A 288358-nucleotide genomic window follows, 5' to 3' on the forward strand; every position below is an offset into this window, starting at 1 on the left:
CCGGGAGCGGTGGTTTAGGGGTTAAACAATTTATTTAGTTGCAGCTGGTCCAGGATCGTCAGGATAGGGGTTAATAACTTTCTGTAGGTGGCGGCGTATAGGGGGCAGCAGATTAGGGGTTAATAGGTATAATGTAGGTGGCGTCAGGGTCCAGGAGCAGCGGTTTAGGGGTTAATATATTTATTATAGTTGTGGCAGCTTCCGGGAGTGGCGGTTTAGGGGTTAATAAGTATAATGTAGGTGGCGGCGGTGTAGGGGGGCAGATTAGGGGTGTTTAGACTCGGGGTACATGTTAGGGTGTTAGGTGTAGACTTTTTCCATAGGAATCAATGGGATATTGGGCAGCAGCGAACATGAACTTTTGCTGCTTTCGACTCCCATTGATTCCTATGGCATCCGCCACCTCCAGGGCGGCGGATTGAAAACCAGGTACGCTGGGCCGGAATAGTGCCGAGCGTACCTGGTAGGACCTTGATAACTTCCAAAAGTAGTCAGATTGTGCCGAACTTGCGTTCGGAACATCTGGAGTGACGTGACCATCGATCTGTGTCGGACTGAGACCGGCGGATCGTATGTTACGTCACTAAATTCTACTTTTGCCGGTCTCTAGCCTTTGATAACTACGGCGAATCAGGCTCGCCACAAATACGCTGTGGAATTCCAGCGTATTTTTCGGTTGACAGCTTGATAAATAGAGGCCTATGAGTGCGGTCTATTCCTGTGAATATAAAGATCATATTCCCCTTTGTGAAGAACATTGAAATGTGAAATATTTACAGTAAATTTATAGTTAAACACTTTATTAGATATGAATAGTGCCTAAATACGATTTTTCATGTTTTCCACCACATATGTTTAAGTGTTTAAATACATAAATTCCTATGTACACACATATACAGACACACACACACACAAACATATATATATATATATATATATATATATATATATATATATATATACATACACACACACACACACACATATATATATATATATACATACAAAAAAATGTATCTATGTTAAAGTCATCTGTGTGCCTTTTTTTCTTAACACCTGAGACCTCATGTCTTTGAGCCCTTATAACTTTTTTTATCCCTATTTTTTTTTTATTTTGAGTGCAACTGTATATTTTAATGTATTTTTGATGTGTTTTGCGACACATTTTAGTTGAGCATAACAGTTAACTAGGGCTCTGAACTCACGCTATCCGAATGCATTAAATTAAATTGTGCTCAAACGAACGTGTTTACTTTCAACTCATAATACCCACTCTACTTATGACACTTGCAGAATTGCGATAATTTCTGTTTTTCTTGAATGCAGCAGTTAGTACACCACTTGTAATCTAGCCCTTCATACGAAATGAATGACAAGTATAAAGTCCCTTAAAAATCCATTTAAAGTGAAAGTCAATCCTATTGTTTTACAAATGCTAGGATTGACTATTGAAACAAATAAAGGGCACTTTCATTCATGAAGTATAAGATACTTCATGTACAAAGCTTGTTTATTTGTTTCAATCGATCGCTGTTCTTAGCTGCTACAGCAACCCACAGCTAAAAAAATGTTTTGCTAAGAGGTGACGTTTTCACCTCTTAGCCAATAGCCGTGCAGTAAATCTGGCTTGGCGCTCATGGGAGCCGGATTTACCGCACAGCTATTGGCTAAGAGGTGAAAACGTAACCTCTTAGCAAAAAAATGTTTTTTTAGCCGTGGGCTGCTGTAGCAGCTGAGAACAGCGATTAATTGAAACAAATAAAGGAGCTTTGTACATGGAGTATCTTATACTTCATGAATGAAAGTGCCCTTTATTTGTTTTAATAGTCAATCCTAGCGTTTGTAAAACAATAGGACTGACTTTCACTTTAAGCAATAATTATTCATAAAACATCCCTTATCACACAACTTAATAACTAATTTAATCATGCAAAGTACTCTATGGGTATTAAAATATGCTATTACTGTATCATTGGCTGCACTTTTATTTTTATTTTTGAAAAATGTCAAAGTTTGAAAAATGCGCTTGTAAAAACATTGCTGATTTGTACCTCCACTTCACTGTTGACATAGGCATAATTTCTTAAATGCAATGTCTCTCTGACCTTTTTCTTTCTTGAAGCATAAGATGATTACTCCTTTTATAAATATGTGCACTTTAAACTGCGTCCATCAGAAAATGCACATTTTACTGTAACCATAAATGGAGTATACAAGAAGAACATGTAGAAAGCTGTATTTCCATGTCTCATTTGTTAGACAGAAAAAGTCCTAAACGTGCCACCTTAATGGACTCGATTTGCCTACATCAACCTGTAATAAACAATAAAACATACTTAATGGTTATTCAAAACGCTATTTGATGCAGTGAAATCAAAGAAATCTTTTACTTTATTTTAAAAGCTAGATGAGCCATGAGAAATAGGAAAGTTTTAGATTTAGATGTTATTTACAAAATCTCTTTTTGAAATAAAAGGGTATTAGCTGCTCTAGGGGATAATTTAGCACTAGGGCTAAATGTATATATAGGGTAAGATTATGGGGCATATTTATCAATGTGCGAGCGTACATGATACGAAGTAGCGTATCATGTCTGCCGCACATTGATAAATGCTGACATTTATCATTGCACAAGCTGTTCTTTTGAACTGCTGGTGCAATGCCACCCCCTGCAGATGCCCGTCCAATTCGCCGCTAGCAGGGGGTGTCAATCAACCCGATCGTATTCGATTGTGTTGATTTGTGTCTGCCGCCTCATAACAGGTGAAAAAGTTACGGACCGCTGATTCATAACTTCTGTTTCTGGCGAGCCTGAAGGCTTGCCGGAAACAAGGGGCATCAAGCTCCATATGGAGTTTGATAAATATGACCCTAAAAGTGGAGCTCTATTTAACGCTGCCACTACTAGAAGTAAGTCTATTACAGTTTTTAGGATAGATAGCAATGTTGTATTGATACACAGATATGTATATAATTAGGTTTTAAGATTTTTACATTTTGTGATTTTCCTTGCATGCTGCGCTGTGATGTTAGTGACCGATCTTATATTACAGGCATATGGGTACTCTTTACTCTGATGTGATATAATGGGATTTGGTTCACATTTTAGACACTCAGTGCTGCATGCGTGTGAAATTACAAAGTTACATAGTGTAACACCTACGTTGCCGCATGTACCGTGCTTTGTTTACATGTTGCTATGGCAACTTCGGCTCTATGATTTCACAGGGCGCACAGTTTAACGCGCCCTGATGACGTCAGACGCCAACTTCATCCATGGAGATTTGGTGGCATTTGAGGTACACAAGTGGTATTTAGGTGGCGGTTTGGGATAAGTTAGTTAGGAAGTTTTAATATTTATCTTTTTGCTACATTTGATAAAGGTACAACTAAGTACCAAAATGTCATGTTAATGTAACTTGCTTATGGATTAATAAATGGATCATATCTAAAAGACCAGTGAGTTCTTATGTTCTTGGGACGGATATATATATATATATATAAAAATATATATATATATATATATATATATATATATATATATATATATATATATATATATATATATATAAATATATATATATATATATATATATATATATATATTAAATATAAAAATATTAAAACTCTTCGAAAAAGGAGAAGAAAAATAGAGGGTGCTCTCTGATTATAAATAATGTGAATAAATTATTATAAAAATATGAATATATCTATTGAGAATAGTAATGTAATTTAAGAATATAAAATGACAATCTATCTCTATGGCCTCTAGTTATCAATGTCTGTTGGACATATCAGGTCCGATAGACATCGCTGAATACGGCGAGCAATACGCTCGCCGTATTCAGCATTGCTCCAGCAGCTCACAAGGGCTGCTGGTGCAACGCCGTCCCCTGCAGACTCGCGGCCAGCAGGGGGGTGTCAATCAACCCGATCGTACTCTATCGGGTTGAATTGCGGCAATGTCTTTGTGACCGCTGCTTCATAACTGCTGTTTCTGGCGAGTCTGCAGACTCGCCAGAAACACAGGGCATAAAGCTCCATTCAGAGCTTGATAGATAGGTCCCAATATGTGCAAATAATGTGCAAAATTATAAACTCATTTGTTAGTGAAAATATCAATAATTGACAGAGAATAGGATAATGGCCAAAAGTCCATAAGTCATCTCCTCTTCTGGAGGTTTGGGCCAAAGAAGACTGCCTCATCGTGTAGAAGTCAAAGATATGCAGAAAATCTTATGACAGTGTAAATACTCAAAAAGTATTGCACTATTTGCAAGTGCAAACAAAGCAAGCTGGGTCTCTCAGTCTCCAGCTGACTGTGCAAGGAAAACGTCTCCAAGGGTGGGAACACAAGGGTATTGATAGATGATTTGGATTTTTGAAAACAAAGAGACCGCCCAATGGTGCAGACAAACTTCCCAACACCAAAGGATGTAAAATATAAATGTGGTATTCACATGTGAGAAAGCACTGTCAGGTAGTGCTGTAAAGGCAGGCTGGGTATTGTAGTCACCAGCTGACTAGACTTGTTTGGTCTCCCAGGATAATACCAAGTAGTACAAGGCATATACTACTAGAATAAATTTAACAATAAAATACAAAGTATAACATGCTTATTTTAATCTTGCTATTGGAAACATTAGAACCTAGGAATCACAGCATAACATCCTGGGAGACCAAACAAGTCTAGTCAGCTGGTGACTACAATACCCAGCCTGCCTTTACAGCACTACCTGACATTGAATACCACATTTATATTTTACATCCTTTGGTGTTGGGAAGTTTGTCTGCACCTTTATCTTCAATTGCGTTCAAGCAATCACATTTACTTTCAACTTGAAATACGAGCAAAAATCAGGCCACGTGCAAACAGCCACGATAAACACATTATCGATCATGCGTAACTGTTAGCGCTCTATGTGTTATCTAGCCCATATTGTAAAAACAGCTTAAAAAACTATTTGCAATCTTTAATTTAATCCTTTCCCTGCTAAACCTATTTTACATCAAAGTGCTGAGCCAATTTTGAGCTTTGTTGGATACCTGCCATTGCCGTTACTGTGATTACCATACTAAATTGTCATCAAGGGTAGCCACATGTGAAATAGGTGCTCATACAGGTTTTTGGGGTTATAATTTAGATGAAAGAGGCCCCTTTGTGCAGTAAACCTTTTTTCTTGCAAGGTGTTAGCTGTTATTGTACTGCTCCAAGATCACCAGCAGGCAATAAAATAATAAAAAAACCATTTGCCTAACAATGGGCTAGATTACGAGTGGAGTACAATTTATCGCTCCCACTCACGCGTTAAAATCATAAATGGAGGTTTTTGGTGTGTATTGGTTAGCACACATATTAAAAGTTGAAAGTAAAAAGTACTGTGAGTGTCAGCCATTATCTGCTGTTTTAAGATCTCCATAACTTCATGTTAACTAAATGCAAGAGAAAAGATGTACTAGTCATATCTGATGTGCTGCAGAGTTGTTGTATATTAAAGAGATAAGCCAGAGAATATTCTAGAAGTTATTCTGCCTAAACAGTTGCATAAATACACTAAATGGATTGCACAGCTGCATTACATAAGGAAGTAACTGAGTGTGATGTGCTGCAGAGTTGTTGTATATTAAAGAGATAAGCCAGAGAATATTCTAGAAGTTATTCTGCCTAAACAGTTGCATAAATACACTAAATGGATTGCACAGCTGCATTACATAAGGAAGTAACTGAGTGTGATGTATATTAAAGAGATAACCCAGAGAATATCCTATAAGTTATTCCTCCTGAACAGTTTGCACATATAAACACTGACTGGATTTATAAAGCTACATTACATAAGGGCATAACTGTGAGATTTCTGCAGCTGTTTTTAGTAAAAGAGTGACTGACTTTGCAGTATAAGGCAAGGGGATTGCTGAAATTCAGTAATAAGGTAGAGACTTATGTTATCCAGTATTTCTGAGAAGTTTTCTTGAGCACTGCATCGATCACAAGCAGCGCTCTCTTGCTTCGTTCACAAGCAGCAAGGGATAATTACTTCAACTAAATTCTATTTAGTATATGAAATTGCATTGTACAGCACCACCTCAAAGTATTTTACAACAACAGTTATGTTATTATTTCATGAGCTCATGAAGGACTTCTGAGTTAAAAAAAAAGGTATACTGATGTCATAAGAAGATATTGTGATTAATATTATTATTTGTATTTGTTGCACTATATGTTATTGGTTAAACACTTTATAATAATCAAAGCAACATTTTATTTGAAGATTTCTTGCGTGGTTATTACTTGTTTTCTTTTTGTACTAAAATCTTATAGGACCCAACACCCTATTATTCTAGGGTGTCCCCTATAGGTGGAGGCACTGCGTCATACAGGCATCCCTTATATACCTGATTTCAACCCCCCTCCTACTCCCACTCTGCGGAGGCTTAGTTCTCATACACGAAACAGGTAGACAGCATTACACTATCACCCACCTCAGGGAAGGTCAGGAAAGGGTGTTACAGATGGAGGTACTGCTGAGATCGAGAGGCGGGGCAAAATCAGAAGAGATGCATCTTTTAAAATTAGAAGAGGTGAGAGAGTGGGCAATGCAGAAAACAGGTACCAATTGAGCAGGCAGTGGCTGTTACTTGGATACCAGTAGGCACCAGTCGAGATAAACTATGTGAGTCACTCCAGAGAGCACTTCAACTAAGAGAGTACCCTAAGAAAGTAGCATTCAAAAGAGTACCAGATGACACTTGAGGTAGCATATTAATAGACACCAACCAATGTTTCTTAAAAGTACCCAACCCCTCTGAGCTACAGCTACTATGGCTACCTTCAGTCAGACTACCCATCATTTATGCCATAAAATCAGAATTTCATATAGTCAAGGAAAATGAAGTTCAGGGTGTTAGAGGATCTCAAAATGAATCTAATATGGAGTTTAGTCTATCTGAAGTTCTGAAGATGTTGGCTACAAGCATCACAGACAGCTCACATACATATAGTTACCGGAAACTAAAGATATTTTCAGGAAACCTTCCTGTACCCTTAGGAGAGGAGGGTATTGCGGCATGGTGTGATCATGCTAACATGGTGCTGCAAGAATGGAGTTGCCCAGAGACAGTGAAGCGTGTCCGCCTCTTTGAAAGTGTTAGGCCACCAGCACAAGTATTGTTGCAGCACCATAGAGAGGAACACCCTGAAGCTACTGCTGTAGAGTTAATCTCTTTCTTAAAGATCTTATATAGTCTATTTGAAGATCCAGAAGATCCCTTGTATATGTTTTGGTTACTTAAGCAGCAAAAGACAGAGAAGATGTCTGACTTTCTATTAAGATTACATGAGCAGCTTGTATTATTGGTTCGAAAAGGGGTAGTGACCCGACAAGATATGAATAAACGGAGGCAAGATCAGTTCCTTTGTGGCATTATACCAGACCACCCAATAGCCATATTTCTTAGAGCCCAATTGCACTCTCAAGCATCAAAAGAATTGGAGGCCCTTATGTCTATGATAAGGACTCAAGAAGAGGAAATGAGTTTCCACACTGTGCGTAAGTCTGGCGAAGCTTGCATAGGTAAAAGTGAGACTAAAAAAAAATTAGAAGACTCCAGAAATGCAGATTCTTTGTTGAAAGAGCTTATGGAGAATGGACTGCCTGACTAAGTAAAGGCTGAATCAGTGAATGGAATGTACACTGAGCGCCAACTACATAGGACCCTTAGCTCTAATATATTGACCCCTAGCGGTCAAGAATGTAAGGAGAATCAGAAGAAATAATATCAAAGCGCCAAACAACAATGGCAGGGTCAGGATGGTACACTTTGAATGTTAATCAAGTATAAACTGTGATACAATGTGACAATTTTAAGACACTTTATTATAATAAACAATTTAAAACAATATAAGAATATAAAACAATGTTGGTTTAAAACATGTTACATTTAAAACAAATAATCAAGGATCCGAGATTTTACAAAGGATGACAAATACAAAGGATGACGAAAATATAATACAATATTGATGATTAAAATGTCGGCCTGTGTCGTGGTACAGCAGTAAATATGATGTCTGAAAAATGGAGGTGTTTACTTAGTGTTGAAAGGTGTATTCCTAGTAGATGTATATACGATAAATATGTAGGATGGTGATAAATAAGTTTGAAGAATAAAAATAATGTGAACTTAACAAATAAACAATGTTGAAAAACTGTTCAAAAAAAGAATAAACAGAGAACAGTGTCAACAAAAATTTTTTTTCTGAATGTTTCCCAAAAGGAAGTCCAAACTGTGTTCGTTAAAATGTCAATAAAAAGTGAATCAGCAGTTTCCAAAAATAGTGAAAATGTATCCAGTGAAGTGTACAAAAATAAAAATAAAAAATGTATCCGGTGAAAAAACGATTATGAAACCAAAAAGCAAGTGGTTAAAAAGTGGTAAAAAAGAAGAAAGTCTGTTCAAATTTGTGTTGGTTAGTCACACAATCCAAACAAAAATACTTTAAAATTAGTATTATCAGAATATCACTCACCAGTCGACGCGTTTCGGTCATCCACTGACCTTTATCAAGACTGGTAATTTTAAAAAAACCATCTACACTATTGTTATTTTTCTTTTTGGCAGAAGGATTTTCATCTGCAAACAAGTTATATCTATTTCTGAAGACACAATAGTTCCCTCAACTTTGGAGAAAACTCCTACACCCACATTTAACTTTCGTTTGGATTGTGTGACTAACCAACACAAATTTGAACAGACTTTCTTCTTTTTTACCACTTTTTAACCACTTGCTTTTTGGTTTCATAATCGTTTTTTCACCGGATACATTTTTTATTTTTATTTTTGTACACTTCACTGGATACATTTTCACTATTTTTGGAAACTGCTGATTCACTTTTTATTGACATTTTAACGAACACAGTTTGGACTTCCTTTTGGGAAACATTCAGAAAAAAATTTTTTGTTGACACTGTTCTCTGTTTATTCTTTTTTTGAACAGTTTTTCAACATTGATAAATATGTAGGATGGTGATAAATAAGTTTGAAGAATAAAAATAATGTGAACTTAACAAATAAACAATGTTGAAAAACTGTTCAAAAAAAGAATAAACAGAGAACAGAGAACAGTGTAACATATTTGTTAAGTTCACATTATTTTTATTCTTCAAACTTATTTATCACCATCCTACATATTTATCGTATATACATCTACTAGGAATACACCTTTCAACACTAAGTAAACACCTCCATTTTTCAGACATCATATTTACTGCTGTACCACGACACAGGCCGACATTTTAATCATCAATATTGTATTATATTTTCGTCATCCTTTGTATTTGTCATCCTTTGTAAAATCTCGGATCCTTGATTATTTGTTTTAAATGTAACATGTTTTAAACCAACATTGTTTTATATTCTTATATTGTTTTAAATTGTTTATTATAATAAAGTGTCTTAAAATTGTCACATTGTATCACAGTTTATACTTGATTAACATTCAAAGTGTACCATCCTGACCCTGCCATTGTTGTTTGGCGCTTTGATATTATTTCTTCTGATTCTCCTTACATTCTTGACCGCTAGGGGTCAATATATTAGAGCTAAGGGTCCTATGTAGTTGGCGCTCAGTGTACATTCCATTCACTGATTTAACCTTTCCTAGCACACACAGAGCAGCCACTACAAACATCATCCACACACACTATTTTATATTAGAAAATGAACTCATTTCAGAGTCTAAGACAGCCGATTGATATCAATATTATTGATATAGGAAGAGAAGAGCATATATTAGAGAATGAAGAAGAAACTATAGACATACATCTGATTTTTAAAGAATTAGAAAAACTGATTATTTCAGAGGTAAAATATAAAGGAGAAATATCCTTCCTTAAGAAATGTTTAGAATTAGAAATCATCCCGAAAGGGTTATTAGTGAACAAAGAGTGTGCATTTCCACTCTCTGGTACCCTAGCTGAAAAATGGAAAAATATACTAATACAGACTTCTCAACAGCTAATGAAGCTGATTATAGAATATAGAGAAACACAAATCACAGAGATAGATCTAGAAATTAAGGATAACAAAGTTATTATCCTAAATTTGGAAAATTCGGGTCCAGAATGTGAAGAAATAGCAGATAAAAAGGAAATTTTAGTAAAAAAAGTGAGTAAAATAAAGGAGGATATTATAAAAAAGAAAACCAAGAAATTAATAAGGGAATTAGAAAAGAAAAATATGGATGAAAAAGGAGATCAAGAATTTGAAGATAATATAAATGAGGCAAATCCTAATACAGAAAATGAAAATAATGAGTCCAATACATGGACAACAGTAACATACAAAAAAGATAAGAAAGCCAAAAAAGATAGATTCAATCCACAATATTCTGAAACACAATATTCTGAAATGCAACAACACACTCCATATTATAGGAATAATATGTCAGACCATTATAATGAAAAATCAGTACGCAGATTTGGTCATATAGACCTTAGAAATGAACACTACAATCAGAGACATACAACTTTTGAAAATTACAGGGGGCAACATACATATAATAGACAGAATATGTATGGAAGGTCATACAATAATAGAATGGGAAATGACCGATTTGAACAGAGAAGGGAAAGAAGGGAACACTATACAAATCCCTATGGCGAGAGAGAGAGAGAACGAGATTACAAGGGGAGATTTGCACAAGAAAATTGGAACAATCCCCATTACCCAGAAAGAAATTGGAGATACCAGAACCATCAAGAAAGGGAATATTATCGGGATACGAGAAATCACCAACGGAAACGAAACTATGATGATGAAAGACCATATGATCAATACTCCAGAAACAGGAATACATATGAGACCCCCATACAAGATAAAAGACAACAAGGATCAAGAAAAGAACCTCATAATGAGAGACCGAAAGAAAAATCTGGGGGACAACCAAAAACTGGAGAAAAGGAAAATACAATGAATCGAGTAAACATTCAAACACCAACAAATATACAAGTACCCCACTCTTCCTCCTCTTTTTTAGAGTTGGATCACCACAACTACAAAAAGGGAGAACAAAACCAATCCACCACTCGGGCAAAAACAAGACCCACAGAGGGAAAAGAGGAGGTACAAGAACAAAAAAGAATGTGAGTCAAGAAGAGAATCAGGAAGAGGATGCGAACGAAAAAGGGCTATTTAATTTGAGTTCTTATAAATTAAACAAAGAGGAGAAATCTATTATAAAACTGGGTCTATCTTTCACTCCATCAAAGAGCCTTGACAAATTTACTACATTCGTAAATACAAAGGAATTCATCAGGAAATTAACCCTGAAAAGGTTCTTTCTGAAGACACCGACTGAAAGGATGGGTTGTGGATTTCATGAATACAATCAAACTCAACAAGATGATGGCTACAAACATACAAACCTTAAACCAAAGTCTACATTTTACCCATTGACATACAAGGGGACAGCGCTCGAAACCTTCGAGACCGTTGTCTGTAGAGAAATACGAGATATCACTAAGAACAAGTTAAAACTAAAAAACAGGAACCTATCAGATTCACAACTGAGAACTGTCAAACAATTGGAAGAAAACCACAATCTCACCATAAAGTCCGCTGATAAAGGAGGTGGGATTGTAGTAATGAACAGAATGGACTACAACAAAGAGACAGAAAGGATCCTAAGTGATAAAACCACATATGAAAGACTACGAGAGAATCCTGTGAATCTATATAAAAAAAGACTAACAGATCTCCTGAAGGGGGCAAAAGAGGACAACATCCTAAATGAAAAGGAGTACAATTACATAAATGTACAGTTCCCTAAGACTCCCATAATATATCACCTCCCAAAGATCCACAAAAATCTGAACAATCCCCCGGGAAGACCAATCATTTCGGGGATAGGATCTTTGAGTAGCAATTTGTCGGAGTATGTGGACAGACACCTCCAAAAAATTGTTAAGGAACGTCCATCTTATCTAAGAGATTCCACCCAGATCATTAACCTACTTGAAGAAATAAGCTGGGAAGAAAACTACATCATGGCAACGAGTGATGTCACAGCATTATACACAAGTATTCCTCATGAGGAAGGAATGAGAGCAGTCCAATTCTATCTAGAGAGAGACAAAGAAATTCCGGCAAGACAATGCGATTTCATACTCGAGAGTATTCATTACATTCTTCACCACAACTACTTCTGTAATGAAGGGAAGTTCTATAGGCAGATCTGTGGGACGGCGATGGGGACCAGGTTCGCGCCTAGCTATGCTAACTTGTACATGGCTAAATGGGAAGAAATTTTCTGGGAATCGTGCCCAGCGGGCGCGGACCTGGTCTTCTATCGCCGCTATATCGACGATATCATACTGATATGGAAAGGAACACAAGAAGACCTAGAATACACCTTTAAGGTGATGAATCAAAATGAAGCAAATCTCCATTTCACATATGAGTGTAGTCAAAAATCCCTAACATACCTTGACTTAAAAATAGAAATCAAGGACAATGTCATTGAAACATCAACTCATTTTAAAAAGGTGGACAGTAATAACTATGTCCACCAAACCAGCTGCCATCACAAAAATTGGAAAGCAAACATCCCAAAGGGACAACTTCTAAGGATGAAAAAGAACTGTTAAGACCCCCAAAAATGGGAAGAACAAGCCCAAATAATCAAGGCAAAATTCGTTGAAAGAGGCTATGATGAAAAATTCTTGGACCAGAAGATAGAGGAAGTAGAGAAAACTGAAAGAAAAGAATTAACTAAATATAAAGATAAGTGGGAACGAAAACAGTGAAATCCTCAACGTACCATTAATAACGGAGTATAGTGCAAACAGCTATATCATTGAGAACATCTTCCAGAAGCATTGGAACATCTTGAAGGATGATGACATCCTTGGAGAAAAACTACCCCAAAAACCGAAATTTGTGTATAGAAGGGCTAATAACTTGAAGAACAAATTAGCCCCAAGCACAAAGAAAGTCAAAAAATCTGAAATAAAAGATGCATTCGGGAAAACTGTGAAAGGTTTTTTTCCTTGCCACACATGCAAAGCATGCAAATGTGGGAATAAATCCACGGAATTCCAGTCACATAACAGCCAAGAAAAATATAAAATCAAGGATCTCATACGCTGTCAAGATAAAAACGTTGTGTATCTACTCCAATGTCCATGTGGTCTCCAATACGTGGGGCAAACTTCAAGGACATTGAGAGACAGAATACGTGAGCACCTGCTGTGTATTGAGAAACTCAATAAAGAGACCGCATTGTATAAACACTTCTCCGAAAAACATCTCGGAGATATTAGAACACTGAAATACATGGGAATACAAAAAGTACCAAAAGACTGGAGAAGAGGCAATCAAGAGAAAAGACTACTCACAGAAGAATCAAAATGGATATTTCGTCTGGATTGTCTTTTCCCGAGAGGACTAAACAATAAAGAAGATCTGTCCCACTTATTAAATCTGAACTAAAGCGAAATTAAAAAAACACTTACTTTTTGCCAACCATAGCCGCCCCTTGAAAAACAAAGGACATGAACAGAATTAAGCTTTCCAATTTTTGATTGAAGATTTGAGGAACAGGTGAGACCATCCCATTAAAATATATATATATATATATATATATATATATCCTTTTGAAATTTTGATCTGCCAAAAATCAATCCAACTTGATTTGCCAAAAATCAAATCTAACAAAAGCTGTGCAAATAAACTCTCTCCCTCTGCATCTCCTCTCTCATAGAGATGTGTAATTATTAATAGTAATTCACATTGAAATAGTGACCCTAGGGGGCAAGCTGCACCCGAGTCCAAAAGACATCTGTTGCAACAACAGACAACCCGTTACCCTACAAGTTATAAGAACAAGAATACAATCCGAAAGTAAACACTACCTATAAGAATCCTGCCCTTGACTTAGGAGGGAATATATTTATAGCAACAAAAAGCTAACTAGAGGTCACAGAGACAAATCAGACTTACCTGGGTCCACTAGAAATAAATATACAAATAATAAAATTATCCTTCACATAGAATAACTTCTATTTTTATTTTTATTTTTATTTATATTTTTAGGCGCAAACAAAAGTTTAGTTCACTAAGGAAAGTTTGTATGGATTAACCATTCGAAATGAACATATTTTACTCATTCTTGAAAGTTATAAATTACCCAACCCTATCACCAAAATTATAACAAATCTATGCAGATTAGTTCTACCACCTTTCATGTCAAATAAATATCAGAAACAACAAATATGTTAAGAAAATCCAAGACTTACAAAAAGTGATATATAGCACCCCTAAACCACAACAATAAGTAGTCTTTAAAAGTTTGTAAATATTTTCAATATAGTTTGGAGAATCAGTAAGAAACTAGGATTAAATGTGATTCAACCATCGACAAATTTGGTCAAAAGATCAGCTTAAATCTGATCTTAATACACAAGGAGCATTGTAAAGGGTCTATTTTTATATTTTTATAATTTTATAAAACTGCAATGTTTCGGAAAACTGACCCTTTCTTTATAACAAGTGAACCATATGTAACGATTAGGTAAAATCAAGTTAAGCATACTTTTAAAGTGATATAAGCGATGTAAATTGTATTGTACAAATCGTAAGTAATACGAAGTATAACCAAAGTTTTTTCTAAATATTCACATAACAAATCACAAGTTTTTTATATATGTCCATCGGCACTAAAGAAAACGCAGTATCTTGATCTCTCTCAAAATAACCAGCAACCAATAGAAAACTTTAGAATCTTACACACCCTTAATTGAACCAATCGCTAAGGAGTATGGATGCTTCAGACATTCATGAAACTGGTTAGCGTCCAGTCACCCTGGTTACCAATAACACCACCTGGGATAATAGCATATCCAAACCCTAAAGCCCGCCCCCCACCCAACCAATCAGACAGGTCTATAAGTTCAAGACCAATATATCGAAGCATATATATACAAGAAATGGATAAGTGACCAGACAGGTAAAAGCAAAACAAATACGTAGATAGAAAATAAAAACATACAATGGGCACACTGTAATCAAAAAATATAGGGATAATTTGAGTCACACGAAACCGGAAGTGGCAAGGTGCACTTCCGGTACACACGATAATTGAAGAATCACAAAATAAGGTATATAAAGACCCCAACAACACTAAAAAACCAGTCTTGATAAAGGTCAGTGGATGACCGAAACGCGTCGACTGGTGAGTGATATTCTGATAATACTAATTTTAAAAAAAACATCTACACTATTGTTATTTTTCTTTTTGGCAGAAGGATTTTCATCTGCAAACAAGTTATATCTATTTCTGAAGACACAATAGTTCCCTCAACTTTGGAGAAAACTCCTACACCCACATTTAACTTTCGTTTGGATTGTGTGACTAACCAACACAAATTTGAACAGACTTTCTTCTTTTTTACCACTTTTTAACCACTTGCTTTTTGGTTTCATAATCGTTTTTTCACCGGATACATTTTTTATTTTTATTTTTGTACACTTCACTGGATACATTTTCACTATTTTTGGAAACTGCTGATTCACTTTTTATTGACATTTTAACGAACACAGTTTGGACTTCCTTTTGGGAAACATTCAGAAAATTTTTTTTTGTTGACACTGTTCTCTGTTTATTCTTTTTTTGAACAGTTTTTCAACATTGTTTATTTGTTAAGTTCACATTATTTTTATTCTTCAAACTTATTTATCACCATCCTACATATTTATCGTATATACATCTACTAGGAATACACCTTTCAACACTAAGTAAACACCTCAATTTTTCAGACATCATATTTACTGCTGTACCACGACACAGGCCGACATTTTTTTTTTTTTTTTTTAAATTTTTTATTGAGACAACATATTAAACAACAGTATGCCAACAGATATTAAATTGGAGGTACAATGTAATGTCATTGAATAATACAATTAAATGTCAAATATTGCATACTTTTATATAATAAAAAAAAAAAAGAAAGAGTGAATAAGAAACATGGAAATAAGGATGGAAGCAAGTCTATACGGTAAATGGGTCTCTTTTCTGGGAGTAACGCTTTGTAAATACAGATTTAGATATTGAGTCTGTGTTTAAAGATGATATTGGTACTCAACATGATAGAGATATAGAATACTGGGATTTATATAAGACGGACATAATGGGTTATAGAGGGGAAGAAAGAGGAGAAGAGAAAAAAAAAAAAAAAAAAAAAAAAGGGGGAGAAGGTGTGAAGGAACGGAAAAGCAAAAGGTGATTAATGAGTCTATGGTGTGGTTTTAAGGGCTTGAGGACCAGTTGGGGAACCTAGTGAGCCATGGGAGCCAAATTTCATAGAAGGTATTAGTGCTATCAAGTACTCTGAACGAGTAATCATTTAGAGACTGTGGCATCAACTCTATCATTTTCTGCTATTTTACCTGTGTATGACCAGGAAGCAGGAAAGATGGAGCGGATAACAACATTTAATTCTTGGTTAGATAAGTGGTGCAGGGAACGAGGATTTGGTTTTATTGGCCATTATAGCTCTGTTTGGAAAGATACTAGGTTATTTAGGAGAGATGGCTTGCATTTGGATGCTAAAGGAACAGAGTATCTGGGAGAGGAGTTCAAATACTTTATTAGAAATCATTTAAACTAATAAAGGGGGGTAGCATTAATATATCCACCTGCCCCCCACAGCATGCCAAAACTGTTAGTCCAAGTAACAATTCTAGAAATTCTAGTAGAAAAATTCTTCGTGCCATGAGCACAAATGCTCGCAGCTTAGGAAATAAATTACCTGAACTCATTTCAATAATGACTAGGGACAACTTGGATTTAGTAGATCATCAATCTGTTTGGTTTAGTATTCATGTTCAGGAACTGTACACCCAGACTAAAACAAAAGTTTTAGACTTTAGGACGGCAGATTTTTCATTAATGGGAGAATACCTAAAAAACTATTTAAAGGGGAAAAATCTTATTACAGGGGTTCAAGAACAGTGGGAATTTGTGAAAGGTGCCATTTTAGATGCAACCGCACACTGTATTAGACATGTCTGTAAAAGTAAAAGAAAGCGGAAACCAATTTGGTTTTCCAAAGAAGTAGCACATGCTGTAAAGACAAAAAAGATAGCTTATAAAAATCACAGACACACACAAGCAGATGATGATATGAAAATATGGAGACTCCAACAAAAAAAGACTAAGCAGTTAATTAGGAAGGTTAAAGCTGATGCAGAAGAGAAGATAGCACAGTCAGTAAAACATGGGGACAAAACATTCTTTAGATATATCAGTGAAAGAAGAAAAAATAAGGTAGGAATAGTAAAATTGAAATCAGTTGATGGTAGAATAATAGAAGGAGATAAGCAGATTGCAGACTGTCTCAATGATTACTTCTGTTCTGTTTTCACTAAAGATTGTGAAGATACAATGTCTACATTAAGGGATGCTATGCAAAATAGAAACAAGCTTAACAGTAATCTTTTTACAGAGGATGAGGTTTTGTTAGCATTATCAAAAATAAATGTTACAAAGGCAGTGGGTCCTGATAATATTCATCCAAGGGTTTTAAAAGAACTTCGTTCAGTGCTAACTGTCCCATTAACTGATCTGTTTAATCAGTCACTATTAACAGGAGCTGTCCCAGATGATTGGAGAATAGCAAATGTAATACCTCTTCATAAAAAGGGCAGTAGAGAAGAATCTGGCAACTACAGGCCAGTTAGTTTAACTTCAGTAGTAGGGAAATTAATGGAAAGCCTCTTAAAGGAAAGAATTATGACTTACATAAAGACAAACAATTTAGAGGACCAAAATCAGCATGGTTTTACTTCAGGGAGATCATGTCAGACTAATCTAATTGACTTCTTTGATTATGTAACAAAAGTATTAGACAAGGGAGGAGCAGTTGATGTAGCATATCTAGATTTCAGCAAAGCATTTGACACCGTCCCACACAATAAACTTATTCACAAACTATATCTCCTTGGTCTAGATTCAAAAATTGTGAACTGGGTGGAATGCTGGCTTAAGGACAGAAAACAAAGTGTCTTAGTAAATGGAGTTCATTCAGCAGAGGGGGCTGTTACTAGTGGTGTTCCTCAGGGGTCAGTTCTGGGGCCTGTTTTGTTTAACATATTTATCTGCGATATCAGCAAAGGGCTACAGGGGAAAGTATGTCTCTTTGCAGATGATACAAAAATTTGCAACAGAGTGGATGTTCCAGGGGGGGTAGACAAAATGAGAAGTGATATACAACAATTGGAGGATTGGACAAACGACTGGGATCTAAAGTTTAACACAGCAAAGTGTAAAATAATGCATTTAGGGAAGAAAAATCCAAATGTTAATTACAGACTCAATGACACTTTACTGACTGTTACAGACGAGGAACAGGACTTGGGAATTATTATTTCAGATGATTTAAAACTTAGTAAACAATGTAGTAAGGCAGCGAGTAAGGCTAGCAGAATGCTTGGATGTATTGGTAGAGGTATTTGCAGCAGAAATAGTAAGGTTCTTATGCCACTTTATAGATCATTAGTTAGGCCTCATCTTGAGTATTGTGTGCAGTTCTGGAGGCCATATCTTCAGAAGGATATTAACAAACTTGAATCTGTGCAAAGGAGGGCTACCAAAATGGTACATGGTCTAAAAAATAAAACTTACCAGGATAGGCTCAATGACCTAAATATGTATAGCTTAGAGGAGAGAAGGGAAAGAGGTGATATGATAGCAACTTTCAAGTACATTAAAGGGTTTAGTAAAACTGAGGCTGTGGGTATTTTACATAAAATGGAAAATTCAAGAACAAGGGGTCATGAGCTCAAGCTAAAGGGTAGTAGATTCAGGAGTAATTTGAGGAAGCACTTCTTTACAGAAAGAGTGATTGATTTATGGAATAAACTTCCTCAAGAGGTAGTAGCAACAAACACTGTGGGGGACTTTAAAAATGCATGGGACAAGCATAGGGCTATCCTACGAACTAGATAAGTTTATACTGTTAGGTAAGGTGGGGCAGACTTGCTGGGCCTATGGCTCTTATCTGCCGTCAATATCTATGTTTCTATGTTTCTATTAAGTATTGTTCCATTTGGCCAATGTAATGTGTAGATGAGATTACCTGAGAGAGAGTTGGCGACCTCTCCTCTCTCCAAGCTCTAGCTAGGGTCAGTTTTGTGGCCATGAGGACATACATCGTGAGTGCTTCTCCAGAGGTGGTAAGGTCAGACATTCGCATGTGTAAAAGGGCAACCTCAGGGGTAAATGGGGGGGTGAGGCCTAATGCCCGAAGGAGTGTAAATACTTTCTTCCATAATGGCTGAATTATTGGGCAAGACCACCATATGTGAAGTGGAGAACCAAGCATCTTGCATCCTCTCCAGCACTCTGGAGATTGGGAGTGATAGATCTTGTGTAGGATGGTTGGTACATGGTGCCAACGGACCAAGATCTTATAATGTAGTTCCCACAGTGTGGCACAATGGAGGATCTTTTTGGTTGTTTTAATTCTGGCATGCCAATCCTCTAGAGTAAGGGTGAGACCGATTTCTCTCTCCCAGGCCTGATGCTGTGAGATTTTTTGCGAAGGAGCCGGGTTAATAAGTAAGTTGTAGTAAAGGGTCAGGAGATGTCGGAGAGCGTGAGCTCCCCGCCATGCTTTCTCCCATGTGGTTAAAGGGCGTAGAGTTTGCTTAGGGTAACCCCAGGTGCGTAAGCGAGTGCTCAATCGGAATCCCTCAAAATGTAATTTAGGTGGAAGTTGAAATTTCGCACACATTGCTGGGTGTGAGAGCCATGTGTCTAGCTCATAGAGGTCGGAGACCTGTAGTGCGTGTACCTGTGGCCATAGGTCATGGTGGGAGTCTGGCAGGCAGAAGAGAGCGGCAGAGATTGTCATGGCCGGAGAGGGGTGGGGGGAGATGTCTGAGTGGTGTCTGATTTGGTCCCAAAATCGGAGTGTGTGTCTGAAAATAGGATGCAGGCCATCAACGTCTCGTCTGTGATGGGGGGGGATCCAGATTATGTCGGGGAGGGTTATATTTGAGGGCAATAGTGAGGATTCTAGAGAGTACCAGCAGAGATGTCTCTCAGGATCATTCCAGCGAAGGATATGTGAGAGTCTTGCGGCATTGTAATATGTGATCATATTCGGGAGAGCAAGGCCTCCCTGTAAGATCGGTTTTTCGAGTGTGCGGCCCGAGGTCCTAGGACGACGGTCTCTCCAGACATACGAAGTGATTAGACTTTGAAATCTATTAAGGAGTGGTCTCGGGATGTTGTAAGGAATAGATCTAAAAAGATATGTGACCTTGGGGAGGAAGGACATCTTTATCGCGGCAATACGGCCTGTCCAAGAGATCTCCCTAAACTCCCATGAATCTAGCAACTTCCTAAATTCCGGAAGTCTATCGGTATAATTCTGTGATATCGTGGTCAGGGGATCTGGGCTGAGGTGAACTCCTAGAATCTTAAGCGAAGAAGATTTCCATTGGAAGTGATAGGTGGACTGTAGTATAGAGAGGGTTTGCGGAGGGATGTTTATGGGAAGGGCCTCAGTTTTAGTTACATTCAATTTATAGAAGCATAGTGAACCGAATTTCTCGAGGAGAGTAAAGACTGCAGGGAGAGAAGTGTCAGGAGAAGTGAGGAAGAGAGTGATGTCATCTGCATAGAGGGAAATTTTATGGGTATGTGGACCTATTGTTAATCCCAATGTCTGAGGGTCTGATCTGATAGATTGAGCTAAGGGCTCTATAGTGAGGGCAAACAACAGTGGGGATAGGGGACAGCCCTGCCGGGTACCATTTGCAATCGTGAATTTGGGAGATTGGAACCCCACCCCGCGAACAGTAGCCATGGGGCGGTTATAGAGAGCTTGAACCGCACCTACAAAGGAGGTAGGAAAACCAAAAATGGTCATAGCCTCCCATAGGAACTCCCACCTGACCCTGTCAAACGCTTTTTCTGCGTCTAGTGACAGGGCCAGGAAGGGGATTTGCCGGCAGTCCGCAAGATGTAGAACATCCAGGATTCGTCTAGTTGCATCGACTCCTTCTCTATTCGGGATAAAACCAACTTGATCGTTCGCTATAAGGGAGGGAATAACTTTTGCAACCCTATTGGCAAGGAGTTTGGCATATATTTTGGTGTCAGTGTTTATCAATGAGATTGGTCGATAGCTGCTGCACAAATCAGGGGGTTTACCCGGTTTTAAAATGGTAACTATTGTAGCTTCTAGAAATTCAGTTGCTAGAGGGGTACCTGATAGTACGTCCTGGAAGAACTTACCGAGGATAGGGAGGATCTGAGGTAAGAAAGTCTTGTAAAACCTAGCTGTGAATCCGTCTGGGCCAGGGGCTTTCCCTAATTTTAGGTTGCGTATAACGTTTGAGATTTCTTGTGTGGTGAACGGGGATGTCAGAGGGGAGGAGTCCTCGGGAGATAATGAGGGGAGGGCGAGGGATCTAAGGAACTCAGAGATATGTTGGACTGAGGAGGCCGGAGATTCCAGATTGGACTCTATATTGTAAAGGTCAGAGTAATATTGCCTGAAGGTGTTGCCAATTTCACGAGGGGCAGTAGCCTGTGTCCCTAGGGGAGTGCGTATGGACATGATTCTAGCTTGGGCTGTGCGGTTTTTAAGTTTGTTGGCTAGAAGCGTGGAGGCTTTGTTAGCAAAATGGTAATAAATCCTTTTATACTTCTCTAACATGGATTGGGTTTTCTTGAGTTCAAGAGTTTGGATTTGTTTCATAGTGTCTGAGATTTTGTCATTTAGAGAGGGGGAGTATGTGTGAGATAGGTCTGCTCTAAGTTGGCGAAGTTGGATATTCAAGTAGGATAAGGAGGACTTGCCTTTTGCCCGAGTCTCCCATTCGAATTGGATGAGGTGGCCTCTTACCACTGCCTTCAGGGCGGCCCACTGGTTTTGTGCTGAGGTCTGATCATTGTCATTAAGGGAGATATAATCTGTGATTATGTTCTGTAGGGAAGTCTTAAGATGTGGGTCTGTAAGAGTCCAGTCCTGTAGGCGCCAAGTGAGAGGAGGTGGGCGGGTGTATGGGCCTATTTGCATGTGAAGTGAGTCATGATCTGACCACGAAACTGGTGAGATAGTAGTAGAATAGACATTGTCAAGGAACTTGGCACATACAAAAAAGTAGTCTATGCGCGTATGTGATCTATGTGGAAAAGAGTAGAAAGTGAATTCCTTATCTTGTGGGTGTAGAGCACGCCAAACGTCATATAAGTCATGTAGTGCTATTAGTGATTGGAGGGCTGAGGATAGGGAGTGGGTTGCTCTATCATTTCTAGAGAGTGGAGGTCCTAATCTGTCTAATTGTATATCCCATATGAGATTGAAGTCCCCTCCTATTATGAGGTCTCCCTGTTGTATAGAAGCTATAGATTTAAGTAAAGTTCTAAGGAAGTTGATTTGTTTACTATTCGGTGCATATATGTTAAGGAGGGTAACTAGGTGGGTGTTTATTCTACAGACAGCGATAATATAGCGTGCTTGGGGGTCTAACTCGGTATAGATCTGATCATAATGGACATTCTTGCCTATATAGATAGCTACCCCTCTAGATTTCGATGGGAATGTTGCATCTAGAAGTGTTGGGTAGTGTTTGGAGGTGTATCGTTTGGAGTATACGTGAGTCCAGTGTGTCTCCTGAATGAAGGCGATGTCTACGTGGTTTTTACGTAAATAGTTAAAGAGGAGGCTTCGTTTGGTAGGGGAGTTCAGACCCTGAACATTAAGAGTTAGAAGATGTAGGCCTTTCATGGTGTACTTGGGTTGAGAGCAGTAGATGGGGGTAGAGGGAAGAGAAAGAAGGACAAAGAAGGGGAGAGAGAGGAAAAAAAAAAAAAAAAAAAAAAAGGGGGGGGGGGGGGTCGGGTAGAGTCCGAAAAATGTGGATGAGTACCAGTTATAGAGATAGGGAGCAAGAGTTAACTTCACTTATAAAGATATATATTTCGGGAGAAGGGAAACAGCGGGCCAGAGCCGCTTTGTATAAAAGGAGGAGAGGGATATGGGTAGGAAGGGGTGAGGAGATATGTTAAGAGGCCTTGAGTTGAGCTATCGTAAATAGAGGAGTATATGGTGAAGGGAGAGGGGGGGATTGAGGAAAGGGGGGGGGGCGGAGCCTTGAATGTATATTCAGAGGGGGGTTAATATGAGGACGGGTATACGGAGCTGTAAGTCGTGGAAGTGTAAGGTGGGGACAAATGGTGGAATAAGTATTGGGGGAGGGAGGTAGATGGGAGGAAATAGGAGAAGAGAAAAAAAAGTGCAATCCTGTAGAAAGGGGTAGAAATAGTGGCAGTGTTCGAGTAGAAGGAAAGAAGGAGGCGTGAGAGGGAGGGCCGAGAGGAAGCGGGGGTAGAGCCCCCCAATGTTGGATGGAAAGGTGGGTGAGATGATTCAGTAGAGGGTGATGATGTGTAGAATATTGAGAACTGGATAAGTAGATATTTGTATAAGGCCTATCCTGTATAGAAAGGTATGATTTAGCGTATGTAGTGAGGGGATAAGTAGTAAGGGAGGAAGAGGAGTTGGATGGAGGTAAATGTAAAAAGAACATGAAGGTTAATGGAGGTATCATGACAGTTATGGATATGAGAATAAGATCTTGAGGGTGGTATAGAAAACTTATAAGAAAGAGTAAACATGGCCTTGTTGACCTGGACATTTAACCTAGAGCATAAATTATGATAACAACTTTTTAGTTAGCTAAGTGCAATGGTGATAGAGGAGAATAAAGGACAAAAGGATACTAAGAGAAGGGTGAGCCAATAACATTAGACCAATAATACCTGTGTTAAATTTGTATACATTGAATCCTAAATTTCCTTTAGATAGAACAAAGATTGAATGCAATAACTCAATGAGCAAAATCAACAAGATAAATAACATTTCGGGCATTTAACAAATCACAAGTAATAAGAGCTTGAAGGTGGTATAGAAAACTTATAAGAGAGAGTAAATATGGCCTTGTTGACCTGGACATTTAACCTAGAGCATAAGTTCTGATAACAACTTTTTAATTAGCTAAGTGCAATGGTGATAGAGGAGAATAAAGGACAAAAGAATACTAAGAGAAGGGTGAGCTAATAATATTAGATCAATAATACCTGTGTTAAGTTTGTATACATTGGATCCTAAATTTCCTTTAGAGAGAACAAAGACTGAATGCAATAACTTAATGAGCAAAATCAATAAGAAAAATAACATTTCGGACATTTAACAAATCACAAGTAAACTTGCGATATATAAACTTGTCATAATAAGATTTTATCACAGGCCGACATTTTAATCATCAATATTGTATTATATTTTCGTCATCCTTTGTATTTGTCATCCTTTGTAAAATCTCGGATCCTTGATTATTTGTTTTAAATGTAACATGTTTTAAACCAACATTGTTTTATATTCTTATATTGTTTTAAATTGTTTATTATAATAAAGTGTCTTAAAATTGTCACATTGTATCACAGTTTATACTTGATTAACATTCAAAGTGTACCATCCTGACCCTGCCATTGTTGTTTGGCGCTTTGATATTATTTCTTCTAAGTAAAGGCTGAGTTGGAGAGAGCAAAACTACCTGTAAAACTCCAAAATACTACTCGACCAAAAGGGAGTTGTTTCACTTGTGGAGAGATAGGCCATTTCTCAAAGGATTGCCCCAGCAAAATATATTCATATGCTGGTGATTTTTTGGGAAGCCTTACAGTCCCTCAGAAGAAGAGAATGACTGATATTTCCTTTGATTTATCTGAAGATGATGTAGCTGGGCCAAGGGCTTTCATTGAAGTAAAAGTTTGTAACATTTCTACACAGGCAGTGTTGGACACTGGATCTCAGTGCACCATAATCTATCATAGTTTTTTATGATACTTACCTTAAACATCTTAAAATCAAGCGTCCCTCTCAAATTGATTTAAGAGGTGTGGGTGGAAATAGGTGTGCTGTTGATGGAGTTGTCAATGTAGTCATTAGTATAGTCCAGTTACATACTAGTATGATATACCCCATGAAAGTTAAGGCTTTAATCTGACCAGAAACCTGCAAAGATTCCGAAGCCCCTATAATTCTAGGGACCAACACAAAATATGTACAATCTTTGCTACAGAAATTCATGATGGAGGTTGGGGGGCAAGACATAGATAAGTCATTACACCCAACTTTACGTCAGGAGGTTGAAAAGATATCTTTGAGACAATATGCTGGTCAGTGCTACAACCGTTCTGCCGGAGTGACTTACATTTCCCCAGGAGGGATGAAAGAGTTAAAATGTTTGGTGGTGTATCCTGACGGCAGACCCAAAGAGGACTGTTTTATTCTTGAAACGCCAGATGAAGAAGCAACCAAGCAGGGTTGGATTTTGGTACCTGAAATCTTACACAGAAGAAAGGATGGGCCTCCACCACAGTGGCTAAGTGTTAAGGTCCAAAATTTGGCCCCATACCCTGTTGGTATTGATTTTAATCAGACTTTGGGATATCTTTATCCAGTAGTAGACTCATCATTGGCTATTCGTAAATGTTTCTATCTCTCAAAAACAGAAACAGAAAAACTACAATTTAACTTTGAAGGATCTACAATGCCTAAGGAGGCATGTGAGTGGTTGCAGAAGGCTATGAAGACCCGTGCAGGAGTTTTTTCTGCCGCAGAAATATGCTTCATACCATTCGCCTAACAGATTCTGCCCCTTTTAGGGAACGCTCTAGGAGATTGCCTCCTCGTGATGTTGAGGATGTTCGTGCCGTTTTGGCTTAGATGGAAAAAGCTGGAATAATTGTTCCTTCTCGCAGTCCATGGGCTTCACCCATTGTTGTGGTTAGAAAGAAGAATGGGTCTATAAGTTTGTGCATTGACTATCGGACTCTCAATCGAAGAACTATACCTGACCAATATGACCTACCTCGAATTGAAGAGATTTTACATTGTCTTAATGGCAGCCGCTGGTTCAGTGTTCTGGATCTGAGATCCGGCTATTTTCAGGTAGGGATGACTGAAGAAGACCAAGAGAAGACAACTTTTATTTGTCCACTAGGATTCTATCAGTTTACACGGATGCCACAAGGGATCTGTGGAGCTCCAGCCACATTCCAAAGGCTAATGGAACGTACTGTGGGAGATATGAATGGACGTGAGTGTCTTGTCTATATAGATGACCTTATTGTATTCGGTAGTACTTTGGAAGAACATGAGACAAGGTTGCTGAAAGTATTGGATCATCTTCATGAAGAAGGCCTAAAGTTAAGTCTGGAGAAATGTAGATTTGGGCAATCATCTGTGACCTATGTAGGTCATGTGGTCTCGGCAGAAGGGGTGTCTACAGACCCTGCTAAGGTGGAAGCAGTAACCGCATGGCCACAGCCTAGCAACATTGATGAACTTCAATCATTTCTTGGATTTTGTGGATACTATCGAAGATTTGTGAAAGGATACTCCCAGTTAGCTCGACCCCTAAACGACTTGCTTAAACAAAGTGAAGATGATCCTAAAAAGCCACTAAAAGCAACAACTCCTTTGGGAACTCGGTGGACATCAGAGTGCTCCAAAGCGTTTGAGAATTTAAAGAAAAATTTAACTGAGGCACCTGTCTTGGCCTATGCAAATCCCGAGAAACCTTATGTGCTACATATAGATGCTAGCTATGTGGGTTTGGGTGCAGTTTTACACCAAGAGTACCCTGGAAGGTTGAGATCTGTTGTTTATCTAAGTAGGAGTTTGTCTAAGAGTGAATAGAATTATCCAGTCCACAAGCTTGAGTTCTTTGCTCTGAAATGGGCAGTAGTGGATAAACTCCACGATTACCTTTATGGAATAGAATTTGAAGTTCGAACAGATAATAATCCACTTACCTACATCTTGACTACAGCAAAGTTGGATGCAACCAGTCATCGGTGGTTGGCTGCACTATCAAATTACACTTTTAAGTTACGTTACAAGCCAGGGCCTAAGAATATAGGGGCTGATGCAATGTCCCGACGACCAGGAATACCAGAACAAACAGGTGATTCTCAATGGGAAGAAATTCCTTCACTTGGTGTGAGAGCATTCTGCCAAACCAGTGTCTTCAAAGACAAAACCTCTGTTTTTTCAGATTTGAGAGCAGTAGATTCATTGGGATGTCATCCACAAGCTCTGCCTGTATATTATTGTAATCCATCTGTAGTGGAATTAGCCAGATGGTCTCTAATACCTCCTGAAGAATTAATAAATGCACAGGAACAAGATCCTTTAATTGGACTACTTCGAAAAGCTGTTCAAACTAATAGCCCACACTTACTGAAGAGAATTCCTAGGGAATGGTCTGGTCCACTAAATAGAGAGTGGGATAAGTTTCAAATTCAAGATGGACTTCTGTTTCGAGTAGTTAAATATCAGAATCATCCAGATCGAAGACAATTGGTGTTACCTGTCAAACTAAGAAAACTTGTTCTGTCATCCTTGCATGATCAACACGGACATCTTGGGATAGAAAAAACGTTTGGCCTCTTGCAGGATAGATGTTATTGGCCAAAGATGAGAGAGTATGTAGAAGACTACATTCATAAATGTTTTAGATGTGTACAGAGGAAAACTCTTCCAACTCGAGCTGCCTCTATGGGTCATCTGAAAAGTGAGGGCCCCATGGATCTTTTTTGCATGGAATTTTTGTGCATTGAGCCAGATTCTCGTGCCATTGGAAATGTTCTTATTGTAGCAGATCACTATACCTGTTATGCTCAAGCCTTCCCAACAAAGGACCAGAAGGCTAGTACAGTGGCTAGAGTTCTTTAGGAAAGGTTTTTCATTCATTATGGTCTTCCTAAGAAACTGCATTCTGATCAAGGTAGAGACTTTGAGAGTCGCCTCATTAAAGAAAAGATAAATGTTTTGGGAATTAAGAAGACAAGAACTTCTCCCTATCATCCAGAAGGAGATGCTTTGCCTGAGAGGTTTAAAAGAACTTTGCTAAATATGTTAGGGACCCTGCCAGAGTCTGAAAAGAGAACTTGGAGTCGTCAAGTAGAAGCACTAGTTCATGCCTGCAACTGCACACGACATGATTCCACAGGTTATTCACCATACTTCCTTATGTTTGGGAGAGAAGTGAGACTACCTATAGATCTCCAGTTAGAGGTGTCATCAGATGTAGTTTTTCATAAGAGTCACTATCAGTATGTCAGGTGATTGCAGGAGAGTTTACAAACAGCTTATAAGTTGGCTGAAGAAGCTACTGCTCAATTAAATGAGGCTAATAAGCAACGATATGACAAGAGAATAAAACATCAGGATTTGCAACCAGGAGACTGTGATGGAGGAATAGTATCTATAGAGTAGTCAGACAATTGCCAGGTCTTCCAGTTTTTCAGATAGCAGATGAAAATGTTGTTGTGAAGACATGGCATCGGAATCATTTGTTGCCTATACCTCAATTCCAGCATGATGTTACATATCATGAGGACCAAGGCCCAAGCATGTCAATTAATAATGACTATAGTATCCCACATGAAGACTCATCAATTCAATCGGACCCTTAAATGAGATCTCCATTGCAAAGAGAGACCTATAATGATGAGCATGCCTCCTCTGTTGCCCCAACCTCTGAACCTGATATGCCATCCTTCCCTAATAGTCCTATACCAGATAGGAAATCTCCAAACCCTATACATTATGATAGTAAAAGTCCCTATAGAGAGAAAAGACCAGCAAGAAAGAGATATCCCCCAAAGAAATTGACATATGATACACTAGGAAACCCTGGTTATAATGTTGAACCCTTGTTGCCTGCTCTAACATCTGCTGTACAATGTGTTTTGAAAGATGTATACCCTAACCATAATTTGACTCATGATGAATATGTGATTTTGTTAGTAGACTTGCTAAAGAAAATGTATTGATGTGTTGCTCTTATACCCCTTGCTGGGGGGGGGGGGGGAGTATGTAAGGACCTTGCCCTTACCCAAGATGGCTGCTGTAATAGTTGTATTGAGGAAGATAAATGCCATCTGGGAAGGGGGAGGAGTTGTTAGTGCTGAGGAGATTTCTTAGGTGTTAAGAGAAGTGTGGAGCTTTGCATAGACTTGGAGATGGGGGAAGAAAGTTGCTGTTTCCAAGCTGAAAGAAGTTATTCAGACTAATGCATGGATTCCAGAGTCAGTTCAGACATTGCTACATGTGGCTGCTGCAGACAGAAGTTTGAACCTTTTATTTGTACTGTGAGTATCAGCCATTATCTGCTGTTTTAAGATCTCCATAACTTCATGCTAACTAAATGCAAGAGAAAAGATATACTAGTCATATCTGATGTGCTGCAGAGTTGTTTTATATTAAAGAGATAACCCAGAGAATATTCTAGAAGTTATTCTGCTTAAACAGTTTGCATAAATACACTAAATGGATTGCACAGCTGCATTACATAAGGAAGTAACTGAGTGTGATGTGCTGCAGAGTTGTTGTATATTAAAGAGATAAGCCAGAGAATATTCTAGAAGTTATTCTGCCTAAACAGTTGCATAAATACACTAAATGGATTGCACAGCTGCATCACATAAGGAAGTAAATGAGTGTGATGTGCTGCAGAGTTGTTGTATATTAAAGAGATAACCCAAAGAATATTCTAGAAGTTATTCTGCCTAAAGAGTTGCATAAATACACTAAATGGATTGCACAGCTGCATTACATAAGGAAGTAACTGAGTGTGATGTATATTAAAGAGATAACCCAGAGAATATCCTATAAGTTATTCTGCCTGAACAGTTTGCACAAATACACTGACTGGATTTATAAAGCTACATTACATAAGGGCATAACTGTGAGATTTCTGCAGCTGTTTGTAGTAAAAGAGTGACTGACTTTGCAGTATAAGGCAAGTGGATTGCTGAAATTCAGTAATAAGGTAGACTTATGTTATTCAGTATTTCTGAGGAGAAATTTTCTTGAGCACTGCATTGATCACAAGCAGCGCTCTCTAGATTCGTTCACAAGCAGCAAGGGGTAATTACCTCAACTAAATTCTATTTAATATATGAAATTGCATTGTACAGCACCACCTCAAAATATTTTACAGCAACAGTTATGTTATTATTTCATGAGCTCATGAAGGACTTCTGAGTTAAAAAAAAAAGGTATACATTAATAAAGGTGTGATTATGGGGGCGGAGCCAACTACCAAGGCAGCAAGACGTGCTTTCTACAGCTCTGAGCTCTCAAACACAGTTTTCTAGATTATTTTATATTAAAAGAGCTCAAAAAAGTACCGGGGTTCTATCTGAGAACAAGCTACATTGCCCTACACATAAAGACACTAAAGGATTCTTTCTTTTGGGACTATAACTTGAATATCCCTCTTCAGCCTTACCACATGTAACTGCTACCATTAAATACAAAAATCTTTGTCGATATGGAGCCATTGGAAGCCTGGGAACTACGCACCCAGCAACTCCTAGAAAGGCATTACCGGAGTATGCAGGAGGACATACAGTCGCTGATTTTAGCCTTTATGTCGCCATTGACTCGCGCAATGGAGAGTTCTGGATTTCAGGAGGCCGCACCGGGACCGCAGCAGTCTTGCTTTAAAGCAGCCACACTTCCCCAGACACGACAGAAGGTAGTGCCCACAGAGGAAACAGAGCAAATTGTCTGGCCAGCTATTCTGCAACTACCACGCTGGAGAGGAGGTGAACAGCAGAACATGGGAGCAACGGACAGGATGGTGAAAGGAAACCCCTCATCGGTGATGATGGAGCCATCAGACACCCGCGAGCACTGCAGCTCCATACAGCCACCTAATATCCTTACAGGTACTGCCTGGCATACTGTCGCCCAGCTGGAGGCCAAATTTCTGATTGTCACCCAGAGCGCGGACAGACTAAAGACAGCTAGGAGCCCTCATCCTGATCGTGGTTATCAACCTAACTACTCACCCAGAGAAATGACCAGCATTCACAGAGCAGCAGGCCTTGGTGGAGGGTCGCAGGTCCCGGCAACTACACAACATACCCGCATGGCCAATAGGTCAGCTTTGAGTCAGCACCTCTCTCTTGGCAAACGCTCTAGCGTTATCACAGGAACCGCCAAATTGAGCCGTGTATTCAGGAGGGAGGTAGGAGACACCACTAACACGCTTCTGAGCCTGCGGGTTATTCTGGTCCCTCAGAAAGTTGGTATCGGGTAACAGTCTAACGGCTCGTCACAACAGAACTGAAGTTCCCTTGTCACCTTTAGATCTAACTCTTTCCCTGATAACCCTCCTACTGGTGGATTGACACGGACATTTTCCTCTGCTTTGCTTTTGTTGCCCCAGGCCTGCATTAACTCTTTCAAAGCAGCAAGATATCCTGCAGCAAAGGTACTCAGTGTTTTAAGAACTCTCCTCTACCTAATTTTGAGTCATGGATGCATACCAATACTACTACCGCTATTCTGGTCTTTTATGATGACAATGTTGTTTGATGTTTAACACCTGTAGTTGTTTGATATATGTCCTAGCTTTTTGGAGAATTATATAGCTGCTTATTACTCACTTAAACTTCCATAATGTACATTGTAATCTAGCAGGGTATAGTTAATTTTATTATATTATAAGAGTCTGCATTAATGCTGTAGTACTTGAGAGACAGAAAGTTTCACCAGTGAGTTTCTATTCTATATACTCAAGTCTCTCTCGATCTGGTAATTGGAAGATGATAATGGGAACTCAGGTCTCTGGTTGTTATTCGCAGTCTCACTACTGCATACTGCTTCTATGCTAGCAAATATACTATTCCCTATTTTATATATCCATCCAACTCTTTTATATATTCTCATAGCATACAACATACCATACTTTCCATAAATAATTATAGTTGCTTCCTTCTTTAAATATTCTCACTAAGGTCCAAGCGTGACTGATTCAGTTAATAGTTTGCCTTGTAAATGTACTATGGCTATGTTCATGTAACCTCCTCATCTAGTTTAAATTTCTATACACGAAAGACATGTAGGAGATCATATATAAGAATTATCCTTTGGAAACTTATAGCTTATGTTTGAGTCTGATTAACAGTTATATCACATTGCTGCTTAGTATTAATCTACTCCAAAAGTTTTAATAACATCTCTGCTCATGGTAGATGAAAGATAATAATAGGCGCTCAGGTCTCCTGTGGCTATTCACAAGTCTTACTATTGCACACTGCTGCTATGATAGCAAATATACTATGCCTTATTTTATATACAGCTCTCTTATATGATTTCATAGCATATAATCTACTACACTTTCTTGCAAATTGTTATAGTAGCTATCTTCTTTAACTATTGTCATAGAGTGACTGATACTGTTAATAGTCTGCCTTGTAAATGTACTCCAGTTATGTCTATGTAATCTCCTCTTATAGCTTTAATTTACATACACGCAAGACATGTAGGAGATCATATATAAGGATTATTCTATGGAAATTTATAGCTTATGTTTGAGTCTGAATATCGGCTATATCACATTGTTACTTAGCATTAATTATCTTAAAATTTTTAATAACATCCCTGCTTATGAACTAAGTGTTCTGAAATGAGCTCCAGTTTGTTAAGCCTGTTGCTTTGCATTTCGGTTAAGATGTTGGCATTCTCTCTTCTTATGACAGAATAAGAAGCAGTTAGACACCCACAGTTTAGTTTCAGTTGGGTTATCCTTTTAATTATTAGTTATTAATGTTTCCACAACCCCTCATTACATAGGTTATGACAAACTCTGAAGATGACGCCTGAGCCAGTCGACTAAGGGATCCTGCTGCTATACAAATAATGTTCCTATATTTGTCCCTCATCCCTGACCTCTACTTTCACACATCCCATCCATCTACAGGCCCAAGAATCAGATCAGGGGTATAACTGTCCTAATATTACTCAGTCGCTTGCAATTTAAATATAACCCCTCACTTTATGATAGCTCTAAATAATAACCTTCAGAACCCAACTTATATTATCTATTGACCCTGTTAAATGAGATTTATGGATGTCTAATTTTGTAGAGAGCCCCCTCATAGGTTAATGCCAGCACCTTATCTCCTATACATACAGATACTCTGTCCAAAGCTTTCATATTTTGTTGAATAGGGTCTTAAAATTGGCTCCCCAAATGCTTATATTCACAACTAGTACACCTGCCAGCTCTCCCCCTTTCCCCTTAACTTGAGGTGGTCCTTCCTACAGATGCCCCCCCCCCCCCACTACACATATATTATCACATACTGGCTCATCTTTCTCTTTCTCCATAGACTTACAATAATGAGTTCAATAATTTAATGCCATCCCTTCACTTAAAAGCTCAGATCCCCAAAAGTAATCACAAGTCTAACATCCTATCCGGCTTCGCCCCCCCACTCCCCCCTCCTATACCTTACACAAAGCGGCTCTTGCCCGCTGAATTCTCCTTCCCCTAAAATCATAAAGCCAACCCCCCCTTGCTCCAAATCTTCTGAATAGATCTGTTAATATATTCTTTCCCAGTGCAATGCGGGGTCCATTTGTACTCATATTATAATGCAAAATCGAGGTTCCATAAATACCTATATACAATTTCCTTAAACATACTAGCCCAACTTATTCTAGACTAGTACTACTACTCACCAGTTCCATGTTATAAATGGCTATATCCTCTTACAGATAGGTGGAATAATAGATTAAGCTACTTACCATATAGACGAAATGTTTTCTCTGTTTCAAAGATTCCCAAAATGTATGTCTAGAGCGACTAATGCTTAGCTCTGTAATATGTTTAAACGTTAAAATTGTATGTCTCATTATAATATTGTTATTGTATATGGGTAACTCTTCATGTAACGTTTTACACAACCTCAATAAAAAACTTATTTAATAAAAAAAAAAAAAAAAGGTATACTGATGTCATAAGAAGATATTGTGATTAATATTATTATTTGTATTTGTTGCACTGTATGTTATTGGTTAAACACTTTATAATAATCAAAGCAACATTTTATTTGAAGATTTCTTGTGTGGTTATTACTTGTTTTCTTTTTGTACTAAAATCTTATAGGACCCCACACCCTATGATTTTAGGGTGTCCCCTATAGGAGGAGGCACTGCATCATACAGGCATCCCTTATATACCTGATTTCAACCCCCCTCCTACTCCCACTCTGCGGAGGCTTAGTTCTCATACACGAAACAGGTAGACAGCATTGCACTATCACCCACCTCAGGGAAGGTCAGGAAAGGGTGTTACACTCAAGTGAAAGTTGTACTTATAAATCCAATAAGGAATCACACTCCCATATGCAGCTATGTACAGTCACTGTTCATATATTATAAGTGAACACTGACCAAACGTAAAGTCCATATATAGAACAATCACAAGTTCACACAATCAGGGTTCAAAATAACCCAATCAGCTGTATCAGCCCATGCACCATAACAGGTAAATATTAGATGCTGTTCATGTGGAAATCACGTCCCTTGAATATATACACTAGCGGTAGTGGACCTCAAGTAAAGTGAGCAGCCTGTGCTCAAACAGTATATATCTGTGCCCACTTACCACTTCACAGTGAAACCGCTTCAATTGACAGGATCTCCAGCTTCCAAAAGCTGTCCCCTGCTGCAATCGGTGGGGTTCTGTTGTCCAGGGGGGTTGTCCAATCACATGGTCTTCTGTAGTCAATCACAAGTTCGGAAAAGCGATGTCCTTAGCTGCCAATGAGAATACAAATGATATATGGGATGTGTGGTCGATTTCCATTTGCCTCTGGAAGCCTGGACAATATGTATAACAGCAGTGGAAAAGAAATTACAGAGGCAAAGTTAAAAGAGAAAAATGTTAATAGTTCCAATTGTTAAAAAAAACCAGGGGGGTCCCAGTAACTCTCAGTAAAACAGCACAAGTGTACTGGGAGCTGCCATGTTTCTATGTATTTTTATATGTCTGTAAAAACATATATGCACATATAAAAATATATTTATATATTTGTAAATACAGTATATATATATATATATCACCAATAAAGAAACTGCACTCTCAGGTCTTTTGTAAAGTGGAGAACAAAAAAGCATCTTTTTTAATGTAACGTTTTCAAGGAGCAAGTCCCCGTCATCAGCATAACATAGGTGTCAAAACAACTCATTAATATACCATAGTACAAATTACATCAATACAAAATACCTGTGTACCCTCAGTGATCCAAAAACCCCGCCAAACAATCGAGTGTGGAACGCTGTTTGCGTTCCATTGAATTGAAACCGAAAGTATCAACCATCACATGGCTTCCGGTTTATGTCATCAAACATTACACGTGAATTATATACTTATACACACACATACAGTATTTAGACATGTGTATGTGTGTATCTCTATGTTAAAGCCCTTTAAAGCATTAACACCTGAGACCTCATATCTTTGAGCCCTTATACATTTTTTATTCAATTTTTTAAAAATATTTTTATCAGATATTGTTATTATGAGAATAACTGTACTTTAATTTATTTTAATGTTTTGTGCAACTTTTTTGTCTCAAGTAACAGTTACCTGAAGCTGCTCTAAGCCGATGCGATTTAAATGCAATTGCACTCAATCAAATGTGTTTACTTTCAACTTATAATACACACGCTACGTGTGCACAACGATTAGCACTCCCTTTTTAGTCTGGCCCACAATATGTCAGAGGTTTGATATTGTATAAATTGAAAGAATGCGAGGAGCACAGATGCAGTGAGTTGTAACAAAAAAGGGGTTTATTAAACAAACAAATATTGTTACAGCGCAAAAATGAGTGAAAATCAAACACAATGGTCAGTCAGTGACAAACCAAAAAACGGACAGTGTGAGGGGGGGATAACCGTCCTCCCCAGGGTTAATATATGACAAAATGAATCTACTATTGGAAGCAGACTGCAAAGATAGACAGGTATACGCGTTTCAGCAGGTTGCCTTACTCATTACCTGGTTAAAAGTGTCTGTATGTGCTCTTTAAAAAGACTAGCAGTCAGCTTCCCATTGGTTGCAAGGGACCACCCCTTATTGCCAAAAACCAATCAGAGAGTACTATTTAGTACACAGAAAATTCAAATCTAAATGATAATTCAGTGTTTACATTGAAACTCCCAATGCGATTCTAGCATTTAAATTAACTAACCTCCACTATTCAAATTATAGGAGATACAGATTTATCTGAGTTCATCAACTACCTATATATAAATATACATAAACAGATTAGTGAGGTGATATACAGAATACAGTTACAGGTTTACAATCTTGCTAAGTCTTATGTTTCACGTAGGTACTCAATTCACCAGTTCTCCCCTGCTCTAAACAGATCTTCTGCTTCCATGAATTCTGAAATATAACATGAAAAGATATATATATATATATGAGACATACTGTAAATGACATTGAGATTGACATAAGAAAGATGAATACCTAAATAGCAAGATAAATGCTTCAATGAATGCGCAGATAAAGAACAGCAACATTAATTGGAAAACCTGCATGATAATAAATTCAAAAACCTCATGCAGAAACCATTAGTTACAACTACATACAGGAAGAATAAACAAAAAAAAACCAAGAGTTGTATATAAATAGAGGATTATGTTTCTGCCACAATAGGCAATAGTTGTGATACCGGTGTTGCCTAACGTGTGGACTGACCTCTGTAATGGACCTATCTGTTGATTATAAAGTTATCTTCCTTACTGAATTACTAGTGTTGATTTTACTAACTACCCATATGTTAACTCATATCTAAACAGTAGGCGCCAATTATTAACAGAATAGTACTACGTCTACCACACATCGGCTTTTTAATACCCCACCATTGGGTTCACATGTTGAACATATTGGGTGATAGATGATGTTGGGGAAACAGTGGGAGGGGTAAGTTACTATGTTCCATATTCTATTCCCTCCATGAGTAAGTAGGACCACATGCTCATTCCAGACTAGGCGGAGGAGATGGACGGGACCTGGGGCTAGAGGAGAGTTGAATTCTCAAAAAAGAAAAAGAAAATAAAACTATGTAATTCACCAAAAATTTATTAAATCATATTCAGAGTTAAGGCCCTCAGGGACCCTTGTCTTCAATTTGAAGATCCAAAACACTTCTCTCTCCCCTAGCCTGCGGTTCCTGTCCTGTCCTCCTTTGAGTAGGGGAACCCTTTCTATGATGGTCCAAGAGAAGGTAGAGGTATCCTTGGAATGTGTACTCAAAAAGTGTTGTACTAAAGGGGTGGACAGTACCCCAGCTCTAATGTCTGCCAAATGTTCTTTTATACGGACCCTGGCCTCCCTGGTCGTGAGACCCACATATTGAAGGGAACAATCTCTACAACTGATGACATATATCACATAGGTAGATCTACAATTGAGGCATGAGTCTATCTCAAATACCTGACCAGTTGTCAATGAGTTAAAATGGTTCCATGTTGTCACCTTCTCGCATGCCACACAAGTGCGATGATGACAGCGAAAGGTGCCCTTACAGCTCAACCATGATGATGTATTCTGGCTTGATTTCCTCAACCTGGTAGGTGCTATCATATTACCTATAGATTTGTTTTTCTTATAGGATACTCTCAGACCTTTCTCAACTACCTCCTTCAATTTGTCATCAGCAGACAACATACTAAAATTTCTTTTTAGAATATGACAAATGTCATCATATTGTTTGGAGTATTCCGTAAGAAAAGTAATTTTGTCATCTACCTTGTTTTGTCTGTTCAGTCTCCCTCCTGGGGTTCTGGGGGGTCCTAGGAGTCTGTCCCTAGCTATACCTTCAACAACATTCACTGCTCTGGAAATAACTGAGCTCCCATAGCCTCTCTCCCTAAACCTACTTTCTAGATCATCCGCCTGTTTATTGTAAACTGCTGCATTGCTGCAGTTTCTCTTTAGGTGGATGAACTGCCCTTTTGCAACCCCCCTAAATACTCCTTGCGGGTGGCAACTCTTTGCATGCAAAAGGGAGTTGCCCAAGATCGGCTTGCGATAGGTTTCCGAGGCTATGGTCTGCCCTGGCTTGCCTGTCAACATTACATCGAGAAAGTTAATGCTCCTACTCTGTATTTCGTGGGTAAAGTGTATTCCCATGGCTTCATCATCTAGACTTTCCAAAAAGACATGTAGGTCGGGTTTACTGCCCCTCCATATAAACAGGAGGTCATCTATAAACCGGCCATACCAAATGATGCATTCTTTGTGGGGATTACTGTCTCCAAAGACGTGGGACAGCTCCCACCAACCCATGAACAGGTTGGCATAGGAGGGGGCAAACTTCGCCCCCATTGCTGTCCCACGTCTCTGGAGAAAGAAATCTCCCTCAAATTCAAAATAATTGTGGCTCAATAGGAAATGTGTAACCTCTACCACATAGTCCACAAAGGGAGAGTCAGACCCATATTGTCTTTCCATAAAGAAGCGAATGGCCTCCAATCCCCTCTCATGTGGAATGGAGGTATAAAGTGACTTGACGTCAGCAGTTACCCATACAAAATCTTCACCCCACTCCACACGCGAAAGGAGATTGAGAACATGCTTGGTGTCCGATAGAAAGCTCCACAAAGAGCTCACCATAGGCTGGAGTACCTGATCAAGCCACTCTGACAGGTGCTCCAAAAGAGAGCCTATACCACTAACAATAGGCCTCCCCTGCACATTTTCCACAGACTTGTGGACCTTAGGCAGATGATTAAAGGTTGGTGTTGCTGGATTGGACACCAACAGATAATCCCTCGTATTATCATCTAAAATGCCCATTTCTACTCCATTGTCCACAAGGGAGGCCAGCTGCCACCGGTATAACCTTGTAGGGTCACCTGCCAGAGTGGCATAATCAACTGGATTACCCAGTTGTCTGTATGCCTCTTCTTTAAACTTCTCTGTATTTAGCACCACTATGGTGCCACCCTTATCGGCGGCCCTCACCACAATATTGTCATTGTTAGCCAAGCTATCCAACGCCCTCTTGTGGTTGATGGAGATATTACGTTTTTGACCTCTTTCTGAGCTGTAATATAACAGAGGAAGTTGTCTGGGGAGCAGCACATTCCGATTTACCAAGGAGACACAGACCACACGGTAGCAATCGGTAACCAGAGGATGATTCCCGGTGGGTGTCAACAGGATTAAAGGTACAATTTCGCTCTAACCCTATAGCTCTGTACACAGGAAACTATTGTGAACTATATATATATATATTTACATGCGGTGTGTTAGTTAAAACGGGGAACTGGTCTGACAAGGAAACAGACGGAACCTCACTTCTCCACAATCAGTGCTCAGGATTGTTTTTCAGAGCACTGTGTATACGCGAGCTGCTTATTTCAACACTGTTTTTTGGCAATTCATTGGTGTTAGCACGCCGCGCCACAGGTCTCTCTCCCCTACAGTTTTTCCTTAATTTGGACTTTATATATGCATTTATGAAGGGTCTGGGCCGGGCCCTGGGAGAGTAAACCTCAGTCTATACATAATATTATTATTTTGTGAATATCTTTTTGCAATTATCATAGCGGCTGTAGCGGTCAGGCATGAGTGAAGGGGTTAATAATGATGATACTCCAGTGTTATTGTTTTCTCTGAGGAATGCACAGGAAAGAGATACCATCCAAGGGGATTACAATAAAGTTTTCTCTACTGATAAATCTCACTACAGCTTGGCAGCTCTGTTTGAGGAATTAGAATTTCTTCTGCTCAAGGAGAACAAACTAAGCTGGGATATAAAAACACTGATAAAGTACCAAGAACTGGGTATTATCCCCAGGGGGTTACGGCTTAACAAATTCCCCACGTTTGTCACGGATGACAGGGTATTTATTGACCTTTGGAATGGCCATCTGATCACTTGCTCACTTAAATTGATGAATCTAATTTGCGAGTTTAAAAAGAAATCACTGGATGAACTGGCAATCAAAATAAAGGAAGTTCAGAGAGAACTTAATAATAGGAGCAAGGAGACGAGTTATATTAAATTTGATACAACACTACAACAAATAGTAGCTGAAGCCAAGACCTTACTTCTTGAAGTGAAACATAATAAATACCTGCGTGATCAATCAGATTACGATTTGAATCGTGTATATATTTGGAACAAGAGGGACAGGTATCTGCTGAAAAAGGATCAAAACAAAAATACCTATTTTCCCAATCAACAGAAGGGAAGGAATAAGCAGAGGCGAAATAGAGGGAGAAGGGTCAATTTCTACGAGAGCGAAGGGGAGTCATACGACGAGGGCTCTGGATTAGGTGGGGAAGAGTTACCACCCAAAGAGCAGATAACAAGACCAAAAGAGAGCACAACAGCAACGATACTCCCACCTCCTATACTTAAGACCCAGACAGTCCAGTCACATTCACATTATAGAGAAGAACCAGGATGTGCAGGTGCGACATCAAGGGACACCAGGGAGACAGAGAATGCCCAACTGGAACAGGTTTTTCGGGCCCCCCAAAGAGCACCAGACGGGGGGGAGGAGAAACAATGGATTCAAGCGTACAGTTCAAAGATCAAAGGAAATACCCCCAGAGGAGGGGCCGACGAAGGGGCAACTACAGAATGTTCTGAATCTGTCAGACCATGCATTAAGCAAGCACGAACTGGAGGTACTTAGTCTGGGACTGTCGTTTGTACCCTCTGCGGACTTTAACCTATTTAGAACTTTGCTCGATGTGAACAAGCTGATAAGAAAATTAACATTAAAAAAGTTCTACCATTCCCAACAGGATGGGGATTGTGAGAGTCCTGATTCCATTCCTACATGTAGGCCCTTGGAAGTTAGGGGGAATGGGGATGGAGGGGAACTAGATTTTCAGGAGTACTGTGATATTAGAGCCCTAGAAACATTGGGGGTAGGGGGAGAACACATGATTGGAGGGGTGGTACGGGGTCCATCTCTTAAATGCAAGTCAAAATTTTATCCTCTACACAATAGGGGTACTATTCTTGAGAAGTTCCAGCAAAGGGTGGAGCAAGATCTCACCAGGTTATATTACAGCTCAGAAAGAGGTCAAAAACGTAATATCTCCATCAACCACAAGAGGGCGTTGGATAGCTTGGCTAACAATGACAATATTGTGGTGAGGGCCGCCGATAAGGGTGGCACCATAGTGGTGCTAAATACAGAGAAGTTTAAAGAAGAGGCATACAGACAACTGGGTAATCCAGTTGATTATGCCACTCTGGCAGGTGACCCTACAAGGCTATACCGGTGGCAGCTGGCCTCCCTTGTGGACAATGGAGTAGAAATGGGCATTTTAGATGATAATACGAGGGATTATCTGTTGGTGTCCAATCCAGCAACACCAACCTTTAATCATCTGCCTAAGGTCCACAAGTCTGTGGAAAATGTGCAGGGGAGGCCTATTGTTAGTGGTATAGGCTCTCTTTTGGAGCACCTGTCAGAGTGGCTTGATCAGGTACTCCAGCCTATGGTGAGCTCTTTGTGGAGCTTTCTATCGGACACCAAGCATGTTCTCAATCTCCTTTCGCGTGTGGAGTGGGGTGAAGATTTTGTATGGGTAACTGCTGACGTCAAGTCACTTTATACCTCCATTCCACATGAGAGGGGATTGGAGGCCATTCGCTTCTTTATGGAAAGACAATATGGGTCTGGCTCTCCCTTTGTGGACTATGTGGTAGAGGTTACACATTTCCTATTGAGCAACAATTATTTTGAATTTGAGGGAGATTTCTTTCTCCAGAGACGTGGGACAGCAATGGGGGCGAAGTTTGCCCCCTCCTATGCCAACCTGTTCATGGGTTGGTGGGAGCTGTCCCACGTCTTTGGAGACAGTAATCCCCACAAAGAATACATCATTTGGTATGGCCGGTTTATAGATGACCTCCTGTTTATATGGAGGGGCAGTAAACCTGACCTACATGTCTTTTTGGAAAGTCTAGATGATGAAGCCATGGGAATCCACTTTACCCACTAAGTACAGAGTAGGAGCATTAACTTTCTCGATGTAACGTTGACAGGCAAGCCAGGGCAGACCATAGCCTCGGAAACCTATCGCAAGCCGATCTCGGGCAACTCCCTTTTGCATGCAAAGAGTTGCCACCCGCAAGGAGTATTTAGGGGGGTTGCAAAATAGCAGTTCATCCGCCTAAAGAGAAACTGCAGCAATGCAGCAGTTTACAATAAACAGGCGGATGATCTAGAAAGTAGGTTTAGGGAGAGAGGCTATGGGAGCTCAGTTATTTCCAGAGCAAGGAATGTTGTTGAAGGTATACCTAGGGACAGACTCCTAGGACCCCCCAGAACCCCAGGAGGGAGACTGAACCGACAAAACAAGGTAGATGACAAAATTACTTTTCTTACGGAATACTCCAAACAATATGATGACATTTGTCATATTCTAAAAATAAATTTTAGTATGTTGTCTGCTGATGACAAATTGAAGGAGGTAGTTGAGAAAGGTCTGAGAGTATCCTATAAGAAAAACAAATCTATAGGTAATATGATAGCACCTACCAGGTTGAGGAAATCAAGCCAGAATACATCATCATGGTTGAGCTGTAAGGGCACCTTTCGCTGCCATCATCGCACTTGTGTGGCATGCGAGAAGGTGACAACAGGGAACCATTTTAACTCATTGACAACTGGTCAGGTATTTGAGATAGACTCATGCCTCAATTGTAGATCTACCTATGTGATATATGTCATCAGTTGTAGAGATTGTTCCCTTCAATATGTGGGTCTCACGACCAGGGAGGCCAGGGTCCGTATAAAAGAACATTTGGCAGACATTAGAGCTGGGGTACTGTCCACCCCTTTAGTACAACACTTTTTGAGTACACATTCCAAGGATACCTCTACCTTCTTTTGGACCATCATAGAAAGGGTTCCCCTACTCAAAGGAGGACAGGACAGGAACCGCAGGCTAGGGGAGAGAGAAGAGTTTTGGATCTTCAAATTGAAGACAAGGGTCCCTGAGGGCCTTAACTCTGAATATGATTTAATAAATTTTTGGTGAATTACATAGTTTTATTTTCTTTTTCTTTTTTGAGAATTCAACTCTCCTCTAGTCTCAGGTCCCGTCCATCTCCTCCGCCTAGTCTGGAATGAGCATGTGGTCCTAGTTACTCATGGAGGGAATTGAATATGGAACATAGTAACTTACCCCTCCCACTGTTTCCCCAACATCATCTATCACCCAATATATTCAACATGTGAACCCAATGGTGGGGTATTAAAAAGCCGATGTGTGGTAGACGTAGTACTATTCTGTTAATAATTGGCGCCTACTGTTTAGATATGAGTTAACATATGGGTAGTTAGTAAAATCAACACTAGTAATTCAGTAAGGAAGATAACTTTATAATCAACAGATAGGTCCATTACAGAGGTCAGTCCACACGTTAGGCAACACCGGTATCACAACTATTGCCTATTGTGGCAGAAACATAATCCTCTATTTATATACAACTCTTGGGGGTTTTTTGTTTATTCTTCCTGTATGTAGTTGTAACTAATGGTTTCTGCATGAGGTTTTTGAATTTATTATCATGCAGGTTTTCCAATTAATGTTGCTGTTCTTTATCTGCACATTCATTGAAGCATTTATCTTGCTATTTAGGTATTCATCTTTCTTATGTCAATCTCAATGTCATTTACAGTATGTCTCATATATATATATCTTTTCATGTTATATTTCAGAATTCATGGAAGCAGAAGATCTGTTTAGAGCAGGGGAGAACTGGTGAATTGAGTACCTACGTGAAACATAAGACTTAGCAAGATTGTAAACCTGTAACTGTATTCTGTATATCACCTCACTAATCTGTTTATGTATATTTATATATAGGTAGTTGATGAACTCAGATAAATCTGTATCTCCTATAATTTGAATAGTGGAGGTTAGTTAATTTAAATGCTAGAATCGCATTGGGAGTTTCAATGTAAACACTGAATTATCATTTAGATTTGAATTTTCTGTGTACTAAATAGTACTCTCTGATTGGTTTTTGGCAATAAGGGGTGGTCCCTTGCAACCAATGGGAAGCTGACTGCTAGTCTTTTTAAAGAGCACATACAGACACTTTTAACCAGGTAATGAGTAAGGCAACCTGCTGAAACGCGTATACCTGTCTATCTTTGCAGTCTGCTTTTAATAGTAGATTCATTTTGTCATATATTAACCCTGGGGAGGACGGTTATCCCCCCTCACACTGTCCGTTTTTTGGTTTGTCACTGACTGACCATTGTGTGTGATTTTCACTCATTTTTGCGCTGTAACAATATTTGTTTGTTTAATAAACCCCTTTTTTGTTACAACTCACTGCATCTGTGCTCCTCGCATTCTTTCAATTTGTTACTACTGGCCTCCAAGAGAGAGCATATTACACCCCTAATCTGCCGCCCCCGACATCGCCGACACTGGCATCATATTATTAACCCCTAATCTGCCACTCCGGACACCGCCGCTACCTACATTATGCTTATGAACCCATAATCTGCTGCCCCCAACATCGCTGACACCTACATTATATTTATTAACCCCTAATCTGCCACCCCCAATGTCGCCGCAACCTAACTACATTTATTAAGCCATAATCTGCCACCCCCAACGTCGCCACCACTATAATAAACATATTAACCCCTAAAACTAAGTCTAACCCTAACCCCCCCTAACTTAAATATAATTTAAATGAATCTAAATAATATTACTACAATTAACTAAATAATTCCTATTTAAAACTAAATACTCACCTGTAAAATAAACCCTAAGCTTGCTACAATATAACTAATAGTTACATTGTAGCTAGCTTAGGGTTTATTTTTATTTTACAGGCAACTTTGTTTTATTTTAACTAGGTAGAATAGTTATTAAATAGTTATTAACTATTTAATAACTAGCTAGCTAAAATAAATACAAATTTACCTGTAAAATAAAACCTAACGTAAGTTACAATTACACGTAACACTACACTACAATTAAATTAATTACCTAAATTAAATACAATGAATTACAATTAAATAAAATTATCTTAAGTACAAAAAAACAAACACTAAATTATAGAAAATAATAAAGAAATCACAAGAATTTTAGACTAATTACACCTAATCTAATCCCCCTAACAAAATAAAAAAGCAACCCCAAAATAAAAAAGCCCTACCCTAAAGTAAATTACAAATAGCCCTTAAAAGAGCCTTTTATAGGGCATTGCCCCAAAGTAATCAGCTCTTTTACCTGAAAAAATTACAATTCCCTCCCCAACATTAAAACCCACCACCCACACAACCAACCCTACTCTAAAACCCACCTAATCCCCCCTTAAAAAAACCTAACACTAACCCCCTCAAGATCACCTTACCGGGAGACGTCTTCACCCAACCGGGCCGAAGTCCTCAACGAAGCCAGGAGAAGTCTTCATCCAAGCTGGGCAAAGTGGTCCTCCAGACGGGCAGAAGTCTTTATCCAGATGGCATCTTCTATCTTCATCCATCCGGCGCGGAGCGTGTCCATCTTCAAGACATCCAACGCGGAGCATCCTCTTCAAACGATGACTAAACACAGAATGAAGGTTCCTTTAAATGATGTCATCCAAGATGGTGTCCCTTCAATTCTGATTGGTTGATAGAATTCTATCAGCCAATCGGAATTAAGGTAGAAAACTTCAGCCAATAGGATTTTTTCTACCTTAATTCTAATTGGCTGATAGAATTCTATCAGCCAATCGGAATTGAAGGGACGCCATCTTGGATGATGTCATTTAAAGGAACCTTCATTCTGTGTTTAGCTGTCATTTGAAGATTATGCTCCACGTCGGATAACTTGAAGATGGACCCGCCCCGTGCCGGATGTATGAAGATAGAAGAGGCCATCTGGATGAAGACTTCTGCGCGTCTGGAGGACCACTTCACCTGGCTTGGATGAAGACTTCTCCCGGGCTTCGTTGAGGACTTCAGCCCGGTTGGGTGAAGACGTCTCCCGGTAAGGTGATCTTCAGGGGGTTAGTGTTAGGCTTTTTAAGGGGGGGTTGGGTGGGTTTTAGAGTAGGGTTGGTTGTGTGGGTGGTGGGTTTTAATGTTGGGGGGATTTGTAATTTTTTTTACAGGTAAAAGAGCTGATTACTTTGGGGCAATGCCCTGCAAAAGGCCCTTTTAAGGGCTATTTGTAATTTAGTGTAGGGTAGGGCTTTTTTTATTTTGGGGGTGCTTTTTTATTTTGTTAGGGGGATTAGATTAGGTGTAATTAGTTTAAAAATCTTGTAATTTGTTTCTTATTTCCTCTAATTTAGTGTTTGTTTGTTTTTTGTACTTTAGATAATTGTATTTAATTGTATTTGATTGTATTTAATTGTATTTAATTTAGGGAATTCATTTAATTATAGTGTAGTGTTAGGTGTTAGTGTAATTTAGGTTAGGTTTTATTTTACAGGTAAATTTGTCTTTATTTTAACTAGGTAGTTATTAAATAGTTAATAACTATTAAGTAACTATTCTACCTAGTTAAAATAAATACAAACTTGCCTGTAAAATAAAAATAAACCCTAAGCTAGCTACAATGTAACTATTAGTTATATTGTAGCTATCTTAGGGTTTATTTTATAGGTAAGTATTTAGTTTTAAATAGGAATAATTTAGTTAATGATAGTTATTTTTATTTAGATTTATTTAAATTATATTTAAGTTAGGGGGTGTTAGGGTTAGGGTTAGACTTAGGTTTAGGGGTTAATAACTAATGGCGGCGACGTTGGGGGCTGCAGATTAGGGGTTAATAAATGTAGGTAGGTGTCAGCGATGTTAGGGACAGCAGATTAGGGTTTAATAATATTTAACTAGTGTTTGTGATGTGGGAGTGTGGCGGTTTAGGGGTTAATATATTTATTATAGTGGCAGCGATGTCCGGTTCAGCAGATTAGGGGTTAAAATTTTAATTTTAGTGTTTGTGATGTGGGGGGTGGACTTAGTTTAGGGGTTAATAGGTAGTTTATGGGTGTTAGTGTACTTTTTAGCACTTTAGTTAAGAGTTTTATGCTACAACGTTGTAGTGTAAAACTCTTAACTACTGACTTTAAAATGCGGTACCAGTCTTGACAGTAGAGGGTCTACTGCTCACTTTTTGTCAGACTCGTAATACCGGCGCTATGCATGTCCCATTGAAAAAAGAGGATACGCAATTTACGTAAGTGGATTTGCGGTATTTCCAAGTCTGGCCAAAAAAGTGAGCGGTACACCTGTACCTTCAAGACTCTTAATACCAGCGGGCGTTAGGACCGGCCAACGCTGCTTTTTAAGCCTAACGCACAACTCGTAATCTAGCCATTTGTTTCCACACTCCCACATTGCTACACCTGTGACTCCAATAACTATACATAAATATGATCCCTTTTGCTTTTAAAACATCCCATAACTGCACAAATTCTGTGCAGGGTTTATAATTTCAATCCACAATATTGTACTTATCGGTAAAACAAAAGGACATAATAAACATCTGAATTATCAGAAATAATAATAATTATACTAATACTGGGCCATCGATATCTCTACTCAAAATATCAGAGAACCACAGTAGATATAAAAGACTGCTAAACATAACTTGTTATTATACCACCTAGTATCAAGGCGCCTCCACCCATTTGATATTTGACAGGTTAGAGCTTTGACATGTTTACATTACGCTATGATAAGTGGGAGTAGTAGATTGAAGCTATTATCGTCATACCCATGAAGAATCAATCACATTTTGGTAGGAGGTCGCCCAGGTTTATGTGTATGCTAATGTTACTATTATGACACTAAAAGTGGACGTTGTTGACTGACGTTATTATCGTCACACTCCTGGTAGAATCTATCATCTTTGGTAGGAGGCATTCTAGTTTGACGTCTACGCTGACGCTGCTTTGACCAATATTTGCTTGGACCAATTAAGGTTGAGAGACAAGTCCCGGTTTTAACATTAAGATTCTATAGATCATGCACAAGACCTTTATAATAACAAGTTATGTTTAACAGTCTTTTATATCTATTGCGGTTCTCTGATATTTTGAGTAGAGATACCGATGGTCCAGTATTATTATCATTATTATTATTTCTGATAATTTAGATGTTTATTATGTCCTTTTGTTTTACCGATAAGTACAATATTGTGGATTGCAATTGTAAACCCTGCACGGTATTTGTGCAGTTATGGGAGGTTTTAAAAGCAAAAGGGATCATATTTATGTATAGTTATTGAAGTCACAGGTGTAGCAATGTGGATGTGTGGAAATTAAGGGTTTCTATTGGACAATGAACATGTATGGAAGGGGAGGGGTTATCACACCTAATGGTAGCGTAGTCCTATTTAAGGGCAGATGAGTTTGTTTGTAACATGCCTGATGGAACGATTTTCACCAAGAAACACGTTGCATGGTTTCTCCACATCTATGCAAGAGATTATACTTTATCAAGCATGAGTTGTTTTTAAACTGTGTTTTTAAATAAATCACTTTGATGTTTTTAACTCTCATTGCATAGTATTTTTCTCTGAGCTTACGCTACCTATAGGGTTCATTCCTTCAAACTGGTTACCTTCCTCTGTTCCTGATCTGCTGTGGTCCTGCACCATGGATATCGATCTGGAAGGTGCTCAGCTAGCTGGACTGCTGTAGAAATCCAGCCTGCTTCTATGGGCATGACTGAATGCCTTCTCTAAATGTGAGTACCCTGTGTGTATTCTCCCTTCTTACATCACACATTGTACTATTGATCTGCACATGTGGCGCCTCTTTCTGTCTCATATTATATGCAATAAACATAAAAGTGACAGTATCCAATGACCACTATTCATGAATTTATTTTATAAAATTAAGGGATAGAGAGACACATACAAGATGGTTACATTTTTGGATGCCTTGTCATGCTGTATGTATGTATTTTTAATGGACATTATTAAAGCTTTTGTTTTTATTATTGCACACTTGAGTGCTTATTACTTTTTGTGCAGTACACAGACACATACATGCCCCATTTCAATTAGTGGTACCACCTGGCTTGAAAAAATGACCCACCAACTAATTAATATTGATTATCATAAATAAATATACAAAATAATACAGAAATTAAAGCATATAATACTGATTGTAAAATATAATTTACTTCCAGTTACACCCACACACACCTAGAAACAGTTTCACTACAACACTGGATTTATTGTACATTAATCTGTACTTTAAAAACAGTGACCATGCTCGTAAATTACTCACTGGGTGGTAAATGCTATTGTCCTTAAGTGTTATTCTAAGTTGCATTAGCCTTAAAGGGACAGTCTAGTCCAAAATAAACTTTCATGATTCAGATAGAGAATGTAATTTTAAACATTTTTTCAATTTACTGTTATCACTAATTATGCTTTGTTCTCTTGGTATTCTTAGTTGAAAGCTAAACTTAGGAGGTTCAAATGCTAATTTCTAAGCCTTTGAAGGCCGCCTCTTCTCTCAGGGCATTTTGACATTTTTTTTACCACTAGAGGGTGTTAGTTCATGTGTGTCATATAGATAACACTGTTATCACACACCTGGAGTTCAGGTGAGCCAGCTCTGATTGGCAAAACGGATGTCTGTCAAAAGAACTGAAATAAGGGGGCAGTTTGCAGAGACTTAGATACAAGGTAATTACAGAGGTAAAAAGTGTATTTATATAACTGTGTTGGTTATGCAAAAATATGGAATGGGTAATATAGGGATTATCTATCTTTTTAAACAATATAAATTCTGGTGTAGACTTTAAGCGTGGTCTACTCTCACTGTAATTAATAGCCCTAACCTTTTATGCAAGGTCTTCAGTTGAGCAAACCTGACGCTAGGGAGTTTGCATTCACTATAAAGTAAATAGAGAGGAGCGCCAAAAATAGGCAGGGTCTGATATATATAATGCTAGATCCTAGGTTCGTATAGCATATGTTGGGTGTTTAAAAGGGTCTCTATGTGTATGTATCATAGGAACAAATCTAGAAGTTAGGTATAGTGTGTATGACACAAAATGTTTATTACAATTAGCACAAAAAGCATATACAATATCGCACAGTAAAAACAAACGTTATATAGTTAAAACAATTAAATATATAATTAAAACAATTAAATACAATCTCATAGATTAAAAACGACAGTTAGGTACATGGATCCATGTGGCCAAAATTCTAAGTTAATATGACCTAAGACAATCTAAAACAAATAAATAAATATAGCTGTCTGATTGTGATATTGGTAAGTTGTCTTACTAGCGTATTTTGCACAGTGATGCAAATACAGAAATGTCAATTTAACATAACATGTGTGGTAGGTGTGATGTGTAAATGAGTGAGCTTGGTGATAAATTAAATATACGAAGTTACATAAAAGTATAGAAAAAACGGTCTCAAATGAGATTTACAATAGCATATCGGTGAGCACTTAAAATATACACCACAGATAAATACAAATACAAATGTGATCCGAAAATTATGTGTGTATAAAAAATAAAAATAAAATCTCAAAAAACTTCCCTGCACAAGTCAAATGTTGGGAAAATACTTCTGTGAGCAACAATTGTGTGCACAAATCAATAAGTGTAAACTATAAAAACATATTTGAGGTATAAATGTCCCTAAAGTTCAGTCCATATGATGAAATGGTCCTTTGAAGCTCCTTAGTTGGAATCCTAAAAAATATATATATAAGTGGAAGTCCTATAAATGTATTGAAGATCCAATTGTGAAAAATATATGAAAAAATATATAAAAAATATAAAAAATATAAAAATGTAAAAATAGTGTGAAAGTGTAATCGTGTAAAAAGTGATGAATCAAAGGTGAAAAAATTATGAAAAAGTGAAAAATAAAAATAATGATACTCCGGAAATTCCTCAAGACCTATAAGAAAACAAATACTAACATAGTGTGATACTGTTTAGGTATTCTTAGAAATAATAGGAATATGACTCACCATCTATTTTGTCAACGCGTTTCGGCCTGCCAAGGAGGCCTTTCTCAAAAGACTAGTTTGCATTCACTTTCAACTTTTAATATGCATGCAAATTAATATTGAGTGAGCGCTAACATAAGTGCACCGCTTGTTATCTAGCCCATAGTGGGGAGAAGCTATGTTATAGTTCCTTCACGTTTGACACTTTCTGGCCACATCAAGTTGACATTTTTTTTTAATTTTACTTTAATAGTGGATAGTTTTAAAATGATAGTTTACTCCAGAGTTTTTATTGTTTAAATAGATAGATAATCCCTTTATTAACCATTCCCTAGTTTTGCATAACAAACACAGATATATTAATATACTTTTTACCTCTGTGATTACCTTGTATCTAAGCCTCTGCAAACTGTCCTCTTATTTCAGTTCTTTTGACAGACTAGCATTTTAGCAAATTATTGCTGACTCATAAATAACTCTACGGGAAGGATCACAATGTCATCTATATGGCACACATGTCAAAATGCTATGATATAAGAAATGGGCTTGGAAATTAGCATATGAGCCTACCGAGGTTTAACTTTAAACAAAGAATAGCAATAGAACAAAGCAAATTTAATGATTAAAGTAAATTGGAAAGTTGTTTAGAATTTCATGTCCTATCTGGGTTATGAAAGTTGAATTTTGACTGGACTGTCCCTTTAAGCATTCAAATAATAATAAATGACTGAAGTGCTTAAAGTGCTTTTACTGTAATCAGTTTTGAAACTCCAGCACAAACAGCAAGATTAATTTTTGACCTTTCTTTAGGTTCCTTCAAAGGACACTAAAGTCATGTTTCGGATAGAGCATGCAGTTTTAAGAGACTTTCTAATGTACTTTAGTTATCAAAATATTAACAAATCACCACATTTTTGGTTAATATGTTAATTAATTATTTAGTCATTAAAGGGGTCACTCATATATCAAATTTCTATCAAATGCAATAAATAAAAATTGTAAAACTAAATACACGTCTCATTAAAATATTCTAATGTCCCATTCTGTTAGGTTGAACTACTGATTTACTAACTCAAAGATACAAAGGATCATAAAGGTTTTGCTGGGAATTGTTAATTTCAATGTAGAGGAACTTTTAGAATGATAATCACACTGAAATTTACATGAAGTTTTTTAAGCGATAAAATTCAGAATAAAATTAGCCTGTAATCATTATAATTTTAAATAGGATAACATTGTTATTTAAAATAAAAAAGTAAATTGATTCAACTAGACTGACACCAGTTAACCTAAAAAAAATCTCATTATTATAAAAATGAAACCACGATTATAGCTAGAAATTACTATTTGAAATAGAGATTGTTCCACTTGAAGGCCTTGTAATTGTTGTGTTTATAACAAAATTATATGATTATCATCATTCATTTTATCAACCGTAAATAATACGATTTAGTTTTAGAAATACTTAAAGCAGTGATTTGCAACCTTTTTTTTGCCCCGGAAAGAGGGACACCCCCCCGCACTGTTGTCAATCTGCCGCGGCACACCTGAGGATCTCTCACGGCACACGAGTGTGCCACGGCACACTGGTTGAAAAACACTGACAAAGTATGCTAAAAAATAAAAATGTTCACCATTACAAAGATTAACCGAAAGCATTAGAAGAAGTTATAATCCAGAAATTTAACTTGATAACTCAATATTTAAAAACTTCTCCAAAAGACACAGGCATCTATTTATCAAGCCGTCAACCGCAAATACTCTTGAATTCCGCAGCGTATTTGTGGCAAGCCTGATTCCCCTTAGTAATCAAACCCTACAAACCAGCAAAAGTAGAAATATGTGACGTAACATACGATCCACCGGACTCAGTCCGACACAGATCGATGGTAACGTCATTACAGATGTTCCGAATGCAAGTTCGGCACAATCTGATTACTTTTGCTAGTTATCAAATAACTACCAGGAATGCTCAGCACTATTCCGGCCCAGCATAAATGGTTTTCAATCCGCCACCCTGGAGGCAGCGGATACCATAGGAATCAATGGGAGTCTGAAGGCAACGAAAGCTTCTGTTGATTCCTATGGGAACATTTACACCTATCACCCTAACATGTACCCCGAGTCTAAACACCCTAATCTGCCCACCCCTACACTGCCGCCACCAAAATAAGTTATTAACCCCTAATCTGTCCTCCCTACACCGCTGCCACCTACATTATACATGTTAACCCCTAATCTGCTGCCCCTACACCACCTAAATAAAAGTTATTAACCCCTATCCCGCCGCTCCTGGACCCCGCTGCAACAAAAACTTATTAACCCCTAAACCGCCGCTCCTGGAGCCCACCGCCACCTACATTATACTTATTAACCCCTAATCTGCCCCCTACACCGCTGCCACCTACCTACATTTATTAACCCCTAATCTGCCGCCCCCAATGTTTCTGCAACTATAATACATGTTTTAACCCCTAAACCTAAGTCTAACTCTAGCCCTAACACCCACTAACTTCTAATAATCTAATTTAAATGAATCTAAATAAATATTACTATCACTAAATAAATTATTCCTATTTAAAACTAAATACTTACCTGTAAAATGAACCCTAAGATAGCTACAGTATAACTAATAGTTACATTGTAGCTATCTTAAGGTTTTTTTTTATTTTACAGGCAAGTTTGTATTTATTTTAACTAGGTAGAATAGTTATTAAATAGTTATTAACTATTTAATAACTACCTAGCTAAATTAAATACAAATTTACGTGTAAAATAAAACCTAACCTAAGTTACACTAACACCTAACACTACACTATAATTAAATCAATTCCCTAAACTAAATGCAATTAAATACAATTAAATAAAATTATATAAAGTACAAAAAACCCTCACTAAATTACAGAAAATAATAAAATAATTACAAGATTTTTAAACTAACTACACCTAATCTAATCCCCTAACAAAATAAAAAAGCCCCCCAAAATAAAAAAAAGCCCTACCCTACACTAAATTGCAAATAGCCCTTAAAAGGGCCTTTTGCAGGGCATTGCCCCAAAGTAATCAGCTCTTTTACCTGTAAAAAATTTTTTACACCCCCCCAACATTAAAACCCACCACCCACACAACCAACCCTACTCTAAAACCCACCCAATCCCCCCTTAAAAAAACCCTAACACTAACCCCTTGAAGATCACTCTACCTTGAGAAGTCTTCAACCAAACGGGCCGAAGTCCTAAATAACGCCGGCAGAAGTGGTCCTCCAGACAGTCAGAAGTGGTCCTCCAGACGGGCAGAAGTTTTCATCCAGACGGCATCTTCTATCTTCATCCATCTGGGACGGAGGGGGTCCATCTTCAAGACATCCGAAGAGGAGCATCCTCTTCATCCGGAGTCTTCTTCAACAATGACGGTTCCTTTAAGTGACATCATCCAAGATGGCGTCCCTTCAATTCCGATTGGCTGATAGAAGTCTATCAGCCAATCGGAATTAAGGTAGAAAAAATCCTATTGGCTGATGCAATCAGCCAATAGGATTGAGCTCGCATTCTATTGGCTGATCCAATCAGCCAATAGAATGCCAGCTCAATCCTATTGGCTGATTGCATCAGCCAATAGGATTAAACTTCAATCCTATTGGCTGATTGCATCAGCCAAAAGGATTTTTTCTACCTTAATTCCGATTGGCTGATAGAATTCTATAAACCAATGGGCATTGAAGGGACACCATTTTGTATGACGTATTTAACCCCTTAAAGACAAGGCCATTTTTCAATTTCTTTCCCTTAAGGACCAAGGCTATTTTTACATTCCTGCGGTGTTTGTGTTTAGCTGCGATTTCCCTCTTACTCATTTACTGTACCCACACATATTACATACCATTTTTCTCGCCATTAAATGGACTTTCTAAAGACACCATTATTTTCATAATATTTTACAATTTACCATAAAAAATTTATAAAATATGATGAAAAAATGGAAAAAAACACACGTTTTCTAACTTTGACCCCCAAAATCTGTTGCACATTTACAACCACCAAAAAACACTCATGCTAAATAGTTTCTAAATGTTGTCCTGATTTTAGAAATACCCAATGTTTACATGTTCTTTGCTTTTTTTGTAAGTTATAGGGCAATAAGTACAACTAGCACTTTGCTATTTCCAAACCATTTTTTTTTTTCAAAATTAGCGCTAGTTACATTGGGACACTGATATCTGTCTGGAATCCCTGAATATCCCTTGACATGTATATTTTTTTTTTTTAGTAGACATCCCAAAGTATTGATCTAGGCCCATTTTGGTCTATTTCATGCCACCATTTTACCGCCAAATGCGATCAAATAAATAAAATTGTTAACTTTTTCACAAATATCAGGTTTCTCACTTAAATTGTTTACAAACAACTTGTGCAATTATGGCACAAATGGTTGTAAATGCTTCTCTGGGATCCCTTTTTTTTTTAAATAGCAGACATATATGGCTTTGGCGTTGCTTTTTGGTAATTAGAAGGCGACTAAATGCTGCTGCGCACCAGATTTGTATTAGGCCCAGCAGTGAAGGGGTTAATTAAGTAGTTTGTATGGATCTTGTAGGGTTAATTTTAGCTTTAGGATAGTGTAGTAGATAACCCAAAGTATTGATCTAGGCCAATTTTGATATATTTCATGCCACCATTTCACCGCCGAATGTGATCAAATAAAAAAAAATGTTCAATTTTTCACTAACGTTGGGTTTCTCACTGGAATAATTTACAAACAGCTTGTGCAATTATGGCACAAATGGTTGTAAATGCTTCTCTGGGATCCCCTTTGCTCAGAAATAGCAGACATATATGGCTTTGGCATTGCTTTTTGGTAATTAGAAGGCAGCTAAATGCCGCTGTGCACCAAACTTGTATTATGCCCAGCAGTGATAGGGTTAAATAGGTAGCTTTTAGGGAGTTTGAAGGGTTAATTTTAGCTTTAGTGTAGAAATCAGCCTCCCACCTGACACATCCCACCCCCTGATCCCTCCCAAAGAGCTCTCTTCCCTCCCCCACCCCACAATTTTCCCTGCCATCTTAAGTACTGGCAGAAAGTCTGCCAGTACTAAAATAAAAGTTTTAATTTGTTTTTTTATTATTTAAAAAAATAATAATCATATTCTGCTGTGTAGGATCCCCCTTAGCCCCCAACCTGCCTGATCCCCCCCAAAGAGCTCTCTAACCCTCCCCCCACTATTAGTCACCATTTTGGGTACTGGCAGCTGTCTGCCAGTACCCACTTTGCAAAATAACTGTTTTTTTCCCCTCCCAGATCACCCCCAGATCACTCCTTGATCACCCCTCCTCTGTACCCACCACCCTCTTGCAGCAAAAAAATTCACATCACAATTGCCTTAGATCGCGATTGCGCGCACAATCGCGAACGCGCACCCGCCTCTCACCTCCAGCGCATGCTCCTGCGCGCACCCGGCATAGTAAACAGCCGGAAGGAAGTTCCCCAGTGATGGGCCACCCACCCACATCCCTGCAATGGCTCTCACCCACCAACGATCGGCACCATCACTGGCCGATGCAGAGAGGGCCACAGAGTGGCTCTCTCTGCATCGGTGTGCCTAAAAAGGTATTGCAGTGATGCCTCAATATTGATCACTGCAATACCTTGAAAGCGGCTGGAAGCGATCAGGATCACTTCCAGTCGCTTGAAACCCTTAACGACGTACAGGGTACGTTGCAGGTCTTTAAAGACCAGCTTGTGTAAGACATACCCTGTACGACATGCGTCATTAAGGAGTTAAAGGAACCTTCATTCTTCAGTTGGACCTCGTTTGAATTGGATGCTACTCGTCGGATGTCTTAAAGATGGAGCCGCTCCGCGCTGGATGGATGAAGATAGAAGATGCCGCCTGGATGAAGACTTCGGCCAGTATGGAGAACCACTTCTGCCCGTCTGGAGGACCACTTCTGCTGGCTTTGTGGAGGACTTCGGCCCGGTTGGGTGACGACTTCTCAAGGTAGGGTGATCTTCAAGGGGTTAGTGTTAGGTTTTTTAAGGGGGGATTGGGTGGGTTTTAGAGTAGGGTTGGTTGTGTGGGTGGAGGGTTTTAATGTTGGGGGGGTTGTACTTTTTTTACAGGTAAAAGACACAATTACCTTTGGGCAATGCCCAGCAAAAGGCCCTTTTAAGGGCTATTTGTAATTTAGTGTAGTGTAGGGCTTTTTTATTTTAGGGGTAGTAGTATTTTGTTAGGGGGATTTTTAAGTAGTATTTTGTTAGGGGGATTAGAGTAGGTGTAATTAGCTTAAAATTCTAGTAATTATTTTATTATGTTCTGTATTTTTTTTTTCCGTACTTTAGATAATTTATCTAGATTGTAATTAATTGTATTTAGTTTAGGTAATTAATTTAATTATAGTGTAGTGTTAGGTGTAATTGTTACATAGGTTAGGTTTTATTTTACAGGTAAATTTGTCTTTATTTTAACTAGGTAGTTATTAAATAGTTAATAACTATTTAATAACTATTGTACCTAGTTAAAATAAATACAAAGTTGCCTGTAAAATAAAAATAAACCCTAAGATAGATACAATGTAATTATTCGTTATATTGTAGCTATCTTATGGCTAGATTTAGAGTTTTGTCGGTAAAGACCCGCGTATCTAACGCTGGCTTTTTTCTGGCCGTACCTTTAAAATAACTCTGGTATTGAGAGTCCACAGAATGGCTGCGTTAGGCTCCATAAAGGAGCGTAGAGCATATTTAACGCAACTTCAACTCTCGATGCCAGAGTTGCTTACAGACGCGGCCAGCCTCAAAAACGTGCTCGTGCACGATTCCCCCATAGGAAACAATGGGGCTGTTTGAGCTGAAAAAAAAACCTAACACCTGCAAAAAAGCAGCGTTCAGCTCCTAACGCAGCCCCATTGTTTGCTATGGGGAAACACTTCCTACGTCTGCACCTAACACCCTAACATGTACCCCGAGTCTAAACACCCCTAACCTTACACTTATTAACCCCTATTCTGCCGCCCCCGCTATCGCTGACCCCTGCATATTATTTTTAACCCCTAATCTGCCGCTCCGTAAACCGCCGCTACTTACATTATCCCTATGTACCCCTAATCTGCTGCCCCTAACACCGCCGACCCCTATATTATATTTATTAACCCCTAATCTGCCCCCCACAACGTCGCCTCCACCTGCCTACACTTATTAACCCCTAATCTTCCGACCGGACCGCACCGCTATTATAATAAAGTTATTAACCCCTAATCCGCCCCACTAACCCTATAATAAATAGTATTAACCCCTAATCTGCCCTCCCTAACATCGCCGACACCTAACTTCAATTATTAATCCCTAATCTGCTGACTGGAGCTCACCGCTATTCTAATAAATGTATTAACCCCTAAAGCTAAGTCTAACCCTAACACTAACATCCCCCTAAATTAAATATAATTTTAATCTAACAAAATTAATTAACTCTTATTAAATAAATTATTCCTATTTAAAGCTAAATACTTACCTGTAAAATAAATCCTAATATAGCTACAATATAAATTATAATGATATTATAGCTATTTTAGGATTAATATTTATTTTACAGGTAACTTTGTATTTATTTTAACCAGGTACAATAGCTATTAAATAGTTAAGAACTATTTAATAGCTAAAATAGTTAAAATAATTACAAATTTGCCTGTAGAATAAATCCTAACCTAAGTTACAATTAAACCTAACACTACACTATCAATAAATAAATTATATAAAATACCTATAATTATCTACAATTAAACCTAACACTACACTATCAATAAATAAATTAAATACAATTCCTACAAATAAATACAATGAAATAAACTAACTAAAGTACAAAAAATAAAAAAATATTTACAAACATTAGAAATATATTAAAACAATTTTAAACTAATTACACCTACTCTAAGCCCCCTAATAAAATAACAAAGCCCCCCAAAATAAAAAATGCCCTACCCTATTCTAAATTACTAAAGTTCAAAGCTCTTTTACCTTACCAGCCCTGAACAGGGCCCTTTGCGGGGCATGCCCCAAGAAGTTCAGCTCTTTTGCCTGTAAAAAAAAAAACTACAATACCCCCCCCCAACATTACAACCCACCACCCACATACCCCTAATCTAACCCAAACCCCCCTTAAATAAACCTAACACTAAGTCCCTGAAGATCTCCCTACCTTGAGTCGTCTTCACCCAGCCGAGCCAAATTCTTCATCCAAGCGGAGCAAGAAGAGGTCCTCCATCCGGTAGAAGTCTTCATCCAAGCGGGGCAGAAGAGGTCTTCCATCCGATTGAAGTCTTCATCCAAGCGGAATCTTCTATCGTCATCCATCCGGAGCGGAGCGGCAGCATCCTGAAGACCTCCGACGCGGAACATCCATCCTAGCCGACGACTGAACGACGAATGACGGTTCCTTTAAATGACGTCATCCAAGATGGCGTCCCTCGAATTCCGATTGGCTGATAGGATTCTATCAGCCAATCGGAATTAAGGTAGGAATATTCTGATTGGCTGATGGAGTCAGCCATTCAGAATCAAGTTCAATCCGATTGGCTGATCCAATCAGCCAATCAGATTGAGCTCGCATTCTATTGGCTGATCGGAACAGCCAATCGGATTGAACTTGATTCTGATTGGCTGATTCCATCAGCCAATCAGAATATTTCTACCTTAATTCCGATTGGCTGATAGAATCCTATCAGCCAATCGGAATTCGAGGGACGCTATCTTGGATGACGTCATTTAAAGGAACCGTCATTCGTCGTTCAGTCGTCGGCCAGGATGGATGTTCCGCGTCGGAGGTCTTCAGGATGCTGCCGCTCCGCTCCGGATGGATGACGATAGAAGATTCCACTTGGATGAAGACTACAATTGGATGGAAGACCTCTTCTGCCCCGCTTGGATGAAGACTTCTACCGGATGGAGGACCTCTTCTTGCTCCGCTTGGATGAAGAATTTGGCTCGGCTGGGTGAAGACGACTCAAGGTAGGGAGATCATCAGGGGCTTAGTGTTAGGTTTATTTAAGGGGGGTTTGGGTTAGATTAGGGGTATGTGGGTGGTGGGTTGTAATGTTGGGGGGGGTATTGTATGTTTTTTTTTACAGGCAAAAGAGCTGAACTTCTTGGGGCATGCCCCGCAAAGGGCCCTGTTCAGGGCTGGTATGGTAAAAGAGCTTTGAACTTTAGTAATTTAGAATAGGGTAGGGCATTTTTTTTTATTTTGGGGGGCTTTGTTATTTTATTAGGGGGCTTAGAGTAGGTGTAATTAGTTTAAAATTGTTGTAATATATTTCTAATGTTTGTAAATATTTTTTTTATTTTTTGTAACTTAGTTCTTTTTTATTTTTTGTACTTTAGTTAGTTTATTTCATTGTATTTATTTGTAGGAATTGTATTTAATTTATTTATTGATAGTGTAGTGTTAGGTTTAATTGTAGATAATTATAGGTATTATATTTAATTTATTTATTGATAGTGTAGTGTTAGGTTTAATTGTAACTTAGGTTAGGATTTATTTTACAGGTAAATTTGTAATTATTTTAACTATTTTAGCTATTAAATAGTTCTTAACTATTTAATAGCTATTGTACCTGGTTAAAATAAATACAAAGTTACCTGTAAAATAAATATTAATCCTAAAATAGCTATAATATCATTATAATTTATATTGTAGCTATATTAGGATTTATTTTACAGGTAAGTATTTAGCTTTAAATAGGAATAATTTATTTAATAAGAGTTAATTAATTTTGTTAGATTAAAATTATTTTTAATTTAGGGGGGTGTTAGTGTTAGGGTTAGACTTAGCTTTAGGGGTTAATACATTTATTAGAATAGCGGTGAGCTCCAGTCGGCAGATTAGGGGTTAATAATTGAAGTTAGGTGTCGGCGATGTTAGGGAGGGCAGATTAGGGGTTAATACTATTTATTATAGGGTTAGTGATGTGGATTAGGGGTTAATAACTTTATTATAGTAGAGGTGCGGGCCGCTCGGCAGATTAGGGGTTAATAAGTGTAGGCAGGTGGAGGCGACGTTGAGGGGGGCAGATTAGGGGTTAATAAATATAATATAGGGGTCGGCGGTGTTAGGGGCAGCAGATTTGGGGTACATAGCTATAATGTAGGTGGCGGCTCTTTGCGGTCGGCAGATTAGGGGTTAATTATTGTAGGTAGCTGGCTGCAACGTTGTGGGGGGCAGGTTAGGGGTTAATAAATATAATATAGGGGTCGGCGGTGTTAGGGGCAGCAGATTAGGGGTACATAAGTATAACGTAGGTGGCGGTCGGCAGATTAGGGGTTAAAAAATGTATTTGAGTATCGGCGATGTGGGGGGGCCTCGGTTTAGGGGTACATAGGTAGTTTATGGGTGTTAGTGTACTTTAGAGTACAGTAGTTAAGAGCTTTATGAACCGGCGTTAGCCCAGAAAGCTCTTAACTACTGACTTTTTTCTGCGGCTGGAGTTTTGTCGTTAGATTTCTAACGCCCACTTCAGACACGACTCTAAATACCGGAGTTAGAAAGATCCCATTGAAAAGATAGGATACGCAATTGACGTAAGCGGATCTGCGGTATGGAAAAGTCTCTAAATACTGGCGGTAGCCTAAAACCAGCGTTAGGAGCCTCTAACGCTGGTTTTCACGGCTACCGCCAAACTCCAAATCTAGGCCTTAGGGTTTATTTTACAGGTAAGTATTTAGTTTAAAATAGGAATAATTTAGTTAATGATAGTAATTTTATTTAAATTATATTTAAGTTAGGGGGTGTTAGGGTTAGACTTATTTTTAGGGGTTAATACATTTAATATAGTGGCGCCAATGTTGTGGGCGGCAGATTAGGGGTTAATAAATGTAGGTATGTGGCGGCGGTGTGGGGGGGCAGATAGGGGTTAATAAACATAATGTAGGTGGCGGATGTGTAGGGGGGCAGATTAGGGGTTAATAAATATAATGTAGGTGGTGGCGGTGTAGGGGGGGCAGATAAGGGGTTAATAAATATAATGTAGGTGGTGGCGGTGAAGGGGGGGCAGATTAGGGGTTAATAACTTTATTATAGTGGCAGCAATGTTGGGGGCAGCAGATTAGGGGTTAATAAATGTAGGTTGGTGGCAGCGAAGTTATTAGGGGTTAATAATATTTAAATAGTGTTTGCGAGGGGGGAGTGCGGCGGTTTAGGGGTGAATATATTTATTATAGTGGCGGCGATGTCCGGTTTGGCAGATTAGGGGTTAAAATATTTATTTTAGTGTTTGTGATGTGGGGGGCCTCGGTTTAGGGGTTAATAGGTATTTTTTGGGTGTTAGTGTACTTTTTAGCACTTTAGTTAAGAGTTTTATGCTACGGTGTTGTAGTGTAAAACTTTTAACTACTGACTTTTAAATGCGGTATCAGTCTTGACAGGAGAGGGTCAATCGCTCACTTTTGGTCAGACTCGTAATACCGGCGCTATGGAAGTTCCATTGAAAATATAGGATACGCATTTGACTTAAGTGGATTTGCGGTATTTCCGAGTCTGGCCAAAAAAGTGAGCGGTGAGCCTGTAATTTCAAGACTCGTAATACCAGCGGGCGTTAAAAAGTAACGTTGGGACCTCTCAACCCTGCTTTTTAACCCTAACTCACAACTCACAATCTAGCCGTTAGTTTTTTGTAACTTTGAAATTTTTTAGTGTAGATTTAAATTATTTGAGTAGGGTTTTGTGTTTAAATATATAATATATTTAATTTAATTTGGATTTTTATGTAATTTTATTATAATGGTTAGGGTAGGTTAATTATTAATTTAATATAGTTTAATGTAATTTTAGTATAATAGTTAGGGTAGATTAATTCATAGTTTAATATAGTTTAATTTAAATCTAAAGGTAAGTTTAAATTTATTATAAGATAGGGATCAGTTAATTTTTAATATAAAGTTAGCGGGTTATTAGGTTTATGGGTTAATAGTTTAATTTAGTTTATGGCGATGTGGGGGGCTGGCGGTTTAGGAGTTAATAACTTTATTTAGTTGCGGTGGGCTCCAGGAGCATCAGGATAGGGGTTAATAACGTTTATTTAGGTGGCGTCGGTGTCGGGCGGCAAATTAGGGGTTAATAAGTATAATGTAGGTGGTGGCGGTGTAGGGGGTAGCAGATTAGGGGTTATAAATATAATATAGGTGGCGGCGGTGTAGGGGGCGGCAGATTAGGGGTGTTTAGACTCGGGGTACATATTAAGGTGTTAGGTGTAAACGTTACTTTTATTCTACCATAGGAATCAATGGGATATCGGGGAGCAGCAAACATGAGCTTTCACTGCTTTCAGACTCCTATTGATTCCTATGGCATCCTCCGCCTCCAGGTACGCCAGGTACGCTGGGGCTGAATAGTGGCGAGCGTACCTGGTAGTTATTTAATAACTAGCAAAAGTAGTCAGATAGTGCCGAATTTGTATTCAGATTATCTGTAGTGACGTAAGCATCGATCTGTGTTGGACTGAGACCAGCGGATCGTATGTTACGTCACAAAATTGTACTTTTGCCGGTCTGTAGCCTTTGATAAATAATGTGAATCAAGCTCTCCACAATTACGCTGCGGAATTCAAGCTCATTTGCGGTTGATGGCTTGATAAATAGGCCCCTATATCTGCACATTTTAGCTATGACCTGCTACATATCTGTTTATATAAACCTGGACATTTGCTGAAAGAGACAAGTAAATGGTTAAACAACATTCTATAGCTGCACATTTTAGCTATGACTTGCTACATATCTGTTTATATAAACCTGGACATTTGCTGAAAGAGACAAGAAAATGGTTAAACCTCATTCTAGATCTGCACATTTTAGCTATGACTTGCTACATATATTTATATAAACCTAGACATTTGCTGAAAGAGACAAGTAAATGGTTAAACCTCATTCTATGGCATCTATTTATCAAGCCGTCAACAATCAGCCTAAGATCGCCTAACATCGTTGCCGCGGACCTGAATACGCTTTCCAAAATTATAAAAAAAGCTGTCAAAAAGCCGCGCACCAAGTACGGGGCGATGAGCAGCGGGCTGTTGTTAACTAACAGTCATCAATGTCACTGCTCTTCAGCTTTTTTACAGCTTTATTGGTACCCTGTCACTAACCACCCACACTATACTATACTGTTTACCCCTATACCCACAGCAACTAAATACATTGTTTAACCCCTAAATTGACGCTCCCGGAGCCCACCGCAGCTAAATAAATTGTTTAACCCCTAAACCGCTGCTCCCGGAGCCCACCGCCACCTACATTATACTTATTAACCCCTAATCTGCTACCCCCTACACCGCCGCCACTACAGGGAGTGCAGAATTATTAGGCAAATGAGTATTTTGACCACATCATCATCTTTATGAATGTTGTCTTACTCCAAGCTGTATAGGCTTGAAAGCCTACTACCAATTAAGCATATTAGGTGATGTGCATCTCTGTAATGAGAAGGGGTGTGGTCTAATGACATCAACACCCTATATCAGGTGTGCATAATTATTAGGCAACTTCCTTTCCTTTGGCAAAATGGGTCAAAAGAAGGACTTGACAGGCTCAGAAAAGTCAAAAATAGTGAGATATCTTGCAGAGGGATGCAGCACTCTTAAAATTGCAAAGCTTCTGAAGCGTGATCATCGAACAATCAAGCGTTTCATTCAAAATAGTCAACAGGGTCGCAAGAAGCGTGTGGAAAAACCAAGGCGCAAAATAACTGCCCATGAACTGAGAAAAGTCAAGCGTGCAGCTGCCAAGATGCCACTTGACACCAGTTTGGCCATATTTCAGAGCTGCAACATCACTGGAGTGCCCAAAAGCACAAGGTGTGCAATACTCAGAGACATGGCCAAGGTAAGAAAGGCTGAAAGACGACCACCACTGAACAAGACACACAAGCTGAAACGTCAAGACTGGGCCAAGAAATATCTCAAGACTGATTTTTCTAAGGTTTTATGGAATGATGAAATGAGAGTGAGTCTTGATGGGCCAGATGGATGGGCCCGTGGCTGGATTGGTAAAGGGCAGAGAGCTCCAGTCCGACTCAGACGCCAGCAAGGTGGAGGTGGAGTACTGGTTTGGGCTGGTATCATCAAAGATGAGCTTGTGGGGCCTTTTCGGGTTGAGGATGGAGTCAAGCTCAACTCCCAGTCCTACTGCCAGTTTCTGGAAGACACCTTCTTCAAGCAGTGGTACAGGAAGAAGTCTGCATCCTTCAAGAAAAACATGATTTTCATGCAGGACAATGCTCCATCACACGCGTCCAAGTACTCCACAGCGTGGCTGGCAAGAAAGGGTATAAAAGAAGAAAATCTAATGACATGGCCTCCTTGTTCACCTGATCTGAACCCCATTGAGAACCTGTGGTCCATCATCAAATGTGAGATTTACAAGGAGGGAAAACAGTACACCTCTCTGAACAGTGTCTGGGAGGCTGTGGTTGCTGCTGCACGCAATGTTGATGGTGAACAGATCAAAACACTGACAGAATCCATGGATGGCAGGCTTTTGAGTGTCCTTGCAAAGAAAGGTGGCTATATTGGTCACTGATTTGTTTTTGTTTTGTTTTTGAATGTCAGAAATGTATATTTGTGAATGTTGAGATGTTATATTGGTTTCACTGGTAAAAATAAATAATTGAAATGGGTATATATTTGTTTTTTGTTAAGTTGCCTAATAATTATGCACAGTAATAGTCACCTGCACACACAGATATCCCCCTAAAATAGCTATAACTAAAAACAAACTAAAAACTACTTCCAAAACTATTCAGCTTTGATATTAATGAGTTTTTTTGGGTTCATTGAGAACATGGTTGTTGTTCAATAATAAAATTAATCCTCAAAAATACAACTTGCCTAATAATTCTGCACTCCCTGTATATTACATTTATTTACCCCTAATCTCCCCCCTACACCGAATCTGCCCCCCCTACACCGCTTCCACTATATTAAATTTTTTAACCCCTAATCTGCCCCTTCCTACACCGCCGCCACTATATTAAATTTATTAAACTCTAAACCTAAGTCTAACGCTAACACCCCCTAACTTAAATATAATTTAAATAAATCTAAATAAATATTCCTAGCATTGGTGGTGGGTTTTAATGTTGGGGGGGGGTTGTCATTTTTTTTTACAGGTAAAAGAGCTGATTACTTTAGGGCAATGCCCCGCAAAAGGCCCTTTAAAGGCTATTTGTAATTTAGTATAGGATAGGCTTTTTTTATTTTGGGGGGCTTTTTTATTTTGTTAGGGGGATTAGATTAGGTGTAATTAGTTTAAAAATCTTGTAATTATTTTATTATTTTCTGTAATTTAGTGTTTGTTTGTTTGTTTTTTGTACTTTAGATAATTTTATTTAATTGTAGTTAATTTAGGGAATTTATTTAATTATAGTGGTAGTGTTAGGTGTAATTGTAACTTAGGTTAGGTTTTATTTTACATGTATATTTGTATTTATTTTAACTAGGTAGTTATTAAATAGTTGATAACTATTAAATAACTATTGTACCTAGTTAAAATAAATATAAAATTGCCTGTAAAATAAAAATAAACCCTAAGATAGCTACAATGTAACTATTAGTTATATTGTAGCTAGCTTAGGGTTTATTTTATAGGTAAGTATTCAGTTTTAAATAAGAATAATTTATTTAATGCTAGGAATATTTATTTAGATTTATTTAAATTATATTTGTTAGGGGGTGTTAGGGTTAGGGTTAGACTTAGGTTTAGGGGTTAATAAATTTAATATAGTGGCGGCGGTGTAGGGGGGCAGATTAGGGGTTAATACATTTAATATAGTGGCGGCGGTGTAGGGGGGCAGATTAGGGGTTAATAAGTATAATGTAGGTGGCGGTGGGCTCCGGGAGTGGCGGTTTAGGGGTTAAACACTTTATTTAGTTGCGGCGGGCTCCGGGAGTGTCAGTTTAGGGGTTAATAAGTATAATGTAGGTGGCGGCGGTGTAGGGGGCGGCAGATTAGAGGTGTTTAGACTCGGGGTACATGTTAGGGTTTTAGGTGTAAACGTTCCCATAGGTATCAATAGGTTATCGGGCAGCAGTGAACATAAGCTTTCGCTGCTTTAAGACTCCCATTGATTCCTATGGCATCCGCCGCCTCCAGGGCGGCGGATTGAAAACCAGGTACACTGGGCCGGAATAGTGCCGAGCTTACCTGGTAGACTTTTGATAACTAGCAAAGTAGTCAGATAGTGCCGAACTTGCGTTCAGAACATCTGTAATGATGTAATGATGTAAGCATCGATCTGTGTGAGACTGAGTCTGGCGGATCATATGTTACGTCACTAAATTCTACTTTTGCTGGTCTGTAGGGTTTGATAACTAAAACCAATCAGGCTCGCCACAAATACGCTGCAGAATTCCAGCGTATTTGCGGTTGACAGCTTGATAAATAGATGCCAATATCTGCACATTTTAGCTGTGACCTGCTACATATCTGTTTATATAAACCTAAACATTTGCTGAAAAACAATTAAATGCTTAAACAACCACATTACACAAACACAACTGTTTGCAACATTACAGTGGCAATTGTCTTACTTCTTAACCATGCTTCTTAACAAGCCACCCATAGGAAAACTGTCTGTCCTCAAACTTTTGCCAGAGTAAGGACTGACTGAAGATACAGGCGTCAAAACTGGTGCCCCCGAAATTTGCAAACACGTTCATAATTGTCATCCATGTGTCGCAAATGAACTGCACGTTCAAACTATGAAAGTGTTTGCGAATTTGGAAAGGACCCTCTTCTGCTGGAGCCTGCAGAGCAACATGGGTGTAATCTATTGCTTCCAAAACATTTGTCATTGCAGCTATTTGATAGAATCAAAAAAACTACAAATTGTTTTCATGGTGTTCAGAAACCTTTCAAAAACCACAGAGAAGGTTCCTTGAGACAAATCTGACAAGTAATCCTCTGTGGATTGAAAGCCTCCGGACACCAGGACATGTATGCAGCAAAAGATCTTGAACATGCCAGGAATTGCAGTGCGCATACGTCTGCGTGGCTCCAGATAAGGCTTTAGTACATCGTAAAGGCTCAATAGCTGCTGCCTATTGAGCCGATACTTGTCAAAACCCTTGTCATCGCTCATGTTATCCAAGGTGAGCCTCATTCTGTGAACATGAGGAGCCCTAATCCTCAGGCATTCTACATGTTCCTCTTCAAGGCGCTGGGCACTCCTGAGTCTGTTGTACAAAACTTGTCCAACAGCATCAACACTATCTAACTGGGGGTTGTCCATATTTGCAGAGCCAAGCAGCACAAGCCAACTAGCAGAGCAAACACGCAATGAGTAACAAGGTAATCAAACACACAAATGTCGGTCATAAGGGACTTATTGGCCATGGTGTTTGGGTGATTTAGAGTGCAAAATGTCCAATGGTAGCAGATTTGTAATGATTGCTGATTGAATACACTTGATTGTATCTGAGCGAAGTATGTGGGGTTTTTTTTTGGTGTGTTTGTTGAAATTTTCTTATTACCCAATAAATCATAATGTGAAAGTGTTAAAGTGTAAAATATAACATATATAGTGTATCTTTGTAATGTTATATTAAAAAAAACACAAGTCCACGCTAACATGATTCAAAGTCCATAATGTCTATAATGTGTGCATAGACATGGCATAGAATCTGATTAAGCAATGTTGCTGCAATATTGTTGCAAAACGATAAAGTAATGGCTGACATATATAATATTATATTTATATAAGTGATGGGCGAGATTTCAATATTTTACGTGTAACATTGAAATCGCAATAATAATAACGATATGACAAACCTCTCGTCTACGTATACTGTATGTAATATTGAGTGAGAATAATGATACTATCCTTATGGTTCAAGCTTAGAATGATCTCGTCATATTAGCTACATGCATGTCTACTTTCCAAATCTTCGTTCTCTTATTTTAGTTTGCAACATTATTTTTGTGTGATGATTAAAAAGATAAATGTTTTCTTGTTGTATGATGTGTGTTATGTACATATATGTATGTATTGTGATTCTCTCCCACATCTGTTCATTTATATAAAGCAGTATAGCATTGTTGTTCCTTCCAAAAAAGCGACAAATATAATATTTTCTAATAATATATTTTAATTATACAAAATTCCTAATGGTATTTTATGTTTAAATCCTGATCTTAAAGGGACACTAAAGCCATACTTTTTCTTTCATGATTCAGACAGAGAATACAATTTTAAACAACATTCCAATGTACTTCTATGATCTAAATAGCTTCATTGTTTATATATCCTTTGTTGAAGAAATAGCAATGCACATGGGTGAGCCAGCATAGAAATATGAATATTTCACATTCCAATGTTCTTCACATAGAAGAATATGTATATGTAAATGTTCTGTTTCTTGATAAATACATATTTCTACATATATCTGATGGGGTTTTTTTGGTTAAAAAAATAAATATATATATATATATATATATATATATATATATATATATATATATATATATATACAGGGAGTGCAGAATTATTAGGCAAATGAGTATTTTGACCACATCATCCTCTTTATGCATGTTGTCTTACTCCAAGCTGTATAGGCTCGAAAGCCTACTACCAATTAAGCATATTAGGTGATGTGCATCTCTGTAATGAGAAGGGGTGTGGTCTAATGACATCAACACCCTATATCAGGTGTGCATAATTATTAGGCAACTTCCTTTCCTTTGGCAAAATGGGTCAAAAGAAGGACTTGACAGGCTTAGAAAAGTCAAAAATAGTGAGATATCTTGCAGAGGGATGCAGCACTCTTAAAATTGCAAAGCTTCTGAAGCGTGATCATCTAACAATCAAGCGTTTCATTCAAAATAGTCAACAGGGTCGCAAGAAGCGTGTGGAAAAACCAAGGCACAAAATAACTGCCCATGAACTGAGAAAAGTCAAGCGTGCAGCTGCCAAGATGCAACTTGCCACCAGTTTGGCCATATTTCAGAGCTGCAACATCACTGGAGTGCCCAAAAGCACAAGGTGTGCAATACTCAGAGACATGGCCAAGGTAAGAAAGGCTGAAAGACGACCACCACTGAACAAGACACACAAGCTGAAACATCAAGACTGGGCCAAGAAATATCTCAAGACTGATTTTTCTAAGGTTTTATGACTGATGAAATAAGAGTGAGTCTTGATGGGCCAGATGGATGGGTAAAAAACAGAGAGCTCAGCAGCAAGGTGGAGGTGGAGTACTGGTTTGGGCTGCTATCATCAAAGATGAGCTTGTGGGGCCTTTTTGGGTTGAGGATGGAGTCAAGCTCAACTCCCAGTCCTACTGCCAGTTTCTGGAAGACACCTTCTTCAAGCAGTGGTACAGGAAGAAGTCTGCATCCTTCAAGAAAAACATGATTTTCATGCAGGACAATGCTCCATCACACGCGTCCAAGTACTCCACAGCGTGGCTGGCAAGAAAGGGTATAAAAGAAGAAAATCTAATGACATGACCTCCTTGTTCACCTGATCTGAACCCCATTGAGAACCTGTGGTCCATCATCAAATGTGAGATTTACAAGGAGGGAAAACAGTACACCTCTCTGAACAGTGTCTGGGAGGCTGTGGTTGCTGCTGCACGCAATGTTGATGGTGAACAGATCAAAACACTGACAGAATCCATGGATGGCAGGCTTTTGAGTGTCCTTGCAAAGAAAGGTGGCTATATTGGTCACTGATTTGTTTTTGTTTTGTTTTTGAATGTCAGAAATGTATATTTGTGAATGTTGAGATGTTATATTGGTTTCACTGGTAAAAATAAATAATTGAAATAGGGTATATATTTGTTTTTTGTTAAGTTGCCTAATAATTATGCACAGTAATAGTCACCTGCACACACAGATATCCCCCTAAAATAGCTATAACTAAAAACAAACTAAAAACTACTTCCAAAACTATTCAGCTTTGATATTAATGAGTTTTTTGGGTTCATTGAGAACATGGTTGTTGTTCAATAATAAAATTAATCCTCAAAAATACAACTTGCCAAAAAATTCTGCACTCCCTGTATATATATTGTTCCATATAAATTTAATTTTAATCAGTTTAATTTTTTGAAGAGCAGGCCATAAATCTCTCTGGTCTAGCACGATTATGTAAAGGGACAGTAAAAACATTTTTTATTCTTTCATGATTCAGATAGAGTTTAAAATTTTAAAAATCTTTCCAATATATTTCTATTATGATACTTTGTTCACTTAGTATCCTTTCTTCAAAAGCAGGTAGGTAGGTTTAGGAGGGTACACATGTCTGCAACAGTATATGGCAACATGCTGTTGACAATGCTATACATCTGCAAGAGCACAAGATTGCAGAAGTGTTTCACAACAAACAGTACTTCAGGCACAACTACCTATGATTATGAGGGAAACCCAAAATGCGTCAGTGACGTCATTCGGCCCCTCGGTTGTAGCATGTTTTTGTTTTAATGGATAAGCGGATTGCACTTTTTCATTTGCTCACACGCAGTGCTCATGTGTATTATATTTTTTAACTGATCTAATAAAGACCCCACTTATTTTACACATGGAAGGAGCCGGTCTGGAGTTTTTCTGAATAGTACCACTGTATTATCCCATTGGAGGTTTCCAAAGGCATCTCTGTTGGCGTTAGGTGGAGGTACTGTAGCGTCATACGGCAGCATTCTGTGTTCAGAGGAGGAGTGTGAACACTGCAGCTGCGGGCTTGCTTGTTTCCCAGAACGGATGCCGGTCTCTTATACACACGCTGAAATCTGCCTTAACTGTGAGTGTTTTTGCATTTTTTGATATATAGGAGATGCGTAATTGACACTTTGTTACAGACAGATTTGGGCAATTAGCAATAAACACTCATGCAAGCAAATGTATGTATAAGGGGGAAATAAACTGGTGAAGCAGCTATAAAGTACAGTAAATGGAACATTTTATTCTGTGTTGTTTCTTACGTGTAGAGACAAAAAGAGGGTACCTCATAGTGTAATCCTGTCTCATGAAATCGGAAATGCAGTGGTAGTGAATATGCTTACCAGAAATGCAGGCACCGTACTGTGACCGGGGCAAATCAGCAGGCTAGCACTTAACAGGGGCTAGTACACTGAAGCCGGTTCCACTGGTAATATTCACCGCTGTGTTTTGATGCTGCACGGCTGTTAGTGGTAATAGATAGATTTCTGTATCGGCTGTAGGACAATATCAAATCGAGGACAACTTCCAATATTAAAAGATAAAAACGCTTTATTGTGTCATAGCAACACATCTCTCAACCAAAAAACTGGTCGTTTCTTTAGGAAATAAAAAGCAAATATAAAACATTACAAATGGTAACAATATATACACCTGTGATCAGTGAAAAACGGAAGTTGTCACTCATACAAAGGCCAATAGAGAACCAGCAAATCTATTCAAAACTGAAGGATACAAGGATTGTTAAAGGGATGTGATAACAGGTGTTATAAATTAACCCTTTGATCGTTGCTCCTAGGCAGACCCAAAGCCATTTAGCTTGTTCAATACATTTTTTTTTTTCCCATTATTGTATGGAATCAAAGGAGATAAAAAATATTGCATATTTGTACCTTTAATTGCTGGTTCTAAATACTTGTATTGTTATATGGGATGGAAAACATAAAATTAGATATATACCGATATTTAGTGGTTGCTCTGGTATGTAAAAGAACATATCTCACTCTTCTCTATGTGTTGTTACAATTACAAAAATATATAAAGAAAGTATATAATAATGATCTGCAACTAACGGACATTACAAATATGTTCATATTCAGATTCTAATGGGAGCTAGCTGAAATAATTTGTCACAATTTGCAAAAATGTGAAGGAATACATATAATGATAATCTACTATAGTGTTGGAGAGGGGGTAAACCTAAGCACCGAAAAGAAAATACCTCTTTGCCTGGGGGCGGGTGACTCCTAGCTAGTACCCTGAGAGGAAAGTAGTATGAAAAAGGAATGAACCCAGGCGCCTACCCTAAGGAGGCTAAGGTCAGAGAACCGGAAGCGTGCTACAATAATGTGATTTAATAAAAGTGCTTCCTCGCAGAAACCACTTAATTACAAGAACACTTCAATAAAAAATTGCAATTAATACACTTCATCAATAATAAAAATAAAAATAAAAACAATGGTATTGCAATATAATACACTTCATGGATCCATGAGTGGGGAATAAAACATTCAAAGTGTGATAAAAACAGGGGGTACAAATATGTAACAACAATAAAGAACAATTTCAGGAATGGGTCAACAGTAAAAAACAGTAAAAAAACAATAAGATCAGTGGTGGTGATCCTATTATTCAAAATATGAAAAAAATGGTGTAGAAAAGTTATTTAAAATGGTGTAGAAAGGTTGTTTAAAATAGTGTAAAAATATGTGAAAAATTATGTGAATAGTATAAAAGTTATCCACAAAACAAAAATAGTGTGTCAAAGTCCACAAAAAATGTACTGTGTCAAAGTCCACAATAATTCACAAAAAATATCCAGATGATGAAGGTGGTGTAGAAAACTAGGTGCTTGTAGAATCCTGTGATGAAAAAGTGAGGAATAAATCCAAATTGAATTAGTGGATATCCAGTGTGTAATAAAAATAGTATATATAGTGCGGTGAGAATAAGCAGTCTGCAATCACAGTGCCATATTTTGAAGTGATCCAAAAATACAATTATGAATATAAAAACATAAACGATTACGATCCACCTGTGGAAAAAAGAACAAAAACAAATATAGTGTAGATTGTCCTTTAACGTTGGAAATAATAGAATAAGGCTTACCAGTGCTGGTCTACGCGTTTCGGCCTGTGCTAGGCCTTTATCAAGACTGGTTTGTGGGTGCTGGGTAGTGGCCTTATATATGGTCAATGACCGGATATAGCAAAACTTGTTTACTTCCGGTTTCGTTATTTTCGTTATTTTCTCACTTTAACCAATACTTATAAGTATAAAAAAAAATTATTATTTCGACAGAACGAACAAGAGGATTTTATAGAATTAATACTTTTTGGTTTGCTGAGTATCGTGATAGATGTATTTAGCTCCGTTTGATTCGTGACGTCACTTCCGGTCCAAGGTTACTAATCCGATCTAAGAATAATGATCGGAGTGATATAGTTTGTGGGGTTCAAATGTGGAATTCAAATGGGGTATTTCTATGTAATAGACAACTAGCATTTGAGAAATTGTTGCAATGGGCTAACAATAGCTGGGTCCGTAAATGGACCAACCCGATTAGTCGTGACATCACGACTTAGGATATGCGCCTCTAATTGGATGAAAGAAAGGTGTGTCTGTGGTTCCTTCATTCATAATAGTATATAATAAGAGTTACATGATTGGCTCTTTTTGGAGGTGTGTAGCTTCCTCTCTTATGTCATTGGTGGGGAGGGTTCGATTTGAGACAAACGGGAGATAAATGTAAATACGTAGAAATCTTTATTTTGCAGCGGTGTTGTATATCATCTGGGCGGAATTGAAATTCCTCGGATTTAGTATAAACAGTATATTATGTAAATACATGGGATGTGTTGATTAACCTATTGTTGCATAGCGAATAATCTATGATCCTCATTCCGATTTATACTGAGAGGGATCCTATAACCTCCGCAAAGAGAATTCTATTCTCTAGCGGTTCACTCAGTGTGATTTCTGATTTTTTAGAACTGAGAAAGGCAGACAGTATTAAGTGCCAGTATTTGGATAGCTGGCTTATTGATGCTTACATATAAATGGACTGGGCCCTATTAATGGGCTCAGAAGTCCTAACTTTATAAAAAGAATTATTTACATAATGTACCATTAAACAGTGGTGGAACTAAAAAGACTAACAACTTTTCTGTATCATAACGGGTCTAGAAAGGTTCTGAGAAAGTGAACAAACAATGTGAATAGGTTAAGGGACCTATATATCTCTGACAAAAAGAATCGGACCAAAAATAATGATGGACTCTAGTTTCAAAGGGTTAAAATAGGGGGCAGGATCGAAACAATAAAAAAAGAATAAAAAATGTATTCCTCATAAAATTGTGTATTCCTCATAAAAAGTGTGTATTCCTCATAAAAATAAAAATAATTTAGGGTAGGCCTACATAAATAGGGTTAAGCTAAAAATACAAACTAAGGCTATTGAATGGGAGCCAGAGGGTATAGGTTTGGGTCTACTTTTGAAACCTAAGGGAAATCTTGGTTAGAGAACTTCATCCTGAATCGGACTAAATAAATACTGCTGGAAGTGTAATAGATTTCAAATTTAAAATTTGAAATTGATAGGTTTTAGTATTTTTAAAAAGTTTTTTTAAAAGTTTTTATAAAACTCTCTCCAAAGATTTTTTAAAAATATATATGTAAGTGCAAGATAGTGCAGAATCTGAGAGAGGGGTATATATAGGTGCTGTCTATCTGGTAATATACTCAATGGAAGTCGTTTTACTGATTGAAAGAAACGGCAGCATCATTGAAACTCCTTTTATTATCAGACTATATTAAAAAGGTGAGACAGATCTTCTTTATTATTAAGACCTCTTGGATACAGACAGTTTAAGTTGAAGATCCACCTTGATTCAGCTGTAAGGAGTTTCTTTTCATGATTTCCTCCTCTCCAGTCTTTTTTAATCTTCTGTATTCCTAAAAAAAGTGAGTTCTTTTGTGTTTCCTTTATGTTTATCAGCAAAATGTTTGTATAGGGCCGTATCGGTGTTCAATTTTTCAATCAGTAACAGGTGCTCTCGTATCCTGTCCTTCAAAATTCTAGATGTTTGGCCAACATATTGTAGGCCACATGAGCATTGTAGCATGTAGATTATACCTTTATCCTGGCATCTGATTAAGTCATTGATTTTGTGGACCTCTTTGGTGTTGTGACAGCTGAACGACGCTGCTTTAATGCCTCGCTTGCAGGCCTTGCATGATAAACATGGGAAGAACCCTTTAATTTCTTTTCCGAAAATATCTTTTACTCCAGTGGTTTTCTTCTTTGGTATACTTGGGGCTATTCTATTTTTCAAATTTTTGGTTTTCCTATAGATGAACCTTGGTTGTGTAGGTAGTTTTTCACCTATTACATCATCGTCCTTCAGAATACCCAAATGTTTTCTGAATATATTTTCAATGATGCTCTTGTTACCACTATATTCCGTAATCATTGGAATATTCAGAGTATCGTCTTCTGTCTTCATATTAGTTTCCTTGTATTTCGTAAGTTTGGTTCTGTCAATGGCCCCGACTTCTTGGATTTTCTGGTCTAGTATTAATTCATTGTACCCTCTCTCCAGGAATTTTGATTTGATTGATCTTGCCTGTTCTTCCCATTTTTCCGAAGTGGAACAGTTTTTCCTCATCCTTAATAACTGCCCTTTTGGGATGTTGTCTTTCCAATTATTGTGGTGGCAACTTGTCTTGTGGATATAATTGTTGCTATCCACCTCCTTAAAGTATGTTGAGGTTTAATGATACATTATGTAAATAATTCTTTTTATAAAGTTAGGACTTCTGAGCCCATTAATAGGGCCCAGTCCATTTATATGTAAGCATCAATAAGCCAGCTACCCAAATACTGGCACTTAATACTGTCTGCCTTTCTCAGTTCTAAAAAATCAGAAATCACACTGAGTGAACCGCTAGAGAATAGAATTCTCTTTGCGGAGGTTATAGGATCCCTCTCAGTATAAATCGGAATGAGGATCATAGATTATTCGCTATGCAACAATAGGTTAATCAACACATCCCATGTATTTACATAATATACTGTTTATACTAAATCCGAGGAATTTCAATTCCGCCCAGATGATATACAACACCGCTGCAAAATAAAGATTTCTACGTATTTACATTTATCTCCCGTTTGTCTCAAATCGAACCCTCCCCACCAATGACATAAGAGAGGAAGCTACACACCTCCAAAAAGAGCCAATCATATAACTCTTATTATATACTATTATGAATGAAGGAACCACAGACACACCTTTCTTTCATCCAATTAGAGGCGCATATCCTAAGTCGTGACGTCACGACCAATCGGGTTGGTCCATTTACGGACCCAGCTTTTGTTAGCCCATTGCAACAATTTCTCAAACGCTAGTTGTCTATTACATAGAAATACCCCATTTGAATTCCACATTTGAACCCCACAAACTATATCACTCCGATCATTATTCTTAGATCGGATTAGTAACCTTGGACCGGAAGTGACGTCACAAATCAAACGGAGCTAAATACATCTATCACGATACTCAGCAAACCAAAAAGTATTAATTCTATAAAATCCTCTTGTTCTTTCTGTCGAAATAATAAAAAAATGTTATACTTAAAGTGAGAAAATAACGAAAATAACGAAACCGGAAGTAAACAAGTTTTGCTATATCCGGTCATTGACCATATATAAGGCCACTACCCAGCACCCACAAACCAGTCTTGATAAAGGCCTAGCACAGGCCGAAACGCGTAGACCAGCACTGGTAAGCCTTATTCTATTATTTCCAATGTTAAAGGACAATCTACACTATATTTGTTTGTGTTCTTTGTTCCACAGGTGGATCGTAATCATTTATGTTTTTATATTCATAATTTTATTTTTGGATCACTTCAAAATATGGCACTGTGATTGCAGACTGCTTATTCTCACCGCACTATATATACTATTTTTATTACACACTGGATATCCACTAATTCAATTTGGATTTATTCCTCACTTTTTCATCACAGGATTCTACAAACACCTAGTTTTTTACACCACCTTCATCATCTGGATATTTTTTGTGAATTATTGTGGACTTTGACACAGTACATTTTTTTTGGACTTTGACACACTATTTTTCTTTTGCGGATAACTTTTATACTATTCACATAATTTTTCACATATTTTTACACTATTTTAAACAACCTTTCTACACCATTTTAAATAACTTTTCTACACCATTTTTTTTCATATTTTGAATAATAGGATCACCACCACTGATCTTATTGTTTTTTACTGTTTTTTTACTGTTGACCCATTCCTGAAATTGTTCTTTATTGTTGTTACATATTTGTACCCCCTGTTTTTATCACACTTTGAATGTTTTATTCCCCACTCATGGATCCATGAAGTGTATTATATTGCAATACCATTGTTTTTATTTTTATTTTTATTATTGATGAAGTGTATTAATTGCAATTTTTTATTGAAGTGTTCTTGTAATTAAGTGGTTTCTGCGAGGAAGCACTTTTATTAAATCACATTATTGTAGCACGCTTCCGGTTCTCTGACCTTAGCCTCCTTAGGGTAGGCGCCTGGGTTCATTCCTTTTTCATACTACTTTTTGATAATCTACTATAGTATGGATTGTCCAAAAATGAACATTTCAAAGATGATCATATTCAGATTCTAGTGGGAGCTGGTTAAAATGTGACCATAAATGCACTGCCAATTCTTTGGAAAATAATCTTTTTAGTCATTCTGTTCTTCTATCTTAAAGAGATCTCTCGGGTGTTCTCTAAAAACGATCTTTTCGGTCATTGTCTTCTTTTGTTTTGAAGAATTCGCACAGATACAATCCGCAGAATTTGTATGAAATTCCCTTGGCTATTAAGTCATTAACTCTATTGGTGATCTAGAGAAAATGGAAGTATATGGTTTGTTGAAAAGATAGATAGCCGCTTTTCATTATCGAATGGGAGCTAGCTGTATATTATATTTGTGTGTGTATTGTTCATAGTATATATGTCCAAAAAATGCATCTGTATTTTGAACCACTATCCATGATGGTGCCCTGGAATTGTGGATCGAAGATAGAAATATACATAGTTCATATAAGTCCGTATATGAGTGTATAAAAACTGAATGTGGTTTAGATTGGATCTGAAAAAAGGAGGGATTTCAGAATATATCTGGTTGACAGACATTGGAAGAACTAGATGGGGTGAACATCACCGAAACTGCAAAAACTGCAAGAAGAACAAAATCAAACACAGTATACCTAATCACTGTCTAACAAAACACAATGGGAACCCTTATATTTTTAAGTTCATTCCAATAGATTATATTCCCAAATCATCTGATTACAATAGGTTGACCAAGTTGAGACAGCGAGAGACGTATTGGATATATCGATTGAAAACTTTACATCCGGTCGGGCTCAACGCCAATTTAGATTTGGCAGCTTTCAATTGACATCATTTTCAACACTGTTCACATAGGTAGACGAACACTACATTTAAAAATCATCTTATTCTATTGTCATGTTTACTATCCAAATTTTATTTGGATTTGACACAATACTGAGAGAACACAACCATCTGGAACACTATACAGATTTAAAATAGAAATTAACATATGGCAACTCAACACTAAATACATCTTCTATACACAACAACAAACATACCATCACTGAATGACTAACACATCACAACATATTTCACACATTTCACAACAAATACGGCCTTACTGCCTATTAAATATTCCACTACTAAAAAGATTTCTGTACTCATTTTTATTTTTCCTTCATACACAAAGGGAACTTCACAATATAGTTATATTCAGTGTTGATAGAACATACAATGTCCGTCAACCAGATATATTGTGAAATCCCTCCTTTTTTCAGATCCAATCTAAACCACATTCAGTTTTTATACACTCATATATGGACTTATATGAACTATGTATATTTCTATCTTCGATCCACAATTCCAGGGCACCATCATGGATAGTGGTTCAAAATACAGATGCATTTTTTGGACATATATACTATGAACAATACATACACAAATATAATAGACAGCTAACTCCCATTAGATAATGAAAATTGGCTATCTATCTTTTCAACAAACCATATACTTCCATTTTCTCTAGATCACCAATAGAGTTAATGACTTAATAGCCAAGGGAATTTCATACAAATTCCGTGGATTGTATCTGTGTGAATTCTTCAAAACAAAAGAAGACAATGGCCGAAAAGATCGGTTTTAGAGAACACCCGAGAGATCTCTTTTGAGGTAAAATATCTTCCTTTTTTACATAGAGATGTTCAGGTGATATTTTCTAGACAGCTTTTTACAGCTATGCTGCATCACTTTCAAGTGTTTAAACATTTGGGTATTATGGCCCTTTAAATGCAGGCTTAGGGGCATATTTATCAAGCTCCGAATGGAGCTTGATGCCCTGTGTTTCTGGTGAGCCTGCAGGCTTGCCAGAAACAGCAGTTATGAAGCAGCGGTCACAAAGACAATCGCTGGAAATTAACCCGATCGAGTACGATCGGGTTGATTGAAACCCCCCTGCTGGCAGCCCATTGGCCGCGAGTCTGCAAGGGGCGGCATTGCACCAGCAGCCCTTGTGAGCTGCTGGTACAATGCTGAATACGGCGAGTGTATTGCTCACCGTATTCAGCGAGGTCTGTCGGACCTGATCCGCACTGTCGGATCAGGTCCGACAGACCTTGATAAATAGAGGCCATAGAATGGTGTTGTTTTCTGTAACCTCAATCCATGGGTAACACTATAGTAGTGTGTACTTGATAAATAGATCCATCAAGTTTTCTGCTGCTTTGACGAAGTAACAATCTCCTAAACAATTGAATAACTAATGAATGGTTTATGAACGGGCCTATTGCATTAATGTGATACTTATCACAGCATTTATGCAGCAATCTAATTGTTTAGCTTGCTGTTATTGTCATTAGAGATAGGTAATAAAGTAATGTGTTATTATATTGTGATAGAGCAGTCACAGATGATACTTTAGAGACAATTTTTTACACTAACTGATCAGCTGTATGTTGTGTAGTTAAGTTACCATGACAACTGCACATTGCCATATTTTCACCATGATGGAGGGTTGTTTGTGCCATCTTTATAAACTTGCTACTTACTGGCCCTATGTCTATGGTAGGGAGTTTTTGTATACTATAATTGCGTTTGTAATGTCTGTCGCTGTCGGCAGTTGCGCATGCATCTTCAATAGAATGCTGGCAGCTCAAGGCAGCCAAGAGAATGTTGGCTGTGCACGCAGCCAAAAGAATTCACCTGGATGCAGCAAAGCTGCATCCAGGTGGATTCTGAAAATGGCAGGGTGGTGAAATAATCCCCCAAAGGTGAAGTCTTTCACCACCCTGCCATTTTCGGAATCCACTGGGATGCAGCGAAGGCAAACGGAGCATTACAAAAAAAAACAAAAAAACACCCGCACGAAGTATAAAAAAAAATAATTAACCTCCCACACAAAGTATTAACACCTACATCGCAAACCCCCACATCGCAATAAACCTAATTACCCTATTAACCCCATAACCGCAAACCCCCCACATCGCAATAAACATAATTAACCTATTATCCCCTAAACCGCAAAACCCCTACATCGCAATAAATGTAATTACCCTATTAGCCCCTAAACTGCAAAACCTCCACACCGCAATAAACCAAATGAACTTATTAACCCCTAAACTGAAAACCCCCCACATCGCAATAAACCTAATTAACCTATTAACCCCTTAAACCGCCAGAACCCACAATGCAAATAACTAATTAAATTACTAAGCCCCCTAACCTAACACCCCCTAACCTAACACCCCATAAATTAACCCAAATTACCTAAACTAAAAAATATTAAATTTACAAAAAATAAAAAAGCTACGATTACAAAAAATAAAAAGGCTAACATTACAGAAAATAAAAAAACAAATAACCAAAGCTTAACAGCTCTTTTAAGAATTAAACATACTAAGACCCCCTAATAGTAAAACCCCCCACCCACCAAACCCCTCAAAATAAAAAACCTAACACTAAAAAGCCCAAATTATCCATTGTCCTGAAAAGGGCATTTGTATGGGAATTGCCCTTAAAAGCGCATTTAGCTCTTTTGCTGCCCATCCCTAATCTAAAAAAAACAAAACAAAAAAAACTAACACTAAAGCCCCAAATAGATACTCAAGGGTCCTGAAGTCGGCGGAGAAGATTCTCTTCCATGCGGCAAAGTCTTCTTCCAAGCGGCCGACATCTTCTTCCAAGTGGGGACCTCTTCTTTCTTCATTCAGGACAGAGGAACTGTAGACTGGCAACGGCGGAACTGAAGACTGACGACCGCAGAGCCATGTAGTGTGGAGGATCCTCTTCTTACGATCGCCAACGAATAGTAAATTCAAGGTACACGATTAAAGATGGCGTTCCTTGAATTCCTATTGGCTGATTTGATTCTTCAAATTCAAATCAGCCAATAGGATGAGAGCTACTGAAATCCTATTGGCTGATTTATTTTCTGTAATATTAGATTTTTTTATTTTCAGTAATTTTAGCTTAATTAAACTTTTTTTTTTTTTTTTTTACATTAGGGATGGCCAGCAAAAGAGCTGAATGCCCTTTTAAGTTTTTAGTGTTAGGTTTATTTATTTTGGGAGGTTCGGTGGGTGGTTGGTTTTACTGTTAGGGGGGACTTAGAATGTTTGTGGGCTATTGGTAGTTTAGCCTTAGATTAGGGGGTGTTTTTATTTTCATAGGGATTAGGTTTCATTTTTTTTTTATTTTTGATAATTTGTTTATTTTTTCTGTAGTTCTATTTTTTTTTTTTTTTTTATTAACAACACATAGACTTCCTTCTGAGCAGGCTTACCAACTAGTATAAAATAAAAGTACCACTTATTTTGAAAATCCAACAAGTGTGGTTTCATTAAATATATATCACAACTACATTGCAACAGACTGAATATTGAAACATTTCAATGCCTTTAAGCATAATTACTATTTTGTTATTTTTGTCAGGCTGTCTCTAAGTTTTCACACTCCAATGAAAATGCTGACTTCTCTCATTTTTTGTCATCCAGTTGTTGTCACTCTATGTAGGCTATTGTCATGTCAAATGCAAACAGGTAAGAGAAGACACTGAGAGATGTATAGCTCTATAATTAGATGAGTTATTTAAATGAACTTAAAGGACAGTAAACACCTTTTAATTACTAGATATTTCTGTTGTGCTGTTATAGAATAACAGATCAGCTAAGTTATAATATGTTAAAACAAAATACATCCTTTTTACTGTTATAATATTTCTATCACCAAAGTCCACATATTGTTTGCCTTATTTGGAGGAGCTCATCTTTTAGTCAGACAATAAGGCAAACCACTGTCATAAAGTTAGTACAAGATGCATTGTTTTGCATTTGTTATCTGATAACACTAATTAGCGAAATTTATGTACCAGAGTTAGCCTGAGAAGTAAGTTGCGTGTATTTTCATTTCTAAGAATAAGAAATTGCTCACTTTTCATGACAAATTACAGGAAAAGGGGACAAATTAAATAATGTGGAAGAAGACAACTGCTTGAAGCATTTGACTCTTTTCAGAGTCTGATTTTTTCTTGTGAGAGTGCAGCACACTAATATATGGATTTGCACAGATCTTAGTGTGTTGCACTTTCACAAGAAGAAATCCAGCACCAATAAATCTGGATGCCACAGGTGACTGCCTTCTTCTGAATTAGGGATAGAATACGTGTGGAGTGCTATTTATTGCTCCTGCTCGCTTGTAACTCTACTAGAATTAAGCTTTTGGTGTGCATCGGGTTGCGCTTGTATTAAACACTTGAAAGTAAAAGGTTTTGGACGAGCACTAACTCGATGCCCGCAAAAAGTAGTAGCTCGAATATCACAACCATGTTAATGGACATTATACACTAGATTTGTCTTTGCATAAATGTTTTGTAGATGATCCGTTTATATATATATATATACAGGGAGTGCAGAATTATTAGGCAAATTAGTATTTTGACCACATCATCCTCTTTATGCATGTTGTCTTACTCCAAGCTGTATAGGCTCGAAAGCCTACTACCAATTAAGCATATTAGGTGATGTGCATCTCTGTAATGAGAAGGGGTGTGGTCTAATGACATCAACACCCTATATCAGGTGTGCATAATTATTAGGCAACTTCCTTTCCTTTGGCAAAATGGGTCAAAAGAAGGACTTGACAGGCTCAGAAAAGTCAAAAATAGTAAGATATCTTGCAGAGGGATGCAGCACTCTTAAAATTGCAAAGCTTCTGAAGCGTGATCATCGAACAATCAAGCGTTTCATTCAAAATAGTCAACAGGGTCGCAAGAAGCGTGTGGAAAAACCAAGGCGCAAAATAACTGCCCATAAACTGAGAAAAGTCAAGCGTGCAGCTGCCAAGATGCCACTTGCCACCAGTTTGGCCATATTTCAGAGCTGCAACATCACTGGAGTGCCCAAAAGCACAAGGTGTGCAATACTCAGAGACATGGCCAAGGTAAGAAAGGCTGAAAGACGACCACCACTGAACAAGACACACAAGCTGAAACGTCAAGACTGGGCCAAGAAATATCTCAAGACTGATTTTTCTAAGGTTTTATGGACTGATGAAATGAGAGTGAGTCTTGATGGGCCAGATGTATGGGCCCGTGGCTGGATTGGTAAAGGGCAGAGAGCTCCAGTCCGACTCAGACGCCAGCAAGGTGGAGGTGGAGTACTGGTTTGGGCTGGTATCATCAAAGATGAGCTTGTGGGGCCTTTTCGGGTTGAGGATGGAGTCAAGCTCAACTCCCAGTCCTACTGCCAGTTTCTGGAAGACACCTTCTTCAAGCAGTGGTACAGGAAGAAGTCTGCATCCTTCAAGAAAAACATGATTTTCATGCAGGACAATGCTCCATCACACGCGTCCAAGTACTCCACAGCGTGGCTGGCAAGAAAGGGTATAAAAGAAGAAAATCTAATGACATGGCCTCCTTGTTCACCTGATCTGAACCCCATTGAGAACCTGTGGTCCATCATCAAATGTGAGATTTACAAGGAGGGAAAGCAGTACACCTCTCTGAACAGTGTCTGGGAGGCTGTGGTTGCTGCTGCACGCAATGTTGATGGTGAACAGATCAAAACACTGACAGAATCCATGGATGGCAGGCTTTTGAGTGTCCTTGCAAAGAAAGGTGGCTATATTGGTCACTGATTTGTTTTTGTTTTGTTTTTGAATGTCAGAAATGTATATTTGTGAATGTTGAGATGTTATATTGGTTTCACTGGTAAAAATAAATAATTGAAATGGGTATATATTTGTTTTTTGTTAAGTTGCCTAATAATTATGCACAGTAATAGTCACCTGCACACACAGATATCCCCCTAAAATAGCTAAAACTAAAAACAAACTAAAAACTACTTCCAAAAATATTCAGCTTTGATATTAATGAGTTTTTTGGGTTCATTTAGAACATGGTTGTTGTTCAATAATAAAATTAATCCTCAAAAATACAACTTGCCTAATAATTCTGCACTCCCTGTATATATATATATATATATATATATATATATATATATATATATATATATATATATATATGTATATTTTTATTTAATTTTTTGTAAAAATCTATATTTTTGTTTATTTTTAAATAACATTGTGCTGATTTTCAGACTCCTAATCAAGCTTCAAAGTTTTAGGAGAACACTGATGTATATCTAGTCCAGCTTGCTCCTGTTTGAGTCTTTACATATGCATAGGAAGGGTGGGGTCTGCTTTCACTGGGTGTCCCAGCCTAACTTCATCTGGGAGCTTCTAAGTACGTTTTTAAAAGGTTTTATATTGGATTTTTATATCAGTATATTTGCATATTCTTCTGTATAGTAGTATCTATTACATGCAGTTAAGTGGAAATTGGTGTATACTGTCCCTTTAATGTATTCCTCTATAGACTTCAATGGACCGTGAAAAGTGGAAAAAAAGCCTAACACCCTTAATTGCGCACAAACCCGATCACGTTAACTCAAGTGCACTAACCCGACATGAAATATGAATATTTCACAATCTAATGTTGTTCATTTAGCAGAATATGTTCTATTTATTACTAAATATATTTTATATATATATATATATATATAAATATATACATGTATATATATATATATATATATATATATATACTGTATGTGTATATATATATATATATATATATATATATATATATATATATATATATATATATATATATATATATATATATCAATAGAAAGTATTGCATAGGCAATTAGCATATCTTGGCAAGTATCCCCGCTTGCCTTCACCCCAAATGTATATGGAGATTTTTGAGTGAAGGCAAGCAGGGATACTTGCCTAGATGTGCTAATTGCCTATGCAATACTTTCTATTGATTTACTTTTGCGATATGAAGGATTTTAATTTCATGCCTTTATCTCCACTATAATTTTAATGAATATATATATATATATTTATATATATATATAAAATGTTTTTTTTTAATATATATCTCTTCCGACAAGCACAAAGAGCTGTGATAAACCCCTTATCGCTTCCCCACAACAGTTAGCATGCCGCTCGTAACCTAGCCCATAGGCATCTAACGAAACTGCTGCATGCACATGCCTAGACAATATATCACAAAGTTATTCATAACTAAACATTTTATATAAAAATTGCAAGGTGTTTACTGTCATTTTAATGATCTAAAATAGTCTGCAACTTGTATCATATAACTGAACCTTATAAAGATATTATTCCATTATACAATATTTTATTTAAATATGAGATGCTGTAATGGAACTAGCTTGGTAGAAAAACATAAACCTAGTGACTATACTAACTGTTTAAATCTGAAAATGGGTGTTTATAGATACAAGATAAACCATGTAAAAGTTTTAGCTATGTCACATTATCTTTAATAACTCAAAATACTCTACAATACAGCTCAACCTGTAATTTGTGATTCACCTAATAACTTGTGCTTACTTCTTTTTTTACAATATGTAGGAATCAATAATAGAATTTGAAGAGAATATGGAAATATTTCTTATCTAAGAAAGATCCCCTATAAGAAATTCCTGAAAAGTCAGACCATATTTCTGCAAAAAGTTTATTAGGAATCTAATTATATACTGTATGTTGGGATAATGTGAATATATATATGTGTGTGTGTGTGTGTGTGAGTGTGTGTATCTGGGTGGAGGAAGGGATTTCTTACATGAAATAAGCCTAGTGTTTTAACCATTTGCTATAAAAAGAAATGGCTATGTGACTTTGTCACCACACTCCCCTTTCCCCAAATCCCACTTACTATGAAAAACTCTGTCATTACCTCTACCCCTCAGGCTCCCTGACGTGGGGTCACACTTCATTCAGAAAATTATTTTGCTCCCCACCTTAATTCCATAGCTAACTCCTGCCGCTTCCATCTTAAATATATCTCTAAAATTCCTCACTTCCTCACTGAAGACAAAGCTGAGATTCTTATCTGAAATAAATGTGATAACAATAATAAATGAAATAACCCAAATAAAATTCAGAAATAAGGATATGTCTGAGTCCTCTGGTTGAATTGTTCCACTTGTTAGCATTCCTCAGTGAAATTCCATGCAAAAGGAAACAGAAAATTGCAACATAGTGTGAATCTGTAACGACACTTTGAGGAAGTAGTTGTTTTGTTACAAATGACTACTCACATTTGTTGGAGCTTTCGACTAAGCTCAAGGATATGCGCACTCCCACTTTATACTGATGGGAAAACAGTACACTAGGCAAAACTTGGATACAAATTTTATTAAAATATATAAAAGCGTCACAAGAGCCTTACTAACACCACAGTGTGAGGGTACAAAAGCAGAGTTAATTTAACAGATGCTTCAAATAGCCAAACTTGTAAAGAGGTAAGTGGATCAGCAGGAATATAACCGCCAAAACCAATACCACTTAGTTACAAGGTAACAGTGCTATTACCCCAGGTATCCTGACTGATGTAGAGACGCAATAAAAGTCAAATAGAACTGAACTGTTCTATTTGACTTTTATTGCGTCTCTACATCAGCCAGGACACCTGGGGTAATAGCGCTGTTACCTTGTAACTAAGTGGTATTGGTTTCGGCGGTTATACTCCTGCTGATCCACTTACCTCTTTACAAGTTTGGCTATTTGAAGCATCTGTTAAATTAACTCTGCTTTTTTACCCTCACACTGTGGTGTTAGTAAGGCTCTTGTGACGCTTTTATATATTTTAATACAATTTGTATCCAAGTTTTGCCTAGTGTACTGTTTTCCCATCAGTATAAAGTGGGAGTGCGCATATCCTTGAGCTTAGTCGAAAGCTCCAACAAATGTGAGTAGTCATTTGTTACAAAACAACTACTTCCTCAAAGTGTTGTTACAGATTCACACTATGTTGCAATTTTCTGTTTCCTTTTGCATGGAATTTCACTGAGGAACGCTAACAAGCTGAACAATTCAACCAGAGGACTCAGACATATCCTTATTTCTGAATTTTATTTGGGTTATTTCATTTATTATTGTTATCACATTTATTTCACATTCTGCTTTTTTGTGATATTTGGTATATTTATTGTATTTGAGATTCTTATCTACTCCCTTATCATTTCCCACCTTAACTTCTTCAATTCTGATTTCTCTAGTCTCCCATGCTACCACCTGTCCCCACTGCAGTCCATCATAAATGCCTCTGCCGGGCTCATTTTCCTAAAGCATCGCTTCACATCTGCTACACCTCTTTGCCAATACCTGCACTGGCTTCCCTTAGCCTCAATAATAAAATTCAAAATGTTAACCCCAACATACAAAGCCCTCCCCAACACTGCACCCTCCAATATTTCTGCCCTTGCCTGAAAATACTCCCCAACTTATCCTCTCCGCTTTTCTCAAGACCTTGTTCTCTCCTAATCTCACATTACTGCCTCATACTCACGTGTGAAAGACTTTTCTAGTATTGCACTTATCCTCAAGAACTCATTGCCTTGCTCAATCAGATTTTCCTCTAATCTCAAAAACTTCAAGTGCTCCTTAAATACATATCTGTTCAAGGGCACATACAACTTACTCTACTACTTATGTTTCCCTATTCCTCAACGTCCCCATATACTTTGTTTAGAATGTAAGCTCACCAGCCCACCTTTCCTGTTACTCACTTTATGTAAAGATGGTTTACAGCTTACAGGTAATGGTTAGAGCACTTAAAAGCACAGATATTCAGTAGGCATAAATATTCACTTACAACGTACAGCAAGCATACAACATTTACAGGAAAGATTATCAGCATAGAAACAGCAAGTTATGCTCAACAGATTACACTATGAGGCCCCCTCGCTTTCTATTAGTCTACCCCACAAACCGGGATCAAGAGGAGCTGCCCCGATTAACATCAGTCACAATATTTACCATCCAGGATCCTATATTTGCGATCACCAGAAACATTTGCTACAAACCACTGTCTGGTAAAATTTTCGGACTTATCCGAACTGATAATATAAGAACACTGCTTAGCGCGACTCTTTATTTCCCCTCCTGGGATCTCATTGTTGTTTCTTACGTGTACCTATGTACCTAGGTATCCTCTTCAACAAAGAGTACCACAAGAACAAACCAAATTTGATAACAGTAACTTTGTTAAATTGTATGCTTTGTCTTAATCACAAACGTAAAAAGCATGTTTTTCCTTGAGAGCTATTTATTTATATATGCATGTTTCTGGATGTTAAATGGAGACATATATGTTACAACGTAATGCTTAAAAACAACCCCTAAAAATGTATCTTCATGCCAGCAAGGTTTTAATCATACCATTTACTTCTGTTATCAATGTTGCATTGTTCTCTTGGTATCTTTTATTGAAGAGTAAAACTAGGTAGGCTCATAAGAGCTCAGAAGTGTGCATGTGTCTAATTTTCTATAGCAGCAATGTTTTGCAATATTGAATAACAAAGCTACAAATAATGTTGCAAAATGCTGCTGCCATAGAGTACTAAAGACACGTGCATACTCCTGAGGTCTTATGAGCCTACCTAGTTTTACTCTTCAACAAAAGTTACTAAAAGAACAAAGCAAATTTGAAATCAGAAGTAAACTGGAAAGTTGTTAAAAATTGCTCTATCTGAATCATGAAAGTATAATTTGACTTTAATGTCCCTTTAATACCATATGGCCAAATGGCTTAAATGCAGGCATAGACTGGTGTTGTTTTCTTTAAACTCCATCCATGGGTAACACTATAGTAGTGTCTACTTGATAAATAGATCCATCAAGTTTGCTGCTGCTTTGACGAAGTAACAATCTCCTAAACAATTGAATAACTAATGAATGGTTTATGAACGGGCCTATTGCATTAATGTGATACTTATCACAGCATTTATGCAGAGATCTAATTGTTTAGCTTGCTATTATTGTCATTAGAGATAGGTAATAAAGTAATGTATTATTATATTGTGATAGAGCGGTCACAGATGATACTTTAGAGACAATTTTTTACACTAACTGATCAGCTGTATGTTGTGTAGTTAAGTTACCATGACAACTGCACATTGCCATATTTTCACCATGATGGAGGGGTGTTTGTGCCATCTTTATAAACTTGCTACTTACTGGCCCTATGCCTATGGTAGGGATTTGAGTCCCAAAAATGTCACAATGTATACTATAATTATGTTTGTAATGTCTGTCGCTGTCGGCAGTTGCGCATGCATCTTCAATAGAATGTTGGCAGCTCGAGGCAGCCAACAGAATTCTCCTGGATGCAGCAAAGCTGCATCCAGGTGGATTCCGAAAATGGCAGGGTGGTGAAATAATCCACCAAAGGTGAAGTCTTTCACCACCCTGCCATTTTCGGAATCCACCGGGATGCAGCGAGGGCAAACAGCGCATTCCAAAAAAAAAAAAACACCACCCGCACGAAGTATAAAAAAAAAAAAATGAACCTCCCACACAAAGTATTAACACCTACATCGCAAACCCACACATCGCAAAATAATAAAGTAATTAACCCCTTAATCCTTTAACCGTCAACCAACCACATCACAATAAACCTAATTACCCTATTAACCCCTAAACCACAAAATAGGGATGGGCGAATGTGTTTATATCTAAATTCGAATGTTAGAACGAATGTTATTGTAGAAATTCGATTTACATAATAGAATGTTGATAAGAACGAATATTCTTAAAAATTCGATTTTTTCAAATGTTATTTACAGTTTTCGAATGTCACATTTGAATTTGAATGTCACATTCGAATTAGAGTGTCACATTCAAATTCAAATGTTACATTCGAATATCACATTCAAATTTGAATATTACATTTATAAAACACAATTGTAGACTAGAAACACTATTTTTAATGTCACACTCAAATCGAATGTCACATTCGAATTTGAATATTACATTTATAAAACACAGTATTAGACTAGAAATACTATTTCAAATTCGAATGTCACATTCAAATTGAATATCACATTCAAATTGAATATCACATTTAAAACACAGTATTAGACTAGAAATACTATTTCAAATTCGAATGTGACATTCAAATTCGAATGTAGCATTCAAATTCTAATATTATATTTATTAAACACAGTTGTAGACTAGAAATACTATTTCAAATTTGAATGTCACATTCGAATTCGAATGTCACATACGAATTTGAATATTACATTTCAAAATTGAATGAATACATAGCTAAACATTCTATTATTCAAATGAATATTTTCGAATTTTATTGAAAAATTTGAAAACGAAAATTCAGAAATAGAATGTTAGAATGTTATATAAACATTCTAAATTCAATTTGAATGAACGAATCTATCAAAATTCATTTTAAATTTTGAATTTTTAGAAACATTCGCCCATCCCTACCACAAAACCCCACATCGCAATAAACCTAATTACCCTATTAACCCCATAACCGCAAAAACCCCACATCGCAATAAACATAATTAACCTATTATCCCCTAAACCGCAAAACCCCTACATAGCAATAAACGTAATTACCCTATTTACCCCTAAACCGCAAAACCTCCACATCGCAATAAACCTAATTAACTTATTAACCCCTAAACTGAAACCCCCCACATCGCAATAAACCTAATTAACCTATTAACCCCTTAAACCGCCAAAACCCACAATGCAAATAACTAATTAAATTTACTAAGCCCCCTAACCTAACACCCCCTAACCTAACACCCCATAAATTAACCCAAATTACCTAAACTAAAAATATTAAAGTTACAAAAAATAAAAAAGCTACGATTCCAAAAAATAAAAAGGCTAACATTACAGAAAATAAAAAAACAAATTACCAAAGTTTAACAGCTCTTTTAAGAATTAAACATACTAAGACCCCCTAATAGTAAAAACTCCCACCCACCAAACCCCCCAAAATAAAAAACCTAACACTAAAAAACCCAAACTATCAATTGTCCTGAAAAGGGCATTTGTATGGGAATTGCCCTTAAAAGCGCATTTAGCTCTTTTGCTGCCCACCCCTAATAAAAAAATTTTTTTAAAAAAAAACCTAACACTAAAGCCCCAAATAGATACTCACGGGTCCTGAAGTCGGCGGAGAAGGTCCACTTCCATGCGGTGAAGTCTTCTTCCAAGAGGCCGACATCTTCTTCCAAGTGGGGACCTCTTCTTTCTTCATTCAGGACAGCGGAACTTTAGACTGGCGACAGTGGAACTGAAGACCAGTGACCGCAGAGCCATGGAGTGTGGAGGATCCTCTTCTTCCGATCGCCACCGAAAAGTAAATTCAAGGTACATGATTAAAGATGGCGTCCCTTGAATTCCTATTGGCTGATTTGATTCTTCAAATTCAGATCAGACAATAGGATGAGAGCTACTGAAATCTTATTGGCTGATTTATTTTTTGGCGACAGCAGAACTGAAGACCGGCGAACCGCAGAGCCATGGTGTGTGGAGAATCCTCTTTTTCCGATCACCACTGAATAGTAAATTCAAGGTACACGATTAAAGATGGCGTCCCTTGAATTCCTATTGGCTGATTTGATTCTTCAAATTCTAATCAGCCAATAGGATGAGAGCTATTGAAATCTTATTGGCTGATTTATTTTCTGTAATATTAGATTTTTTTATTTTCAGTAATTTTAGCTTAGTTAAACTTAGTTTTTTTTTTTTTTTACATTAGGGATGGGCAGCAAAAGAGCTTAATGCCCTTTTAAGTTTTTAGTGTTAGGTTTATTTATTTTGGGAGGTTCGGTGGGTGGTTGGTTTTACTGTTAGGGGGGACTTAGAATTTTTGATAACTGCAAAAGAGCTGATTAGCTTAGGGCAATGCCCTACAAAAAGTCCTTTTGTGGGCTATTGGTAGTTTAGCCTTAGATTAGGGGGTGTTTTTTTCATAGGGATTAGGTTTAATTTTTTTTATTTTTGATAATTTGTTTATTTTTTCTGTAGTTCTATTTTTTTTTTTTTTATTAACAACACATAGACTTCCTTCTGGGCAGGCTTACCAACTAGTATAACATAAAAGTACCACTTATTTTGAAAATCCAACAAGGAAGTGTGGTTTCATGAAATATATATCACAACTACATTGCAACAGACTGAATATTGAAACATTTCAATGCCTTTTGGCATAATTACTATTTTGTTATTTTTTTCAGGCTGTCTCTAAGTTGTCACACTCCAATGAAAATGCTGACTTCTCTCATTTTTTGTCATCCAGTTGTTGTCACTCTATGTAGGCTATTGTCATGTCAAATGCAAACAGGTAAGAGAAGACACTTAGAGATGTATAACTCTATAATTAGATGAGTTATTTAAATGAACTTAAAGGACAGTAAACACCTTTTAATTACTAGACATTTCTGTTGTGCTGTTTTAGATTAACAGATCAGCTAAGTTATATTATGTTAAAACAAAATACATCCTTTTTACTGTTATAATATTTCTATTGCCAAAGTCCACATATTGTTTGCCTTATTTGGAGGAGCTCATCTTTTAGTCAGACAATAAGGCAAACCACTGTCATAAAGTTAGTACAAGGTGCATTGTTTTGCATTTGTTATCTGATAACACTAATTAGCAAAATTTATGTAGCAGAGTTAGCCTGAGAAGTTAGTTGCATGCATTTTCATTTCTAAGAATAAGAAATTGCTCACTTTTCATGACAAATTACAGGAAAAGGGGACAAATTAAATAATGTGGAATAAGACAACTGCTTGAAGCATTTGGCTCTTTTCAGAGTCAGATTTCTTCTTGTGAGAGTGCAGAACACTAATATATGGATTTGCACAGATCTTAGTGTGTTGCACTTTCACAAGAAGAAATCCAGCACCAATAAATCTGGATGCCACAGGTGACTGCCTTCTTCTGAATTAGGGATAGAATACGTGTGGAGTGCTATTTATTGCTCCTGCTCACTTGTAACTCTACTAGAATTAAGCTTTTGGTGTACATCGGGTTGCGCTTGTATTAAAAACTTGAAAGTAAAAGGTTTTGGACAAGCACTAACTCGATGCACGCAAAAAGTTGTACCTCGAATATCACAACCATGTTAATGGACATTATACACTAGATTTGTCTTTGCATAAATATTTTGTAGATGATCCGTTTATTTATATATATATATATATATATATATATATATATATATATATATATATATATATATATATTGTAAAAATCTATATTTTTATTTATTTTTAAATAACATTGTGCTGATTTTCAGACTCCTAATCAAGCCTCAAAGTTTTAGGAGAACACTGATGTATACCTAGTCCAGCTTGCTCCTGTTTGAGTCTTTACATATGCATAGGAAGGTGGGATCTGCTTTCACTGGGTGTCCCAGCCTAACTTCATCTGGGAGTTTCTAAGTACGTTTTTAAAAGGTTTTATATTGGATTTTTATATCAGTATATGTGCATATTCTTCTTTTAGTAGTATCTATTACATGCAGTTATGTGGAAATTGGTGTATACTGTCCCTTTAATATATTCCCCTATAGACTTCAATGGACCGTGAAAAGTGGAAAAAAAGCCTAACACCCTTACTCGCGCACAAACCCGATCACGTTTACTCAAGTGCACTAACCCGACATGAGATATGAATATTTCACAATCTAATGTTGTTCATTTAGCAGAATATGTTCTATTTATTCTTAAATATATTTTATATATATATATATAAATCAATGTAAATATTTGCATAGGAAATTAGTACATCTAGGCAAGTATCCCCGCTTGCTTTTCCCCAGAAATTCTTAATATACAATGTTTCCGATGCACAAGAGAATTGTGGGTAAGATATGCAAATTAGATATGCAAATTCTCAGGTTTTTTGCTTCAAAAATATTGTTTTGACACAGCGATCCTTTTAAACAGGATTATGACAGCAAACCAGAAATCACTCACTAGACAAGCCTGTTTCGTTCCTTTTGGAACTCATCAGTAGGAGATAGATTTCTGGTTGCTGCATTGATAAAGCTATTTTCATGGTTAAACCAAAATTCATTAAAATTATGGGGGAAATAAAAAACTGAAATTAAAATCCTCCATGTCTCAAAATTAAATCAATGTAAATATTTGCATTGGAAATTAGTACATCTAGGCAAGTATCCCCGCTTGCTTTTACCCAGAAATTCTTAATATACAATGTTTCCAATGCACAAGAAAATTGTGGGTAAGATATGGAAATTAGATATGCAAATTCTCAGTTTTTTTTGCTTCAAAAATACTGTTTTGACACAGCGATCCTTTTTAACAGGATTATGACAGCAAACCAGAAATCACTCACTAGACAAGCCTGTTTCGTTCTTTTTTGGAACTCATCAGTAGGAGATAGATTTCTGGTTGCTGCATTGATAAAGCTATTTTCATGGTTAAACCAAAATTCATTAAAATTATGGGGGGGGAGATAAAAAACTGAAATTAAAATCCTCCATGTCTCAAAATTTAAATCTATGTAAATATTTGCATAGGAAATTAGTACATCTAGGCAAGTATCCCCACTTGCTTTTCCCCAGAAATTCTTAATATACAATGTTTCCAATGCACAAGAGAATTGTGGGTAAGATATGCAAATTAGATATGCAAATTCTCAGGGTTTTTTTGCTTCAAAAATACTGTTTTGACACAGCGATCCTTTTTAACAGGATTATGACAGCAAACCAGAAATCACTCACTAGACAAGCCTGTTTCATTCTTTTTGGAACTCATCAGTAGGAGATAGATTTCTGGTTGCTGCATTGATAAAGCTATTTTCATGGTTAAACCAAAATTCATTAAAATTATTGGCGGGAGTTAAAAACTGAAATTAAAATCCTCCATGTCTCAAAATTAAATCTATGTAAATATTTGCATAGGAAATTCGTACATCTAGGCAAGTATCCCTGCTTGCTTTCCCCCAGAAATTCTTAACATACAATGTTTCCAATGCACAAGAGAACTGAGAATTTGCATATCTAATTTGCATATCTTACCCACAATTCTCTTGTGCATTGGAAACATTGTATATTAAGAATTTCTGGGGAAAAGCAGGCGGGGATACTTGCCTAGATGTACTAATTTCCTATGCAAATATTTACATTGATTTAATTTTGAGACATGGAGATTTTAATTTCAGTTTTTTATCTCCTCCCATAATTTTAATGAATTTTGGTTAACCATGAAAATAGCTTTATCAATGCAGCAACCAGAAATCTATCTCCTACTGATGAGTTCCAAAAAGAACGAAACAGGCTTGTCTAGTGAGTGATTTCTGGTTTGCTGTCATAATCCTATTAAAAAGGATCGCTGTGTCAAAACAGTATTTTTGAAGAAAAAAACCTGAGAATTTGCATATCTTACCCACAATTCTCTTGTGCATTGGAAACATTGTATATTAAGAATATCTGGGGAAAAGTAAGCGGGGATACTTCCATAGATGTACTAATTTCCTATGCAAATATTTACATTGATTTAATTTTGAGACATGGAGGATTTTAATTTCAGTTTTTTATCTCCCTCCATAATTTTAATGAATTTTGGTTTAACCATGAAAATAGCTTTATCAATGCAGAAAACCAGAAATCTATCTCCTACTGATGAGTTCCAAAAAGAATGAAACAGGCTTGTCTAGTGAGTGATTTCTGGTTTGCTGTCATAATCCTGTTAAAAAGGATCGCTGTGTCAAAACAGTATTTTTGAAACAAAAAACTGAGAATTTGCATATCTAATTTGCATATCTTACCCACAATTCTCTTGTGCATTGGAAACATTGTATATTAAGAATTTCTGGGGAAAAGCAACCGGGGATACTTGCCTAGATGTACTAATTTCCTATGCAAATATTTACATTGATTTAATTTTGAGACATGGAGGATTTTAATTTCAGTTTTTTATCTCCCTCCATAATTTTAATGAATTTTGGTTTAACCATGAAAATAGCTTTATCAATGCAGCAACCAGAAATCTATCTCCTACTGATGAGTTCCAAAAAGAACGAAACAGGCTTGTCTAGTGAGTGATTTCTGGTTTGCTGTCATAATCCTGTTAAAAAGGATCGCTGTGTTAAAACAGTATTTTTGAAGCAAAAAACTGAGAATTTGCATATCTAATGTGCATATCTTACCCACAATTCTCTTGTGCATTGGAAACATTGTATATTAAGAATTTCTGGGGAAAAGCAAGCGGGGATACTTGCCTAGATGTACTAATTTTCTATGCAAATATTTACATTTATTTAATTTTGAGACATGGAGGATTTTAATTTAATTTTTTTATCTCCCCCCATAATTTTAATGAAATATATATATATATATATATATATATATATATATATATATATATATATATATATATATATTTATATATATATATATCAATAGAAAATATTGCATAGGCAATTAGCAAATCTGGGCAAGTATCCCCGCTTGCCTTCACCCCAAATGTATATGGAGATTTTTTTGGTGAAGGCAAGCAGGGATACTTGCCTAGATGTGCTAATTGCCTATGCAATACTTTCTATTGATTTACGTTTGCAATATGAAGGATTTTTAAAAGGTTTTATATTGGATTTTTATATCAGTATATGTGCATATTCTTCTGTATAGTAGTATCTATTACATGCAGTTATGTGGAAATTGGTGTATACTGTCCCTTTAATGTATTCCTCTATAGAATTCAATGGACCGTGAAAAGTGGAAAAAAAGCCTAAAACCCTTACTCGTGCACAAACCCGATCACGTTTACTTAAGTGCACTAACCCGACATGAAATATGAATATTTCACAATCTAATGTTGTTCATTTAGCAGAATATGTTATATTTATTATTAAATATATTTTATATATATATATATATATATATTATATATATATATATATATTTACTGTATATATATATATATATATATATATATATATATATATATATATATATATATATATATATATATCAATAGAAATTATTGCATAGGCAATTAGCATATCTGGGCAAGTATCCCTGCTTGCCTTCACCCCAAATGTATATGAAGATTTTTTGAGTGAAGGCAAGCAGGGATACTTGCCTAGATGTGCTAATTGCCTATGCAATACTTTCTATTGATTTACTTTTGCGATATGAAGGATTTTAATCTCATGCCTTTATCTCCACTATAATTTTAATGAATATATATATAAAATGTTTTTTTTTTATATATATATATCTCTTCCGAAACGCACAAAGAATCACTTCCCCACAACAGTTAGCGTGCCGCTCGTAACCTAGCCCTTAGGCATCTAACGAAACTGCTGCATGCACATGCCTAGATAATATATCAGAAAATTATTCTTAACTAAACATTTTATATAAAAATCGCAAGGTGTTTACTGTCATTTTAATGATCTAAAATAGTCTGCAACTTCTATCATATAACTGAACCTTATAAAGATATTATTCCATTATCCAATATTTTTTTTTTAAATATGAGATGCTGTAATGGAACTAGCTTGGCAGAAAAACATAAACCTAGTGACAATACTAACTGTTTAAATCTGAAAATGGGTGTTTATAGATACAAGATAAACCATGTAAAAGCTTTAGCTATGCCACATTATCTTTAATAATTCAAAATGCTATACAATACAGCTCAACCTGTAATGTGTGATTCACCTACTAACTTGTACTTCTTTTTTTTACAATATGTAGGAATCAATAATAGAATTTGAAGAGAATATGGAAATATTTCTTACCTAAGAAAGATCCCCTATAAGAAATCCTTTAAAGGTCTGACCATATTTCTGTAAAAAGTTTATTAGGAATCTAATTATATACTGTATGTTGGGATAATGTGAATATATATATATATATATTTATGTATGTGTGTGTGTGTGTGTGAGTGTGTGTATCTGGGTGGAGGAAGGAATTTCTTACATGAAATAATCCTGGTGTTTTAACCATTTGCTATAAAAAAAATGGCTATGTGACTTTGTTACCACACTCCCCATTCCCCAAATTCCACTTACTATGGAAATCTCTGTCATTACCTCTACCCCTCAGGCCCGTTGACATGGGGTTACAATTCATTCAGAAAATTATTTTGCTCCCCACATTAATTCCATAGCTAACTCCTGCCGCTTCCAACTTAAAAATATCTCTAAAATTCATCACTTCCTCACTGAAGACAAAGCTGAGATTCTTATCTACTCCCTTATCATTTCCCACCTTAACTACTTCAATTCTGTTTTCTCTGGTCTCCCAAGCTACCACCTCTCCCCACTGCAGTCCATCATAAATGCCTCTGCCGGGCTCATTTTCCAAAAGCATCGCTTCACATCTGCTATACCTCTGCCTATACCTACACTGGCTTCCCTTAGCCTCAAAAACAAAATTCAAAATTTTGACCCCAACATACAAAGCCCTCCCCAACACTGCACCCTCCAATATTTCTGCCCTTGCCTGAAAATACTCCCCAACGTATCCTCTCTGCTTTTCTCAAGACCTTGTTCTCTCCCAATCTCTCATTACTGCCTCATACTCACGTGTAAAATACTTTTCTAGTACTGCACTTATCCTATAGAACTCCTTGCCTTACTCAGTCAGACTTTCTTCTAATCTCAAAAACTTCAAGAGCTCCTTAAAAACATATCTGTTCAAGGGCACATACAACTTACTCTACTACTTATGTTTCCCTCTTCCTCAACATCCCCATATACTTTGTTTAGAATGTAAGCTCACCAGCCCACCTTTCCTGTATCCACTTTATGTAAAGATGGTTTACAGCCTACAGTGATCCAAGAGCAGGGCTCTCTAACCTTATGCTTTATGTAAATGCATTCTGGTTATTGTACCCCATAAATGTATACTTAATGTTATGTTAGTACTTTATAAATAAATAATAATAATAATAATAGTAATAATATACAATATGGATTGACAAGAACAAACAGGCATAAGAAGATGCCTCCTGGATGTTCATTTTGCTGAGGGTATAAGATACTACATGCAGGTCCTTTTTCAGGTAATGGTTAGAGCACTTAAAAGCACAGATATTCAGCAGGCATAAATATTCACTTACAACGTACAGCAAACATACAACATTTGCAGGAAAGATCATCAGCATAGAAGCAAGTTATGCTCAACAGACAACAAGAACTGATCATTAACCTAATTACAGCTAAAGGACACCAGGGCATAGTAGTGAAGCTAGGCCAGCGGTTCACAGTAGCAAACCTTGGTCTGTAGACACACTAGCAAGTATTGTTCTCAAGGATACAGTAGTGGGTACTGGTCAAAAAGAGAGAATGTAGGCAGGTGCAAAGGCTGTCAAACATGTAGCAGACAAAACAACACAACCAAGGATTAGATTAAAAGTGACACGCTATTGATAGCACTCAACTTTATAATACAAGTCCATGGTAAATATCATTTACCAGAGAATGGTTAGCATGTCCAACATCGCTCTAGCACAACTTTCAATTAAATCATATAACAAGTTGAAAGTTATATGGTGCACTCAAGCAAAAGCTGAAACTGTACTAGAATATTTAATGTTTCTTGAGGCCTGAAGTAAGTGTAAAGGTTAAAAACATATAGTACAATTACCCCTTGCACTCCCTATGTATAAATAAATAGCCAGTGTTGAGTCTTCTAAGTATCAAACAAACAAAATACCTTGCACCCGGTACTGTAGATCAACTTCAACACTTTATTGTGCCACCTCCATGGTCTATCATATTACAGAAACAACCCACCTTAAATACCAGAAAAATCCCAAGAACAAGCTTCAAAACAAACCGGAAGTGACAAGCGTCCACTTCCGGTAATGACATCACCATTATCACTCCACCAAATAAAACAACCTTTAGGAATAGAGCAAAGCTCAAAATTAAAATATAACATTTATATCACATTTCTAGTACAAGAATCAAAGTTCCTAATGTGGCACTTAAAACAATATTGACAAGTGCCAAACCCGCTTCCACCATGTTACCAAAAAAATGTATGTAAAATAACTGCTACTTTGATAGCCCAACATCTACATTTCAGTTGTCATAGAGCTCATGTCACAACAAAAATATAAAATAAAAAAGTGGGCTTGTCCCTCCAGTACAAACATACCTAATCAATGTTTAATCTGTAAATCCCCTCATTTCAAATATACTACCCTAACAAGGACAACTACACTGAAATTATTGCAACAAATATTTTTTTCTATTTCTAATTGAGTATGGGGCCCAAGAACAAAGAAAAATGATAATAAAGACATGTAAAAAGCTATACTATACATATTAACTCAAAATTTTGTAGCAGAAGAACATCATCTGTCCATCAGAAATATTTGTTTATTTAGCCCCAATGGTGCCATCGCCTGTAATTTGTAAATCCACTCCATTTCCTTTCGCAAAAAAAAGTTTATTAACATTACCTTCCCAATTTAAAATAGAAAAAATATTTGTTGAGATAGTTTCAGTGTAGTTGTCCACATTAGGGTATGTAGTTGTTGGGCTTCCGTAGTAGCAGGTATTGTACATATATTTCCATGATAACATGATGAAAGACAGTTTTGCACTTTAATTTTGAGCTTTGTTTTATTCCTAAAGGTTGTTTTATTTGGTGGTGAGCTTGGTCTGGGGATTATTCCATTATTTAAGGTGGGTTGTTTGTAAAATATGGTATTCTTCTGTGAATGTAACCTTGACAAAGGTCCAGAAAGAGGACTGAAACATTGGGCCAAATACACCACGGAAGTGGAACAATAAAGTGTTGATCTACAGCACCAGGTAAAAGGTATTTTGTTTGCTTAACACTTTGAAGACTCAGCAGTGGCTTTTTATTTATTTCTATCTATCTATCTATCTATCTATCTATCTATCTATCTATCTATCTATCTATCTATCTATCTATTGTATATATATATATATATATATATATATATATATATATATATATATATATGTATATATATATATATATATATATATATATATATATATATATATATATATATATATATATATAGTATATGTTTATATATATATATATATATATATATATATTTTTACACACACACTATATATATATATATATATATATATTATATATATATATATATATATATATATATATATATATATATATATATATATCTATACATACATACACATATACGGTATATATATATATATATATATATATATATATATATATTTAATTTTTTCTATAGCTGTGTATAATCATTAAGGTGTATAGGTATAAATAAATATTTTTACCAAAAAAAAAAAAAAAAATATATATATATATATATATATATATATACAAATATTTGTCACCAATCACTCACGTTTGTTGAAGTCATCTGCCTAGGTGCGGTGCATATACATAAATACACTTGCAGCAATTTTAGAATAGAAAGGATTTGGGGGGAAGTAGAGTTATAAAAATGGAGCCAAGTATTACATATATTATCTATTCACAATGATATTCTAAATCCTTGAATTTTTAGTTTTTTAAAAAGCAAAACCTGGAGTGGATTACTCTATAAAAAGGCAAACAACAACTAGATAAACTAGTTGTAACTAGAAGTACAACAAAGTTTAAAGATAGAGTAATTCCACTTGTATATAGTGAAGATTTCACTCTTCTTACTTCATTAACGCCTAGATTTAGAGTTTTGCGTTAGCTGTCAAAACCAGCGTTGGGGGCTACTAACGCTGGTTTTGGGCTACCGCTGGAATTTAGAGTCGTGTAGGTAAGGGTCTAACGCTCACTTTCCAGCCGTGACTTTTCCATACCGCAGATCCCGTTACGTCAATTGCGTATCCTATCTTTTCAATGGGATCTTCCTAACGCTGGTATTTAGAGTCTTGGCTGGAGTGAGAGTTAGACCTCTAATGACAAAACTCCAGCCGCAGAAAAAAGTCAGGAGTTAAGAGCATTTTGGGCTAACGCCGGTTCATAAAGCTCTTAACTACTGTGCTCTAAAGTACACTAACACCCATAAAATACCTATGTACCCCTAAACCGAGGTCCCCCCACATCGCCGCCACTCTATTAATTTTTTTTAACCCCTAATCTGCCGACCGCACACCGCCGCAACCTACATTATCCCTATGTACCCCTAATCTGCTGCTCCTAACACCGCCAACCCCTATATTATATTTATTAACCCCTAATCTGCCGCCCCCAACATCGCCGCCACCTACCTACAATTATTAACCCCTAATCCGCCTTACTCCCAACTCAATAACCCTATAATAAATATTATTAACCCCTAATCTGCCCTCCCTAACATCGCCAACACCTAACTTCAAGTATTAACCCCTAATCTGCCGACCGGACCTCACCGCTTTTCTAATAAATGTATTAACCCCTAAAGCTAAGTCTAACCCTAACACTAACACCCCCCTAAGTTAAATATAATTTATATCTAACAAAATAAATTATTTCTTATTAAATAAATTATTCCTATTTAAAGCTAAATACTTACCTGTAAAATAAACCCTAATATAGCTACAATATAACGAATAGTTACATTGTAGCTATTTTAGGGCTTATATTTATTTTACAGGCAACTTTGTATTTATTTTAACCAGGTTCAATAGCTATTAAATAGTTAATAATTATTTAATAGCTACCTAGTTAAAATAATTACAAAATTACCTTTAAAATAAATCATAACCTAAGTTACAATTAAACCTAACACTACACTATCAATAAATTAATGAAATAAAATACCTACAATTAAATACAATTAAACCTAACACTACACTATCAATAAATTAATGAAATAAAATACCTACAAATAAATACAATTAAATAAACTAACTAAAGTACAAAAAAATAAAAAAAGAACTAAGTTACAAAAATTTTTTTTTTTTACAAACATTAGAAAAATATTACAACAATTTTAAGCTAATTACACCTACTCTAAGCCCCCTAATAAAATAACAAAGCCCCCCAAAATAAAAAAATGCCCTACCCTATTCTAAAATAAAAATAGAAAAGCTCTTTTACCTTACCAGCCCTTAAAAGGGCCTTTTGTGGGGCATGCCCCAAAGTAAACAGCTCTTTTGCCTGTAAAAAAAACATACAATACCCCCCCAACATTACAACCCACCACCCATATACCCCTAATCTAACCCAAACCCCCCTTAAATAAACCTAACACTAAGCCCCTGAAGATCATCCTACCTTATCTTCACCACGCCGGGTATCACCGATCAGTCCAGTGGAGGCTCCGAAATCTTCATCCAAGCCCAAGCGGGGGCTGAAGACATCCATCATCTGGCTGAAGAGGTCCATCATCGGGCTGAAGTCTTGATCCAAGCAGGGGCTGAAGAGGTCCATCATCAGGCTGAAGTCTTCTATCAAGCGGCATCTTCAATCTTCTTTCTTCCGGATCCATCTTCATCCCACCGATGCGGAACATCCATCCTGGCCGACGACTTCCCGATGAATGACGGTTCCTTTAAATGACGTCATCCAAGATGGAGTCCCTCGAATTCCGATTGGCTGATAGGATTCTATCAGCCAATCGGAATTAAGGTAGGAAAATTCTGATTGGCTGATGGAATCAGCCAATCAGATTCAAGTTCAATCCGATTGGCTGATTGGATGAGATCAGATGATCAGAATTTTCCTACCTTAATTCCGATTGGCTGATAGAATCCTATTAGCCAATCGGAATTCGAGGGATGCCACCTTGGATGACGTCCCTTAAAGGAACCGTCATTCGTCGGGAAGTCGTCAGCCAGGATGGATGTTCCGCGTCAGCGGGATGATGATGGATCCGGAAGAAAGAAGATTGAAGATGCCGCTTGATAGAAGACTTCAGCTCGATGATGGACCTCTTCAGTCGGATGATGGATGTCTTCAGCGCCCGCTTGGATCAAGACTTCAGCCCAATGATGGACCTCTTCAGTCGGATGATGGATGTCTTCAGCCCCCGCTTGGGCTTGAATCAAGACTTCAGCTCGATGATGGTCCTCTTCAGCCGGATGATGGATGTCTTCAGCCCACGATTGGGCTTGGATGAAGATTTCGGAGCCTCCACTGGACTGATCGGTGATACCCGGCGTGGTGAAGATAAGGTAGGATGATCTTCAGGGGCTTAGTGTTAGGTTTATTTAAGGGGGGTTTGGGTTAGATTAGGGGTATGTGGGTGGTGGGTTGTAATGTTGGGGGGGTATTGTATGTTTTTTTTACAGGCAAAAGAGCTGTTTACTTTGGGGCATGCCCCACAAAAGGCCCTTTTAAGGGCTGGTAAGGTAAAAGAGCTTTTCTATTTTTATTTTAGAATAGGGTAGGGCATTTTTTTATTTTGGGGGGCTTTGTTATTTTATTAGGGGGCTTGGAGTAGGTGTAATTAGCTTAAAATTGTTGTAATATTTTTCTAATGTTTGTAAATAATTTTTTGATTTTTTGTAACAGTTCTTTTTTATTTTTTATACTTTAGTTAGTTTATTTAATTGTATTTATTTGTAGGTATTTTATGTAATTAATTTATTGATAGTGTAGTGTTAGGTTTAATTGTAGATAATTGTAGGTATTTTATTTATTTATTTAATTTATTGATAGTGTAGTGTTAGGTTTAATTGTAACTTAGGTTATGATTTATATTAAAGGTAATTTTGTAATTATTTTAACTAGGTAGCTATTAAATAGTTATTAACTATTTAATAGCTATTGTATCTGGTTAAAATAAATACAAAGTTGCCTGTAAAATAAATATAAATCCTAAAATAGCTACAATATAATTATTCGTTATATTGTAGCTATATTAGGGTTTATTTTACAGGTAAGTATTTAGCTTTAAATAGGAATAATTTATTTAATAAGATTTAATTTATTTCGTAAGATAAAAATTATATTTAATTTAGGGTGTTGTTAGTGTTAGGGTTACACTTTGCTTTAGGGGTTAATAAATTTATTACAGTAGCGGTGAGGTCCAGTCGGCAGATTAGGGGTTAATACTTGAAGTTAGGTGTCAGTGATGTTAGGGAGGGCAGATTAGGGGTTAATACTATTTATCATAGGGTTATTGAGGCGGGAGTGAGGCGGATTAGGTGTTAATAACTTTATTATAGTAGCAGTGAGGTCCGGTCAGCAGATTAGGGGTTAATAATTGTAAGGTTAGGGATGTTTAGACTCGGGGTACATGTTAGGGTGTTAGGTGCAGACATAGGAAGTGTTTCCCCATAGGAAACAATGGGGCTGCGTTAGGAGCTGAACGGTGCTTTTTTGCAGGTGTTAGATTTTTTTTCAGCTCAAACTGCCCCATTGTTTCCTATGGGGGAATTGTGCACGAGCACGTTTTTGGAGCTGGCCGCGTCCGTAAGCACCGTTGGTATTGAGAGTTGCAGTGGCGGTAAATATGCCTCTACGCTCCCTTTTTGGAGCCTAACGCAGCAATTCTGTGAACTCTAAATACCAGCGGTATTTAAAAGGTGCAGGGAAAAAAAAGCACGCGTAGCTAACGCACCCCTTCTAACGCAAAACTCTAAATCTAGCCGTAAGTGTCTAAATCTTAAAAACGTTCCTTATCATTCATGCATTAAAGTTTATTGGAATCAACTAGGAACACACACTCATACAGTAGCAAAGGCTGTGAATTAAAACCACTTAAACTGTGTGTATTGCATAATAGCTATCAAATATCAATATCAACCATTAAGTAATCCTCAGTCCGTTGTAAATTTAGATTAACTAAGCCCATACAATCCGAGGGCTGTATTAACTTTTATCATATTTATCATAAAGGACTAGAGGATACCAGTTAAACCATTTTATCAACTTATTTACCACAAAGGTAAGCAAAATTTAAAAGAACAAACAGGAGAGACAAAGCTGCCCCTGTCGGACCCCTGACGCGCGTTTCATGAACACTTCCTCAAAGGGGGTGCAAGCCACTGCTACTCGGCGTCTTATATTGCATCTAAGTGCCCACCACTGACACCGGATTGGATAAGTGAGTAGGAGTTGTCTACACAGGATTGGCTGATTGCATTGTCCATCATTACATCACCATCCTATGTAGGAAATACTTATTGTCAGATAGGGGGTGTGTTTCTGACCGTCACTTAGTCATTAAAGTGGCACTAATCCAGAATAGGTTCGTCATATTGAAAATGGGCGTATGGATTAGAACAGATATGATTGGAGGATCACATAAACAAAAAATATTATTATACACGGAGGTATATGTGTAGTAATTAAATTTATATACCACAGTATTAACTATAATTTAAGACCTTCATGAATGTATAGTATTGTTAGATCGGAATGGATAAGAGAGAATGCGTGGTGAACTACAGCGTAAATGTAGGATTACGATTAATATTATAAATAAATGGCTAGGTATCGCTATATATGAATTTTGAAATATACAACATGGGTGATCAAAATTCTGTATAGATTATTATTTATGATAGTTCAATAAGGAGTTATTGACCATAATTTATTCTTTGTGAAGACTCCATCGTAGATTATTAAACGGTAGGTAGTCACTGTTAAGTGTTTATTATTTGTACATCATTATAGATTTCATATTATGACCAGTGCGATTATATATAATATTTGCACTAAAGATTTTTGCTGCATATTTATTATATATTACGGAATAGAGTTATCCCATAAGATATTGGATGAATGACAATTTTTGTTTTTTACTTTCTTATAAACAGTATTAATCTTTGTGAAATATTAGATGGATTTAATTGTTGAAATAGTATTGGTAAAATATTAAAACTAAGACAGTGGATATAAGTCCTCTGTCATCCTATGAAAATGTGTTATTGTAATCCGAGAAACTTTATCTGTGAATAAAAAATAAAAAATAATAAAGATTATAAAAATATAAATATAATATGTGACAGGAATATTGAGGAACTCAATTTATAACTTGTGAGTGTGCACAGTCAAAAACACAATTCATTTATACTTAAATAGGACATAAATTTAATTAATTATAGTGTATATGCTTGAAAAGTGAGGTACTACATTTTTTGTATTGAAATAATGTGACAAAAACATTAGAAGGATATTGAAGAAAAGTGAAACAATAGAAGGGTATTTGGGAAGAGTGAAGTCATCCTGGCAATATTAATTATAAGTATCCTTGTAGAGTGACTCTCTGTTAGAGTGTGCTTAAACACATGTGCAAAGTGCTGTTTAAAAGTGTGTATGATGCTATTTTGTATATATGGTCAAATTCCCTATTGTGATCCTGCAACAGTCATTTGTGCAGAAAAGTGTTGAATCAATCAATTTGACAATTTTAGACGATGTCTTATTTATCTGGGAAGGTACATTTGATGAATTACAACTATTTATGTTGAAACTGAATGAGAATAAACTGAACATAAAACTCACCTACTCAGCTAGTCAACAGGAAATATGCTTCTTGGACTTGAAGATATTTAAAAATAGTCCTCTGTTGGCTATTAAATCACTTGACAATGGGAAGAGCCCCGGCCCAGACGGCTTCACAGGGAAATATTATCACACCTTCTCCTCCCTAATCCTACCCCATCTCACCCTGCTTTTTAACGAGGTATCAGAAACTAACCCTTTCCCTCAATCAATGCTAGAAGCACAAGTTGCAGTATTACCGAAACCAGGCAAACCCCCCACCACACCTGCCAATTTCCGCCCAATATCCCTTTTAAACACAGACATCAAGTTATACGCCAAGATACTTGCCACCCGTATCAATAACATACTACCGCCAATCGTACACATTAACCAAGCTGGATTCACCCCCCTTAGAGAAACCAAAGACAACACCACCAAAATCCTTCTTCTAATGGAATTCGCTGCCACTAACAGCATACCCTCCGCATTCATCTCCATGGATGCGGAGAAAGCCTTTGATAGGCTGGATTAGCTTTTCTTACAGACGACACTAAAACAATTTGGCTTTGAACAATCGTTCATAGGAAAAATATTCTCCCTCTACAACCACCCCCAGGCAAAAATCAAACTAAATGATACACTCTCCCAACCATTCGACATCACAAACGGCACACGACAGGGATGCCCTCTTTCCCCTATTTTGTTTGTCCTCGCCATGGAGGTCCTTGCCTCCTACATCAGGCACAATGAGGCTATACATGGAATCAAAATAGCACACCAAGAATACAAAGTCACTCTGTACGCTGACGATCTCTTTCTCACCATCACACAACCCGAATTGTCACTTCCATCACTTATGCAAACCCTCCACACTTATGGCACCTTCTCCAACTTTAAAATCAACATTACAAAATCAGAATTACTGCCCATAGGGCTACGCGAGGACGACCTGCATGCAATACGATCAATAGCCCACTTTCGCCTTCAACGCCAATCCATCAAGTATCTAGGTGTCCACATCTCCCCACACTTACAGGTCATACTCGACTTAAATTTCAAAGCCATTTTTAACACAACAACTGCTTTACTTAGATCTTGGAGCAACAAGCCTATCTCTTGGCTAGGTAGGATCAATTCAGTGAAGATGACCCTCCTTCCCAAGTTATTATACCTCTTTCAAACCCTACCAATTCCCACCCCAAACCCCCTAATTCATAAACTTCAAAAATCTATTATCTCCTACATCTGGCAACATAAGAGACCTCGAATAGCCACTGTCACATTATACCGCCCCAAGGAACTAGGCGGCCTAGGGATCCCAAACTTAATGCAATACAGACTAGCCTCCTTCTACTCCTGAATTATCCACTGGAGTAGACACTCAGAGCATAAAGAATGGTGCTCCTTGAGCACTTACTATCCTCCACCACCCACCTGAGCAGCAAATGCTGGCTACCATCCAATAAACGAAACTTACCAATACACCTCCCAACTATAACCAAAGAGACATTCAAGATGTGGGACTTGCACATTAAACGCCATAACCACATATCAACAATACCCTCCCCACTAACCCCCCTATACGACAATCCCGACCTCCCTGTTAAACTCCTCCCACAAGTAACCCAAACCCCCTATATATCCAGGGGCTTCCCTTGCCACGCAATACTTATAAACGGGAAACCCAAGACTCTACCCGAAATCATATCAACACTAGGGACCACACAATTAAACTGGTTCCAACACCAACAGCTTTCAGACTTCATTACTAAACACCCCAAGAAAACCCAACTCACACGCCCTTTAACCAGCTTCGAAAGCAGCTGCATTAACGAAACATTGAACAAAGGCTTCCTTTCATTCACACATCGACTACTCATGCAAACGTATCATCTCTCCCTCCCCTCTTACATACAAAAGTGGGAAAAAGAGATCGGCTCCACTCAAACCCATAAAGATTGGCTGCAGATCGATCACTATATGACAAAATCTTCATCCTCCATTTATATAATGGAGATGAACGTCAAACTTCTGTACAGATGGTATTACACCCCATACCGACTACACGCCATTCTCCCCGAGCTCTCACCAAACTGTTGGAGGGGCTGCAACGACATAGGCACCCCAACACATATATGGTGGACATGTCCTGTTGCCCAAGAGTACTGGGAATCAATCAAAGTAGAATTTGAAATTTTCTTATCAACAAATCTTGAACTAAATATCTGGTTTTTCCTTTTTAACAAGTTCACTAAAATAAAATGTAAACTAAGACTGGCATTACTAACTATTATGACAAACTCAGCAAAACGATTGATACCAAAGCACTGGAAAAACCATAGCCTCCCGCCAGTCTCAATTTGGAAAGAAATGACCTCTCAGTCCCTCAAACTAGAAAAACACCACTACAACCGCAATAAACAGACAGACGATTACCACTCCATTTGCTTCCTATGGGAAGAATACCTCAATCACACACAACCCCCACATACAACATAAGGAACCCTACAATACCTTTTCTTTACATACCTACCTTTGCACTCCATTGCTTGCAAACGACAATGGACCTTTCAGCCCCAACCGACTCTCCACCTATCTCCTCGACCTTACAACCCTTCTCTTTTCTACCTGCAGGAATCATGTAACCAGACTATATTTTACACAGTTAAATACCTAATTGGATACTTTCTTTTATTTAACCAATAATTATTCTCACCGTTGTTGACCCATAAAGGGTATCTTATTTACTATAAAAAAAAAAAAAGGGAATTACCTTTCTCTCTGTATGTCAATTAAACTTTCTTTGTTATTCCCTTATAACTTATAGAATTGCCAAAACAAAACAAAAGACTGATGCATATGTACCATTTTGTAAATTCTTATGTTTGTATTATTTATACGTTTTTCAATAAAGCATTTAAAATAAAAAAAAAAAAAAAAAAAAAATAGTCCTCTGTCATCCTATGAAAATGTGTTATTGTAATCAGAGAAACTTTATCTGTGAATAAAAAATAAAAAATAATAAAGATTATAAAAATATAAATGTGGTGACTCTGTTTTTGTTGAAATATAAATGTGAGCAATTGACTAGAGATTCAAGTAAACGGTGAAAACAATAATATGTGACAGGAATATTGAGGAACTCAATTTATAACTTGTGAGTGTGCACAGTCAAAAACACAATTCATTTATACTTAAATAGGACATAAATTTAATTAATTATAGTGTATATGCTTGAAAAGTGAGGTACTACATTTTTTGTATTGAAATAATGTGACAAAAACATTAGAAGGATATTGAATTACAACTATTTATGTTGAAACTGAATGAGAATAAACTGAACATAAAACTCACCTACTCAGCTAGTCAACAGGAAATATGCTTCTTGGACTTGAAGATATTTAAAAAAAGTCCTCTGTCATCCTATGAAAATGTGTTATTGTAATCCGAGAAACTTTATCTGTGAATAAAAAATAAAAAATAATAAAGATTATAAAAATATAAATGTGGTGACTCTGTTTTTGTTGAAATATAAATGTGAGCAATTGAAAAGTGTTGAATCAATCAATTTGACAATTTTAGACGATGTCTTATTTATCTGGGAAGGTACATTTGATGAATTACAACTATTTATGTTGAAACTGAATGAGAATAAACTGAACATAAAACTCACCTACTCAGCTAGTCAACAGGAAATATGCTTCTTGGACTTGAAGATATTTAAAAATAGTGAAGGTACCATTAATGCCACAATCTATAGAAAGGAAACAGCAACCAACACTCTCCTACATCATTCGAGTGCTCATTCACCAAGCACCCTAAAAGCGATACCGTATGGGGAGTTTTTGAGACTCCGCCGGAATTGCACAAACAAAGAAATCTATATGACAGAAAGCATTGCGCTATCACAAAGATTAATATCGCGAGGGTACAGTAAGAAATCTGTAAAAAGAGCTAAATACAAGGCACTAAAAATATGTAGAGATGATCTACTAGTCCCCAAAGAGAAAACTAAAGCAGAATCCTGCCCTAGACTAATAACTACATACAATCCCCAGATGAGACATGTAACTAAAATTCTTAACGACCACTGGAAAATATTACAAAATGATGAAACCCTGAAACCTCTCATTGGAGACAAAGTATCCTTAGGATACAAAAGACCCAATAACCTTAGAGATAAGCTGGTGTCCAGCCATTTTGTGAGATCCATAAAGAAAAAACATAGTGATCCAGGCATGTACCCCTGTGGCACCTGTTCAGCGTGCCAATATGTGTGGAAAATCAAAACTCTTACTGATAAAACGGGCAGAGTATATAAAATACCTTTTTATTTCTCATGCACCACAATTGGAGTGGTTTATGCACTCCATTGTTCATGCCAAATGTTTTATGTTGGCATGACTACCAGAGAGGTAAAAACAAGAATTCTGAAACACTGCTATAATATCAAAACAGCACAACGTGATCTGAAAAATGCCAAAAAAAAATAACCTCAGTTGCTAAACATTTTTTACTTTATCATGAAAGCTCTACTAAGGATTTGAAATTTACAGTAATTCAGAAAGCATCCCTTGGCATTCGAGGTGGCAACATATAAAAAAATACTGCTAAAAATGGAATGCAGGTGGATTTATTTACTGAACATTGTTAAACCAAATGGGATGAATGATTATAACAATTATTTTGTATACTTGTAAAAACTTTCAGTTATTCATCACTAGCTATAGTAAATATAAACATTTATGTTTAATCTGCTGACTTTATTTGGTGACCACTAAGAAAATATCATAAACTGAAATAAAATAATATCTCTTAAAATAAGTATTAGGTCAAAACCTTCTAACGTAACCGGGGAATGTGTGTCAAATTAATTGATTCAACACTTTTCTGCACAAATGACTGTTTGCAGGATCACAATAGGGAATTTGACCATATATACAAAATAGCATCATACACACTTTTAAACAGCACTTTGCACATGTGTTTAAGCACACTCTAACAGAGAGTCACTCTACAAGGATACTTATAATTAATATTGCCAGGATGACTTCACTCTTCCCAAATACCCTTCTATTGTTTCACTTTTCTTCAATATCCTTCTAATGTTTCTGTCACATTATTTCAATACAAAAAATGTAGTACCTCACTTTTCAAGCATATACACTATAGTTAATTAAATTTATGTCCGATTTAAGTATAAATGAATTGTGTTTTTGACTGTGCATACTCACAAGTTATAAATTGAGTTCCTAAATGTAACATATTATTGTTTTCACCGTTTACTTGAATCTCTAGTCAATTGCTCACATTTATATTTCAACAAAAACAGAGTCACCACATTTATATTTTTATAATCTTTATTATTTTTTATTTTTTATTCACAGATAAAGTTTCTCGGATTACAATAACACATTTTCATAGGATGACAGAGGACTTATATCCACTGTCTTAGTTTTAATATTTTACCAATACTATTTCAACAATTAAATCCATCTAATATTTCACAAAGATTAATACTGTTTATAAGAAAGTAAAATACAAAAATTGTCATTCATCCAATATCTTATGGGATAACTCTATTCCGTAATATATAATAAATATGCAGCAAAAATCTTCAGTGCAAATATTATATATAATCGCACTGGTCATAATATGAAATCTATAATGATGTACAAATAATAAACACTTAACAGTGACTACCTACCGTTTAATAATCTACGATGGAGTCTTCACAAAGAATAAATTATGGTCAATAACTCCTTATTGAACTATCATAAATAATAATCTATACAGAATTTTGATCACCCATGTTGTATATTTCAAAATTCATATATAGAGATACCTAGCCATTTATTTATAATATTAATCGTAATCCTCCGTTTACGCTGTAGTTCACCTCACATTCTCTCTTATCCATTCCGATCTAACAATACTATACATTCATGAGGGTCTTAAACTATAGTTAATACTGTGGTATATAAATTTAATTACTACACATATACCTCCGTGTATAATAACATTTTTTGTTTATGTGATCCTCCAATCATATCTGTTCTAATCCATACGCCCATTTTCAATATGACGAACCTATTCTGGATTGGTGCCGCTTTAATGACTAAGTGACGGTCAGAAACACACCCCCTATCTGACAATAAGTATTTCCTACATAGGATGGTGATGTAATGATTGACAATGCAATCAGCCAATCCTGTGTAGACAACTCCTACTCACTTATCCAATCCGGTGTCAGTGGTGGGCACTTAGATGCAATATAAGATGCCGAGTAGCAGCGGCCCGCACCCCCTTTGAGGAAGCGTTCATGAAACGCGCATCAGGGGTCCGACAGGGGCAGCTTTGTCTCTCCTGTTTGTTCTTTTAAATTTTGCTTACCTTTGTGGTAAATAAGTTGATAAAATGGTTTAACTGGTATCCTCTAGTCCTTTATGATAAATATGATAAAAGTTAATACAGCCCTCGGATTGTAAGGGCTTAGTTAATCTAAATTTACAACGGACTGAGGATTACTTAATGGTTGATATTGATATTTGATAGCTATTATGCAATCCACACAGTTTAAGTCGTTTTAATTCACAGCCTTTGCTACTGTATGAGTGTGTGTTCCTAGTTGATTCCAATAAACTTTAATGTATGAATGATAAGGAACGTTTTTAAGATTTAGACACTTAATGAAGTAAGTAGAGTGAAATCTTCACTATAAACAAGTGCAATTACTCTATCTTTAAACTTTGTTGTACTTCTAGTTACAACTAGTTTATCTAGTTGTTGTTTACACTTGCAGCAATGATGGAGACCGCACTCATAGGACTTATAAACATTCGCCTTAGTGATATTTAATAGCGTAACGTTTTCGGGGTCTCCCCCTTCGTCGAACATAAAAAATTGCACTACACATACCTCAATAAATACCCCATACCCGAACACCAACATCCAGATCTGCCCGCTGTGACTTCCGGTAGCGTCTCCAAAGCGTAACTGTGCATGCGCCGGGCGGCACTAAGGAAGCCCATACGGGCCAACTGTAAAACAAAAGTGACAAGCAAGTCTGTAACTAGGCAATGGTCGAAAACAAAATATCTATAGCGAAACAGAACAGCCTAACTAACTAATCTAATACACTATACACCCCTATGTCTCAGCTTTAATCAGTAAATTATATAAACACAGTAAACAAAATGCTATGGACTTTCACCACTCTTATTGTAAGCTTCATGCTCGTAAATAAGGCATAACAATGGGGCCAAAATGATACTGCATATAATGACAGGATCACATATTTGGACTCACTACATATAAATAGCATATCTAGCAGCACCTTAAAGGAATATAGCTATGTATATACAATTATGCACTATTCTATACCCCTAACAGATCGTGTATAAACTCTTATTCAAAACTAAACAGCGCAATGTTGTTATATAGCACCCATGAATGATCAGCTGATATATATATATACGCTATTATTATTACACCAAAACGGAAAACAATTGTATCAAGCACATAATAAGCATATTGAAAAAACAGATTTTAAGCATATTGGAAAACCCTGTTATACACACATCATGCATGTTATAAAAAACATTGCAAGTCAAAGGGCTCCATGTACGAAGCAGCGAAAGCTGCTCCGGAGCCTTTGCGGGGCAGGTTCGCATATGCGAGCCTGCTTCCCGCAATGTAAGAAGCAGCGGTCATTATTCCGCTGCTTCCTACACCCTACGCCACCTCTTAGGTGGCGAGGCAAAATCACTAAGAGCACGCTCACTCTCGGTGATTGACAGCCCCTTCAGTTGCGTGATTGGTCGCGCGATTGAAGGGGCGGGCATTACACACTCTGATGAGTGTGTAATGATACATACGAGCAAGCAGATCAACAGATCCGCTGCCCGTGTGTAGCGAAGGCGGGTGGAGAGCTTCGCGAGTTGAGAAGCTGTCCGCCCGCCATTTAGTACATGGAGCCCAAAGTGTGTATTCAGTCCTTTTGGGATCAACGTATCCAGGGTGTGAATCCACCTGGATTTCTTCTGTAACAGCACTCTTCCCCGGTCCCCCCCTCTTGGTAGGGGGGGTACATGGTCATTGATGACATATTTTAGGTCTTTCACTGTGTGCTTGTGTTTTGCAAAATGTCTGGCAACCGGTTGTTCGGAATCACCATTGGTGATTGCAGCCCGTATGGCTGCTCTGTGATTTGCCATCCTTGTACGCAAATCATCGGTCATTTTTCCCACGTCGAATCTGCCACAAATACAGTGTAGCAGATAAATTATAAAGGTAGTTGTACATGTAACACAATGTTTAATTTTGACATTTTTATTTGTCCAGGGATGTGTGAACTCTGTGCATTGGATAAATGCACTACAGGTGGTGCATCCTAAATATTTGAAACATCCTGTTTTCTTTCTTTGTTGTAGCCACGTAGAGCTAGTATATGCCTGTGTCATATCTGGTCTCATAAGCATGTCTCTTAGTGATTTCCCTCTGTGGTAGCTTATTCTTGGGGACCTAGTATCATAAAGGTGTAATCCTTTATCACTTGAGATTATCCGCCAGTGTTCATCAAGTATGTTCCTGTAAGATCTTTTATCTGGGCTATACTCCGTAACATACGTTAGCCTTTCCATATTTTGATTCACCTTTCTTTGATCACTACCCACTAGGGCTTGTTGTTGTGTCATCTCATGGGCCTGTTGGTAGGCTTCCTTAATCATCCTTTCCTCATATTTTCTGTCTTTGAACTTCTGGTACATGCTCGTGAGTTGTTTTTCTTTACTCTCTACTGTAGAGTGGTTTCTCACTAATCTTCAAAACTGTGAGATTGGTAAGGCTTTTTTAGTACCTGGTGGATGACAGCTGCTATATAGCAACATAATGTGGATCTTCAAACATTTCAGTGTGTTCTCTCTCAAATACCCCCAGGAAGATATTGGCGTAAGTCGGGGCTACATTTGAGCCCGTTGCCGTTCCAGATGTTTGCAGGTAGTAATGGTTCTCAAATTTAAAATAATTCATCCTTAGGCAGAATTCTAACAGCTGTATTAGTGCTTCAGTTGAAGGTCCTATATAGGGGTATCTTGATAATTCCTTCCTTGCTGCTTGTATTCCTTCATTGTGCGGAATCACAGTGTATTAACTGGTCACGTCTAAGGTGACCAGTACATCTGTATCCTCAATGCCATCAATTAGTTTCATTAATCTTATAAGCTCGATAGAATCCTTCAAATAAGAAGGTATCCTTTGAACCATTGGTTGCAAGACCTTGTCCAAGAAAGTAGCAATGGTTTGTAGTATTGAGCCCCTGGCAGACATAATGGGCCTGCCTGGTGGGTGAGTTAGATTTTTATGCACTTTCGGGAGAGTGTATAGCACTGGTGTGATAGGGTATTCAACCATTAAATATGTCAACAATGTTTGTGAAATTTGATCTTCAGATCTCAACTCATTGAGATATTCATCAATCCTCTGTTTGAATCTTCTGATTGGGTTACAAGATAACCTTTCATATACAGTAATGTAATTTAATTGTGACATTATCTCACTTCTGTAATTCACATAATCTTGAATCACCAGAGCTCCCCCCTTATCCGCCTCGCGGATGACAATGTTGGTATTCTCTTTCAGATTTTTCAGAGCTTTTCTTTCTTGTTTATTCAAATTATTTCTGATATTCGTTCTGTTGTTCTGTTGTTCCTGACAGTATCCAACATGTCTGTACTCAACAAAGGCTTAAGTTTTGTGCCAACCACATATGCCAAAGAATTTGATATGGCAGTGGAATCCTATAAATTTCAAAGAACTCTCAGGTTAAAAGAATTCTATATGAATACACCTTCAGGCACAACAGGGGGAACCACCGAACTAAAAAAAAAGAGTACATTTGACCCAAGGAGTCAACAACCCAGTATAGCAACCTATACTAGGTTAACAAGTACAGACATGTTGGATACTGTCAGGAATAACAGAACGAATATCAGAAATAATTTGAATAAACAAGAAAGACAAGCTCTGAAAAATCTGAAAGAGAATACCAACATTGTCATCCGCGAGGCGGATAAGGGGGGAGCCCTGGTGATTCAAGATTATGTGAATTACAGAAGTGAGATAATGTCACAATTAAATGACATTACTGTATATGAAAGATTATCTTGTAACCCAATCAGAAGATTCAAACAGAGGATTGATGAATATCTCAATGAGTTGAGAACTGAAGATCAAATTTCACAAACATTGTTGACATATTTAATGGTTGAATACCCTATCACACCGATGCTATACACTCTCCCGAAAGTGCATAAAAATCTAACTCACCCACCAGGCAGGCCCATTGTGTCTGCCAGGGGCTCAATACTACAAACCATTGCTACTTTCTTGGACAAGGTCTTGCAACCAATGGTTCAAAGGATACCTTCTTATTTGAAGGATTCTATCGAGCTTATAAGATTAATGAAACTAATTGATGGCATTGAGGATACAGATGTACTGGTCACCTTAGACGTGACCAGTTTATACACTGTGATTCCCCACAATGAAGGAATACAAGCAGTAAGGAAGGAATTATCAAGATACCCTATATAGGACCTTCAACTGAAGCACTAATACAGCTGTTAGAATTCTGCCTAAGGATGAATTATTTTAAATTTGAGAACCATTAATACCTGCAAACATCTGGAACGGCAATGGGCTCAAATGCAGCCCCGACTTACGCCAATATCTTCTTGGGGGTATTTGAGAGAGAACACACTGAAATGTTTGAAGATCCACATTATGGTGCTATATACCAGCTGTCATCCACCAGGCACTAAAAAAGCCTTACCAATCTCACAGTTTCGAAGAGTAGTGAGAAAGAACTCTACAGTAGAGGGTAAAGAAAAACAACTCAAGAGCATGTACCAGAAGTTCAAAGACAGAAAATATGAGGAACAGATAATTAAGGAAGCATACCAACAGGCCCATGAGATGACACAACAACAAGCCCTAATGGGTAGTGATCAAAGAAAGGTGAATCAAAATATGGAAAGGCTAACGTATGTTACGGAGTATAGCCCAGATAAAAGATCTTACAGGAACATACTTGATGAACACTGGTGGATAATCTCAAGTGATAAAGGATTACCCCTTTATGATACTAGGCCCCCAAGAATAAGCTACCACAGAGGGAAATCACTAAGAGACATGCTTATGAGACCAGATATGACACAGGCATATACTAGCTCTACATGGCTACAACAAAGAAAGAAAACAGGATGTTTCAAATGTTTAGGATGCACCACCTTTAGTGCATTAATACAATGCACAGAGTTCACACATCCCTGGACAAATAAAAAGTTCAAAATTAAACATTGTGTTACATGTACAACTACCTTTATAATTTATCTGCTACACTGTATTTGTGGCAGATTCTACGTGGGAAAAACGACCAATGATTTGCATACGAGGATGGCGAATCACAGAGCAGCCATACGGGCTGCAATCACCAATGGTGATTCCGAACAACCGGTTGCCAGACATTTTGCAAAACACAAGCACACAGTGAAAGACCTAAAATATGTCATCATTGACCATGTACCCCCCTACCAAGAGGGGGGGACCGGGGAAGAGTGCTGTTACAGAAGGAGTCCAGGTGGATTCACACCCTGGATACGTTGATCCCAAAAGGACTGAATACACACTTTGACTTGCAATGTTTTTTTATAACATGCATGATGTGTGTATCATAGGGTTTTCCAATATGCTTAAAATCTGTTTTTTCAATATGCTTATTATGTGCTTGATACAAGTGTTTTCCGTTTTGGTGTAATAATAATAGCGGATATATATATCAGCTGATCATTCATGGGTGCTATATAAAAACATTGCCCTGTTTAGTGTTGATTAAGAGTTTATACACGATCTGTTAGGGGTATAGAATATTGCATAATTGTATATACATAGCTATATTCCTTTAAGGTCCTGCAAGATATGCTAGTTATATGTAGTGAGTCCAAATATGTGATCCTGTCACTATATGCAGTATCATTTTGGCCCCATTATTATGCCTTATTTACGAGCATGAAGCTTACAATAAGAGTGGTGAAAGTCTATAGCAGTATGTTTACTGTGTTTATATAATTTACTGATTAAAGCTGAGACATAGGGGTGTATAGTGTATTAGATTAGTTTGTTAGGCTGTTCTGTTTCGCTATAGATATTTTGTTTTCAACTGTTGCCTAGTTACGGTCTTGCTTGTCACTTTTGTTTTACAGTTGGCCCGTATGGGCTTCCTTAGTGCCGCCCGGCGCATGCGCAGTTACGCTTGGTAGATGCTACCGGAAGTCACAGCGGGCAGATCTGGATGTTGGTGTTCGGGTATGGGGTATTTATTGAGGTATGTGTAGTGCAATTTTTTATGTTTGACAAAGGGGGAGACCCTGAAACGTTACGCTATTAAATATCACTAAGGTGAATGTTTATAAGTTCTATGAGTGCGGTCTCCATTATTGCTGCAAGTGTATATATATATATATATATATATATATATATATATATATTAATTTTTTTATGTGAAGAACATATGAATGTAAAGCACTCCTATTGCACCTTATGATTTAGTGCTTTTTGTATTGCACCTCATAGATGTCTATGGGGAGCAGGAATAAGCATTGTAGGGATATCTGAAGTAACCCAGCAAATGTTGAGTTTTACTTTGAGCGCAGTTAGCACTTAGCACTTGTAATCTGGCATCTAGGGTGAGATTACCTATACGGCGTAGGTTTGGGCGCAAATGCTGAAACCCATGCCGCTCGTAAATTCACCTCTTACATCAGGTGAATCACATATACGGCGGCAGATCAGATACTGCCGTAAGTCATCGGTTAAACTGGCGATGTTCAGAAATGTGTGGAAATAGACATTTCTGGAGCCGCCAGTGACTTACGGCAGTTTATGATCTGCCGGAGCCTAAGGAAAAAACAAAAAAAGTTTAAATTTCCGTAAATGTCTAACCCGCCTCCAAAAAATGAACCGGCATGTCAAAACCTTTATATTTGCCATGTCCAAAAAAAAACTAATAATAAAAGTGATTAACCCCTAAACAACTATCCCCCCACAATGCAATATACCCAATAAAGTGATTAACCCCTAAACAGCCAACCTCAACATTGTAAAGTACCTAAAAAATTTATTAACCCCTAATCCGCCATCTCACCACAATGCAAACTACCTTATAAATGTATTAACCCCTAATCCGCCATCCCCCTACACCGCAAACTACATAATGCATTAACCCCTAATCTGCCATCCCCCACATCACAAAGTATCTAATTATATAATTAACCCCTAAATCGCCAACCCCCACAATGCAATCTACCTTAAACTATTAACCCCTAAACCGACATCCACCCACAATGCAAAGTATTAATCTAATAACTAAACCCCTAACCTAACACCCCTTAAATTATCTCCAATTACATAAAATAAAATAAAAGACTACATTATAAATTAATTAAAAAATTCCAAAATAAAAAAATCCTAATTTAAAATTAAAATAAAAATTCCTAATATTACTTAAAAAAAAACTAAGATTAAATTAAAATAGAAAAATCTAAAATTACAGAAAAAAATAAACAACATTATCCAAACTAAAAATGTTTAAACCTAATTTAATACCCCTATAAAAACAAAAAAGCCACCCAAAAATAAAAACACCCCCTAATCTAACACTAAACTACCAAAAGCCCTTAAAAGGGCATTTTGTAGGGCATTGCCCTAAAGCAATCAGCTATTTTAAATAAAAAAAAATCTACAAATTAACCCCTAACAGTAAACCCCCGCACCCACCCAAGCCCCCAAAATAAAAAAGACCTAACTCTAAAAGGTACTCACCATTATTGAAATCTGGTGATGAAGGTCTTCTTCCAGGCGGCTCCATCTTCATCCATCACAGGACCATCTTCTTCCTTCTTGCCGGAGGTGCGGAGCGGTCTTTGCTAATGCGCGGATCCAGAGCACTGGTCCTTCTCAGTGGCGGCAGTCTTAAGCGACGTGGAGGTCCTCTTCATGTGATCGTCCGCCGCACACTGAAGATGCAAGTTACCCCTTTTATATTGGGGTACCTTGCATTCCTATTGGCTGAAATTTTCAAAACACCCAATAGGATGAGTGCTACTGAATTCCTTTTGGCTGATTTGAACTGGTTTAGGGGTTAATTGTTTTAATATGTGGATTGCATTGTGGGGGATGGTGGTTTAGGGGTTAATAGTGTAATTACATACTTTGCAATGTAGGATTTGGCGGATTAGGGGTTAATACATTTATTAGTTATTGCGGTGGAGGAATGGCGGTTGAGAGGTATATATTGTGCATGCATTAGGTGTTTGTTAAAACTTCCAGAGAGTTACTGTCCTCATATACTCAGCGCAAGGCTTGCTGCGCCTTCCTATGAGTGGCAAAGTGAATATGGAGTAAAATTTCTCAATTTTTGCCGCATAAGTCCGTGCACTGAATATGTGATACCGACTTGCGACGCCGGTTCTATGCTAGTTCTGGGGAGTAAAAATAGTGGCTGATGGGTGAAATATACGTGCCACATTTGTATGAAACGCTGTATATGTGATCGCAACATCCAACAAAAAATAGCCTATGCCGGCTTTTTGTGGGCGACGCCGCATATGTCATCTCGCCCCTAGTATCTAAAATCTTGAGCTATTTTTAAAGAGCTTTGTATAGCATTACAGATTGCTGGGATGTCAAAAAGAGCATGAAATGTGTGCGTATTAAAAATTTGTTGAGAAAATGTGGGTAAGAATAGAACTTCTTAGCAAATTCTTAATGGTAAACAAATAAAACTGAAGTCTGTAATTCTATACTTATGTCTAACCAACGCTCATATACATTAAATACCTTTACAGAATGTTTTGTCTGCAGCCTCTCATTCCAATAACATAATGAGGACATCTGCAAGGACACATATGAATAATACAGTCTGTTTTTAATGTTTGATTCTAAACAAACAAACAATATAAGTCATGTAATTAATATTGATTTTAGTGATCTGAACTTTTTACTTTGTAATGTATTTGCATTTAAAAATTACATTTGCTTTCTCTTTCTTCTCTCTTATCTATGCAAAGCAGCTTAATTATTGTAGTTTATAATTATATTCAAATTATATGGAATAATATAGTGGTAAAAACAACAACTCACACTTAAGTGATGACACTTAAAAATGATAGATTATTTTTAACACATACTAGAGTACTCTGCTGAAACACTGCTGCAGGAAAGGGATGTGATACTTGCTGAGATGTAAGTCTTGTCATTGTTAGAGATTATCAAGCTGTGGATGCTCAAAGCTATGGATAAATCACTAATAAAGAAGCAGCACTCTTAAAGAGACATTAAACACTAAGACCTACAGTACAAGTGGAGCTCAATCAATAATCCAGGGTGCAGTATTGTGTGCTGAGACCCACTCAGAGAACAGTACACAATTTGGCATTACAAATGGATGGTAAAATGAGAATGTTAATGTGACTAACATTTTTGTGTTGAGTTAAGTGTTGAACTCAAGTGCAACACAAAATAGTGCTAAAAAAAAAGAAAATGTGCTTTTGGAGATCGGAAGTAAAGAGTTAAAGCTTAAAAATATGTAAAACAAAACATCAAAAATATATTAAAAGGTATCTGTTACATTTATACAGGTTGATTTTGAAACATATTTTATTACTGAAAATCTGTTTAACAGTGATTTAAAGTGATATGGTATCAGACAAGAAGCAGGACTGGGCAGGACTGAAAAGTGTATGTGTGCAGGGACGGACTGAGCAGCCGGGCACATAGGACCTAGTACAAGGGCCCAGCATGTAGAGGGGCCCACAAATGGCATCTCCATGGCCCCTAGTGTGTTGCTTAAGCTGGGGCTGACAGTTGCCCTATCAGTAACTAAGCAGTTAAGTGTGGTTTTAGTAGGGGCCTCAGGGTGAGGGGCCTTTTTGCCTGGATGTGGGGTTTGTTGCTCAGGGGGGCCCAGTATGTGAGGGGCCCTGTGGGGGTCAGTTGCTATGAGTGCAATGGAGTGTGGGGTCTAGCACTGGAGGTTGGAGGCCCTGTCTCTGACCCTTGATGTTGGGGATCCTGACCCTGGAGGTTGGAGGGTGTAGTGGAGGCAGGGCAAGGATGCTACCATGTTCATTTGCATACATTTAAATACATTTTGGTCTATGTCAGGCAGTGGGGGCCCTTCCATAATTTGTGCCTGGGGCCCTGATTGGTCTCTGTCCCCCCCGTGTGCATATTTGTATGCCTGTATGCATATATGTGTGTGGGTAAGTGTATGTTTGTATACAAATGTATTTATCTGTATGCATATATGTGTGTGGGTAAGTGTATGCTTGTATACAAATGTATTTATCTGTATGCATATATGTGTGTGGGTAAGTGTATGTTTGTATACAAATGTATTTATCTGTATGCATATATGTGTGTGGGTAAGTGTATGTTTGTATACAAATGTATTTATCTGTATGCCTGTGTGCATATATGTGTGTGGGTAAGTGTATGTTTGTATACAAATGTATTTATCTGTATGCCTGTGTGCATATATGTGTGTGGGTAAGTGTATGTTTGTATACAAATGTATGTATCCGTATGCCTGTATGCATATACGTGTGTGGGTAAGTGTATGTTTGTATACAAATGTATGTATCCGTATGCCTGTATGCATATAGGTGTGTGGGTAAGTGTATGTTTGTATACAAATGTATTTATCTGTATGCCTGTATGCATATATGTGTGTTGGTAAGTGTATGTTTGTATACAAATGTATGTATCTGTATGTTACATTTTAACAATCTACTCTATCTCTAATTGAGGATCTCCACTACCTGAGAGGAGGTTTAGATAACCTTCTGCTTAGTGCACAAGCAATAGCCATTATGAGTTTTTAAGTGCACCCATAGAGGCCTATTATGGGATTTACTGCACTCAAGCTATGTGAAATTTAGATGTTAGCAAGCTATAGACTTTCACTTAAAGGGACATGAAACCCGCATGTGATTTTAAACAACTTCCCATGTTACTTCTAGTATCTAATTTGTACCTAGGTCAGGAGCTGCTGATTGGTGGCTGTACATATGTCACACATGTTATTGGCTAACAAGTGCATTGCTGCTTCTTCAACAAAGAATATAATGGAGAATGAAGCACATTAGATAATGGAAATAAATTAAAAGTTGTTAAAAAGATGTGCTCTATCTAAATCATGAAATAGTTTTGTCTGTTTCATGTCCCTTTAAGCAAAGCAAACATACTTTTAATAAGAGCACAAACCTAAAAGAGCTATTGGTAACTTGAGCAATATTAATATTTTAATGTACTTTGTTTGTACACCACATGTAATCTAGGCCTGATAACTTCATACCTCTGCAACCTCGAGTGGTGCATTTAAATCATCCTGGACAGATCCAAGTGGGATAATTGGTAAGCCCTGCTCTCACTCTGTTGGCTGTGGGACAGCAGGGGGCATGGTTGGGACAGCAGGGGGCATGGTTGGGACAGCAGGGGGCATGGTTGGGACAGTATGGGGCATGGTTTCACAAGTATTTGCTTGTGCAATGATAAATGTGAGCACCATAATGCTATGCAACTGAATACCTTGACTACCTTATGGTAAGATAAAATGGAGCCCTCAGAGTGGACCTGATATGAGAGTACAGTACAATATCTCCAACAGAATTATGCTACAATGCAACTGCTAGAACAGTGTGCATTATTCTAGTTTGCATGTATATATGTATATGTGCATATATATATATATATATATATATATATATATATATATATATATATATATATATATATACATACATACAGTACATGGACGTATTAGGTATGCACATACACATATTAATACGCACATAAATATAAACTTCTGAGCCCTTTCCAGTCCAATGCCTTGTCATTTACCATATCCCGTTAAATCACGGTGTAAACATTAATTTTAATAAAATATGTATTTTACATTATATATGTGTGTGTGTGTAATACAATATTATACATGTGTTTTGTTATGCATATGTTCTCACCCTAACACTTTACTTCAGATCTTCATATGCACTAGACTTTTCAGCACTGTTATGTGTTGCGCTTGGGTGCAGCATATAACTCACCACTTGTAACATGAGTGATGAAAGTGCTATTCATTGAAAGTATAGAGTGCACTAAATAAATGTCTGGTATATTTTTTACCATTGGCCTGTGTAATACCAGATTGGGGCCAATTCTTAGCACAGGGTCACAACATGTATAGTTCACCCTGCGCTATCAATAACGCTCTACTTGTAATCTAGGCCTATATGTGTGTGTGGTTTATCTTTAAGTTGCTTTCTTTAATATTTGTTGCTCTATTATTTCCAAAAATTTAAATTGCATTCAGTAAAACTGGAAAATAAAATTCTAGAAATATAAACATATATTGATATTAATTTGTCCCATTCCAGGGTGTGCACAACTGGCTACTATTTTTTTAAATTACATTACACTATAATGTTTTGCATTTTGATACTAGGGATGTGCATTTGCATTATCGTTAGTTGCCAAATGTGCAAGAAAGCGGCCACTCACAACGTTCAGCTCTTTTTTCCGCACCAGATCTTAGCATATTGCACTTTCACAAGAAGAAGTCCAGCTAAGAAAACTGCCGAATGCAAATCCCTATTATAAAGACATCCCTAAATGCTTAAAGGGATATTACACCCTTTTTTTTCTTTCTTTTATGATTCAGATAGAGCATGTAATTTTAAGCAACTTTCTAATTTACTCCTATTATCAATTTTTCTTCGTTCTCTTGGTATCTTTATTTAAAAAAGCAAGGGGTGTACGCTTAGGAGAAGGCACATTTTTTGTTCAGGACCCTGGGAAGCGCTTGCAGATTGGTGGCTACATTTAGCCACTAATCAGCAAGCGCTACCCAGGCGCTGAACTAAAAATGGGCAGACTCCTAAGTTTTACATTCCTGCTTTTTAAAATAAAGATACCAATAAATTGAAGAAAAATTGATAATAGGAGTAAATTAGAAAGTTGCTTAAAATGACATGCTCTATCTGAATCATGAAAGACACATTTTGGGTTTCATACCCCTTTAATTGATTTTGATTAATTTTCATGATGATGTGAAATAGTATTTAGTTTTTACATTTTTTTTTTTTTTTTTCAATTCATAGAAATGATTTGTTAGATTGAACTTAAAGGGCTATTCCGGTCAAAATATAAATGCTCATAGATTAATTATATATTTGAAATGAAACATATTTGCAATATATTGGCAAAAAATGCTTCTAGTAAAAGTTATCACCAGTGGGGCTTGTATCATGTCAGCAATTAACAAATTCAGGCCTAGATTTGGAGTTCGGCGGTAAAAGGGCTGCTAACGCTCCGCGGGCTTTTTTCTGGCCGCACCATAAATTTAACTCTGGTATCGAGAGTTCAAACAAATGCTGCGTTAGGCTCCAAAAAAGGAGCGTAGAGCATTTTTACCGCAAATGCAACTCTCGATACCAGAGTTGCTTACGGACGCGGCCGGCATCAAAAACGTGCTCGTGCACGATTCTCCCATAGGAAACAATGGGGCTGTTTGAGCTGAAAAAAAACCTAACACCTGCAAAAAAGCAGAGTTCAGCTCCTAACGCAGCCCCATTGTTTCCTATGGGGGAACACTTCCTACGTCTGCACCTAACACTCTAACATGTACCCCGAGTCTAAACACCCCTAACCTTACACTTATTAACCCCTAATGTGACGCCCCCCGCTATCGCTGACCCCTGCATATTATTATTAACCCCTAATCTGCCGCTCCGTACACCGCCGCAACCAACGTTATCCCTATGTACCCCTAATCTGCTACCCCTAACACCGCAGACCCCTATATTATATTTATTAACCCCTAACCTGCCCCCCACAACGTCGCCGACACCTACCTACACTTATTAACCCCTAATCTGCCGAGCGGACCTGAGCGCTACTATAATAAAGTTATTAACCCCTAATCCGCCTCACTAACCCTATCATAAATAGTATTAACCCCTAATCTGCCCTCCCTAACATCGCCGACACCTAACTTCAATTATTAACCCCTAATCTGACGACCGGAGCTCACCGCTATTCTAATAAATGTATTAACCCCTAAAGCTAAGTCTAACCCTAACACTAACACCCCCCTAACTTAAATATAATTTACATCTAACGAAATAAATTAACTCTTATTAAATAAATTATTCCTATTTAAAGCTAAATACTTACCTGTAAAATAAATCCTAATATAGCTACAATATAAATTATAATTATATTATAGCTATTTTAGGATTAATATTTATTTTACAGGCAACTTTGTAATTATTTTAACCAGGTACAATAGCTATTAAATAGTTAAGAACTATTTAATAGTTACCTAGTTAAAATAATAACAAATTTACCTGTAAAATAAATCCTAACCTAAGATATAATTAAACCTAACACTACCCTATCAATAAAATAATTAAATAAACTACCTACAATTACCTACAATTAACCTAACACTACACTATCAATAAATTAATTAAACACAATTGCTACAAATAAATACAATTAAATAAACTATCTAAAGTACAAAAAATAAAAAAGAACTAAGTTACAGAAAATAAAAAAATATTTACAAACATAAGAAAAATATTACAACAATTTTAAACTAATTACACCTACTCTAAGCCCCCTAATAAAATAACAAAGCCCCCCAAAATAAAAAATTCCCTACCCTATTCTAAATTAAAAAAGTTACAAGCTCTTTTACCTTACCAGCCCTGAACAGGGCCCTTTGCGGGGCATGCCCCAAGAAGTTCAGCTCTTTTGCCTGTAAAAAAAAACATACAATACCCCCCCCCCCAACATTACAACCCACCACCCACATACCCCTAATCTAACCCAAACCCCCCTTAAATAAACCTAACACTAAGCCCCTGAAGATCTTCCTACCTTGTCTTCACCATCCAGGTATCACCGATCCGTCCTGGCTCCAAGATCTTCATCCAACCCAAGGGGGGGTTGGCGATCCATAATCCGGTGCTGAAGAGGTCCAGAAGAGGCTCCAAAGTCTTCCTCCTATCCGGCAAGAAGAGGACATCTGGACCGGCAAACATCTTCTCCAAGCGGCATCTTCGATCTTCTTCCATCCGGTGCGGAGCGGGTCCATCTTGAAGCAGGCGACGCGGATCCATCCTCTTCTTCCGATGTCTCCCGACTAATGACGGTTCCTTTAAGGGACGTCATCCAAGATGGCGTCCCTCGAATTCCGATTGGCTGATAGGATTCTATATTGGATCGGCCAATCGGATTGAACTAGATTCTGATTGGCTGATTCCATCAGCCAATCAGAAAATTCCTACCTTAATTCCGATTGGCTGATAGAATCCTATCAGCCAATCGGAATTCGAGGGACGCCATCTTGGATGACGTCCCTTAAAGGAACCGTCATTAGTCGGGAGACATCGGAAGAAGAGGATGGATCCGCGTCGCCTGCTTCAAGATGGACCCGCTCCGCACCGGATGGAAGAAGATCGAAGATGCCACTTGGAGAAGATGTTTGCCGGTCCGGATGTCCTCTTCTTGCCGGATAGGAGGAAGACTTTGGAGCCTCTTCTGGACCTCTTCAGCACCGGATTATGGATCGCCAACCCCCCCTTGGGTTGGATGAAGATCTTGGAGCCAGGACGGATCGGTGATACCTGGATGGTGAAGACAAGGTAGGAAGATCTTCAGGGGCTTAGTGTTAGGTTTATTTAAGGGGGGTTTGGGTTAGATTAGGGGTATGTGGGTGGTGGGTTGTAATGTTGGGGGGGGGGTATTGTATGTTTTTTTTTACAGGCAAAAGAGCTGAACTTCTTGGGGCATGCCCCGCAAAGGGCCCTGTTCAGGGCTGGTAAGGTAAAAGAGCTTGTAACTTTTTTAATTTAGAATAGGGTAGGGAATTTTTTATTTTGGGGGGCTTTGTTATTTTATTAGGGGGCTTAGAGTAGGTGTAATTAGTTTAAAATTGTTGTAATATTTTTCTTATGTTTGTAAATATTTTTTTATTTTCTGTAACTTAGTTCTTTTTTATTTTTTGTACTTTAGATAGTTTATTTAATTGTATTTATTTGTAGCAATTGTGTTTAATTAATTTATTGATAGTGTAGTGTTAGGTTAATTGTAGGTAATTGTAGGTAGTTTATTTAATTATTTTATTGATAGGGTAGTGTTAGGTTTAATTATATCTTAGGTTAGGATTTATTTTACAGGTAAATTTGTAATTATTTTAACTAGGTAACTATTAAATAGTTCTTAACTATTTAATAGCTATTGTACCTGGTTAAAATAAATACAAAGTTGCCTGTAAAATAAATATTAATCCTAAAATAGCTATAATATAATTATAATTTATATTGTAGCTATATTAGGGTTTATTTTACAGGTAAGTATTTAGCTTTAAATAGGATTAATTTATTTAATAAGAGTTAATTTATTTCGTAAGATGTAAATTATATTTAAGTTAGGGGGGTGTTAGTGTTAGGGTTAGACTTAGCTTTAGGGGTTAATACATTTATTAGAATAGCGGTGAGCTCCGATCGGAAGATTAGGGGTTAATAATTGAAGGTAGGTGTCGGCGATGTTAGGGAGGGCAGATTAGGGGTTAATACTATTTATGATAGGGTTAGTGAGGCGGATTAGGGGCTAATAACTTTATTATAGTAGCGCTCAGGTCCGCTCGGCAGATTAGGAGTTAATAAGTGTAGGCAGGTGTCGGCGACGTTGAGGGGGGCAGATTAGGGGTTAATAAATATAATATAGGGGTCGGCGGTGTTAGGGGTAGCAGATTAGGGGTACATAGGGATAACGTAGGTGGCGGCGATTTGCGGTCGGAAGATTAGGGGTTAATTATTTTAAGTAGCTTGCGGCGACGTTGTGGGGGGCAAGTTAGGGGTTAAGAAATATAATATAGGGGTCGGCGGGGTTAGGGGCAGCAGATTAGGGGTACATAAGTATAACGTAGGTGGCGGTCGGCAGATTAGGGGTTAAAAATTTTAATCGAGTGGCGGCGATGTGGGGGGAGCTCGGTTTAGGGGTACATAGGTAGTTTATGGGTGTTAGTGTACTTTAGGGTACAGTAGTTAAGAGCTTTATAAACCGGCGTTAGCCAGAAAGCTCTTAACTCCTGCTATTTTCAGGCGGCTGGAATCTTGTCGTTAGAGCTCTAACGCTCACTTCAGAAACGACTCTAAATACCAGCGTTAGAAAGATCCCATTGAAAAGATAGGCTACGCAAATGGCGTAGGGGGATCTGCGGTATGGAAAAGTCGCGGCTGTAAAGTGAGCGTTAGACCCTTTAATCACTGACTCCAAATACCAGCGGGCGGCCAAAACCAGCGTTAGGAGCCTCTAACGCTGGTTTTGACGGCTACCGCCGAACTCCAAATCTAGGCCTTAGTCATTACCAGATGGAAAAAGTACCTTAGGATCTCTGAGCAAGTGCTGTTTATTAAATGCTGGTGCACGGTGCATACTTAAATACATTTTTGAAACAGATATAGCTTTTATAAGTAGCATGTTTTCTAATAGATGTATATTACAAGAATGCTTCTATTCAAAACTGAAATGCATCCATGTGGATTTCAATTTTGGCTGGAATGTCCCTTTAAGTATCCATGTCAAGTTTTATGTGTATGCAGCCAATACTTCTGATTAGTAAAATATATATATATTAGCAGTGTAGAAAATCCCGCCTTGTATTTATTTCTAGCAGATTCAGTTTTTATACATTATAAATACTTTTGAGCATTCTTACCCAAGAACACTATTTAGCCTGTCTTGGTCAATAGGGGATTTGGTGCTATGTTATATTTAGTCCTGAGAAATATTGTATATTTTACTTGTTGCATATTAGTTGGCATATTTTGTATACCACTAAATGTTCACATTTCATTTTCATCACATATTATGAAACATAAAATGTCAGGAAACAAATACATTGTTGCCCTTCTGTATGTCTAAGAATAGCTCACAATTGGTATACCATGAAGAACATTTGTTTTAGCACTTTATTAGCAGAAATTGTAAAGTTATAGAAAGAAATGTATTGCAATTTATTGCTAATAGAATAAAATACAACGGCGTTAAGGCAATTTTAAAACATAGCTGATGTATTTTTTTTTTAATTGAAATACATAATTCCATGTTGCCTTTGGCATGCCCAAAACATATTTACTGTCTGCATATTTGGGATAAGAATGCAATTAGAATTAAAAAAAGTTGTCATATTTGTTTAAGTGATACATATGTTACATTGAAATGCCAAGCCTTTGGGCTCCAATGAAATCCTGGTGTTTGAGAAAATTACATTGTAAAACATATTTTGTACTGACAGTAGATGATTTTTTATTTTTTTTTGGTTAGCAGCTATCTGTCACATTTACAAAACTCTTGAATTACTTGATTACCCAAAAGATCACAATTCATGTATGTGGATACAAATCCTTCTGTAGAGAAAGCTCTTTCTAAAAAATGTACAAATGCAAATGATATAGCTAGAATAACATAATGGAAACCATTTATTAAGATTATTGTAGCCATGGAAGTCAAACAACCAGAAATATTAAAGGGACAGTATACTCCAGAATTTGTATTGTTTTAAAAGAAAGATAATCTCTTTATTACCAGCTCCCCAGTATGAATAACCAACACTTTTATATTGATACACTTTTTACCTTTGTGAATACCTTGCATATAAGCTTCTGCAGACTGCCCCTTATGTCAGTTCTTTTGACAGACTTGCATTTAAGTGAATCGGTGCATACTCATAAATAACTCCACGGGAGTGAGCACAATCTTATGTGTATGACACACGTGTCTAACTGTTAAAAACTGTCAAAATTCACTGAGACAAGAGGCAGTTCAATGATTTAGAAATTAGCATATGAGCCTACCTAGGTTTAGCTTTCCAAAGAATACCAAGAGAGCAAAGCAAATTTTATGATAAAAGTAAATTGGAAAGTTGTTTAAAATTGCAAGCCCTGTTGAAATCATGAAAGTTAAACTTTGACTAGACTGTTTCCCTTTAAAGAGACATTGAATTATTTTATTTATGCACCATAAACATTCACTGCATTACAAAATATCTTCCTGCTAAATAAATGATGATGAGTATTTACAACTGTCACTGTTTTGCAGGACTAGGAAATACCCCTTAAAATGCCACTTTAAAGATATTCCCCTTAATAATTTTACTGTGGCCAATCATGGATAGATTTAAATGAGCTCCTGCACATTCCAACAAATCCCTTTGCAGCATGTAGGAGTATCAGGTCTTTGCATGTCATATAGTGCTCTCCAGCCTCCTTGTGGGAGTAAAAAAACTACAATTTTAAGTGTTAAACTAAATGAAAAACACACAAAATAAATAGGAACGGTGTAAAAGCCGGAACGGAACGGAACAGGCCGGAACAGGCCTTTTATGTAGGAAATTGATTTAAAATATAATGGGAGGTGTTAGAGACTCTTGAGAACAATTTTAGGAACAAGAATATTTGTGATATAATAATGAATTAACCCTTTAACTACCAAAATAGTGTCCGGAACCAAACATAACAGCCCGGAACAGCACCTTCCCAGAAAACCAGATACACCAAATTCACAAGTCACATGTGACTAAATGTAATAAGTGTAATCAGCCACAAACCATCCACAGAAACCACATTATATTATCTGTTCCAGCCTTTAATACACTTTTTTATAAAAAGTGACGGAACGGCACCTTCCCAGCAAAATATACAGACCAAATTCACTAGCCACACATAACTAGATGTGATAAGTGTAATCAACCACAAACCATCCACAGAAACCACGTTCCAATACCCGTTCCGGCCTGCAAAATGCTTTTTCATGAAAAGTGACGGAACGGCACCTTACCAGCAAACAAGATACACCAAATTCACCAGTCACACATGACTAAATGTTATAAGTGTAATCAGCAACAAACCATCCACAGAAAACACATTATGATATCTGTTCCAGCCTTTAATACACTTTTTTATAAAAAGTGACGGAACAGCACCTTCCCAGCAAAATATACAGACCAAATTCCCCAGCCACACATAACTAGATGTGATAAGTGTAATCAACCACAAACCATACACAGAAACCACGTTCCAATACCCGTTCTGGCCTGAAAAATGCTTTTTCATGAAAAGTGACAGAACGGCACCTTACCAGCAAACGAGATACACCAAATTCACCAGTCACACATGACTAAATGTTATAAGTGTAATCAGCCACAAACCATCCACAGAAACCACATTATGATATCTGTTCCGGCCTTTAATACACTTTTTTATAAAAAGTGATGGAACGGCACCTTCCCAGCAAAATATACAGACCAAATTCACCAGCCACACATAACTAGATGTGATAAGTGTAATCAACCACAAACCATCCACAGAAACCACGTTCCAATACCCGTTCTGGCCTGAAAAATGCTTTTTCATGAAAAGTGATGGAACGGCACCTTACCAGCAAACCAGATACACCAAATTCACCAGTCACACATGACTAAATGTTATAAGTGTAATCAGCCAAAAACCATCCACAGAAACCACAATATGATATCTGTTCCGGCCTTTAATACACTTTTTTTTATAAAACGTGATGGAACGTCACCTTCCCAGCAAAATATACAGACCAAATTCACCAGCCACACATAAATAGATGTGATAAGTGTAATCAACCACAAAACATCCACAGAAACCACGTTCCAATACCCGTTCCAACCTGTAAAATGCTTTTTCATGAAAAGTGACAGAACAGCACTTTACCAGCAAACCAGATACACCAAATTCACCAGTCACACATAACTAAATGTTATAAGTGTAATCAGCCACAAATCATCCACAGAAACCACATTATAATATCTGTTCCGGCCTTTAATACACTTTTTTTTTTATAAAAAGTGACAGAACGGCACCTTACCAGCAAAATATACAGACCAAATTCAACAGCCACACATAACTAGATGGGATAAGTGTAATCAACTACAAACCATCCACAGTGTATTAAAGGCCGGAACAGATATCATAATGTGGTTTCTGTGGGTGGTTTGTGGCTGATTACACTTATAACATTTAGTTATGTGTAATTGGTGAATTTGGTGTATCTGGTTTGCTGGTAAGGTGCCGTTCTGTCACTTTTCACGAAAAAGCGTTTTACAGGCCGTAACGGGTATTGGAACGTGGTTTCTGTGGATGGTTTGTGGTTGATTACACTTACCACATCTAGTTATGTGTGGCTGGTGAATTTGGTCTGTATATTTTGCTGGGTAGGTGCCGTTCCGTCACTTTTTATAAAAAAGTGTATTAAAGGCCGGAACAGATATCATAATGTGGTTTCTGTGGTTGGTTTGTGGCTGATTACACTTATAACACTTAGTTATGTGTAACTGGTGAATTTGGTGTATCTGGTTTGCTGGTAAGGTGCTGTTCCGTCACTTTTCATGAAAAAGCGTTTTACAGGCCGGAACGGGTATTGGAACGTGGTTTCTGTGGATGGTTTGTGGCTGATTACACTTATTACATTTAGTCACATGTGACTTGTGAATTTGGTGTATCTGGTTTCCTGGGAAGGTGCTTTTTCGGGCTGTTATGTTTTGTTCCGGACACTATTTTTTAGTTAAAGGGTTAATTAATTATTATATCACAAATATTCTTGTTCCTAAAATTGTTCTCAAGAGTCTCTAATACATCCCATTATATTTTAAATCAATTTCCTTCATAAAAGGCCTGTTCCGGCCTGTTCCGTTCCGGCTTTTACACCGTTCCAAATAAATAATGAAAGTACATTGCAAAGTTGTTGTTTTTTCAAACATGCATTATTAGACATTTATGGAGAATATCTTATGGAGTTAAAGGGACATTCCAGTCAAAATATAAATGTGCACAGATGTATTGCATTTTTGAATAGAAACCTATTTTCAATACACATGTATTGGCAAAAACGCTTCTATTAAGAGTTATCACTGTTTTAGTGTTAACATCTTTCTCTGCACGTGCATGTGAAGCATAGCTAGATATTTTCACTGCACCCACGATTTAAATAATGCAGCTGCTCAGATCATCAGTGGGGCTTGTATCATGTCAGCAATTAACAAATTGAGACATTACCAGATGGTACAAACACCTTAGACTCTCTGAACAAGTGTTGTGTTTAAAATGCTGGTGCACGGTGCATTGTTAAATATACCTTTGAAACAATTATAGCTTTTATTAGAAGCCTTATTGCTAATGCATGTATATTACAACATTGCTTCTGTTCAATACCGAAATGCACCCATGTGGTTTCCACTATTTTGGCTTGAATATCCCTTTAAAGTCCCCTTTAAGGGATATGAACAAACATAGCAAATTAATATATTTTTCCAGTATTATTATAAAAATAAATAAAAAAAAAAAAGAATTCTAGTGGCTCTTGCTTGCTGTGTGAAATATCATGTATTGGAGCACTTAAAATAACTATATACTGTATGTTGATGGCAAGAACTCCCACTAACAAAATGCTATAGTAGATAAATGAAGTAAGCAAGATCTCAATTTAACAAGGCTTCTTGTCATCCTAATAAGCATCCATGGGTCTAACCCACTTAGAAGTATAGTTATAAAAAAAGCGACACAAACAAGTAAGCAAATAAACGGCGAGATTACGAGTCTTGCCTTAGCCTTAAAAAGCAGCGTTAAGGGGTCCTAACGCTGCTTTTTAATGCCCGCTGGTATTACAAGTCAGGAAAAGGTCTACCGCTCACTTTTTTTCCGCAATTTTAACTTACTGCAAATCCCCTTACGTCAATTGCGTATCCTATCTTTGTAATGGGATTGGCCTAACGCCGGTATTACGATCGCCTGAAAAAGTGAGCGGTAGACCCTCTCCTGGCAAGACTCCTACCACATTTGAAAGTCAGTAGTTAAGAGTTTTATGGGCTAACACAGGAACATAAAGCTCTTAACTAAAGTGCTACAAAGTTCACTAACACCCATAAACTACCTATTAACCCCTAAACCGAGCCCCCCCCCACATCGGAAACACTTAACTAAAATGTTTAACCCCTAATCTGCTGACCGGACATCGCTGCCACTTATTAACCCCTAAACCGCCGCACTCCCGCCTCGCAAACACTAGTTAAATTTTATTAACCCTTAATCTGCCGTCCCTAACATCGCCGACAACTACCTACATTTATTAACCCCTAATCTGCCGACCCCAACATCACCGCTACTATATTAAATTTATTAACCTCTAAACCTAAGTCTAACCCTAAGTCTAACACCCCAACAAAAATATAATTACACCTAACACTACACTATAATTAAACTAATTACCTAAACTACCTACAATTAATTACAATTAAATTAAATAAACTAAATTACGAAAAAAACAAACACTAAATTACAGAAAATAAAAAAGAATTACAAGAATTTTAAACTAATTACACCTAATCTAATCCCCCTAATAAAATAAAAAAGCCCCCTGAAATAATAAAATTCCCTACCCTATACTAAATTACAAATAGCCCTTAAAAGGGCCTTTTGCGGGGCATTGCCCCAAAGTACTCAGCTCTTTCACCTGTAAAAAAAATACAATACCTCCCCAACATTAAAACCCACCACCCACACACCCAACCATACTCTAAAACCCACTCAATCCCCCCTTAATAAAACTTAACACTACCCCCTGAAGATCTCCCTACCTTGAGCCGTCTTCACCCAGCCGGACACAAGTGGTCCTCCAGAGGGTCCGAAGTCTTCATCCTATCCGGGCAGAAGAGGACCTCCAGACCGGCAGAAGTGTTCATCCAGGCGGCATCTTCTATCTTCATCCTTCTGGAGCGGGTCCATCTTCAAGACATCTGATGCGGAGCATCCTCTTCATCCGACGGCCGACGACTGAATGACTGGTCCTTTAAGTGATGTCATCCAAGATGGCATCCCTTGAATTCCGATTGGCTGATAGAATCCTATCAGCCAATCGGAATTAAGGCAGGAAAAATCCTATTGGCTGATGCAATCAGCCAATAGGATTGAACTCGCATTCTATTGGCTGATTGGAACAAATGGCTGAAAGCCACACGACAGTTATATGGAGCCACATGACAGTTATACAGAGGCATAAGAATACCAACAGTGCAGGGTGCACGTTGTTGTTACACCATCTGGTATACAACGGAGCTTCATTGATATAGTTTTGATCATCTGCCATTTGGTATTAACTCTCTGTTTCAAAGGTACCCTACAAGTCTTTGGGGACTAGACCATCTGTGGATCCCATCTAACAGCAAGGTATTAGCAAGCAATAGGAGCAAAGTGAAGGAGCTCTACCCTGACAAGCAAACCAACAACCCGGTAAGACTGTTCCTATTTTGTTTTGCTGTGTTTGCAGCCACATATAACCACTGGCTTAAAGGAATAAAGACTACCCTAAAGGCTATCGGTGGATTCCATCTAGCAGCAAGGGAGCATAAAGTAACAGGAGCATACTGAAAGAGCGCTGCCCTGTCAATTGTGTCACCAACTTGGTAAGACTGTTCCTATTTGTTTTTCGGTCTTATCAGCCACATATATCCAATTGCTTAAAAGGTATAAAGACTATCTTAAAGGGACGGTAATCAGTTGGACTATGTGGTCTACCTGCTATAAGTATAAGCAGTCTAAACGGCCAAAAATGTAACTGCTGTGCCCTGACTGTGGTAAATTGCATGCTGCATGCTGACCTAGTTAGTTATTAGCGCTGCAGAATCTGTTGGCGCTCTACAAATAACCGATAATAATAATAATAATATTAACTGTTGAGCTGGCATATATTAGGAGATTGGGGTTAATATAGACTGTATAGGAGTTATCCACAGAGAACTGTATTTAAAGACGTGGCTAAAGTTATATCTGATATAAGCGTCAATGGCCTGTTGACAGCTTGGTTTCCTATTGTTTTGTTTTTTTTGCTTTCTTTTTAGGGCCTATCTCAAATACAGTTTTTTAGCTACTGATAGTTGAGTTTTTCTACAGATTTACTTAAGACCTTGTAAACAATTTATAGGCATAACACATCATACCAACAAAACCTCCCCCCTCTATGTGCCCTATTGTCTACCTGTCTTATTGAATCAATATATTTTTCAATATCAGGCTAACCAACTATTTAGACCAGATATTATAGCTGATACATTGGTGGTAAAGGACATTACTGCCCTGCCCGCTATTATTTAGGTCTGAAGAATTTTTTTATTGAACACTATATTTATTGAAGGGTCAATCATAATTCACGCAACAAGCACATTCACAGTATATTATTATATTACTGTTCAAGATCTCTATAGGCGTGCTACAGACATCGTCAGGCTCTCACACTCACTTTTTCTTTCAAAGGTGTAGGGTACAAGTTAGCTACTCCTGCTTTATTTAAAACACTTTTTTTTTTTTCATGACAACCACCTTACATTCACTCATCATTTTTTTTTTTTCACTTATTTTCACCTTATGGACAAATTCATTTCTAGTTATAAATCAAATTCAACAGACATACCACTCAAAACAAGAGTCAGGAAGACTAGGATTAGCACTGATAATTCAGTAAATGTATCTCCACTACTTAACATGGTAGAAGTACACGGGAGGGAGACGCAAAACATTGTGAAACAAATTTCAGATCTTATGATCCCACAATTTTAACATCTTAAAACAGAAATATCAAACCTTGCTAGCGAGCTTAAACATTTCACACACAGACTAAACGAAGCAGAACAACGTATATCGGACTTAGAAGACACTAACAAACAAAAAGCAGTCATTATATGGGAGCAAACAGCACAGATTGTAAATATACAGTATAAACTGAAAGAGTTTGAGGATTGAAATAGACGTTTTATAATAAATAATGTCAGAGTAATAGGTTTACCTGAAACTGCCGATTTTCATGATCTCATTAAATTTATATCAAGGGTTTTACCGCTGGCTTTAGGTATCGAGCCTAACTTCCTCCCTCTGGCAGTCGAAAGGGCTCATTGTATAGATACCCCAAAATATTTTTCTGATGGTACAATCAAGAGAAGACCGGTGATTAAAAGGTTCCTGAATGTCCAGGATAAGCTCAACATTATGCAGCTCTATAAAAAAAAAAAATTCCCTTTACAATACAAGATAAAACAATACTTTTACTCCAAGACTTCTCGGTAGAAACTTTATTACAGCGAAAAGAAATAACGCCCCTTTGCTCCAAACTTATTGCTAATGGTATTAAGGCTACAGTTATATACCCAGCTAAAATTAAAATATTTACTAAAAATGAGCCCATGATTATGAGCAACCCTGGCGAGGTCAGGCACTTTGCAAAAAAAAAGGGCATCTCTTTATAAAAATGGTGACAAAGCCTAAAACGACATACATCACTAAAAGTATAAGTATGTTTATGCTTATTTTGTGTGATCATGGTTTTAATTCTGTACTTATAATTGTTTCTGACAAAATTGGTATGCCAGAAGGGGCTATGTGGGTTTATAAAAGGTAAATGTATGTTATGCCACTCATATTGCCCTTAAACCCATGGGAAATGTTGTAACAGAAGTAGTATTTAGGAGAAATAAGTACTTAGGATCTTCTGACTTGCCAAAATTGCTATGTAAAAATGCTAAAAAGATAAGGCCTAGATTTAAGTTTTTAATGTTTTTTTTTTCTCCCCCCACCATGGGTTCTAATTATAAGACCTCAAATGAGAAAGAAAGGAGAAAAAGAAATGAAAGTCAAGGCATTCTTAAATGAAAGAGTCACTTAATTTGGCCTCTTGGAATGTAGGGGGATTCATCTCCCCGCAGAAAAGGAAAAAGTACTAGCCCAACTAAAACAACATAAAATAGACATACATACAGGAGACACATTTAAAAGAATCTGAACTGGTTAAACTTAAAACTGGCTGGGTTGGTGAAGTGGTAGGTACTCCCTGCACTGGCAGGAAAAAGGGAGTAGCTTTTTTATTTAGTAAGAATCTCTGTTATGATATTACGAGTGTTAAAATGGATAAAGACGAAAGGTATTTAATTATACAGTTGGCAGTAGAAGGAACTCTATTAACATTGTGTAATATTTATGGACCTAATAAAAAAGATAAGAATTTCTGGGAAACATTACAAGCTAAATTGCTGCCTTTTTTAATTGAAATTTAATTATTGAAGGAGATTTTAATTTGACAGTTTATCCCACCCTAGACAGACTTAAACCTTCTTTGAATAAAGATAATAAACAGCATACTAAATTACTTAAGAACTTTAAAAATCTTCTACATGTAAAAGATATCTGGCGGATACAAAACCCTGATTTAAAGAAATTTACCTGCGAATCCCATGCCCACCAAACAATGTCCCGAATAGATTATTTCTTAATAAGCGAAAAACTAATGACTTTTGATATTCACACCAATATTCAAGTAATTGTCATCTCAGACCATACAATTATTACATTAAATATTAAATTGAAGACCCCACAAGAAAGGAATTTTAATAGATTTTTTTCCCCAAGATACCTTGTCGCAAATGTACAATTTAAAACATGGCTTAAAATAAAATGGGTAGAATTTATTCACATTATCTCAACACCAGGGATTAGTGCAGAAACACTATGGGAAAGTTTTAAAGCAGTTATAAGGGGAGAGATCAAAGCATACTTGGTGCAGCAAAAACGTAAATATATTTCTAGAGATACTGAACTAGCTAACAACCTTCATAATACTTACAATTCTTATATAAGTGATCCATCTAAAAAACTATGGGAAATATATCAGAAAGCTAAAAGAACAAGAGAAATTTTCTTAGCCCAAAGAGTTGTAAATCAAGGTTTTTCTTCTTTCGACATGGAGGCAAATCAGGAAAACATCTAGCTGACCTAACAAAATCTAAAAATAAAAAGAAATCTTTGCTCGAAGCTATGAAAATAGTGTCAGCTAGATCTACAAATAGCAAAGAAATATGTAATTATATCTATAAATATTTCCAAGAGCTATATGCAGAAACAGAAATAAATGTTAAAACAAAAAATAAATTTTGGGAAAAGATTCAGGTTACCAATCTGGATAAAGAAAAACTTGATGAGTTAAATGCCACAATATCCAAAACTGAGGTGGAAAATGTTATTAAGAAAGCTGCTACCAATAAAACGGCTGGACCCGATCAGATTCCCATCAAACTATGTAAAATTTTAACAGATGATATAGCTTATTTGCTGGTAGACCTGTTTAATCAATATTTTCTAAATAAACATGGTCTCGATATTTTGCAGCAGCTTTAATAACACTAATTCTAAAAAAGAACAAAAATCCAGAAGATATTGCCTCTTACAGATCGATTTCACTATTAAACAGTGACTATAAAATCCTAATGTAGATAGATGCAGAGAAGGCCTTCGACTCCATAACTTGGGATAACGTTAAGAAAGTTTGGAGTCGAGGGATCCTTCTTACATTGTGTCTCTCAAATTTATAACACATCTTCAGCTTCTATTATCATAAACAACACTCTTTCAGAATATTTTCCCCTCCATAGGGGATCTAGACAAGGTTGTCTACTTTCTCTGTATTCATTCAATTTAGCCCTAGAGCCACTTGCTATTCTGTTAAGGAAAGAACTAGATGGGATTAAGATGAGTAAAAATAAAATAACTATACTACTCTATGCGGATGATTTACTTGTCTCATTAGCAGACACTAAGAAAAATATACCAATATTATCACAGATTTTACAGGAATTTGGCAGGTTCGCAGGCTAAAAAATAAACACACAGAAAACTGAAATTTATTGGCTAAATAAAAATAAAAACTCCTTACAGACTATTCCATTCAAAGAGGCAAAATATGCATTTATCTATCTAGGAATTAAGCATTCTAAAAACATGGAAGAATGGTATGATTTTAATTACCTACCAGTCTTCCTCAAAATTAAGCATGATATGGAAAAATGGGCGAAATTTAAATTATCTTTAACGGCAAAGTTAACTTAATAAAAATGTTATTATTCCCGAAGCTATTATATCTTATGCAAAATCTACCAATTATTATTAAGAAAAAAGATGTAATGGCATATAAACAAATGGAGACCCAATTCTTATGGGGAGAAAAAAAGAAAAGCCCTTTCTTTAAAAAAAAAAACTGTGTTTTGCCAGAATAAATGGTGGATTTGCAATGTCAGACATTGAATTATACAACTTAGTATGTATTGGTAAAATTGCCATGGATTGGATAGCGATAGCAGACTATTATACTGTAGCAGACCTAGATGAAATATTAAGCCATCCTTTTTCCCCTATAGCTCTGCTCCATATTCCTCCTGATAAATCTCCCATGAAAATAAAACAATTGAAAACAATACATAATGTGATAGTGGCATGGAATAAATTAGCTAAAGTTTTAGGTATTAATTGCTCCTATTCACAATATTTACCCCTCATCGGCAACTCTAATTTCACCAGCCTTAAATTCTAAAATTTTTAATAATTGGTCAATAAAAGGGTTAAAAAATGTATATCAATTAATAGATAAGGATACAAGGAGAAATAAAGCTTTTAATACATTAAAACAGGAATTCGGAGTGACAAATACTGAATTTTACACTTATTTACAAGCACGCCACTATACACAACAACTAACAGATAACATTCTGACAGAAGGAACGTGAAGTGTTGTAGATCCGGCTTTAAAACTGCTCAGTATAGGGAAATATGTAATTTCTTTACTATATAATATAGTTATATCCCTTCTCGGAGGGAAAAATTTACAAATCTTAGCTAATAACTGGCACATTTCCACGGAAAGAATTGAGGAAAGCTTTAAGGCTTTATATGTAGCAACAATATCTACCTCCTGGAGAGAAATTCACACAAAATTTATAAATAAAATATATATCACCCCTGCAGTTAAGCTTAGATGGTCAACAACTGGAATATCCTGCCCCAAATGTAGGAGGCTAAGAGTTGATTTGCACCATTATTTTTTTAAGAACTCACATCAGCTAAATAGTATAATTATAACAAGTAGACTCCTAACATTCTAAAATACTAAAATACTGGAAATCCAATAAACCTCCAAGTTTGAGAAAACTCAAACAAAAACTACAAAACCAAATTATATTGGAGCAGATGGATATTTCAGCTAGTTCTGAAATTCTTATAACTAGGTTTTTTAAAAAAAAATAGAAAAAGATAATCTTAGATTTCCTGGAAGAAAGCCAGAGACAGTTAATTGGACCATTTAGAGGTACCATATATCTTGAAACAGCGATGGCAAATAATGAGTTTCCAAGATAGGGAGTTAAGAAATAGAGGAGGGGGGTTTCTTTTTTTTTTATTTTTTTTTTTATATATATAAAAATGGTATAAAACAAACCAACTAGGTAGTCTCACAACAAAATATATGTTTCTTTTTTTATGTTTTTTCTTTTGTTAAAAGCCTTGATGATTGAATTGTAAACCAGTATATAATTAATGATATAGGTATATAAATAAATATTTAATTTAAAAAAAAAACATTTAAAAAAATAAATTAGATTCATAGGTCAAAAAACATTAAATTTTATTCTTACAATTTTTATAAAAGGAATACATTTTTGTGCTGGGAATCTGGTGGCTAGGGGCTTAATAGTGGAGGTAGAGTTTTATTATTATGGTTTGTCACAGGGGATTATTAGTAATTAGGACATTTTTGCATGTTGTTTAATAACCATTAAGAGAGTTAAATGGTGGGGGATTTTTGCGAAAGGGTTTTTAAAATTTAGGGGTTAATAGTGGTTAAGAAGGATTACTGGTTATGGGTTTATATTGATGGGTGTTAAAGGCAAAAATGCACATATATTAATTACATATTTGCATAGAAACATATTTACAATATATATATATATATATATATATATATATATATATATATATATATATATATATATATATATATATATATATATATATATTGGCAAATATACTTCTAGTTAAAGTTATGTTTTAGTGTTAACATTTTTGTCTGCACATGCATGTGAGGTATTGGCTCCCTGGAGAAGAGCATTGATGTAGGGGATTGTGACCCCTATCATCGTCAGTGGAGCAGTATGGTCAGGTGGAGCTTGGTGGGTACAAAAGAGGGCTATGGAAGTTGCTCATCCTCTTTGTAGTCCCTGCAACCACAAGGCGAAGTTGCTGAGGCTTGAGGTTGCAGAGGCTGAGAGGATGAGCGACTTGGCAGCGGAGGTGCAGCGGCTGTCGGAGGCTAAGGGACTGGCTTGGTTGCGGGCTTACCTGGCTGCAGCGCATCTCTCCGGACCAGGAACCATGGCGGCTGGAGGCAAGACGGACCACGGCAGGCCGCAATGGCATTCGAGGCCTCCTGAGCGGTTATCCCCAGATAGCGGCAGGAACAGGAGGAGCGGAAGCAGCGCTGGGCTGGAGCGGGAGGCGGTTCCCAGAAGGTGGCGCGTGCGGCAGGAGAAGAGGCCACGAGGAAGGCGCCAATCCAGAGCTGTGTAGTGGCAGGTAAGGCCAGGCGGGGAGATGGGCTGGGCCTTGATCAGGCGAGGAGTGGGCGGGAGACGGCAGCTCAGGAAATGGGGCCAACAGTCCAAGGGAGCAGAGCCACGCCAGGGGAGGGACCTCCCCAGGCCTCATCATCCATGCTGGAGCAGGGAGAGGAGACAAGGGGGCAGTTGGGGAGCGGGAAAGTGACGGGGAAAGGGCAGCCTCCAAAAGGTCGGCAGGGGCCTGGTACAATACAGGGGAAGGAGGCAGGGGTTCCCAGGAGTACGGGGAATGAGACTCCTGGGGGGGAAAAAGGGGTTAGCTTTGATGGCCAAGTAGCGCGGAACATAGAGAGGGAGAGCCCTGGAGCAGGGGCTGTCAGGAGACCTGTAAATGAGGCTCCTGGGGAGGAGAGCGGGTGTAATACGGTAGGCCAGAGGGATAAGAGGGCTAGGGTAGAGAGTACAGAAATTGAAATAGTGGTAGGAAGTAGAGAGAACTCTGGGCAGGTGGCCCCTGCGGGGAGGGGGGAGTTTGCCCCAGGTATTGTAGGGAGGTTGGGGTAGGGGCTGGGAGGAGTGAGAATAGGGCAATAGAGCGGGGGGCAGCAGGAGGCTAGTACATGTGGCTCCTGGTGGGGGTAGGGGGCAAGGGGTTAAGAGGGATGCAAGGGGAAAAGGGAAAGGAAAAAGGGTGCGAGGGGGGCCGTTGGTCAGGGGGGGCTGGGAAGGGGGGCTGTTCAGTGTAGGGTTAATGTGCCATGTTTGTTTCCTACAGGTGTTGAAGAGGAGTTGGAGGGGCAGAGGATTCTGCTGAGCCTGCACGACCGGACCTGGAGAGGGACGCACTGTGGATAGACTACTCCTACAGTGACCTGGAATCTGACGATCCTGGTGAGGGACTTTCATCCGGACCGGTGGGAGAACGGCAGGTAGGGGACCGCTGGCCGCTTTAGAGCAGCTGATTAGATCTTTGGGGTCAGGGGGCAATGGGCGGGAAGGCAGGGGGGGAGTGTGGAGGATAGGCCAGGGGTAAGGTCTAGGGAGGGGAGTATTAGGAGTGAGGGGGGCGGGGGACAGGTCAGGGACTTCATTGTCTCCTCTTTGCAGAGACAGCCACAGGGGGAGGAGCTCCTGTTATGCCACAGCCCACAACGGATGGGAGCGGAACGGCGGCTGGAGAAATCTTGCTCACCCAGGGAAAGGAGGCATCAGAGGAGGGAGAGGCGATCCCCACATGGGGGAGGCTAGACAGGTCAAGGGAGAGGAACGGCTGGAGGAGGAGATCTCGGTCGCCATCCCCGTGGAGACGGACAAACAGACCTAGGGAGAAGGAGCCTAGGAAGCAGCCAGAGGCTGGGTTGGGGATGTTTACAGCGGCAGCAGGAGTGGCGGGAGCTATGATGGCTCCCAGGAACAGAGGTGAAGGTGCTATCACTGACACGGGCGTGGCTGGAGGAGAGCATGGCTTAGGTGTGAAGAGTGAGTTGGTGAGGGGTCTGAGGGATCTGCTGATGCAATTTGAAAGACGGCTGGCGGGGCAGCAAGGGAACGTTGCAGCGGCATGGGGTGTGGGGTCGGGGGCCCCAAGCGGTAGGGGCAAGCCAGGGGTCTGGTACCACAGGCCAAGGGCAGGGGGGGCCACACCAGTGACAGGGGGCGTAGCTAGCGCCAGTGAGGTGCTGAAGGTGCCAGAGAACATGCTGAGGAGGCCCTGCTTGTGCTCGATAGGCCTGCTAGGGATTCATCTGATGCAGGAGCTTAAGGAGAAAATATGGAAAAGAGAGTTCTTAGAAATATTTTCTCTGCTGCCATTGGGGCAGGTTCTGGAGATTAAAGAAGATACGAAAGGTGACAAGGAGAAGAAAGAAGAAGATGAAAGGAAGAAGAGGTATCGTAAATTGCCAAAAACTCTATCTAATTGGTCAAAAGCGTTCTGTATTCTGGCGGCGGTGGTAGGCGAAAAATTCCCAGAGCAATGTTCGGCATTGTTTTCTTATCATGATGAGATCTCGGGGGCTTATGGGACTTATGGGGGACTAGCATGGTGGCGGTATGATTAGCAGTTCCGGCAGCGGATGGCGGTGAGACCGGAGATGAGGTGGGATGACAGGGACATGGGGATCTGGTTGGAGTTGATGACTCCATTGCGTGGGTCCTTTCGTGGCCTCGGCAGAACTGTAGGAGAAGGAGCGGGCCCTGGTAATTCTGGGGGGAGCAGCAGTGGCCATCAGGAAAGGCCTCTGCTTCCAGTATAATGAGGGGCAATATAAGTTCGGATCCGGTTGCAAGTACAAGCACGCTTGTTCGGGATGTGAAGGCGCCCACTCATGGGCGAAGTGTTTCAAGAGAAGCGGGGGAGGGGGAAAAGCAGACGAGACTGCTGCTAAGGGCCAGGACACCGGTGAAGGTAGGAAAGATTGTTCCTTGGTTAGAGCGGTTCGCTAAAGTCAGGGGGAAGGCAAGGGACGCGGAACTCTTGCTTACGGGTTTTAGTTCAGGGTTCTGGATTCCATTTGAAGAAAAAGGGGGGGGGGTTCAAATTTCGAGGAATCTAAAATCGGCAAAGGAATTGCCGGAGGTGGTTCAAAGTAAAATTGACAAATAAGTGGCATTGGGGAGGATGGTGGGCCCTTTTTCGCACCCGCCGTTCCGGAATTTGAGGGTATCTCCATTGGGGGTCGTGCCCAAAAAAGCGGCAGGCCAGTTTCGCATGATTCACCATTTATCCTATACGAAGGGGACATCGGTCAATGATGGCATTGACCCTGCAGTAGCGGCCGTGAGGTATGCGTCATTTGATAAGGCGGTGGGGTTGGTAAGGGAAGCAGGCGGAGGAGCATTAATGGGTAAGGGGGATGTGGAGGCTGCCTTTCCGCTGTTACCGGTGCACCCGGTGTGTCATCATTTACTCAGTTGTTTTTTCCAAGGTTTCTTTTATGTGGATCTTTGTCTCCCAATGGGTTGCTCCATATCGTGTGCATAGTTTGAGAAGTTTAGCACCTTTGTGGAGTGGGTGGTAAGGCAGCGATAGGGGCTGGCATCAGTCTTCCATTATTTGGACAACTTCCTGATTGTGGGTGCCGCCGGAAAATCTGATTGTGCACAGCTAAAGGACCAATTTTTCAAGGAGGCAGAGGATTTTGAAATTCCGGTAGCCCATGAGAAAACTGAAGGTCCCACCACATTGAGTTTCTTGGGAATTGAAATTGACTTAATTCGGATGGAGTGCCGGCTGCCGATGGACAAACTAGTTGACCTAAAAGGGGTCATAAATGCCTGTGAGAGGTCCAGTCATTGGTGGGCAAGCTAAATTTTGCCTGTAGAATTATCACGGTGGGGCGGGTTTTTTGTAGGAGGCTCTCCCTGGCTATGGCGGAAAAGACAGGCCCCAAGAATTGGACTACTTTGGGGGCAGACCTTAAGGAGGACTTGAGAATATGGTTGTTGTTTTTGGCAGATTTTAACGGTCGGGCGTTGGTTCAAGGGAGGGCGGTGTCGAATGAGGAGCTGCACCTGTTTATGGATGCAGCGGGGTCCCTAGGTTTTGGAGCATATTGAGAGGGGAGCTGGGTGGCTGGGAAATGGCCAGCACAGTGGGTCGACCGTGGTCTGACGAAGAATTTAGTCTTTTTGGAACTTTTTCCTTTGCTGGTGGCAGTGAGGGTGTGGAGAGACAAGCTGCAGGATAGGAAGGTGGTGTTCCATTTGGACAACCTTGGGGTGGTGTTTGCGGTTAATAAGTTGTCGTCTTGCTCCCTGCCGGTGGTCCGCATGTTGAGGCTGTTTGTTCTGGACTGGATGCGAATGAATGTGCTTTTTCGCGCTGTGCATGTGCCTGGTTATCAGAATACTATAGCTGATGCTCTTTCTCGCTTTCAGTGGTCGAGGCTCCGGGAGGCGGCACCGGAAGCCGAGACGGAGGGAGTCAGTTGCCCACCAGAACTGCTGCCGCTGGATGTTTGGAGTTAATCAGGGTGGCAAGGGGAGCAGTAGCTCAAGGTACGTGGAATGCTTATGTTAGAACATGGAGGCAATGGTTGCAGGTTCTGAAGGCTAAGGGCATTGTAGCTTCCAGGGAAGGGTGGATACAGGGCCTGATGGCATGGATTGGGGTGTGGGGAGAGAGAAGACTCTCTAGGTCACTGGTGAGGAGGAATATGGCGGCTTTAGGGTTTTTGTTCAAATGGTTGGGTTGGGAAGACTTGACGAAGCTGTTTGTCATTCAGTTGGCAGTGAGGGGTATGTGTAAGAAAAAAGTGGTGAGGGACAGTTGGCGGCCAGTGGGTTTTCAACTTCTTCGGATTCTGGGTGTATTGGAAACAGTGTGTACCTCATGGTTTGAGGTTTTGTTGTTCAGGGCGGCCTTTACGACAGCATTTTTTGGGGCTTTCCGGGTATCAGAATTGGTGGGGGCAAATAGGAGAGATGTGGGGGGCCTGCAGGCCAGGGATGTGTCAATTAAGGACAAGGTAGTGTGGATTTGGCTCCAGGGGTCCAAGAGGGATCAGGAAGGGCGAGGCAGGTTGATAAAGCTTGGGGAGGGGCAAGGGGCAGGGTGCCCGGTAGCCAACATGGCTGCGTTTTTGGAGGTTCGGCCGTGCTCTCACTTGCCGTTGTTTATACACAGGGACGGCTCGAGTTTATCTTGCTTCCAATTCCTGGTGGTGCTTCGGCGGGCGTTGGGGGACCTGGGGTATACATCGGAGGAATTCGGAATGCATTCGTTCCGAATTGGGGCTGCTACTGAAGCCGCTAGTTTGGGGTTGGGTGAGAGCGTGATAAAGAGGATTGGTGGTTGGAAGTCTGGATGTTTCCGTTTGTATGTCAGACCAGACCTAGTGGCTCAGAATGTTTTCTTGTTTTGTAGGTCCAGTTCATTGTTGGATTGTGGGCCATTCCTATATCTATTGGGCCCGTAAGGCAGCAGCGGTGCTGGACAAAGGCACACAGTTGAAATTTCAGGAGCAGGCAGTGTTGTTGCGGTGGCTGGGAGTCAGAGGATTGAGGTGGGATCAGGTTCTCAGGAAGGTGGTAGACCATGCTAGGTTATTCCAGCCTCCAGATATTATGGTTATCCATGTGGGGGGCAATGACTTGGGTTTCTTGTCCCAGAAAGACTTGGTGGAGAAGATTTGGAGGGATTTGGGTAGATTAAAGGAATTATTCCCATGGTTAATAATAGTTTGGTCAGACATTGAACCCCGATCGGTGTGGCGAGCGGCATGGGATTTCAGGAAGTTGGAGACCTCTAGGAAAAAGATAACAGAACGGTCACTAGTTTTGTGGGCAAAATAGGAGGGTTCGGCATTCGCCACGTATAGTTTGAGGTTGAAACAGGTCATTGCTTCTTCCTAAAGGATGGGGTACACCTCAACGAGGTGGGGCTGTACCTCTTTAATTTTAACATCAAAGAGGGGGTGCAAGAGGCTTTAGCCCGTGTGGGGCAGCTCGTCAGTGACGTGCTGTGGTGGGGGTGCTTGTCTTTTTATAGGCTGTAGGTTAGGTAAATGGGTACCTCCCTAAAGAGGCGGGAGAGAGTTGGGGGGGGTGTACCTGGTGGTAAGCCAGTGGAAGGTACATCTCTGTTGGCAAGCATCCCAGGTTTATGAGGTTATTGTGTTAACAAGTTAAAAGTGTTTTGTTGAATTTATAGTTATATATTTATAAAAGATTTAATAAATGCGGGCTACGGCTTTTATACCCACTTGTGTGTCTTGTATTATTTATAAGCGGAACGTATGCCTAGTATGGAGTCAAGCAAGATATTCACAGTGCACCAGCATTTTAAATACTGCAGCTGCTTAGAGTGCTAGTGGCGCTTATACCATGAAAGCAATTTATAAACTGAGGGCCAGATTACGAGTCGAGTGCAAAATTGCGATTTCACGAGCGCGATATTTGTGGTCCACTCGTAATACCAGTGCATCTAATTGTGCGCTGGTATTTGAAGTTGCCCATAATGTAAATGCAGGCTCGTGTTCACATTGCATGGAAGCTTTGTGTTCAATATAGCATGCTTCCATGGGCTCCAATGGGAACCTCCTTCTCATGTTGTAAGACACAGCATGAGAACAAAGTTGCCTGTTTACGGGCATGCAATAAATTAGCGCTCCACTTGTGATCTAGTCCTGAGTCATTACCAGATGATAAAGGCCCCTTAGGCTCTCTGAGCTAGTTTGAGTTATTTTAAAATGCTGGTGCACTGAGCATATTTAAATACACTCTTGAAACAGCTATAGCTTTTACTAGAAGCATTTTTGTCAAAGGATGCATATTACTAAATGCTTCTATTAAAACAAAAATGTATCTGTGTGCATTCCAATTCTGGCTTTAATGACCCTTTCATTGTATTAGAAGTTATAACAGCTATGCGGTTAATTGCATCTGGGTTTCTGGTGGTTTAAAGGTTAATAGTAGCTTGCAGATTTTAGCTTTTTTATCTGGGTTGTGGGGCTTTTTGAGTTAATGCAGTTTAGGGGTTTTAGTGGACTTTAAAAGGCACATTTAAGGGACATGAAACCCAATATTTGTATTTCATGATTCAGATAGAGAATACAATTTTAAACAGCTTTGCAATTTACTTTTATTATTTAATTTGATTCCTTCTCTTGATATCCTTTGCTGAAAAGTTTATCAAGGCATGCTCAGGAGCAGCAAATAACCTAGGTTCTATCTGATGATTGGTGGCTGCATACATATATATATATATATATATATATATATATATATATATATATATATATATATATATATATATATATATACTCATTGTCATTGGCTTACCCGTGTGTTCAGTTAGAAACCAGTAAGTGCATTGCTGCTCCTTCAACAAATGATACATTGAGAATGAAACAAATTAGATAATAGAAGTTAATTAGAAATTTGTTTAAAATTGTATTCTTTATCTGAATCATAAAAGAAAAACTTTCGGCTAAATTTGGAGTTTTATCGGTAACAACCCGAAAAACTAACGCCGGCTTTTTTCTGGCCGCACCATAAAAATAACTCTGGTATTGAGAGTCCACAGAATGGCTGCATTAGGCTCCAAAAAAGGAGCGTAGAGCATTTTTAACGCAGCTTCAACTCTCGATACCAGAGTTGCTTACGCAAGCGGCCAGCCTCAAAAACGTGCTCGTGCACAATTCCCCCATAGGAAACAATGGAGCTGTTTGAGCTGAAAAAAAAACAAACACCTGCAAAAAAGCCGCGTTCAGCTCCTAACGCAGCCCCATTGTTTGCTATGCGGTAACCCTTCCTACGTCTGCAATTAACACTCTAACATGTACCCCGAGTCTAAACACCCCTAACCTTACACTTATTAACCCCTAATCTGCCGCCCCCGCTATCGCTGACCCCTGCATATTATTATTAACCCCTAATCTGCCGCTCCGTAAACCGCCGCTACTTACATTATCCCTATGTACCCCTAATCTGCTGCCCTAACATCGCCGACCCCTATATTATATTTATTAACCCCTAATCTGCCCCCCACAACGTCGCCTCCACCTGCCTACACTTATTAACTCCTAATCTGCCGACCGGACCTGAGCGCTACTATAATAAAATTATTAACCCCTAATCCGCCTCACTAACCCTATAATAAATAGTATTAACCCCTAATCTGCCCTCCCTAACATCGCCGACACCTAACTTCAATAATTAACCCCTAATCTGCCGACTGGAGCTCACCGCTATTCTAATAAATGTATTAACCCCTAAAGCTAAGTCTAACCCTAACACTAACACCCCCCTAAGTTAAATATAATTTACATCTAACGAAATTAATTAACTATTATTAAATAAATTATTTCTATTTAAAGATAAATACTTACCTGTAAAATAAATCCTAATATAGCTACAATATAAATTATAATTATATTATAGCTATTTTAGGATTTATATTTATTTTACAGGTAACTTTGTATTTATTTTAACCAGGTACAATAGCTATTAAATAGTTAAGAATAGTTAAAATAATTACAAATTTACCTGTAAAATAAATCCTAACCTAAGCCAATAGAATGCGAGCTCAATCTGATTGGCTGATTGGATCAGCCAATCGGATTGAACTTGATTCTGATTGGCTGATTCCATCAGCCAATCAGAATATTCCTACCTTAATTCCGATTGGCTGATAGAATCCTATCAGCCAATCGGAATTCGAGGGACGCCATCTTGGATGACGTCCCTTAAAGGAACCGTCATTCGGCTAGTAGGCATCGGGAGAAGAGGATGTTCCGCGTCGGAGGTCTGCAAGATGGATCCGGAAGAAAGAAGATTGAAGTTGCCGTTGATAGAAGACTTCATCCGGATCATGGACCTCTTCAGCTCCCGCTTGGATGAAGACTTCAGCCGGATCATGGACCTCTTCAGCCCCCTGCTTGGGCTTGGATCAGGACATCGGAGGAGCTCTTCAGGACGGATCAGTGAACCTGGCAGGGTGAAGATAAGGTAGGAAGATCTTCAGGGGCTTAGTCTTAGGTTTATTTAAGGGGGGTTTGGGTTAGATTAGGGGTATGTGGGTGGTGGGTTGTAATGTTGGGGGGGGGTATTGTATGTTTTTTTTTACAGGCAAAAAAGCTGAATTCTTTGGGGCATGCCCCGCAAAGGGCCCTGTTCAGGGCTGGTAAGGTAAAAGAGCTTTGAACTTTTGTAATTTAGAATAGGGTAGGGCATTTTTTTTATTTTGGGGGGCTTTGTTATTTTATTAAGGGGCTTAGAGTAGGTGTAATTAGTTTAAAATTGTTGTAATATTTTTCTTATGTTTGTAAATATTTTTTTATTTTTTGTAACTTACTTCTTTTTTATTTTTTGTACTTTAGCTAGTTTATTTAATTGTATTTATTTGTAGGAATTGTATTTAATTAATTTATTGATAGTGTAGTGTTAGGTTAATTGTAGGTAATTGTAGGTAGTTTATTTAATTAATTTATTGATAGTGTAGTGTTAGGTTTAATTGTAACTTAGGTTAGGATTTATTTTACAGGTACATTTGTAATTATTTTAACTATTTTAGCTATTATATAGTTCTTAACTATTTAATAGCTATTGTACCTGGTAAAAATAAATACAAAGTTACCTGTAAAATAAATATAAATCCTAAAATAGCTATAATATAATTATAATTTATATTGTAGCTATATTAGGATTTATTTTACAGGTAAGTATTTATCTTTAAATAGGAATAATTTATTTAATAAGAGTTAATTAATTTCGTTAGATGTAAATTATATTTAACTTAGGGGGGTGTTAGTGTTAGACTTAGCTTTAGGGGTTAATACATTTATTTGAATAGCGGTGAGCTCCGGTCGGCAGATTAGGGGTTAATAAGTGTAGGAAGGTGGAGGCGACGTTGTGGGGGGCAGATTAGGGGTTAATAAATATAATACAGGGGTCGGCGGTGTTAGGGGCAGCAGATTAGGGGTACATAAGGATAACGTAGGTGGCGGCGCTTTGCGGTCGGCAGATTAGGGGTTAATTATTGTAGGTAGCTGGCTGCGACGTTGTGGGGGGCAGTTTAGGGGTTAATAAATATAATATAGGGGTCGGCGGTGTTAGGGGCAGCAGATTAGGGGTACATAAGGATAACGTAGGTGGCGGCGCTTTGCGGTCGGCAGATTAGGGGTTAATAAGTGTAGGTAGGTGGAGGCGACATTGTGGGGGGAAGATTAGGGGTTAATAAATATAATACAGGGGTCGGCGGTGTTAGGGGCAGCAGATTAGGGGTACATAAGGATAACGTAGGTGGCGGTCGGCAGATTAGGGGTTAAAAAAAAAATATTCGAGTGTCGGCGATGTGGGGGGACCTCGGTTTAGGGGTACATAGGTAGTTTATGGGTGTTAGTGTACTTTAGAGTACAGTAGTTAAGAGCTTTATAAACCGGCGTTAGCCCAGAAAGCTCTTAACTAATGACTTTTTTTCTGCGGCTGGAGTTTTGTCGTTAGATGTCTAACGCTCACTTCAGAAACGACTCTAAATACCGGAGTTAGAAAGATCCCATTGAAAAGATAGGATATGCAATTTACGTAAGGGGATCTGCGGTATGGAAAAGTCGCGGATTAAAAGTGAGCGTTAGACCCTATTTTGAGAGACTCCAAATACCGGCGGTAGCCTAAAACCAGCGTTAGGAACCTCTAACGCTGGTTTTCACGGCTAACGCCAAATTCCAAATCTAGGCCTTTGGGTTTTATGTCCCTTTAAGATAAAATTTATATCTGTAATAATTTATTAACAATAATATAAATACAACTACTTGCATTGTTTAATAAAAAAAAAAAAACAATAAACATGATGAGGTTTTTTGCATTTTCGCATGTTATAGAATGATATAAAATTTAGTAAGACTACCAGCACACACATTATTATGTAGAATACTAGTTACAAGTTTCACTGTTTTAATTAAACAAAAACTTTTGCAATTAAATACATATTCTAATGAAATGAAAACTATGGCAGTATTTATGAGTACATAGCGACCGATTAATCAGACATTTCCTCTTGCAAAATTACCAAGAGATGGTACAACAAAAAAATAAATGTAACCAGATTAAAATAAATAGATCATATTTCTAATGCTAAGGTTGATTTTCTTCTTATAAAATATTACTCATTTTCCAGAAACAAATTAAAATGAAATTAGAAATCATTTCAATGGGGTTTTTTTTGCACTGTTGACATGTAAACAGAATATTGTACTGTGTCAAAGATTAAGAAGTTCATATATTTCTATGCTTATTTTTTTATTTCTGCACTTTTATTCATCTTAACAAAAACAAATTTAAAATAAAATTAAAATACAATTTCATTGTTTTTGTAATCGAATTGTAATATTTATCTCAAGTTTGTAATCTGCATGATTAGCAAAAAAAATAAAATGGTGATTTCGGGGATTTATCAATTACATCACAGGTTGTAGTGCTTATATATTGATTGATGTCTTTTAATAATATGTAGTAAAGGTGAACACGGGCAAAAAAAATTGATTGGCGGAATCTTTTGTAGCAAATATTTATTGGCCGTGCTATTTAGTATTCATTTAATTTTAAACTAAACAAATATTCATGGAACTTTACATTCATTTTTATTAAACAAAGGTAAATGTTCCTTTCCTACAGGTGAAAAAGATTTTCACCTTTAGTGTAGGCCCTGGGGTTTGCCACTATAGGAAGGGTGACCATATTGCCGCTTTAAAAAGGGACACATATGAAAAATACATATGCCAGGGCTGTTTTCAGGGCTGTTTAAAGAAATGTTTTGTATAAGAACCCTGACATATGTATTTTTCATATGTGTCCCTTTTTAAAGCAGCAATATGGTGACCCTATAGGCCTCCTATTAGCGGGCACTGTGAAAAAGGATCATGATTAGTGTGGCTCTCCAGCACATTACATGTAAGTATTTTAACCCTCTAAAGTAATTTAAAGGAAAAAAATGAATGCTGCCAAATTTTATCACTATGTATTAGTTTTCTTTAAATGTCATTTTGCACTCGTTTAGATATTCATTCTGGGAAAACAACACAAATATCTGTGTTTTGTTAATGAATTTGCACTCATAACTAAACAAATGGACATGTCTAGTGTTGCTAATATGTGGCATATGTGTAATTTAAAGGGGCATAAAACAAGTTGGGATAGAGACAAAAACATAATTTATGCTTACCTGATAAATTTATTTCTCTTGTGGTGTATCCAGTCCACGGATCATCCATTACTTGTGGGATATTCTCCTTCCCAACAGGAAGTTGCAAGAGGATCACCCACAGCAGAGCTGCTATATAGCTCCTCCCCTAACTGCCATATCCAGTCATTCAACCGAAACTAGCCGAGAAAGGAGAAACCATAGGGTGCAGTGGTGACTGTAGTTTAAAATTTAGACCTGCCTTAAAAGGACAGGGCGGGCCGTGGACTGGATACACCACAAGAGAAATAAATTTATCAGGTAAGCATAAATTATGTTTTCTCTTGTTAGGTGTATCCAGTCCACAGATCATCCATTACTTGTGGGATACCAATACCAAAGCTAAAGTACACGGATGAAGGGAGGGACAAGGCAGGTACTTAAACGGAAGGGACCACTGCCTGTAGAACCTTTCTCCCAAAAATAGCCTCCGAAGAAGCAAAAGTATCAAATTTGTAAAATTTTGAAAAGGTATGAAGCGAAGACCAAGTCGCCGCTTTGCAAATCTGTTCAACAGAAGCCTCATTTTTAAAGGCCCAGGTGGAAGCCACAGCTCTAGTAGAATGAGCTGTAATCCTTTCTGGGGGCTGCTGTCCAGCAGTCTCATGGGCTAAGCGTATTACGCTCCGAAGCCAAAAAGAAAGAGAGGTTGCCGAAGCCTTTTGACCTCACCTCTGTCCAGAGTAAACAACAAACAGGGAAGATTTCTGACGAAAATCTTTAGTCGCTTGTAAGTAAAACTTTAAAGCACGGACTACGTCCAAATCTTTGAAGAAGGATTAGGACACAATGATGGAACAACAATCTCTTGATTGATATTCTTGTTGGAAACTACCTTAGGTAAAAACCCAGGTTTTTTACGCAGAACTACTTTATCTGTATGGAAAATGAGATAAGGAGAATCACAAGCTGATAACTCAGAGACTCTACGAGCCGAGGAAATAGCCATCAAAAACAGAACTTTCCAAGATAAAAGTTTGATATCAATGGAATGAAGGGGTTCAAATGGAACTCCTTGAAGAACCTTAAGATCCAAGTTTAAGCTCCATGGAGGAGCAACAGGTTTAAACACAGGCTTAATTCTAACCAAAGCCTGACAAAATGCCTGGACGTCTGGAACCTCTGCCAGACACTTGTGCAAAAGGATAGACAGAGCAGAAATCTGTCCCTTTAAAGAACTAGCTGATAATCCTTTATCCAAACCCTCTTGGAGAAAGGACAATATCCTAGGAATCCTAACCTTACTCCATGAGTAAGTCTTGGATTCACACCAATGAAGATATTTGTGCCATATCTTATGGTAGATTTTCCTGGTTACAGGCTTTCGTGCCTGTATTAAGGTATCAATGACTGACTTGGAGAAGCCACGCCTTGATAAAATCAAGCGTTCAATCTCCAGGCAGTCAGTCTCAGAGAAATTAGATTTGGATGATTGAAAGGACCTTGTAGTAGAAGGTCTTGTCTCAGAGGCAGAGGCCAAGGTGGAAAGGATGACATGTCCACCAGGTCTGCATACCAGGTCCTGCGTGGCCACGCAGGCACGATCAAGATCACTGATGCTCTCTCCTGTTTAATTTTGGCAATCAGTCGAGGGAGCAGAGGAAATGGTGGAAACACATAAGCCAGGTTGAAGAACCACGGTGCTGCTAGAGCATCTATCAGTGTCGCTTCTGGGTCCCTGGACCTGGATCCGTAACAAGGAAGCTTGGCGAGACGCCATGAGATCCAATTCTGGTGTGCCCCAACGATGAACCAATTGAGCAAACACCTCCGGATGGAGTTCCCACTCCCCCGGATGAAAAGTCTGATGACTTAGAAAATCCGCCTCCCAGTTCTCTACACCTGGGATATGGATCGCTGATAGATGGCAAGAGTGAGTCTCTGCCCAGCGAATTATCTTGGAGACTTCTAACATCGCTAGGGAGCTCCTGGCCCCCCCTTGATGGTTGATGTAAGCCACAGTCGTGATGTTGTCCGACTGAAATCTGATGAACCTCAGGGTTGCTAACTGAGGCCAAGCTAGAAGAGCATTGAATATTGCTCTTAACTCCAGAATATTTATTGGGAGGAGTTTCTCCTCCTGAGTCCATGATCCCTGAGCCTTCAGGAAATTCCAGACTGCACCCCAACCTAGAAGGCTGGCATCTGTTGTTACAATTGTCCAATCTGGCCTGCGAAAGGTCATACCTTTGGACAGATGGACCCGAGATAGCCACCAGAGAAGAGAATCTCTGGTCTCTTGATCCGGATTTAGCAGAGGGGACAAATCTGTGTAATCCCCATTCCACTGACTGAGCATGCATAATTGCAGCCATCTGAGATGTAGGCGCGTAAATGGCACTATGTCCATCGCCTCTACCATTAAGCCGATCACTTCCATGCACTGAGCCACCGAAGGGCGCGGAATGTAGTGAAGAACATGGCAGGAATTTAGAAGCTTTGATAACCTGGACTCCGTCAGGTAACTTTTCATTTCTACAGAATCTATCAGAGTTGCTAGGAAGGAAACCCTTGTGAGGGGTGATAGAGAACTCTTTCCCTCGTTCACTTTCCACCCATGCGACCTCAGAAATGCCAACACTATGTCCGTATGAGATTTGGCAATTTGGAAGTTTGACACCTGTATCAGGATGTTGTCTAGATAAGGGGCCACTGCTATGCCCCGTGGTCTTAGGACCGCCAGAAGAGACCCCAGAACCTTTGTAAAAATTATTGGGGCTGTAGCTAACCTGAAGGAAAGAGCCACAAACTGGTAATGCCTGTCTAGAAAGGCAAACCTTAGGAACCGATGATGATCTTTGTGAATCGGTATGTGAAGGTAAGCATCCTTCAAATCCACGGTGGTCATGTACTGACCCTCCTGGATCATAGGTAGGATTGTCCGAATAGTTTCCATTTTGAACGATGGAACCCTGAGGAATTTGTTTAAGATCTTTGGATCCAAAATTGGTCTGAAGGTTCCCTCTTTTTTGGGAACAACAAACAGATTTGAATAAAATCCCTGTCCTTGTTCCATCTGTGGAACTGGATGGATCACTCCCATTATTAGGAGGTCTTGCACACAGCGTAAGAATGCCTCTTTCTTTATCTGGTTTACAGATAATCTCGAAAGGTGAAATCTCCCTTGTGGGGGGGAAGCTTTGAAATCCAGAAGATACCCCTGAGATATGATCTCCAACGCCCAGGAATCCTGAACATCTCTTGCCCACGCCTGGGCGAAGAGAGAAAGTCTGCCCCCTACTAGATCCGTTGCCGGATAGGGGGCCGTTCCTTCATGCTGTCTTAGAGGCAGCAGCAGGCTTTCTGGCCTGCTTGCCTTTGCTCCAGGCCTGGTTAGATTTCCAGGCCGGCTTGGATTGCGCAAAAGTTCCCTCTTGTTTCGTAGCAGAGGAAGTTGATGCTGCACCTGCCTTGAAGTTTCGAAAGGCACGGAAATTAGACTGTTTGGCCCTTGATTTGGCCCTCTCCTGAGGAAGGGTATGACCCTTACCTCCAGTAATTTAAGCAATAATTTCCTTCAAACCAGGCCTGAATAGGGTCTGCCCCTTGAAGGGAATGTTAAGTAATTTAGACTTTGAAGTCACATCAGCTGACCAAGATTTAAGCCATAGCGCCCTACGCGGCTGGATGGCGAATCCAGAATTCTTAGCCGTTAGTTTAGTCAAATGAACAATGGCATCAGAAACAAAAGAATTAGCTAGCTTAAGTGTTCTAAGCTTGTCAAGTATTTCAGTCAATGGAGTAGCTGTCTGAAAGGCCTCTTCCAGAGACTCAAACCAGAACGCCGCAGCAGCAGTGACAGGAGCAATGCATGCAAGGGGCTGCAGGATAAAACCTTGTTGAATAAACATTTTCTTAAGGTAACCTTCTAATTTTTTATCCATTGGATCTGAAAAAGCACAACTGTCCTCGACAGGGATAGTGGTACGCTTTGCTAAAGTAGAAACTGCTCCCTCCACCTTAGGGACCGTCTGCCATAAGTCCCGTGTGGTGGCGTCTATTGGAAACATTTTTCTAAAAATAGGAGGGGGGAAAATGGCACACCGGGTCTGTCCCACTCCTTAGTAATAATTTCTGTAAACCTTTTAGGTAATGGAAAAACGTCAGTACACACCGGCACCGTTTAGTATTTATCCAGTCTACACAATTTCTCTGGCACTGCAATTGTGTCACAGTCATTCAGAGCAGCTTAAACCTCTCCAAGCAACACCCGGAGGTTCTCAAGCTTAAATTTAAAAGTAGACATATCTGAATCAGGTTTCCCTGAGTCAGAGACGTCACCCACAGACTGAAGCTCTTCCTCAGCTTCTGCATATTGTTACGCAGTATCAGACATGGGCCTTAAAACATCTGTGCGCTCTGTATTATGTCTAACCCCAGAGCTATTGCGCTTTCTTCTGAATTCAGGCAGTCTGGCTAATACCGCTGACAGGGTATTATCCATGATTGCCGCCATGTCCTGCAAAGTAATCGCTATGGGCGTCTTTGATGTACTTGGCGCCATTTTAGCGTGAGTCCCTTGAGTGGGAGTCAAAGGGTCCGACATGTGGGGAGAGTTAGTCGGCATAACTTCCCCCTCGTCAGAATCCTCTGGTGATAATTCTTTTAAAGAAAACAGCTGATCTTTATTGTTTAAAGTGAAATCAATACATTTAGTACACATTCTCCTATGGGGTTCCACCATGGCTTTTAAACATAAGGAACAAGGAGTTTCCTCTATGGCAGACATGTTTATACAGACTAGCAATGAGACTAGCAAGCTTGGAAAACACTTTAAATCAAGTTAACAAGCAATATAACAAAAACGTTACTGTGCCTTTAAGAGAAACAAATTTTGCCAAAATTTGAAATAACAGTGAAAAAAGGCAGTTAAACTAACAAAATGTTTACAGTGTTTGTAACAAGTTAGCAGAGCATTGCACCCACTTGCAAATGGATGATTAACCCCTTAATACAAAAACAGATTAACAAAATGAAAAATATGTTTTTTAAACAGTCATAACAACTGCCACAGCTCCTACTTTTGAAGCCTTTTGAGCCCTTCAGAGATGTCCTATAGCATGCAGGGGACTGCTGAGGGAAGCTGAATGTCACAGTTTGTAATTTTAACTGCACCAACTGTAACTTTTATACTATAACAGTGGAAAGCCTCAGGAAACTGTTTCTAGGCAAAAATAAAGCCAGCCATGTGGAAAAAAATAGGCCCCAATAAGTTTTATCACCAAAGCATATATAAAAACGATTAAACATGCCAGCAAACATTTTATATTGCACATTAATCAGAGTATATACCTCTGATAGCAAGCCTGATACTAGTCACTATTAAATCACTGTATTTAGGCTTTAACTTACATTAATCCGGTATCAGCAGCATTTTCTAGCAAATTCCATCCCTAGAAAAACTTAACTGCACATACCTTATTGCAGGATACCCTGCACGCCATTCTCCCTCTGAAGTTACCTCACTCCTCAGACATATGTGAGAATATCAGTGGATTTTAGTTACTTCTGCTAAGATCATAGAAAAATGCAAGCAGATTCTTCTTCTAAATGCTGTCTGAGATAAAATAGTACACTCCGGTACCATTTAAAAACAATAAACTTTTGATTGAAGAAAAAACTAACTATATTTTACCACTTTCCTCTTACTACCTCCAGCTATGTTGAGAGCTTGCAAGAGAATGACTGGATATGGCAGGGGAGGAGCTATATAGCAGCTCTGCCTTGGGTGATCCTCTTGCAACTTCCTGTTGGGAAGGAGAATGTCCCACAAGTAATGGATGATCCGTGGACTGGATACACCTAACAAGAAAAATGTAATTATATGTACTTTAATTACTTTACCTGCAAACTTATACTGCAGTGCCTCACCATTAACCCTTTCTTTTAAAGGACCTTTAAACACAGTAGATTTGCATAATCAACAAATGCATAATAACAGGACAATGGAATAGCACTTAGTGAACTTCAAATGAGTAGAAGATTTTTTTCTGACAATTTTAAAGTTATGTCTATTTCCACTCCCCCTTTACCACGTGACATCCATCATCCAATCACAAATGCATACACATACCATGTGACAGCCATCAGTCAATCACAAATGCATATATGTTTATTCTGTGAACTCTTGCACATGGTCAGTAGGAGCTGGTGACTCAAAAAGTCTAATTATAAAAAGACTGTGCATAGTTTGTTAATGGAAGTAAATTGGAAAGTTATTTAAAATTGCCTGCTCTATCTGAATAATGAACATTTAGTTTTTACTTGAGTGTCCCTTTAAGTTTCTGAATTGTACAGCGCTTACTCCCCCCACACAATTCCTTCTATAGCTGTATCTTTATCTATCTTTGCTTTGGTAGAATGTAAGACTTTAATACTCATTATCTGCTGGAGCATGCCTAGAAGCAAAAATGTTGCTGTGAACTCAGTTGAAATAGAATGCCTGTGTTTCTAATGCTAAACACTGATAAAGGGGGGGGGGGGGGTGATCAGAATACACATGACAGCATGGCTCTGTAACTAATTTTGGTTATTTTTGAAAACTATTTTAAAATACTTGCCAGCAATTTTTCAATTTCTTTATGCAAACCTTTTTTTACTTAATTAGCCCATTTATGATGGGCGCGATCCGATATCGATCGCAGTTTGCGGCGCAAGCGAGGGAACCGGCGTCGCCCGCAGTTTCAGCTCGCAACTCGAGCCATCCCATATAGGTCGCCGTCAGATGCTAACGTGCCGTAAGTCTCACAAACCAGCGATGTCCAGAAATCTGCGTAAGTACAAATTTCTGGCGTCGCCAGTGACTTGCGGCACGTTAGAAACTGCCGGCGCCTATAAAACCTGACTAAAGTTTATAACACCAGCACTGTCTAACACGCCTCCCTAACATAGCCCGCACTGTCTAACACGCCTCCCTAACATAGCCCGCACTGTCTAACCCTCTATCCGCTATCCCCCCTCACTAGCCCAACAATAAAAAAGTTATTAACCCCTAAACCGCCGCTCCCGTACCCCGCCGCCAGCTATATTATATCTATAACCCCCTAAAGTGAGCCCCTAACACCGCCGCCATCTATATTAAAATTATTAACCCCTAATGTAAGCCCCTTACACCGCCGCCATCTCTATTAAAATGATTAACCCCTAATTTAATCTACCTACCCCGCCGCCAGCTATATTATCTATATTAACCCTAAGTATATTATAGTTAATATAGGTATTACATTATATATATTAACTATATTAACCCTAATTATATTAGGGTTAATATAGTTAATATAGTTACTATAGTATTTATATTAACTATATTAACTCTATCTAACCCTAACTAAATTTATATTAAATTAATCTAATTCATTTATAAACTAAAATATTCCTATTTAAATCTAAATACTTACCTATAAAATAAACCCTAAGATAGCTACAATATAATTAATAATTACATTGTAGCTATGTTAGGGTTAATATTTATTTTACAGGTAAATTGTTAATTATTTTAACTAGGTATAATAGATATTAAATAGTTATTAACTATTTAATATCTACCTAGTTAAAATAATTACCCAATTACCTGTAAAATAAATCCTAACCTAAGTTACAAATACACCTACACTATCAATAAATTTAATAAACTACAAACATCTATCTAAAAATACAATTAAATTAACTAAACTAAATTACAAAAACAAACAAACACTAAATTACAAAAAATAAAAAAAAGATTACAAGATATTTAAGCTAATTACACATATTCTAAGCCCCCTAATAAAATAATAAACCCCCAAAATAACAAAAATTCCCTGCCCTATTCTAAATTCAACAAATTTCAAAGCTCTTTACCTTACCAGCCCTTAAAAGGGCCTTTTGTGGGGGCATGCCCCAAAGAATTCAGCTCTTTTGCATACAACAAATACAATACCCCCCCCCATTACAACCCACCACCCACATACCCCTATTCTAAACCCACCCAAACCCCCCTTAAAAAAGCCTAACACTACCCCCCTGAAGATCTCCCTACCTTGTCTTCACCACACCGGGCCGAACTCCTGATCCGATCCGGGCGAAGTCTTCCTCCAAGCGGCAAAGAAGAATTCTTCCTCTGGCGACGTCTTCCTCCAAGCGGCAGCAAAGTCTTCATTCTTCCGGCGGCATCTTCAATCTTCTTTCTTCGTTCCGCCGCCGCGGAGCATCCATCCCGGCCGACTGCTGAACTTGGAATGAGGTACCTTTAAATGACGTCATCCAAGATGGCATCCGCCGAATTCCGATTGGCTGATAGGATTCTATCAGCCAATCGGAATTAAGTTAAAAAAATCTGATTGGCTGATTGAATCAGCCAATCAGATTCAAGTTCAATCCGATTGGCTGATCCAATCAGCCAATCAGATTGAGCTCGCATTCTATTGGCTGATCGGAACAGCCAATAGAATGCGAGCTCAATCTGATTGGCTGATTGGATCAGCCAATCGGATTGAACTTGAATCTGATTGGCTGATTCAATCAGCCAATCAGAATTTTTTAACTTAATTCCGATTCGCTGATAGAATCCTATCAGCCAATCGGAATTCGGCGGACGCCATCTTGGATGATGTCATTTAAAGGTACCTCATTCCAAGTTCAGCAGTCGGCCGGGATGGATGCTCCGCGGCGGCGGAGCGAAGAAAGAAGATTGAAGATGCCGCCGGAAGAATGAAGACTTTGCTGCCGCTTGGAGGAAGACGTCGCCGGAGGAAGAATTCTTCTTTGCCGCTTGGAGGATGACATCGCCGGAGGAAGAATTCTTCTTTGCCGCTTGGAGGAAGACATCGCCCGGACCGGATCAGGAGTTCGGCCCGGTGTGGTGAAGACAAGGTAGGGAGATCTTCAGGGGGGTAGTGTTAGGCTTTTTTAAGGGGAGTTTGGGTGGGTTTAGAATAGGGGTATGTGGGTGGTGGGTTGTAATGGGGGGGGTATTGTATTTGTTGTATGCAAAAGAGCTGAATTCTTTGGGGCATGCCCCCACAAAAGGCCCTTTTAAGGGCTGGTAAGGTAAAGAGCTTTGAAATTTGTTGAATTTAGAATAGGGCAGGGAATTTTTTTTATTTTGGGGGTTTATTATTTTATTAGGGGGCTTAGAATAGGTGTAATTAGCTTAAATATCTTGTAATCTTTTTTTTATTTTTTGTAATTTAGTGTTTGTTTTTTTTTGTAATTTAGTTTAGTTAATTTATTTGTATTTTTAGATAGATGTTTGTAGTTTATTAAATTTATTGATAGTGTAGGTGTATTTGTAACTTAGGTTAGGATTTATTTTACAGGTAATTGGGTAATTATTTTAACTAGGTAGATATTAAATAGTTAATAACTATTTAATATCTATTATACCTAGTTAAAATAATTAACAATTTACCTGTAAAATAAATATTAACCCTAACATAGCTACAATGTAATTATTAATTATATTGTAGCTATCTTAGGGTTTATTTTATAGGTAAGTATTTAGATTTAAATAGGAATATTTTAGTTTATAAATGAATTAGATTAATTTAATATAAATTTAGTTAGGGTTAGATAGAGTTAATATAGTTAATATAAATACTATAGTAACTATATTAACTATATTAACCCTAATATAATTAGGGTTAATATAGTTAATATATATAATGTAATACCTATATTAACTATAATATACTTAGGGTTAATATAGATAATATAGCTGGCGGCGGGTTAGGTAGATTAAATTAGGGGTTAATCATTTTAATAGAGATGGCGGCGGTGTAAGGGGCTTACATTAGGGGTTAATAATATTAATATAGCTGGCGGCGGTATAGGGGGATTAGATTAGGGGTTAATAATTTTTATATAGGTGGCGGCGGTGTAAGGGGTCAGATTAGGGGATAGATAAGGTAGATGGCGGCGGTTTTAGAGGCTCACAGTAGGGGGTTAGTTTATGTAGATGGCGGCGGGGTCCGGGAGCGGCGGTTTAGGGGGTAATAACTTTATTAGGGATTTCGGGGGGGGGGATCGCGGTTGACAGGGAGATAGACATTGCGCATGCGTTAGGTGTTAGGTTTATTTTAGCAGATCGCGGTTGACAGGGAGATAGACATTGCGCATGCGTTAGGTGTTAGGTTTATTTTCTAGTTAGTTTAGGGAGTTACGGGGCTCCAATAGTCAGCGTAAGGCTTCTTACGGCTGCTTTTTGTGGCGAGGTGAAAATGGAGTAAGTTTTCTCCATTTTCGCCACGTAAGTCCTTACGCTGCATATTGGATACCAAACTGCGCGGGTTTGGTATACCTGCCTATGGCCCAAAAAACTGCGGGCGACGGCAGAAATATACGGGCGTAACTTCTAGGTTACGCCGTATATGTGATTCCAAACCCGCGCAAATATTGGCGTCGCCGGCTTTTGCGGGCGACGATTTATATCGGATCGACCCCATGATATGCACAGATCTCAAAATTTGTTATGGCACTTTAAGAAATAGATTAGTAATATGTCCAGCACTTAAATTACTCATGTGCACTTTGTAGGGCCCTGCACCCCTCAAATATATCCAAATAAATACAAATAGCAGCACTGTGTAAAATCTTTAAGGTAATCTTTTTAATTCCACTATAGGGGATAAAGAGATGAACCACGTTTTGGGCCTTAAAGGGCCATAATACCCAAATGTTTAAACACTTGAAAGTGATGCAGCATAGCTGTAAAAAGCTGATTAGAAAATATCACTTGAACATCTCTATGTAAAAAAGAAAGATATTTTACCTCAAAAGTTCCTCAGTAGCCACCCCCCATTGTAAAGGATTTCTAAGCAGCATTTTAGTGTGTTTGTCCTGGGACATCTGAAGGGACTAGCATCGCGCACTCTCATATTATTTCACCAATCAGGTAAAGGAAGCTTACTATGAAATCTCATGAGAGTTAAGTCAAATCTCATGAGATCACAGTAAGAGTTCATGACCTCAGCACTGCTGATGCTGATTGGCTGCTGTTCATTTCTTCATTTTTTTTAATTTTTTTACCTGCAGCTGGGAGCAGCTGAGTATAACTTTATACACAGAACTTACTCTGCTGAGCTGAGGAAATTGTGAGGTAAAATATCTTCCTTTTTTACATAGAGATGCTCAGGTGATAATTTCCTGTCAGCTTTTTACAGTTACACTGCATCAGTTTCAAGTGATTTAGCATATGAGTATTATGTCCCTTTAAGTGCTTAATCATGACATTATTAAGGGTGTGAGGCCCGAAATGTGGCCTTTATCTTTATCCCCTATGGTACAATAAAAAGATTACCTTAAGGATTTTACACAGTGCTGCTGTTTGTATTTATTTGGACATATGTGTAATTTAACTATTGTGTTCCAAAACCATAGGAAAATGTATGTATTTCTCTCTAAGGTGATTTAAACAGGGGTATTATTGGTAAAATGGGGATTGTGTTTTTGTTGGTTTAATGGTTTTGTTAATACTTATCAAAAGTGCTTATTTTTATTTATTTTTTAATTTATATTTTGTGTTTTGAATATATGCTATACTTGTTACCTTCAATCTATATATAATGATATCTTTATTAGATTAAACAGTTTTACCAAAATTGCAGAGTACTCACAACTCCTTGTTTTTTTTTAATGTTTGTAGTTCAGGTCTTGGTAGCTATACTTCAGGTAATTTAAGAAAATGCTCCTCAAAGGGTGTTTAAACTATGGTCCAACATTTCCTGTTATGGTGATCTGCGATCACTTGTTACTATTGTGAATAGTTCAGTAGTAGTAGAAGAGAAGTGGCTTCTGAGACATCTCTTTAGAGGCAATCACTCTATTCTAGTCCTTAAACGTATGTTGGATAATGTGATACTTTACATACCCTCTTACTGCAGAGTTGCACATTTTCCTCTCTATGTTCTATCCTTTAAATGTCTTTTAAAATGTTATTTAAAAATCTTTTGGGATATTAGGTCATAATCTGAAAAGTGTTGTGCAGAGTTTTGTCAAATACTTTTAGCTGTTGAAATTGATAAATAAAAATGTTGCCATAAAAATGTTAATGAGTATTTGGATTGTAATCCAAAAAAACAGGACTGGCACATATAAAGTACAGAGAGACATTCCCCAATTAAAACAAAGGTATAAAATGTGCTGCCAATAAACAATAAAAATGTCAGATTGTGAAACTGTTGACATTAGAACTCGTTCATTAGATGATAATTATCAAATGATAGATTGTAATTAACACCTAAGTGGATAAGCAATTAATAACTTTCAGGTACCTTTGGTCTCCTATTTAAGGTATGGTTTCTAATAAAGCTCCGGAATATTTAAACCAAGAATACAGAATGAAAGTTAAAAAATAGGAATAGCAAATATAAACATATAACAACTGGAGTGTAGGTGAGTCTCTAGTAACCTGAAAACTTTACACATTTTTTTCCTATCAATTAACTATCATAAGTATCACTTGAAAATCACATTTGATTTTTTCTTTTTGCCCCGTTATGAATAGCTTTCAGATTTGATTAAACCACTGGCTAACATGGTACAACCCTTCTATTATATTCTCAAAGGTTATTCAAACAATTGTGCTGAATTAGTTGTCAACACTGATATAATCTATGTATAAAAATATTAAATAAATCCTTTATTGCAACATAGTTTTAGCTGCATTGGACATTTATGAAAACAATCCATTCGATGCAAGCTATTTGGGTGTAGATTAGGAAACAGTTTTATCCATCATAAACAAAATCTTATCTGTTTTGCTTTTTTAATGTAAATTTTATTATCTTCTTGGGTTATTGTTGAGCCTAACTTAAAAAGAAACGAGCATTTGACTTGGGCTGTAATTGTTTCATTTACATTTCTCAATTCCATCAATGTTTTAATCTTGTCCAAGTTCTCATGGAGACATTCAGTTTGGCTAAATCTTGCCAACAATATTATTATTTTCTTATTTAATATTGGACATGTATTATTTATTATTGTATTATTTATGGATTTTTCAAATAAAGTTAATGGGTCAGGATAGGTCAAAAGCACATGTGAATATTACATTACAATCCAGATAATGTTTAAGAGTCAAATCTTTTTTACATTAAAGATGTAAATGGATACATTAGTGAGAAATCTCATTTTAAGTATATATACTGTTTTCTTTGTACCATATACTGTTTGTCATATGGAGTAGTACACTGGTGTAAGTGCGTGCCATTAAGGAACACAATAACAGTAGAATAGGTGGTGAAAGTACCTACATGTCTAAATGAGTGTTAACAGTATTTGGGTGCTAATGTAAACTTCGAGTGGGGTACGTTAGCAGGCAAGAGCTGCTTTAAGTTGGGAGGGGGGGAGGGCGGATATAGCAATATGGCTTCTAATTAAACCAATAAGTATAATATGGTATGAAGAGGACACTGAGTATTTTTGGGGGAGTGGTATGGGCCAATTGGAATATTAATGGGTAGTTGCGGTAAGGCCAGCTATAGGTAGGGAATGGGAGGTTAGTATTAAGTATTTATGAGGGAGCCTGGAGTGTCAGTAGATATGTCAGGTAGGGCGGGAGGAGAGTATGCTGAGAAAATCGAGATATGCGTACCGGAGGAGGAGGGAGTTCACATTTCTATCAGTTATACCGGAGGTTGGTAAGAGGATAGAAAAGTGTATGGAGCTATAAGGGCTATAGAATTAAGGGTGAGAAGGGCCTATTTATGAGTGAGGGCTGTCCAACATGCGCATATTGAAAGGTCATTGGGGTAATCAACCTAGTATGGGAGATAGAGTTAGAGTTGGGGCATGGAAATAATTAGCTAAATTAGAGAATATTTATTAGGTCAAAGTTCCATGTCCTGAGTAAGAATGGAGCAGTAAGTACCAGAGAAAGAGGGAGTATGCATTTCTATCATATACGCCGGAGCTTGGTGAGAGGACAGAAAAATGTATAGAGCTATATGGGCTATAGATTTGAGGGTGAGAGAGGTCTATTTAAGAGTGACGGCTGTGCACCATACGCATATTGAAAAGGCCTTGGGATAATCAACCTAGTATGATGAATACAATTAGAGCTTGGGCATGTAAAGGAATAGATAGACTAGCGCGTATGTATTAGACTATAGTTCCATGTCCTGAGTAAAATTAGCATTAGTATATGTCCCAGGGTGAAGATATGTTGGGAAGCCTAAGGTAGTTGGTGGGAGGGAATGCTATGTAGTATAATTTCCAAAGAGGCCAGTGAGTTTTAGATTGTGTAGAGAGGGCAATGCAATTATCCTTTGACGAGGAGTTGGGTGGCTGTTGTGGGGTAAACTACGAGTAGAGTATGTGGGACTGTCATTGAGAATAAGAGATGTTAGATATCAGTACATACACTGAATAATTCAACTAAATGGGTAGGCAGGAATGACGTATAGTAACCCTCAAGCATAGGCTATAAATATGTGTAAGGACATTAGTGGTCAAATTAAATACAAGGGTTAAAGCAGTGGTAGTGATCTGAAGCCTTATGGAGGTGTTTAACATATATTATTGTTAGTATACACTGACAAGGCTTAGGCATATAAGATATAGTAGAACAAACCATATCAGTAACACATCATATGAAGGAAATATGAGGCTAAACATTTAACAATATGAAAACATTCAGAGGAGATCAAAACTCAAAGATCCACTATGTCCATGAAGAAGTCATAACTATAATATTAGCCTATGCCAGTCTTTGGTGATTGAGACCTGAGCAATACTGAACGTTGTCATGGACAAGTAACAGGAGCGGTATAACATCCATATATTTAGTCAACCCTGAAGTCCAGATATAGTCCAGCAACCTGGAAAAATTGAAGTAGAGGGTAATAAGTTGACCCTATCATGTCATCAGAAAGTTCCAGATTTGATTAGGAGCTAGTAGGAGGAATTTAGGTGTCATCTCAAGGGTGAGAAGTGTTTTTTCTTTTAGGGAACGAGGCAGATCTTTTAGGAAGAGGTTGCCATTCTGAAGCGGCAGAGTTGACTGTACTGGAATTCTTGTTAGTTCTGTCGTTCTCATCTGGATAATGATGAAGATTCAATGATTGGAGGAGTTTCATCCCATGTTCCGGGGAAGTAATGACGTAAGAATGTTCCTCATGGTTGAAGTAAATCTTTTTTTTTTTAAAACTTTTATTTATACCACATGAGAGAGAAGTAGGCACAAAAAATGAAAAAACAATAACAGCATTGAAATGCAGTACATACAAAGAAAGTAAGTACATCACAACCCATACAGGGCTTAGGCCCCTTCATCATATAAAGAAGTTCCTTTAAGTGTGGTTCAATAGCCCTGCATCAGGGCGTCTTAAAAGTCAAAGTTCATGCCTCCTCTCCTCACCTTTTTCCTCTTTTCCTTTAAATATTTTCAATAAACAACAACAATAAACAAGAAAAAGAAAACAAAATCAAACAAAATCAAACAATCAAAGAAATAAATAAGAAAATAAAGGGAGAGGGGGGGGGAGTGCCACCAGAGGCTGTGGCATCCCTTACTTACCCGGAGCTCCCCTGGACCGCCAGCCGTATCTTGGTGTACTGAGGTAGTAGGTATGAGGGGCAGATTATGTTGGAATGTACCTGTCTATCGTGCGGTTATGTTAGAAAAACACCACTTCCCCCTAAGGTTTTCCTTCAAGATGAAATCACTGCTTCTAAACGGGTATAGGACACGCTCCCTGACAGCATCTGGTAGGTGTAGTAGATATGGTTCCCATTTCTTTATATACTTAGCTATCCTTTGTTCGACGTTTCCCCTAACATCCGCTTGTTCTATGAGCATCTGGGTGTGTATCTTGGTAAGTAGCTTTTGGAAGGGTGGAGAAAGGTTTTCTGCCCAGTGTTGTAAGATCATTTGCTTTGCAGTCAAGATAGATATAGAGACAAAAGTGTCATAGGGGCTGGCAGCGTGTTCTGGGAGCAGAAACAGAACTCTTTGTGCCGAAAGATGGACTCGAGTTTTGGTGACTTTAGAGAGCCAGTAGGTTAGTTTACCCCAGAACCACTGTAGCTTAGGGCAGTCCCAGAATAGGTGAATCCAGTCAGGATTCGCATGGTTACACTTAACACATACATCTTGTGCTCCTGGGATCCATTTGGCCCTGAGAGCTGGAGTAATGTAGGCTTGTTGCAAAATTTTGGTATGTGTCTCTCTTAGGTTTGCTGATAAGGTAATAGATCTAACTTTTGTTAAACTGTTTAGGAGCCCTTCATCATCAATCTGTATGTTTCTACATCTGGACCATTTTGATGCTAGTTTTTGGGTGGTAAGGGTGTCAAAGTGTCTTAATACTAGGTTATATGTGTTTGCCAGCCCGTAAGAACCCTGTTTAGCCAGTGAGCATAGTGCAGTCAGGTTATTGTTTTCTGTGTGTAGGAGACCATCAGTTTTTAATTGCGTGACATAGTGCCTGCACTGTAAGTATGCAAATCTATGTGTGTTTGGGAGCGAGTATGTATTTTTTAGATCTTGAAAGGAGTGGATCGTAAGAGTAAGGGGGTTAAATAATTGCCCGATTTTGGTAAGACCCTTTTCCTGCCACATCCGAAACACTTCAGTAGTGTAACCAGGCAAGAAGGAGAGATTGCCCTGAATTGGGAGGAATTTGCTAGCAGTAAATTGTATACCCCATAACTTGCCCAGCTTGGCCCATACTCTCAATGGGTCTCTAAATAAAATATGTTGTTGGATTTTTAAGGGTAAAGAGTTAGGCCTGGCGTGTGGCAGGAAGGCTAGGTGCATTGGGTATGTTATGCTAGACTCTAAGGTAGGGGTCGTAAATTGTCCATTCCCTGTCAGCCAGTCTAGTACTACTTTAGTGAGGGTCGCCCAGTTATACCAGGCAATGTTTGGAAGGCGTAGTCCTCCCTTCTCATATGGCATGGCTAAGGTCAATCTATTTATTCTTTGTTTCTTACCTTGCCAGATGAATTGACCTAGTGCAGATTGAAGTGTTTTAGTGTCTTTATGAGTTAGCAATAAGGGTAGCATTTGTAGGGGGTAGAGTATCTTGGGTAGAGCTATCATTTTAAAAAGGTGTATTCTGCCAGTCAATGACAGTGGAAGTCCGCTCCATCCCTGCAGTGAGTCTCTAACAGTCTGAATCATCTTACCTATGTTTAGGGGGTATAGTTTGGAGGGGTCGACGTGTACTTGTATACCCAGGTATTTAAACGTGCCCTCTGTCACTTTGAGTCCACTGTTTAGTAGTATGTTATGTGTAGTGTTTTTAAGCCAAGTTAGCTCTGATTTATCCCTATTAATTTTATAACCGGAGAATGATCCGAAGCCGTCAATAATTTCAATAAGCTTGGGTATATTGACCTCTGGGTTGCCTATAAACAAGAGGAGATCGTCAGCGTAAAGCGAAAGATGTTGTTTAATTCCGTTAATCTCTAGTCCCTCACTGTGCTGTCGAATGTAGCAAGCCAAGGGTTCTATGGCCAAGTCGAAGAGGAGGGGCGACAGGGGGCATCCCTGTCGGGTTCCCCTCTGTAGGGCAAAGGAGGGAGATAATCCACCATTGATAATCAGTGAGGCCTTGGGGGCTGAGTATAGCTTTTGGATAAGGGTAAAAAAGGCGCCCGTGACACCAAATTGTGTCATGGAGGAGTATAAATGGTCCCACTCAATTCTATCAAAAGCCTTTTCGGCGTCTAACGCCAAAAGGCAAGCATCAGGCAAGGTAGAGTCTGTGTCTGAGTGGGTATCGTACCAGTAATGAGCGGACACCGCCAATGTCTTTCTAAGATTTACTACAGATGAGCGTCCAGTAATGAATCCCGTTTGGTCTGGATGCACCAACGAGGGTAGGACAGTAGCCAGTCTGTTAGCTAGTATGGTCGTTAGTAGTTTATAGTCGCTGTTAAGCAACGAGATGGGTCTGTAGGAAGGGGTGAGTGTGGGGTCCCTGTCTGGCTTAGGGATAATACAGATATTAGCTTCAGTAAAGCGACAGTTGGGGCAAGTGTCATGCAGTAGGTATTCTGTGTATAGGGATGCTAATATGGGGCTAACCTCCTTTTCTAGAATCTTATAATACTCTGCTGGCAGCCCATCAGGGCCTGCCGCTTTGTGTAGTTTGAGTCGCTTAATCCCCCTAGAAACTTCCTGTTGGGATATTGGGGCATTTAAATTTTCTCTCTGTTCATCTGTGAGAGAGGGAACTACAAGGTCTCTCCAGAACGCAGTTTTTCTTCCCACATCTATGTTTTGTTGGGAATATAAAGTTTGATAATATTTGACAAATTCGATCAGTATCTCTTCAGTCTGTGTTGTCAGTCCCGATGCCGTCCGAATAGCAGTAATGAATGACTTAGGATTGTGGGTTTTGACTAAGTTGGCTAGCAATTTGCCCGCTTTGTTACCATGTCTGTAGAAGTGTCCTTGTCTGTAGATAGTGTGTCTATGGTCTTGTAGCTCTAAAAAGGTGTCTCTGGTTCTCTTTAGATCATAATATGTTTGTCTCGTTATATGGGAGGGTTTAGAAAGATAGTGGTTGTATGCTTCTGTTAGTCGCGTTAAGAGGTCACTGTCCGTCTGTCTGGAAAGTTTATTGGTATGCGCCACAAAGGCAGTAATATGGCCCCTCAGAACTGCCTTAGAGGTATGCCATAAGAGATCTAGGTTATCTAAATGTTGGTTATTATCTGAGAGGTAGTGCGTCCATGCCTGCGTAAGACACTGACGGAAGCCTATATTATTATACAGGTGGGAGGGGAATCTCCATGATTTTTTTGATTGGTTATGCTTTACCGGTTGCAATTTTATATGTATTGGGGCATGATCTGATATCGTGACTTGACTTATTGTGGGGGAATGAATTTGGGGCGACAAAGCAGCCGAGGTCAGGAAGAAGTCAATGCGTGATAAGGTACCATGTGACTTAGAAATGCAAGTATAGTCTCTCTGGTCTGGATTATGTATTCTCCATACGTCCGTCAGGCCTAGTGTTTCCTTGAATGTGTGCATTAGTCGGGTCTCCCTTTTATATCTGGATATGTCCTTATTGGTTGTGGCCCCTAGGGAAGGGTCCCTAAATCTATCTAGTGGGAGTGTTTGTGCTAGGTTAAAATCTCCTCCAATTATTAGAAGTGGGGTGTTGTAGGTAGCTAGTTTCGCTAGTAAGCTTGTCCAGAATGTAGGGCTATATGCATTAGGGCCGTAGACATTACACAGAATATAGGTAGTAGTTTGAATACGCATTGTTGTAATTAGGTATCTGCCTCCACTGTCAACCTCCGTATCTGTGAAGGAGATCGGTAGTCCCTTCCTAACCAGGACCGCCACTCCTCTTTTCCTACCCTCTGTTGGTGTGTAGAGAATTTGACCCACCCATCTAGATTTAAGTTTCTCATGTTCACTAGCAGACAGTCTAGTCTCCTGAATCAATGCTATGTCAGACCTAAGTGTGTTGAGGTGTTGGAGTATCATGCTCCTCTTCGCTGGGGATGTTATCCCTCCCACATTCCAAGAGGTAACCTTATAATTTATTGCCATGATGGAGTATTGATAATATGGGGCATGCTAGCCACCAAATGGGGGGCTCCATAAAGTTGTCTGTTGTGGGTGATTGTATGTGTATGAGGTGAGTGCGGGCAATAAAACTCACTGTGGATGTTAGACCTTGTAACTGCCAGCGGCTGACGAGTCCGTAGGTACCCCGGGTTTAATCTGAGAGAGAAAGGAGGAACAGTCATTAGCAATATTTCACAAGGCATACATGATGGCAATTTATCAGTACAATGCGAGTCATATCTCCCGCGTCCCACAGGTTGGGCCATGGTACAGGAGGTATTAAAGCCGAAAAACGAGAACATTCTTACTCTTTGGTCAACTTTGTCCCCTCCGCATATGGCATATGGGGTCCAACCGTTATAAGCGGTACAAGGAGAGGGGTGGGCATTTATGGGGGGAGTATCTCTCTTAGGTATCTGAGCATTATCCTGAGGGGTCAGATATAGTGTGATGGACGTAGGGGGGCAGTTAGACACGAAATTTACATTCCCTTCAACTAGCAGCAAGGCAGGTAGATTTGTAGACAGATTTGGCATTATGCGTATCAAATGCCGCCCAATAGGGAGGAAGGTATGCAGGGCCATATATGCGTTATTTTCAGTTATAGGCATGTAATCCATAGGGGACCACATACCCGCAGGGATATTAAAAGTTGGGGGCATAAGAGGTGGCCACATCGTAGGCAAAACAGAACATAAGGGTAACATAATGGCATGGTATAATAGCGTAGTGTAAACAGATATGGCAAGTAGTGCAGTAGTAGCATAAAACCAGAAATAAATCTGACACTGTGTGTGCCAGAAGTCGCTCAATGATGATAGGCAATGCAGGGCCATATATTCATTGTATTGTGCTATAGGCATGTAGTCCAGAAGGGACCATGCATTCATGAGGGTAGCAAAGGCTGGGAGCATAAGGGGCGACTGTATTGTGGGCAAAACAAAACATAAGGTGAACATAATAATGTGACATAACAGTATAATATAAACAGTTGTGGCAGGTAGTGCAGCAACAGTAATAAACCATATTAACTTTAGAGGTATAAATTTTTCAGTCCATTCCACTCCCCAAATGTATGGGGGAGCGGTGAAGGGCATAACTTTGTGTAAAATTAATGCCAGAAGATGGCTCCGGGTATGAGTGCCCTGCCATGGTACTCCTCCTGTTCTGGAGATCATCCAGGAGTCTCTCCTTCCATGGGAGAGCATTTGTAGTATGAGATTGTCCATAGTAAGACAAAAAAGGGGTTAGGAGATGGTTGTGCTTGGTCAGCGAACAGCACTTTGTTCCTCTGCATCCAGATACACCTGCAGTTCTTTAGGGGTGCGAAAGAACCTAGGTCCGGCAGGCGTCTGCAGTCTCAACTTAGCAGGGTATAACAAGGAGGCCTGTCTTCCTTCCTTATAGAGGCGGGAGCAGAGGGGGGCGAAATCCTTGCGTAATTTGGTTACTTCTGTGGAGAAGTCCTGAAAGATCAAGAGTTTTTTGCCTTCAAACATTAGGTCTCCTTTGTGGGCACGGTAAGCTCGCAGGAGTGCAAGCTTTTCCTGGTAGTTGAGGCACTTGAAGATTGTTTGGCGGGGTTTGGAGTTAGAAGTTTCCAGGCCGTTGTCTGGGCCTATTCGGTGTGCTCTTTCTATATCAAAAGGAAGGTGGTCTGGATTTATCCTGAGCATTTTAGGAAGAGTCATTGCTGTAAATTCTAGGAGATCTTTACCTTTCACAGATTCAGGTAATCCTACTATTCTGAGGTTATTTCTCCGGCTGCGGTTTTCCAAGTCCTCCACTTTTTCTTGTAGAGCTTGGTTTTGGCGTAAGAGTTGTCGCACAGATGTGGTGGTAGATTCTTGTCGGTCTTCCACATCAGAGATACGCTGCTCCGCCTGTGTAAGTCTCGTAGAAAATTGACGGACCTCGCTGGTAAGTGTGTCCACACCTGCCTGGAGAGACTCCATTTTTGGCAAGAAAAAGGATTTGAGCTCTTGTAGGAGACCCGTGGGGTCCATGATAGGGGTATCTGAAGCCCTAGGAGGGGTCAAGGGGTCTGCATGTATTTCAACGGTGGCCTTTCTTTTGTCTAGCTGCTTGTTTCTGGAGGACATTTTCCCAGCCAGTGAATTGGGAACGGAGAGGAAGTACTGATCCAACTTCATACAAAGCACTATAATAATGCTGTTTAATAACAAGGAAAGTCAGATGTAATGTTGTTCAGTGACCTCCAGATGGTGCTGTACGACTATAGTTGCACAGCAATCAGCTATTTTACAGTCAGGCAGTGTTTTTTATCCAAATGCTAAGGCCTCACCTTATTATGTTGCACGATATGGGGGCCACAGAAATTTTCCAAGTGTAGCAAGTCCCCCTGATATAAATGTGTAGAAGTTAGATTGTGGTATTGACAGTCCAGCATGTGATAGGGGCGCTCCTTACAGGCGTATAGATCTAACAGGTCAAAGAAAAAACTATGAGCCTGAATTTAAGAGGTAAACAGCAAGTGTCCCAGAGAGAGTCTCAGTGCTTGTATGTTATATGCAGTAATAACCCTTATGATAATGAGCAGAGTGGGCGAACCCTCAGCAGGCTTACCGGCCTTTTACTGTGGGTTTTTGAGGGCACAAGCTACCCCTCTGTTGATATCAGCCCTAGATGCGGCCCTCTCTATAGCTCCCTCAGGGCCCGGTAGCGGCGGTGGTGTGAGGGGGGGATTCTTTCAAGATGGCGCCCACAGTATCACTCACCGACCCCTGGCTGTTGTTTGCTGCGTTTGGGTTTGTGTGCAGGTCTCGGGGGCTCAGTGTATCCCTCTGCTGGTTCCGACTTCAGAGGTAGTCCTCCTTTCGGCTCCTACAGAGTCCGGTGGCAACCGCTCTGCACAGTGAACCCTGCAAGATGGCGCCTGCAGCTAGAAGGCTTTGCGCGACGGCGCTTTTTAAGCTGTCCTTCCTCGGGCAAGGGCGATTTCAGGCCCTTCACGGTAGTCAGTCGGCTGGGGGCTAACTATCCAGCAAGACTTAATCGTGGGAAAACGGCTGGCAGCAATTAAAATAAGTTTAAATGTAGTAAGGTTACGGAGCTCTGCTTCCCTGCTGCCAGCCGTTAGTGCCGCCCACCGGAAGTCCCTGAAGTAAATCTTTACCGGAAAACCCCATCTGTATTTTACATTATTCTGATGCAAATACTGGGTGAACTGCTGAAATGAGCATCTCTTGGTTAGGGTATGTGGAGAGAGATCTGGAAAAATTGTTATATTATGATAAGGGTCCTTTAAATTCTTATTGAGGGAAGAGGCTCTGAGGAGTTTTTCTTTAACCCCTTAATGACCGGACCATTTTTCAGTTTTCTTACCCTTAATGACAATGGCTATTTTTACATTTCTGCAGTGTTAGTGTTTAGCTGTAATTTCCTTTTACTCATTTACTGCACCCACACATATTATATACCGTTTTTCTCGCCATTAAATGGACTTTTTAAATATAACATTTTTTCATCATATCTTATAATTTAATATAAAAAATATAAAATATGAGGAAAAAATGAAAAAGAAAACACTTTTTCTAACTTTGACCTCCAAAATCTGTTACACATCTACAATCACCAAAAAACACCCATGCTAAATAGTTTCTAAATTTTGTCCTGAGTTTAGAAATACCCAATGGTTACATGTTGTTTGCTTTTTTTGCAAGTTATAGGGCAATAAGTACAAGTAGAACTTTGCTATTTCCAAACCACTTTTTTTCAAAATTAGCGCTAGTTACATTGGAACACTGATATTTGTCCGGAATCTCTGAATATCCCTTGACATGTATATATTTTTTTTTAGAAGACAACCCAAAGTATTGATTTATGCCCATTTTGGTATATTTCATGCCACCATTTCACCTCCAAATGCGAGCAGATAAAAAAAATCGTTCACTTTTTCACAAATTTTGTCACAGGTTTCTCACTGAAATTAGTTACAAACTGTTTGTGCAATTATGGCACAAATGGTTGTAAATGCTTCTCTGGGATCCCCTTTGTTCAGAAATAGCAGACATATATGGCTTTGGTTAATTTTAGCTTTAGTGTAGTGTAGTAGACAACCCAAAGTATTGATCTAGGCCCATTTTGGTATATTTCATGCCACCATTTCACCGCCAAATGCGAGCAAATAAAAAAAAAAGTGACATTTTTCACAATTTTAGGTTTCTCACTTAAATTATTTACAAACAGCTTGTGCAATTATGGCATAAATGGTTCTAAATGCTTCTCTGGGATCTCCTTTGTTCAGAAATAGCAGACATATATGGCTTTGGCGTTGCGTTTTGGCAATTAGGAGGCCGCTAAATGCTGCTGCGCACCACACTTGTATTATGCCCAGCAGTGAAGGGGTTAATTAGGTAGCTTGTAGAGAGCTTGCAGGGTTAATTTTAGCTTTAGTGTAGAGATTAGCCTCCCACCTGACACATCCCACCCCCTGATCCCTCCCAGACAGCTCTCTTCCCTCCCCCACCCCACAATTGTCCCCGCCATCTTAAGTACTGGCAGAAAGTCTGCCAGTACTAAAATAAAAGGTGTTTTTTTTTAAAAAAAATTATTCAGCTGTGATGGACCCCTGCCTTAACCCCCAACCTCCCCTATCCCCCCCGAACACCTCTCTAACCCTCCCCACCTACCTATTTGCCACCATCTTGGGTACTGGCAGCTGTCTGCCAGTACCCAGTTTTCCCCAAAAAATAAAGTGTGTTTTTTTTTTATTTTTAGTCGTTTTTTCGTTTTTTCTGTAGTGTAGCTGCCCCCCCCAGTACCCCCACCCCCCTAACCCTACCAGATCCTATTATTTATTTTTTTTAAAAAAAAGTTTGCTGAACTCATTGGTGGCAGTGTTTGCTGCGCGCACACACACGCACGCGCACACGCAGCCCCCCCCTCCGCACGCTCCCAGCATCCGGCGTGCACAATGCACTTGTAGGAACCGGATGCCGGGTAGCGATGGGCCGCCCACCCTCCTCCCTTGTAAGCTCCCACCCACCAACGAACGGCCCCATCGCTACCGGTGCAGAGAGGGCCACAGAGTGGCTCTCTCTGCATCGGATGCTTTTTAAAGGGTATTGCAGGATGCCTCAATATCGAGGCATCACTGCAATACCCTGAGAGCTGCTGGAAGCGATTGCGATCGCTTCCAGCACTCTCTTAGACAACTGACGTACCAGGTACGTCCATTGTCACTAACTGAAAGTTTTTGCAGGACGTACCTGGTACGTCAGTTGTCATTAAGGGGTTAAAGGTGTAGTAATGGAGTCTAATGATGACATCTCTGGGTGCTTCTGAGATCGTGTTCCTTGGGCGGAAGGCTCTGTGCACTCTATCAATAAGCGGGCCATGATCTTGGAGAGAGCCTAACAGTTCTTTAAATAGGCCTAGTAAAAAAAACAGGGAGCTCTGTAGTGCCGATGGTTTCAGGAATACCCCATTATTGCGGCAGGATATATCTTTTAGGGTTTTCCTGATATTTTAGTTTTTTCTTTACAGATTGAGACATTTTTCAAAATAAAGGCTTGGGGTTTCAGAAAGGTATGAGGGTTATGAGTGATGGTTCCCCTAGGCTGGTAGTAGCTGGGAAAAGTGTGTCCGGTACCCCTAATCCAAAGCGGTTAGCATTTTATAGTTAGGAAATTAGGCCCGGAGAGAAGTGATATTTACTCGCAGGATGTGGTGCAGTGTCCTCCTTGGCTTACATGGATGTAATGCCCAAAGTCACTAGTAGTGCAATGAAGGCCAAAGATTTAGTTATAGGGACCTCTCTCCTAGGTATGGTGCTTCCTTTAAGTGATGTGGGAGCAGGTATAGGGATATGACCCGCAGTCAATAAGGGCTGGCTGGAAAGGGAAAAGAGAAGTTCAGATGGTGGGGTGGGTGACCAGGAATAGTTAGAAGCTGAGTACAAACTCTTGTGCGTGACTCGTAGACCACAGATGAAGTATAGGCCCCAAGATTGTGAGTGGTACTTTGGGACTTTGCGGGGTTAATTAAGGCCTGAGGCTTTAGACAATATTATAGGTCACAGAATAAAGAAAGATATTTAGCCAAATGGGTTGCTGTGGAATTATGGCAGGGTTTTTCTGAACACCTTGAGATCGAGGTCAGGCCTGGTACTGTGTCAATAGGTTGTATATAGTTATCGGGCAGTGCTATGACTCTCTATGAGGGGTAGTCACACATGATGGTAACTGATCAGCGTGTGGCCCTGCAGCTTCTCCCCAATATGGACCGTGCCAGACCACGCTATGCGTTGGGAGAGGGTGAGTATGCAGTAAATCCCAGAATAGCCTATGTCCCCTCGGTCTTACCGTAACAAGTGCTGTGTGGAGAGATCGCTCCATTCACCCTGTGTGTTAGCAGTTATTTGCGGCCTGTCACGTGGTCAACCTCTGCGACGTCGGAAGGAGTGAGTCAGGAGCTTCGAGCTATGTGAGAAGGTGAAGATCCATCTCCAGGGAAAGCTGCCTAGTCCGTAGAGGATTGCAAGCGGGAGAACAGTGTGCCTTCCGACTCTACATCACCGGTATGTCCTGTTTGTGCAAGATGCACCGCCTGGGCCTAACGGCCATCACAGATATAGGCAAGATTATCTACTAGCAGGTTGGTATAAGTCCTTGATACTAGCCCCACAGCCGGTATAGATAATGCATATGAGAACTGACTTCCAATATCTCTCAAAATGAAACTTTAATGAGAAAAGTTACGGAGCTGCGAGGAAGTGCATCCTCTCCATATTGTGGCAAACTCCACCCCCCCCGTAAAGTAACAGTTTTAACAGCATAAGATTTTTTATTTTATTTTTTGCTGTGCCATCATTTTTTTCTTAATTTATTTGTTAAATGGGACATTTGTTTGGCAAAGCATTCAGCCAAATCAGCCAAATGCAAGAATACAGCCAAATCACAATATACATATCACTAAAGATACATACATTCGCTCTTCAGTTTCAGCAGTCCTAACTGCATTATATTCCATAATAAGCACTATTAGATTAATTAATTGTACTATTCAAAGAACCTCTATGTCAAACATGTGTTAATCAAATAAACCTATACAGAGGTTCATTAAATGTTGCATTGCCAAAATCAGGTAAAAGAAGAGCAATTGTAAGCATCTCTTATGGATCATTACAGATCTCACACACATAGTGGTAATTACTGTATTGAAAAAAATGTATACCAAACACACACATATAATAACACACATACACATTACACACACAACACAAAAACCCACACATTATACACATTCAACACAAATACACACACCATACACATATACACACACAACACAAACACACACACTATACACATACACTCTATACACTCAACACAAACGCACACACTAACTACACACACAACACAAATGCACACACACTATACAGATGCACACACACATACTCTACATGCACACATACTAGATACATTATATAGACACATACACGCTACACACACACACACACACACACACTATACACATACATAAACACAAGGATACACTAGACACACACCTACTATTGAAATTCTAAACAGGAATGCATCACTTTGAAGCACACTGTTGTGACTGTGTTTGGACTTGCAGGAAGGTGTTTCCCCTATAAAACCAGTCACAAGGGTGCAATCTTATTTGAAGGTGTTCTAGTCAGATACACAAAGTGGGTTCACACTTTACAGTCTCAGTTCTTTTAAAATCCAGTATAAAAAAATATTATAAGTCCTTTCTATAGAAACACATAGTCATCATCTTTTTTTTACAACTTGCCAACATGGAAATGGTCCTTTAGCAAACAGTTAAAAAATTATTGTTAAATACAATAGTTGTGATTGCCAACATACTATCTGAACGCCAACATACATATGGCATTCAGATAGTTTAGCATTGGCGCAGATGAAAATTTATTTCAATAGGTTCCTATGGAACTCACGATTGTGCAATCACATTTTACAACTCAGTTTTGAATATGCAAGTGTGTTTTGTGACAAATGCTACACTTCAAGTGTGACTAAATAATATAATAAAAAATAAAAACACATCATTTGTAGATGTTGGGGTCCTGATGACACTTTTTCTGCAAATCCCCTTAGCTGCACAGGACATCACATATCTTCATATGTATATAAATACAAAACACGGAAATGTACTGCACTCTCAAACTACAATGAACCTGCAAAATTCCCAGCCCTGGGTCAGTGCCGCCATCAGGGGATGAAAGGGGTGACTCCTGTCAGGGATCCACTGAGCCAGGGGGCCCCATGAGGCAAGAACAACTATTATTTAAAAAAAAAAAATGACAGCCACCAGAGGGCACTACAACAGAGTGCTATTGATAGTGGGGAATGTCATTACAAGGAGTAAAGCATTAGCATTTGAGAGGATTTCTGAGTGTGCACTTAACCATTATGCACAGTGAGAGACAGACTTGGCACTTCAGAAGCATTTTATCTAAGATTTTTACAGCTGCATAAAATGTTATACTCTTAGGCTAAGTGTGCTCAGTGTTTGAAATGAGACAGGTTAACTTAACACTGTTCAGTTTACACTACAGCTGAATTAATTTTGAAATGCATACAAACAAGCCTAAATCCTCCATTTAACCAGATCTAATGGTATGAGACTGAGTACCACAGCTTAAGGTTCTACCAAGACCATATAGAGTACAGCATTTTCAAAATCAATAAAAACAGCTGACAGATAGGAACATTTGTACACCAGATTGTATTTTCTGTGGGTGTCTCTTTAAAGGAGTGTTTATGTATGTCTTTTTTTTTTATCTGGATGCCTCTGTGAGGGAGGGTGTGTATGTCTCTGTGTGTTTTCTGTGGGTGTCTCTGTGAGGGTGTGTGCATATGTCCTTGTGTGTTTTCTGTGGATGTCTCTGTGAGAGTGTGTGCATATGTCTGTGTGTTCTCTGTGGGTGTCTCTGTGAGGGTGTGTGCATATGCCTGTGTATTTTCTGTGGGTGTCTCTGTGAGGGTGTGTGCATATGTCTGTGCATTTCCTGTGGGTGTCTCTATGAGGGTGTGTGTGCGTATGTCTTTAAGCATTTTCTGTGGGTGTCTCTGTGAGGGTGTGTGTGTGTGTCTTTGTGTGTGTTCTGTAGATGTCTCAGTGAGGGTGTGTGTGTATGTATGTCTTTGTGTGTTTTCTGTGGATGTCTCAGTGAGGGGGTGTGTGTGTATGTATGTCTTTGAGTGTTTTCTGTGGGTGTCTCTCTGTGTGTGTATGTTTTTGTCTGTTTTCTGTGGGTGTCTCTGTGTGTGAGTAAGTCTGTGTGTTTTCTGTGGGTGTCTGTGAGTGTTTATGTCTTTGTGTGTTTTCTGAGGCTTTCTATGTGGTGTTTCCTTGGGTGTATGTGCAAGTTTGTGTTTGAGTCTGTGTGTGTGTCCATTGTCTGTTCCTTTTTAGGACATTTTGACCTTACTACTGATTATTCACATCTTTCTACAGACTTTGAGACTAATGAGACCTTTCTAGAAGTCACTAATCCACCATTTAACCTCTAAATTATTGTTTAGGCAGAACAGGGCCCTTCCTTTCAGCACTGCATGCTGATCATATAGTTGGCATCTTCCTTGACAAAAATATAATCAGATCTCCATATTTTGTCTTGTTAATCTAATTTTTTGACAAAACTGTAGTCTACCTCATTACTTGTCAGGTCCATGTAAACATGTGCTGAGTGTCTGTGTGGGTGTGTTTGTGTGTTTCTTTGTGTGTCTGCTAAAGTGTCTATATGTGAATCCTTATTTGTGAGTGTGTGTGTGTTTCAGTGTATGAGTGTGTCTGTGTGTTTCTGTGTTTGTGTGTTACTACTTTTACAACATTTCCAAGTTTGACTAAACATAAGAATAAAGTGCATATACATTTCAGTCACTTGGTCAAATATTGCGCATGTCAAAGGGGGGACCTGATAAATGGTTAAGTAAGGGGACCCAACATTTCTAGTGGCAGCCCTGCCTTGTGTGCTCATTAGGGATGGGCGAATGTTTCGCAACATTCGAAAAATGAAACAAATTTTAACACATTCGTTCATTCAAATAGATTTTCGAATGTTCGGTTTCAAATTTTACGATTACATTAGAAAATATTTGTTTTGAAAAATTCAAATTTATATTTGTAATAGTATTTCTATTGCTTTCTTTAAACGTAATATTCTAATTATGCAATATTCGAATTCTAAAAATTTGAATTTATATGTTTGTAATAGTATTTCTAATGCTTTCTTTAAATGTAATATTCGAATTATGCAATATTCTATATAAAAATATTCAAAATTATATATTTGTATGTATTATGTATCAATTTACTAGATCCCCTACCACATGAACTATTGAACTTCTGAATAGTATTTGTTAAATAGAATGTTAAATTCAAAATTTTGAATGTGGAGATTTGATCTAATTATAAACATTCAAATTTGAAAGTGACATTAGAAAACTGTAAATAGTATTAGATTATAGAATTTTTAATAATATTCGTTCTTATCAACATTCGGATTTATAATTTGAATTTCGGTAATAACATTCGTTCTAACATTCAAATTCGGAAATTTACACATTCACCCATCCCTAGTGCTCACCAGCACTCACAGCCAGCTGCACAGCTTTTAGGGACTCAGGCAGTTAACTCCAGACAAGCCTGGGTGCAAATCCCATAGGGACAATACAAAAAAAAAATATTGCATAAAAACAAAAACATTAGCAGAACACATAGAAAGTCTGTCACTCTCTTACAAGCACACCGCTAGATTAAAATCGAAATGGAAGAGTTAGTTGTTACAGCATTTGGCCAAATGGTAGGATCAGGACCACGTCTGTCACAGTCGTGCCTGGATTTAAACCTGGGACTCCTGGCTCCCAGTCAGTTTCTCTTTTCTTTCACCACCAGAGGTATTTGCTTTTGCTTGCAGGTTTGAGGCGACCTGTTACCTGTAGTGGATTGCTCTCTGGCTCCACCTGCTTGTAAGCAGCAGGTCGTTTTGTAATCAGCTCTGCTATAAAAGGCTGCTTCTCTATTCACTTCCTGCCTTGACATAGTCATTGATTTCCTTCGTTTTTGCCTCTGTTCTGCTTCCTGAATTCCCGCCTTGTTAGTGGATTCCTGGCTTCTGAACTCAACTTTCTGATTGACCATTCTTCTGGATTCTCCTTATGCTTTATGAAAGATTGGACTGCTTTACGGTGGTTACAGACCAACTCTGCTGTGATAACTGTAAGCTTACCTGGCTACTGAGTCTAGCACCTCTTCTGTGAGAACTGTATGCTTGCTTACCTGTTGCTGAGATTAATCACCTTTGCTGTGAGAACTGTAAGCTTACCTGTTGCTGAGACTAATCTTCTTGCTGTGAGAACTGTTTGTTTATCTGCTTGCTGAGTCTAAGCAACTCTACTGTGACATTTGTGTATCCTGAAGCCAAGTGTCTCTGCTGTGAGTTTTAAACAACTCTACTGAGATACTGGCGTATGCACAGCCTGTTCCTGAAACCAAGTCCCCTTACTGAGATACTGGTGTATGCACAGCCTGTTCCTGAAACCAAGTTTCCTTACTGAGATACAGGCGTATGCACAGCCTATTCCTGAAACCAAGTCCCCTTACTGAGATACTGGCGTATGCACAGCCTGTTCCTGAAACCAAATCCCCTTACTGAGATACTGGTGTATGCACAGCCTGTTCCTGAAACCAAGTCACCTTACTGAGATACTGACGTATGCTCAGCCTGGTCCTGAAACCAAGTTCCCTTACTCAGATACTGGTATATGCTCTGCTTGTTTCTGAAACCAAGTTCCCTTACTGAGATACTGACGTATGCTCTGCTTGTTCTTGAAACCAAGTTCCCTTACTGAGATACTGGAGTATGCTCAGCTTGATCCTGAAACCAAGTACCCTGGCTCTGATACCCGTGTATGTCCAGCTTTATCCTGAAACCAAGGACTTCTGCTTAAACTATTCTTTTACAAAGACTTTTGTTTGTTTACTATCAGGTTGGAATATAACCTGAATTTGAGTTGCCTCTTGTTTTCCTTGCATTACCTTAGTAAAGTTTCTTCAAGAAAATACCTTCTTTGTTCTGTGTTTCCATTCTGGTATACTGAGTCCTACTCACCTCTTCACACCCTCTCAGATTAACTCAGCCATCACCTTGCACATGCTCCATACCCCTGAACCTGCTCAGTCGAGCATGACAACGTCAAGGTATTTTCCTCCCTGGGTCCCTAAACTACAATCACACAATGCCCACCTCAGCCGAATACACTGAGATACAAACAAGGGTGACACAGGCCCTTTGTAATTTCCCTGGACACATAAAAACATGGAAATAGACTGCACTCTCAAACCGGACTGGGTACACATCCTATGACCCTGCAAAATTCACAGCACTGGGTTCCCATCAGCACTCACAGCCAGCTGCACAGTTTTCAGGGACTCAAGACAAGCCTGGGTGGAAGGCCCATAGGGAAAATCTACATACATGTAAATGTACACCCTGTCCATTGTATACAGCCTATGCAATAGTGATGAATATAACGTTAATGAGTCAAAATCAATACTTCTATAATGTCTCCTGTGGCCATTTAAGAGTGATTTGCATATGTGCAAGATAATAGAATGTCCAGCACATTGTTTTTGGGGTTTTTTTCTCTAAAGAATCATAATCAGCCCCACTGTGTTTCAGGTATGATGTTATGGATGGATGAAAAACAGATTATTATTTTTTTTAGATAATTGTAGAAACAAGTTACTGCTATTAGTTTTGGTAATTAATGTTCCTTTCATGTTTTATGTTAGAAATCAAGCAGAAAATAGTATGGTAATAGCATAAAACCTTTGCCTGTTATAGAGTTATAGAATTAATTTTCAATTTAGGAAAATAATATAATTTAGAAATATTAAGAAAATCATTCAGATTCTTCAAATTATAATGCTATTTTTTCATATCAATGATTCTAGTATATTAGTATGCAAACTAAGCTATTTGTTATACGGCATTTTTTTTAATATACTCTCGCAATTGCTTGGAATATCAACTATTGTACAATGCTTACAATCTCAGAACCTGAAGAAATGGTATCATTTTTTATAGCTTAAATACTGTAATTTGTTTTGCTTATATGACTCAGTTTCTATGCTTCAATTAGCATTATTTTTTCATGGAGCGGAATGATGCTATACCAGCAACAGGTGCTTTTGTTTGATAAAGCAGTAACTTAGTCAACCAAGCATTTTTGGGTAAAACAGCTTATTTAGTCTACATATCTCCAGGTTATTCTGTTTTGTTTGATATATCTTCATCCTCATGAATATGCATACGTTTAAATGTTCATTTATGCTTTAACTATACAACAAATTCAGTAAATGATATTGAAAATTGACTAATTTAAAGAGACATCTATTATATGTTGTATAATTTTAAATACTTGGTTGAAATATTGCTGTGGAATATTACTATCTATATAATAATAACATATACACACATATACATACATATAGGGGTTAAAAAATATCACTATAGGTTACTAGTCAGGTGAGTAAACTTACTACTCCAGAGAGAAACATTTACTAGACCACTCAATGTTATAGATAAGAAAAATGGGAATTTTTTTACTTATCCAATGCAATTTTTAGTATCAAAACATCAATATCTATTTTAGTCATTTGAATTAAAGAGAGGAAATCTTTTTTCTGGCAGCTAAGGATTTAACCCCAGCCCCAATCATAGACCTAAAACTCAATCTATAAAATCATATAATCTCATACACATTATTCTAGTGGTACTAAGTTCCAAGCTATTACTGGGAGGACAGAGGAGGCAGAAATGTACAAATTAACAACAATAAGGAATGTGAACTATTGATAAGTGTGTACATAATAACCTGAAACAGTACTACTAATATAAATTATGTAATTGTATTTACTTGTGCAATTAAAGGGACATAAACCCTATTTTTTTTTTCATGATTTAGATAGAACATACCATTTTAAACTACTTTCTAATTTACTCCTGTGCAAGTGTCTGCAGTACTAAATAGCAGCAGTTTTGCAACAATGTAATACATTAGCAGGGGCACTAGATGGTAGATGGCAACACTATTTCCTGCCGTGTAGTACTTTAGGCATGTACACGCTACCTACCTAGGTATCTCTTCAACAAAGAATAACATGAGAATGAAATAAATTTGATAATAGAAGTAAATTGGAAACTTTTTAAAAATGGTATTCTCTATCTGAATCATAAAAGAAAAAAATTGGGTTTAATGTCCCTTTAATAATGTTTATTTTGATCCTTTAAACCAATGATTTCTTGTTATCTTTTTATATTCACAAATGTTTAGGTTACATAATTTCCTGTTTCACGGCCTTATCTGTTTACAATAATCTTTGGATCAATCAGGAGTTATGTTGATCAAATAATCACTTTATTTTTTCCCTTAATATTTACCTAATCCAAGGGTTTTCAAACCTTTCCTCAGGGCTCCCTAACAGGCCATATTTTGAAGATTTCTGAACTGGAGCACATGTAAAATAAACAGCTGTTTAGTAAACATGGTTATTTTACCTGCTCTCAACCAAGGTAATTCTAAAAACCTGGCCTGATGGGGAAGCCTGAGTAAAGGTTTGAAAACCAGTGCCCTAATCTCTTTTAACTGTGCTTAGAATTTCAATACAGAATTTATGTTTCTATCTATTAAACAAGCAAACAACTGTGCAGAGAAAAAAATAATTTAATACAGTTTTAAATCTGATAATTAATTATACATTTGTTCATATATGTGTCAAACACAGCAGCATTGTTTTTTTTTTTTACTATAGCTCTAACCTAATTATTATTACTCATTAATTATTGGTATGGTCAACTAATTATAATACATATTCATGTATCAGTATAATTGACTCTAATTTTTTTGAACATACATGTTTTGGTTGGCACTGTTTTATATTTCATAACAGCTGCTATGACATAACATTTATAAAATATTGATACAATTATAATTGTTCACATTTTTGTCTGTGCTGTTGACTGAATATATAGTATATACAGATAGATATTTGATTGGGAAGGTCTAAATATATATATATATATATATATATATTTATATATATATATATATATATATATATATATATATATATATATATATATATATATATATATATATATATATATACGCATACAGCATGGTTATACATTTAAAATAAAGACAATTCAAGCTTATATGGCTAAATAAAAATGTGTTAAGAGAAATAAGGAAAAAACATAGGGCATTTACATAATGCAAAGAAAATAGTACAGACTCAACATACAAAATATATAAGGAATGTAACAAAGCATGCAAAATTGAAAATGAAATGATTCTAAGTCAAACCCCAAAAGATTTTTTTTTTTTTATTATTTGTTATATTTTCATTTTACATAAGGTGTCATACAGTCTCTGTACATCATATGAGTAGGACATTATATCCAAATCAACTGTTTCGACAATAATACATAACCAACTTAACTACTACTTTCTTAACTAACTCAGTGTTCCATAAGTAGTAAATATTGCACATCAATGCTACATTACTCAAAATCATAAAAGACATCTATCTTATCTTATATCTCCTGCTATACTAACTTACCCGTTATCGGTGTACCTCCGCTGGGTTACTCCTAGTCCCTGAGCCGGGAGGAGGGGGGTGGGGAAACAGGCCAGTCCTCCATCCGGTGATTTCTTTACTTGTGTGAATCTTGTTATTGTGCTGCACATTTAGATGGTGGATGTATGTCTTCCCATAGGAATTTGGCATCTAAGAAAAATGGGAGCTTGCCCCTCTTTAAGAAGCCGTATTCCTCTAAACTTATGAGTTCAGTAGTTCTTTCTAACCACATCTTTTTAGTTGGGGAAAGTGGTGTCTTCCAAGCTCTGGCAATTAAGGATCGGGCTCCATTCAGTCCTATTTGAATTATGAGGGATCTCAACTTACATGTGATGTGAGTCCCCAAAAGATTTTTTAAGTACTCAAATGGCAAAAAAAATCTAAGAAGGACAATATAGGAACATTAAAATGTGTGAAGGGTAGCATTAAAAGTGACAGGCTGAGGTACTAAACCCGTTCTTTCTTCAGTATACACAAGAGAGGAACCAATGGGAGATACTTTAAAACAAACAAGAGCACACAAGCCCATATCATTAACTGGGTTATCTCTAGAGAATATCAGGAACAACTGGATAATATCAAGGTAAATAGAACTCCAGGCCCAGATGGAATACACCCAAAGGTTTTACAGGAACTTAGCACTGTTATTGCCAAACCTCTACTCTATTGACCAGCTGGTCTTACATCAATAGTGAGGAAGATACTTGAAGGGATTATAAGGGGATATATTTATGAGTATATTCATGGAAACAAGATTATGAGTTCAAATCAGCATGAGTTCATGACAAATAGACCATGTCAACCTAATCTAATTAGATTATATGCAGAAGTATGTAAACATATAGATAAAGGGGATTCTGTTGATGTGATATACTTGGATTTCTCAAAGGCGTTTGATATAGTGCCCTATGATAAATTTATGTACAGAATTAAGGAACTGGTAATAGTTGGAAATGTTGGCTCATGGATAAATAACTGGATAAAATACAGAAAGCAATGTGTAAATGGATAATACTCAGATTGGACAAAGGTAATCAGTGGAGTTCCACAGGGATTAGTACTGGTCCCTGTTCTTTTTAATATTTTTATTAATGACTTGGAGCAAGAATTAAATAGCAACATCTGTATTTTTGCAGATGATTCAAAGCTGTGTAAGGTCATTGGGTCAGGGCAGGATGAACTTGCTTTACAAGGTGATCTACAAAAATTAGAATAATGGGCAGGTAAATGTAAAATGAAATTTAATAGTGGAAAATGCAAGGTTCTACATTTTAAAAGTAAAAATAAGCAGACAATCTATTATTTAAATGGGACTATACAGAGGAGGAAAGGAATTTGGAAATAGTAATAGTGCTAAAGATGGGCACACAATGCAGGACAGTGGCTTCTAAGGCTAAGATACTAGCATGTATGCAAGGGAGCATAATTATGTCACTATAAAAATTCCTGGTAATATCTCACCTTGAGTATGGAGTGAAGTTCTGGGGACCAATCTAAAAAAAAGACATTACAGACTTAGAAAAAGTTCAGAGCCAAAAAGCTAATAAGGGCAATGGAGAATTTAAGCTATGAGGAGAGGTTAGCCAAACTGTGTATGTTATCTTTAGAAAAAAAGGGGCTTGAGAGGTGAAATTATTACTGTATATCATTATATTAAATGCCAATTTACAGAGATGGCAAAATCTATGGTTTCTCCAAGAAAATTGCTTTGACAAGAGGTCACAATGTAAGGCTGGAGAAAGGAGATTTAATTTTCACTGTAAGAGCATTAAAATTATGGAACTCATTACCTGAGAAGGTAGTAAATGCTAATACCTCAGATACATTTAAAAATGGTTTAGATATGTTTCTGGCTAGAAACAGAATTCAGGGATACAATTGCTTGTGTTAAATGGGTCACCTTTTTTAATTGGATTAATCTAAGATCAACTGGAGCTTTTTTGTAAGTATATTAAGATTTGTATAGGTTGAACTCGATTTACTTCTGTCTTTTTCAACCAAATCTACTATGTTACTATGCTAATATATATATATATATATATATATATATATATATATATATATATATATATATATATATATATATATATATATTTTTTTTTTTTTTTTAAATCAATGTAAATATTTGCATAGGAAATTAGCACATCTAGGCAAGATTCCCGCTCGCTTTTCCCCAAAAAAACCTCATATACAATGTTACCAATGCACAAGAGAATTCTGGGCAAAATATGCAAATTAGATATGCAAATTCTCAGTGTTTTTGCTTCAAAATACTGTTTTAACACAGCTATCCTTTTAAGAGGATTATTGCAGCTGCAGATTAGGGGTTAATAACTGTAATGTAGGTTGCGGCAATGTTAGGGACAGCAGATTAGGGGTTAATAATATTTAACTAATGTTTGTGAGGCGGGAGTGTGGCGGTTTAGGGGTTAATATGTTTATTCTAGTGACGGCGATGTCCGGAGCGGCAGATTAGGGGTTAATAATTTTATTTTAGTGTTTGCGATGCGGGAGGGCCTCAGTTTAGGGGTTAATAGGTAGTTTATGGGTGTTAGTGTACTTTTTAGCACTTTAGTTGTCAGTTTTATGCTACAGCTTTGTAACGTAAACCCATAACTACTGACTTTCAGTTTACGGTATGGATCTTGATGGTATTGGTTGTACCGCTCACTTTTTGGTCTCCCAGGCAAACTCGTAATATCAGTGCTGTGGAAGTCCCATTGAAAAAAGGACTTTTTGAAAGCTGCGGTAGTTATGTAGCGCTACGACCAAAAAAGTGTGCGGTGCAGCTAAACCTGCAAGACTCGTAATACCAGCGGTAGTGAAAAAGAGCCTTAACGCTGTTTTTTCCCTCATACCGCAAAACTCGTAATCTAGCCGAAAACATTTTATATTTTAATATAAAAGTATCATTGTAAAAAGACTAGCTCAACGTAAATGATATTAATATAATTTTAGGTGACTGATGAGGGATGCCAATTCATCAAACACCAGATGAACAAGGTTATCATTGTTATCATTGCACAATAAATTGCTACATACATTGCATCTTCATAAATTGAGCCCCATGAATCACATTAAAGGTACTACAGACATCTGTGGCTGATATGGAATTAAATGTGCAGCAGTCAACAATTCAAGAGCTCTGCATCAGACTGTGGCCAGTAAGAAACCTTTACTCAAAAACAGATATATGAAAGCATGTCTGGAATATGCTAAAAAATAAAAAAATAAAAAAGCATAAGACTGGCTCAGCTATGATATGTGGAAAGGTTTTGTGTACAGATAGGACCAAGATAGAGCTTTTAGACAAAATTCAAAATGCTATGTTTGGCTCATAAGAAATACTGCCCATACCTCTGTGCCTCAACAAACACCACCTCTACAGTGAAGTATTGTAGTGGCAACATCATACTGCTTTTCATCTGGAATATTGTGTGAATTGAGGAAATAATTGATGCAAAATACAGGGCAAAACTGCAGGAGAGCTAAAATATTGAAGCTTTGTTGAAAGTTTACCTTTCAGCAGGACAATGGTCCCAATGACAAGACAAAAACAACATTGGAATGGTTCAATAACAAAACCCAGAATATTGTATAGTAGCCCAGTCAAAGTTCTGATCTCAATCCTATTCACAAACTGTGTTACTATTTAATAATTGAAGGCCATAAACACTACCCAACCAAATGAAAACAATAACAATCTGGTGCAAATCTGTGTTCAAAGATGGTAGATACTCCAAAATATTTAAACTTTTTATTACGGCAAAAAGTGATTACACAAAGTAATAATATACTTTTCCAATCAACATATTTCAGTTTTCTCTTAAATATCTAATCAGAAATACATAATTCTGACTTTAAAATATACTTGGAGAAGATTTTGCAATAAAATTATTTTCTTAAAATGTGAGTATGTATAAATTGTAATCGAGAAAATGTTAATTTCCTAGGGGTCTGAATACTTTTGAACCAAAATATTTTCTTAAAAATAGCTTGTGTTTTGGCAGCTGCTGTAATATATCAGCAAGTAATATATGCATAAATTGTATCAGTTTAGTAATTAAACCTTGTTTAGATGTAAGTTGTAATTAATAAATTAATGAAACGAGATGTCAAAAAGTAGACAAATCAGAAAGCATGCCAGCTGGCACAGCAGGCAGAATACCACACTCTCACAAATATATGAACAAAATTCAAGACAGCTTTTCCCTTGACTAACAGATACTATAAAGTGTAATGAGAAAAATGTCTGGATTAAAGCCAGTGGAAAAAAGATGATAATTCTCAATGACCTTTGGCCATCAGAGAGTTTTTCAGTTATTTTATACAAGATTTACCTGCACGGTAAATGGTTCCAAAGATAAAAAATCTATAGTTATTTTTATTTTATCACAATGTGAGTCTATTTATTGAATACAAATATAGTGCTGTATTTCATTTGTAAACACAATGGGGGGTGGGGGGAATAAACTCAGAAATAACTTTACAAAATACCAAAGAATGATAATAAAAGAAATGTTATTAAAAATGAATAAATAGGGGGCGGGGCCAGCTAGCTAAGAGAACGGACGTGTTTTTACAGAGCTCCTCTGCTCTGGTTAATTGAAGATGGGCAAATATACAATTTTCTGATATTCTAGATCTTGAAACTTTCCAGAAACTAAGAGTAATTAAGTCTGTTAATCCTGCAAAGAACACATTTACAATCGGTAGATGTTTGGAGCTCTATCAATGAAACTACAGTTTGAGGCCTAAACGGTCTGACGCAGCAGTGAGAGTATCATTTTGATAAAATTAATGGAGGGACCTCTCATTAACACCAGCAAAATGGAGCTAGATGCCGCGCTGCACAGGTTTGAGGATCATGTTGGTGAGATCCTGAAAGATCACTTCACAGAAATGAGCTTACTATTTAAGCAACTCTTGGATCTGTTTCCCACCACATGTGACAGGCAAGACCGCGGCAAAGAATCTGGAACTACTTTAGTTGACGGTATGCAGCCCCCATACAATCTAGATCCCACTGTCCCCAAGAAAGCAGTTACGGCCCCAGCAGAAACAGACAGGAGTCTTAGCGATCAGGGCTGGGAGAAATCTCAACACAGCCTGTCAGTGCCGTACTCGAAACTTGCTATGCGCACTCACCTGGAGGATCCCAAGAGAGCTATATCAAGTAAGCTGGTCTGTGAAACTGCCTTGGGCTCTCCACTTCCCAGAGGGGCAAATTCCTGCGATCCTCTAGCCTTCGGTCCCGGAGACACTGAGAGGTGCTGTTTTACTTGGTCACATGCTTACTTCACTCCAGGGCAGCTGTCAGAGTCAGAAGCAACAACGGCCACAGGAGTTGGCTAGATGATGGTCATTGTGGGGATCCACAGCAGCTGAGAACGTCTCCTGGGGTTCGTGAGATGAGACCTTTGTGTCTATATCACAGCCTATTTTACGATGCCTTGTACACTGTGTGCGATCTGTGTGCGTGTATACCAGCTGCCTTATATTACAGAGTGTATTGTTATCGCTACAGCAGCTGAGGATTTAATAGATACTTGCTAGCTTCAGGAGATGTTTATGAAAACTATTCAGTTGGATGCAGCTGTTTCCCCGATCAGCTTGGAACTTTCATTTTGGTCTTGGCTGTTTCTTAAGTTTAAATGCATGTTCCGGACTGACCCTCACAAGTGTAGTTTCCTATAGATTCTGCATAGCTCAATCAGTTGTTATGTCGTTAGCTATGATGTTTGCTTATGTTGTTTACTAGTATGCAGTTGTTGCTGTCTACATGTGGGGCAGTGACATCGGCATACATAGAGTTTCAGACACTGTTGCCATCTATGCCTGTTTTGAGTGTGACTATAGAAAATGGGCTATCGCTTACTTGCTCAACTTTAGTATCATGAAGTTGTTATATGCCATATCATTCACTGCTTCTGCTTCCCTTTATACAGCACAGTGTACAGAGATAATTATACTATCTTAGTCTTTATGTATTGACGTATTAATATGTTTGGAGAACTGCAGGTCTACTGAATATGTTGTATTTAGCTAATAATTATAGGGATGTCTGAGCTCTATCTCAACTCATACAAGTATATAGTTCAGTGTGCAGTCTCTTTTCCATACTGTGTTATGTCCTGAAGATTGATTTACTCTGTTCTAACATACTAAACGATGTATTTGAGGTCATGATCAATGCCAGCAATTTAATGTTATATTGATATCTAAATGCCAGTTAACTCTGGTTCATCCTGAAGGTTTAAAGTTATTTTTATAGCCATTACCTGCTATTATTGTATACTAGAAATCTCTCAACCGGGCATCTTGCATGATTAATGTTTGTCAGAGCACTATTTTCTACTCCCCTGCTGTACATACTTACTGTATTTTAATGTTAGTAACTTAATGCATATGGTTAATAACTGTTCTACTCATGCAGAGCACATGTCATTTTAGTATAGATTCCTATTCACACCCCTTAAGAAAATGTATTAACTAATAGACCGGGCTCAATTATGGAAAGTTTAATGTCTTCCAAGCATGCGTACCGATATGCACGGTATACCATACTAGTTGCTCCCTCTATATGACATTTTAGTGTCGCCATTAACTATTTATAGGGTGGATAACTCTAGCAGTTTAAATATCATAATGCCCATTACATAACCTTTCTTTATTAGATTGCTGTGATTGTATATTAAATACGTCATATAAGCCTGTCATGAAAGTCCAATAATTAAGACCCGGGTTGCAGCTCCCTCAATATAGAATGTTAAGACTTGTTCTTGCTCTGGCTCCCATAGTGTTCCTGTGACTGCTTTGAGACACTGCTGAGAGCTAAGATAGTTGACACCAAATGAGATTCCCTAAGCCATATGCCTATATCTCATAGATCTTTGAAATGGAATTAGCTATAAGAGTCACTGACAGGGAACACATTGAATGCCCTAACCTCATAGTTCCCAATTGTAGCCACTGCATTGTTCACATATGGCATACATAGATTTATAAACTAACCCATACTGCAGTCTTACCAGAGTGAGCCCCGCCCCCCCTGCTTTCTCCTCCCCCCTCCCTCCCCCTCCCAATATTCAAGTGGCTCTTGTCCACTGTAACCCCTCTTCCTTCCGGTGTTCTACGACCTACTTGGGGTCGCGCTAAAAGCTAACTCCCCACATCATCGCAGAAATACTTATCTTATTCATCCTAAAGATGTGGTGATTTGAACGCAACTATTAAAATATAAAATGAAGTTTTCTCTCAGTTCGCCCAACCATATATTTGACACCTCCCTAGACACAACATAGGTTTATACATATTAGAACTAGCCTTATTTTATTATTATGGTTATGTATATTTCTCTAAGCCCTGAAATTTTATGATTTAACTTGATATATAGGTCAGCTACTCCTCTACTAGCCTAACAGATATAATAGGTGTCACAATCTTGGTGTTATATTCTTATGTTATTGTTATGATTGGGCAAATGTTGTATATGTATTCTCTGCACCTCTCGAAACTTCAATAAAAAACCTTTAATTAAAAAAAAAATGAATAAATACATAAAAACATTATTGTACGGGGGCGGAGCCAGCGCTCAACGGAGATGGCTGCACTTCTGTGAGCTCCTAGCTCCCTTTAGGGCAAAATAGTTATTTTAACACCCTAACGGCACAGAAAAGTATCCTAAAAATGCCTAAAGATTGGAAGTAAGCAAGCGGTGGTGTTTTATCCGACTTATTTTGCTCAATTTGCACCCGACTCTGATTTGTGAGTGTTTTTCTCTGCAAGGAGATCCACGTGGGCTCCGGCCTGCAAAAGTCCCATCTGCACAACTACATCTACCTGATGCCTGTATAATGGCATAACCCGGAGCACAGACAAACACTAAAGAGGCCAATTCCGGCTCACAGGAGAGAGGGATAAAGGATCGGTGTAATCTGGGCAGGAACTCTTAAGGTACGATACTTACAACCACCAACGGCGACATATTTACACCACCCACGTAAAAATAAAAACTGTATTGGGACACATGCACCTCAATAATGTAGGTATCTGAAACAGAGACACTGAAGGGCCCTATGAGTAAACCCATCGGATCTAATTAAGACACATGGGTCAGACGCCATTTTTATTTCTCATGAGCCCTCAATTTCCGCCCGATTTTCTGTTGGTCAATTCTAACAATACTCCTGCCTACATACCACGACAAAGGTACCGATGACAGAGTCTGATTTCCAATGTTAACACATAACTAGGGGTCAATATAACCGTCACTTTACAGCTTATTCTACAGCCTTTTATACAGTGGCTGCCTCCTCTCTCCTTATAACCACTACTGCAGTGATAGGTAACCACTGGGAAAACTGAACACTATTGAATTTATTTTCATATTATAATACCCTTGAGTGGCAATCATGTCGCCGAAGAAAGGAGGCAAACCTGAGAAGTCCGCCAAAAAACAAGGCCAAACCCCCTCAGTGAACCATTTCTTTAAATCCATGGAAACTTCGACTCCTGTTGTTTCTAAATTAGCAAGCACCCACCCCAGATCTCCCTCATCTCTTCTTCAGAATCTGAGCCAGAAAACTTTGAGTCTGCTATCACTATCCCCAAAGCTTTGCTGGATTTTCTACCGTCCAAAAAAGATTTTTCTTCCCTGGTGGGTCAGGTGAAGCAATGTATCAGAGAAGAAATTGCGGACATTAAAAAAGAAATTTCAGAAATTGGCCAGAGGGTGGAGAAGTTGGAGGGCCATTCTGACCTCACTAACTCTAACATTACATTTCTTAAGGCTAAAATAGTCCAGCAAGATACTAACATGGCTCAAATGGAAAATAAGATTGATGATCTGGAAAATAGGAGCCGCCGAGGAAATGTGAGAATCCGGGGTATACCTGAAACCGTAGCTCCAGCAGATCTCGAGGACTATATCCAATGTCTTTTCTCATTTCTAATGGATGTAGGAGATGATACCACAATAGCACTAGATCGCTTCCACAGAGCCCTGAGAAGTAAGCCATTAGGAGATCAACCTCCCAGAGACGTTATCATCAAAATCACTACTTACTCCATAAAGGAGGAGATCATGAAGAGAGAAAGGCAGAAGCATCCTATAAAATTCAGGTCAACCTCCATACAGGTATTTGAAGACCTGACACACAGGACATTATTAAAAAGAAGGGAACTCAGGCCTTTAACAACCAAACTGAGGCAACTCAACATCCCATATCGTTGGGGTCACCCATTCCACCTGCAAATTACATGGAAAAGCAAGAAGCTACTATGCCATTCGCAGGAAGACATTGGTCAGGTCTGTAAGGTCCTGGAAATAATTCCACCACCCCCGCAGGATAATACAAACCATCCTGCGGCCACAGAAATTCCACATCCACTACCACTCCCACAGCGGGAGGAATGGCAAGAGGCCTCCTCAAGAAAATCCCATAAAACCAAACCTGGACCTATAACATCTGACTTAATGGGCTGACAGCCCTAGGATGGTAACTATTTTGCTGAGAGTCTTGGCTCTATTGGGAGCTCTGATGTAGAACTCTATGTTGCCCAACGGTATCATAGTCACCTTGTATATGAGACTTTACTAAGGGAGGTCTCTGTCATTGGGGTGTGGGTAGGATAATATGTTCTAATATAATGTACATGATGTGCTGTGCTTTAACACCTTATATTATGTCTAAATATTTTTTTTCATGTTTCAACTGTATTATAGTATGCTCTTAGGGGTTAGGATTATATGTCTTAGCACTACTGAAGCGTAACTGCTTAGTTTAATGTGGTCTCCCCTAGACCCTCCACATATCATAACAGGATCACTTTTCTTATTTTTAAAATTTTACCTTAAGGGTGTTGCATACATGTTCATGCCCATTAGGGGATTATCTCCTAGCTCAGAGGATTTTTATCCTCTACTATTTGTTTTACACTTGTTGTGTATTTTTTTTTTTTTTATGTCTTGGTGTTACAGTTATTTATCAATGTTCATTTTCTGTGTCCAGGGAAGCTTAACGAAAGCTGGAAGTATTTCTTTCTCAAAGGAGGTTCTGTATGTTTATGTCATTTACTTAGTGAGATAATATGGCTAAATCGTCTATAAAAGCGCAGACTATTCAAATTATCACACAAAATGTGAAGGGGCTTAATAGCCCAAGCAAGAGATCCCTAGCCATACAAGATTTATGTAAAAGAGGAGGACATATATTACTACTGCAGGAGACTCATTTTAAGGGCAACACAATCCCCAAATACTTTTCTCCACACTACCCTCAACACTACCACAGTACTTGCCCCACTAAAAAGACAAATGGAGTAAGTATATTGCTACATAAGTCAATTTCATTCAAACTCCAACGGGTGGATAAGGATAAAGAAGGCAGATATCTAGGTATAACAGGCCTGCTATTTGGTAAACCGATCACCATAGTAAACCTTTACGCTCCTAACACTGGCCAAGATAATTTTTTTTCCCATATTTCCATTAAGATAGCTGACCTTCATAAAGGCCCGCTTGTAGTTGCCGGTGATTTAAATACCCCCTTAGACCCTGAGTTAGACTGCTCAAACCCTAACACTAGGTTTAATCAAATTTTTTTTCACTCCATTTGGAAGAATATTAAATCTCTGACTCTCCACGATGCATGGAGGTATGTACATCCGCAGGTGAGGGATTAAACCTTCTTTTCACACCCACAAAAAAGCTACTCTAGAATAGACTACATACTGGTAGATCACATTGCCCTATCATTAATTAAAGATATCCATATAAAACACACCTCTTGGTCAGATCACTCTCTAGTGGAGTGTATACTGAAATGGCCGTCTATCCTGATAAAACCATTCTCCTGGAGGTTAGACGATTCTTTACTTTCTGATCCACAGACTTTGGAAAAACTTCATAAACAACTAGATCTTTACTTTTCCCTTAATAACCTTCCAGACTCCAATATAGCTATGGTTTGGGAAGCCCATAAGGCTTTTATAAGAGGAGATTTTATTAAGATTAAAGCGCTTAAGAAAAAACAATCCTTAGCAACATACTCTAGGTTAGCACAAGAAGTCACAGAGGCAGATTACCTTTTAAAATTAAACCCAAAAAACCAAACTCTCCTAGCCACTCAAAACGATAAGCGAAATAACGTCACTCAATATTTACAAATAGAATCCCAAAGACAATAAATGTTTATAAAGCAGAAATACTATGGGGAAGGGAACAAATCCGGGAAACTCCTAGCCAGAGCACTGAAAAAACAATCACTTCATTCATATATTCACTCTCTCACTTCACAGCAAGGCAAGGTGATTGAAGATACAAAAACCATAGGTACAATTTTTAAATCATTCTATCATAAACTTTATAATTTGTTTCCAAATAGACCCTTAGACTCACATAAGATTCTATGTGATAGATATCTTAGCAACATCACACTGAACTAAAACCTAACAAGAAGGAATCATTAGAGGCCCCAATAACTAGCAAAGAGATCTTGGACACTATATCGGACCTGAAGCCAGAGAAAGCTCCCAGCCCGGACGGGTTTTCAAATAGATATTATAAAACCTTTAAAACCCAACTAGTTCCTCATCTTCTCACCCTCTTTAACCATATTTCAGACTCTAATATGTTCCCAGATACCATGCTACAAGCGCATGTTTCCATAATTCCTAAACCAGGCAAACCCCCACAACTCCGGCAAACTTTAGGCCCATTCTTTGCTGAATGTGGACCTGAAGTTGTATGCTAAAATCTTGGCAAACAGAATTAGCAATTTTTTACCAAATTTAATCCATTACGATCAAGTGGGGATTGTCCCATTTCGGGAAGCCAGGGATAACACGTGCAAAGTGTTACACCTTATGGAATATGTTAAAAACTTAAATATCCCTTCTGTACTTCTATCAACAGATGCCGAGAAGGCTTTTGATAGACTGGATTGGACTTTCTTCAGGTCCACTCTTCAAAAATTTGGCTTTCCCAATACATTTATAAACAAAATATTTGCTCTTTATTCCAATACCTCAGCCCAAGTTAGAGTCAATGGGGCTCTGTCAGAATTTTTTTAAATCCGTAATGGGACCCGTCAGGGATGCCCCTTATCCCCTTTATTGTTCGTGTTTTCCCTGGAACCCCTAGCAGAAAGAATTTGTAACAACCCAGATATTCATGGTATCACGTTGGGAGTTGAAACATATAAACTGGCAATGTTTGCCGATGATATTCTAATGACCCTGTCCTCTCCACGGCAATCCCTGTTAGCTGTCCAACCCAAATTAAAAACATTTGGTGATGTGTCAAATTTCTCAATTAACTATAATAATTCTAAAATTCTCCCAATAAACATGTTGGCCGAAGACCTTTTACTAATCAATCAGCAATACCCTTATACAATTCAAAACCATGCCCTAAAACATCTGGGGATATTTCTCACTTTTAAGCTAGATGACTTACGTAAATTAAATTATGGGAGGCTTTTAGAAGAGCTTACACAACTGTCTTCTACCTGGCTCCCAAAGAATATTTCATGGCTGGGTAGAATTGCAGCGACGAAAATGACCCTATTGCCTAAAGCCCTTTATGTTTTACAGGCTCATCCTATCCCTGGCACTAATGTATACATCCAGAAACTAGAGGCTATTGTGGACACATATATTTGGCACCGCAGATCACCAAGAATAGCAAAAAGCACTATGTATAGACGTAGGGAAGAGGGGGGCTTAGGGGCCCCTAATATTCTTCTATACAAATTAGCGATATCATTGAACAGGGTGATTGATTGGTGTAGATAAGGGGAAAATTCTTATAAGAGATGTGTCCATCTGGAGCAACAATTACTAGGAGTCTCTCATTTGGGTAGTATCTGTTGGGCTCCCCAAAAACCCCATATGGACACTCTAGCTGCCTACCTGGTTCTTAAGGAGGCATGGTTAGATTGGACATTAATAAGAAACAAATTTCACCTCATCACTTCACACTATTCTCCACTATCAATTCTACATCCAAATAGGGAGTTTCTAGTAGACGCACCAAGATTGCCACCCAGTAACTCTAAACTAGCCTCTCTGAGACACCACCTACCCATATATCTACTACAGACACAAGGTCAGATATCCGCCAGGGAAGTACTGTTAGAGAGGGATCTAATTCAATTTAACTCCTGGCTATACTATAACCAAGTAAGACATTATCTGATATCCCACAAATCACATAAAGATATGCTGAGACCTCTTACAGTTTTTGAATCCCTTTGCTCATCACAAACCCCTCCAAAGAAAATAATCTCTTTAATGTACCAAAGTCTTCTCAAGTCACATTATCCTGTAAAGCCGAACTATACCCTTAAGTGGGAAAAAGAGCTCAATAGATACATCTCGGCTAAGCAATGGTCCTCATGGTTTAAAGCCACAGCTAAGTCGGCCCATTCTGCAGCAGGGCTAGAGACCAATTTAAAGATCATCACTAGATGGTACTTAACCCCTAGTAATTTAAAACATATGTTCCAGAATGCTAGTGATAGATGTTGGAGAGAATGTGGTCAAGGGGGCACTATGTACCACATTTGGTGGGACTGTGATGTGATAAAACCCTTCTGGTCACAAATACACTCAATAGCTTGCAACATAATAGGTATTCAACTAGAACTTTCCCCAGACATGATCTTCTTTAATGCCCTATCTGGTATCCCCTGCAAAATTAGAAGACACCTCTACCAAATTTTAATTAATGCTGCCAAACGACTTATCCCTACATTTTGGAAAAAAATTCAGGCTCCAAACATTAATCAATGGTTCGACCAGGTGGAAAACACATTAATCTTGGAGAGATTCCACTACTTTAAAATATTTAGATTTCTTCCATGACATGAAGTTCTTATGGGAACAGTACACCTTGGCCAAACCATAGTAAATTCATCTCCACAACACGATTATAGGAGTGGTACATGGAATCTTTTTGAATGCTTCCTTCTTTCTTTCTTTTCACAAATGTTAATATGCAACTATTGCTATGTATAATTCCCTGGTTGCTTTGTTTTGTTTTGTTTGTTTTGTTTTGATTAGTTTTGATGGTGTTTGCTTACTGTATTGTTTATGCAGCAGTTATCAATATATCACAGCCTGTATCGCATTAGAAGATTGTTTTCCTCTCTAATGTTAACACAACTGGACTTCTGTTGCCCGTTTTAGACTCTTATAGCCAAGGAATGTCCACTGGATATACCTGTTTAAATTTCAATCTCACTTGTAATGTGTACCCACTGCATAAACTGTAAATTGATTGTTTGTTTAAAATATTTTTTATTTTGAAATAAAGAATAAGATATAAAAAAAAAAAAAAAAATTATTGTACATTGGTAGAGTAATAGTAAACAACTTGTAACTGCAAGATTTTTTTTATGAATATTTGCCAAACATCAACATTGTGGGTAAAAGTTCTTAAAAGCATTAAAACCTTTATTTCAACAGCCAAACCCAATCCATCTTTTTCCTTATTCGAAGGAACCGGTTCAGACTTGTTTCGGAAGTAGACATAGCTACCCATGGTCATTATTTGTTCAATTCCAGTCTTGTTAATCATGTTTTTTGGCTGTTTTGTGTCTGCCAATATCCTTTTTTTATTACAATTCAAACAATTTGCACGATTTTTGTATTAGAAAAATATTGTATTAGATATCCGAAAAGTTTAATTACAAAAATGATTAAAATACCCTTATAGTGAGAACTTGTGGTCAGTTTCTTCTTATGGAAGTACATTTCCAACACTGTTATTCTTGATTTTAGATGAAAATCTTACAAAGTAAAAAAACAAACAAATTTTCTTAACGATCACAAAATTTTAAAAATAATTAACTATTACACGTTTAAAGAACATCACTGAGCAAATATCCCCATTATACTCATCTTGCCCATATAACAATGGCACTCATATTTTTTATCACTTATTAGAAACCCTACTCTATCCAATTGCAAAACACACATAAGGATTCCATTAATATTTATTTATTTTGATTTTTGGTGATCGACAGACATTATCAGCTGTTAACTGTCATTATGGGCAAATGGCTTCGAACAATATGGAATTTATCAGCCTTTGCTTTTTTTTTGTTCAAGTACCAATTAAGACTAAAGATACGTTTTTTTAAAAGGATTGTGATATTTAACCAACTAATATAGGAGTTGATCACAATAAGCCTCTTGAAAAACATGTCAAATGATTTATCTATAAAATCCCCAGATAATTTAATGCTCATTTTCATTTGAAAACCATTAGATTAGTTTTTCTAAAGTATTTTGATTGACCCCATAATTATAAAAATAAATATACATCTACATTTTATTCTAAGGCTTACCTTGCTATGAATCCATCATTATGTTTAGCTTTTATTTATTGTTTAACATCCCTATCATTTTGAACATGATCTCACCTTTACAATAAAGGTCCTCAGGAACACTCACAAGCATATTTGAATCTAGCCCATTGTCACAGACCTGTGGGTCATAATGTACTCCGTATATAGAATACAGAAGTACAATTAGTTAAATTACACCTAGATTATGAGTTTTGCATTATGAGTCAAATAGCATCATTATGGCCCATAACGCATCATTTTCCCTAACGCAGACATTGCAAGTCTTGACGGTATAGGTGTACTGCAAGCCTTTTAGCCTGTAACGCAAAGTCAGTCCCACACTCCTAAAAATTATGTTTTTTAATGGGATTTCCATAGCACCAGTATTATGAGTTTTGCATTCTGGCTAAAAAGCAAGTGTTACAGCCTAAAATTGCAAGATCTTTAACGCCATCTAAAGTCAGTAGTTATGAGTGTTACGCAACAAAGCTGTAGCATAAAACTCATAACTAAAGTGTTAAAAAGTACACTAACACCCATAAACTACATATTAACCCCTAAACCGAGGCCCCTCGCATCGCAAACATTTTTAATTATATTAACCCCTAATCTGCAGCTCCCGATATCGCCTCCACTTTAAAAAAATATTAACCCCAATTCCGCCGCTCCCTGACATCCTCACCACTATGCTAAAGTTATTAACCCCTAAACTGCTGCCCTCCCACATATCAAACACTATTTAAATACTATTAACCCCTAATCTGCCATCCGCCCACATTGCCCCCACTATACTAAAGTTATTAAGCCCTACACTGCTGCCACTATACTAAACCTATTAACCCCTAAACCGCAAGCACCCCCAGAATGAAATATACTAAACTAAACTATTAACCCCTAAACCGAAAGACCCCCACATTGAAATAAACTAAATTAAACTATTTACCCCTAAACCTAACAACCCCCTAACTTTATATTAAAATTAGAATTTACCTAGCTTAAATTAAAATTTACTTGTCAAATTATAAAAACTAAGTTTAAACAAACAATTAAACTAATAAACTTATTAAACTGATATTAAACTAACTACCAATTAAATTAAGCTAAACTACACATTAAAAAAATCCTAACACTACTCTAAAAATTATAAAATATCTAAATACCAAAACAAAAAAATACTAAGTTTAAAAAAATAACAAACACTAAATTACAAAAAATAACAAACGAAATTATCCAAAATAAAAAAGAATTACACCTATTCTAATAGCCCACCCAAAATAAAAATAAACCCTAGCCTACAATAAACTACCAATGTCCTTTAAAAGGGCCTTTTGTGGGGCATTGCCCCAAAGATATCAGCTCTTTTACCTGTAAAAAAAAACACAAAGACCCCCCAACAATAAAACCCACCACTCAACCAACCCACAAAAATAAAAAATAAAAATTCTAAAAAAACCTAAGCTACCCATTGTCCTGAAAAGGAAATTTGTATGGGCATTGGCCTTAAAAGGGCATTTAGCTCTTTTACTGCCCAGACCCTAAACTAAAAAATAAAACTCACCCAATAAACCCTTAAAAAAGCCTAACACTAACCACCTGATGATTCACTTACAGTTTTTGAAGTCCCGATTGAATGATCTTCATCCCAGACTTGAAGTCTTAATCCAGGCAGTGAGATGTCTTCATCCAGATGGCCTCTTCAATCTTCATACAGGCAGCATCTTCTACCTAGTTAAAATATATACAAAATTACCTGTGAAAAAAAACAAAAAACTAAGCTAGCTACAATATAACTATTAGTTATATTGTAGCTAGCTTAGGTTTTATTTCACAGGTAAGTATTTAGTTTTTACTAGGTATTATTTAGTTAATAATTGTAAATTTAATTTAGATCTATTTTAATTATTTTAAAGTTAGGGGGTGTTAGGGTTAGGGGTAGGGTTAGGTATAGGGTTAGGGCTAGGGGTTAATAGTTTTATTTAGGTAGTTGCAATGTGGGAGGCTGGTGGTTTAGGGGTTAATAGGTTTATTTAGCTAATAATTGTAAGTTTAATTTAGATCTAGTTTAATTATGTTGAAGTTAGGGGGTGTTAGGGTTAGGGTTACGTTAGGGTTAGGGGTTAATAGTTTAATTTAGGTTTTTACGATGTGGGGGCTTGTGATTTAGGGGTTAATAGGTTTATTTAAAGGTAGTGATGTGGGAGGCCAGAGGTTTAGGAGTTATTAGCTTTATGTAGGTGGAGGCGATATCGGGAGTGGCAGAATAGAGGTTAATAACTTTAATATAGTTGCAGCGATGTTGGGGTGCGCCAGAATAGGGGTTAATAACTTTAGTATAGTAGCGGCGATATATATTTAGGTGGTGGCGATATCGGGAGCTGCAGATTAGGGGTTAATAACTGTAGGCAGGCGTTGGTGACGTCATTGGCAGCAGATTAGGGGTTTTTAGACTCAGGGTTTATGTTAGGGTGGTTTAAACTGTCTTTTTTAAAAGGGTATTAGAATAGGAATAATCTTTATTTTTTTTGGATAATTTAGGTTTTGTTTTTTTTTGTAATGGTAGGGTTTAGTGTAAGGTAGGTTAGGTTTTATTTCACAGGTAAGTTTGTATTTATTTTAACTAGGTAGTTAGTAAATAGTTGATAACTATTTACTAACTAGTCTACCTAGTTAAAATAAATACAAAATTACCTGTGAAATAAAAAAAAAAACCTAAGCTAGCTACAATATAACTATTAGTTATATTGTAGCTAGCTTAGGTTTTATTTCACAGGTAAGTATTTAGTTTTAACTAGGTATTATTTAGTTAATAATTGTAAATTTAATTTGGATCTATTTTAATTATTTTAAAGTTAGAAGGTGTTAGGGTTAGTGGTAGGGTTAGGGTTAGGTATAGGGTTAGGGCTAGGGGTTAATAGTTTAATTTAGGTTGTTGCGATGTTGGAGGCTGGCGGTTTAGGGGTTAATCGGTTTATTTAGTTTTAACTAGGTATTATTTAGTTAATAATTGTAAATTTAATTTGGATCTATTTTAATTATTTTAAAGTTAGGGGGTGTTAGGGGTAGGGTTAGGTATAGGGTTAGGGCTAGGGGTTAATAGTTTTATTTAGGTTGTTGCAATGTGGGAGGCTGGTGGTTTAGGGGTTAATAGGTTTATTTAGCTAATAATTGTAAGTTTAATTTAGATCTAGTTTAATTATGTTAAAGTTAAGGGGTGTTAGGGTTAGGTTAGGGTTAGGGTTACGTTAGGGTTAGGGGTTAATAGTTTAATTTAGGTTTTTGCAATGTGGGGGCTGGCTATTTAGGGGTTAATAGGTTTATTTAAAGATAGTGATGTGGGAGGCCAGAGGTTTAGGAGTTAATAGCTTTATTTAGGTGGAGGCGATATGGGGAGCGGCAGAATAGGGGTTAATAACTTTAGTATAGTGGCAGCGATATATATTTAGGTGGTGGCGATATCGGGAGCGGCAGATTAGGGGTTAATAACTGTAGGCAGGCGTTGGTGAAATCAGGGGCAGCAGATTAGGGGTGTTTAGACTCAGGGTTTATGTTAGGGTGTTAGGTTTAAACTGTCTATTCTTTTTCCCCATAGACATCAATGAGGTTGCATTACGGAGCTTTTGTTTCCGCGATCGCCGGTGTTAGACTTTTTTTGGGCGGCTCTCCTCATTGAAGTCTATGGGGAAAGCGTGCATGAGCACGTCAAAACACAGCTGCTTTTGTGTGTGGTATGGAGCTCAACGCAGCCATATCGCCCGCACAAGTCAGGTTTTTTAAAATGTGTAATGGCAGCACTATAGGGGTTTAAATAACGCATCTTTTGTTGCATTCTTTACTTTCCCTATAGCGCTCAAAACTCATAATCTAGGTGATAACGAATAAAGCGCATTCAAAACAATAAGCATCTTGATAACAGGTCAGTCAAAAAAAAAGCATCAGCCACCAAAAACCATGACTGTTTATTAATACCATGATGAAATCTGTAGAGAACAGGTTAAAAAAAGCACCCTGGATTGTTATAATCTAAGCCAAAGTCAAATAAAGCCCCTGTTTTTGAACAGCCAGTGAACTAAGGTCCCAATTTTCAAAGCATCAATGGTCTGTCAAGCTTTTCAAAGAAAAGGGGCTTGTCAGAGCAAGACCAGTGAGCGGTGATGCCTCTCCCATAGAAGTCAAATGGAGCATGAAGTCCCCACCAACATCGCCAACATCTCTGCTCTTCATCATTTTTCTGCAGTGGGGGCCCTATTTGAAGTAGTACTTCTTTTTAGGCACACTTCAAATATTGCCATGGCGACCTAAGTTTAATTACACCTACACTAACTAACTCAAGTGAAGTAGTAGACAAACATGGCTGCTACCCTCCTTGCAACCTGCATTTTCCCGCTTCGAACATATTGATCTTATGTCGATGAGTCTGAATCAAAGTGCAGGCTACTCCCACTAGCACACCTCAATAACTCCCCCTGAACTCCTATAACTATGTAATATCTAAGCTACACTCCCCCTGCTCTGCCTAGCTACCTCCCACAGACTGCCTACACCAACGTCAGATCTAACCTGCACTCCCCCTGCACCGCCCAACTAACTTCCCCTGACCAGTATAAAAGCAAGGAATGAACTGCGTTAGCAGGTGTAATTAATAAAGCCAACAGATAAAAGGGTTTCCTCAAAAAAGCCCTAATGAAACAGCTATAGAAAAATGTAAGACTGTTCAGTTCCAAAAACGCGTTTCGGCTATCTCAGCCTTTGTCAAGGTCTCAGCCTTTGTCAAGCTCTAACTAACGGTCAATCTAGCGCCTTATATAAGGATTCTTTCAATGCCGTTTAAATGGCCAGATTGTTGAAAGGACTTAAATGCTTAGTTGCATGAATGATGTGTTTATTATTGTTTATTTAATATATATTTTAGTGTACATATAATTTAGGTAAGCTTATCCAAATTTATCTTACATATATTTTTGGGGAATACTTGTTCGATATCACCCATATATAAGAGACTGATAGCAACCGCTTACAATCTTGCTAAAATCATCAAACATTAAAAAAGGTTATAAAAATTCTGTTAAAAATATACAGTATGTACTTAAATTGATTATAGTTTATTACTTAAAAAGACATATGGCGAGGGAAGCAATACTAAGATAATATAAGGAAAAAATGATATAAAAATATAATAAAAAATAAACTGGAATTACACGCTCATTATAACCAGTTTATTTAATTGGGTGGGCTATAAAAAAATCATACCTATTTAACTAATACTATCGATGATTACCACTTTATGTATAAAAATACATTATATATTAGTCTGAAAGAAAACACCCTATTTCAAACTCCTGATTTAATCCTTTTGGGTCAGTGTTTCCATTTAAAAAAGCCATTTACTGTCTAATTTCAGTAAACTATTATGTACATCAGTGCCCCTCCAATTTTTTTTAACTTTTAGAATACCGGTATATATGTAAGATATTTCTCATTTGCATTATTGCAACTTAAAAAGTGTTTAATATTGGGAGTTCTTTATTCCTTTCCTGGTCATGGTTCTTTGTTGATAAGATATGCTCCCTAATTCTATCCCTAAGGGGTCTCTCCAATTCACCTATATATTGTAAGCAACATTTACATTCCAAAAGATAAACAACATTTTTGTCTGAGCATCTGATTTGTTATTTAATTGTGTAGCTCTTCCCTGTCACGTTTGATTTTCTTTCTTTTCTTTTTTCTGCATGTTTACAGGCCTTACAAGTAAGGCACAGAAAAAACCTTTTATCTCTTTAACCAATAGGTCTTGATCTCTTTTACTCTTTTTTTTTATTTCTGTAGGTGCTAGAATCATTTTAGGTTTTGGGATTGCTTATAGACTATATTTGGGTATTGTGGCAGATACTCACCTATTCTATCATCACTTTTTAGGACTGGCAATGTTTCCTAATAATCTTCTCTATTAAAGGGACATGAGCATGCAATTTTAAACAACTTTCCAATTTATTTATATTATTTAATATGCTTTCTTCTCTTGTTATCCTTTGCTGAAAGGTTTATCTAGGAACGCTCAGGAGCAGCAAAGAACCTAGGTTATAGCTGCTGATTGGTGGCTGCATATATATATATATATAATGATTGCCATTGGCTCACCCATATGTTCTGTTAGAAACCAGTAGTGCATTGCTGCTCCTTCAACACATGATACCAAGAGAATGAAGCAAATTTGATAATAGAAGTAAACTGGAAAGTTGTTTAAAATGGTATGTCTACCTCAATGAAGAAAGACAATTTTTAGATTTCATATCCCTTTAAGTAGTTGTTTTTACTATACTTAGTGATAAAGGGGATAAACAAAACTTTTTTATTTGTTCTATCTTGAGTTACTGTCTTTTTTGTCATCAGATCTTTTCTGTCTCTTAATTTAACTTCATCTTTAATGGCTACAATTTCAGTTTCGTTGTAACCTCTTGCTTCAAATTTATCTTTTAGCATTTCAGCTTGTATATCATAATTCCTATCACTACTGCAATTATTTTGAATCCGTAAAAGTTGACCTTTATGGATATTATTCTTCCAGTTTTAGTGGTAGTGGATCTATATCACATAAACAGTTTAAAAGTGCGTCTTAGTGTTAATAAATTTAATGATTATATAGATCTCTAGATCCAGAGAAGTAATTTCAGATTTTTATTATTCGTGTTCATCTCTAACATGAATTGTTCAAACTCTGTTTTGTTTCCCTTTCAAATCAATATTATATCATCAATATACCATCTGTATAAGACCAGATTTGCTGCAAGTATTCTAGTTCCTAGGAACTCTCTTTCCCATAACCCCATAAACAGGTTTGCATAACTTGGGGCAAATCTGGTCCCCATTGCTGTCCCACAGTTATGTAAATAAAATGGATTGTTATAAGAAAAATAATTATGAGTTAGTATAAAATGTATACTCTCCAGGGTATCATCCTTATCAAGAAAAAATGGTGTAGCTTCCAACCCATCTTTATGGGAGATGCAGGTTTATAATGAGGTTATGTCACAGGTTGAAAACCAGTAATTTTCCTCTCATTTAGAATTTTCTAAAAGTTTTAACACCTCAGTTCAATTTTTCAAAAAGGAAGGCAAATCTCTTACATATTTCTGCAGATAGATATTGATATAATATTAGACATTATTGCGCTAATCCCTGATACTATCAGTCTTCCTGGTGGGAAAATCATAGATTTATGTATCTTTGGGAGGCAATATAGTAATGGTATTTTTGGATTTTTTTAAAAAACAAGTATTCACTTTCCTTCTTATTTAATATCCACTCTTTGCTGGCTCTATCCAAAAGGTCTTTTAGTTGAATATTAAATTCTGATGTCAGATTTTTCAATATTTTACTATAGGTATAAGCATCTTTCCAAAATATTGTTACACATTTTACCATATTTCTCAGAATTTAAAATCACAATCCCACCCCCCTTGTCCACTGGCTTCACTATTTTTTAATTTTCTTCTAGTTCTTTAATAACTTTTAGCTGTCTGCTTGTAAGTTTTGTTTGTACTTTGTGATTTTTTTCATCTTTGATATTTTAAATATCTTTAGTTACCAGTTTTTCAAAGGTTTCAATTGCATGATCTTTATCATACTGAGGGAAAAACTGTATTTTGTCTTCAAATTTGAGTGTACAAAAACATAAGAATCCACAAGACTTGCTTGAGCTTTTTTCTCAGTTTCAATTCTCACAAACCATCTTTTAAACTGTTAGTCTCTTAATAAATTTATGGGGAACTATGTATGTTCCAAACCTGTCTAACTTACTGGTAGGTGCAAATGTTAACCATTTACTTAGGATGTCTTCGTGAGTTTTGCTAAATTTGAAATCACTCAGATTAAAAGTCCCCTTATATTTATTTAATCACAATAGTTCCTATTTTTCTGAGGCCCTTCTTTTTCTTATATTTCCTTGAGGTAAGGGGCCTTCCTGTTGTGATCTTTGGCCTACTCCTAAAAATGATAATGATTCTTGCTATTTTGGTAATCTTTTTTATTATTCCCATTTTCCAATTGCCTAGAGGTGCTTGGTCTAGGGGAGTTGTATCTAGGTTCCTCAGTATATTTTAGAGGTTCATATCTTTTCTCTAAATGTAATCCTGTGTTTGTATTGACTTTGCTATCTTTATTTTGGTATTGAATTGTAGAATAGTTTATATTAGAACTCCAATTCCTATTAGGGGTTGAATAATTTTTGCTTCTTTAAAACTATATTGCCTCCCAAAGATACATAAATCTCTAATTTCCCCACCAGTGAGCCCGATAGTATCAGGGATTAGCTCAATAACATCTAATATTAATATGAGTATATCTATGTCTATCTGCAGAAATATGTAAGAGATTTGCCTTCCTTTTTGAAAGATTCAAATGAGGTTTTAAAACTATTAGAATAAACTAAATGGGAGGAAAATTACTGGTTTGCAACCTGTGACGTAACCTCATTATATACATGCATCTTCCATAAAGATGTTTACCCTGAAACTTTTACAAAAATAATTTATCCTGGAGAGTATACATTTTATACTAACTCATAATTATTTTTCTTATAACAATCGATTTTATTTACAAAACTGTGGGACAGCAATGGGGACCATATTAACCCCAAGTCATGTGAACCTCTTTATGGGGTTATGGGAAAGAGTTCCTAGGATCTAGCATACTTGCGGATAATCTGGGCCTATACAGACATTATATTGACAATATAATATTGATTTGGAAGGGAACCAAAACATAGTTTGAACAATTCATGTTAGAGATGAACACAAATAATAAAAATCTGAAATTCACTAGTGAATTAAATAATGAAAAAATTATTTTTCTGGATCTAGAGATCTATATAACCAATATTATTTACACTAAGACGCACTTTAAAACTGCTGATACAAATAACTATATCCATCAGACTAGCTGGCAACACCAAAAATGGAAGAATAATATCCCTAAAGGTCAGCTTTTACGGAATTGAAAAAATTGCAGTAGTGATATGAATTATGGTATACCAGCTGAAATGCTAAAAGATAAATTTGTAACAAGAGGTTACAAAGAAACTGAAATTGTAGTCATAAAAGATGAAGTAAAATTAAGAGACAGAAAAGATATGATGACGAAAAAGACTGTAAATCAAGAGAGAACAAATGAAAAAAAAAATGTTCATTCCCTTTATCACTAAGTATAGTCAAAACAACTACTTAATAGACAAGATTATTTGGAAACTTTGGGCAGTCCTAAAAAGTGATGATAGAATAGGTATCTGCCACAATATCCAAATATAGTCTATAAGAGATCCCAAAACCTAAAATCGATTCTAGCACCTACAGTAATAAAAAAGAAGAGTCATAAAGATCAAGACCTATTGGGTAAAGAAATAAAAGTTTTTTTTTTTCCATGCCTTACATGTAATGCCCGTAAACATGCAGAAAGAAAAAAGAAAAAAAAAGAAAATGTGACCGGGAAAAGCTAAATTAAACCACAAATCAGATACTCAGACAAAAATGTTGTCTATCTTTTGGAATGTAAATGTGGCCTACAATTTATAGGTGAATCGGAGAGACCACTTAGGGATAGAATTAGGGAGCATATCTTATCAATAAAGATCAGTGACTAGGAAAGGAATAAAGAACTCCCAATACAGAAACACTTTTTAAGTTGCAATAATGCGAAATAGAAACATCTAACATATATATGGATATTGCAAAAGTTAAAAACAATTGGAGGGGCACTGATGTACATAATAGTTTACTGAAATTAGAGAGTAAATTAATTTTTTTTAATGAAAACCCTGACCCCATAAGGATTAAATCAGGAATTTGAGATAGGCTGTTTTTTTTCAGACTAATATATAATGCCTTATTATACAATAAAGGGACACTGAACTCAATTATTTTTCTTTCATGATTCAGATAGAGCATGCAATTTTAAGCAACTTTCTAATTTACTCATATTATCAATTTTTCTCCATTCTCTTGCTATTTTTATTTAAAAAGCAAGAATGTAATTTTAGAAGCCGGCCCATTTTTGGTTCACAACCTGGGTTGTTCTTCCTGATTGGACAGCACCAATAAATAAGTGCTGTCCAGGGTGCTGATCTAAAAATTGGCTGGGATGAATTATTTTTCAAATAAAAATAGCAAAAGAACAAAGAAAATTTGATAATAGGAGTAAATTAGAAAGTCTCTTAAAATTGCATGCTCTATCTGAATCATGAAAGAGAAAATTCCGGTTCAGTGTCCCTTTAAGTGGTAATTATCAATAATATTAGTTAAATAGGTATGATTTTTCTTTTATAGCCACCCAATTAAATAAACAAGTTATAATGATCATGTAATTCCAGGTTATATACTATTTTTTATTATATTTTTTATTATTTTTTCCTTATATTATCTTAGTATTCCTACCCTCACCATATGTCTTTTTAAGTAATAAACTATTATCAATTTAAGTAAATATATTTTAACAGAATTTTAATAAACATTTTTAATGTTTGATGATTTTAGCAAGATTGTAAGCTGTTTATATCAGTCTCTTATATATGGGTGATATAGAACAAGTATTCCCTAAAAAATATATGTAAGATAAATTTGGATAAGCTTACCTAAATTATATGTACACTAAAATATAACTTAAATAAACAATAATAAACTCAGCATTCATGCAACTAAGCATTTAAATCCTTTCAACAATCTGGCCCTTTAAACGTCATTGAAAGAATCCCTATATAAGGCGCTAGATTGCAACCATTAGTTAGAGCTTGACAAAGGCTGAGATAGCTGAAATGCGTTGCTCTCTGTGTAATTTTGATCCCTCTAAAGATCTGTAGTCAAAATCCCAGGCTCCAGAGGCTCAGCGATACTGCCGGCTCTGGTGCATCCTAAGGTGCCTACACCTACATCACACCTAATCTACACCCCCCCAGGTCGCTCCGAGCTAAGTCCCTAATACTGCCTATACCTATGTCATGTCTAAACTACACTCCCCTAGAATGCCCCAGCTAACCCCCACATACTGCCTACTGTCAAAAAATAACTCCCTATAATAAACTATACTAAATTATAAACCTCCCCATTATAACTATAAATCTATGTCACTAAAATTATAATCAGTGATTAAATAATGTGTCACAAAGATGTGCTAAAAACCCAGTCTCTGGTCACCATAGGGCCGGCAAAACCTTGCTGGCCTAGTCAGGCTCATGGAACTCAGCACCGGAGGGGAATTGAGTCCTTGCCTGCCACTTCTTTAGAGGGATGCAGATCAATGCTAGACAAAACAACGGAAGGGGTTAGAGGCGGCGCCTACGGCTAGCTGTCTGAAAATAAAATTAAAAGAAAAACTTTATGAATATATATGTGGGGGGTGTAAATCAATGTGAAATATAGAGTGTATTACAAATATTAAACAAACCACTAAAGGAGTGAATCAAATTATTAATTTATTTAGAAATATATATATATAAAAACACAATAGTATACATAAGTTGTATATTAATGTGATGGATAGAATGAAATGAAACCCAACAGGTACTGTCTCAGTAAACTGGATTTGATGGTTTGAAAGGGTGTATTAATAAACAGGTTGGGAATCTGATACAAAAAAATATATTTCAGTTAAAAATATATATCATTAGACACAATGTGGCTCAAAAAATAAAAACTAAAAAAATCCAAAAATAGTATAAAAAGAAAAAATCTTCAGAAAAAATGTATAGAAAAACGATACTTCCGATTAAAAATTGCTGCAGCAAAAAAGAAAAAAGTGATAAAAATTAACACTTGAATTCTGTCTAAAATAAACTTCTATTTAGGCCGTACATTCAAATAGTACTAAAAAGAGTGTATATCTGAAAATGTCTCTAGAGTCTCTAAGTTCCCACGTAGGTCTTTGGTTCTTCGAAATAATACCAGATACTTTGTAACATCTCTTAGAGTATTAGTAAAAGTCTGTATTGTTGCAATTACTAGAATGTGGCCATATGAATTTATAATCCCACGATCTTAAAGTTGATATGTATCAACCTTAATGTTTATATTTATAACAAGGTATATATGGATCTTCTTTTCAAAAAATTATAACATTGTTACAAATTCCTGCTAGAGTATAATTCCTTTGAAATTGGATCAGCCGATGATATTTTAAAAGCGCTCACTTGCGGCTTTAATTGTAATATCTGCTGAAACTCTTTACATATATTCTTAGATGGGGCAATGATTCTTTTCTTTTATCCTTAAGTGTGTTATATTGTCTTAATAGACACAAGAAACAAATAAATCTCTTACCCAATCTTGCTTCATTGAGATGGTTCTATTTGCGGCCACGCCGAATATTGTTTGTAGTGGTGTTTTCTCTGGACCGGAAGTGGTTGTATTTCGGAGGATCCGATCCTCTAATACCTTCCTTCGGATACGCTTGGAAGTGTAAAATCCCGTTTGTTGATGTGTAGAAAAGCTCCTATCGTCCGGTGAGTCAAAGAATTTCAATTGCAGACGGACGGTCTTGGGAGCGTAAGATAGCTATAACTGGCCAGTTATTTGTAGAGTAAATGCTGGAGCTGGTTATCTTCTATGCGTTTCGGCTTCTAGGACACAAGCCTTTATCAAGTAGTAGCAGATCAAGCAGTGTGCAGGTTGCCCTTTTAGTATGTTGCCTGTTTGGGGGTGCTAAATTCTGAGAGGAATGGAGACCAGATTTGAAGTGTCCCCCATTCTTCCCAGAAAGTAGCACTTTTAAACAAGTGGTATCCCTAGGTGCCTCATTAAATTGCAGAGAACATACTAAAAGGGTAACTTGATCCCCTGCACCCTGTTTAATTGGCACTACTTTTAAGAAATGGTGGACCAGGCTCAATTCCTGTCTGGCGCTGAGTTCCAGGAGACCTGCTTAGCCATCAAGGTGTTTACTTAATCTCCTTGACAAAAAAATACATTGTCATGTAGATTATTTAATGTAATGTAGATATTTTAAAAGGGATTTAATGGTTGCTTGCTATTATTTCAATCATAATTATATAGTTGAAAATATATGTTTATGTTTAAAATATCACAAAGCATCATTAAATACCTTCAGTCTGTAGATATACATAATGCTTTAAACAACATGCATTGTACATGACTATGCATATCATTTAAACATTGACCCCAAAACTGCCATAACTTAAAACTAATTGTAAAAGCTAAGGACATATACAGAAATATTCAATATTTAAAATGATGAATTGATTTGCATATAAATTAAAATGTAATTAATGTTGCTTATTGTGTTTATTATTGTTGCTTATTGTGTTTATTATTTGTAATTAAAGACTGTATAATTAGCACTATAGTTCTATATAACTGCATGCCTGTTATGTAAAATATAATTTAATGCTACTGACTATTATAACATAAATATATATACCTACATTATCACTAATAAACACAACAAGCTAACATTAATACATTTTAATGTATATGTAATAATTAAAGCATTATGCAATATACATGCATACCAGTTTAAATATTGAATATCAATACAAGGCCTGACTACATTATATCTATATTTGAATATGCATTTATTATTTTAAATAAAAATATATTTTAAAAATAGATATTTATGTTATAAAAGACAGTTGCATTATAATTATATTATTACATAACTGCATGCCTGTTATGTAACAACAATTGTAATACTAATGTCTTTTGTAACATAAATATACATTTTAAATATATGTTTATATTTAAAATAAAAAAAACACAACAAGAATAAATAAATACATATTAATTTATATTCAATATCTAAAAGAATAAAAATGCATAATTTTTTGAAATTCTAGATAAATTTACTATTAACCCCTAAACTGCCCTAATCTAATCACCTAATCCACTCTCATACAGGTATGTGGAATGATTAGGAGATTAAGGCCTATTAAATAGTAATCATTAACAATCACCTAATCATCCCCTATACAGGTAAATGGAGTGGTTAGGAGATTAAGGTCTAAAAAATAGTAGCTAATAATAATCGCTTTATCAACCCCCATACAGTAATGGGGGATGGAGTTATAGGGATGGCATACTGAATACTAATTAACAGTAATCACCTAATAAACCCCCATACAGTTATTGGGGGTGCTTAGAATAATAAAAGAATATGCATCATACATAAAAATGCATATTTTTTAAAAAATTCTAGATAAATCTACTATTAACCCCTAAACTGCCCTAATCTAATCACCTAAACCACTCTCATACAGGTATGTGGAATGATTAGGAGATTAAGGCCTATTAAATAGTAATCATTAACAATCACCTAATCATCCCCTATACAGGTAAACGGAGTGGTTAGGAGATTAAGGTCTAAAAAATAGTAGCTAATAATAATCACTTTATCAACCCCCATACAGTAATGGGGGATGGAGTTAAAGGGATTAAGGCATACTGAATACTAATTAACAGTAATCACCTAATAAACCCCCATACAGTTATTGGGGGTGGTTAGAAGATTAACAACTAAATCACCCACCTCCCATCACAAACTAGAACTACACCTAACCGCCCTCTAAACTAACCTCCATATTTACAAACAATAAAAAAATTTAAGTTACATACAATAATAAACTACAGTAACCAAAATAAAAAACAGCATTATACCTAACTCTAAACTGCATGTCCCATAAAATAAAATAAAAAAACACCCAAAATAAAAAAAACTAAACCCTAACACTTAAATTAATTACAATAGCCCTTAAAAGGGCCTTTTGTAGGGCATTGTCCTAAATTGATCAGCTCCTTTGGAAAAAAAAAATAATAATTACTAACCCCTCTCTACAATAAAAGCAACCCCCTTCTCTATTGGATGATAAGAATTTAAATTTAAAATTTTTCTTGCTATTGGCCAATTTAAATCAGCCAATAGGGATTGATTGATTTAAAATCACCCAATCATAATTAATTTGGTTTAGAGGGTGGTTTAGTTTAGATCGGGGGGTTAGGTGTTAGGTAGAGTAGGGATAGATTGCATTTGGGGTTTTGGTGGTTTAGGTTTAATATTTATTTTTTATTTACTTATGCCTAGATTTAGAGTTCTGTGGTAGCCGTCAAAAGCAGTGTTAAGGGGTCCTAACGCTGCTTTTGGCTGCCCGCTAGTATTTAGAGTCAGCCAGGAAAGGGTCTAACACTCACTTTCCAGCCGCAACGTTTCCATACCGCAGATCCCCTTACGCCAATTGCATATCCTATCTTTTCAATAGGATCTTCCTAACGCCGGTATTTAGAGTCTTTGCTGAAGTGAGCAGTAGAAACTCTACCGACAAGACTCCAGCCACAGAAAAAAGTCAGTAGTTAAGAGCTTTATGGGCTAACGCCGGTTTATAAAGCTCTTAACTACTGTGCTCTAAAGTACACTAACACCCATAAACTACCTATGTACCCCTAAACCGAGGTCCCCCCACATCGCTGCCACTATAATAAATATTTTTAACCCCTAATCTGCCGACAGCACACCGCCGCCACCTACATTATCCCTATGAACCCCTAATCTGCTGCCCCTAATATCGCTGACACCTACATAATATTTATTAACCCCTAATCTGCCCCCCCTAACGTCGTCGCTACCTTACCTACACTTATTAACCCCTAATCTGCCGACCGGACCTCGCCGCTACTCTAATAAATGTATTAACCCCTAAAGCTAAGTCTAACCCTAATCCTAACACCCCCCTAAATTAAATATAATTTTAATCTAATGAAATAAATTAAATATTATTAACTAAAGTCTTCCTATTTAAAGCTAAATATTTACCTGTAAAATAAACCCTAATATAGCTACAATATAATGAATAATTATATTGTAGCTATTTTAGGATTTATATTTATTTTACAGGCAACTGTATTTATTTTAACTAGGTACAATAGCTATTAAATAGTTATTTACTATTTAATAGCTACCTAGTTAAAATAATTACAAAATTACCTGTAAAATAAATCCTAATCTAAGTTACAATTAAACCTAACACTAGACTACCAATAAATAAATTAAATCAATTAAATACAATTACCCCCCTGAACATCTCCCTACCTTGAGCCGTGTTCACCCAGCCAGCACCAATGGACCAAAAGAGGGCATCCGGAGTGGCAGTAGTCTTCATCCTATCCGGGCAGAAGAGAACATCCGGACCGGTAGACATCTTCATCCAAGCGGCATCTTCTATCTTCATCCATCAGGAGCGGAGCGGAGCCATCTTCTTCCAGCCGACGCGGATCCATCCTTCTTCCACGACGCCTACTCACCGAATGAAGGTTCCTTTAAATGACGTCATCCAAGATGGCATCCCTCGAATTCTGATTGGCTGATAGGATTCTATCAGCCAATCGGAATTAAGGTAGAAAAACTCTGATTGGCTGATTGAATCAGCCAATCAGATTCAAGTTCAATCGGATTGGCTGATCCAATCAGCCAATCAGATTGAGCTTGCATTCTATTGGCTGTTCCGATCAGCCAATAGAATGTGAGCTCAATCTGATTGGCTGAATCTTTTTACATTTAATCTTTTTGAGTCACCAACTCCTACTGAGCATGTGCAAGAAATACAGACTATGCGTACATGCATTTGTGATTGGCTGATGGCTTTCATATAATACAGGCAGAATGGAAATAGACATAATTTTGACCTTTGTCATAAAAAAATTCTACTATTCATGTGATGTTCAAACTAAGTGATTTTGCATTGTCTTTTTATCATGCATTTGTTGATTATGGAAATCTACTGCATTTACTGGTCCTTTAAGGAGTTTAGTTTAGAAGGGGGTTTTCGTTATTTTGTGTTTGGGGTATTTGGTAGCATAGGGGTTAATAGATATTACTTGCTTGGGTATGTGGCAGCATCTATTGTAAAAATGTAAAAGGGCCCTCTGGTGCATAAACAGAATCTGTCAAACATTTTTAACAAGCATCTATCTTTATATACCTGTGACCTTACTCCTGCTCCTTTATCTAAGAATGTACCCCTTTTTGTGTTGGCATCCAATTTCACCATGTTTTAAAATGTATACGTTTAATTTAATTGATCGCCACTGAGAGTGTTAATTTGCAAATACACTGCAAACTGAGGACATTTGCTACCTTTAAGTTTTTAAGGTGTCTCATAAATTCTACTAATTTTATAAATCTACTTGCCTTCCTTCTCTTTTTAACAATATTGTTGACTTCATACACAATATACCAAATTAAGCTCCTTTACCCTATCCCTTTCTCTGACTCAATAGAGCCTCAATGTTCCAGCCTCCCATCAAGCATTACATTTTTTAAGAAGTAAAGAAGTGGAACATGCTTGCTACATAAATCTACCCCTCCAGCTACTTTTCATATTGTCTATGCTGAATTATTTCCTGAATATATTCTGGGCAAACACACACAACATTCAAATGACATCAGAAACATAGTTCCAATCTACAAATCAATTACCCTATAGTCTTTGATAAACAAGACTAAACTATTCCCTCACTGAAAACACAGCTGTCTTTAGCCATAAATACTTAGAGTAAAATATACTGGGAATTAAAATGAAAAAATATGGCATATTTACATATAAATCTTATCGGAGGTCTGTACTGTATTTTTTAATGCTAAAGAATTATATCCAACATAAATATTTTTGGACGTAAGATATTAATAAAAGTTAAAATAATTATTATGACCTTTAAACATTCTAGCAGACATGAAGGATTCTAGTCAAAGATCTACAGAATAAATTAGTTTGGCTTCTTTTTCATCCACATAAAAGATGAAGGTTCATGCATGATATTATGCTGGATATATACAAACTAAAAAAGATATTTTTTGTATATTTCAAAATATGTTTACTTCACTTAATGATCATATTTATCTGGTTTATACATTTCTGAATTAAATAAGGTCACCACAAAAATGAATTTGATGCTGCAACCCGAGTAAGTTTCCGTAGGGTTCATATGTTTGTTATATATTTTTAATTTTGTCAATAACATTTTGGGGAAATGTCTTTTATCTCTTGTTTTAGAAGTTGCTACATAATACCCACAAATATTTTGGCCCAGAAAATATAAGCTGTATCTGGCCCTTTACAAAACAAATTTGCCTATTTATGACCTAAATTATTAAAGATACATATTTAAAGGGACACTGAACCCAAATGTTTTCTTTCGTGATTCATGCAATTTTAAGCAACTTTCTAATTTACTTCTATCATCAATTTTTCTTTGTTCTCTTGCTATCTTTATTTGAAAAAGAAGGCATCTAAGTTTTTTTTTTTGGTTCAGTACTCTGGACAGCTCTTTTTATTGGTGGATGAATGTATCCACCAATCAGCAAGAACAACCCAGGTTATTCACCAAAAATGAACTGGCATCTAAACTTACATTCATGCATTTCAAATAAAGATACCAAAAGAATTAAGAAAATTTGATAATGTAAATAAATTAGAAAGATGCTTAAAATGTCATGCTCTATCTGAATCAGGAAAAAAGAAAATTGGGTTCAGTGTCCCTTTAAGAAATTCAAAATTGTAAATGCCTATTCAATGTAAATTCTTGTAGGGGCACTCAAGTCAAAACTAAACTTTCCTGATTCAGATAGAGCATGCAATTTTAAACAACCTTCCAGTTTACTTCCATTAACAAAATGTGTACAGTCTTTTTATATTTTTGCTTTTTTGAGTCACTGGCTCCTACTGAGCATGTGCAAGAATTCACAGAATATACATATGTGGATTCGTGATTGGCTGGTGGCTGTCACATGATACAGGGGGAGTCGAAATAGACATAACTTTGAAAATTGTCAGCAAAAAAATCTACTACTAATTTGAAGTTCAGAATAAGTGCTATTGCATTGTCTTTTTTTATCATGCATTTGTTGAGTATGCAAATCTACTGAATGAACTGGTCCTATAAGCTAATATTTTAGCTCCTAGCATACATATTAAATTATATTAATATAAAATAAGGATTAGGACTGTTATAAAAGCATTAACTACAATTATGCATGGCTGCTGTATCATATAGAGTATTGTAATCATCTTTAGAAATTGCTATGTATTTACCCCATATTCCAAATAATATCCTAATACATATTTAGATTTATAAATTCATAGAACTCCAGTTCTATGTAATTTTAAGTTTTTTAAATTCAGCAGTCTACATTGTGTTATTATTTTTCAAACAACTTAGTTGTAGGAGAAATATATAATTGATTAGGGCAGAATAGGCTTTTCAGAAGTATTATAGATTGATTGAGTTAACTAATTTGTATTCACCCAAATAATTTTTCAATTTTTCCCTTTTACATTTAAGACTTTATTTGTTGCTTAGCAACAGGTTTTATGTTTTTTGTTCTGTAATCTCAAAAGAAGAGGTTTTTTTTTTCCCCAAAACTTGTGTAATGAACAAAAGACTGAATTCACCACACATCATTTTAGTGTGTCAGAAGAGGTGAACATAACTGTGGAAATAAAATTGCCTGCAGCTTGCCAAAGGCTGAATTCATTTGACAATGTACAGTGAGAAAAGAAGAAACAGGACATATATATATATATATATATATATATATCACCACAAAGAAACTGTAAGATAACTGAAAAAAATAAAATATTGTAACTACATTAACAAGCTGAGATAATGGTAGAAGGCTTACAGAATCAGATATTGTTAAGAAGAAAACAACTATAGAGCAATGCTGAAAACACACACGCTTAAGCAAAAATCAACTGAGATAATCAAAGGATTTAAAAAAACAAACAGATTGTCCAACATATCCTTTAAAATAAAAAAAATATGTTTTGAGGGAAACACTGTATCTATTAAAATGTTTCATTTGCAGAAGCAATGCCATTGCAATTATATCATACTGTTTTGGTTGTCGAAGCATTTCTATTTTTTATTGATTGAAAAAGTTAAAGCATGTTTATCTCAAGATTTTTTTAAAATATTTTCTTCACAAATATGCTTTTGTTATTCTTTGTGGTGATATTATTTAACTGAGCAATGTAAAAGATAAAAAGATAATCAGTAAGAAAAAAAATAAACAAGTAAACATATTTTAAAATACATAACCAAAATCCCTTTTTCACCATACTGTAGATGAAAAAGAAGCCATGATAATTTATCTTGTAGATCTTTAGCTAGCATTCTTTATTTCTGCTAAAATGCTCAAAGGTCACCATAATTTATTTTATAATTATTTTCACTATATTTCTATAACATTAGAAAAATACAATACAGACCTCGAATAAGATTTATTTTAAATCAAGCTATTTTTTATTTTATTTTATAGTATATTCGCTTTAAAGTGATGGTAGATTTCAGACTATAAGAATTTTGCAATGAAAAAATATATTAGTTTGCAAGTAAAACTACCTTATTTTTTATTTTTTAAAGAAAATATATATTTTATAATAAATGTGTATATTGTATAATGTGTATATTGGTATTGTCTGTTCCTCCGCCCCCCTTCATTTCCTATTTTGGCTGGGCTGTGATGTATAGAGCAGTCACATCCACTCTCTACATAGGCTTTCTAAGGGCTTTAAAGGGGCTGGACTTGTCATATGACACACATGGTTATTGATCACTGGAATTGTTATAATAAAAAAAAAAAAAAACCAGTTAATCCAAGTGGGCCGGAATTACATTGCAATAGAAGCATTACTATGTGCACTAATGTAATCCTTTCACAGATGGATTAAAAACAAAAAAGTACACATATAATTTTTTAATGGCAAAGATTACATATATGGCATTTGAATAGTTAAGGTTTACCATCACTTTAACCCCTTAGTGACCAGAGCACTTTTTCATTTTCTGTCCGTTTGGGACCAAGGCTATTTTTACATTTCTGCGGTGTTTGTGTTTAGCTGTAATTTTCCTCTTACTCATTTACTGTACCCGCACATATTATATACCGTTTTTCTCGCCATTAAATGGACTTTCCAAAGATACCATTATTTTCATCATATCTTATAATTTACTATAAAAAAAATTATAAAATATGAGGAAAAAATGGAAAAAAACACACTTTTTCTAACTTTGACCCCCAAAATCTGTTACACATCTACAACCACAAAAAAACACCCATGCTAAATAGTTTCTAAATTTTGTCCTGAATTTAGAAATACCCAATGTTTACATGTTCTTTGCTTTTTTTGTAAACTATAGGGCCATAAATACAAGTAGCACTTTGCTATTTCCAAACCATTTCTTTTCAAAATTAGCGCTAGTTACATTAGAACACTGATATCTTTCAGGAATCTCTGAATATCCATTGACATGTATATATTTTTTTTTTGTAGACAACCCAAAGTATTGATCTAGGCCCATTTTGGTATATTTCATGCCACCATTTCACCGCCAAATGCAATCAAATCCAAAAAATCGTTCACTTTTCACAAATTTTTTCACAAACTTTTGGTTTCTAACTTAAATTATTTACAAACAGCTTGTGCAATTATGGCATAAATTGTTGTAAATTCTTATCTGGGATCCCCTTTGTTCAGAAATAGCAGACATATATGACTTTGGCGTTGCTTTTTGGTAATTAGAAGGCCGCTAAATGCCACTGTGCACCACACGTGTATTATGCCCAGCAGTGAAGGGGTTAATTAGGGAGCATGTAGGGAGCTTTTTGGGATAGTTTTAGCTTTAGTGTAGTGTAGTAGACAACCCCAAGTATTGATCTAGGCCAATTTTGGTATATTTTATGCCACCATTTCACCGCCAAATGCGATCAAATTAAAAAAAAAGGAAATTTTTTCTCAATTTTAGGTTTCTCACTGAAATTATTTACAAACAGCTTGTGCAATTATGGCACAAATGGTTGTAAATGCTTCTCTGGGATCCCCTTTGTTCAGAAATAGCAGACATATATGGCTTTGGCATTGCTTTTTGGTAATTAGAAGGCCTCTAAATGCTGCTGCGCATCACACGTGTATTATGGCTAGCAGTGAAGGGGTTAATTATGTAGCTTGTAGGGAGCTTGCAGGGTTAATTTTATCTTTAGTGTAGAGCTCAGCCTCCCACCTGAAACATCAGACCCCCTGATCCCTCCCAAACAGCTCTCTTCCCTCCCCCACCACACAATTGTCCCCGCCATCTTAAGTACTGGCAGAAACTCTGCCAGTACTAAAATAAGAGGTATTTGCCATTTTTTTTTTAAAAAAAAAAGCATATTTACATATGCTGATGTGTATGATCCCCCCTTAGACCCCAACCTCACTGATCCCCCACCTAACAGCTCTCTAACCCTTCCCCTCTGCCTTAATGGGCGCCATCTTGGGTACTGGCAGCTGTCTGCCAGTACCCAGTTTTGCAGAAAATGTGCCTTTTTATTAAAAAAAAAGCCCTTTTCTGTAGTGTAGCTTTCCCCCCCACCAAGACCAACCCCCCACCCCTTCCAGATCCCTTAGATTATATTTTTAAAGTGTAAACTTTCTTATTTTTTTTTACTTTTAACTTTATGTTTTTCTGTAGTGTAGCGGTTCCCACCCGCTCCCGCCCCATGCACGCGCCCGCCCACCAACCCCCGTGCACGCGCACGCTCCCGTGCGCGCCCCCGTGGGTCCCGCCCCCGATCCCGCCCCCCTCCACTCCATACAGAGCATCGATGGCTGCCCACCCGCCTCCCACGTAAGCTCCCACCCACCCACCAACGATACCGGCCATCGATGTCCGGTGCAGAGAGGGCCACAGAGTGGCTCTCTCTGCATCGGATGGCCAAGGGGGGTTATTGCAGGATGCCTCCATATCGAGGCATCACTGCAATTACCGGAAAGCAGCTGGAAGCGAGCAGGATCGCTTCCAGCTGCTTTCCAGACCAAGGACGTACGCCACACGTCCTCGGTCATTAAGTGTATTTTTTTTGAGGACGTGTGGCGTACGTCCTTGGTCGTTAAGGGGTTAAGAAATGATGGTCAAGGACAGAGATTTTTTTTTTACAGTTTTGTATATTAAAGCATGCAGAGTAACAGTTTGGTAACTTGAAAATATGTTTCTGAAGTAATTTGAATGTTGGGCATGTTTGCCCAGAATATTCACAGGAAAGCATTCAGTATAGGCAACATGAAATGAAGCTGGAGGGGTATATTTCTTTAGAAATCATGTCACTCTTAACTAAGGTGTTTACCATTTTAACAATTTTTAAACTTTAGGGGAGGCTAGAATTTTGAGAATTCAATGAGTAAGTGAAAGGGAATAGTTTAAAAAAGAGGCTTATTTAGTATGATGTGAATGAAGGTTAATTAAAAAAAGAAAGTCTGTGTAGATAGAGAAATAAAGAGATGAGTGTAGTTTCCATCATAGGGCTATATTACTATTGGTACGCTATCTATCACTCTCACTCGAGTGTAAACTTTGTTAGAAGTATGCTTTTTGTGCTCGACGGGTAGTGTGCATATTACATGTTGATAGTAAAAAGAATGTGAAAATCATAAGAATGTAAAATATTTCCTTTTAATACACAGTAAAATGCATGATTAAATATTAATATTAAATGAAATTTATTTTTCCTATTTAAATGTATTTGAGTGGAAAGGGCTCAAAATATATATATATACAGTACATATGTATATATGTGTATACATGTGTATATATGTGTCTGTATGCATATACATGTATGTATATAAATATATCAATACACATGAGCAGTGATCAAGTGTGGTGGAGCACACAAAAAATGTCTACAGTTGCCGTACTGTGACCCCGGATCGCCATGTATAGAGCTGTGGCTCATTTTTGTTTTTATTGTGTCTCCAATAAAGTATCTTTTTTACTTTTTTAACATGACTCCAGCTGCTTGCTTCTTCCTGCATCAGGTTATGCCCGGAAGTACATTGGTGTTCATTGGTTGTGATTGCGCACTGGACGGAGGTGCTCTTTCTGTGCTCCCATATCAGGATGAAAGCATCTGCTGACCAGTGCCGACGCTGAAGACACGCTGCTCATTTGCACGGACCCCCAGGACTGGTAAGCGCCACTTCTATTTGGTTTTGTATATATATATATATATATATATATATATATATATATATATATATATATTTGCATAGGGGAGGAAACAGAGCCAATATGTTGTTACAAAAGGAATACACATAGATAAATATGTTGTACACATTTTTTTCCCCAAGGGTTTGAACACACTGTTGGATTTATAGTGTTTTCTTTGAAGGTGTTGCCGTTGGGGTACAAAGTGTACACATATATACATATGTTTTTTTCCGCAATACACTTTTAACCAAATATTGTGTTAAAATAGGGAATTTAGGCTAGCCCTGTTTACGATGAAAGTAACAGCGAATAACTAAAGATATTATAATTGGTAAAGTAACGTGAGTGAGGTAATGTGGTATTAATACAAATACTATGCAAATAAATGAGATGGATAGTTGACATAATATACAGTATGTATGCTAGTACGCTGTATACTAGATGTGCTTCAGGTACACCAAGAGGGATCACTGGTGGATGACTGTCACTTGTGGTGGGGTATTTATGAGGTTAAGTAACATGTTTTAATTATACTGTCCAAAGAAGGGGCAAAATTTCAAAACCTCAAAAATATAGGTCTTAATACTGGAGAGTGCCTTTTATGAAATTATGGATATATATGAGTAGTAAGAAGCTACACATGTTGTCAAACTTAATTTGACAGGTATCACGCCCCTTTTAATGTAAATCCCCGCCCCTTTTCCACCCAAGTCTCTGCTTGTGTTCCCGCCCCTAGTATCCGCCCCTTTTTAATATTCATAATGCTTTTGATATGGTAATGATATAGTTGTGTGGGGTATATGTAATATCCAATAGGATTTGTAGTGAATATTTTTAATATGCTTTAATTTATTTATGTTTAAGGCTATGGGCATGACAAAAGAAAATTAAATAAAATTGAATAAACATGTTGGGGCGATATATATATATATATATATATATATATATATATATATATATATATATATATATATATATATATATATATATATATATATATATATATATATACATACATACACACACACATACACATAGAGAAAGAGAGATAGAGAGAGAGAGATGTAGTCACACAAAAAGAAAAGACACAGAGGGAGAGAGAAATAGAGAGGTGAAAGAAATAGAGATATGTATTCACACACAAACCCCCCCCAAACTATATATATATATATATATATATATATATATATATATATATATATATATATATATATATATACAGGTGGCCCTCGTTTTTACAACAGTTCAATTTTCACCGTTTCAGAATAATAACCTTTTTTTCCAGTCATGTGACTGCTATTGAAAAGCATTGAGAAGCAGTGCATTTATTAAAATAGCCAGTAGGTGGAGCTGTCTGCTTGTGTTGCAGCAAAGCCAAGCAAGCTGAAATTAATTAGTTTAACCAGACCTGAGCTATCGAGCAGATTTTAATGGAACAAGATATTCCTGTTTATAAATCAGTCCAGATTGGAATGCATAGAAATAACTGTTTGCAGAAAAATGCAAGTGAAGTCTGTGTTGTGTGATTATTTTATTAGGTTTATAATGCTGTTTAGCAAATGCTTTTGTTCTTTTGACTTAGTTTAATTATATATTCTGTGTTGTGTGATTATTTTATTAGGTTTATAATGCTGTTTAGCAAATGCTTTTGTTCTTTTGACTTAGTTTAATTATATATTCTGTGTTGTGTGATTATTTTATTAGGTTTATAATGCTGTTTAGCATTTAAAGTCTTCATTTCAAAGCTTTAAAAATAATGTATTAGGTGTTACTTATGACAATTTTGAGAGGGGCCTGGAACCTATCTCCCTCATTTCCCATTGACTTACATTATAAACTGAGTTTCAATTTACATTGGTTTCGATTTACAACCATTCCTTCTGGAACCTAACCCCGGCATAAACTGAGGGCTACCTGTATACACACACACAGACACAGAGGGAGAGACTAATAGAGAGGTGAGAGAAATAGAGAGATATTTTCACACACAATAAAACCAAACAGCCAAAAAATTTATAAAATATATGTATATATATATACACACACACACACACACACACATACAGACACAGAGGGTGTAGACATAGAGAGGTGAGAGGAATAGAGAGGGTTATTTAAAGAAAAACAAAAAAATATACAGTATATTACACACAAAAAAAAACCAAACTATATATATATATATATAGATATATAAATATATATATATATATATATATATATATATATATATATATACGACACACACAGAGAAATAGAAAGAGTTCTGTTCACACAAAAAACTGAAAACAAGCATTGGCCTCTAGTTATCAACGTGTCTACTTACTCCCCAATACGCCCGCCTAAGCTCGCCTACCATCGCCGCCGCGGACCTGAAAACGCTCTCCAAAGTTATCAATAAATCTGTCAAAAAGCTGCGCACCAGGTACGGGGTGAGGAGCAGCGGACTGTGATAGTTATCACTCATTCGATCTCGCAGCTCTTCGGCTTTTTTACAGCTTTATTGACAAGCTGTCACTAAGCACCCACACTAACTATACTGTTCTACCCCCTATACCGGCACCCCCGGAGCCCCCCCACAACTAAATAAAGTTATTAACCCCTAAACCGCCGCTCCTAGACACCGGCGCAACTCTTATAAATGTATTAACCCCTAAACCGCCACTCCCGGAGCCCACCGCCACTCTAATAAACTGTTTAACCCCTAAACCGCCGCTCCTGGATCCCGCCTCCACCTACATAATACATATTAACCCCTATCCTGCCCCCCCTATACCGCCACCACCTATAATAAATTTATTAACCCCTATCCTGCCGATCCCGTACCCTGCTGCAACTAAATAAATTGTTTAACCCCTAAACCGCCACTCCCGGACCCCACCACCACCTATATTAAACATAGTAACCCCTAATCTGCCCCCCCTACACTGTCGCCACCTATAATAAATTTATTAACCCCTATCCTGCCCCCCCTACACCGCCGCAACTATAATAAAATTATTAACCCCTAAACCTATGTCTAACCCTAACCCTAAACCCCCCTAACTTAAATATTAATTAAATACATCTAAATATTATAACTCTTATTAACTAAATTAATCATATTTAAAAATAAATACTTACCTTTAAAATAAACCCTAATATAGCTACAATATAAATAATAATTATATTGTATCTATTTTAGGATTTATTTTTATTTTACAGGCAAATTTCAATTTATTTTAACTAGGTACAATAGCTATTAAATAGTTAATAACTATTTAATAGCTACCTAGTTAAAATAAAGACAAATTTACCTGTAAAATAAAAACTAAACTAAGTTACAATTACACCTAACACTACACTATCATTAAATAAATTATTCCTATTTAAAACTAAATAGTTACTTGTAAAATAAACCCTAAGATAGCTACAATGTAATTAATAATTACATTGTAGCTATTTTAGGATTTATATTTATTTTACAGGTAACTTTTTATTTATTTTAGCTAGTTAGAATAGTTATTAAATAGTTATTTAATAACTACCTAGCTAAAAGAAATACAAAATTACCTGTAAAATAAATCCTAAACTAAGTTACAATTAAACCTAACACTACACTATCATTAAATTAATTAAATAAATTACCTACAAATAACTACAATTAAATACAATTAAATAAACTAACTAAAGTACAAAAAATAAAAAAAACTAAGTTACAAAAAATAAAAAAATAAGTTACAAACATTTAAAAAATATTACAACAATTTTAAGTTACTTACACCTAATCTAAGCCCCCTAATAAAATAAAAAAGCCCCCCAAAATAAAAAATGCCCTACCCTATTCTACATTAAAAAGTTAAAAGCTCTATTACCTTACCAGCCCTTAAAAGGGCCTTTTGCGGGGCATTCCCCAAAGAATTCTGCTCTTTTGCCTGTAAAAGAAAAATACAACCCCCCCTCAACATTAAAACCCACCACCCACATACCCCTAATCTAACCCAAACCCCCCTTAACTAAACCTAACACTACCACCCTGAAGATCATCCTACCTTTAGCCGTCTTCAGCCAGCCGACCACCAATGGAACAGAAGAAGATATCTGGAGCGGCAGAAGTCATCATTCAAGGGGCACTGAAGAAGTCTTCCATCCAATTAAAGTCATCATCCAAGGGGCACTGAAGAAGTCTTCCATCCAATTGAAGTCAACATCCAGGTGGCGTCTTCAATCTTCATCCATCCGGAGCGGAGCCATCTTCAGACGAGCCGACGCAGAGCCATCTTCTTTCACCGACGACTGAACTACGAATGACGGTTCCTTTAAGTGACGTCATCCAAGATGGCGTCCCTCGAATTCCGATTGGCTGATAGGATTCTATAAGCCAATCGGAATTAAGGTAGGAAAAATCTGATTGGCTGATTAAATTTATCTCCAAAATCTTTGCACTTTATGTGGGCCCAACAGCCAAAGTTAAAGTGAATGGTATCCTGTCCGGCTCATTTCATATTAAGAATGGGACGAGACAGGGGTGCCCTCTTTCCCCCTTATTATTTGTACTCTCTATGGAAATTTTGGCAATCAAGCTTAGGGGCAGCTTGGAGGTGAGTGGTCTGCAGATTAACCAGACACAATACAAAGCTACATTGTTTGCGGACGACTTACTGCTTTCCCTTACCAACCCGACTAAATTCTTCCCTGCAGCTCGCCTAATTTTGGCCCAATACGGGAGAGCCTCAAACTACGCAATAAACTCTTCCAAATTGGAATTACTTCCAATGGAAATGTCTCCTGCAGAATGTAAACGATTGGAAGTTGATTATCCATATCAGATTCAAACCAAAACATTAAAGTACTTAGGCGTACATTTATCACCTAACCTACATGACCTGTTCAAATATAACTATGAAAGATTTATACATGAATTCAACTCATTTATTGCATCTTGGCTCCCTAAATCAATTACTTGGATAGGAAGGATTAATGTGGTAAAAATGAATTTGTTACCTAAACTTTTATATATCTTCCAAACAGTCCCTATCCCACTTTCTCCCTACACTACAGTCCATCACTAACTCTTACATATGGCGTAAAAGATCACCAAGGATATCTAAAACAACACTATATCTGCATCCAACTAGGGGAGGGCTAGGTGTACCAAATCTCCAGAATTACAAAGAGGCCACTATCCTTCAGAGGATTGTTGATTGGTGTTACCAGTCGGCAACTTCATCTAAAGCCTGGGTCTCCCTGGAACACGACTTAACAGGGATACCCCAGCTAGGGAGCTATTGTTGGCTTCCCCATGAACACCGACCTTCTACAATCCAAAACTATCCCATTATAAAATAAACTTTTCAGGTATGGTCTAGACAGATACAGAAAAACACCTCGTTCTCTAGGATCCCATCCCCTCTCACACCATCACTCTCCAATCCTGACTTCTTGGTGGGGAATTCTCCTCCAAAAAATTTAAAACTAGACATCCATGGACTTCTCCCGGTCTATCTGTTGACGGAGGCAACAAAAATAATCCCAATGACACAAATGCAAAACTTGTAGAACGACTTCTTCGCTACCTGGCTAAGATATAATCAGCTGACACATTTTATCAACACTCATAAAAGCAAACAGGATCTGGTGCGTATTCGCACTAGATTTGAAAAACTCTGTAGTGCACCTCACCAACCAGCCCATACTATATCTCTTTTGTATGCTATTCTGAACTCACCTCCAACAGACCACCTTCCTTCTTACACACAAAAATGGCAAAAAGACCTTGCGGGGCAAGTATCAGTAGAGGAATGGAATAAAATTTTCCACAACATAGCCAAATCTTCTCACTCCGCCTCCCTGCTGGAAGTCAATTATAAACTCTTAATGAGATGGTATTTGAATGCAATCTAAGGCCCACACTAGGCTTCTACACATTGCATTGAATAGTGCTAAGCAAGTCATTCCTCAGAGATGGAAACAGGAGATTACTCCTACGACTGACGAGTGGCTTGCTCAGGTTTCGCTAAATATACGACTAGAGAGGTTTTATTACTTCTCCATTAACCAATTGGATTTCTATTGCGAGATTCTCTTCCTATGGGAATCCAGACCCCGCAGCTAATTACCAGGAGGACGCAAGATAACCTAACACCCTTGATAGGGGTAAGCCCATACTGTAATTTGAATATCCCTCAGCAAACTTTATTTCACTTCACTCAGGAACACGTGTATTTGACCTCTTCTCTTCTTTTTCTTTCCTCTTCCTTTCCTTCGTTTGTCTATGCTTCCTTTTCTTTATGTCCTGCTAAACACTTGCAAAATTCATATTGACAATTATCTATGTAACAAGAGTGTTTTTTGTATATTGAATTTTTTTATATTGAATCTATTTTTATTAGTTGTTATATATTAAATTTATGTAGATTTTGCACTTTATTCATTTGTTTGTTTTTATTCTAGCCTTGTTTTTTGGGCTATCTATTTGATTCACTTTTAAAATTACTTTGAAAATATTTAAAGCATTAGCTGTTTTAGCCAATTAGGCTCTTTTTCTGCACATATATACAGGTGGCCCTCGGTTTACAACGGTTCAATTTACACTGTTTCAGAATAACAACCTATTTTTTCAGTCATGTGACTGCTATTGAAAAGCATTTAGAAGCAGTGCATTGATTAAAATAGCCAGTAGGTTGAGCTGTCCGCTTGTGTTGCAGCAAAGCTATGCAAGCCAAGCACACAAGCAGGCTGAAATTAATTAGTGTAGCTAGCTAGACCTGAGCTATCGAGCAGCTTTCAAAGGAACTTTGAAACTTAGTTTAATTATATATTCTGTGTTGTATGATTATGTTATTAGGTTTATAATGTTGTTTAGCATTTAAAGTCTTCATTTCAAAGCTTTAAAAATAATGTATTAGGTGTTACTTATGACAATTTTGAGAGGGGCCTGGAACCTAACTCCCTCACTTCCCATTGACTTGCATTATAAACTGGGTTTTAATTTACAACGGTTTTGATTTACAACCATTCCTTCTGGAACCTAACCCCGGCGTAAACTGAGGGCTACCTGTATATATATTTCATTTTTTTTTTTCATTTTCTCTTTTTTTCACTTTTCATCACATATATATCAATTTATTATACACATATGTTTATTTATTTTAAGCTTTTAGTAGCGCTTATGAATTAAAGATTCTATTTGAATCTGTTTTCAATTATCACAGAGGGTGGGGTCCCTCACACTTTTTCATAGGCTTAATAGGGTTTCAAAGCACAGTTAACCAAATACCTTTTTTACACTCACAAATTTAGTGGTCTAACATGCCTTGCAGATTTTGTGATAAAATTCATAGACAAGCAATTTTCTGGTTTTACCTTTATTGCACATAATGCTGGTCGTTATGACACCTATTTTGTGGTACAACTTAAGGAAAAGATAAAGATAGATTTACTCGCTCAGGGTGGTAAACTATTGTGTGTAACAATGAAAGATTTAGGTATATGGTTTATTGACTCACTGAGCTTCCTCCCCATGAAACTCAGCAAGTTACCAAAAGCTCTAGGTTTTGAGGAGTGTAAAGGGCATTTTCCACACTTTTTAACACAGTGCAGAATCAAAATGATATAAACCCAATGCCTCCTGTAGAAGATTATGGGTATGAACACATGATGCCTGATGAAAAATCAGAGTTCATGAATTGGTATCAGGACAACAAAGACAGGAAATTTAATTTTCAGGAAGAGCTAAAAAAATATTACACACAAGATGTCAAAATTTTAAAAGAGGCGTGCAAGTGTTTTAGAAAGAGCGTAATGGCCATGACTAAGAAAAAGGTGCTTAAACACCTGTCACAGGTTCTACCTATGGTCAGTTGTATCATAAAACGATACTTAAAACACATTGGGTGAAAAACATGGTTACAACATACGTGAAATGTGGGAGCATGAGTGGAATGCTATGCTAAAATCAGACAAAGATGTAAAGGGCTTTAATTTTCCACAACACCTAAATCCAAGAGATGTTCTGTATGGTGGTAGAACAAATGCTATTAAATTGTACCATAAAACAACCCATGAAGAGCGCATATATTATTATGATTTCACTAGCCTATACCCTTTTATTAACAAAACAAAAACATACCCAATTGGTCACCCTGTCATTATTTATGATGAATTTAAAAATTTTGACAATTATTTTGGCGTTGCTAAAGTAAAAGTCTATCCCCTAAGAACTTTCCTGTACTACCTGTAAAAATGAATGGCAAACTGATGTTCCCATTATGCCGCGCATGTGCCAGCACCAACCGACACCTTGCGAGCATACTGAGGAAGAGCGGACCTTGACAGGAACATAATGTACGGTTGAAATAACAAAGGCTTTGGAGAAAGGTTACAGGTTGTGTAAAATATTCGAAGTCTGGCATTTTGAACAGCGCACAGGCGCATTAGTCACAGAATACATCATGGTACATCTCAGGGACAAACAGGACGCATCAGGTTACCCTGATTGGTGTACAGACGAAGGTAAAAAACAAAAATATGTATCTGACACTTTGACAAAGAGGGTGTCACACTGAGACCGCATGAAATAAAGGTCAATCCGGCAAAGAGACAAATTTCCAAACTTTTTCTAAATTCTTTATGGGGTAAATTTGGTCAAAAAAGCAATTTGCAGAATACAAGTATTGTAACTGACCCTGACAAGCTTTTTCGTTATGTTTCTACCAAAGTATGTGGTGTCATCTTTAAATTTCTTAGACGATGACACCGCTATGATCAGTTGGAAATACACTAAGGACTCTCACACATTAGCACGTAACACAAACATTTTCATAGCTTGTTTCACCACAGCCTATGCACGACTGGAACTATACAACCTTTTAGATGGACTGCAAGACCGTTGTCTCTACCACGACACTGACTCATGTCATTTTTGTCAGCAGACCCGGTGACTGGACTCTTCCTTTGGGTGACTATTTAGGGGAACTGACTAGTGAATTACCCTCTGAAACACACATCACAGAATTTGTATCGGCAGGCCCAAAAACTTAAGGCTGTAGACTGACAATGGGTAAAACATGTATAAAAGTTAAAGGAATCACTCTAAATGCTGCTAATGTACAATTAGTAAACTTTGGCAGTTTAAAAGATTTAGTATTAGACTATCCCTTGCACCCTGATGAACAGAAAAAAATTATAGTTCGACACAACGGTATTGTGAGAATTAAAAGGTACTAGCAAATAGAGGCAAGACAATTACAGAAAACTTTAAAGTGTGTATATACTAAGAGACGCCTTCACAACTCTACCATTTGGTTATTAAGCTATGGACGTCAGACTACAACATCCATTTTCATGCATTTTGGCAAGTCCTTCTAATTTAGGAAAATTACTACAAAATGCTGGTACACTTTTATCACATTGGTTTGAGAATATTGTGTGGTTTTATGCGGGTTGGCAAAAAATGTATGACAAACTATTACTCACAGTGCCTCATATCAGATTTATAGAAGGTTTGCCAGACACTTTTAATGACGATACACTTTTCCCCATTGGAAAATTAATCTGGTGGTTGTGGATGATTTGATGGATGCTGCGAGTGATAGTTCTGAAATTGAAAAGGCATTGACCAAGTATGTACATCACAGAAATCTGAGTATAATGTACCTTGTACAGAACGTGTTTTGTCAGGGTAAAAAAAAAGCAGAGCAATTCATTTAAATACTAAGTATATGGTCCTTTTTAAAAATCCTAGGGATAAGTTACAAATTACAACATTAGCCCACCAAATGTATCCTGGTAAATCACAATTTTTTTTAAGATGCCACAAGTAAACCTTACGGCTATTTATTAGTTGATTTAAGATCTACTACACCTGATGAATACTGTTTAAGAACCGGTATCTTTCCCCCTGAATCACCAGCTGTGTATATCTTTAAAAAAATCTTTAAAAAAAAACACTAAAAAGAGATAGAATTGACGCCTTTAGTCATTTATTGTAGCAACTGACGAAGTGCAAACATGTCTAAAAGACTCCATCGCAATTGGCCCGCTTTAAAAGCTTTATTGAGTGCATCAGCAGCTAAAAGAAAAAAGATTTTGGGTTCAGCATCTAATGATTTAGTCACTATGATATGTGAGATTGCGCTCAATACTCTAAAAGGTAAAATACCCATATCGACTAGACAAATAGGAACACTTAAAAAGTGGCGCAAAATTATAAAAGCTTTGAGCAACAAAAAATATCTATTGTTAAAAAGAAACGATTAGTGAAACAGTCTGGAGGATTTATTGGGTCGCTGCTTGGCTTTGCTTTATCATTGCTAACTGGTCTTTTGACTAACTGCTAATGGATTATAGTGAGAAAATGTATCTTGTTCCTAAAAAAGATATGGACCATTTACAAAATATAACAAATTCTGTAGCTAATTCTCAGGAGTCAGTGGTGCAAAACTTGGATGCAGAAATGACCTCTATTTTGCAGAGTGATTTATCTGATGGGGAAAAAATAAAGAGTTATACAACTGTGTTGCAAAAATACTTGGTGAGTGCTAAACAAAATGAGGGGGAAAAAATTAGTTTAAAGCTGTTAATGCCACCTGTTAATCCACCACCAGAAGAAAATACTTTACATGCTACAGATAGAGAAACTAATACTATAATTCGTGAAGTGGTTAGTAGTGTAAGTTACCGCTTTAAAAAGAATGCTGAGCTTCTACTCAGTAAAATGGTTCAGGCTAAACACGTTGCTGGGTGGAATGACAAAGGAGAATTTGTATACAAAGAGTGTGTTGTGCCTGGGTCAAATATACTGGATCTGGTGCGTGGTGTTGCACAAAATAATAACGTTACAATTAGGAAGACACCCCAAGGTTGGAATACATTTCTGAGTGCAATGGCTGAACTGAACATCCCATTGAGTGTTGTTGGTAATACAACAATCAGGGAAAACCTTGATGGTTTAAAGATGTTAAATGAGAATTCAGCAACTAATGTTCAAACCCTTCACAAGAAAGAGATGAGGGAGCCTTCTTTTTGAAGTCCAGCTCACTAAGCCCCCCTGGTCTAACAAGTCCTCATGGTTATTTACTACCTAAAAAAAGAACTGGTAGACTTATACAACTGACTACTTGGTTGAACATGTAAATAAATCATTGAGTTTAAAATGTTTTTTTCTTATTATTTTGTATTATCTTTTTAAGCTTGTTATTGTTTAAATGTTTTTTTCTCCATAATAAAACTATTGAAATTTGTATTTGTGTCTGTGTTAAATTATTGTGTTATTTAAACTATTAATCTGTAATAATATATTACACAATTGGACTCTCTTAAACACAGGAGCCTAAAAAAAAAGAATGCTCACAAAATTACTTACTAAGGGAGGCACACACAGCGATAATAATCATGTTCGGACTTGCCCGCAGTACAGAATTCCTTTACTAGTGACAAGACAGAACATGACTCTCCTGGCTTTGACATGCTCTGACTTGCCCCTAGTAAAGGAATTCTGTACTGCGGGCAAGTCCGAACTTGTTTATTACCGCTTTGTCATGCCCATAGCCTTAAACATAAATAATTTAAAGTGTATTGAAAATATACACTACAAAACCTATTGGATATTACATATAACACAGCAAAGTAAAAACATTGCGCTCATTCATAAAACAATTATTGAATCAATAAAAATACATTTTATTTATACCACAACTATATAATTATCTTATAAAAATCATTGAAATCAAAAATACATTTGATTACGCAACTGTATCATTACCATATCAAAATCATTATCAATATTAAAAAGGGGCGGATTCTAGGGGCGGGATTTGCATAAAAAGGGGCATGTCACATGTCAAATTAAGTTTGACGACATGTGTAGCTTCTTTCTACTTATATGGATATATATATATATATATATAAAAACATGGAAGGGAACTGCACTCCAAGCCCGGATCAGGTACACATCCTGTAACTCAGCAACATCCAGCCCTGGGTGCTAAATAGCACTCTAAAAAAGCTGTGATGTCACCAGAGCCACAGGCAGTTAACCCCAGTCCGGAATGGGTGCAAGAAACAAGGGGGATTACAAATAAAAAGTAATACAACACATAGAAACACCCAGCACTCACCAGCTAGCTCACAGCTAAGATAAAATCACAACTGGAAAGGTTAGTCACCGCATCTGGCCAAATGGGAAAGCTCAGGCACCACGTCAAGGTCCTTTCCATTGCCTGAGTCCCTAACACAGCCATACTATCCTGCGAGCTCACAAAGCCAAACAGACTGAGAACAAAGAAGGGGTGCACAGGTGGCTGTAATCATCCATAGAAAATACAAAACATGGAAGGGAACTGCACTCCAAGACCGGATCAGGTACACATCCTGTAACTCAGCAACATCCAGCCCTGGGTGCTAAATAGCACTCCAAAAAAGCTGTGATGTCACCAGAGCCACAGGCAGTTAACCCCAGTCTGGAATGGGTGCAAGAAACAAGGGGGATTACAAATAAAAAGTAATACAACACATAGAAACACCCAGCACTCACTAGCTAGCTCACAGCTAAGATAAAATCACAACTGGAAAGGTTAGTCACCGCATCTGGCCAAATGGGAAAGCTCAGGCACCACGTCAAGGTCCTTTCCATTGCCTGAGTCCCTAACACAGCCATACTATCATGCAAGCTCACAAAGCCAAACAGACTGAGAAAAAAGAAGGGGTGCACAGGTGGCTGTAATCACCCATAGAAAATATAAAACATGGAAGGGAACTGCACTCCAAGACCGGATCAGGTACACATCCTGTAACTCAGCAACATCCAGCCCTGGGTGCTAAATAGCACTCCAAAAAAGCTGTGATGTCACCAGAGCCACAGGCAGTTAACCCCAGTCCGGAATGGGTGCAAGAAACAAGGGGGATTACAAATAAATAGTAATACAACACATAGAAACACCCAGCACTCACCAGCTAGCTCACAGCTAAGATAAAATCACAATTGGAAAGGTTAGTCACCGCATCTGGCCAAATTGGAAAGCTCAGGCACCACGTCAAGGTCCTTTCCATTGCCTGAGTCCCTAACACAGCCATACTATCATGCGAGCTCACAAAGCCAAACAGACTGAGAACAAAGAAGGGGTGCACAGGTGGCTGTAATCACCCATAGAAAATACAAAACATGGAAGGGAACTGCACTCCAAGACCGGATCAGGTACACATCCTGTAACTCAGCAACATCCAGCCCTGGGTGCTAAATAGCACTCCAAAAAAGCTGTGATGTCACCAGAGCCACAGGCAGTTAACCCCAGTCTGGAATGGGTGCAAGAAACAAGGGGGATTACAAATAAAAAGTAATACAACACATAGAAACACCCAGCACTCACTAGCTAGCTCACAGCTAAGATAAAATCACAACTGGAAAGGTTAGTCACCACATCTGGCCAAATGGGAAAGCTCAGGCACCACGTCAAGGTCCTTTCCATTGCCTGAGTCCCTAACACAGCCATACTATCATGCAAGCTCACAAAGCCAAACAGACTGAGAACAAAGAAGGGGTGCACAGGTGGCTGTAATCACCCATAGAAAATATAAAACATGGAAGGGAACTGCACTCCAAGACCGGATCAGGTACACATCCTGTAACTCAGCAACATCCAGCCCTGGGTGCTAAATAGCACTCCAAAAAAGCTGTGATGTCACCAGAGCCATAGGCAGTTAACCCCAGTCCGGAATGGGTGCAAGAAACAAGGGGGATTACAAATAAATAGTAATACAACACATAGAAACACCCAGCACTCACCAGCTAGCTCACAGCTAAGATAAAATCACAATTGGAAAGGTTAGTCACCGCATCTGGCCAAATGGGAAAGCTCAGGCACCACGTCAAGGTCCTTTCCATTGCCTGAGTCCCTAACACAGCCATACTATCATGCGAGCTCACAAAGCCAAACAGACTGAGAACAAAGAAGGGGTGCACAGGTGGCTGTAATCACCCATAGAAAATACAAAACATGGAAGGGAACTGCACTCCAAGACTGGATCAGGTACACATCCTGTAACTCAGCAACATCCAGCCCTGGGTGCTTAATAGCACTCCAAAAAAAGCTGTGATGTCACCAGAGCCACAGGCAGTTAACTCCAGTCCGGAATGGGTACATCACAGCTTTTTTAGAGTAAATATATTAAAAAAATCTCTATTTCTGTTTAAATGCAGTGATGGCATAAATGCTAAAAATGCTCTGGTCTTTTGGTGAAGTTTTTGTCTGAAGTTCCCGGTCCTTAAGGGGTTAAGAGACTGCAAAAACAATGGTTAGCAGAATTGAACCTGACTGTTCCTGTTGAGATAAGACTTGGCTGAACATCTTCTACAAATTGTTTGTCACCTGATGAGATGAAGTTCCCCCTGCATGTCATGACTGTGTTCTTCTTCCCAGTGAGTGTATGTTATCTTCAGCAATTAATTAGACTTAAAGGGACACTAAACCCAAACATTTTCTTTCATGATTCATGAAGAGAATACAATTTTAAATAACTTTCCAATTTACTTCTATTATCTAATTTGCTTCATTATTTAGATATCCTTTGTTGAAGAAATAGCAATGCACATGGGTGAGCCAATCACACAAGGCATCTATGTACATCTACCAATCAGTAGTAACTGAGCATATCTAGATATGCTTTTCAGCAAAGAATATCAAGAGAATAAAGGAAATTAGACAATAGAAGTAAATTAGAAAGTTGTTTAAAATTGCATGCTCTTTCTAAATAATGAAATAAAAAAATTGGGTTTCATGCCCCTTTAACTAACAATCGGAGCTTAGTATTTCCTATTATATAATTAGTGCTTTGTTTAGCATAGGTTGTCAATGAAAGTGATCTATTTCACACTTTTACTGTGTCCTCCCTTTCTTTACTACTAATAGTTAACTTAGGACTCTCCACAGCACAAACAAACAGTAAAATCAACATTAAACATTTATGATTCATATAGAATGTCCAATTTTAAACATCTTTCAAATTTACTATTATCTAATTTGCTTTGTTCACTTGTAGACTCAGGCACAGCAATGCATTATTGTGAACTAGCTAGTTATTGGTGGCTGCTCATATATGCCTTCTGTGATTGTCTCACCTCATGGGCCCCATTACATATGTGGTGTCGCCCGCAAAAGCCGGCGATGCCGTTTTTTGCATGGTTTTGGTATCCTATATACAGTGCTGCATATAAATGCGGCATGTATATTACACCCATCGCCCGCAATTTTTACTCCCATAGGCTAACATGGGACCGTGTCATAAATCGGTATCCAATATCCAGCGCAAGGACTTACGTGGCGAAAATGGAGAAATCTTACTCCATTTTTACCTCGCCATAAAAGGCAGCCATAGCAAGCCTTGTGCTGAGTATGGGAGCACCGTAACTCCCAAAAATGCCCGCAAAAATAAACTAACACCTAATGCATGCACAATGTCTATCTACCTGTCAACCGCAATACTCCACCGCAATAACTAATAAACGGCTAGATTTAGAGTTCTGCGGCCAAAGGGGTGCGTTAGCTACGCGTGCTTTTTTTCCCCCGCACCTTTTAAATACTGCTGGTATTTAGAGTTCACAGAAGGGCTGCATTAGGCTCCAAAAAAGGGAGCGTAGAGCATATTTACCGCCACTGCAACTCTAAATACGCGGCCAGCTTCAAAAACGTGCTCGTGCACGATTCCCCCATAGGAAACAATGGGGCAGTTTGAGCTGAAAAAAACCTGCAAAAAAGCAGCGTTCAGCTCCTAACGCAGCCCCATTGTTTCCTATGGGGAAACAGTTCCTAAGTCTGCACCTAAAACCCTAACATGTACCCCGAGTCTAAACACCCCTAACCTTACACTTATTAACCCCTAATCTGCCGCCCCCGCTATCGCTGACACCTGCATTACACTTTTAACCCCTAATCTGCCGCTCCGTACACCGCCGCAACCTACGTTATCCCTTGTGCCCCTAATCTGCTGCCCCTAACACCGCTGACCCCTATATTATATTTATTAACCCCTAATCTGCTGCCCCCGCTATCGCTGACACCTGCATATTATTATTAACCCCTAATCTGCCGCTCCGTACACCGCCACAACCTACGTTATCCCTATGTACCCCTAATCTGCTGCCCCTAACACCGTCGACCCCTATATTATATTTATTAACCCCTAATCTGCCGCAACCAACGTCGCCTCCACCTACCTACAATTATTAACCCCTAATCTGCCAACTGGATCTCACCGCTACTCTAATAAATGTATTAACCCCTAAAGCTAATTCTAACCCTAACACTAACACCCCCCTAAATTAAATATAATTTAAATCTAACGAAATAAATTAACTCTTATTAAATAAATTATTCCTATTTAAAGCTAAATACTTACCTGTAAAATAAACCCTACTATAGCTACAGTATAAATTATAATTATATTGTAGCTATTTTAGGATTAATATTTATTTTACATGTAACTTTGTAATTATTTTAACCAGGTACAATAGCTATTAAATAGTTAAAAACTATTTAATAGTTACCTAGTTAAAATAATTACAAAATTACCTGTAAAATAAATCCTAACCTAAGTTACAATTAAACCTATCACTACACTATCAATAAATAAATTAAATAAAATACCTACAATTACCTACAATTAAACCTAACACTACACTATCAATAAATTAATTAAATACAATACCTACAATTAAATACAATTAAATAAACTAACTAAAGTACAAAAAATAAAAAAGAACTAAGTTACAAAAAATAAAAAAATATTTACAAACATTAGAAAAATATTAAAACAATGTTAAACTAATTACACCTACTCTAAGCCCACTAATAAAATAACAAAGCCCCCCCAAAATAAAAAAATTCCCTACCCTATTCTAAAAATTAAAATAGAAAAGCTCTTTTACCTTACCAGCCCTGAAAAGGGCCCTTTGCGGGGCATGCCCCAAAGAATTCAGCTCTTTTGGCTGTAAAAAAAAACATACAATCCCCCCCCCCAACATTACAACCCACCACCCACATACCCCTAATCTAACCCAAACCCCCCTTAAATAAACCTAACACTAAGCCCCTGAAGATCTTCCTACCTTATCTTCACCATGCCAGGTATCACCCATCGATCCAGAAGAGCTCCTCCGATGTCTTGATCCAAGCCCAAGCGGGGGCTGAAGATGTCCATGATCCGGCTGAAGTCTTCATCCAAGCGGGAGCTGAAGAGGTCCATGATCCGGCTGAAGTCTTCTATCAAGCGGCATCTTCAATCTTCTTTCTTCTGGATCCATGTTCATCCCGCCGACGCGGAACATCCATCTTCACTGACGACTTCCCGAGGAATGACGGTTCCTTTAAAGGACGTCATCCAAGATGGCGTCCCTCGAATTCCGATTGGCTGATAGGATTCTATCAGCCAATCGGAATTAAGGTAGGAAAATTCTGATTGGCTGATGGAATCAGCCAATCAGAATCAAGTTCAATCCGATTGGCTGATCCGATCAGCCAATCAGATTGAGCTTGCATTCTATTGGCTGTTCCGATCAGCCAATAGAATGCAAGCTCAATCTGATTGGCTGATCGGATCAGCCAATCGGATTGAACTTGATTCTGATTCTGAACACCTCTATACATAACACTATTAACAACAATGCATTTAAGGATCTAAATAATAAAATTTAAGTGAAATGACATGCAAATAAAACATAATAAATAGAAATATAAAATTAAGACAGCAGTATGCTGCTAAATTAATGTATACTATTAGTTTACAAATGTTAACACCTATTATGCAAAATGAAATCTTCTAGCATGTCTTTCAACAAAGGAATGGTAATGAACTGTGTAAATAGGCATAATGTCTGTTTAACTTGTTAGTATCTCTTTAAGAAAAGTGCTATAAAGCAAAAAGCGATCAGGATTGCTTTCAAGCAGTGATCAAGTGCGCAACCGCACGAAACATGTCTGCATGTGGTCTCGATCGCTGACATTGTGTCTTTATTTTAGTGCTTTACTTAAGCTGTGTTTTGGCTGTCATGTTTTTACTTTTGTAATAATAAAGGAAGTTTTACTATAACAAGGAGATCCTTTGCGCTTTATGTGGTGATCAACTTTGTGGAATATACGTTGCTTTTTTCTGATGCTGACTACAGACCGGCTCTGACGCCACAGCTGCAGATCTCCACTCATCTACACTCACTTGCTCCCCAGCGTGATACAATTCAGCAAGCAAGTTACAGGTACTCTGGATATTTTTACTCTATATCGTTAAGGTCTCTGTGTGCGCTTATACATTCATAGTGTTCAAATATGTACTCTGTCTGTTGTATATTGTATTAGCAGCCACAAGAGAACCGCTATATTGCTTTCCACTTAAGCACAAAGCTACAAACAGGTGCAATCTGTGGATAATTATCAGCAACAGATACAAAGGTTTAAGACTAGGAATGCTGTATTTACCATACCTGCATCACAAACATTGCTGAGAAACACGGCTTTATTAAAGGGGAGAGAGGATTAGGATTGAAAAAATAAGGGATAAGAAATATATTTCAATTTATTCACACTACGGTGATTGGAACTATAAAAATCCCTGGTTTTTGATCAAACAAAAGTATCAGCCATAACGCACAATAAAGCACTAATTTACACATAATTATTTGTGTACACAAAAAAAATGTACACTGTTTAATTACCTTGAAACAAAATGGAGAATCTAAGAGAACAAAGTTATGTATTAGGGGATTTTCAAGATGAAATCTCTGAAACATATAATCAAATCACGCACACTATAGACAGCTTGTTTTTTTAAATGGATGCCTTGAGAAAAAAAGACATCAAACTGGACTTAGACCTAAAATCATTCTCTATATACAAACATGATAAAAGGATACCAAGAGGTCTCCTTATCAGAAAGTTTCCATCTTTTGTGGTAATGGACATGGAATTTGTCTCTAAATGGAACAACATATTAGACGCATGTTCATTTGCATTAATAGATTTGCTTATAGAACATAAGAGAAAACAAAATGCAGAGCTGTTACAAGAGATGAAAGAGGTGCAAAACAAACTTAGAGATTTCCAACACCACAAAGATTTTAAAGAGTATGATAAGAAATTCGAAACAACTATGCATATGTTTAGACAAGAAATATGGTAATTTAAGTCAAGAAAAATGACAAGAGACAAGAAGGATTACGATCAGAAGCAAGTCTATAGATGGACACAAGAGGAGTATCCAAGGAGATTCCAGAGAAGACAACAAAGAAGGACACACAAAGGAGGAAAAACAGTGACATTTTCGGACACAGAATATGAATTTGACTCATCTGATAATGATACACAGGTTGAGGAAGAAATACCAGCAGTTTTTCATGAATTGGAAGAACAAGCTACAACATCAAGATCCCATAAGGGGTAAAAAAACGAGGACCCCCAGACTTTCCCAAGAAAAACAAAAAAACCCACAGAGGAAGAAGGGGCAAGAGGAGAAAGCGGCAACAGATACAACAAACAACATCAGAAGAAAGGACAACAGAAGAAATACATCACGAGATCACAAGGACACAACAAACAGAAATAAATGTGGATATGAATGTCTGCAACTTATCTGACATTACTCTCAGTCACACAGAAATCAAACTGTTATCTAAAGGTCTCAATTTTGTGCCATCAGCCCACTTCAATCTTTTTGAAACAGTATTAGATGTACATAAGTTTGTACGCAAGCTTACTTTGAAAAAACATTTTTTTTCTGAAAGTGGACACATGACACAAGTTGGGACCAAAGATTCCATTAATGAGAGTGTCACGTTAGCAATTAACAATGTCTTGTCATTTCCTGATCTATGTGCAATTAAAGATCTTCAAGATCTAGCTGAAGAAAGTAACAGGAAGTTTACTGATAAGATTGTAGAAGAGGAAATAAAACTTAGTCATCTAAGGAAAAAAAGCACCTTCTACCCAGTCCACACTAGACCAAAGGTGTTAGATATATTTCAGAAAACAGTGGAAAGTAAATTAAGGATTTTACATGAAAAAAAACCTTAAAAGTAAAAAAAAAAAAATATTCTAACAACACACAAAGAGAAGGCAGCTCTGTTGGCCCTACAAGAAAATAACAACATAATGATCCGTCCTTCAGACAAAGGTGGAAATGTGGTCATCTTAAATACTGTAGATTATCTTAAAGAAGCAAAAAGACAGTTATCTGATCAAGAAGTGTACATCAAACTAGATGGAAATCCTACGAGAGAGTTTAGGAAAGAGTTACTAAAAATAACTAAGTTTGCTAAACTAAATAACATCATAACTCCTTCAATGGAAGAAGTCTTAACTCCTTCCAATTCAGTAATCCCAATATTCCATTATTTCCCTAAACTACATAAAGATCTAGTATGTCCACCAGGACGTCCTATAATTGCAGGAATTAACTAATTAAATGAACCATTATCTGACTTGGTGGATACTTTTCTTCAACCAATGGTCAAAAATTTACTAAGTTATATACAAGATAGTACATCCCTTCTCAATAAATTGCAGAATATCAAGTGGAAAGAGAAATATAAGTTTCTAGTAGTGGACGTATCGTCTTTATATACATGTATTGAACACAATTTAGGTTTAACAGCCATTGAGTATTTTTTTAACCAATACACTGATTATGAACCAGCTACAAAAACGTTTATACTTAATGCAATTGAGTATCTTTTGTCACATAATTTTTTTATGTTTGGATCAGATTTCTTTCTCCAGAGACGTGGAAAAGCTATGGGGGCAAAATTTGCCCCATCTTACGCCAACCTATTTATGGGTTGGTGGGAGCTGTTCCACGTCTTTGGAGAAAGAAATCCACACAGAGAAAGGGTTATACATTTTTTTAGATACATAGATGATTTACTTTTCATCTATGAAGGTGACACAGAACAAGTAGAATAATTCTGTAAATACATCAATAATAACAGATGTGGGTTGAAATTCATAGGAGAACATAGCTCAGAATCAATAAATATTTTAGATCTTACGCTAAAAGCAGATGAGGAACATGAGAAGATAGTATCTATACTTTATAGAAAGCCAACAGCAGGAAATACCCCACTTTTATACAAATCATGTCATCCAAGACACGTCCTGAGAGGTATACCAAAGGGCGAATTCATCAGGGCCAAAAGAAACTGCTCTAATGAGGAAGATTACACCAGTCAGTGTGCAATCATTGCAGAAAGATTAAAACAGAGAGGATATAGTGAGGATGCCCTGAAAAAAGCAAAAGAGAGTGTACAACAGAGAACAAGGGAGGATTTACTCAAATACAAAAAGAAGTATACGAAATTGAGGGATATTGATAAACCTAGGTTTATTACCACATATAGTACTGATGTTAAAGATATCAGTAAAATTATTAAAGACACTATCCCCATACTACACTCAGATCCAATATTAAAAACAATAACCAGTGAAGGTATTGATGTAATATCCAAAAGAGGAAAAACTCTCTCTAATTACCTTTCTCCATCAAATTTTCCAGCAAAACAAAACAAATGTTGGCTAAAAGAAAGAAAAGGATTTTTTAGGTGCAGAAGAAACATATGTAAAACCTGTAATCATGTAATTGAAGGAGATAGTTTTTCTTCACATGTAACACAGCAAGAATACAAAATTAAATACTACATAAATTGTTCAACTACGCATGTAGTATATCTATTAACATGTGGCCTTTGTAAAATCCAATACGTAGGTAAAACCAAGCGAAGCATCAAAGATAGGTTTCTACAGCATCTAAGATCAATTGAGGATGACGACACAGACACACCAGTGTCTAGGCATTTTAAAACCCAACATAATTCAGATGCATCCCTACTAAAAATCCAAGGTATATATCATGTTCCCTTGTGGAAACGTGGAGGAGACAGAGAAGATAAACTTAACAAACGTGAAGTCTTTTGGATTTTCACATTAAAAACATGTAATCCACAAGGGTTAAACATGCGAAGGGACTTAGATCTATTTGTAAATTAAAATTTAATAAATGCATTGACCTAAGAGTAAGAATTCTCCAAGTCTAGACAAATTAACAATAATAGATAAAAAACAATTAAATATAGCTACAAACTAAGGCCTAGATTTAGAGTTTGGCGGTAGCCGTGAAAACCAGCGTTAGAGGCTCCTAACGCTGGTTTTAGGCTACCGCCGGTATTTGGAGTCAGTCAGGAAAGGGTCTAACGCTCACTTTTCAGCCGCGACTTTTCCATACCGCAGATCCCCTTACGTCAATTGCATATCCTATTTTTTCAATGGGATCTTTCTAACTCCGGTATTTAGAGTTGTGGCTGAAGTGAGCGTTAGAATTCTAATGACAAAACTCCAGCCGCAGAAAAAAGTCAGTAGTTAAGAGCTTTCTGGGCTAACGCCGGTTCATAAAGCTCTTAACTACTGTGCTCTAAAGTACACTAACACCCATAAAATACCTATGTACCCCTAAACCGAGGCCCCCCACATCGCCACCACTCTAATAAAAAAATGTAACCCCTAATCTGCCGACCGCCACCTACGTTATAATTATGTACCCCTAATCTGCTGCCCCTAACACCGCCGACCCCTATATTAAATTTATTAACCCCTAATCTGCCGCCCCCCGCTATCGCTGACCCCTGCATATTATTAACCCCTAATCTGCCGTCCGCACACCTCCACCAGCTACATTATAGCTATGTACCCCTAATCTGCTGCCCCTAACACCGCCGACCCCATTATTATATTTATTAACCCCTAATCTGCCCCCCTCAACGTCGCCTCCACCTGCCTACACTTATTAACGCCTAATCTGCCGAGCGGACCGCACCGCTACTATAATAAAGTTATTAACCCCTAATCCGCCTCACTCCCGCCTCAATAACCCTATAATAAATAGTATTAACCCCTAATCTGCCCTCCCTAACATCGCCTACACCTAACTTCAAGTATTAACCCCTAATCTGCCGATCGGAGCTCACCGCTACTCTAATAAATTTTTTAACCCCTAAAGCTAATTTTAACCCTAACCCTAACACCCTCCTAAGTTAAATATAATTTTATTTTAACAAAATAAATTAACTCTTATTAAATAAATGATTCCTATTTAAATGTAAATACTTACCTGTAAAATAAACCCTAATATAGCTACAGCATAAATTATAATTATATTATAGCTATTTTAGGATTAATATTTATTTTACAGGCAACTTTGTATTTATTTTAACCAGGTACAATAGCTATTAAATAGTTAAGAACTATTTAATAGCTAAAATAGTTAAAATAATTACAAAATTACCTGTAAAATAAATCCTAACCTAAGTTACAATTAAACCTAACACTACACTATCTATAAATTAATTAAATAAAATACCTACAATTAAACCTAATACTACACTATCAATAAATTAATTAAATACAATATCTACAAATAAATACAATGAAATAAACTAACTAAAGTACAAAAAATAAAAAAGAACTATGTTACAAAAAATAAAAAAATATTTACAAACATCAGAAAAATATTCCAACAATTTTAAACTAACTACACCTACTCTAAGCCCCCTAATAAAATAACAAAGACCCCAAAATAAAAAAAATGCCCTACCCTATTCTAAATTACTAAAGTTCAAAGCTCTTTTACCTTACCAGTCCTGAACAGGGCCCTTTGCGGGGCATGCCCCAAAGAATTCAGCTCTTTTGCCTGTAAAAAAAAACACATACAATACCCCCCCCCCCCAATATTACAACCCACCACCCACATACCCCTAATCTAACCCAAACCCCTCTTAAATAAACCTAACACTAAGCCCCTGAAGATCTTCCTACCTTATCTTCACCATACCAGGTTCACCGATCGATCCAGAAGAGCTCCTCCGATGTCTTGATCCAAGCCCAAGCGGGTGGCTGAAGATGTCCATGATCTGGCTGAAGTATTCATCCAAGCGGGAGCTGAAGAGGTCCATGATCCGGCTGAAGTCTTCATCCAAGCGGGAGCTGAAGAGATCCATGATCCGGCTGAAGTCTTCTATCAACGGCATCTTCAATCTTCTTTCTTCCGGATCCATGTTCATCTTGAAGACCTCCGACGCGGAACATCCTGCTGGCCCGACGGACTACCGACGAATGAAGGCTCCTTTAAGGGACGTCATCCAAGATGGCGTCCCTCGAATTCCAATTGGCTGATAGGATTCTATCAGCCAATCGGAATTAAGGTAGGAAAATTCTGATTGGCTGATGGAATCAGCCAATCAGAATCAAGTTCAATCCGATTGGCCGATCCGATCAGCCAATCAGATTGAGCTTGCATTCTATTGGCTGATCGAGAGTTGCAGTGGCGTTAAATATGCCTGTACGCTCCCTTTTTGGAGCCTAACGCAGCCATTCCGTGAACTCTCAATACCAGAGCTATTTAAAATGTGCGGCCAGAAAAAAGCCAGCTTTAGCTACGCGGGTCATTAGCTACGCGGGTCATTACCGACAAAACTCTAAATCTAAGCCTAAGTAAGCTCAACACAATATCTCATATATAACTACATAAGGTATATATCCCTTTTATAGAACTCAAAAATCCATTAACAAAAATGAGTTGGATATAGCAAAAAATATGTAATTATTTTGCTATATTAAGAGTTTCAGTAAAATAAAATACAATATCTGGAACACCTCTATACATAACATTATTAACAACAATGCATTTAATGATCTAAAAATTAAAATGTAAGTGAAATGACATGCAAATAAAACATAATAAATAGAAATATAAAATTAAGACAGCAGTATGCTGCTAAATTAATGTATACTATTAGTTTACAAATGTTAACACATATTATGCAAAATGAAATCTTCTAGCATGTCTTTCAACAAAGGAATGGTAATGAACTGTGTAAATAGGCATAATGTCTGTTTAACTTGTAAGTATCTCTTTAAGAAAAGTGCTATAAAGCAAAGAGCGATCAGGATTGCTTTCAAGCAGTGATCAAGTGCGCAACCGCACGAAACATGTCTGCGTGTGGTCTCGATCGCTGACATTGTGTCTTTATTTTAGTGCTTTACTTCAGCTGTGTTTTGGCTGTCATGTTTTTACTTTTGTAATAATAAAGGAAGTTTTACCATAACAAGGAGATCCTTTGCACTTTATGTGGTGATCAACTTTGTGGAATATATATTTATAAATATATATATAAGTGCATTGGAGCACTTTTGCAGTCAAGTAGCTAAAAACATGTAAAAACATTTTTATGCAATATTAATATTTAATAAAGTGTGTATGTATTTACTGTTAATACTTCACATTCCAATGTTCTTCACATATGAAAATATGTTCTATGTATTTTAAACTAATACTCCTATATATATATATATATATATATATAAATAAAGTAGACAAGCACTCCAGAAATCCGAATCACATGCCCAGGGTGCAGCAGATAGGTAAATAGAAAGTAATGAAGAGTGCACTCACCAGGACTTTTCAAAGTTTTATTCCAATTATGTGAACGTTTTCGGGGGATTAGCCCCTTCCTCAGACATACAAAATACAATATGAGCAAAAACCCACACCAGACACCCTTATAAAGGTGGGCCATCCAATCACATGCTCTCCACAGTAAGGTGCCTCCCACAAGTGAGGACACCCCCATGGCAACAAATGAGTCAAAACCGCAAAAATAGTAAAAATAGTGAACATAAATACATAAAATGAACAGCAGGACAAGATTGGTCATAAGCAGGGCAATACAAAATGTATAAGTTAAATAAGTTAAATACATCGTATAGAACAAATCAAAGTTCCTATCCAAATAAGATCAGCATCTTTAAACATGAAATCAATAAATCATGAAAGCACATAAATACATAGGTAAAGTGCATCAAATACATTGAAGGCATTAATGTGTGTTAATCTGTGTTAACATATGGGCATGTCAGAAACTCAGAAGAGGGGGGGGGGAGAGGGGAGGCTATGTGTACACTGTGCTGCAGAAAAGCCAACAGTCAACATCGTTAAACCAAATAATTGCAAGTAATTGAAAATAATTGACAATAATTCAAAGGTCTGCAAATGTTGTATGTCCCCCTAAAAGCATTAGTAACCAATATATACACATGTACATACCAATGTCTGTAAGGGCCAGGGTTCATATTTGTTTAAGGCAGATGTAAGGCAGTTGCAGAAAAAGGCAGTTGCAGAAAAAAATGGGAAACATCAGGGCATTCAAAAGGCTCTGTCTGCTGGTTGTCATGGCAACCCATGTATACAAGAAAAGGGGCCATAAAACTATGTAGCAAAACAGTAGCCGACAATGGAGAGTAGTTATGCACAGAGAAGTGCAACATCACGGCGCTATGTATTCAATTGTTACATTTGTCAGTTTACTACTTATTACATATAGCGGTGTGCGTGTATATAGTCAAAAAGGCATATCACATACCAAGGTTTATTATGTTCTCCAGCGCTGTGAAACATCCGGGGGGGGGGGGGGAGAGAAAAACCGGGAACGTCATTGTAAGCAGCAAGGCAGCGTTACCAGTCGGTTGCCATAGCAACCCAATCAAACAGCTACCATAAGCATTTAAATTACAGCTCTGAGAAGGGGCTTATTAAATAACAATAAAAAGAAGTAAAAAGAAATGTCAGTCAAGCAACAAGTAAAGCCCGTGCCTGATGTCAAAAATAGCAAAGCATGTAATGTAATGTGGTCAGAACCTGGTTGACTATGTGCATGTAAAAATCATCCTAGGGGATTGTCAATGAAAGTTATATAGTACATTGAAAGTTATATAATACAAGTTATACAATACAATGAAAGTTATATAATACAATGAGAAGGTGGCAGACCCTCCAGTGGATGAAATATGGGAGGATGTAAGAGCAGATTAAATCAGACATACTTCATTGTATATCACAAATATGAACTACAATTAATCAAGCATTGTAAACATTTGTAAACGTAAATACATATTAGAGCTGTCAAAGTCCCAAAGTCAAAAATAACAAACACACCTGCCAATCTAAATGTGTATTGAGCCCTTTTGTTATTAGGGTCTCCAGAGTATAGGTCCAGCGGGCTTCCTTTCTAAGTAGAAGGGTATTTCTGTCACCCCCCCCCCCTGCTAAGGGGAGGGAAATGGTCAATAATAGTGTACCTGAGGTCCTTGACTGTGTGGTTGCAGTTGGCAAAATGGCGTGCCACCAGTTGCTCTGAAGTTCCATTTTTTATAGCCAATCTGATGGCCGACCGATGGTTAGCCATTCTTGTGGGTAGGTCATCTGTCGTTTTACCCACGTAAAAAAGACCACAAATACAGTGTAGCAAATAAACTATATGTGTAGTGGTACAAGTTAATCTGTATTTGTGGTAGTACTTTTTCCTCTTATGTGGGTGCGTGAAGTAATTGCCAGTTGTTAAGGCACTACACGTAGTGCAGCCGATGCACCTAAATACACCTTTTTTATCCAGTTTGAGCCAGGTACCTTTGGTATAACTCTTAACTGGGTCAGTTTTTACCAATATGTCCCTTAGGGATCTGGATCTCCTAAAGCCAATGCGGGGTGGGGGCATTTGTTGAAATGGTAAGGCGGGGTCCGTGTTAATCACATGCCAATTGTCCTGTAGGTGTTGGCTGATTTTCTGTTTGTCCCCAGTATAGGTGGTCACAAAGCTCATCCTAGGGGTATTTTTATCATCCCTATTAGTATCTTGATTAGTCAATAGTTGTGTTTTTTGTTGTGCCAGAAGTTTTGGAGGATAGCCCCGCTGTGTGAATCTATTAGCCATTTCAATTAGTTGTAGATCCTTGTGCGAGTCCAGAGAGTTATTTCTAATGACCCTTTGTAGTTGCGATTTTGGCAATGCGCTTTTTAGCACTGGGGGATTGCAAGATGTGTAGGATAGGAGTGAATTCCTATCTGTATCTTTCCTGAATAGGGTAGATTGTAGTTTATCACTAATCTTAAACAGGCGTATATCCAAAAAATCAATAGAGGCAAAAGAATAGTTAATTTTAAATTTCAAAGCCATAGATGCACTGTTTAGTTGTTGGAACCAAATGAGTAGTTCTTGTTCTGAACTGCTCCACACCAGTAGCAGGTCATCTATATAGCGTCTGTAGAATTTAATCCGCTGGTCTTTGAATAGGTCTGTATCTGTTGTTTCAAAGTGTGCCATGTAGAGGTTGACATATGACGGTGCCACATTAGACCCCATGGCAGTCCCTTGTTTCTGTAAGTAGAAATGCTTTTCAAACTTAAAATAGTTTGTTGTTAGGCAGAATTCTAGTAGATGGATCAGTACCTCCACAGGTGGCCCACATAGGGGTAATGTAGGAGGTGTTGTCTTGTAGCTTCTATACCATCTCTGTGGGGTATAACAGTATAAAGGCTGGTGACATTCAGGGTCACCAGCAGATCTGTATCAGTACAAGAAATGGTCGATAAGCAATCTAAGAGCATAGAAGAATCATGTATAAAACTCTCCATATCCCTGACCAAAGGCTGCAAATAGTAATCCACAAATCTTGCGATGGGTTGGAGAATGGAGCCGATAGCAGAAACAATAGGTCTGCCAGGGGGACACACCATGCTTTTGTGGATCTTTGGTAGCGTGTAAAGGATTGGAATAATGGGGTGATTCACAAGTAGAAACTCAAAAATTGTTCTGGGAGATGATGCTGTGCTCTGACAGTTCTGTAAGGTAGGAGTCAATTTCTGCCTTGTAGGTGTCTGTGGGATCACCCCTGAGCCTGCAGTATGTTGTTGTATCACTTAATTGGCCAAGAATTTCAGTCCTGTAGTTACTGTAATTTAAGAGTACCAGTGCTCCACCCTTGTCCACCTCTCTGATGATTATGGAGTCGTCCTCAGTGAGGAGTTTGAGAGCCAATCTTTCTTCCTTATTCAGGTTGTTAAAGGTGCTGTATCTGTGTTCAGCAATGGATTTTTCCATACCTGAATATGCCAAACGTGCATAGGTCTGTATGCTAGCGTTTTGTGAACCAGGGTCATAGGTTGATTTTTTGCGAAAGGATTCCATTTCAGATTCTTGCCCCTGGAATCTTTCCTTGAGGCGCAGTTGTCTCTGAAACCTTTGTTGGTCCACAAATAGTTCAAAACTGTCAGTTTGGCAAGTCGGGATAAACGAAAGTCCTTTATTGAGTACACAGAGTTCTATTGCGGTTAATATGTGGTTGCTGAGGTTAACCACTATGTCCTCTGCTAAAATCTCCGTTGTCGTGGGGGTCTTCCCCCTTGTGTGGGCCCTCGGCCTAGCCCATTTTTTGACCGTGTCTGTACTCCACTTGGTGCTTCCCGGGTATCTCTGGTTGGGCCTGCTGCTGGTTCACCATCTGAGCATGAGCCAGAGCTGTCCACTGTATTGAGATTGCGTGGTCTTTGGTAGCGTTGCTGCCTTTAGTAGTAATCTCTCTGTCTTTCTTGACCAGTTTGCATCCAATGATACACGCTTCCGTCACGATAATCCTCAATCATGATCTCCATCTTATTATTTTTAAATTCCAATAGTTCAGTCTCATATTTAGTAAGATCCTCTTTTAGTTTATTCATCCATTCTGATGAGGTATCAGCCAGGAGTTTGTTTAGTTGTAGTTGTTCATACTGTGTAATTTCAGCCCTAGTTTGGGCCAGTAATCTTGAGACCTCCTGTATGACCAACAGGATTAGATCCATAGAGCATTTATTCAGGATTTGGCACCATTTTTCACAGAAGGCCGTATTTGTTCTGCCCAAAGTAGGTACATTGCGTATCCTAAAGCCCCTGGGTATGTAGCCCTTCCTTTATTATTCAGACAGAAAGGTGCCATGTAGTGTTAAGTCCTGTTCCTTCTGCTTTAATTTCAGCAGGTGTGTGTAAATATAGAGTGGTTTCTCAGTAGTAGAGCCTGTTGTCAAGGCCCCAAAAAGAATTTGAGTGGCATCCTCCTCAGTAAAATGGAAGGTAGTAGCTCCAGCCACTGTACCCTACGTGGGTATTGCAGGCTCCTGCTGTGACATGCCTTAGTAATTTAGGCCAGTCTGTCCTTGCAAAGTCCTGCTGTGTAGTGAATAAACCACCACCAACTAAAAACAATGTAGCAAGATGAACGGATATGTCCGATGTTCCAATGGTGACGGGTGCTATAGCCAAAGTATAGATAAAGTTCAAAGTAGACAAGCACTCCAGAAATTCAAATCACATGCCCAGGGTGCAGCAGATAGGTAAATAGAAAGTAATGAAGAGTGCACTCACCAGGACTTTTCAAAGTTTTATTCCAATTATGTGAACGTTTTCGGGGGATTAGCCCCTTCCTCAGACATACAAAATACAATATGAACAAAAACCCAAACCAGACACCCTTATAAAGGTGGGCCAGCCAATCACATGCTCTCCACAGTAAGGTGCCTCCCACAATTGAGGACACCCCCATGGCAACAAATGAGTCAGACCCAAACAGCAAAAATAGTGAACATAAATACATAAAATGAACAGCAGGACAAGATTGGTCATAAGCAGGGCAATACAAAATGCATAAGTTAAATAAGTTAAATACATCGTATAGAACAAATTAAAGTTCCTATCCAAATAAGATCAGCATCTTTAAACATGAAATCAATAAATCATGAAAGCACATAAATACATAGGTAAAGTGCATCAAAGGCATTGAGGGCATTAATGTGTGTTAATCTGTGTTAACATATGGGCATGTCAGAAACTCAGAAGAGGGGGGGGGAGAGGGAAGGCTATGTGTACACTGTGCTGCAGAAAAGCCAACAGTCAACATTGTTAAACCAAATAATTGCAAGTAATTGAAAATAATTGACAATAATTCAAAGGTCTGCAAATGATGACAACCAGCAGACAGAGCCTTTTGAATGCCCTGATGTTTTTTTCTGCCACTGCCTTTTTCTGCAACTGCCTTACATCTGCCTTAAACACATATGAACCCTGGCCCTTACAGACATTGTTATGTACATGTGTATATATTGGTTACTAATGCTTTTAGGGGACACACATCATTTGCAGACCTTTGAATTATTGTCAATTATTTTCAATTACTTGCAATTATTTGGTTTAACGATGTTGACTGTTGGCTTTTCTGCAGCACAGTGTACACATAGCCCCCCCCCCCCTCTTCTGAGTTTCTGACACGCCCATATGTTTACACAGATTAACACACATTAATGCCTTCAATGCCTTTAATGCACTTTACCTATGTATTTATGTGCTTTCATGATTTATTGATTTTATGTTTAAAGATGCTGATCTTATTTGGATAGGAACTTTGATTTGTTCTATACAATGTATTTAACTTATTTAACATATACATTTTGTATTGCCCTGCTTATGACCAATCTTGTCCTGCTGTTCATTTTATGTATTTATGTTCACTATTTTTGCTGTTTGGGTCTGACTCATTTGTTGCCATGGGGTGTCCTCACTTTTGGGAGGCACCTTACTGTGGAGAGCATGTGAATGGCTGGCCCACCTTTATAAGGGTGTCTGGTGTGGGTTTTTGCTCATATTGTATTTTGTATGTCTGAGGAAGGGGCTAATCCCCCGAAAACGTTCACATAATTGGAATAAAACTTTGAAAAGTCCTGGTGAGTGCACTCTTCATTACTTTATATATATATATATATGGTAGGAGAGAGATAAGCAGCACAAGATGTATAATCACATCTATATCTGTGTATAATAAAATATTAGTGGTGCAGACCATCAAAAATTAATATTTGCAAGATACAAAAAGGAAGAAAAAGTAATAGGGCTACGTAAAGTCCTATATACAGCGAGGGAATACAGCACTCTTTTAAATAATCAAATAATAATTAAATGTTATTAAGTACAAAATTGATGCATGATGTGTGAGCCTTAAAGTGAAAGTAAATCCTAGCGTTTTTTACACTATAAGATAAGTACTTCATGTAGAAAGCTCCTTTATTTGATTCAATCGATCGCCACTCTTAGCTCAAACAGCAGCCCACGGCTAAAAAAAATTTTTTCTAAGAGGTGACTATTTCACCTCTTAGCCAATAGCCATGCGTTAAATCCGGCTTGGCACTCATGGGAGCCACATTTACCGCATGGCTATTGGCTAAGAGGTGAAAACGTCACCTCTTAGCCAAAAATTTTTTTAGCCATGCGCTGTTGTAGGAGCTAAGTCCGGTGATCGGTTGAATCAAATAAAGGATCTTTCTACATGAAGAATCCTATACTTCTTGAATGAAAGTGACCTTTATTTGTTTCAATAGTAAATCCTAGCATTTGTAAAACGCTAGGATTTACTTTCACTTTAATACATACACACATTCGCACACTACACATTAAAACATAGTACAAAAATGCTGGCCAGCAAACTAAGAATCAATTATATATTTCTCATTTTGATCTATAAAATATCAAGGGGACAAACGATATCATATTATTCATCAAACAGACCTAAATTAATGAGGATGCTACAAAGGGTGAAAAAACATTCCCAAAAGCATGAGACAGATATAGGACATGGTAAAAAAAGTCTGCATATGAATAGTCCCCAAGTATTTAAAAACATCAAATAGGCAAAAGGTGGATAGTCCTTAAGTTGCGGATGCAGCTTGAATATAAAGTAATGTAAAGTAAAGTTTCTCAAAGTTCAAGCTGAACAACAAAACATGCCTATATGAGACAAAGTTTGTAGAGTATGCTGCTGAATACTAAAGGCATATGATACATAATAGCAATCGAGGAACCACTAAGCCCGTCTCATGCTCTGTGGCACAAACTGTTAGGACTCACATTTTACTCTGTAGCAGTATCTCCGCTGCAGTCAGCTTGAAGGGCGCACACCTGTTGGCGTTTCATTTGGTGCTGATCCTGTGTATCACATACAACACTCCCAACTTGGTCGTAGGTCAAACTCCTGAATGACCCCAATTTAAAAGGTCGTCCTTGACTGCCTGTATTTTCTCCTAAAGTCGCTTCTCCAGTTAGATGTGATCACCCCTGGTGTCACAGTTCTCCTTCCTGGATACACTTACGATAAGATAGGTTATGCACAGGTCAGCATGTATGGAGTTAGGATTTCTCCGTAGCGGTTAGGTCAGTGTCCATACGTGATATGCCAAGCAGCAACGAGAGCAAGTGAAATTCTATTTGCTGATTTGAATAACCAATACAATTTCACTTGCTCTCATCCTATTGGCTGATTTGAACAGCCAATAGGATTTGAGTAGCTCTCATCCTATTGAATGATTTGATATGGAAGAATCAAATCAGCCAATAGGAATTCAAGGGACACCATCTTTAATCGCGTACCTTGAATTCACTATTCAGTGTATGGCGGAGATCGTACGAAGATGATCCTCCATGCTCCATGGCTCCGTGGTTGCTGGTCTGCAGTTCCAGGGTTGCCGGGATTCAGCTCTGTGGTCTTCAGTCTTCAGCACCGCTCCGCACAGTATGTTCCTGGAAGAAGAAGAGGTGCGCTTGAAAGAAGACTTCACCGCCTGGAACAGAACCTTCTCTGCCGAACTCCAGAAACCGTGAGTACCAACCTGGGGGTTAGACAGAATTTTTTAAGGTTTTTTTAGGGGGGTTGTTTTATTTAGATTAGGGGTGGGCAGTAAAAGAGCTAAATGCCCTTTTAAGGGCAATGGGTAGTTTAGTTTTTTTTTATTGTTAGGTTCTTTTATTTTGGGGGATGGGGGGTTTAATGTTAGGTGGGTATATTTTTTGTAAAAGAGCTGATTATCTTGGGGCAATGCCCTGCAAAAAGCCCTTTTAAGGGCTACTGGTAGTTTATTCTTAGAGTAGGGGGTGTTTTTATTTTGGGGGGTCTTTTTTATTTTCATAGGGATTAAGTTTAATTTTGTTAAATTTGGTAATTTGATTTTTTTATTTTCTGTAATGTTAGATTTTTTTATTTTTTGTAAAAAAAAATTTTTTGTAACTTTAGAATGTATTAGTTTAGGTAATTTGGTTTTATTTAATGGGGTGTTAGGTTAGGGGTTGTTAGGTTAGGGGGTGTTAGGTTAGGGTACTTAGTTATTTAAATAGTTATTTGCGTTGTGGGTTTTGGTGGTTTAAAGGGTTAATAAGTTAATTCGATTTCTTGCGATGTAGGAGTTTTGCGGTTTAGGGGTTAATAGGGTAAATTGGTTTTATTGCGATATAGGGGTTTGCGGTTTAGGGGTTAATAGGGAAAATAGGTTTATTGCGATGTAGGGATTTTGCGGTTTAGGAGTTAATACTTTGTGTAGGTTTTTTGTAATTCGTGCAGGCAGTGTTGTTTTTTTTTCATGCTTCGCTGCATCCAGGTGAATTCTTTTGTCTTCGCGCTGCCAACATTCCATTGAGGATGCGTGCGCAACTGCCGATGGCGACAGACATTACAAATGCAATTATAGTATAGATATGCCTTTAGTATTCAGAAGCATACTCTGGAAACTTTGTCTCATATAGACATGTTTTGTTGCCGGTCGCACTATCAGCTTGAACTTTGAGAAAGAGCTACCTTATATTCATGCTGTATCCGCAACTTATGACTATTCACCTTTTGCCTATTTGATGTTCTAAATACCTGGGGACTATTCATATGTGGACGTTTTTTGCCATGTCCTATATGTGTCTCAGTCACAGACAGGGAGGCTATTTGGGAATTTTTGTTCACCCTTTGTAGCATCCTCATTAATTTAGGTCTGTTTGAATAATATGATATATTTTGTTCCCTTGATATTCTATAGATCAAAATGAGATATATATCATTGGTTCTTAGTTTGCTGGCCAGCATTTTTGTACTATGTTTGAATGTGTAGTGTGCGAATGTGTGTATGTATTAAGTCTCACACATCATGCATCAAGTTTGTACTTAATAAAATTTTATTATTATTTGATTATTTAAAAGAGTGCTGTATTCCATTACTTTTTCTTCCTTTTTGTATCTTGTAAATATATAGAAAAAGTGTATTTATGAATAACTATAACATATTATGATATGTGAAGAACATTGGATTGTGAAATATTAATATTTCATGTCGGATTTGCACACTTTGTTATACGCGATCCATTTTCCATTCAAATATATGGATAGTGATATTGTAAGTTCGACTTTTTGCGCAAGTTGAACTAGCGTGCAAGCAAAAGCTTTTTACTTTCAACTTGTAATATGTGTGGTATCTGACGCACTAAAAAAAACATACTACTCCCCTTTCTGCCCCTATGAAATATATAGCTTATGAAGTAGTAAATGTTTTGTTGCTTTGCTAAAAGAATATGTTTTGATTTCAAAATGTGTTTTTGTTTTACATCTAAGTATTTAAAACAATGTTTAATATAAAACTAAGAAAGTTGACATTCGTTATAATGTAGGTAAACAATTCCTTGGGCTCTGTAGGTCATGTATATACAGTATGGCAAAGCTTCAAATACAGGACTTTTCATCAACTAATACTTTGCCAGGTGTCCTCAAAATGTTAAAACAAAGGAATAACTTGCAGAGAAAAGCACAGTTGCTGTGCTGAATATCAATATTTCATAAATTGTATGACAGGGCAAGGTTTGAAGCAAAAATGATCTCTTTTTATTCTTATTATCTAAGAAATATGACAACGTGAAAATGCAAAGTATTTTGCTTTGCTTATTTCTTGTAGTTAGAAAATAAGTGTTAACATTGTTGATACCTTTAAAAAAACATCAGATTTCACTGAACGCTGTCTATAATAATTAATGAAGAGATCACAGTTTATTATTTAGAAAACACAATAATTAAAATATTGTGTAGTGTAAAATGTAAGTCTTTATCTTGTGACTTAATACTGTAGCATAGGTGTAAATAACTGTCTAGAAAATACTGTATAGCATCTCTTTGTAAGAAACAAAAATGCATTACCTGATAGTAATCACACAAAATGTAATAACGTCTCATTGTATTGGTCACTATCTTTTACAAAACTAGAGAATGTTTTATTATTTGGCCTATATAAAGTAATGAAGCGCTATGGAAAACTGAATATGACAGTTTTGTTTTATTATTATTATTATTATTATTATTATTATTATTATTATTATTATTATTATTATTATTATTATTATTTAAATATAAGAAATGCAAAGTTCAATATAATTTGTAAAAGATACACATAAATATATAAAGTATGCATAGAATTTGTTAAAGTTACACAGAAACTGTGAAGGTATAATCAGAATTTTTAAAATCATAACCCTAAATACACTGATGTATACAAAATAAATACAAAATATAAAGTGCAAAGTTTAAATGTAATAAAATCTGACATGTAAAGTAATATAGAATACAAAGCATAAACAGTGAATGGAGCAGAACTGTTATGTCATGGAGTGCTACATTGCACTGGGCTTGTCGATCCTTCACATAAATAAATGCACGGAAAGCACCTTGGAGAATTATAGCAAAATCTGCCTTATGAAAATTTCACTAGGGATGTTGCAGTGCTGGAGGATTATAGCTCATCTCACCTGAGCATAGAGCTTTCGATCATCAGGCCCTAATACTGGACCATAGGCTTTAACATTGCATCTTCTGTAGACCATGTTTTCAGAATTCCTATCACTTCTATTTCTAATCAATGCTCCATAAAAACATTATGGGCCAGATTACAAGTGTCGCTTTAACTTTTGCACGCAAATAATATTGTTTTTGTTGGGGCTTTTTTGCGTGTGTCAGAAATAACGCATTTATTACAAGTTGAAAGTAAATTTGAGCGTAATCATGATTTGCACTCTTTGGGTTAGCGTGATTGAAGCACTCGAGTAAAGGGAAATAAATTAAAAAAGCTGCATAAAATATGACATTTAAAAGTACAGTTACACTTATATAAAAAATCTCTGATAATTTTTTTTTTTAAAAATTATAAAAAAAATATAAGGGCTCAAAGATACAATGGCCTCTAGTTATCAAGCTCCGTAAGGAGCTTGATGGCCCCTGTTTCTGGTGAGTCTTCAGACTGGCCAGAAACAGCAGTTATGAAGCAGCGGTCACAAAGACCGCTGCTCCAAAACCCGTCCGCCTGCTCTGAGCAGACAGACATCTATCGGGTTGATTGACCGCAAGTCTGCAGGGGGCGGCGTTGCACCAGCAGCTCTTGTGAGCTGCTGGTGCAATGCAGAATACAGCGAGCGTATTGCTCGCCGTATTCAGCGAGGTTTGGCGGACCTGATCCACAGTCTCAGATCAGGTCCACCAGACCTTAATAACTAGAGGCCAATATACGGTATAAGGTATTTGATAATGATATATAGGTATAGATATATTATTCAAAATAAAAATCTCACACACACATACAGGGAGCACAGAATTATTAGGAAAGTTGTATTTTTGAGGATTAATTTTATTATTGAACAACAACCATGTTCTCAATGAACCCAAAAAACTCATTAATATCAAAGCTGAATAGTTTTGGAAGTAGTTTTTAGTTTGTTTTTAGTTATAGCTATTTTAGGGGGATATCTGTGTGTGCAGGTGACTATTACTGTGCATAATTATTAGGCAACTTAACAAAAAACAAATATATACCCATTTCAATTATTTATTTTTACCAGTGAAACCAATATAACATCTCAACATTCACAAATATACATTTCTGACATTCAAAAACAAAACAAAAACAAATCAGTGACCAATATAGCCACCTTTCTTTGCAAGGACACTCAAAAGCCTGCCATCCATGGATTCTGTCAGTGTTTTGATCTGTTCACCATCAACATTGCGTGCAGCAGCAACCACAGCCTCCCAGACACTGTTCAGAGAGGTGTACTGTTTTCCCTCCTTGTAAATCTCACATTTGATGATGGACCACAGGTTCTCAATAGGGTTCAGATCAGGTGAACAAGGAGGCCATGTCATTAGATTTTCTTCTTTTATACCCTTTCTTGCCAGCCACGCTGTGGAGTACTTGGACGCGTGTGATGGAGCATTGTCCTGCATGAAAATCATGTTTTTCTTGAAGGATGCAGACTTCTTCCTGTACCACTGCTTGAAGAAGGTGTCTTCCAGAAACTGGCAGTAGGACTGGGAGTTGAGCTTGACTCCATCCTCAACCCGAAAAGGCCCCACAAGTTCATCTTTGATGATAACAGCCCAAACCAGTACTCCACCTCCACCTTGCTGGCGTCTGAGTTGGACTGGAGCTCTCTGCCCTTTACCAATCCAGCCACGGGCCCATCCATCTGGCCCATCAAGACTCACTCTCATTTCATCAGTCCATAAAACCTTAGAAAAATCAGTCTTGAGATATTTCTTGGCCCAGTCTTGACGTTTCAGCTTGTGTGTCTTGTTCAGTGGTGGTCGTCTTTCAGCCTTTCTTACCTTGGCCATGTCTCTGAGTATTGCACACCTTGTGCTTTTGGGCACTCCAGTGATGTTGCAGCTCTGAAATATGGCCAAACTGGTGGCAAGTGGCTTGACTTTTCTCAGTTCATGGGCAGTTATTTTGCGCCTTGGTTTTTCCACACGCTTCTTGTGACCCTGTTGACTATTTTGAATGAAACGCTTGATTGTTCGATGATCACGCTTCAGAAGCTTTGCAATTTTAAGAGTGCTGCATCCCTCTGCAAGATATCTCACTATTTTTTACTTTTCTGAGCCTGTCAAGTCCTTCTTTTGACCCATTTTGCCAAAGGAAAGGAAGTTGCCTAATAATTATGCACACCTGATATAGGGTGTTGATGTCATTAGACCACACCCCTTCTCATTACAGAGATGCACATCACCTAATATGCTTAATTGGTAGTAGGCTTTCGAGCCTATACAGCTTGGAGTGAGACAAAATGCATAAAGAGGATGATGTGGTCAAAATACTCATTTGCCTAATAATTCTGCACTCCCTGTAGAATTATTTTTCTAAGGTTTTATGGACTGATGAAATGAGAGTGAGTCTTGATGGCCTAGATGGATGGGCCCGTGACTGGATTGGTAAAGGGCAGAGAGCTCCAGTCTGACTCAGACGCCAGCAAGGTGGAGGTGGAGTACTAGTTTGGGCTGGTATCATCAAAGATGAGCTTGTGGGGCCTTTTCGGGTTGAGGATGGAGTCAAGCTCAACTCCCAGTCCTACTGCCAGTTTCTGGAAGACACCTTCTTCAAGCAGTGGTACAGGAAGAAGTCTGCATCCTTCAAGAAAAACATGATTTTCATGCAGGACAATGCTCCATCACACGCGTCCAAGTACTCCACAGCGTGGCTGGCAAGAAAGGGTATAAAAGAAGAAAATCTAATGACATGGCCTCCTTGTTCACCTGATCTGAACCCCATTGAGAACCTGTGGTCCATCATCAAATGTGAGATTTACAAGGAGGGAAAACAGTACACCTCTCTGAACAGTGTCTGGGAGGCTGTGGTTGCTGCTGCACGCAATGTTGATGGTGAACAGATCAAAACACTGACAGAATCCATGGATGGCAGGCTTTTGAGTGTAGGTAGCTATATTGGTCACTGATTTGTTTTTGTTTTGTTTTTGAATGTCAGAAATGTATATTTGTGAATGTTGAGATGTTATATTGGTTTCACTGGTAAAAATAAATAATTGAAATGGGTATATATTTGTTTTTTGTTAAGTTGTCTAATAATTATGCACAGTAATAGTCACCTGCACACACAGATATCCCCCTAAAATAGCTATAACTAAAAACAAACTAAAAACTACTTCCAAAACTATTCAGCTTTGATATTAATGAGTTTTTTTGGGTTCATTGAGAACATGGTTGTTGTTCAATAATAAAATTAATCCTCAAAAATACAACTTGCCTAATAATTCTGCACTCCCTGTATATATATATATATATTTATATACATACATATATATATATATATATATATATATATATATATATACACAGTACATCCAGTACTGTACAAAAGTCTTAGGCCACCATTAGATATGTTGTTTTAGCAATAGTATAATGACCATATATAATTATTTCTCAGTCTCTAGTATGCAGTATTAAAAACAGAAAAAAAAGCTTCTTTAGGCTAAAGTAGCAAGTATTTAGTGTGACCTCCCCTTACACTTGAGCAATAGCAGGAACCTAGCTCTAGTAAACCTAAATGAAATGGAACCCTTATTAATGTCATTGCTAACACCTGTCATTGTCCTACTATTTCATGTCAAAATGACTGATGTGAAAAAGGTATATTATTCCAGGTTTGTGCAATACTGCTTGAGCATTACATGCACATGTGGTATGAGTTTAATTCATTAGAAGCTTGCTAATAAGACCAACTAGCAATCACATCATTTGATTCAAAATACCAAAGATCACAGAATTTACAGACATAAAATCATACTTTTGCATCAGCAAGGCCACTCTCAAAGTGCAATCTGCAAACAAACTGGATAGTCAAGATGTGGTATTCAAGTTGTTAAAAGGAAATTTGAAGAATCAGGAGAAGTCAAGGGAAAAAAAAAAGACTGGAAGGCTAAGAAAACTTTCAAAATCTGCTGAATAGTTTCTCAGATTTTCTTCTTTGAGAGACCGGAAAAGTCCAGCAAGGACCTGACTCAGCATCTAGCAGGTTCATCGGGATGCAAAGTTGACCCTTCTACATTCCAAAGAATCTTGATCAGGAATGGTGTTTGTGGAAGGGTAGCAGTCAAGAAACCACTTTTTCAAAAGGGAAACATGGTGAAAAGACATACGGCTAGATTTAGAGTTTTATCGGTAACGACCCGCGTAGCTAACGCATGCTTTTTTTTGGCCGCACCTTTTAAATACCGCTGGTATTTAGAGTTCACAGAATGGCTGGGTTTTCAGTGCGTTAGGCTCCAAAAAGGGAGCGTAGAGCATAATTTACCGCCACTGCAACTCTCGATACCAGCGGTGCTTACGGACGCGGCCAGCTTCAAAAACGTGCTCATGCACGATATCCCCATAGGAAACAATGGGGCAGTTTGAGCTGAAAAAAAACCTAACACCTGCAAAAAAGCAGCGTTCAGCTCCTAACGCAGTCCCATTGTTTCCTATGGGGAAACACTTCATAATCTGCCGACCGTACAACACTGCTACTATAATAAATGTATTAACCCCTAATCCGCCTCACTAACCCTATAATAAATAGTATTAACCCCTAATCTGCCCCCCACAATGTCGCCTGCACCTACCTACAATTATTAATCCCTAATCTGCCGACCGGACCTCACCGCTACTATAATAAATGTATTAACCCCTAAAGCTAAGTCTAACCCTAACACTAACACCCCCCTAACTTAAATATAATTTAAATCTAACAAAATAAATTAACTCTTATTAAATAAATTATTCCTATTTAAAGCTAAATACTTACCTGTAAAATAAACCCTAATATAGCTACAATATAAATTATAATTATATTGTAGCTATTTTAGGATTAATATTTATTTTACAGGCAACTTTTTAATTATTTTAACCATGTACAATAGCTATTAAATAGTTAATAACTATTTAATAGTTACCTAGTTAAAATAATTACAAAATGACCTGTAAAATAAATCCTAACCTAAGTTACAATTAAACCTAACACTACACTATCAATAAATTAATTAAATACAATACCTAGAACTAAGTTACAAAAAATAAAAAAAATATTTACAAACATTAGAAAAATATTACAACAATTTTAAGCTAATTACACCTACTCTAAGCCCCCTAATAAAATAACAAAGACCCCCAAAATAAAAAAATTCCCTACCCTATTCTAAAATTAAAATAGAAAAGCTCTTTTACCTTACCAGCCCTGAAAAGGGCCCTTTGCGGGGCATGCCCCAAAGAATTCAGCTCTTTTGCCTGTAAAAGTAAACATATAATACCCCCCCAACATTAAAACCCACCACCCACATGCCCCTTATCTAACCCAAACCCCCCTTAAATAAACCTAACACTAAGCCCCTGAAGATCTCCCTACCTTGTCTTCACCACGCCGGGTTCACCGATCGATCCAGAAGAGCCTCCGATGTCTTGATCCAAGCCCAAGTGGGAGGCTGAAGATGTCCATGATCCGACTGAAGTCTTCATCCAAGCGGGAGCTGAAGAGGTCCATAATCGGACTGAAGTCTTCTATCAAGCGGCATCTTCAATCTTCTTTCTTCCGGATCCATGGTCATCCCGCCGACGCTGAACATCCATCTTCACAGCCCATCGGATTTAACTTGAATCTGATTGGCTGATTCCATCCTTAATTAAGTATTTAGCTTTAAATAGGAATAATTTATTTAATAAGAGTTAATTTATTTCGTTAGATTTAAATTATATTTAACTTAGGGGGGTGTTAGGGTTAGGGTTAGACTTAGTTTTAGGGGTTAATACATTTATTATAGTAGCGGTGAGGTCCGTTTGGCAGATTAGGGATTAATAAGTGTAGGTAGGTGGAGGCGACGTTGGGGGCGGCAGATTAGGGGTTAATAAATATTATGTAGGCATCGGCGGTATTAGGGGCAGCAGATTAGGGGTACATAGGGATAACGTAGGTGGCAGCGGTGTGCGGTCGGGAGATTAGGGGTTAAAAATTTTTAATAGAGTGGCGGCGATGTGGGGGGGCCTCGGTTTAGGGGTACATAGGTAGTTTATGGGTGTTAGTTTACTTTAGAGCACAGTAGTTAAGAGCTTTATAAACCGGCGTTAGCCCAAAAAGCTCTTAACTACTGACTTTTTTCTGCGGCTGGAGTCTTGTCGTTAGATTTCTAACGCTCACTTCAGCCACGACTCTAAATACCGGCGTTAGAAAGATCCCCATTGAAAAGATAGGATATGCAAATGACGTAAGGGGATCTGCGGTATGGAGAAGTCGCAGCTGGAAAATGAGTGTTAGACCCTTTCCTGACTGACTATAAATACCAGCGGTAGCCCAAAACCAGCGTTAGGAGCCTCTAACGCTGGTTTTGACGGCTACCGCCAAACTCTAAATCTAGCCGTAAGATATGCTAAAGTTCACAAAGATTGGAATGAAGATAAGTGGAAAAGAGTATTATAGAGTGACAAATCCAAGTTTGAAATGTTTGGGTCCAATCGTCGACAATATGTGAGAAGAAGAGTTGGAGAGAGATGGAAGAATGAGTGATTGTAGCCTTCAGTGAAATACGGTGGAGGGTCTGTCCTGGTTTGGGGCGGCATTTCTGCCAGTTGTGTTGTCAATATTGTTCAAATTGATGGGATCATAAATGCTGAAAGGTATAGAAAGGTTTTAATTCATGATGATATATATATATATATATATATATATATATATATATATATATATTCAAGCATATACAAATATATTTAGAGTGAACACACAGTCCCCATAGACTGCAATGTAAAGACACCCACTCACTTTTTTCCCTAAAAACTGCTTTATGCGGTTATTTTTTTAAAAGTTATACATAGCTTAGACTTAAGTTTGGGCGTAATTAGGCTGGTCATTTACCGTATGCCCGTTAATGGGTGAATTTGAGTGGTAGATTAGGGCTCCAGTTGTAATCTGGCCCTATATGGGATATTGTAAACTATCTACAGTTTTGAGTAATAAAAGCTAAAGTCCATGAATAACTTAAAGGGACAGTCAAGTCCAAAGAAAACTTTCATGATTTAAATAGGGAATGTAATTTTAAACAACTTTCCAATATACTTTTATCACCAATTTTGCTTTTTTTCTCTTGGTATTCTTAGTTGAAAGCTAAACCTAGGAGGTTCATGTGCTAATTTCTTAGACCTTGGAGACTGCCTCTAATATGAATGCATTTTGACTACTAGTGTTTCATATAGATAACATTGAGCTCATGCACGTGAAGTTACCCTGGAGTGAGCACTGATTGGCTAAAATGCAAGTCTGTCAAAACAACTGAAACAAAGGGGCAGTTTGCAGAGACTTAGATACAAGGTAATCACAGAGGTAAAAAGTATATTTCTATAATAATGTTGGTTATGCAAAACTGGGGAATGGGTAATAAAGGGATTATCTTTCTTTTTAAACAACAAAAATGCTGGTGTTGACTGTCCCTTTAAGTTATGGTGAGATTTAATAGAATACCTCCACAAATAACTTAAGATAGTAAAAGAGTAAAATGGGCTTGGCGTTCAAGTCTATATGCCAATAAATTGAACAATAATGGTCCCTTGTAAGAAAGTGGTGCTATGGTATCAGCATAACAGCAAAGACAAGAAACTGGGTAAGCATCCTCTCTTACTGTACTCAGCCATTCTAAATGATCCAGGGGGCTCCTTCTGCTGTAGGGGGATGTCCTCCTCTGTCCGGTCAGCTGTGGGTGTTCAATAATTGCCATACTAATTCATCCAGACAGTCAAAAAAGGCAAGGACATTCTATGGAGGAGTAACCTCACATCACTCTCAGGCTGACCCAATCAAATCATGTAGAAAGCTTAATAAATCTTTAAAAGATAATCTTGCAAAGAGATCTCAGAGGAAGCACATGTGCATATGACTGTAAGGGCTTGATTTAAGGGCAAAATAGCGCTAATGTGCAATATTAAATTCCGGCAAATGCCTGCCAGAAGTGAGCTGGGGTGGACAGGGGCACATATGTATGCGCCTGTTTGCCCCAGATTGATAAATGCAGCCCTAAGTGTCATATCTAATGTTATTCTCTAGATGATTTTATGTAGATTGAATGTACAATAAACTACTGTTTGATTACAAGTTAGGATTGTTCCACTACTTTTTCTTATTGGTTCTTATGTCATACTTTAAAGGAATATAGAATTTTTTATTGCATGATTCAGATAGAGCAGCCATTTTTAGCAACTTTCTAATTTACTCCTATAATGAAATTTTCTCCGTTCTTTTGTTATCTTATGGCTAGATTACGAGTTTTGCAGTATGAGTGAAAAAGCAGCGTTATGGCTCTTTTTCACTACCGCTGGTATTACGAGTCTTGCAGGTTTAGGGGCACCGCACACTTTTTTGGCCGTAATGCAACGTAATTACCGCAGCTTTCAAAAAGTCCTTTTTCAATGGGACTTCCATAGTGCCGGTATTACGAGTCTGCCTGGGAGGCCAAAAAGTGAGCGGTACACCCTATACCGCCAAGATCCATACCGTAAAATGAAAGTCAGTAGTTATGAGTTTTACGCTACAAATCTGTAGCATAAAACTCATAACTTAAGTGCTAAAAAGTACACTAACACCCATAAACTACCTGTTAACCCCTAAACCGAGGCCCTCCCGCATCGCAAACACTAAAATAAAATTATGAACCTCTAATCTGCTGCTCCGGACATCGCCGCCACTATAAATAAACATATTAACCCCTAAACCGACATACTCTCGCATCACAAACACTATTTAAATATTATTAACCCCTTATCTGCCTCCTCTAACATCGCCACCACCTACCTACATTTATTAACCCCTAATCTTCCGCCCCCAACGTCACCGCCACTATACTAAATTTATTAAACCCTAAACATAACTCTAACTTTAACCCTAACCCTAACACCTACTAACTTTGATGTAATTAAAATAAATCTAAATAAAACCTACTATTAATAACTAAATAATTCCTATTTAAAACTAAATACTTACCTGTAAAATAAATCCTAAGCTAGCTACAATATAACTAATAGTTACATTGTATCTAGCTTAGGTTTTATTTTTATTTCACAGGCAAGTTTGTATTTATTTTAACTAGGTAGACTAGTTACTAAATAGTTATTAACTATTTACTAACTACCTAGCAAAAATAAATACAAATTGACCTGTAAAATAAAAAATAACCTGTATTACACTAACACCTAACCTTACACTACAATTAAATCAATTAAATAAATGAAATACAATTAACTTAATTACAAAAAAAGCAAACACTAAATTACACAAAATAAAAAAAAGAAATTATCAGATATTTAAACTAATTACACCTAATCTAATAGCCCTATCAAAATAAAAAAAGCCCCCCCAAAATAAAAAAAACCTAGCCTAAACTAAACTACCAATAGCCCTTAAAAGGGCCTTTTGCGGGGAATTGTCCCAAAAAAATCAGCTCTTTTACCTGTAAAAAAAATACAAACAACCCCCCAACAGTAAAACCCACCACCCACACAACCAACCCCCCCAAATAAAATCCTTACTAAAAAAACCTAAGCTCCCCATTGCCCTGAAAAGGGCATTTGGATGGGCATTGCCCTTAAAAGGGCATTTATCAACAGTATTACAAGTCTGCCTGGGAGGCCAAAAAGTGAGCGGTACACACCCTATAACGCCAAGATCCATACCGTAAACTGAAAATCAGTAGTTATGAGTTTTACGCTACAAATCTGTAGCATAAAACTCATAACTTAAATGCTAAAAAGTACACTAACACCCATAAACTACCTATTAACCCCTAAATCGATGCCCTCCCGCATCGCAAACACTAAAATAAAATTATGAACCTCTAATCTGCTGCTCCGGACATCGCCGCCACTATAAATAAACATATTAACCCCTAAACCGCCGTACTCCCGCATCACAAACACTATTTAAATATTATTAACCCCTAATCTGCCTCCTCTAACATCGCCATCACCTACCTACATTTATTAACCCCTAATCTTCCGCCCCCAACGTCACCGCCACTATACTAAATTTATTAAACCCTAAACCTAACTCTAACCCTAACCCTAACACCCACTAACTTTAATGTAATTAAAATAAATCTAAATAAAACCTACTATTAATAACTAAATAATTCCTATTTAAAACTAAATACTTACCTGTAAAATAAATCCTAAGCTAGATACAATATAACTAATAGTTACATTGTATCTAGCTTAGGTTTTATTTTTATTTCACAGGCAAGTTTGTATTTATTTTAACTAGGTAGACTAGTTACTAAATAGTTATTAACTATTTACTAACTACCTAGCAAAAATAAATACAAATTGACCTGTAAAATAAAAAATAACCTGAATTACACTAACACCTAACCTTACACTACAATTAAATCAATTCCATAAATTAAATACAATTAACTAAATTACAAAAAAAGCAAACACTAAATTACACAAAATAAAAAAATAAATTATCAGATATTTAAACTAATTACACCTAATCTAATAGCCCTATCAAAATAAAAAAGCTCCCCCAAAATAAAAAAAAACCTAGCCTAAACTACCAATAGCCCTTAAAAGGGCCTTTTGCGGGGCATTGTCCCCAAAAAATCAGCTCTTTTACCTGTAAAAAAATACAAACAACCCCCCCAACAGTAAAACCCACCACCCAAATAAAATCCTTACTAAAAAAACCTAAGCTCCCCATTGCCCTGAAAAGGGCATTTGGATGGGCATTGCCCTTAAAAGGGGCATTTATCTCTTTTTCAGCCCAAACCCTAAACTAAAAATAAAACCCACCCAATAAACCCTTGAAAAAACCTAACACTAACCCCCGAAGATCCACTTACAGACCCGACATCCATCCTCAATGAAGCCGGCAGAAGTCCTCAACGAAGCGGCAGAAGTCTTTATCCAACTGGGCAGAAATCTTCATCCAACCGGGCAGAAGTCTTCATTCAGGCGGCATCTTCTATCTTCATCCATCCGGTGTGGAGCGGGTCCATCTTCAAGACATCCGGAGTGGGGCATCCTCTTCTTATGACGACTCTTCCAGAATGAAGGTTCCTTTAAGTGACGTCATCCAAGATTGCATCCCTTGAATTCTGATTGGCTAATAGTATTCTATCAGCCAATCGGAATTAAAGTTGGAAAAATCCTATTGGTTGATGCAATCAGCCAATAGGATTGAGCTCGCATTCTATTGGCTGATTGGAACAGCCAATAGAATGCGAGCTCAATCCTATTGACTGATTCAGTTCATTTTTTTCTAGCACCCCTCTCCCACCAACATTAACCCCAAAATATCATTTCTAAAAAAATGTCATTTCTAAAAAAAAAATGCTGCCATCTTTATTTTTTAATAAAATACACTACACAGTATTTTGTCCCCATTTGGATCAGATTTATAAAATATCTGCTTAATTTTATAAGCGCTAAATTATAATGTGCAGTAGCAGTAGCAATAACCAGCCACTAGTAATGACTGATTAATTATTGTGCGCCACAAACAGGCAAATTTGACCATTTGCAGGCATGCGATAATTTAGAGCTCCACTTGTAATCTAGCCCCATGGGTTTTTATTAGAACTTCTTATACAGGATTTAAACAGTACTGAAAGCATGAACCCACTCCATTGCAGTACTGTATCTGCAAAGGAGATGTTCAAATAAGATCACAGATATGTGAATGTTTTAATAGGAAACAGACCTATATGAATGGTCTTTCAAAAGGAATCTCTCCTTTGTGAGTGCAAAGTACTAATATGTTCACAACAGTGTATTTTACAGCTCTTGCACCTACATTATTGAACTGTACATATAATGTAAATATTGTAAAGAAAATATATTCTCAATCTCTTGTTGATTTAAATATGTTCTCTGTTATGCACCTGACAATAAACTCATTTATTAGTTGTTTCAATGTAATGCCATATTTTGTTATGATGTTTGTCTTGATGCTCTCTATTTTTTGTTGTATCATTAATATATATATATATAAAAGAAAATATATTGAAATACTTTTAAAATATTAAAAGTGTCAATATAGTTATTGAGCAAACATGACCAGTATGGCCATCATGCTTATAAACTAATCTCATTCAGATTGTTTAGCAGTAGTGATGTCGCGAATAGTTCGCCGGCGAAAAGTTACCGGTGAACATAGCTTGTTCGCGTTCGCCGCGGCGGGCGAACATATGCAATGTTCGGTCCGCCCCTATTCATCATCATTGAGTAAACTTTGACCCTGTACCTCACAGTCAGCAGACACATTCCAGCCAATCAGCAGCAGACCCTCCCTCCCAGACCCTCCCACCTCCTGGACAGCATCCATTTTAGATTCATTCGTAAGCTGCATTCTTAGTGAGTGAGGAGGGACAGTGTAGCTGCTGCTGATTTAATAGGGAAATCGATAGCTAGGCTAGTGTATTCAGTGTCAACTACAGTCCTGAAGGACTCATCTGATCTCTGCAGTAAGGACAGCACTCCAAAAAGCCCTTTTTAGGGCTAGAAAATCAGTCTGCTTTTTTTTTTTCCTGTGTAATCTAATTGCAGTTGCCTGCCTACCAGCGTGTGTGTCAGGCTCACAGCGTATACTGTGCCCACTTGCCCAGTGCCACCACTCATATCTGTTGTAACAGTAGTGTACATTTAAAAATAACAACACTTTTTTGACTGTGAAATAATAGCAGTCAGTTTCCTTCACACGTGTGCGTTTCAGTGCCTGCCTGCCAGGGCACAGTGTCACATCAGTGCAACTCATATCTGGTGTAACAGTAGAGTACATTTAAAAAAAATAACACTTTTTTTACTGTGAAATAATAGCAGTCAGTTTCCTTGATACGTGTGCGTTTCAGTGCCTGCCTGCCAGGGCACAGTGTCACACCAGTGCAAATCATATCTGGTGTAACAGTAGTGTACATTTAAAAAAAAAAAAAAAAAACTTTTTTGACTGTGAAATAATAGCAGGCAGTTTCCTTCACACATGTGTGTTTCAGTGCCTGCCTGCCAGGGCACAGTGTCACACCAGTGCAACTCATATCTGGTGTAACAGTAGTGTACATTTAAAAAAAAAACAACACTTTTTTGACTGTGAAATAATAGCAGTCAGTTTCCTTCACACGTGTGCGTTTCAGTGCCTGTCTGCCAGGGCACAGTGTCACACCAGTGCAACTTATATCTAGTGTAACAGTAGTGTACATTTAAAAAAACAAAACACTTTTTTGACTGTGAAATAATAGCAGTCAGTTTCCTTCACACGTGTGCGTTTCAGTGCCTGCCTGCCAGGGCACAGTGTCACACCAGTGCAACTCATATCTGGTGTAATAGTAGTGTACATTTAAAAAAAACAACACTTTTTTTACTGTGAAATAATAGCAGTCGGTTTCCTTCATACGTGTGCGTTTCAGTGCCTGCCTGCCAGGGCACAGTGTCACACCAGTGCAAATCATATCTGGTGTAACAGTAGTGTACATTTAAAAAAAAAAAAAAAAAAACTTTTTTGACTGTGAAATAATAGCAGTCAGTTTCCTTCACATATGTGCGTTTCAGTGCCTGCCTGCCAGGGCACAGTGTTACACCAGTGCAACTCATATCTGGTGTTACAGTAGTGTACATTTAAAAAAAACAACACTTTTTTGACTGTGAAATAATAGCAGTCAGTTTCCTTCACACGTGTGCGTTTCAGTGCCTGTCTGCCAGGGCACAGTGTCACACCAGTGCAACTCATATCTGGTGTAACAGTAGTGTAAATTTAAAAAAACAAAACACTTTTTTGACTGTGAAATAATAGCAGTCAGTTTCCTTCACACGTGTGCGTTTCAGTGCCTGCCTGCCAGGGCACAGTGTCACCCCAGTGCAACTCATATCTGGTGTAACAGTAGTGTACATTTAAAAAAAACAACACTTTTTTGACTGTGAAATAATAGCAGTCAGTTTCATTCACACGTGTGCGTTTCAGTGCCTGCCTGCCAGGGCACAGTGTCACACCAGTGCAACTCATATCTGGTGTAACAGTAGTGTACATTTAAAAAAACAACACTTTTTTGACGGTGAAATAATAGCAGTCAGTTTCCTTCACGCGGGTGCGTTTCAGGGCCTGCCTGACAGGGCACAGTGTCACACCAGTGCAACTCATATCTGGTGTAAAAGTAGTGTACATTTAAAAAAAACAAAAAACTTTTTTGACTGTGAAATAATAGCAGTCAGTTTCCTTCACGCGTATGCGTTTCAGGGCCTGCCTGCCAGGGCACAGTGTCACACCAGTGCAACTTATATCTGGTGTAAAAGTAGTGTACATTTAAAAAAAAAAAAAAACACTTTTTTGACTGTGAAATAATAGCAGTCATTTTCCTTCACACGTGTGCGTTTCAGTGCCTGCCAGGGCACGGTGTCACACCAGTGCAACTCATATCTGGTGTAAAAGTAGTGTACATTTAAAAAAAAAAAAACACTTTTTTGACTGTGAAATAATAGCAGTCAGTTTCCTTCACACGTATTGTTAACAGACCAGGGACCAGGTATATAGCAAACCTGAACTGTCTCTGACAGTTATCATAACAGCTTAGCAAATCGTGACAAGCAATATTTGCAGACAATAGCAATACACAGCAATATTGGTACAATATATGGGGGATATATATTAACAGGACAATATAACCCTTAGACACTAACGCCTAGATTTAGAGTTCTGCGGCCAAAGGGGTGCGTTAGCTGCGCATGCTTTTTTCCCCCCGCACCTTTTAAATACCGCTGGTATTTAGAGTTCACAGAATGGCTGGGTTTTCAGTGCGTTAGGCTCCAAAAAGGGAGCGTAGAGCATAATTTAACGCCACTGCAACTCTAGATACCAGCGGTGCTTACGGAAGCGGCCAGCTTAAAAAATGTGCTCGTGCACGATATCCCCATAGAAAACAATGGGGCTGTTTGAGCTGAAAAAAAACCTAACACCTGCAAAAAAGCGAAGCCCCATTGTTTCACTCTAACATGTACCCCGAGTCTAAACACCCCTAACCTTACACTTATTAACCCCTATTCTGCCGACCCCGCTATCGCTGACCCCTGCATATTATTATTAACCCCTAATCTGCGGCTCCGTACACCACCGCCACCTACATTATAGCTATGTACCACTAATCTGCTGCCCCTAACACCGCCGACCCCTATATTATATTTATTAACCCCTAATCTGCCCCCCACAACGTCGCTGCCAGCTACCTACACTTATTAACCCCTAATCTGCCGAGCGGACCACACCGCTATTATAATAAAGTTATTAACCCCTAATCCGCCTCACTCCTGCCTCAATAACCCTATAATAAATAGTATTAACCCCTAATCTGCCCTCCCTAACATCACCGACACCTAACTTCAATTATTAACCCCTAATCTGCCGACCGAATCTCGCCGCTACTGTAATAAATGGATTAACCCCTAAAGCTAAGTCTAACCCTAACACTAACACCCCCCTAAGTTAAATATAATTTAAATCTAACGAAATAAATGAACTCTTATTAAATAAATTATTCCTATTTAAAGCTAAATATAAATTATAATTATATTATAGCTATTTTAGGATTTATATTTATTTTACAGGTAACTTTGTATTTATTTTAACCAGGTACAATAGCTTCTTTTTTATTTTTTGTACTTTAGTTAGTTTATTTCATTGTATTTATTTGTAGGAATTGTATTTAATTAATTTATTGATAGTGTAGTGTTTAGGGTTTAATTGTAACTTAGGTTAGGATTTATTTTACAGGTAAGTTTGTAATTATTTTAACTATTTTAGCTATTAAATAGTTCTTAACTATTTAATAGCTATTGTACCTGTTTAAAATAAATACAAAGTAAAATAAATATAAATCCTAAAATAGCTATAATATAATTATAATTTATATTGTAGCTATATTAGGGTTTATTTTACAGGTAAGTATTTAGCTTTAAATAGGAATAATTTATTTAATAAGAGTTAATTTATTTCGTTAGATTTAAATTATATTTAACTTAGGGGGTGTTAGTGTTAGGGTTAGACTTAGCTTTAGGGGTTAATCCATTTATTACAGTAGCGGCGAGCTCCGGTCGGCAGATTAGGGGTTAATAATTGAAGTTAGGTGTCGGCGATGTTAGGGAGGGCAGATTAGGGGTTAATACTATTTATTATAGGGTTATTGAGGCGGGAGTGAGGCGATTAGGGGTTAATAAATTTATTATAGTAGCGGTGCGGTCCGCTCGGGAGATTAGGGGTTAATAAGTGTAGACAGGTGGAGGCAATGTTGAGGGGGCAGATTAGGGGTTAATAAATATAATATAGGGGTCGGCGGTGTTAGGGGCAGCAGATTAGGGGTACATAAGGATAACGTAGGTAGCGGCGCTTTGCGGTCGGCAGATTAGGGGTTAATTATTGTAGGTAGACGTTGTGGGGGGCAGGTTAGGGGTTAATAAATATAATATAGGGGTCGGCGGTGTTAGGGGCAGCAGATTAGGGGTACATAAGTATAACGAAGGTGGCGGTCGGCAGATTAGGGGTTAAAAATTTTTTATTGAGTGGCGGCGATGTGGGGGGACCTCGGTTTAGGGGTACATAGGTAGTTTATGGGTGTTAGTTTACTTTAGAGCACAGTAGTTAAGAGCTTTATAAACCGGCGTTAGCCCAGAAAGCTCTTAACTACTGACTTTTTTCTGTGGCTGGAGTTTTGTCGTTAGATTTCTAACGCTCACTTCAGACACGACTCTAAATACCGGCGTTAGAAAGATCCCATTGAAAAGATAGGATACGCAAATGACGTAAGGGGATCTGCGGTATGGAAAAGTCGCGGCTGGAAAGTGAGCGTTAGACCCTTTCCTGACTGACTCCAAATACCGGCGGTAGCCCAAAACTAGCGTTAGGAGCCTCTAACGCTGGTTTTGACGGCTACCGCCCAACTCTAAATCTAGGCCTAATTTAACCCAATATTAGTGATTCAGAACGCATTGTAATATACTATGATTTAATTTACCACCTGTTCAATGTCCTGGGCTAATTTCAGGAATTGTTAAGAGAAATAAATATATTTTAATACAGGGATACTTCACATTGATCACTACCAATATAAACAGTAGTCCTGGTCATTTAGTTGGTGCATTAATCCTGATAGAGATATATTTGTTCTAAATAATTACCACTCTGGGTTTATACCGCAACAATTGCAAGTTGTAAAAATTATTACTGTCACAATATAATCAAATAGGAACGTCAGAGGAAATATTCATGCATGATGTATGATATTTAGACTATCCAAAAATACCAAATGTCAAACCAAGTACATGGTATATCACAAATATGCCATAATCATATACATTAACATAAGTATTGTATCATACTAACTACCCATGCATGGTCTCTCATGTTAAACCACCCTGTAATCAACAATAGTGCCTGAACTAATTATTGTACTTGACCCTTTTGACATTTTCTGAAGACTTTGATCTTCTTTTGTTCTCTCATTAACCGGTACACAGCACCAACGTTTGCATCACGTAACATTAGGAGGAACACATGTACGTTAATTTTCTCCAAGTTATTCTTTAAATAACTATTACTACTAATTATATTCCCTATAACATCTCAGTAGTGCCATTGGGCCCCTTTTTCTCTTATCATATCTGGTGTAACAGTAGTGTACATTTAAAAAAAACAACACTTTTTTGACTGTGAAATAATAGCAGTCAGTTTCCTTCACACGTGTGCGTTTCAGTGCCTGCCAGGGTACAGTGTCACACCAGTGCAACTCATATCTGGTGTAACAGTAGTGTACATTTAAAAAAAACAACACTTTTTTGACTGTGAAATAATAGCAGTCAGTTTCCTTCACACGTATGCGTTTCAGTGCCTGGCAGGGCACAGTGTAACACCTGTGCAACTCATATCTGGTGTAACAGTAGTGTACATTTTAAAAAAATCAACACTTTTCTGACTGTGAAATAATAGCAGTCAGTTTCCTTCTCACGTGTGCGTTTCAGTGCCTGCCAGGGTACAGTTTCACACCAGTGCAACTCATATCTGGTGTAACAGTAGTGTACATTTAAAAAAACAACACTTTTTTGACTGTGAAATAATAGCAGTCAGTTTCCTTCACACGTATGTGTTTCAGTGCCTGCCAGGGCACAGTGTCACACCTGTGCAACTCATATCTGGTGTAACAGTAGTGTACATTTAAAAAAAAACAACACTTTTCTGACTGTGAAATAATAGCAGTCAGTTTCCTTCTCACGTGTGCGTTTCAGTGCCTGCCAGGGTACAGTGTCACACCAGTGCAACTCATATCTGGTGTAACAGTAGTGTACATTTAAAAAAAAACAACACTTTTTTGACTGTGAAATAATAGCAGTCAGTTTCCTTTACACGTATGCGTTTCAGTGCCTGGCAGGGCACAGTGTCACACCTGTGCAACTCATATCTGGTGTAACAGTAGTGTACATTTAAAAAAAAAAAAAACACTTTTTTGACTGTGAAATAATAGCAGTCAGTTTCCTTCACACGTGTGCGTTTCAGGGCCTGCCAGGGCACAGTGTCACACCAGTGCAACTCATATCTGGTATAACAGTAGTGTACATTTAAAAAAAAAAATTTTTTGACTGTAATAGATTGAATAGCAGTTAGTTGTCTGCAAGCGTGTGTGTCAGGCCTACAGCGTCTACTCTGCCAACTTCTGCCAGTGCACAGTGCCACTCATATCTGTTGTCACAGTAGCTTGCACGCATAGTACCACTAATGGAACATAAAAATGACAGGCAGAGGCAGGCAACCCCGCAGGGGCCATCGTGGTTGTGGTGCTGTGATTCCCTTTGGCCCTAGAATAATGCCCAGTGTTCAGAGGCCACGTACCCTGAACTCGAAAAGTTCTGAGGACATAGTTGACTGGCTAACACAGGACACCCAATCTTCTACAGCTTCCGCTCGGAACCTTGACGCACCATCCTCCTCCAGCTTAGCTTCGGGCACATCTCAATTTACCACTCGCCCGCCTGCCACCACCACCAACACTAGCACCACAGCCGCTTCACTTGATCTGTCAGAGGAGTTATTTACACATCAGTTGGAAGAAATGAGTGATGTGTAACCATTATTGCCAGAGGATGTAGATAACAGGGATATGTCTCAGTCAGGCAGCATTACACACATGGACGTACAGTGTGATGATGATGATGTTGTACCCGCTGCTGCTTCCTTTGCTGAGTTGTCAGATACAAGTGAAGTGGTTGATGATGACGATGAGTCCGTGGATGTCACGTGGGTGCCCGCTAGAAGAGAAGAAGAAGAGGGGGAAAGTTCAGATGGGGAGACAGAGAGGAGGAGGAGACGAATTGGAAGCAGGGGGAGGTTGTTGCAAGGAGCTAGTGGCACAGTCAGACAGCATGCATCGGCACCCGGGGTCAGCCAGGCAACACGCCAATCAACGCATGCTGTTGCCACCACCAGAATGCCGTCATTGCAGTGTGGCATTTTTTTTGTGTGTCTGCCTCTGACAACAGTGATGCCATTTGCAACCTGTGCTAAAAGAAAATGAGTCGTGGGAAGTCCAACACCCAACTAGGTACAACTGCTTTGTGAAGGCACATGATCGCACATCACAAACGCCTATGGGATCAACACATGAGTACAAGCAGCACACAAA

This window comes from Bombina bombina, chromosome 2, assembly GCF_027579735.1.
Source record: "Bombina bombina isolate aBomBom1 chromosome 2, aBomBom1.pri, whole genome shotgun sequence".
Lineage (NCBI taxonomy): Eukaryota > Metazoa > Chordata > Amphibia > Anura > Bombinatoridae > Bombina > Bombina bombina.